Genomic DNA, 288,358 nt, shown 5'->3' on the forward strand with positions numbered 1-288,358 from the left:
ATAATCTCAAGTCAGTTGTTTGTCATTTTTCGTACCAAGTATAGAATCAAGGAACTGGAGGGAGATGGATGAAAGTGCTAGGCTCCGACATCAACAAGACAAGCCTTTCCACAGATATGCAGATGACACATGTCATCTGCGTATCTGACATGTCGTCTTGGTTGCATCAACAATTATGAATGTGTACAGCAACATGTGACCTCAGGCGGGTGTGCCACTTACGCAAAGCTCATTGATACACTGGATGAAATAATTTCTCTTCCTCAATAATGTGAAGATCCTCAGTTTAATCTTTGACGAAAGCCTGTCTTTTTATGAACACTTTGGGAATCAAGGACTGCATTTTTGCATCTTTCGTACTGCCAAATAAGGAATATCATGCCACAAACTGATACATTTGTTTCTTCTAGAAAGGAGTATTGTTGTTCCTGTGTATTGGGACAAAATATGGTTTTGGAAATTTTATAGCTGATCCAAGACACTTAAGTCAGAGTACTTCCTGGACTCAATGGCAATCGTATTATACCAAGCTGTTGAAGCGGTGCAGACAGCCCCAATATGACAGGCTGGCGTTGATTCCGGCTTTTGTTTGTAATTTGAAAGTACGGACTCCCGATGAAGACATGGTGTTGGGGAGGTTCTTGTAAAGCCACCATGCTTTAATCTGTAACGTTTCAGCCAAAGTTGACCTCTGATGACTGTTGTTGCTGTTTGCAAATACGAACACACACAAAAAAAAAATAATAAATAATGGTTTTCATAAAGCTATTTTTGGGAGTTATTATTTTTAAGTAAGCTGAACTAAGGTGCATGAAGTGTATTTTATGTAGTATTAAGTACTGCTCACACAGTGTTTGAAATCCATGTGTCTTCTCATCAGCGGCAGAGTTGGCAGAGCAGTCAGTGCTCTTGCCTTACACTCATGGGTTCGATCGCCAGACCGTGCGAGAATTTGTTTGGTGGAATATATTAATTTGACTCAAGGAATTTTAGTTCAAAAAGCTTGGTTGGAAGTTAACATTACTCAGATGCTTTCAGTGCTCACAACTTTAAAAGAAGAAGCTCGCTCAGATATGATAATTTCACTCTACTTGACACAGTTAAGTTCCTTTACTTAAATTTCCCAAGGTTTCCTAGATTCGTTTGAGTAAACTTCACTTGTTAGAATTTGCAGTGTTGTTTCTGTGGTTTTGAATCAGTTCCAGGTCACGTTACACTCATGGAGTTTCCTTGTGGTGTTGTGTTGTTCCACCCTGGTCTCTGCCTTTGATTACACTCGTTGCCAAGAGCTTCTTGCCAACATTATTCCTGTTTATGTCAATAAATCATTCCATGTGCTTGTTTCTCTTTCTGTTATTCAACTCGCTCTCATCAGTTTCGTTCCCATATCTTGTGCGTTGTTGGCCATTTGCATTTTTTTTTCCACAATTTTATTTCCTTAAATTTGTTTTTTGTCACAATTTCTATTCATATCTTCAATAAGAGATTTCTTTTTTCTGTGCAGCCTTTATATGGTTCTTTCTCTCCTGGTCTGCCACCTTCACCCCATGTCTCCTGGTCCCCTTCAACCCATACTTGACTATTTATCTTACGAGTTGTTCTCTCTTCTTTTCACTCTTCAGTAACTTCTAGCCAGGGGTGCAAATATTACTCCTGGAGAGCTCCTGTCCTGACTTGCATGTTTCAGCTCTTTCCCTGCTTTCACACACGTGAATCTTGAATCTCATGATTCTGTCATCATCAAGTGCCTTAAAAAGCCCAATAGTGAACCTGTCAATATAATCAGAAGGGAAAGACCTAAGACATGCAGGACAAGGGCTCACTTTAGTCCAAACCTCCTGAGGAGGATGACTAACATTTCTGATTTTGGATGTACTATCAGTTTCTTCCAGTTGAAAGCTGGTTTTCAAATGTGTTTGATATTAACATTTTATTATTAGATTTTGGGATAAAAATAAATTTTGAAATACCTGAGAGTCCTCATGCTTTGAGACTTACCCCCGTCACACTGACTACTGAGTCCACCAAGGCGGCGAACTGCTGTGCATTATGGTACGGAGTTGTGTGGGGGTATGTAGTCCATTGCAAATGGGGATACCACTTCTCATACAACCCCGGACCATCGGACACTGAAGTCCACCGACATGGCAATCGGGCATTACCTATACTCAATCAATGGAGTTGACAGGATTGACTACAGAGCTCATTAAACATTCTACCAAATGATTTAGCTAATTCTACAATAAATGATATACTTGTTGGCTGAGCACCAGGAAATATGAAAGAAAAACACTGTGAGGTAAATTCAATTTGAATTTTTGCTGGCCAACTTGTACACACACACACACACACACACACACACACACACACACACACACACACACATATCACTGCTGAATTTCTTGCAAAGCTTTAATACACCAAGAGTGGAGAAGTAAGAGAGCTAAATCAGATGTTTAACCAGAACCATGTTCAGCCTTTCAAGCTGATGGAGGTTAGAGATACACAGGAAAGATTTGGGAGACAGCTGAAGGTTTAATCAGTTAACCAAAATCCAAATCAAACAGGCTTTGGTAAAGTTCATTGAGCAGCTGGCCAGGCAAGTCTAAAACATGGTTGAAAGAAAAACAAGAATGCTTGTACGGTATTGTAATACTTAGTTTTCATATTGGTACAACATTTTTTAAGTCGATTTTTTTTTCACTCTGAGCTTACTTTTATTCCACCCTAAAAGATTATGACTGCTTTATGATCTTTCCAGTATTGGTGTTCCCTCACCTGGTTTATCTGTTCCCAGTCACTTGATTTTGTACCCATTTGAGTCTGTATATAGGTGAGTACTGGAGAGTAGGCCATGTGTGGTTGTATGTAGTTTGTGGTGGGTAGGGAGTGGAACCCTTTTTAAATCATGTTAAGCAGCTTTATTTGTTGTCTGAAAGGTCCTTTAAAAATTAGGATTGATTACTTTATTGACTGAAAAGGGATCCAAAGGTCGTAGCTCAAGTCAGCTGAAATTAATGTGAAAAAAGTCCACCACACTGTAACTCGGCAACTTAACAGTATGTTATTTCCAGGGTACACATAGCCTTTAAATGGCCAATTAACAACAACCCAGCACATGAACGAATGGTGACGTGATGATCATCATGTAGGTTTTCATTGTGTGTATTCCACAGAATGTTGCATAACACAGGAAGCTAGTTATTAAAGATTGTAAGACAACCCCACCCTAAATTCTCAGATCTATTTCCTTGAAAGATGAAAAGACATTGCCCAGTATGTTATTACTTACAGTAATCTTATTAATCTTGAAAGCATTTCCTTGTTGCCAAATAAGTCACTCCTATCGTGTGAAAATCCACTAAATATCAGGTTGGCCATCATACGTACGTGTTTAAGACCAATTCGACTGGCAACAAACTGTGATTTCCACAATCTTATAAGTTCACATCGAGCTACACTGTACAATATGAAATAATAATCTGTGGGCATGATATAAAGCTTTCTGTGTGCACATTATTCAATGCTGTGTGTTGATTGCGTGAGGAAAACGCTAGGTGAATCGCAGCCTACACCGTAGATAAGTCAACTGAATGTGCAAGAAATAAATGTTAGAAGTGTTCGCCATCCATCTACGAAAAAGAAACTTCACAATTTGACAACACTGAAAAGTCTTGCCTGCCACGTGATTTGAGCTTAGCCAACATTCGACACACCCACACTCTGTCAAAGAATTTGCACATGGATGACGTTGACATTTTCATTGTTTGGTGACCTGAAGGCAATTAAAAACTGTATTATTAGCACTTTTATTACCACGCCATCTCTCACCATGTATCAACAGCACCTTCAAATCACATGAACTCTGATCTGCATTAAACATTGCATGAGCACTGACTGCCTGTGATTATCCAACTCCACATGCATGTGGCACTCAGTCACGAATTCATTACACATATATACAATCAGTCAGTGATCAGTCAGTCACTTTTCAGGTGAAACTTTCTTGAAATACCATTACGGCCGTGATGGTTTCGACATGAGTGTGCCTGTGTGAGTGCAGGACCTGAGCATTGCTTCATCGCCTGCACCTGCGGAGCCTGACTGGGGAGAAGCTCGTCAGTCCTGTCAGCCGATCCCAAGAAGCCACCTGAGGGAATAAAAGTGTCTGGCAAATCACAGACTGGCAGCTAGCTACAACTAGCGACGCTCACGTGGCTCTTGTAGTCAGTTATTTGGAAATTGAGGCACTCGGTTCTTTGTTGTTTAGTCTTGGTTTCAGGAACCTTTGTTGCATTCCCATTAGTATGAGTTACCTTTTGGCTTTTGTGCTGTGATAGCTTTAGGTTAGCGTCTATTTTTGTTCTTGTGAGATCTTGTTTTTTTTCTTTTTTTTTTTGTCAATAAATAATTTTATTTGCCACTTAACACCGTGGTCTTTACATTACTTCCTTTTCCCCAACGAGTTGGTCGTAACATGAGTTGGTCGTAACATAAGTGGGAGCTCGTCCAGGACACACATCAGTTAAAAGGAGACCTGGAAGATAAAAGTTATTTTCAATTAAAAGCTAGATTTGGTAAGATGTAAAATGACATCCTTAAGACAGCCTTATGACTTCACGGGCTATTTTACACTGATCTATTCAATGAATTGCAGTTTTCAGGTGTGTTACACTCTGTGGTTTCTCTTGTAGAAATACACCCATTTGGAATTTCCATAGACTATGGTTTCATAGTTTTTGTCACTGCTGTTATACTGATGATCCGTGTCTTTTCCTCCCACGTCACCCACCTGTTGGTCTTCACACGAATTTCATTGTGGCATGTTACCATCAAGGTCACGGGGTTTAGGATTCCATTTAATGACGGAAAAAAGACATTCTTTTACATGAAAACAAAACGAAAACACGTTGGTACTTTAAAATTTACTTTGTCATTTGAGAGCTTTCTTATAAACTCTTTTTTTTTTCTGAATAATCATCCAAGTGATGAGTGAAACACCACACGTGACCATACACATGGACGCCCCAATGCTCCGTGTGCCATGTGAGTAGCGCAGCACACCGCGCCGCTACTTAACCCCCCCCCCCCCCCCCCCCCCCCCCCCCCCCCCACATCTTCCCCCGATCCGATGCTCTGTGTGAGCACTGCAAGAACTTTTCGGAGTATCAACAGGTGGTACAGTCTTGTTTTGGCAATCAGGAACACATAATTTCACAAGGGGAAATTGACACACGTGAAAACGTGAATTGCCTCTGGTGTGTTGCATCTTTATCATTGTCTCTACAATAAAAAAGAATGAGTCACTGAACTATTTCCTCATTGCTTTTTCATTGCATAGATGCCACTGTGCAGCTTTTGCATTCTTTTGACAATAAGTTGTGAGTCTCTTCACAACCACCATTTTTGCTCTTCTTCAATTAATTGATCAAGTTGTGAACTTAAGAGATGTCAGTAACTCCTCAGCTTTAATGTGTTTATAACTTCTGATAAATAGAGCTGATACTAAATTACAAATGTTGATGATGAGGTCATTGATCGCTGAACTTCAGCAGCTTCAGTTACTTTGAGCAGGGAGGAAACCACTGTTCTGGTGAATGCCCCCCCCCCACCCCCAATTATTTTTATAGCAGGGAGGATAAAATCTATCTGCACATCTCAGCCATTAAAGCCACTTCTTCAGCAGACACAGGCACCATCATGAGGGAGGCACAAGGTTTTATGTCCCCACAAAGTCAAAGTTAGTGGTGCAAAAAAAAAAAAAAAAAAAAAAAAAGCGAGACATGAAACACCTGGTCAGTGTCCTTGAAGGGGAGCTGTGACATAAGAAAGCCTGCTTACTGGGGTCGGCTTCTGCTGTTCAGTCCTCTCTGTTCTGACCATCACTGATAAATACAGCGAGAAACATTTCAGGTGTACTGTGGAGAAATTGAATGTTGATGAAATGAGGCGTTACCACATGGAGGTCCTGCTTATCACAGTCAGGGAACATCAGCACGATTTAACCAAATACCGCAGTTATTAAGTGAGTGAAACATTAAATATGGATGAGTGAGTTATTTGTGGCACTGCCAGTGAAAGCAGCAAACGCATCTACCAGAGGCGTCATCGGTGCTGAAGCCAAAAGTGAGATTCGTATGCTGGTACAAAGTGTGGTAGCTGAAGACCTCTGCCCCCTGTGGAGCAGCATGGTCTCTCAAAGACTGAATAGTTCCATCCATTATTGATAAATGGATCTACTTTGACCCATAAATATTCATTACATTTGGTTAGCTTGTTTGCTGCCTTTGATTGAGAGAAATTGGATTACTCTTGGTACATTCTACCGGCCACCACAGTGATGGCGCGGTTTTCTGAGGAGGTAGTCCTTTGGGATGGTTAAATTAATGAATGCTGATCTCAAGTTGACATCAGTGCCAGGAAACTATAAAAACACATGCAATAATAAATGTATTTTAAAATGGACAAGAGGCAGGCATGCACACTCTGGCATATATAACAAGTGAGTAGATTTTGGCTTAAATACAAGAGTTCCCCGTATATGGGGTCATGACAACAGCCTAAAACCCTGGCGGGATGATAAATCTCTGCTTTTCATTTTTCTAGTTCACCCACGCACCTCGAATTAATCCGTGGGTTCAAAGAGATCGCACCCCATGTGCACGCTGCGTGCTGTCAGTGAGGGGTGCACCCATCTCGTCTCCCCCCGCTCCTCTGGAGGCCCAGGGTATGCTCCGGGAGGAGTGAGGAGCGTGTGCTGATCGGCTGTTGCATGCTGAGTGATGACGATAGCCAAGATAAGTAAAACCCACCTCCGGTTCATTTAAATGCCCGCGCACGGCTCTCTCCGAGCTCGTCACAGTGTCCCCTCTCCGCTCAGTATTTATAAAGCGCCCCGGTGCGCGCAAAGGCACAAGCGTGCCTCGTCTCTGGAGAGGCAGAGCGCGCAGCTGAGACTTGGAGACGGAATTTCTTTTCTTTCTTTCTTTTTTTTTTCTTTTTCTTTTTTCCTTTTTTGGGTGAGGAGGAGGGATGAAAGAGCCGTGCAGCCGCTGCTGAGGAAAGGAAAAGACGCAGGAGTTTTACCCCAAGTTGACAGCAGCAGGTCGTTCTGACCGCGACCTCGTTCTCAGGGGTGAGTTGTTGTTGTTGTTGTTGATGTTTTAATCCACTGCTGCGTTTTTCCTCTTTTGTTCCTGTAGGAAAACTACGCCGCGAATGCCGCCAGTGACTGAGAATGAACGGAGTCCGATAACAAACAGAGCGTGTCCTAAAACATATGCAAATATGCAAACCCGTCGTTTCTGAAGAAAACAATCAAACAAGCATACTGAAAACTCTTTCTCGCACACAAAACTGGAGTTTGCATCCTCTCTTGCGTTGTTGCTAGTCCTGTTGTTGTTTTTCGGCTTCATAAGTGTCGCCAGAACTTGTTGCGGAGAGAACTACACACTGGTGGTCCATCAGAACATCTTGTGCGTTTTTATCGACTGCGCTGGTGCTGGCGAGGAGAGCGGTGCGTAATAGTGACCGTTCTAATTACTTGTCTTGGCATTTTTATTTTACATTTAAGACAAGTGGCGCACCTCATCCCGTTTCCTGTCCTACTTTTTTTCTCAATAAACCAAAGAATCCTACTTGCTGTTCTCTTGGTAGCAACGCGCGGATGTGCCTTTGTACTGTTCTGCACATTCCTGTTATTATTTTCTGCAATCTCATAACCACGGAGAGAGAGAAACGAGTTATTATTTTTTATTTTATTTTGATGCTACTGCAGTTAAATTGCACATGTGAAGCGTTGCATTTGTTTATGTTGTTGCATACCGAGGCAGCCATATATAACCAACAACGCCGATAATTTGGGTTAATGCAAAATCCAATCGACCTATTAATCAGTTTATATCCACTGATCATCTATTACAGACGTGAGAACCTGTTGGATTCACGCTCTTAAACACCTTTATATGTAAGGCTTTTTGATTTCAGCGTTATATTCAACATGTGAGCATAAATCAACAACAACGTGTGGGTGTATCTCTGCAAGACTGACCGTAAACGCATTGGGGGGAAGCCCACCTTTGGCCCCTGGTTCACTACAGAGTGAGTAGTCCGTGCAATTTGCATATTTGTCTCAAAAATATTCTTTAGAATTGCGGAAAGTACAAAATCTGAGCGTGAACTCCACTAAAAACGATCCAGTCATATTTCACAAAAATAAATCGTTTGAGCGACTTTTGGACTCTTTGGAATGAAACACCTACATTTATATAGTTTGAATATCAGACATCTGTGCAGGAATGTGTCGACAATCTATAAACAAAATGATAGTTTATATATAGAAAGATTGGACTGATATAAATGTTAATTCAAGCAGACCAGACCCCAGTACCCCCCCCCCCCCTTAAAAAAAAAAAAAACCCTTATTCGTCGCACATTTGCATCAATTTCCATCTTAGATATTGGCAATTTCTTATCTTGGTGGGGTGCAGCTACAAAGAGTAAGGTTTAAAGGATCCGACTTTTCAAGTTATTCCTGTGCCCCAGGACAGCTGAGCCAATATTCATGAACGGGCGGTACTTTTTCTTCAGAAAATCAGCCCAAGACTTCACGTCCTGAATGAGATATAGGAAGGATCTGCATATGCGGACATGAAATGTTCAAATTGTACCACCATAAACGCAATCGCACACGCATCAAGATGATCAATTAAAAAGACGCGAGTCGATTGGGGAAGTTGGTTGTAGTTATATAAGCACGCATTCAAGTGCAGTCCATCGGATTTGTGGCTGTAGCAAAGCATGCAGACTCTCTGCGTGTCTTGCGGATGAGTTGTGCTAAAAAAAAAAACAATGTTGTGTGAAGTCGGGCAGCGTTCACACGCTGTGGAGAAGGCGGAGCGCTGACCTTGGTGCTGAATTACTCCTGCGACGCGCATCGTGGCCGCAGACGCACAGAACAGCCTCTCTCTCTCTCTCTCGCTCTCTCTCTCTCTCTCTCTCTCTCTCTCTCTCTCTCTCTCTCTCTCTCTCTCTCTCTCTCTCTTTCTTTGCGTGCGCGCGCGCGCGTCATAGAGAGCCTACTGTACGTGCAAGGCGACACCACCCACGCAGCCAGATGTAACGATTTTAAAGAAGAGCTGATGCGCTCGTCGTGGCTTTGCGTTGAAGAATGTTGCTGTCTGTAAAACTGGGCCAGTGAAGGGTCATTGTATCTTCCGTTTTGATGCAAAGTTCATTGCAACTGCAGAGGTAACAATAATTGGGTTTAAAAAGATTTTGTGTAGTCTGAATTGTCCCGTTTGCTATTGTGATTATGCAAAGACATGTGGAAACATCATTTGTCTGTGTAATAAAAGGACACATTCAGACACTCAAACGTGACACTAAAGCATTTTCTGTGGCTGCACCAGGCAGTAAAAAAGAAAAACACTGTCTGCTCTTCGAAAACCTTCAGTGTTAGAGACTCTTTTATGTCTGAACAGAACATCAGTGTGTCTGTGATTTCCAGAACTGCTGTCTCTCAGCCAGACAGTTTATGGAGACTTCAGCTGACTGGAAAGTGTTTGAAAATAAAACTTTGTATTTCCCTTGGGGGTGAAAACCAGTAGTGGAGGAAGTACTATGTGTGAGGAAGAAATTACATCATTAAAAGAAACCCACTCCTGAATCCAGACTTGCAAAATGAAGAGTATATATTTACTCTGACGAAAGAATCATTTGAATGGCTTCACAGTAGAATTAATTATGGGAACAAACATTGAAGCTTTGCAGGTGTTTTTCTGAAATAAACCCTTAAAAAGTCTAAAACCACCTGGTCTAAGTATTCTGATCACGGGTACACAGGAAAAGGGTCTCAGCTACAATCCCTAACCGTGCGTAAACTCTGGTGTGTTGTGTTGATATGTAGAGTCGAAATGCTGTCAGGCTATGTAAGATCTAATATCCACACTATCTCCATGTCATCAATATGCAATGTTGCATCGATGCAGTTTAAGCTGCCGTCCTGTGTTTTTATGGTTAATATTTTGATTGTTCACTTTTAACCACCAAACATTAGACTCTTATTTAAACTGTATTTTATTATCAAACACTCTGTTTCTGCAACAATATTCAGTCAAATCAGTGGGAAAATCAGTTGAAATCCACATATAATTTGTAGATCATTTTTAATCTCTGTGTTATTTATTTAGTTTTTTTCCTTTGAAAAATCTTTATATTACATTTTGTCATGATTATGCCAAGCGCTTCAAAAAAATGGACTAGCAATAGTTTCATAGCAGAGTTCTCAATAAGATTCGATCAATTTTCCTGTCGATAACCTGGAGCCTCCCTTCCTAATCTCATACATTTCAGTAATTGCATGAGATGTACTGACTTGTTTCTTAATTCATTTGTTTTTAAAAAAATCTTTTTTTCTCGTACGTCAGTCGTGAAGGTTTCACAATATAATCACATCATAACTAATATCTGAGAACCCTTTCTGTAATGCAGTGCACTTATTGGCATTGTTTGTCTTTTGTAATATTTGCCTTTATAACACCAGAGGTTGCTACCACTGTTGTGGGTGTGAGCAGATCTGATTGGTGATATAATAAGTTTTATATGTTCAAGACAATATTGTGCATCTACTGCTCAAAAGAACTTAATGATGTGTGTAATATTACCTCCGAAAACACCCAGCTGTAATGACCCGTGCAGCCTCTTTGACTGATGTTAAATTGCTGCACTGTAAACAAATCATGCAGTCAAGGTAATTTCCTCCAAAACTAATAGAACTTTTATTTCCCCGCCTCCTTTTTCCTTCTGTTGCTTTTCAGAAACATCCCTGGGGGCACAAGCACACACCATCACACACAGGCACCATGCAGGAATCGGAGCCCACAGTGTGCCAGCTGCAGCCCAACATCATCTCAGTGCGCCTCTTCAAGAGGAAGGTTGGTGGTCTGGGCTTTCTGGTGAAGCAGAGGGTGTCCAAGCCACCTGTCATTGTGTCAGATCTGATCCGCGGCGGCGCGGCAGAGGAATGCGGCCTGGTGCAGGTGGGTGACATTGTGCTGGCTGTGAACAACAAGCCCCTGGTGGACCTGTCCTACGAGCGGGCCCTGGAAACGCTCAAAAATGTGCTGCCCGAGAGCCACGCTGTGCTGATCCTCCGCGGTCCCGAGGGCTTCACCACCCACCTGGAGACCACTCTGTCCGGGGATGGCCGCCAGCGCACCGTGAGGATCACACGCCCCACGTTCCCGCCCTCAAAGTCTTACGACCAGTGGTCCCCCCTCAGTGCGCTGAGCCCCGGGCAGCAGCAGCAGATCAACAAAGAGCCCCAGCTCAGGGCCATTGAGAACCTGTCCTCCCCGTCCATCACTCAGTCCCTCATGCAGAGGGGCGGCGTGCAGGGCCAGGACCCCCTGCTCCTGAGGGACGTGGGCCGCGGAGCCCTCCTGTGCAACGGGCTGGAGGAGAACAATGAGCTCCTGAAGGAGATCGAACCGGTGTTACGCCTCATCAAAAACAGCAAACGGGAGATCAATGGAGAAGGCCAGAGGAATGCTGGGAAAAGGGACACCGAGATTCAAGTGGCTGGGTAATTTCAGACCTGATACTCCTTTATCGATCCCTGTAGTTAAAACATCATTGTCCTCAATTCTCTCCACAGACATGCAGTCAAAGTATGGATAGAATTAGAACTTGAGGACCCTTCAAAAGCAGCAGTTATAGGCTGAAACAAGGACTTGCACCTGGTCCTGTGATTGAATGCATCCCTTTTCACTCTCCCACCCCGCAGTCTTTGAACCACCTGACGCATCTGTTTCATTAGCTGTTACAGACAGCCTCTAATTCAGCTAATATGACTCAGTGTACAGCGCCAAGTAATTACTGTCTCCATGTTGGTCTCCAGCAAACCCTACTTATAATGACATTGCTCTCCAGACTAATCATGACCATTTCAGATGCTATTATTCAATTACTGAACCAGCTGCTTTATGTAGGTTCACGTAAACTTCCTTTTGACACTTTTTCAGAAAACTTCTTTGTTTTTTGGCTTTTGAGCCAGGTCATAAACTTAAGATTTTTCTGTCTTTCTTATGAATTTATTTTAATTCCTGGGCCACACACGGACCATTGTAATTCCTAAACAGGCCAGGTCAGTGAAATGACAGCATAATAATCTAGAAATAATGAGAAATCAAGGTGTTTATTATGAAGGAGGGACATTATATATGATAAAAAAAAGTCACAAAAAAAACCCCACACTGAATTGAATATCTCTCTCCAAATAGGTTAAATTTTTTTGTTTAAATTTAGAATATTATTATGATTGTCCATATTTTAAAAAGACCTTTTATTGTGCAAAGTCTCTTCTTCAGAGTAATGTGACAAAGGGCACTCAGTGTCTACAGATTTCAGCATGGCTTTGATAATATTGCAATTTTGCTGCTTCATCTTCCACTGAGTCTATCTATCTATCTATCTATCTATCTATCTATCTATCTATCTATCTATCTATCTATCTATCTATCTATCTATCGGCCTGTTTTGTTCTGAATGCCTTATGTTTCGTGCCACTATGTTAAATTGTGTTTATTTAATGATATCTAATGACCAGCATGCGAGGTAGTGTTGAAATGCTTTATGAACAGTATTTTGCCACATGCATTCCATCCTTTTGTCAGTAATTGGAGCCTCTTACTGTGACCCTAATTAGCATTTATAATATTAGGAGCACATGAATAACCATTTCACAAACAAGACTGTGCATGCACAATACTATAGGCTGCATATTTTTAATAATTCTCTCCAGCAAATTAATCTTTTTCAGTTATTTATTGACACTGAGACTGCCTTTTATTATAATAAATGAAAGGTGAAATATGCGATCTTTTACTCTAACACGAGTGTACCAACATTTTTACCTCATCTGGTCTAAATATCATCTTTTCTGTTCTAGTATTTTCTTGTGCTCGTCTAAAAAACACTTATTTTTATATTTATTACAACTACTTAACTATATTGGACCAGACAAATCTAATAAAATTATACATTCGTCCATACAGTCACTCACCTGTTCATGAGTTACTTCAGGTTGGTTAATACTATTTACACAGTAAGATGATAAAGAGAACTGTAAATTAATATCAACAAGATAATCATTCTATATATTTGAACAATTAAATGAAACCATTAAAAAAACAAAAAGCCACACCTAACTTAAGTGTTTTTTTTGTTTTTTTTTTTTTTTTTTTAGGTAAAGTCCTCTGCTCTTAAACTGACTGCAATTGTTTATTCAAAACTGAAAAAAAAATTCTGAAGGACAGGTTTTTTTTTTGTTTTTTGTTTTTTTTTGCTTATTGTGCAGTCATAATTGCTTATCTGCTACAGGCAGCTTGTTCCAAAGTTGTCATTTTGTTCCTCATCAGTTTTGTGAAAGAGCCAAACTTTGCACTCAGTCTTTTTTGGGTGTAGAGGTCAGGCGCAGCAGTGTTTCTGCAAGAAAGAATTTGAGAAGTGTGAAATTGGCATTGGCACTGTGTATTTAACTTGTCGCCTTTTGTAATGCTTAATGAGCAACAAGGCTGAAATGTTGCATTCGTACTTTGTTAAAAGGTTCATTCTGGACCAGCTGGTCATGAGGCTTCTCAGTCGGAGCCCATCCTCCACTAAATGCTCTGCACAGTGCATTATTGGCGTCTCAGTTTTCTGCCATTGTACTCCCACGTCCAGTTGAAATCAGATTGAGGCTACTGTCTCCTTGAATCAATGTTTCATTCTTGACCATTCCAAGCACATCCTCTTCTCTTTCATAAATGACCCTTGAGTGATTCATTGCTTTCTAAGGAAACACACATTTTAAAAAAAGATATTCTCCCCGAAAAGGGTCGCCTATGTTTTCATGGACAAAGCTCGAAATAGTATTTGAGAGTACAGGCAATATAAATCTTGCTGGAACTCATTTGGTAGCCTGAAGAGATGGTAAACTGAATTTATTTTTTTGCTTGAGAGGAAAACTTTTCTCAAGTCAAAGAACAGCTAAATAGATAATCAATAGTGGTTGTTCTCTCTTGGCAATATTTCATTGCAGCAACAACTCTTAAATTAAGCCTTGATGATTGTTTTCTGGAAATAGAAAGCCATTTTATAACTAATACTACTTGTTTTCAGATGAGAAGCGGCTCCAATTCGCTTTTCAGCATGAGGCTGATGATTCCGCACGTCAGCGCTAATGACAAACGGCACACTCAACTTCTCTGATTCCTTCTGCGTGTTCGAGCACCACCTCTGACATGCGTCAAAAAATACGTTCGCAAGGAGATAGAGCGAAAGGAAACCTATTTGGATTTAGAATTAGTTTGGACACGCGCTTGCGTTCGGTGGTGGTTGTGTGAAAGGTGGTGGGAGGTGAAATTCACGTGGGCGTTTTTCGATTGGAAGAACGCAAACTTCAGTTGTCACGGAAATGAGTTTACTGCCTTCATTCACATCTCAGGTGGTTTGACACAATCGTCGCTCAGGGACCCCTTCCTCCTCCACCCAGGCAGTCTCATCGGGCTTCATACAGTCATGTGGAATAAGTAGGTGCACCCCAAGGAAATTTGTTTAAAATAAAATAAAAAAAAAAACAGCACACTTGATCTTCTCTGATCAAGAGAACATTTTTCAATTACATAAAGTTTGCATTTTGTTTTTATTTGCACAATTTAAATGAATGTACCTATAATTTGGGATCCTTGAGAAACTGAACATTACCCGAAATCGAGGAAACAGAGCTTCATATCGAACTGACTCCTATCTGTAAATCTTCTCTTTCACACCTGTTGATATTCTTCTGACACTAATAAGTTTTGACAGTTATCTTCTCTTATCTCTTCCTGCCTGCACTCTCTTCTTCACCTCTTTTGTTCATTGCTTTGGATAATCGGCTCTTTCTAATTCAACGCATCCATCTTCACTGTTTTGCATGTTCGCCCTTGCAGTTACACACGTGCGTTGGGTCTGGTCTCGACTGACCCACCCCAGCCATGAACCCATATGTTGTTCTGACTGCACAGTTAAGAAAAAAATAATATTGTAAAACCTGCCGATCCTGGTATTTTAAGGCATTTTGGAAGCGGAAAAAGGAGCAAAAGCAATTAATTCATCTTACACTTTTGGATGAAGTGCTTTGCTGTGGAGGTATTTCAGGCCTGGATAAAGAGAACTCTTTTAAGCTTTTAGCAAAAAGGCTGTAGATGCCACTGACCCTGGCTACCAAAAGTAAAAAAAAAGGTTCCACAAGATTTAAAATGAATGACTCCACTTTTAGTGAGGAAAAAAATGTCAGTGGTGTAAGTTTTTACAGGGCTGACTGCAAATAACAGTAAATTCAAAATGTTTCATGCACTTTTAGCAATCTTCTGCTTCACAGGCTGCTGGAAGGTCTGGCGTTCATTCGTGTCAACATGCAAGCATTCACAATAGAACATACTGTTCATATTGGAACAAAATGAGAAAAAGGTCCACTGTTCACAAGGAGAGAACAAACTTTCAACTTATAACTATGCAAACATGATTTCATCAGGATGCAGTCTTGTGCTTGAGTTCTGTTACGGTTTGGTGACAGTTTCTTTGTAGTTTGGTTATTTGAGGAACATTTTTGAGGCATTATGATTTGATTAAGGTCAGTCTTTTTTCCTTCTAGTTTCAAAGGCACAACATTAAGCTGAATAGGTCACTTTATGTTAACACTTGAATTTTCAAAATTTAGGCTGTTGAGGTGAAAATAAAGATGCAAGTAACTGTGTCTGAGTCCTATAGTGAGAATTCACCAGTCCAGCAGTCAGGCACTTGTAGTCCACTGAACCAAACACGAGTCTCTGCACCTACGATATCCTGAACAGAGAAATCCCTGTGTGGGTGTGCAGAGCCTGAAGACATCATGGAGGGTTTCCTGATTTAACAGTGTTTTGGATCATCTACAAGCCCATGTTTTATGCATTAAGAGGAGAAAAAAGAAAGAAAGCTTGTTAACTGTGTGTGTGTGTGTGTGTGTGTGTGTGTGTGTGTGTGTGTGTGTGTGTGGTTGCATAAGCATATGTGTGTGCGCATGGTTTAGCTGGGGGTTTAAATGAAAACAAAAGACTATCTTGCACCAGGTGCGGGTTCACACACTTGACAGAAAATTGTATGTGACTTGCAGGGACCTTGGCGTGGGAAATGGCACATCACCTCAGCTGGCCAGAGATAACGACAGAATGCTGGAAAACATGCCGGTGGTGCTCAACAAGGCTGACGCCGACAAGGTAAAGGGAGAAAAATGCTCAACTCATACTTACTCCTCATTTAAATAGGTAAAGATCACTTGTCCAGATCAATAACTTGTAGGCACTCATCTTGTTTTCCATTGCAAACTCATTCAGTGATTCTCTTAAGCTGTGTAATGCATGTGCTTTCATGGTCTTCTCTGCTCCTCTGGCTCTTGGGTCATCTAGATTAATGCCCACTATTGGCCCATTCCGTGCTTTCAGAAACCGAGCACGCACATCTGTGTTGCTTTTTTGCACGCAGTAATAAAGCCTTTGCCTAAGATCCTATCACCTTGGCATTAGATCCTTCCGGCGGCAAGCTGGTGCAGCATTAAATCCAGCTTATGCCTTCCACACAGACGGGCCTGGTCACAGGTTTGAGTCGTAATCTGCGCACGGTCCGTGTTTATCCACCCACTTCTGACGTCGCTCCAGCCCCATCAATGGCACCGGATGGCGCGAAACAATTTCAGGGGGCCTAATGAGTGTGCACAGCTGTTGATCCCTCTCTCTCCATCAAATGTGACTCCTCTTAAATTGATTTAGACCTGCAGAGAAGAGAGAGTTACGGCCAACACTGGGGGAATAAATGTGTAAGGTTGTTGAGGAAATGAAGCAGCACAATAGAGATGTGGCTGATGTATGCTTTTCATGAGTTACAGCAGATGTCTATGTATGATGCAGAAAGAAGCCATATGTTCTTCCTTTTGTGGTTGTGATGCAGGTGTTCTGCAGGGTCTTTAAATTGTTGTGTTGCCCTCCACCACTAGTCAGAGCTACCGAGCATCTAGAAAATGAAAACACGCTATGATGTATGTAGGTTGTCTGAGACAAAAATAGCGTAATTACTTCACTGGAGCAATGTGCAAACACCTTAGAATCAAGTCTTTGGATTTAATCTGCATGGAAACGACGGCTACTGCTGTTATCAGTGCTTGACATATTTACCTAGAGAGGGTGTGATGCTGCCCAGTTTTTGAAGATAACATAACTCATCATAGATCTGTTTGATTCCGAGTGTTTACTGAGAATTTTCCCTTTTAAATTAGTCAACAAAATGTTCATTTAGTTAGCAGTGAAAGGAACATCCCTTCACCGTATGGTAGAAATTCACCCAAAAGAAGTCACTTATCAAACCAGAGATATTCTTCATTCTCAAAACTCTGACTAAACTATCTGAAAACATTGACTTCCATTGCTTTGCTTTTCCCAGGCTGTCAGCCTCACTTCATTTTCTGACTCTTTTCCCATCTACCCCCTGTCTTGCGCTCATCATCTCAATTTCCCACCAGAAGTTGTAATTGATGGGTGGATGAGGAACTAGCACTGTGTAACATCATTTACAGAAAGACTTGCTGATTATGCCCCATTATGAAATTATCTTCATCAGATTAGCTTCAGTTGATGCTCATTTGGAGCACCATGGATCCTCCCCTCTGATACTTCTGAGTTACTTGCTTGATGTTGGGATCTGGTGATTGTTGCATGGTGAGAAGTACAAAATTGTGCAAGTGGGTTTCTAACTTTCCTAGTATTTTCCCACAAATGCACATTTAACTTTCACTAAAAAGACACATCATTGCTGCTCCACCTACAAAAAATTGTCTTTATATATTATTGTTATGAAGCAGACTGGAGCTTTTGGAAATGCCATTTGCTAAAAGTAATGACAGTGTTGCGTATTTTACAGAGGTTTTTTACTGAATCAACATGCAGCTTTAAGCTGACTTCTCTGCAAGTCACTGGACCTGGCTGTCTCAGTAGTGTATTTTACTGTCTTCCCTTTAATGGTGTGGCATGGATTTTCTCACTTTGTATGCTCAAAGAATTCTATGCAGACATGCTCAGTTACTTCTGTATGTAGTGAGCCAGATGGCAGAGCATGCTTGCAATCATAGCTATAATAGGAAGGGATAAACAAAGCTGTTTTTTGCGCTTTTGCTTTAGTTTTTATAGGTTGAGGGAATTTTAAACCCTTGATGCATGCATTTCTGTGGCTCCGCAATCTAAAACAGTGAATTAATTTCAAGCGTGTTCAGGCCATGAAGATCTAAGGTTAAATCTCTCCATGCACATATGGTTCCAGGTCTTAAAACTCAAAATCATGTTTACAATTATCAGCAAGCTGATTGGTAACATGAGTGTGCATAAAATGAGCCTCTCAGAAAGTCTTCAAGAAATGGATTAGTCAGCCACAACCCGACACTTATTTAGCTGATGCTTTTATCCAAACCTCAAAATATAGAGAACACGACACCATTTGCCCCTCAATGAGCAGATAGTAACTGAGGAACCTCTTGACCCAAAGGATTAAGCCTCCTCGTTCTCTGGCCTCTCATTCATCCCGTCCTCTGTGTTAATTACATCCATTGCTGTTCCCGCGTATGTATGGACAAATATAATTGTTCTCATTTTAATAGTTAACACATTCCTTTCAAAATGAGATTTCAAGAGGGGCACCAGTGCTTTTGTATAAACGGTACACTAAAGTACACTGACATTTATAGAGTTTTTATAAGAACAGGGTTCTGAACAATGACAAAAAAAAAAAAAAAAGCAGTCAGCTTGAATGTAAATGCCAAAGCCATCTTCCAGGCAGCAAGCGGCAGCCCTCATATTCAAGTAACTCACAACTGCTCATCTTTGTTATGTCAAAAGGCCTTAATTCTCCACATCTGAGTTTCAGTGTCTCGATGAGTGAGATTCTCTTTCTTCACGGTACATTGAACTTCCTTCCTGTCCACAACCCGGGTGATAACTATGTGTCATATCTGAGCTGCACAGTGGAGGGTGTGTGTGTGTGCATGTTTGTGCGTAAAATCAAACTCAATTCAAGCTTCCCCATTCCTCACAGCTATTGGAAAGGATACAAAATGACAATGAGGCTCTGCTGGTGTGGCACTGCTGGTATTCATCCTCCAGGCAAGCATGATGATTGTGTCACTGTTGTTCAGGAGCTGCTCCACTGTACGATTAACAATGCAGTGCGAGATGATGAAAGGGCCTCCAAGGTGTGCCATTGATTACCCTGATCTTCGGCAATCACTGGCTGCCTTTCTCCGGGAAGGCTTACTGTTGGCTTTGGGGTTAAATTGCAGCCATTCATCAGTCAATAGCTACTGTATTGGAAAGCACAGAGGGGCAGGAGTTAGCTCCCATCAACCTGCCGTTACAAGCTGATTGCCTTTATCCTGGAGTGGAAAATGAAACAGAAGTGGGTGTCAATGATTTTGATACACAAAGTCTTGGATGTGACAGAATTGAGCAAAATGGTAAACCAATTTACTCTTGAGAATAAAAAGCTGGAGCCCTCAGAGAAAGGCAAATATTGCTGAAGTTGTTATTCCCTTAAAGTTTTCATGCCAGTGTCCAGTGGTGGTACTCAGTGAGAGGAAAATATCCTGTTTCTAGTTTTGGTAAGTTTGGTCACCTAGCAGTCATAAGTAAAAGTGTCATAAAGGCCACGACTGTCTTCCCAGACAAAGTGCAAAAGCATGAAGGATTGACCGGCTTCAACATGTTCTTTTTGCAGCCTCCAGCCCAGGGCAGGACCTCGCCCATCAAATCACTGCAGAACGGCAGCCCCTCCAAATGCCCCCGCTTTATAAAGATCAAGAACTGGGAGACCGGCACCATCTACAGTGACACCCTTCACCACAGCTCCAGCAAGGTAAGGCACACTGAAACTATTACACAGCTTGATAAAAGAGAAAGCTGCATCATTTGTCCTGGAAAGACAAAGAAATATTCTAATGGCAGCGTCAAGTTGTATTATAACCATTGTTTTCATGCCAGTTTAAAGCTGTGAGATGCAATTGTTTTCTCAAGTCCTGAAATTTTCACTGAATTCAAAAGAATTAAATCTAATGACACCGAGTGAGCAGAAAAGAGAGGCACCTTTATGATGCAACTGTTATGCAATGAAACCTAATATTTACCTCTGCAGTCAACAAACAACTCTTTAAGATTCAGTTCAGGTCGCTGTTGTTAGTTGTTTTTGTTCTGACTTTCAAACCAAAATGACTTTTATTGATTTAACTAATAATTTTCACCTGAGTAATTTCATGCATGGTCTATTGACCAATCATTTTTCTTCTAGGCATCTACTAATCTACAGTAAATATTGCAATGGGTGGAACTAATCCCACCTGGCTCTGGATGAAGGCAGGGCTTCTGAGGAGGTCAACAGTCTAAAAAACAGGGAGCCATGGGTGATTGAAGGAGAACAGTTGATCTCAAATGCATGTTTTTAGCAATGGGAATACCTTGGAAAAATCTTGTGCGTGCAGCGATCTCACCCTTTATCTAATGGGCGTCATTAGTCCATGCTGTTTACTAGACTAGTCTGACTAGACATACGCGTAGATGTGCACAGGAAGAATACGCAAAACTGGATGAGCCACTTACATTTGTGGTCTATCGATTGTTGAGTCAACATTAAAGCACACAAACCGCTGAGCTGAGCATCACGTTGGCAAAGTGGACACATCTTTGGCAGGCCCACAGTCTTCATGCTATAGGTCGACTGAGAGAGGTGACAGATAGCGTATCTGTGACTGTAACGGCGTCTTAGAGGCTCTGATGAACATCGAACACAGTGTGGTGGTTGACTGAGCAAACATGTAGCCTGCAGACTTGCCAACACATCATTTGCAAGTCAAGTAGATTGAAGAATAATAGCACAGCATGGCATGCCTTTTCTCTGCTTCTCACTAACTATTCATACATTACAGAGCTCCTGTCTGAACTGTTGGTGATTCAGCTCGTTAGTGTTTAGCCTGAAAGAGGGGGAGTTAGGTAGATCTGGGTAAAGCTTATGAAACAATGAATCCTTCAGAAAAAAAGCAGTGTATCACTGGTACACCATCCGGGGACAGGTCACATGGTCATATAGTGACTCACCTGGTCACACAGTGCCTCAGTATTTTCAGAGGACAGTACAGAGATATTAAACACACCATGCTGAGTGGATGTTTCTGCCCCTAAGTGCTTGATGTATTCATGAATATGTAGCGCAGCTACCACAACAAAGCCATCTCATCCATCACGTCTTTGCTACCTTTATAACATTACAAAGAATGACATTTTCTCCTGCAATATGCTTTGTTCAATCAAAGCTGTGTGCAAATTTACTCACTTCTTCACTTCTTCAGAGCTCTCCGTATAATAGATGTGGATTATTTTTACCCGTTATGGTGCTGTAGGGATGAGTCATTTTTATAGGACGACACAGGAGTTAGCGCTACCTAATGTTGCTAAAAATAAGTTCTGGGATGAATCAAATTCTTGACACTCACATGTTTTCTTCAGCAATGATCATTTTCAAAATTTGAAATCATATTAATCAGCATTTAAAAAACACAAGGCTTTAGATGAATTGAACAATAAACTCAAAACTTCATTGTAAGTATCTTATAAAACTTGGTGGAGGGAATTTTTCAAGTTTTGGAGTCTCGCCTGTTCTGTATTTGCACTGACTCTTCTCCTTTCAGACAAAGAAGCTGAATTTTAATTTTCAGACTTGCTCCACCTGCTGCTTCCCATTTTTTGTGGGAATGGCAGAGCTGCACAGCTGAATTTTAAGCACAAACAAGTCAATACTTTCTCAGAACTAATAAAAGTCCAAAGAAAAATTTTTGACTTCCATAGATTTTCCCTTAACCTCATCAGACCTCAGGTAGAATGTTTTTGTGGAGATTGAGAAATTCTATTCTCGTATATTCTTATATTCTAAACTTTTTTCCAATCGCAGTTCCAGAAATTGTAAGATATTTCGCTAAAATGCACAGAAATTGTATATTTGATCGGCTGCATTGCCTGTATGTTGAAATGGGATATTTAACTGTAGTTCCACTGACAGTCCTCTTTGTTCCTCAGCCACTCATCTTTCTTTTATTATGCAGTCATAGTTTCTTCCTCTTAATGAGCCGGCCGACCACGCAGAAGGTGAGCACCACTGTTTAAGCATTCGCCCTCCAAAACACAGCAGCCATTGGTAAACAGCGGAGAGCAGCCTAATTACGTTGGTGACTTATCGGACGGGCTGTTGTGTGCATCTCAATGAATGGCCTGTAATAGCATCTTCAGATTTATTATATATCACGGGCACGGCTGTATTCGAGGATGATCCGTCTTTTTCAAAAAGGACAGCTGGCTGGCATGAATGCCCAGAGCAGTATGATGAGCGGACGTGCTGGAGCACGAGTGATTTCTTTGTTTTATTTTTAACACTCCATGCTTTGCTCATCCATTACCCCCACCACCCCCACCCCCCACCGTTCACTCCCTTACCTCTTTCTCTTCTTGCTGTCCTCTGTTCTCACTTGTTTTCCATTTTTAAACTTTGCTTCCTGAAGCACTTGCTGGCTTCCTTTCTCGGTTTTCCTTCTCAGGTTTGATGTCGGAAGAGGTCAAGGAAGTAGCTTCTGAACTCACTGGCAGATCACGTCCGGGTGTGTAGGCCGTGCAACCGGGTGTCTCGGCGTAACAAGTCAATTTTTAGCACCGCCGGGGTCGTTCTCAAATTTCTTGCTCCACTATCTTTCATACCATCCGCTCTCTCCAACCCATTCGTTCTATCTCTAACCTGGTGAAGGCAAACTGAAGTGACAGCTGACTTCAACTCTCATCATATTAAAAAGACCACACAAGGTTGCACTGAGTTATGAGCAATTTCTTGTCTCTGTATTTGTCTGATTTTTTTTTCCATCTGTGTTTCCTCTCTATGCTTTCTGTCTTCCTGCCTCTGCTTAATGGAAGAATACCAATCTGTGATTCATTGACTTATTCATTCAGGAACCCGTCTGCCGGATATATGAGTGATACAGTGAAAGAAATTCCTGAGACCCTTGTGTTTGGTTAAATTGGTCAAATTTCATATGAAGTGAAATGGCAACATTAACCTGGATCTGTGTTGTTCAGAATGCCCGACTCCCATGGCAGTGACCGGATGATTGAATGAAATATTTAATGAAATTTTTAAACTGGAGAAAAAAAAGTGGGGTTCTATTAAATTAAAAACCAAATGTATTTTCAAAGTAATTGAAATTTCATGTAATTTTTGATATAATCAACAAACTTTATTCGTCTAGAGGGCGTGCCTTGTTGCCCATTTGCACCACTACCACAGTCAAGCTGCACACTTTATGCTAAAACTTCAGAAATCCCCCCAATTATATAAAAATTCTCCAAAAATTACTATAATATACACTTCTTTGAACTTGTGAAAGTAACCTCCAACATGTTTTAAAATGTTTTTGTCTGAATCAGTTGAGTAGAATTATTTCAAAACAGTTTCCAGCTGTTCGTTTTGGAAGAAGGCCAACATCCTGAATGCAGTAATCATCCAAACAGATTTATTGAGTACAACCAAGAAAGCCATCTTTGTTGGACTAATGGAAAGTTTTCCCATCAGCACTAACTTGGTGAGCTTGGATTTTTTTTTTTTTTAATATCATCTGCTCTCAACATAGCACCCACTGCCTTCATATTGATGCTGGTGTCAAATTACTTACCCCTGTTGGGGAACAGACAGATGAGGTCAGATGAAGAAAATAACATTCATTGCATTGCGTTTGGTAGTCAGAATCTGTTGAGGGCGGCAGCATCAAGAAGATGACCCAGGATGACCCAGATGAAGTGAAAAAGAGCCCTGGAGTCTGGATGTCTAGACTCCACTTTCTGCACTGTCGACTGTTTCTTTCTGGCATTGGTACATGACTTCAAGGTGTTGTTCCAGGACATGAAGGCCTCCAACAGAGCTGCATTCTGTTCAGGAAGTAATCCTGTTGTATGACATGCTCCAAAGCAGGGGGGTTTCCAAGAACCGGGAGCACAGGCTTGACTTTGACTCTAAGTCAGTGCAGCACTTGCAAAGATGGTACAAAGCAGCAACTTTGGAAAGAGGTAGTGTTGTAAGTTTTCCCCAGGGAAGCATCAATAGTGTAGTAGAGATGTAGATGACTAAATGACGAATTCTCCAACAGTGGCGGCTGGTGGTGAAATTTGTTGGGGGGGGCTAACAAATGCTTGCATAATACAGATTAAATAGTTAGAGTTGCAAAAGCAACATCACCTATGATACAAACAGTTACATCAATTACAGGTACACTATACTTTTTTAGTGCTCTATAATCAACTCTCTCTCTCTCTCTCTCTCTCTCTCTCTCTCTCTCTCTCTCTCTCTCTCTCTCTCTTTCTCTCTCCCTCTCTCTCTCTCTTTCTGTCACACGCACACATGCACACATTTGTGCACTGCGGACGTGTTCCAACCCAACTTCAATGACTGCCCACAGATCGTGCCAAACACGGCTTCAGTACAACACCCAACCTCAGCAAAAACAAGGTGTCACAGTCCTTTAACAGGTCAACATGGGCCTAGCTTATTTGAAAAGAAGCTCACATCGACGCCTTTCTGGGATGCAAACAGGTTAATCACCATGTCGTTGAAGTCTGGTAATTTTTGGATGAAGTCCGTCTCGATAGACAGCGTGGCAAGTGCATTCAATCGTTCCAAATAATTGGATTCCAAAGCAAATGGTCCACCTCGTTCATGCTAACGCCTTCCATAGCTGAACTTTTTCTCCCTCCTTCCCATCTCTGGCACCAACAGCAGCCCCGCTGCGTTAAATCACCGCCATTGGTCAAAAGTCAGTGGCCTGTGGGCTAACTGAAGTTAGCCCAAAACGCTCAGTAAACCACGAGGTGCGGGACATGACACCTGTCAATCACTTACAAGAACGAAATGAATGTATCTGCTGGGGCTGTAAAAAATCAGCCAATTTAGAGATATTCCATGTATTCCAAGACGGAGTCCCCCTCTTCCGTGCACGCGGGCCACAGGGACGAGTTTTTCACTAAGCTGCTTTACGCCCAAGGCCTGCAGGGGGCGCTGTTTCGCATAAAATGTGCAAACTCCTCAATGCACCTTTAAAAAGACATTTAGATTTGCTGATTGACTTCAGATAAATGGCAAAAGATGATTGGATGGGAAGCAGTGACAACAAATTTTGACAGCAGGAGAGTGACTCATAGAAAACTGGTTAAGAAATTGTCCTTTTCGTGGATTCATTATTCAGCATCAGTTATATGACCTTGGTAAAAAGAACAACCAAGGGTTTTGATGATTTCTCTGCCTTTTATTGAACAAAACCATGCCCTCATTTCAGTTTCAGAGAGCAGATTAGCTGAAAATTATTGAAATCTTGGAGCTTGCTGAAGTGGTTGAAAGAAAACTGACGTTCATTTGTTAAATGCACAGTCTAAATCAACACTATGACTTCTCTTGGAGTATATTTTGTTGGTCTTTGCAGATACAGAAAATAAAACCATATGTCGTCATCACCGTCCTCCTAAGTTGTATGTTAGCACAGCAGAGGAAAAACAAACCAAGCGGAACTCATCCACCCAAAACCCTCCATAATCTGTCTCCTTGTTTGTCTCTTCAGATGCCGCTCTGCTCTGAGAATGTGTGCATCGGCTCAGTGATGATGCCCACCCAGCACACCCGCAAGCCAGACGAGGTCACCACTAAAGAGGAGCTCCTTCCACTGGCCACCGACTTCATAGACCAGTACTACACCTCCATCAAAAGGCAAGCACAGCCTGTACCGCCCGCAGAGTAAATTCAAGCCTCGGAGGGCAAAAATGATTTCAGCAGCCTGCTTTCGCAACCGAGTGAAACAGAGAAAAAAAAAATAAGATAGAAAAATGGAACAAGTGTGATGCGATTATATTCAATAGCAGAAAGATACTACTGTCAACTGAAATTCAGCCTTCTTTTTGACTTTTTGACTTTCATGACATTGTTGAGGAACATCTATGAACTATCACAATTCAACAAAATTGGGAGTTTTTGATTCACCAGTGCAATGTGCAGCATTGAATAATTGCTAGTAGGCTTTTATTTTGTCTCATATTGAGTTTCACACCATTGATATTCAGGTTACCACCTAATAATTAGCATAGATTATTTGGAAAATACCAAATCTGTGAAATACTCAGAGATCCGCATGGTTTCTGAGCAGAAACTCTCCTGTGCTGCTATAACACAGTGCAACATGGAAGTCATTCTGCTTTGCTGGAGGATGTTTTTCCTGCCTTCAGGTATGGCTCTAAGGCTCACGTGGACAGACTGGAGGAAGTCACCAAGGAGATTGAAGCTTCAGGAACTTATCAGCTGAAAGACACTGAGCTGATTTATGGAGCCAAACACGCCTGGAGGAATGCTGCTCGGTGCGTAGGAAGGATTCAGTGGTCCAAACTGCAGGTACTGTTTATTTTCATTACAGTTACTTCCTCCTCCTTGTTCAAACCTGATGAGCATTAGCATTTTTTTTTTTTTTTTTATTGTTTCTGGGCACGTTCACTAATGTGCCACATCATAGAACATTTGAAAACTGGAAAGAAGTCGTTGCGCTTCAGAAAATGCTTTGGCTGCACAAAGTTTAGGACTTCCTGACTGAAACATTTCAGTGGTGACAGGACTGAAGCACAGGGCAATGATCTGAAATTTGGCATATTTTGTTACTACTGCATATACATGATACATATACTATTTGGTATTAATGGACCCAGGCAAAACTCCAATATAGGTGCTCTTGCCTGGATTTTGCACTGATAGTAAGCTTGACGTCACATCAGTTCATTTTGAATGAGTACAAATCCTTTGCATTGCATTTTGTTTGTGCCTGATGTTGTTACATGGTTGAGTTTACCTGCATGAATTGAGTTGTTTTAAGAACTTATCACAAGATTCAAACATATCGGGGGCGAAAAAATTGCCCCCCCCCCCCCGACAGGCGCATGGGAAGGTGTTTTATGTAGAGGGGGCTGGCAGCTGAATGAATGAAGGAGTGACGTCATTGCATTTTTTTTCCCTGCTGTATAGCGCATCACCACTCAGGCTACTGGCTGGAAGCCATATGATACACACAAATAAACATGAGGAAGTTCTAACAAATTCACATTTTATTACATTTTTTCTCCATAAGGAGGTCGGCAGCAATTCACCATATGACAAGAACAGACGAGATCAAAAACACTTTCACAGTAGTAAATCACTGCCTTTTTAAGCGCTGTCCATGGTGCTGAAGATGCAAATAAATAGTCAGGTGGGTCTATACTCCAAAACTCACTACCTCTGACATGACAGGTTGTAAGGATAGATTAAAAAACACATTAACAGATGAACACAAGTCCTGCAAACCAACAGCAAGCGAAAAAATCCGATATTCTCTTTTGCTTGCTGTCTGCCATCGTTGTTGTTTGATTGCGAAGAAGCTGCTTCCGGGTGAGGGAGGAGTCTCCTTAACAAACAATTTGAATTTAGTTTTATTTAAAATAGATTTTTCCACATATCCCCACAGCTCTGTGTAAATCCATTTCACACATGCTTTTCATATTTTTATAGTTTTTTTTTTTTTTTAATTAAGTTTACAGTGAACGCTACTATAAGGTGCTACAGCTTGCAGAGTTGCAGCAAGTTTTTGCCACTGAAGCATTTACTATTTTTTTAAAGTGGTGAAGTTTTTCAATTTCAGTGCCTCATGAATGCATGTATGTTTAGCTTTCTTTGTACCTGCTGCTTATTTCAGTTTTTTGTCCGTTTGTTTGCTTTCTAGGTTTTCGATGCCAGAGACTGCACCACAGCCCATGGAATGTACAACTACATCTGTAACCACATCAAGTACGCCACCAACAAAGGCAACCTGAGGTAAAGTAACAGAAAACACACGCTGCTCTTTCTCTGGTCCTGCTTCCTTTTGTTGTTTGTCCTTCCCTTTGGTTTAACTCTGCTCATGTGCCTCCTGCCACCCTGTCTCCTCACTCCATCTGTCGTTCCATGTATCCCATCGCACCGCTCCGTCTCTGACTCCCCTGACTTGACCCACTGTCCCATCTGTCAGTGTCTCTCCGCACTGGATCTGACACGATCTGCTGCTCCTCTCTCTTACCCATCAGTGCCTCGGCGCCAATCATTGCCCTGTTATTGAGGCGGCAGACCTCACTAACAAGCAGTCATTTGTCAGACCTGCACTCACTTACTGCCAAGTCCTAATCACATGTGACACCTCATATTTACTTCTTGGCTGATGGATAGCTTCTGACTCATTATTACACTTAGCCTGGCCTTCAGATAGCTCAGATACACATGTTGAGAAGAGGCGCCTCAACATCCAAACTGGGGTTTTCTCAGCCTGATGGAAACACAGCAGAAACAAACACAGACTCATAAATAATGATCAAGTGATGAGAGGATTTTGTTGGTTAAAAATTAAGATGAAACACAGCAAAAAATGTATTCATCTGTTATGTTTTGACAGCTAATGTAGTTAAATGTAATTATCCAGAGTATTACTATTTTGGATTAATTGTCTTGCTGAAATGCTTCAATGATTGGCTGAGAGATTGTCCTGGAAATAAATGTCAAAATGTTTAATTTACTGCTCAAATAAGCTGTACTAGATCTAATATGTCCATACTATGCTCTCGAGTTATAAACTATGATAAAATGTATGTGAATGTATTACATTACATAATTCATTGTTGTTTTGTTAAGTGATCGTTAAGAACAAGTATTAAGGGAAATATTCCATAAATATTGCACTGTCATGACTGTGCACTAATGAAATGTTTCTAATTTTTGAACATCATTAAGTCTAAAGTTTAGTTTTGCAAATCTTAAGATATGTAAACATTTTTGACAAATTGATTTTTAGTTTTCAAACTCAATAACTTAATTTACCTGTTAGTAAACAGGTAAATCACCTCAGTTATCACTCTCTTATGTACAGAAGTGTCGTTATCAAAATGGAGGCAATGAAAATTAGCATGTACAATAAAATAAGGTTTTTTATAATCCAGCTGGATTCTCATTGGTTTCTAATCATGTTTCACTAGTTCTTGTAAGATGCTCAATATTTGTAGATGTAAGAGCTTTTTCTGGGTTAAGAATCAAGAATATGAATGTGCAATCCCAATTTTCAACTGGTAATCTTCACCTTAGCTAATGCTAGTCGTCTCTTCACAAAGAAAACTGTATGAAATCTGGCCATTCAGACTGTGATGGTCCGTTTTTGTTAATTACGATGCAACATGCGCATTTCCTTCATGAGTAAACTGATGGCACAACTGGCCCAGATTCACACCAGCTGCTCGGCCTCCTCAGCGACTTACAACCAGCTTAGCAGCATTAACACTTCTATCCGGTCACCACATTAAAACGCCACTGGGATGTACATCAGACCAGAGGTAGCAAAGATCCGGTGCTGCTGATGGTCCTTTGACATACCATAATTACAAACGGCCTTGGCCAGATTACATACACAGAGCCAACGGGCTCTTCTGGTGATTTATATGCAGAAACACATGTGCTCATGTTGTAGTCATTACTCACTAAGAGCAATGCATTACAAATAATTTGTTAGTTCAAAAAAAGAATGCAAATCTCTGAGATGTTCCTCCTTAAAGCAACCGCATTATTGATTGAAGAAAGTGGTTTTCAAGCATGAGGGAGCTCCAGACAACTTCAGCAGGGGCTTAGCGGGAGAATGGGGTTCAGGGGAAGAAGTTTTTCCACAGTTCTATTTCTTTTGATTTTTGAAATGAAATGACAATACATGGAAACAAATGGAGGGTAGTGCCATTACCTGTTTTGCTAAAATGTACATTTTTATGACTAAATCTACAGTTCAGATAACAGAGATGATGAAGCTTTAGCACAAAACTGTTCATAATGAACAATAAACGCATAACTAACAAATGATATTATATGGCCTACAGAGCCAAATGTATATTTTGATATGGAAAACATTGGGAATTCTCTACTCTTAGGCTCCACTAAAAATACAAATGATTTAAGTATCTCCAGCAGAGAATATTGACACACTTATTTTAATGTTGTCTTCTGGTTGTTTTCTGCAGGTCAGCCATCACCATTTTTCCTCAGAGGACGGATGGCAAACATGACTTTCGGGTGTGGAACAGTCAGCTCATTCGTTATGCAGGCTACAAACAACCTGACGGACAGATCCTGGGAGACCCTGCCAATGTTGAATTCACAGAGGTGCAGATGAAAAGATGTTTTTTTTTAAAATGCTGCATTTTACATTCACTGTCTTCTAGTAGGAGCCCAGCTCACACTGAGTGTTTTGGTCACTAGATCTGCATCCAGCTTGGATGGAAAGCCCCGAAGGGTCGTTTCGATGTCCTGCCTCTTCTGCTACAGTCCAATGGAAATGACCCCGAGCTGTTTGAGATCCCTGAAGACCTCATTCTTGAGGTGCCCATCACACACCCAAAGTGAGTTGTGATTTTCCATAAAATATAGAAAATAGAGCTGAACAAGAACAGAGGGGGCTGCAAAAAAAAAAAAAAAAAAAAAAAAAAAAGACATCCGCCCACTAACACATCTTTTAACAACACTCCTAAAACAATGGGGTACTTTTGAGCCAAGAAGTCTGATTGGGTTATCGCCACATTCCGACTGTGCAGATTATTCCCAGAAAACGCAGCTAGAAATGCTTTATCTGTTACTATGCCAGCTTTTGTGGTAACCATGGGGCTTGTTAGTGAGATTTTAAGCTTCCTCCTGCTTTGTTTCTCATGTGTTTGCTTTACTTTTCACAAAACTTTTTGAACAGTGGTAGGGCCTGTACTAAAGCCGCAGTGCCCTTGAGATAATAAGCTTCAGTCCCCCACAACACAGTAATATCTATAATCACAGTGAATGTTTGGGTGGTTTTGCCACACCAGTTTGCACACACACATGCTCATCCAGCGATCACTCCATCATCATCACCACATGGTATCGAGGCGCTTTAGAAGTGCTGAGTTAAAAATGACAGAAATTAAATTGTTCGCTTCACATAGTATTTACAGGCAATCACCTCAGCCATGAGTTACCCTGCAGGAGAAGGGTTACAGTCAAGATGTGTTGTTGTTTCTGTTCGAAACTGAAATCAAAATTGTAGTTTCTTGACATAATGTTATCGAGCTTGTACTAATGTCCTTAACTAAGCATAAATTAGTCGAAAACTGATGTTATTATCAGTTTAGAAGAGCTAACGGCAGTAAGTGAAAAGATTATGAAAAGATTAACAGTAGTACTGTTAGATAACTTTTGAATTCCAAAATGTGACCAGATAACAGGCTCATAATGTTATTGTTATATAGTAAATGTAATAGTAACATCACTGCATGAAGAGTGGGAATGAAAGGAGGCTCAGCGGTCGTCCTCCCAGCAGTCCAAACCTATAGCTGTTTATCTAAATAGTCCTGTGTAGCTTGAACCAGTCAAGCCTGTAAACTTTAATTTCAGAGAAGTACACCTGCAATCTGCTCCAAAGTTAAAAATATAACCCAACAATATGACATCCAACAGTACAATCACTATGACCCATTTGAAATGTTCTTTAAAATGGGCAACTTGACATTTTGTTTTTATGATACCATAATTCTATTAACATTATACACAGGAACAAACAATGCTAAAGGTCATTTCAGATTGTTGGCTGCTTAAAAAGTCAGACTCCAAGGAACCACTGTGAGTTGAATGCTTTGTTTTTTTTCCGTCTCCATTTTCAAACCAATCATCAGTGAAAAACCAACCAACCAATAAAGCCAACAGACTGAACCCTGAAAGCACTTGCTTTTGTGTCCACATATTTACAAAACCCCAGCATTTTTTAGTGTGCACCAGCTCAGAAATCCCTTGAGACACAGATTTCCCTGCCAGACTCCCTCCATAATTGGCATGTCCTGCTCTACACCCTCCATCAGCTGGCCCTCAGCTCCGGCAGCAGCTTGGCACAGGCCTCGACCACCTACAGCGTCTCATCATTACACAAGATTAAACCTAGCCCTGCAAATAATACACTGAATGCAATGATATCCCTCCCCCCCCCCCCCACCCCCCGAGAGGCTGCGAGAAGTGAGTAGTGGGAGGCAGAATGAGGTCCGGCTTGCTACGTCCAGCGCCAAAAGTGGTTTTCTTTGTGTTAATGTGAGTTCTGGCTGCACTCCGTTTTTGCATTACGCAGCTCAGTGGTAATTACCTGTGCTCCCAAGGATTTCAGTGCACGCTGCTAATCCGTCAATGGATAATTTCCTGACCACAATAGGGAAAATAATGAATTGAATTATGTGAAATAGCCGGATCACTCAGCCAATCGCTCCCCTTTTTTGTCTCTGCCCAGATTTGAGTGGTTTAAAGACCTGGACCTGAAGTGGTACGGCCTCCCGGCGGTTTCCAACATGCTGCTGGAGATCGGCGGTCTGGAGTTCACATGCTGCCCCTTCAGCGGCTGGTACATGGGCACAGAGATCGGCGTGAGGGACTTCTGTGACAGCTCTCGCTACAACATTCTGGAGGTAGTGTGTTGTGCCAAACAGCCATGTTTCATCGGCGGTCGATAGCTAGTAAAGAATTATAGGCACAGTCAGACTGAAGTTGTGTGTTGTGTCACTAAACTGTCCAATCAGAGTCTTCTTCTAATTGTGCACTCAAAGGAGAAAGCTGATCAGGAAATAAAACCTCTGTCTTCAAGAGTTACTTTCTCCAGTCAGAATGAAAACTTGAACAGAAAAATGACTAAATCTCTATTTTATTTTAGTGCAAGCAATTCATAACACTGATACTCAGTCAAGGGGGTTTCCAATCTGACAATGCCATTTCAAACAAGAAACGTCTGGCAACTTCCCTAAGGTGTTTTTATTTTTGCACTATGTTCAGTTTGAACATGGAAAAGTCACATTATTGCCCAACAATGCAGCTGCGTCACAAACCTAAATGTTAATGTAGTTACAGTAAATGATTTTTCTATTTTAGTTACAAATCAAGTTACAAATTGTGAGCATCAAAAGTGAAATTTTAGATTTTTTTTTTTTTTTCTGTTTTACATAGGAAGTCGCAAACAAAATGGCCTTAGACACCAGGAAGACATCCTCCCTTTGGAAAGACCAAGCGCTCGTGGAGGTCAACATTGCTGTACTTTACAGTTTCCAGGTGAGCACAGTTCAAGAATCTGAAAACAGAACATTTTCAGAAAAGTGGCGCAAATGTCGGACTTTGCTGCTTGCTGAATGTGGCCTGCTTCTTACTTTCAGTCATGCAAGGTGACCATAGTGGACCATCACTCAGCGACAGAGTCCTTCATGAAGCACATGGAGAATGAGTTTCGGGTCCGAGGCGGCTGCCCCGGTGACTGGGTGTGGATTGTGCCTCCAATGTCGGGAAGCGTTACGCCAGTTTTTCACCAAGAAATGCTCAACTACAGACTCACCCCATCATTTGAGTACCAGGTAAGAGAAATTATTGGAAAAAAAAAAGATATTTTTCGAGTGTTTGCACACACAATCCTCTTCTCCAAAACTAAAGGAAACATTTGAGCTGATGTTAATCTCCATCCATCGTCTATACCATGTAATCCTGTGCAGGGTCGTAGGGAGCTGGAGTCAATCCCAGCTTACTAATCATCATGAGTACAGGTCAATGTGTTCATCAGTCCACTGATTTGGTTCAAATGATGTTGAATGGTATAACCAAAATGAGTTAGACGCCCCTATCTCAGAGGGAAAAGTATAATTTTTAAGTTTTATCTTTGTATTAAAATTACACCTCAATCCTTTTTCCACATTGAAAAGTCTGATCCGTGGAACACCCATGTGTGGAAAGGAGTCAACGGGACACCCACAAAGAAGAGAGCCATCGGATTCAAGAAGCTTGCCAAGTAAGTGTTTTCATTCAGTGATTTGTTTTCTCTTTATAACTGTAGGCTTGGTTTTGAACTGTGACCACCGGTAATGTCAAAGAGAAGAACCAACTACTGGTGTTTGTTGAATTAGTGCCATCGCCTTCCTGGCTAAAGTTAGACACATGCGAAGGAAGCACTAGAATTTATTCAATCAACCCCTCGGGGTGTAATCACAGGTTCGTTAGTGTTTTGTTTGTGCATGGACGTACTTACCACACGTGCATGCTTCTATTAATATAATTGCCCCCGAGGATATGACAAGCCAGGTAATCACAATTGTCATCCATCCGTGGCTGCCTGTTCCAGTGTGAAACTCTACCTTACATGACGAACTATAGCCGCTTGCAAACACATATTGTATCAAACTGATTGCCAAACTGGGTGCCAAGGAACCCCCTTGGGAGGGTCATTGGACATTAAAGAGGGGTTAGATCTCTTAAACTGCCGATTTTGGAGGTTCTACTGGCTTCGTGGTTACAATGGTTGGGAAGCATAGTTTTATCAGACACCGTTATCAGCTCAATAACTTGCATGGTTCTGTATTTTATCCTCACTGTCTCTCTCTCTCTCTCTCTCTCTCTCTCTCTCTCTCTCTCTCTCTCTCTCTCTCTCTCTCTCGCTCACTTTCTGCACTTCTTGTAGGGCTGTGAAGTTTTCAGCGAAGCTCATGGGCCAAGCCATGGCCAAGAGGGTTAAAGCCACCATACTGTTTGCCACAGAAACGGGCAAATCTCAAGATTACGCTAAAACACTCTGTGAAATCTTCAAGCACGCCTTTGACCCAAAGGTAAACTTTCTTCCACCTTGCATCATCATTTCCAGAACTTGAGCTCCAACGTGTGTGCCACTGCACTGATGTTTAATGGGAAAGAAAAGAATTCAGAGGCACTCTACTTCCGCCAGCCCCGATCCGCCGGCTGACGAAGGCGAGCAGATGCCAGCTGAGTACAGACGGCGTAAGGGTTGAAGTTGCGTCTTTTGTCACATTTCCCTCTTCTTTCATGCAGTAAAACGCCTCGGGTCGGAGGCGAGATTTAACCATCGAAGCGTTGAACAACGCAGTAGTTTTAAGACAAGATCCTGAAGCACCTCTGGCTCTGGAAAATCTGTTCACAAAAAAGCAAATGACGCCGCTCTCTCTCAGTCATACGCTGTGTGCTTTCCCTCCAGGTCACATCTTATTTTCCTCCTTCCTGTCGTCCCAGTGTGATCAATCACACAAGAAGAGATTGGAGCATCCAAGTGTGTGAATGTGTGTGTTGCTGAGAGTGGGTGTGTGCAGATGGATCACAGGGCAGATGCGAGGCGCCTGGGGCAAGTCTTGGTTGTGCGGGACTAAAGCCTGTTTTCTCTTCACGCCTTCAGTTGTGTGTGTGTCACTGTGTGCATGTATGTATATATGCTGAGAGCCAAGCGCGGCCCGTGGCAGACAAACACCATCACGCTGAGTGGTATGCATCATGGCTGCTCGTTGTGTGGCGGCAGCATATTATCATCTCGTTAGAGGCGAGGACAGAGTGGTCATTACAACCTCCTCTTCTGCCAACGGCTGCGTGTTCTGCCTTAATTTACACGCTCGACTCATCTGTCGTTTGGAGTGTGTGGCAAGGAGACATGAGCGAGATAAAGACCATGCAAGTGGCCAAAATTCCCTCAACATAATGCTTTCATTTTTTTCTCTTTCTCATTGAATTTTTTCCAGGTCATGGGCATGGATGAATACGATGTGGTGGATCTGGAGCACGAGACGCTGGTTTTAGTGGTAACCAGCACATTTGGCAACGGCGACCCACCTGAAAATGGAGAGGTATATCTGTCATGTTTAACGCCCACAGGTAATGCAGCGCAGCATAGATTACCCGCTAATCTCTTATCCTTTTTTCTGCTGATTTAGAAATTTGGAGCTGCCTTAATGGAGATGCGTCACCCAACATCCAACACAGAGGACAGGAAGTAAGTTTAATCCTGCTTTTCTGTACTTGTATATGTGGAAAATCAAAGTACAACTTGTCTACTATGCAGGTGAAGCAAACATCTTTCAGAGAATATTTACTGCTTGATTATGCATGTTCTAAGTTTTTGTCCAATATTTTGATCATGTGTGTATCCTCCCCACCAGGAGCTACAAGGTCCGTTTCAACAGCGTTTCTTCATACTCTGACACCCGCAAGTCCTCCAGCGACGAACCAGAGACAAGAATTAACTTTGAGAGCACCGGACCTCTTGCTAATGTCAGGTAACAAGCCCAGATTAAATCAAACTAGGGAGGAAGTACTGATCGTCATCAGACTGCTCTCCGAAGTTGAGGTTAAATCGAGGTAGCAGGTTATTAATAAAGATCATAAGACAATTTTCAATCTGTACTTCAGACAGAGCTGATATTGAGCTGTGCTCACTGAAATTCTAAAGGATTTTGTCACAATAAGCCACTATCATGTTCTATTATTTCATGTTATTCACTTGAACTTTATTCTTTTCATTTATCATGTTAACAAGATTGTAGATTAATGCATTATCACACAGAAACGTATTCATTGCATTCCCATCTGTTGTTTCCTGTACTGCCATATGGAATGAATAATGAATAATGACTAATGAACACAACTATCATGAACTGCATGAATTCCAAAGCTGGAGAGAGACGGTCTTTCAGTTCATATCGCGGTGTGAACGGAGCAGGATTACTGTCTGACTTTGAGCTGCGTTCTGACAGTCACCTCATGAATGGGAATCTGGATTCCGGGAAAATTCAGAGTCACGATGGATCGCAGAAAGAAGCTAAATCGATCAGTCCCTGCGAAAATGATCAGAAGATCAATTTGAGGTTGTAAAAACAGGTTCTTCCATCACGGCCTCACCTGGAAACTTGATGCTTTTGACTCTTTCTCTCTCTCTCTCTTTCACATTGGTGGATCATACACCAGGGCCTCTCCTTCACTCAACAACCACCTCTCTGTTTGTTCTCTTATGTTTTGGGAAGGTCGTTGAGCACATTTTTTAACATTTCAGTTGTTTACCTTTTGATGCATTTGCAGTGGTTCAGTAAATTCTCCGAACAACCAACTATTTCTTGCAACACTCTCCACAAGAGTGGCAGAACTGCCCCAAACCTCAATTTGAAAAGTGATCTACCCCCCATTTGCATCAATGTAAACTTAAGACGGACTGATTCGTCTGTGAATTACCTGTTTCCACCTGTTTGGTGCCTTTTTAAAAGACATGTTTCTAACGTGGGCTCCGTGGCGGTGTTTGGGGACTGCGTGTGTTTGGATTGTTGTTCTACCTGCCTCGCTACCCTCCTCACGTGTGTTTGTGTGTGCCTGTCACTGTTTAGATTCTCAGTGTTTGGCCTTGGCTCCAGGGCCTACCCACACTTCTGCGCCTTTGCCCACGCCGTGGACACGCTGCTCGAAGAGCTCGGGGGTGAGCGCATCCTACGCATGGGAGAAGGAGATGAGCTGTGTGGCCAGGAGGAGTCGTTCAGAACATGGGCCAAGAAAGTTTTTAAGGTTGGTTTCTCGGGTTAAGACCCTTTGGACTCGGTTAAGTGTGATGAGAAAACAGAGGGAAAAAACAGTTTGTTTGTTTGTTTTTTCCTGTCTTTTGGTGTTAATCAAAGTTCTGTTTTGATACTGTTGTTAAAACCAGCTGTCCGTGCGACCGCAGTGAATGAAGTATAAAAGTCATTCTCCTGTGAAGGAACCACAGTGTAGCGGATCATTCATACATAACCTTGGTGCTTTCAGTTACATCCACAGTCCTGGAGGTCATTGTTACAAATGCATCAATAAGAGCTGAGCAGTTGGTTTGAAAGGTTACTCCGTACAAAGGCTTAACTGTTTGCTTTGACTGGATTGTTACTTGTCAAGGCCGCCTGTGACGTGTTCTGTGTTGGCGATGATGTGAACATCGAGAAGGCCCACGACTCCCTGATCAGCAACGACCGCAGCTGGAAGAAGAGCAAGTTCCGCCTGACCTATACGGCCGAGGCCCCGGCGCTCACAGAAGGTTGGTAGTCCTGTGGGAAACCTGTTATGAACTGCTGCTGGTGTATCGATATTGAAGGGACAGAAGACTAATAAGCACTTCTGAACTAAATAACTGTGATTTATTTGTGGAGGATCTCAACCAAGACGTCACCTTCACCTGAAAAGAGTGGCTCTGCTGCAGAAGGAAAAAATTAAACCTTCTGCATCAGTTAGAAATTGTGGAAAAGGGTTCTGAGTTGTTGTTGTTTTGTTCTGGTATCTGCATAGATTAACTTGAAAATTGCTGTTATTCAGTGTAGAATGAAGTCAGTGAGTGGGGTTTCAACCTGCTTTGATAAACCACACAGAAAGTATGAAAACTGTGAGCTGATTTGGCAGATTCTTCCACACGCTCTGCTGCTTTTCCCACAAATGCATGTTTCAAATGTGTGTACATTTAAAAGAGATATAATCAAGCCTTCCAAAAGCAGAAGAGCAATCTTCTAGTTGGTTTTATACCAGCCTAAAACACTGAGATAGTGACGTTGATGTGTTATTTCATATGTGCATAATAAACAGCATGTGCAGTGTAGATATTCTTCACAAAAATACTCTATATTCAATGTTTCTCCAGCCTCAAAACAAAAAACAAAAAGAAATATTATGATTTTCTTCTGAGTTGAATTCAGCTCTTTCATTGAATTTCACTCTTTACTTACTGTTCTAAAACAGGAGTAGTAATGCTGTAGCTGCAACTTCTGTAGAGAAATCACATAATTGCTTTTTTTTGGTTTGAGCAGACTTATTTATAAATGCTGTAAGTATATACATCCATGTTCTGTCTGCTTTTAGCTTTATACAAGATTCACAAGAAGAAAGTTTATGGTGCGAAGATGCTTGAATCTCAAAATCTGCAATCTCCCAAGTCCAAGTGAGTATGTTAAAACATCAACCATGTGAAACAGAGGTTAGTTCCATACATGTGTACTTTTTGTTCCGCTTGATATTGTTTCTTTTCATGCCTCTCATATTCAACTTGTTGATTCTGTTTGCAGCGGAGAGTGAATGAACTGGAACATGCTGAAGATGTCACGGCGCCGTTTCCTAAATCTCTGATCTCTTTCCGCAGTCGCTCCACTATATTCGTGCGGCTCCACTCGAACAACCACGACAGCCTGAGCTACAAGCCCGGCGACCATCTGGGCATCTTCCCTGGCAACCACGAGGACCTGGTGACGGCTCTCATAGACAAACTGGAGGACAGTCCGCCCGTCAATCAAATCGTCAAAGTGGAATTCCTGGAGGAGAGGAACACGGCCCTAGGTGGGTGATGCTATCGGCGACGTCACGCTACTTAACGCATGCGGTGGGCGTGCAGGCAGGAAGGTCGCGCTCTGAAAACGCAGACAGGACGTCAAACTGGAAACGAGAATGAGAAGCAGTCTCTCTCTCTCTCTCTCTGTCTCTCTCTCTCTCTCTCGCCTCAGCAGGCACTGCAGAGTCACACTTCAGCAAGGTATCTGTGCCCAGAAATTTTCCTGTGAAGCCGCATATTGGCAAACAGTTGTGGTGACACTGAGTGACTTAACTGTGATTTTCACTGTGACTGTGAAACAAGGTGTTTCTTAAACACAGTATGTGCACTCAATCAAAATGTACCTTGACAAATTAAGCCATTATATATAGTTGTTTGCTGAACACCTTATCTTCCTCTGACAAACACTTAGCAATCTTACTAAATAGGACTCCTGAAGGAAAACATAAATCATTCTTTATGAACTGACATACTGTGTCATCTCACGAACCTTACTGCTTACACTGAAGTGAATAAAAATGGTTGAAAACTCCTTGAGAAAGAAAACAGTTTAGAAATGGGAGCACTGATGAAATACGTGTTTGAAATTCTAAAAAAAAAAAATAATAGTTTGGACTAAAAATAGCAGCTACATTTTGCAGTTTGAAAACATTGTGTTGCATGTTTTAGCAATGAGATGGGTGCAGACCACACTGTTAAAATATATGTAAGGAAATGGTAAGCAAACCCTGATTAAAAAGCACAAAGATAAAGTATTTGTTCTGCCAACATCAGAAGTTAACATGTCTAGTTTCTGTATGCAGGAGCTAAGCTTTATTTTTGGGTTCAAACCAGAAAATAAGACTTGTCCCACCTGTTCTTTACCTTTAGCAAAATAATTATACAGTTAAATTCCAGTTTTATAGTTGAAATATAATTCCTCTGACTTAAATGGTACTTTGATAACAGAATCACTATGTGACAGCAGCACCACCTCTTCTCACCATCCTCACTGTTACACATGGCAATTTGTTTCTTGATCTTACTTGCTGATCTCCTCAGAAGCAGTGTCAGACTCATGTTTGCATGATAATTTTTTCAAGTGGAAATGCTTCTGTTGTGTTTTAAGGTGTCTGTTTACATGACAGTGGTGCTCAGAGCCCTGAAAACACAGTCGGCTCTCAAGGTGGAACTTTATGAATAGTTGATGGTACTGTGATGGTCAAACATTTATATCAGACTGAATTGTAATTTAGCCACTCTGAATCACACATAGAATCATCGTTGTAATTGGGAGAAGAAGAAGAAAAAAACAATAGAGCTCATGTTGAACATGACAGGCCCAAAGCCAAAAACCTCACTTGTGACTTTTGCCAGAATTAAACCTCAGTCTTGCTGAATCCACATTTAGCGAAAATGATCCACAGTGGCAACTGAAATACACAAATGCCGTTCAGTATGTGTCATTTTAGGCTTTATTATGCAAAAGGCACATCTGACTGTTGCCTAATGACCAATCAGATCAATAAGACATCTGATGTGACGTTTGCTTCAACTTAGAAATCAACTGAAACACTGAATGACCCAACTTTTGCTGTAAAGAAATTGGCCATAATAACACATCTAAATGTGGTTCTTCTCAGTCTCCTCACAGGTGTGATATTTCTGAGGTTCATCCTTGGAAAAGTTATTAAAACCTGTATAAGGCTTCTTTCTATTGGGTGTGTTTGGGTAAGCCTTCCACCTCACCGTTGTTTGGCTGTTTTCCAAACCTGGAACAATTTACTCCTGCGACAACTTAATGTAGCATATGCAGCGTGCTGCATTTGTGACGTTGGGGTAATTTGTAAGCTTAGGTTTTTTATTGAACTTTGTTTTCCTCCAATGTTACCTGTTGTCAGTTGAACTAACGCGGCCGGAACTGTTCTCTTGTCTGCAGGTGTGATCAGTAACTGGACCAGTGAGACTCGTATCCCTCCCTGCACCATTTACCAGGCTTTCCAGTATTTCTTGGACATCACCACGCCACCCAGCCCAGTGCTGCTGCAGCAATTTGCTGCTCTGGCAACCAACGAACAACAGAAGAAGAAGCTGGAGGTCCTCAGTAAGGTAAATTCAATCAGTATTTTAGTGCTCCCATCAAAACGGACCTTCACAAATATTGATCTGCTGCTGTTATGTATGCTCAGTCTACCTTTTGGCCTAACATATAAGGGATTGCAGACTTTTTTTTTCCATCAGCCTCTTCTATAAAAAGTTATCATGCGTTTATTTCTCAATATAGCAAAATATAGGAGACAGTTCTGTGTCTAAAAAGTCGATGTGATGCACTTTGCACTGATGGAAATACGTACAGTAGGAGTTAGCTGGCGCCAAATTAAAGCCGCTGATCGTTCTAACCCAGAGCCATCCCCCCTCACAGTGCCTCCCACAATTCACTCTCCATTTTTGTCAATGTGTGGAAAAGGCTGGATGAGGCCAAGCAGTGACTCATCTGCTCATACACAGCATCATTGTCACAGAAGCAAAAAGGGAAGATGGAGAGCTCCTGAATAAAGAAAAGGAAACAGGACAGTGGAATCAGCACTGCACATCAGTTTATTTTTATAGGAGTTGAATCTCCGGATCTTTCCAGGACAGATGCAGGATCTTTTTCTTCTCTTCTCATTCTCATGCTGAGCTTCAGAATACATTTAAATCCTCTTGTCAGTCTCACAATTGTTTTCATGTTTTCGAAAACTTGCAAAAAATTAATCGAAACTGCAAAATCTATGACTTCAGACACGTGTCAAGTCCCACACTGCCATCTGTTCATCAAGGTTGAAAAGCGAAGGCCACGAACGAGTTTTGATGTTAACATTTAGCTAATTGCGCGTGAGGTGCTTCACACTGCGCTCCGGGCTGCGAGCGGAGACCGCACCAGGCTGCGTGGCTCATTAGCAGCTTGAGAACAAAGCAGGACTTGGGAGCATATCAAAGTTTCTTAGCCTGGTGGCAGCGCTCTAAATTCATCGCATCCAAATGTCAGCGATGACACACGAAAACAGTTGGGCAGTGAACGGCTCGGCTTGTGTCTGCCTCCTGCTCTCGAGTAGGGAGCATTTACAGGTCTAAAAGAGGAAACGCTTCCCCGTCTTTTCCGTTTATGTGGAGCTTAAACTTGCTTGATTAGGACGACAAATGAACAAATAAGCGCATTATGATTACAAACAAGAAATCGAAGAGATTTATTCTTTTTCTGTTCTTCTGTACAAAATTCACCCAAAAATATTTCCACAAAGGCTGAAGCAGAGAATTCCCCCCCCCCCCCTTTTTTCTAAATAAAGGTATGCAACTTCCTACTCAGACAAGCAGATTGCAGACTTTTGCACTTCTTTTTTTTTGCAGTTAATCAACAGTTTGATTTACACTGAACAAACCTGTTGAAGACAACATTTAAATGAGGGTTTTTACATGTTAGCACATTTATGTCCGTCATGCCAAGGATCATGATATCAAGAAAATTAAAGCGATACTTCAGCATTTTGGCAAATTGGCCCATTTAGCGCAATTCCTTAGTCATTTTGAACAGCATACTTACTTTTTTTGTGAGGGCGAGTTATTGTTTATTCTGTGGTGAGTCGGGGAAGGTTTTCGGGATGGACACAATGGAGGTGAACGGTATTTTTGTTCCCCCTCGTCAAACTCATCAAATACACAATCCAACAACCCCAAAACACTTTGGTGGACACGTTATAATCCGCACATTCACTACGCTGTGAAATATTAATGCAAAATTACCAGATTGAGTTGTTTATGCGAAGATTTCTAAGACGGAACTACTTACTAAATATGGGCGTAGTGATTTCAAAAGAAAAAGGAGTTCCCAGTATTTGCTTCAGTGTCGTAATGCTACAATATTATTTGTTGGTGTTCCACAGCGTAGTGAATGTGCAGATTATAATTTGCCCACCAAAGTGTTTTGGGGTTTTTGGATTTTGTATTTGATGAGTTTGACAAGAGGGAACAAAAATACCATCCAATTCCATTGTGTCCGTCCCGAAAACCTTCCCCGACTCACCTCTGAATATAACAACAGCTCGCCCTCACAAAAAAAAGTAAGTATGCTGTTCGAAATGACTAAGGAATAGAGCTAAATGGGCCAATTTGCCAAAATGTTAAGTATCGCTTTAAAAATGGCCAAAGAAATGCTGCTTGATGTTCATGTATTCGTCATTACGGTGTCTTCCAAGGACTTTCTCAGTACGAAAAAAAAAGATTTGGTATATTCAAACATTTAAAATATGCACAAAACACACATCAGTATTAAACAACAGAAAGCTGGTGAATGTTGACGGTGTCTTGGAAATAGATACCAAAGCATTCATTCTTTAAATATTTTTTGATAAATGCATGGAAAAGCAATCTAAATAAGTCCAAGCTGTCTAAACTTAAGCAGGTAGGTCTTATTATTCACGTTCTTTTCACTGGAGATCCTGCTGTTTAAGTAACCCTGGAGGTCAGAACGTCATACTTTTGTTTACAACAGCAACATTGTCTAAAAATGGGAAATGGATTTCAACTTCCTCAGCACTGATTCATCAGTCGTCCAGTACTTTCACCCATTCACACGTCTTAATGGTAGAAAATTTGACTAAACAAATCATCCTGTAAAGCCGGTATTGGAAGAACAGCAGCTGGTGTTGATGGCAGATATTCTGATCTAACGGTTAAAAGGTGTAACCCAACACTTTTATCCATTATTATGTATCTCTGAAAACTAAAATCTAATTTTTACAGGTACAGCATCTATCCATCCATGTTTTATGTCGTTACATCCAGCTTGATTTGTTTGAAATTCTCACTTTGAGGAGAGACTGGAGATTACAACATTTCACGCATTGTGTATTATTTTGAGTTGGATGATTATGGCATCCAGTTATTATATAAAAGTCTGAAAGGACAAGTAGTTTATATTGTCATGATTTTTTAAGATTAAAAACAATAAAACAGAAAGGGTTTGAATTTTTCAGTTTCAAGACATTTATTGAAAATCAACGGTTTGATTAAAACTTTTGGGAAACTGCTTTTCTCAGTCTAACTTTTGAGATACACCTGAAGTGTTTACAGTTTGTTTATAACGTCCTCCTCCTTTTTTTCCCCCTTTGTGTCCTTCCTTCTCTACACCCCAGGGCTTGCAGGAGTACGAGGAGTGGAAGTGGTACAACAACCCCACGCTGGTGGAGGTGCTGGAGGAGTTCCCCTCCATCCAGATGCCCTCCACCCTGCTGCTCACCCAGCTGCCCCTGCTGCAGCCGCGCTACTACTCTATCAGCTCCTCTCCAGACGTGCACCCAGGGGAGATCCACCTCACGGTGGCTGTGGTCTCCTACCGCGCCAGAGGTAAGAGCTCCTGAAACACAAGAAAAACCATCAAATATGAATTTTACTAGAAATATACTAGAAACAGCCATATCATCCCAACCATGGTGATACATGTTGCTAATTTCTCAATATTTCATTACAACTGAATATCACATTTTTAGGATTAATGAAAGTAGCAATCAATAATAAGCATATATTGCATGCATTTTTGTACTTATGTACATTTCATATCAAAATAAAAAACAGCCTTTCAAGGCTGCTGGAGAGACTCAGAAAGTCAAATGAGTCAGCCTCTGTGAAAACCCTCCGATAGCACGGAGAAAATGGATTGGAAGTTATCTTGGAGAAGCAGTCTGCTTTACGGAGCAGCCAGACCAAAAGTGTAATTACAAGAAACAGATTTACAAAGACCTCAGGAACATCCTGCATCGGTACAGATTCTATTTAGAGATATGAGCAACGGCATAAATGAAACAAAACGGTGTCTGACTGTAAACAAAGAGCATCCAGGTTTCGTTATTAGTTTTAATGCACTGTCTATCAAGACTCCCTATCCCTACCCTCTTGTATTCAGCATACATAACCTCAGTGTGTTCGGCGGTGGGTGAGCGTTACCACAGCTGCTCACAGCGGTTTCTTCCATCATGTGAGGTGTGCTTGTGTGAGCATATGACTATGATTGAATAAGCAACAGCTGAATCACTGTAATTTCCCTTAAGAGAGAAAGAGAAGTGGCCCTCGCCATGCAAACATGTTATGGCCACTCTTCCCCCTGTTAGCCTGCTCACTTAAAAGGAGTCGGAGGCAGAGGGGAAAGGGAAAAATAAAAAGGTAAAGTGCTTGCTTTGGTAATTACACCTTTCAGACGGCGCGGGCCCCATCCACCATGGAGTGTGTTCATCGTGGCTCAACAGGATCGAGAAGGGGGAGATGGTGCCGTGCTTTGTCCGAGGGTAAATATCTTTTCCAGGGAACTTCTAATTTTTAAAAAGTAAAAATGTCTTGTTTAAGAAAAAAAAAAAAACTGATTAATGTCTTTGCCAAAGCTTCAATGTGAAGATCACAACCACTCTTTAGTTTAAGTCACAAGGATTATGAATGCATGTGTTCAAATGTCCAAAGGTCAAAAGCCTTGTAATCATCACCTTGTATCCTGTTTGTTTAATGTTTGCAAAATCCGATGTGTAGAAATAATAATTCATCATTTCACTGGAAGTTGGCCAGTGTGTTAGTTTACTCTAAATAAACAAGATAAATGTGTTAATTAGTGAGCTTTAGTGGTGCTTGTAGGCGGTTTTCATTACCAGTAGACAGAGCCAGAAGAGCCGTTTCCAGGTTTCGTGTGAAGTGAACCGTTTTCTGGCAGTAAATTCCCTTTTAGTATCGCCCATTAGCTGTAACGTTATGACCATCTGCCTGACATTGTGTAGGTTCTGTCTTCGCCTCCAAACAGACATCTGAAGGGTTCCTGCTGGAGCAGGCTGAGTGATTATTATCGGCAGATTCTTTTTCAGTCGTGGAAGTTGTGAACTGGTGCCTCAGTGGGTCAGACTGTTTTATCAGGCTGTAATCTGGAGAAGTCAAAGGTCAACATCTTGAACTTGTTTCTCAGGCCATTTTTAACCAGTTTACTGTGTGGATGAGTACATGTTCTTTGAAAAGAATCCAGCTTTTGGACTTGTACAAGATCAATATTTAAGACGGCGATCTCACTGCTTCTGCTGAGAGATGCAACTTTACATTTGCATGAATGTTCTACAATGATGAGGCCACCATGAGTTTGGAAAAAAAAAAAAGGAATCTGTTGTTACATTGATGTATTTAATTTGTTCATGCCAAAACAAATATGACATTTTCACACAGATGGTGTGGGCCTTATAAAATCTGACCTTGGGCCGTGATTGGCCGCGATGGCTGCACTTTGAACACGCCTTCTGTAGAGCGATCTGCTGCCAGCCTTTTTTTTTTCCCCCTAGATACATACACAGCTGCTCATCAACATGATTTAACAAACATCCAACCAGGCTTCATCCATTGGTCTGTGGTCCAGGTGGTGGCAGCAGCGCTTTTGGAGTCGCATTGGGTTTTCTGACGCAACCAGAAAAACAAAATTCCATGTTGTAAATAATTACATTGGACAGGCTTCACTAGATTTGGCTGCTCATGAGCCAGTCGTGTTACTTGGACCACTTTTTGTTCTTACTTTTTAGTGTTGTGGCTGATTACTGCGCAGTCCTGAGAGTGGGATAAGCTCTTTTCATCTAAGTTTTGGCAAAAAAAAAAAAAATGATTTCACAAAGTTTATTATATTTTAACTTTTGTTTTTTGTTTTTTAATTTCTGTCTTTTGCATTATATTAGTGCCCCGTCATTCCAGCTTCCGACAGACAACCAAGCACCTTGTATCCTGGTGGGTCCAGGAACAGGCATCGCCCCATTCAGAAGCTTTTGGCAGAAGAGACTTTTTGACCTTGAGCACAATGGTTGGGCATATTTTCTTTCTTATTCTTCATTCGATTAATTGATAATTTACTACACTGAGATAGGCTTTGAGCTGTTTTTACCAGGTTGTGCACGTATCTGAAGATAGAATCTGTCATTATGCAGACATAGATGTATTTTTCCTGCTGTTGAAACTGAATTCAGTCATTTGCATCTCTGAGTAATCGTGAAAATTAGACTAAATACATCAAAGATGAATTTAAAGCACACAATATCACACTATAACTTCATCTAACTGTTATCTTCAAGGGATTGAATCCTGCCCCATGATCCTGGTGTTTGGCTGTCGGCAGTCTGAGATGGACCACATTTACAAGGAGGAGACCATCCAGGCCAAGAACAAAGGGGTGTTTAAGGAGCTGTACACGGCCTATTCCCGAGAACCCGGCAAACCAAAGGTGCGAGCGCTAAACTCTGCATAACCCTGGATGAGTCAGCCTGTCACAACTCTCTCTTGACCCGCTGTGTGGGTTGGAAATAAATTCAGAGTAGAGAAACTGCAGCTGTTCTATTCTGACAAAGCGTCCCTTCAGCTGGTATTGTATGTTTCCATCATAGTCCTTCAGCTCCGTTTTTTTACATTCCTACCATGTTTATTTTTCCCACTTATGTTGCCATCCTGAATGAGTCGGGTTTTGTTTACTACAGACGATGTTCCAAGGTTTAGATTAGAAAAATTCAAACGCTGATAAAACAGACGACATAGAGCAAATCAGTTCAAGGGCCTGAACTGCACTCAGACTGCTTTAACCCGTACATCCAATTACCATGGACTTACACAGATTTCTGTCATGCTTGCACACACTTTGCTAAAAACATAATATGAGCGATGAATGGACACAGAAAGTTTCACATTTTGATTTATTGGGCCACTGGATGTTTTTCAATTTCAACTGAGGCCATCTTAAAAGAGCAGTGGCCTGAAGGAAATGCTTTGCATCACACTCTTGTTTTGGACAAAACTGTGTTGACAGAAAATGGTTTAATGGAGTGTTTTTCGCCATTTGCTGACACCCTCATTTTAGTTCAACACTATCTGAGAGCCTGAAATCATGAACAATAAATCTAGTTTTGGGTCAATGTCAGTTTTATCCGGATTATGTTTAATGCACTATTTGTTCTTGTCGAAAGGTGTTGCACTCTTTGCATGCGCAGCCTTTCATGAACAAGTGAACTCAGTCTCATCCTCACACTCAATTTCTATGATGATGCATAATCATCTCATTCACTTGTGCTTAAATGATAAATGGACTTCACTGCTATTATGGATTTTCTACAGTTCAGCAGTCTCAAAGCACTTTGCGCTGTTAGTCACATTCAACCATTCACACACACCAATCATTATGGGTGTTATTTGAGGCTGTTTAGGGAGCTATGTGGGGATCAGTGTGTTGCTCAACGACACTTAGACCAGTAGTGTCAAACACATTTCAGCTGTGGATCAATATATGGCCTAATTTCATCTTGAGTGGGCCGGATCGCAAAAATAGTGTCACATAGTGTCTGGAGCCTCTCGTGAGCCGGTTTTGATACATGTTTTGCCACTTAGACATACAAACAGTTAAAGATGGAGATAATAAATGATCGATAACTCACTACTACTCTATATAGTTTTGAAATGATCCAAAGAAGTTGTTCCAGTCATAATGTGCTATAGACAGTTGTAATTAAATGACTGGCACAAACTTGAACTCTCTCTTCTTTTGTTTTTTTTTTTTTTTAGCATATCTGAGGATCCTGCTGCCTCAGTTTGTGCCACATTGTTTCTTTTCCTACTTTCCTCACGCTTGACTTACTTCATGCTCGCTCGTTCATCCCCAGAAATACGTACAAGATGTTCTACGCGAGCATCTGTCAGAGAAGGTGTACCAGTGCCTGAGGGAGGAGCGCGGACACATCTACGTGTGCGGGGACGTCACAATGGCCGGAGACGTTTTCAAGACCGTCCAGCAAATCATCAAGCAGCAGGGCAACATGAGTCTGGAGGATTCCGGCTTTTTCATCAGCAAGCTGCGGGTAAGAGAAACGAGGTCCACCGTTAAACTGTTTCAGGTTTCCATGAATGTACTGGTGTGGGTTTGACTGCTGCATGAGCTCTGATCATAAAAACTGAAGTGTTCCTCATCATTGTATTTGTGCCTTTGAGCAATACAATCATCCTCAATACAACAATGGAGGAAAAATGGCATGTTGAGTCATTATTTTCATCAAAAGGAATTGTTTAAAAATACTATCCACTGAATGATTTTCATCCTTGAAGTCAAGGGCAAAAAGGCCACAAGAGGATTATGGGACTCATCATCACATCCACTTTTAATCACTCGCTGTTGTGCTCATTAAATAAACAAGTGTTTATCCATGTGGTTCAAGGATTCTGCCATTCACTCTCGTGTCCACTTCTCCTTTCCTCTCGTGACCAGGATGAAAACCGCTATCACGAGGACATCTTTGGCGTCACCTTGCGCACCTACGAGGTGACCAACCGGCTGCGCTCCGAGTCCATCGCCTACATCGAAGAAAGCAAAAAAGACTCCGATGAGTAAGAACTTGGTTTAGTCTGCATTTTGCATGAGGAGGATCATGAACACTTTCAGACAGATGTTGATCAAAAGAAAACTAGAGATGGAAAATTGTCAGAATTGGAGGAAAAGAAGCCACACTGTGATGGACAGACTTTTTGCTGAGTTAAAATGTTTGTTAACTTGTGAAAATCTGAAAAAGATTATAACATATTATAACAACAGATCTTAGGTTGGAATGTTTACCACAAATTCAGTGTTGTTTCTAATTAAAAAAAAAACTATCTTGATGTCGTAATTTGATGACTCAGTCTGTGTTTTGCTCCTTAATTGGACTGCACAAATGAAATTAGACTTCAACATGACTTTCCTCTAACAGAAAAGCAAAACATATTCTAAATATATTTGATTTGTTTTGCTATTTGGAAATGGCGGTTAAAGTTCAGGATTTGCAAAACTACTCACATTCAGCAGAATTGCAAATATACTAAAAAAAAAAAAAACACTTTAGTATTCACAGACTGATTTAATTTATTAAACAAAGGGCGTTTGATGCAAGTATAATAGAAATATGACATTCTCTGACACCTCTATTTGGTTTGGTGAAAATATAGACATTTTCTTCATGTATACCAATTTGCAATAGAATGTTATCGTGGCTCTATTTCACCTGTTACCAGAGCTAAAATAAATCATTCTCACAGATGTCAATACAAATATGAAGGAAATGTGAAAAATCTTCAGAAAATGTTCAAATATGGAGGGTAAAAGTAAGTAAAATACCCAACAGTCTGTATGGAAGACTGTATAAAGTTGCAACATCAAGGCTGTGTTGAAAATAATGATCGCTCCTCCACAGTTTTACTCAGCTTCAGTTTTGAATAGATGAAAGAAAAAGTCCGAGGTAGAAGTGTAAAGTTTCCTCTTTACAAAGCCATCATTATATTTAGTTCATTCACAAAATCCAAAGTCAACCATCAAGTCCAGTTTAGAAATATCCTGTGACCCACGATGCTGCAGTTCAACGGACATCACGGAGGCTTTGAACGCATCATGGAACAGGATAAAGTAGGTTTATTAACATTGATTCAGGAGAAAGAAGAAAATGTTTAGCAGCTAGTTGGCAATGCAAACTAAAGGAAAAAAAAATCTAATATTTTCACGGTGGCAGACGAGGCATTGCTTTTTGCTCTCATTTAAATGTAACCGTGCATGAAATGTATGCCAGGAACTGTTTACGCAGCCAGAATTTCACTAATCTGATGAGCCATTAAGAAAACCTGGTGAATCAGACTCATGAATCATTTTTTTCCAAACTGCCAATTATCCACCAAATGAAAGCAAGAAAGCATCCCACATCAATGAGCACCCTCACTGGTTCGCTCATTCTCTTCTTCTTTGATGTACATTTTTCAGTAGATTTCGGGAGGTATGATCATGTTCTCAGTGTCTTTACACAACACCTAAAACCACCAGTGTCATCTGCGGCTCTGCTGAACTGTGTGGGAGCGCACCGCGATGTGATTTCTCACTGATTCATGTTCGCCTGGCGCATTTTGCCCGCCGGTTAGTCTCACGTGTTTCCAGTTGAAACCAAGATTTTGTCTAAAGGTTTATCTCGGACTTGGAGATTAAGCAAAGGCACTTTGGAAGTAAACTCCAATCTGCAACCTGTGGTTGCTGGCGACGCGACGCGCTATCGCCCCTCGTCTCTCACGAAAACAGAGCGCGTAACCATAGCAACCTGCCGACAAGGGGGCCTTTAAACTAACAGGATTAAAGTGAGAAGCGAGTGGCTCCGCTCCATCTCTGTTTTTGTTTCTGACGATATTTGTGCATATTCAAGATTAGACACTTCATATACCCTTGCTATGAGAGCAAAACAAGGGCCCTACATAGCCACTATGGCTCATTAAGTACCAACATAATGCATCACAGACGATGGCTCCTGTGTGGATTGTCACTTGAATTTCACATTTGGCCATCAAAGCCCCTGCTCGCTGAATGAGTAATAACTGTAACATCTCTATTTCTATGTCTCTGTCGCTCTCTCTCCGTCCGTCTGTCTGTCTCTCCTCTCGCTCTCAGGGTTTTCTGCTCGTAGGTCGACGCATCAGGGTTGCTCTCTGACAACAGCCAGTCTGGAGGACACATGAAAAGCTGGTTAAAGAATACTGTGCCAATTTTTGTACTGTAAAGAAGAAAAAAAAAAATAAGAAAAAAGGAAAAAAAAAAAGGATTTCTTTCTTCTTTTTTGTTTTGATACCACTTCAATGTTTCTGTTGGGCTCTGCGATTTTTGTCTGTAGCAAGCTGGAAATGTTCTGTTCTCTGAGAATCTGTTTTGCTTGTTGATGATACTTCCAAAAATGACGAATTGATCATTTTGATTCATAATGTGTGCACCTAGTGTAATAACCTGCCTCATTGTGAATGCATGACCAAGACAAGAATATACTCAAGAAATATATTATACTCTGTGTTATTGTTCAAAAGGCTTTTATTGAGGTTTTATATCTGCAAAAAGAAAAAAAAAAGTGTGACATTGATGACAAGCTGATATTTTAGTATGAAACCAGCCAGTGTCGGTTTGGGAGCTTCAGGACTGGTGGTTTGTTGTTGTTTTTATGGGCAAAGTTAGAAGAGTTGAATAATGTACCGGCGTGCTGACAGGTCACCCTGAATTATAAAAACATCCACCCTGTCACAGCCTCAGCGAACGTGATCTGCAGCTCTTCACTGGCAATCCATCAACACGCATCAGCCTGAGCGCCAGCGCTCTTTTTAGTGGCCTGTCCATCCTGTCACAACATCATAATCGTGTGTGTCCCAGCTGGTGTGTGCTGCTGAAGCAGCTGCCCAGGAGACAAAAAAATAAAAGAGGTCTGCCCTTCCTCTGATTATCTTCAGCATCCAGCCAAATTCATCACTAGTAAAAGTTCTGAAATCAGCCTGAAATCAAACTTGGTTTTACTTTAAAAAAGAACAGGGAACATGATCCTAATTCTCCCAAAAAGCCAGAAGAATGTTTCTGTTGTTTTTTGGTGATAATATCTACTATAAGCTTTGTTTTTTTTTTTATAATTTTCAACTAAATGGAAGCTCAATACAGTTGTTAAGAGTGAAAGAGGAATAACTTGAGGTGCTAACCTCATCTGCAGATGTCTGTGCAACTGAAAAAAATCCCACACATGGAAAAATGTACAAGTTAGAATTTTATGATGGATTTTATGCATCAGCAAATATTCAGAGGTGACACATCTTCAATAGCCTATGTGAGAGCATGTAACTTACAGTTTGATGGAGGAAATCATCTGATGAAAAAGCTCTAACTCACCACAAATATTCTTTTGATTGATTCTGTACTTTGCTTTTTACTCTAGAAGAATACACAAAATAAAACGTGTATTATCCAGCTTTAAATGTGCTAGTTGGAAGAGTATATCTCCTGTGTGTACATGTTAAAGAGCTGTTATTGCCTTTACTTAATGCTTCTTGCATCAATCTTATCATATATTGTTGCAACAAAGAGGGAATCTAGGGATTTGTTTTAACTGATGTACAACTGAATTACCTGTGACGACAAACTGTGGAGGACCAAAGCTGCCAAAATTGGCTCCTAGCAGATTTTTATGTTATTAGAGGCACAAAAAGCTGATAAAACTGGCCTGAATTTAATTTGCATGATCAAATTAAGACTGAGCTTTTTCAAGCATCACCTGATTTATGAAATGTTTTATTCCATCGTACATTGTGTTGATGAATATATTTAAAGGAAAACAACTTTCAGTTATGTTTTATCTCACAAGTGTTTTGTTTTCCTCAAAATCTTTATGCATTTTTTTTTTCTTATCAGCTTTTGTAGATATGTGCTTTATGATGCAAATGAGGGGCAGATGAACAAAGTGTCTTGAGGTATTTTTCCTATTCAATGATAAATGAATGAAAATCCAGTAGGAAGACGATTGGGAGAGTAAATGGATGACTTGTTCCAGAAATGCAAAAATAATAAAGAATCATTAAAGGCAGAACTCGAGATTTACGGTGCATCTCAGGCATCCTGTTATCTTAACGATTTGGGCAGTTCGGCTCCTCCATGATAAGAGACTCAGCTCAGATCATCCCTGACAGCTGTCAACATGTTCCAGTCACCACCTATTGATCTTTAGAGATTTGCATCTCATTCTTCCGAATCTCGCCTTACATCAAGTTCCTGCCAACATCCGGTTAGATCAATTCTCCGTGCGTCGTCCTGCTGCCCCTCTGGCTCATACTCCACCTCTTCACTGTGACCTGACACCTGCTCGGTGGCATCTGCACTCGTGCGTGCGCGTAAATACGCACTGGAACGTCCTCCTTGACGCGTGCTCTTCTCGAAACGAGTGGGTGTAAAACATGCATGATCTCAGGTGTGTGTGTGTCTGCGTGTATGTGTGTGTGGGTGATTTCTCTGCTTGTCCTTACCTTGTCAAAGTGGTGGGTATTTGATAAGAAGCATGAATCTGTTGCTCTTTGAGTCACACGAGCCTGCAAAATGTAACGTGGCAGATGGCGCCCACGCGGCTTTGTTAGCTTTGATCTCAGCTGTACAGTGTTATTCCGAGTTCCAGTGAGGCTACGCATCTACGGACAAGAAGCTGTGGTCATTTGCTGCTTTCCAATGAGTCAGGGTTGTAATCTGAAAAAAAAAAATTGTGCCACGTTGTTTTTATTTGATTTTTTGTTCCCCCTTTTCTTGGGATCAGTCATCAACCTGTGGCTTTCTTCTTCTTCTCAAGCCTCTCAGTCCTGTTTGTTCCCTTTGTCTCTGATTGAAATTAAAGACGACTGTCAGCATGATTCAATGTGAGTTTTGTATTTCCCCAACACCAGATTTTTTTCTTTCTTTCTTTCTTTTTCTTGACTCATCTGACTGAGTCTGTTCTGGATGATTGTCTCCTCTGTGTGATTTTATTTCTCATCATTTAGTTTCATCAGAATGAGAGCTGTCAAAAAATGTCTGTGATATTAAAATGTGCAACAGGAAAAGACCTGACACAAGATTCAGCTTCTATATATAGCTTCTATATATATATATATATAAATAAAGGAATATATATTACAAGAAAAGGTATAAACTATAAAAAGTACCACTTGGATCTTTTCTAAGAATGTATTTTGATTATGTAAATGAGCACTGCTTGATTTAAAAATGACAAAAAAGGCCTGTTCAATATGGTGTCCCTCTTGTCCTTTGGGTGTGAGGATGAAACGGCATTAAATAAATGCATGGTGATCTTCTGTCTCCTGTTCAAATTTAAGCAGATCTGTCTGTTTTCCAGCACTGTGCCCGTCAGTGAGACTGTGCTGTGAGGTTGTCTGCACTGTAAACAAAAACGTTTGTAGAAATTACCCTAAAAAGCTCAAACTTCCATAGAAAGAGTGCAACGTGGGAGTGCAAACTATAAAACGGGGGGTTTGTCTCAAAATGAAAATCAGGTTTGCATGTCAAAGAAAAACATAAAACACTGTAAAATCTAGACCAGATCTGTAGAACTTTCCATGACTTGCTTTTCTAATGTGTGTGACAGTAGGTGTTTCCTCCGCTGTTTTGTTTCACTGCAATGTTCAGAACGGGGGTGTACAGACTTTCCTTTTTCTCAGGGGGGGGCTCCAGATGGGGTGAAAAAAGGTTGGAAACCAGTGTGCAAAATGACTCCAGTAATCACGTGCCATGCTAATAAACTTGAGTAAACAGCTTTGTGTGGTTATTCCCGTCATTCCCGTCGGCATATGACAACATTTCTGTGATATTTTAATACTACCTGACAGAAATGGATCACATTTTAAATGATGCGTGACAGCTTCTGATCAAACAACCGCTAATTGTTAAAAAAAAACAAACTGAATTTAAACTCCCATATGTTCAATTATTGCAAAAAAAAAAAAACAAAAAAAACTTAACGGAGAGCATACGTTCAGTCAAGCATTCAAATTAATATTTGAGTAAAATTATCATAATAGAAAATGAAGCAACTTGGTAATCATAAAAATCTTTTTTTTTATTATTATGTAACTAACTGTAAATGAAGGTGTTTTTGACTAAAAATTAGAGTAGAAGAATGTTGTCTTTGTGAAAGTGCAGTGGAGCGTGAACTCCAGACTTTTTCTTTACAGTGCGGCCTCTCACTGCGCCGTTCCCGTTCTGTGTTTGCATCTCGCTGCTGCTGCTGCTGCTGCTGCTGCTGCTACCAACTCCGATCCAGTCGGCCTCTGCTGTGATGACCTCTGTTGTGCACTTTATTGAGGCTATTCCATTCTGATGCATCGACTCGCAAGGACTCTGCATTAACTTACAAATAAAGAGAAACATTTACAGAGCATGTCGACAGCACGTGCCCGCCTGGTTTATTTCCAGTTTGTGGACGGATGACGGTTTACTCAGACGGCGGAGGTCGTCTGAGGTGTTTTGTTTTCTCTCGAAGGTCACATTAAGAGCTTGTGAAGAGTTTTACGCAGTCATTTACCTCCTCCTCCTCGCTGTGCTTTGCTGGTTGTCATGGCTCTAAGAGCTGGCACTTGGCACCATGGCAACCTGTCAATAAAAGTCATCCAAACTTTAACCCGGGACTTTGATTGGCAACTTAAGAGAAGCTTGGAGGAGTATCTAAACAAACACACTGGAGCACAAAGCCCTCCCTTTGAGCAAGTTAGGTTGCATGAGCGCATACCTGCACTTGCACAAACAAAGAAAAGAGGCAGTGGAGTCTGCATAAAGGCTGCAGATTGTATTATTGTGGCTATCATGGTTCATGGGAAGAAGTTGGCCAAGGATCTGCTGCTGCCGTCTGTGGTGGAAGACGATGACGCAGACACAGAGAGAGCCGAGCTGCAGCCAGAGGAGGAGGTAGGAAGGAAGCTGACCTCTGGGCCAAGTCTGCAGACTGCAGCTAGGGAACTGTGAACAACCAAGTCGACTTAATGAAGTCTCCATGAAGGTAGACACAGGAGAGCAGCGTGAGCATTACTATGCACCTGCAGCAGTAGAATAGTTAATCAGATGTGGCACGTCTGGGCACTTTCCTCCCCCAAGGCAAGGAAATAAAGGCGCGAGAGTACATGCTAAAGACCAGCTGTTTGCTTTTTATGGATTGCTCTCTTGACCTGTGTAGCAGCATGAATCTAATGGACAAGAACACTGAGTATCTCCGTAACATCCCCAAACACACAGCGGAACACAAATTATTCAAGCCCTTCTGAGAGCGGTTTTCAAAGCGTGTGGCGCCAGGAAGCTTCGTTATGGGCGCAGTAGTAGGAAAAATTCAGAGATATGAGGGTTGCCTTTTACAAGCATGAATTATTGAAAACAAATGATGTAAATGGAAAGAAGACTAATGGAAATGTCTACATGATGATACTAAAACGCATTTTTTTTTAATACATAATGGGCCGTAAATGAAATAATGACATAGGTTTTAGCGCAAAACAATAAGTGTAACAATTGAACACAGAAAATAAATTTGTTATTTAGTTTTAATTTATATTTAAAGCTTTCATCAATCAACTTCTCGACTGTAGCAGCTTTCTCCAAGCTGAGATTTACTCGAGCTTGAGTGAATATCAACTTATCAGATTATTCTTAGCCAAGGTGAAATGTACATCCAGGACAGACAGTCATACTGCAGCATATCAAAACCCTGCAGTTGTATGGAAACTGTTTGGACTTAATTGTACATTTTTGGATTCAGTGTTGAGTTGTGTTGACAGACAGTGGTTTCTGAAGTGTTACTGTGCCCATGCAGTGAAAACAAAAATGGAACGCAGTATATACATTTAGATTCCTCATAGTCTGTGCCTATTTCAGCAGCTATGGTCACCATGGTTACACTCTGAAGTTAAATACTGGATGGTTGTTCCAGTATTTCAGTTCAAAGAGGCAAATCTTTCTACATCTTTAAAGGTGAATGAGCCAGTGTCCTGAATATGCTCTTTTCATGCCCATAGCCATGTCAAGCTACTGAAGTGAACTGCAGTATTTATAGAACAGTGTTTCTGAAAGGTCTTTAAATTAGGACATGCATTAAAATTTTCTCTGATTCCAACTATGCTGTGTTATCTTAGTTATATTTTCTTTTAAATTCATAATTTGAAATTTGCAAGCCTCCAATTTTGCTGTCAATAAAAGTGCTTTTTTTAGGTGCTTTTTTCTGTTTTTCTGTTTTGGGACTGCATGACATTTTTCAAAAGTGAGAAAGTATCTTTTCAAATACAAACTTTTGTGTCAAAAAATTGCAAACAGCTGTGGACCCAAGTGTCAACAAATAGAAATTTCTAAGTCAAAAAGTACTAATGATGTATGGCTCGACTAAGACACGTCAGTCTACTGTAATGAAATGATTTTGAGAAAAGAACGCTGTTTACAAAGAAAATAATGATATGTGCCTAAAAGAGACCTGATTAGTCAACACTGACTCACTCGTCTAAAGTGTGGGATTCAGATTTTATTCTCCTGGCAAAAAAAAAAACATCATCTGATTTCCTCTCTGGCTGCCAAAAGACAGCCAGATTTGACCAGTCACAGTGTCTCTCAATCTCCATCCAGCAAAAATGGAGTCAGACAGGGGTGGATGTGCATGAACCAGAAGATCAACACTCATATCCTGATGGACACGGCGCAGATGGAGGAGAGACCGACTGTGGAGGGGAGCGCCAGACCTCCGATGAGGCCTATGACACAGATTTGGAGCTCGGAGGTTAGTTGTTAGATTGCATGGTCGAGGGTGCGATGTTCTTTCGTAATATTCCGAGTGATATGTTTGAGATGAATCAAGTCCACATTGAGGGCACCACTTGTAGTTTGATGGTGATCGGAGCCTGCAGGGGTGCGGCGATGCCACCCCCACCCCCCCCGCCTCTCATCACTCCATCTGTTGATCTTTTTCCCCTCATGCTTTTCTGCTTTCTCACTGTCTAAACGATTTCAATAATCATGATAATAATAATGACAGAGAAACTCCTACATGCTGCCGCCCACACACGTGCGGTCCTGCTCTGCATGTTAATGATTTCATCTCAGCCTTTTGTGTCGGCCTTTTCTTTTCACCACAAGTGAAAACCATCTGGTATGAATGAGTTCTCCTGACAGGGGGCAAAATCAGACACCGGTGAGTTTTCAATATCACACTCCAGAAAGGTCCTCCTCTGGGAGAAAGTGCCTCATCTTTTCTTTTGTCCAAGGCCGCACTGACAGCGAACAATAAAGGCAGGTACTGCCTGTTGTCTTTATGTTGCAGGTGAGGAGGAGCAGTACGATCCGACGGGGCAGACGTGCTACAGAAAGGCCTGTGAAATGTTACAGGTGGTGCCTGTTTCTCACTTCCTGAAGCATATGCAATGTAGCGAGTTGGATCTGATGCACCGTGGGCTGGGGCCTCAGGTACCATCATCATATATCACCAACCATTTGATGATTATCACATTTTTGTTCATCCATATAGAGGAGGAAGCCTGAAAAATGCCTGTATTCATGTCACATCGATTTAAATGGAGGTCCTCAAAGTAAAAAGGGGGATCAGACCGCCCTCCTTAAGGCACTTTGCTTTTGTAAACCTTGAACACATTTTGCATATCTTACATGGCCAAAATGTCAAGAATCTGGTGAAACATAACAGTTCTGGTACGTCGCTGAAAATACAGGAGGTGGTGATTTAAAGAGCTGCATGCGGCATTCTTTCCTGGCTTTCAGAGTTTTGACGCCTTTAGATGTACGAATTTTAGATGAAATCAGGTCTTAAGTGTCCTCAAACCAATGTCAGTGTTCTTCATGCTAAACATGTTACCATCTGCAAAACTGTTTTTATTTCTTGTGGTTAAATCCTTATCCTGGCGTAAGCTTGCTCTTCACATTGACCACAACTCCTTGAAATTTCTATTTATCCATCCTTCCAGTCCAATGCACCATCCTGTAGCACAAACTTAAAGACTAAAAAAAAACTTTAGAAGGTAAATTAACAAGAGATAAAATGATTGACATGAAACTCCCAATATGTATATATATATATATATATATATATATATATATATATATATATATATATATATATATAACTATAAATATATGAAATCCTTTTTTTTTTACCATTTTTAATTCTTTGTTATATACCAATTACAATTTATTTATATTTGTTCCACAAAAATTAACTGAAATATTTCAACAAATAAATGAATGAATAAATTGCCACAGCACCAGCAATGTAGTGCAGAGAAAAAAAATTCAACAAGGTAGTGAATTGTTTTTTTGTTTAATTCTTTTTAAGTTCCTAATGACCAAACAGAGCTAAAACAGGAGTCCTGGATTTACAGAAAATGTGATAGATAATGTTGTTTTGACTGCTGCGCCCTAGTGGTGAAACAGTCACTGCTAGTTTGAAAGATCAGAAGACGTATGGTCAGTGAGAGCTGCGTCGTGTTTATAAATTCCAATAAATATTTGCTATTTCATATTGAGCATATGTAGGAGGCTCTCCCCACTGTCCTTCACTGGCTGGACGAGTTTCTTCCAGAAGGATCCTACAATTGTTTGAGCATCATCGTGGAAACACGTTCACTTGTCACACGTGATTAAAAAGGTCCATGTGAGTCAGAACAAAAGCCAAACAAGTTCAATGGGATTGTACTGTAATGCTATTTTAGATCAGCTCAGACCTTTGCTCAGCGAATGACTCATTAATTCAAAGTCACATTTTCCTGCAGGGCGACTGCACTGATCATGAGAGAGCACAGTTATGGCGGCATCAAGAGTTTTTTCAGCCCTTTTCCCCTGAGAAAGGAGCGTGTATTTACATATCTTTGTCTTTTTTGGTTTACATGTGAAATTGCACAAGTGGAGCCTATTATATAGATCCTACCGGTACACATTCAAGTGGAGAGTCCTTCAGCTCTTCGAAGGGAGGGAAGGCTGCTGGCATTGACTTCAAATGAGCTTACGATGCAAATCTTAAATTTTATTTACTTCTGGTTACATTTACTTGTTTAGATGCAGCAATACGGCAAATGCTTTCCACTTTTTAATCCACACAAAAAGTAGGAGATCTTAATGAGCAGAGGTCACAGGGGCTGCATTGGGCTTCCTTGAACCAGTATTTAATTCAAATTTCACACCTGCACACGTCAAATCAAAAATACAAAACAGAATTTGCTGGAGAGGATTTGCTACGTATAGCATTTGCACGACAGATTCAATCCATACTGAGCTATTTCAATCGACCACATGCTGGGATGGAGGTTATAAAATGGGCGGGACGGGATACATATCACAACTATTACATGTACGAGTACTACATTGAGAATGTTACCCACAATATATGCTGGCAAAGTAACATTCGACCTCCTTCACTTCAGGATGAAAAGTTCTAATAGTTTATATAGTTTATAGCTAGTTTATTTCTCTGTTTTCTGTGTGGCATTTTTTCAAAAGGTTGCCATGTAGTGGCAAAAACTTTTTTGAAATGAAAACATAAAAATGATGTGTTTTCACTTGAAACACTGTCATACAAATGCAACCTCGGTTGACTACAGTGGAAAAAAAGAAGAAAAGACAGCAACAACTCTTTGAAACAAGGATGAAGCCATTGGGTGGTAATTTGCAATATACTGGCACTGGGCAAGTCACTTTTAAAAAGTAATTATTAATAAATTGTTCTTCGTTCTTCAAAAAACTAACTTAGTAACTGAGCTATAACATTTTAAAAGTAACTAATTACTCAGCAAAGTAACTATTGCATAACTTAAAAAAATGTGTTTAAAGATGTCAAAGACTTTGGATCCCCTCTAAATGGAACTTTAAGATGCATATTCAATTATTTATTATAGAAATTGATATATAATTAATGAAATAAATGCACACTTGACAGGATACATTGCAAAAAGGAAATGTTACATTAATCTAAATTATTCAAATGTAGCCGTGTGATAATATGGGATAAGACAATAATCAAATTTAATTTGTAACTGTAGCATTTCTACATTTGTAAAAGAATAATAAAACACAATAGATGTATGTCAGTGGATTGCTGTGCTCCCATTTAAAAGCTGCCTTTGATTGATCAGGGCTCTCTATGGCTGCATATCTGTCGTGTCACATGATGCACTTTAAACCAATATGCTTCCTTCATTCTGTATGATGACAATATTTACAACTTTCCTGTCTGAGAAATTGGCAACAATGTATCAGCTCGAAATGACATCATCATCATCTAATTTGACCTAGATATGCAAATGAGCAGCTATGTAATTTGGGTGATGATGTCATCTCTAACTTTCCAAACTGAGAACCTGGCAACAATGTATCAATTTTAAAGGTGCATTCAGTAATATTGCGTCACATAATATACATCCCCCCCTCTCTTTCCCTCATATACATCTAGTCAACTGATGCCTTTACTTCCATTTAAAAGCTGACTTTGAATGACCAAATCTATCTGTGGCTGTAGCTCTGCCATGTCCTGTGACGCACTTTGCACTAATACCGTAGTTTATGATCCATTGGCTCAGCTGGATTCTGGAGGAGGAAAAAAAAACATGCCGAAAGCGTTGAATTACAGTAACGTTATCGTGCTTCATACTATTTATTGTCAGTAACGGTAACTGCGCTGTAACGCTGGGAAAAGTAATTAGTGAGATTACTCATTGGTAACACTGTAAGTAATGCCGATTATTTTAGCGCAGTTGCTCCCATCACTACCTGCATTTTGTGCATTTTCTATGTACAAACAATCATTTTAAATCCAATTGGGTACCTTCGACCAAGTCGGTTGATACAGTAGCTTACACTGTTTCTAGCCAAAGGTTATCACCACCTCATGTGAAATAGCAAATAGCATTTGTTAGGTATTTTTTTAACCGCTTTATCGCAACAATGTATACATATTTACTAATTTTTTTATATAAAAGCAACAAGCAAACAATAAAACAATGAAAACAGGAAAGTAATGTTCGTTTGAGCACAAAATCTAAAGAAATAGTCAAATTCCAACTATTAGCTGCTTTTACAGCATAAAAGCACAACTAAATGCATTGTTTCTTCTTTTACAATGCACAATATAGTTATTTTTTATTGGTTGTATAACAAAAAAATAAATGAAAAGAATCTGAAAGCAAAGACACAAGAAAACCGTAACTGATATCTAACACGTTTAAACCCCATACAGCAATCAATAAAAATTAGATCCCTTTTTAAATGTTAAATCAATACAAAATGCCTCTGTGGTTCCACATCTCTGACTGAGATAAGGGTACATCCTCTGCAAATGATTAGTGGTGTAAAAACACACAGGGTAGAGCTTACAGCAGCAGGTTGACATTTTGACAGCCTTCCACTGGTTTGTCGTGGTGCAAAAATGAAAGTTGAAAATAATAAACACATCCTTTAACAAGCCCTTTACCTGCGGCATCTGCTTCAAAAACATTCAGTCAGATTAAATTGGGTTTCGAACAAGTCTTCACCTGTCAGTCACAGAGAGTGGAAGTAAAATAACTCTTCCAAAGGAGATGTGACCTGTGCTAGAGTTGCAGGGTACTCCACATGCGGTACTCTGATCTGACTGGGCTGTTTCTGTGCTCTGCCGCCCCCCACGTATCCCTGTTTTTTTAAAAGATCAAGTTAACATAAGGCTTCAAGCACTCAACTTTCTCATTAGCTACGCTAGAAACTATAATTTTCATGTACCGCCAGCTTCATTTGTGACCCACGCCTCCACACGGCTCCCGTCTGCTGTGTTTGTATTAATATTGACCTCCCTCTCTCTTTCTCTCTCTCTCTCATCCGGTCTTTCTCTCTATCCACCTGCATCAGTGCATCTACTGTTTTACCCAGAATAAAACAAGAAAACACACTGCAGTGATAAAAACTGAAGAATTTCACTCTGAGGGTGGCGGTGCTGATGGTTGTGTGTTTGCAGGGCACCAAAGCACTGGCGGTTCCCCTGGTAACCAACACTTCAGTCCTGCGGCTGAACCTGAGAGATAATTGGATGGAAGGAATGGGCGGAGCTGCCATAGCCAAGATGTTAAAGGAAAACTGTTACATTACAGGTGGGTTTTTTTTTTACTCCAGCACACTTTCTCCTTCTTTACCATCCTTCCTCCAACAAATGCACCAACTCTGACCCGACTCCCACTCGTGTGTCTTTCTCACCCCAATTATATTAACAGCGCATGGTTTAACATCTGGGCTGGGTACCTGTTTTTATGACTGCTGAGTGTCATATTGCAGAAGTCATGGGTGCAGCTCAGTCATGTGGCGTAGCATCTGTGGAGGGTGACTCCCCTGAGTCACGCATGCCTCTCGTTGCCCGAATTATTTTCATCATCCTTTGTCACTCTGCGCAATTCTGCTTTGTTTCGTACGTCGTTTGACGAGTTAGCAAATGTTTACGCGTATGACATGTTTTTTAATTGATTTCAGATTAAGTAACTCAAAGGAAAAGCTCAGAATCGAGAGCCACAATGACTTCAAGTTGAATTTGTACTTCACTTTTTCCCTTTATTCCATTTGAACAGACACAGCTTTGTACTCCTTACTTTATTGAACGTTTCATGTTGCTTGCTTTTAACCATATTTTGAGAATTAATGTAACAATACAGAAAGAGAAAGTTATATCCTTACTGCCAGGTATTATGTTATTGGCCATGATCACCTCATTGGTTGTTACGGGGTCAAAAAAGAAAAAAAAGTTTTTATTCTTGTATTTACAGCTGTTAAGCCATATTTTACTTAAAACATGACACATAAAAACAAATTCCTACTTAAAACACCACAACGCAGTTTTTAAAGATATTACTACAGTATAGTAAATCATCAGTAGGGTTATTATTATTATTATTATTATTTATTTTGCAACTTACTTAAAGGAATGAAACACTTTCAATACCCATACACCCCAGATGAAAACATTCTGACGTGTTAACAAAGTTAACGCTGTTAACCACGACAATGGTTCTGAATAAAGTCAAAAGTTCTGGCTGTGTATCCACTCTAGACATTTTACTTCTTACACTGACCTCATGATGCTGCTGTTACGGCTGTTGCCGTATTCCCGGACGAGCCCCCACTTATGTTACGACCAGCTCGTTTGGGAGACGGGTGAAGGCGGTAACATAAAGACCACAGATTGAATGTGGAAATTAAAGTTATTTATTTAACAAAAGTAAGACCAAACGGTAACAAAAAGAGACTCTAACCTAGAGTTGTAAAACCAAAACACAAATCCAAAAAGGTAACTAAAAACAGAGATAATATAGAAAAACTCAAAGGATTCCTGAAGCCAAACACAAACCAAAAGGATAATTCAAAACACAGAACCAAAACTACAAATAGTCCAACCAAAACGAGTGCCTCACTACCAAACACGATACTAATTCAGAGCTCAAGAGGCACGAGAGCATGGCGAGCTACAGCCAGCTCCAGTCTGTGTCCTGCTGGCCGCTTTTATCCCCTCAGCTGCTCCGCAGGGTTGGTTGACGAGGTGCTCTCGGGCCAGGCTCCCCAGGTGCAGGCAATGGAGATGATTCCTGCAGCAGCAGCAGCCTGGGATCACGCACTCTGACACAGACACACACTCACATGGGGGGGGGAGAACCGAGAATACGGCAACAGCCGTAACACTGCATTAAAACTCTGAATCTAATTAGAATTCATCACTGAAGAATCCACCAGTCCTCCTAGACGTTTCACTCAGAACCCCAAATGTCAACCTGCTGCTGTTGCCAGATGAAAGCCAGAAGTAGACATAATTAATCTTCAGCACGTGATGAGCGTTTGTATCATTGCTGTTTCAGCAAAAAGCTGTTGAGCTATTTCGGCGTGGACCGAAGCAGGCGACCCAGAATCGCACAGACCGATAGCGAAGCGGTCGAACAAGAGACTGTGATTTTCTCCCCATGGAGAGTGGCTCACTTTCAAGATGACTTATCTAAAAGTCGTCCAACAGGGGAGTTCTTGGCAAAAAACAGAGGAGGTGATGGTGTGTGACTGACAGTTGTTACTAAAAATATTCTGAGTGACGAAAGGAAATGAGAACTGACCTGCTTTAGATGCTTTCATCACTCTTTAGTGGAATAATAGCCTAACAAAACTTCACTCAACATCTTCTGAACTCTTACCTGGCAGATTTTAATACTTTTCCAGGTCTCTGCTGGCTTTCATCGCTTTTATAAAATGTGTTTTTTTATCCCCTAGAAGTGGACCTGTCGGATAATAACCTTGGTGATGATGGAGCCAGAGCCATGGCCGGTATGCTGAAGGAGAACAACACCCTGTTGAGTCTCAGCCTGTCAGGAAACCGCTTCACTGACCGCTGCTCTGAAGACCTCGGCTCAGCGCTGGTCGCTAACTCACGGCTGCAGCACCTCGACCTCAGCTACAACGCTCTGGGGGAGCTCGCAGGTAGTGTATCATTTTTACTTTCAGATGCCAATGTTTTGATTACATATTATATGTAGAGACGAAACCAATACCTGACAATTAGCCTGAGATACCTAATACTTTGCAATCTTGCCTGGGGTCATCTTTACGGAGTATAATTAAAATGTTTAACTTCCTTTAAACCCGGGGTTTCAAGCGTAAGGCCTGTGGGATAACTGGCCGGAAACAGGCTCCAAACCAGCTCATCAAACCAACAAGGAAATTGCAACAATTTCAGAGAAAACACTGATTTTCTTTTTCAAACAAATTTGTATCATGAACACGACATTACTGTGAAACATGAGCTAACAGTGATACCGTCTTAAAAGGCAACCCGTTGCTGTAAAATGACAGACAAGAGAAAAATGAAAGTCCAACAGGTGATGACTATCAGACACTCAGGCACAAGTGAAACACATCAGGGCAGAGAACAGCCATCACCAGGAGCGGCCATCAAGGAACTTGAAACGAGAGACAGAGTTAGAACCTCTAAATTGCACAAGGAACTAAATGTGAACCATGACAGAATCCCTCTGTTACAAAATCATGGCTTCAGACCATCTAACTATTTTCTGAGCCGACAATTGGCCAGACTGTCGCAGGGCTGACACATACAGACAGACCATTCATGCTCACATTCACACCTTGGGCCAATTTAGGGTGACCAGTTAACCTGACATGCATGTTTTTGACCCGTGGGAAGCCAGAGAACCCGGAGGGAACCCACACACACGGGGAGAACATTCAAACTCCACACAGACTCCACTGGTACTTGAGCTCAGGACTTTCTTGCTGTGAGGCAAGAGTGCTAATCACTGCGCCACTTTGCACAACTTTGACCGGAATTCATCCAATCCATTTGGAACAGACAAGAAACACCACATGTGGATAGTGTCACTGCAAGTCCAGGAGCTTAACTGAAGTACCTGACATGAGAAGTCACTTCCTGATCTCCAAGACGTTCATAGCCTTTCTTCTAAAGATATTCAGTGTAATGCTGATGCAACAGCAGAGAAAGTGTTCTTGTAATAAAGAGCTGAGATGTTGGAGTACAGGACTGAAGGTTCTCCTTCCATGTGACAGACTGCAACTCTTCAATATTGTCAATAGTTTCCTTTAAATGTATTCACTATTGGTGATTCCAGAATGATCTTTCTGCCTTATTAAATTATAACTTAACATAAACAAAACCCTGACCAATTATTGTGAAGGGTCCAGATTCAATTACCAGAGCTGCTTCGTGTGCAAGCACTGATATGTCCCTGTATTAAACTTTTGGAAAAGCCATGCTCGTAAAGTCTTTGCCGTTATGGCAGAACCTCGTCTCTGAGCAGCCATATGGCAGCAGGCTGCTGCAGACTGTGGCATTCAAAGGTCAAGATCATTTCGCTCTCATTAAGACCTCCTTCAATTACCATGATGATGAGCTATGTGACAGACACTCGGTGGAAGAATGACATTGCAGGACACCAGCCATCTGATATATGTAATTGAGAGTAAATCTGTCAGCCGGAAGAGGGAGGCCGACGCGTCTTATTGCCACGATTCATCTCCACATATTCAAATCTGCATTCTCTGCAGCTGAAAATATCAAAGGACATTCTTTTGTGTTTTGAGAGCGCTCCTCGGTGTAGTAGCTGCCCGAGAGAGGCTACGCCAATCAAACACTCTGACATTCATGCCGTGATGTTTTTGCTTTTTCAGCCAAGCACATTGTCTCAAGTGGGTTTTTCTCCTGTGATTATGAAGGTCTGAGTGCGCCATACTTTCTCATGCTTGAGAGAAACCTGGAGACATGATGAAGGGTATATTTTTCATCTGTATGTCTCGACTGCTCTCACTCAGCCGTACTTTTTACACGATTGTAACGAAACATGCAATCACAGCTCTGCAGAAACTGCCAGAGATGTTTTTTTTTTTTTTTCTTCTTCAGCTCAGCCGTGGCAACAGGTTTAATGATTTTACAATTAACTAACTGAAGTGTTGTGTTTGCTGTTGATTTTTCCTGTTTGGTTTTTTCCTCTCCTCAGGACAGACGCTGGGAGACTCCCTGTCAGAGAACATGGGGCTGAGATCTCTAAGCCTGGCATGGAATTGCATTCGAGGCAGAGGAGCGTTGATGTTGGCCAATGGCCTTGGGGTAATCCACCTAGAAATTAATGTTTGCGCAATGCATTCATTTTTGAGCTCAGACAACACAAAAGAAGATCTTGAGTGCACAGGGAAAGGTTAGACACGGACACTTTTATTAGCTCTTGATATTAGTCAAATAAAGACTCACGCAGAGCCGCAAAATTGCTCATGTTATATTAAATCAATTAATGTGGAAGTCAGGTTTGTTTTGACCCGGCGTGTTCTCATTAACGGTTTATTATAGAACTAAATCTCACGAACTCTTCACCTTCACCATGGAGATGTTTACTTTCAGTCTGGCACAAAAACAAATGTTTAAAACAATTTATTCTAGAATAAGAACTAGTTGGAAAGCCGCAGGGAGCTGGTGCTTGTGTCCCCAACACACACAGTTCAGACTGTGTTTACTGCGAATCCTCATTTTCTTAAATCGCTACAGCTGGAGTGAAGAGTGGAAAGTTAGTCTGACACTCAGGAAGAATATACTGACAGTAATGGAAAATACGACTGATACAAGCTTTATAAATAAATAAAAGTGTTTGCCAAACAGCACAAATAAAAATGTTTGTATTTTGAATAAATTTTATGAACTAACTGCGCACACATTGCTCAACACCTCCAACTTTCTGTTTGTCCAATTTTCAACTCAATTGTCTCACACAATGACAGAATTTTGTAGTTTGCACAACTTCCCATGGAGTAACACGACCATAAGTCCTTTGAACAACTCAGTTGATATACACAGTAATATTTCCAAAGTTGTGTAAATATACTCTTATATATATGTATATATATATATATATATATATATATATATATATATATATATATATATATATATATATATATATATTCTTCAGCAAGTTGTGAAGAAGTCCAAACAAGCCTGCAGAATAATAAAATGACAGAGACATAACCCTGGTCAAAACACAGACATATTTCAGCCGCAGGTACTCTAACTACCAACCCGCTCCACCGGGGTCTTTTTATTTTTGATTTCCTCAAACCTGAAATGCATCCTGATAGGTTTACAGCAAAATAGTTCATGCTGGCACGGCTTGAATGGCAGTTACTTTTTTTAACTCTGCCTGCTGCACAGGTATTCCCCTCTTGACAAAAATGCCACACTTTTCAGTTTTTTTTTTTTCTTAGTAAACATATTTGAAATTCATGCATCATTTTCCTTCCACCTCACAATGGTGCAGCATGTTGTGTTGGTCTATTACTTGAAATCCCAATCGAATGAGTTTAGCAAAAAGTGGAAAAGTTCAAGGGGTTTGAATACTTTTACAAGCCACTGCATTAGAGCAGCTGCTTCTGTGTGCATATATCAGCTGCTTTTTAGTGTTCTCCTGATATTATTAGTGTATGCCTCGCTTTATTTTATGAACTCCTTACATCCAGATGATAGAGCATCGTTTTCCACCTACATGATGTACCTTAAGCTGAGTTTAATGAATTAATCTGTCCTTAAACTGTGCAGACCACTTATAGAAACATGTAAAATTGATTCAAAACTTTAAGCACAGCATAGTGAAAAAAATGAGCTATTTTTCAAAGAAGCAACTAGTAGTGAAACACAAATTTTTAATGGTGCAACTACTGATTAATAAAATAATTGCTAATTGAAGAAGGCTCACCTCTCCTGCTTTGACAAGCAGCGTTTTGTCAGGTATTCATCAAGCATCTCACAGCAGGAGAGACGGCGCACGTGCAGTTTTCCTTCCCACCGTCTTAATAACCGAGATGCTGCCCTGATCAGTATGCTCCGCACACAGGTGTGACTGATGCAGGTCCAGAGAGTCTTATTAGTTTCCAATTCTTCAAGATCTTCTCTGCCTCTTAATTAAAGTCCTTTGTTGTTCGTGTTTCTCTCGTTTTTCTCGCATTTGAAATCTCAGCACAGCATCATGTCTGCGTTGTTAGGGTAATGTTTTCCTCAGGAAGTTGGACCTGTCTTTTAACGGCCTGGCGAGAGAGGGAGCGTTGGCCTTGGGGCAGACTCTCAGGGACAACAACGTGTTGGAGGAGTTGAACGTGAGGTATGAGCTTTGGTTTTCTTATCTGTCTGTCAGATTAGAGGGAAAGACTTTGACCCTTTGTTTGGATTATTGTTTCATGAATCTCAGCGATATCAGCAACATATTAGAATATGATTATTGATCTATGTGGTTTCTTACAATCCTGAACCCCTTTGACTGTGAAGTTTCAACTTTAATGCATAAATCTTAAATATTGTGTCATTTTCTTATTTCAATTTTTTCTTCTAGCAAGACAAATTCAAATGCTTTTCTTTTTATTTGGAACTTTGATACTTGGATGAATGATGCTATTTAAAAAAAAAAAAAACTAACACTTTATGATTGCCTCTCTCACACTTCAGTGCACACTTTTTTTGTTCTCTGCATTTGTTTCTCGCCACAGTAACAACCGAATACCCCCTGAAGGAGCCATCCGCCTCGCTATGGGCCTCAAAGCAAACAAGACAATCAAATCTCTGAATGTAAGCTGCTGGAAAGAGATTGATTCTGGCTCCATGAGCAATGGGGGGCATCAATGGATAAAATGGGATAAGTAAATGGATCACTGTACTTTGTTTTTAATGTCAGCTGAATAGTCGGGGGTGCGTCTCAGCTGAGTGAAATACAGTTATGAAGAAGACACTATAGAGAGCTGAATCCTGAGCATCTGGTATTGATAATGTGTGAAACCCTGTGTTGAAGATGTTTCGTGGCAAATGCAGCGAATGCTTGTTATCAGTTTGAAAGCAAACTGATCAAGTTAGTGTTTTTCACTCTTGGCCCCAAGGATCCACTGCTGCATGTTAAATGGAGTCTGATTAATCTATTTCAACTTCAATTTGATTTACATGATGAGTTGCACAGCAATGGTGACATCTGCCATGTAAGTTTCGGGTAGCAGGTCGGGCCTCATGCTAACAAACCAACATGAAGTGATGAATGCAGTCAGATCACCTTACTGGACTCAATATTGCTTAATATCTAACATCAGTTCGATTAAACTATGTCACCATAGCATCAAGAACGTAGCAAATCGTATATATTTGAAGATTATGATTGATCCGGTAGAAAAAGGCAGCATTGATTTGCAGCCTAAACGTGTTCCAGGAATATCAGAAACATTTCAAATTTGGAGGGAAACCCTGAAAGATGCCGATATGCGGCAAGTTCTATCTGTACAATAAACAAAGTTACTATAAAGACGTTGCTGCTAACTTTGCTTTAAAACCCGGAAACCATCGAAACAATTCTGAGTGTCTCCAGTGATTAGACAATCTGTCTACCAGCAGCGGTACGGAGTACGGAAATTGCCACATGGCAATTATTATTACTTTGATCGTTGGGGAAAACTAAGCAAGTTTCCACTTTATGGATACTGTTCCACACTGCCTCCGAGGAAGTAACCGGAGCAGCCAGGACCCCTGCATGGACAGCAAATTGTCATTTTTACAACAAATTACATTTTGGCATGTTAATGAGGGAGCATTTGAAATGAACTGTGTTAATAGGGACTGCACAGATGTGAAAGTGGCATCAATACTGTCACAATGCCAGAAGGGCTTTGGAAATGTATTTCCCACAAAGTTCAACTATTCCGATGAAACCACTGGAAAGTGGTTAAAAGTGTTGAAAGTCATTAAATGTCAAAACATGTCAATTTATTTGGGCAGAAAGTGGTAAATAACCTTTAACCACCTTTTGCAAAATGGTTTTGGCCCACAGGCCTTATGTTTGACTCCCCTGGGTAAAAGGATGTTGAAGGATGATATTGATTCTATATCCAGGACTTTTTTTATTAATATAAAATGAGTCAGTGTATGTCTGACTATCCATCCTCACTAAAGCTCAAGGGTTAAATCGTTAGGGTTAGAAATACATTTTCTGCTACTTCTTTACATGACAGAACTTTGTCAGGAAGCAGTACACTAGAGCTTGAGAGATTTTTGACTCAGTACTTTTTACTTTTACCAGACTAATTTTGACAACAAGTCTGTCTCACTTTAGTAAACTGCTGATTGCAGATCAGTCGGAACCCCATCCTGAGCGCTGGCTGTTATGGGATCCTCCAGTCCATGCAGGACAACCCAAACTCAGCCTTGGAAGTATTGGACTTTTCTGTAAGTTTCAAATTCTGCCTCAACTGATTTACTTTTTTTTTCTTTCATTTCCCTTTCATAGAAGGCAAATAAATCCACTCTCCTCTGCTCTTTCCAGGACATCACAGTGAACCAAGATTTTGAAGACTTGTATTTATCCGTGAAAGAGACATTCCCAGCGCTCCAAGTCAATCACGGGGCAAAGTTGGCACATTCAGAAGTGTGAACATTTTACTGTAATTGCTGTACTTTCATCCCAGTGCTGGAAGATGGAAGAAATCTTGTCAAAGGCTTGTGGACATTTTCACGATACTTGCAAAAATGGTTTTTCATAAAAAGCATGTCTTTAAAAAAACTAAAATGAGTGGTGAGCTCATTTCTTGCTGAACAAAATGCACTTAGAATGAATAAAGCTCATTAAATACCCAATCAATTTGAAAATAAAGGTAATTCAGAGATTGTTCATTCTGCACAAGAGGCAGCAGTGAGTGGAATATAGTTTTTGATAGTCACTGAAATACAGGTATTGAATATGATCCTTTTTAGATATGATCTTAGTTGATGTTATATAATGTCAGTGGGTAGAATGATGGAGCACAGTATTGTGCATGGAAAGAAGCGAAAGTGGGCAGCACAAAAGGGATTTAAGTACTGCACGACCATAATAATAATACGAAAAAACAGCTTTGAAAGAATCCGCTATTAGATAAGAGACCTGTTTACGCAGTAGGACAACTCAACCTGTGTTAGATACCTCGTTGTTAAGTTCTTTCCTCCACGTGTCAATGTTGCATCTACATATATGGTAGGACAAAAGCTTCACCAGCTGAACATTACATAAAGCTTGCTTTCTTCCCATAATGCATCCTGGTGGTGGCGGTGTGTGTTTTCCAAGGTTAGTGACATACTTGTCCGTCCTTGTTCTGTTAAAGAAAGCATGACTCATTAAACCACCTACCTCCATTGGTTTGGTGCAGTTCTGCCTCACTTATCAGTTGTCTTTGGCCACTTCTGACTCTTTTGTAATTATGTCTTTGGGCCACTTTTGACACCGAACACCTTTTGAGAAGTTAGGACCCAAATCCTCGAAACATAATAGGTTCATCATTGTCAAAATCACCATCATGATACCCTAAATTAGCTTGTACCAATGACATTAAACAAAATTAGGCAATGGTTTAAAAAAAATATTGAGAAAGGATAAACAATGTGATGCACTAAAAAACAAAATAACCAAAGGCTGTTTGAATAAAAACGCATCGTTTTTGAATTTTCATTTCGGAAAAGTTTCATGTTATCACAGAAACATTTTGAAAATAATGTCCATTTTCACAGAAATGGCAAAAAAAGCTGAGATGCTGCGTTTTTTTTTTTTTTTGTTTTTTTGTTTTGTAATGAGAACTAATTACTACCGGTGGTGCTTATGTTGGGTTTTCAGCGGTTCTGAGCTCCACTGTTGCATAAATGGACTCCCAAAACACAACCAAAGTGTTATATTTTCACTTGAAAATGTTGTCATGTGAACAAGGCCTCAGAGAACTGATCTAAATTAAGCCTCCTCCCAAGCTAACTTAACACTCACATTTTATACATGGCCATGATTCTGCTTCCAGCACATCAACGCAGAGAACAACATGTTCATGAGCTGCCTGATATACTCCACCGACGATCAAGAGTGCCGATAAAGAGATAATCATTATTATTCACTTCATCTCTGAGGTGCACTGTGAAATGTTTATGCATTTCATTAAATAGATAACATGTTTTTCTTTCAGAGATTTCAGTTGATAAAATATCAATGTTTTGGAAAACAGTTTGTTGGGCTGAAACCTAATTTATTTGCCCTGGTGTTATAGATTTATTTAGCTTTCACTAAATATTACAGGCGAAGGGAGATCAAGATGTTCTTGTCTGTTCTGTGTGAAGCGACACTTGAGAGTCATTTCAACTGGGATAAATACAGTATTTCCATTTTATTAAGATATATTCTGTTTCATTATTTTGACTGTTTGTAAACTGTTTCTAATGCTTTCAAAAAAACATTTTTGTGTTTGTGACAATGAAACAAAAAAGTCAATATAATTATCTTGTTTTTCTTTTTTAAACCACTAATTGCTGTTTGCTGAGTCTGAAGGGCGCTCTGAACCATATGAAGACACAAGTTGAAGCAAATATTAGTTCCTACACTCCTTACCTGTGGAACAAACTTCCTGACTACCTGGGACGACTGGCACACACATTTTACACTTATATCTGTGAACTGCTTTGTGTCCGAATGGTGCTATTTAAATAAATGTGTCTTGCCTTGAGGATACAGAAGTTCACAAACTTGAGAGTGTTCACATAATGCTGAATATTCTTCCTGTTTTTAATTTTATTTTAACACAGGAATCATTATTTTCTTACCACTAATCAAAGTGAGTGGTAGTCGAATCAAGTTAAATAAGTTTTTTCTTTTTTTTTTTCAAACTAAGTAAAGAAGCACATGAGATTTATTGATATTGTCCAAACCACACAGAGGGGCGTGGTCTGGTCACGTGCAGGCAGGTAAACATTAACGAGCAATGAACGTGCAGAGCGTGTTTACGTGTCAGAGCGTGCCGTCACCTCACAGAGGAACATGGCCACCACGAGCTCCGCGCGGACTGGGGGACACATGCTGTACAGGTGTTCTGTTGGTCTGCAGCAAGCCACCAGGTAAAGGAAATACCTTTTTTAGAAAAAGAAATAAATGAATAAATTACTCATTAATTTGTTTCACCTTTATGCTGCATTTCAGCTAGTACAGAAGTTGAAATGAGCAGCACATGCAACTAAAACACAGGATAAATTGCTTTATATCTCTACATGTAGTATTAACTACGTGTTCTATTTTCCTTTTCTTAATGTTTCTTTGCTTAATTTTTAGTGCTTTTTCATTTTTTGCATGTTTGGCAAAAGAAAAATCAGACAACCAATATAAGTTACTAATAAAGTAATGTGCATACATTCTAGCAAGAGCAAATACATTAGTTATCAGAACAGATGAGATCGATAAATCAAAATAAAGACAGCTGAATACATATCTATATGCAGTAAATGTACCATGAAAATTTATCTAAAAAGAAATTACTCATTCAGTGTAATTGTTCTCAGTTTCATTGTACATAAAAGCATTTTGTTTAAATCTCTGTGCCTATGAAGCCACATCATGCATCAGATTTCCCTAATACTTTAATGTAAGCACTGGTTATTGACAAAGCCATAGGACAGTTTTCTCAACCCTGCTTTAATCATTTGCAGTACCTCTGAACTTTGTCCTGTAAAACTGCAGACAGCCAACTACCTCCGAGATTACACTTTCTCTCCGTGTGTTTTCACCCCACTATTTACTGTAACATCACTCACAACCCATTTCTTTCACTCCATGTACACCTTCTGGTTGTTAAAGAGGGTACAGTGTGGCATCCAAATTTAATTATAGTTCCCAGTCAAAGACATGCATTAACAGAGACATGTCTGTCTGACTTTGTAAGTTTCGGAATAACCAAAAGAAGGCATCAGAAAGTGTCAGTGGATGAACAGATGGCTTTGAAAACAGTAAATTGGAATAACATATGCACAATTATAGCTCTCTAATCCGTAAGTGGAGATACACCAACTATGTAGTCTGCTGCTTACACTTAACATCCGGCAAAAGGAGAAAAAAAATAAGCAAGAAATTGAGGTTAATGTGTCATTGAAGCAGATTTAAAAAGGTTTTAATAACGTGAGTTTATAAAAAGCCCAGAAAGTCCTTGAAATGGATGTCTTTATAAGCATGGTAGCTCTTTTCAACACTGGATATTAATGTTTGGCAGCACTGATTTTGTGCACTTACTTCAGTACACAGTAATACTTTGTATAGTACTAATCATCCAACACTGGACCCTGAAAAAGCACATACAATCATTTCAACCTTCTAATTTCTCAATGTAATGCATTAAAGCTCAACACTACCATCAAATTGAATCCTCCTCTGTGACCTGAAACATTATTGAATTCTTTTGTCAATTAAGTCTTAATGTGAAAATAATGTGCACAATCCTGTTTGACTGCAAAAACCTGCGAGTGGCTCATCACATTTCACAAATCAATAAGATCAGCAAAAGATGAGAAAAATGGAAAATCTCAAGGTTACAAAGATGTATGTGACAGAATAGTGAAACCATTTATAAAGCTTTTCTCCCAAGACTCTCAAATAATTTAGGAATTTTATAATCCATCAGACTTGAGATCATAAACTTTCATAGAGTCGTTGCATGACAGGGGCATGATCGAAGGGCAATGCAGAGTAACCCTGACCTTTGGTCTTCCTGTCTCTGCGTTATTAATGACAGACTCCATTGTGACAATATCCTTCCAGAAACACTTGCAGAAACCATTAACAGATCGAACAGCATTTATCCAGGAAGGTAATTATGTCATTTAATAGTCATTTGAAGGAAAAGTTAACAAGACAGAAACAGTTTGAGAACCATAATATCAACGTTGCAAACATGCACATTGGGATCACAGGGAGTTCAAGCCAATTTCAATACTTTCAAAACCAGCATCCATACTGATACAAAGGTGCATTGATGCACAATAATGGAATCTTTATTGAAGTATTTACAGGTTTTTAAGAAACATAACACTGCTTTTACCTCTTCTTCCCCACGGAAGGCTGTGCTCACACCAGCAAGAAAACTCCAGTGGTAAAAGAATGAGCCGGCCACGCCGACTTTGCAAAGTTATTCTTTGAACAAACATGGCAAACCTTTTACTCCTCACTTCCCAAACACTTCCCAAGTGTTGTTAGCTGAAGAGCTGATTCAGCACATCTCTGGTATTTCCAATTAAACAGAGGGTTTAAATGATTTGCACATCATTGAACATCTCGCTTTTTTTATGAACAGTAACTTGTTTCGGCCGTACTTTAAGGTCGCTGTAGCAGAATTAGCGTTTGGGTTATTCCTTGGTTGTTGATGTAGCTCTATTATGCTAATCGGCACTTTATTTCTTTTGGAGCAGCTCTTTGAAATTACAATTCAGTTCCTAGTTTTCTAAAACTCAGATTTTTTTTTTTTTTTTTGATGATCAGATGCTGATTTCACTTTACTGCAGTAGCCCTTCAAGTGCAGAGTAAAGACACAAACTGTAGCTTTCCACTCTCTCTAAGCATTATCTGCGTTATCAAATGATAAGCATGAATATCTCTTAGCCCATATGTTACACACATGTGTGACACTGTGTGTCCTTGTAAGTAATTCTTCTGTGCAACAACTCCTGCGTTTCATGTTTCTTTGAGCCTTTGTGAAACTTGCTTTCATCTCGTCTGTGTGTAGGAGGTTTTCAGAGCGCAGGGACAATGGCTGGTTGCGATCCTTATTGATGCACAAAGTTGACGCCAGGAAAGACGCTCACTCCAACCTACTGTCCAAGAAAGAGGACAGCAACCTGTACAAAATTCAGTGTAAGCCCCGCAGCTCTTTCACGTGCACGTGGCCGCTTTTTCTCTGCTATCCACTCACTTTTTTTTTAATCGTAATGAAATGGATTTTGTTTTGTGTTTCGACAGCCCATCAGCCTTTTGTCTCTGTACACAGCAGCTAAATAAATCATGCTAATTAAATCCAGCCTGTGCAGGACTTGCCGACCTCGCAGTCGAGCAGCACGAGAGACAAGCAGAGGCTGTTTGTTGTTGTCGTCTGTCACTGTGACTGACAGGGTCCCACAAACTCCACCAGAATATTTTGTTACCTGTCAGTTTAATTTGTGTGTTAAATGGTAAAAAGACAGCTTGGAGAAACATAATAATTCCACAGCAGAAACCTCCAGGAAGTGGATTGATCTCATATCATGACATATTTTATGCATACTGCACTACGCCATGAAACTTTGCCATGAAATTGTCTCATTTAGTATTTGAAATCATTTTCTGCCAATTCATGCATTCATTTATTCCAACCATGAAATTTGTACTGAGAAGATGGAAAGTTTTGGAGAGCTCCCTTTGACACTTATTTCCTGAATTTGCACTGGAATTGCAAAATAGTCACAGGCAAACAAAAACAAAGAGGTAGGTTTTATTAAATGGCATTGTCATCGAGCTACAGGAAGGAAAAAAGGAAAAAGTGTGGTGTGTAGAACTGGAGTGCATTTCCAAATTTAACTTCACACACACCTTTTTAGTCCTTTAATTGTTTTATATTAGTTTTATCTATTGCAAAATCATTAACCTTATGGTGATAAACACTGGACTTGTCAGCTGGTGTTTGCTCTCATATGATTGTTTTAAACTCATAATTGGGAATTTCTAAACTCGGATCTTTGCTATTTGGACATCTGAACACATATTGTAATCAGATTGGCCTTGCTGGTTTTTGTAGCTGCCAAACTATGCTAAATATAGCCTATTTATGTTCTATTAGCTAATAAAAATCGGCTATTAATTTCAATTCTTGGGTTTTGTCTCATGTTTTACAGAGCGCATCAATTAAAAATGCCATTTCCCATATGATGTATGAAGCCCTTCACTAGATCTAACATTTCTCTAGGAAACTTCCTTGTTTGACAGCTTTATTGTTTGGAGACAGTGGTGCTCTAAGAGGCTAGAGAAGCAGATTTAGCATTTGAAGTTCAATTCTGCATAATTGTCATAAAATTTGGTCCGAGATACACAGTTAAAGTGAGACAGAGAGACAAACATGCTGTCACTAGCGTTTTGTTATCAAACAGGCTGCAACAAGTTATCCGATAACAAGCCTGTGAAGTTTGGTAAAGGCAGAACGATTTTGTCTGCTCTTCTCGAGAGTCTGACGTGATAACTGCGTCTGTTTCTCCTAGAGAAATCTATCACTCTCGAAGGACTTTGATCTTTTCTGTGGCGTACATCACACCATGTGGCGATTTCAATTTGAACACTCTATCAGCCGTAGCCTATAACTTACTGCAAGCAAATCAGTTTTGTGTATAAAGTCTTTGCTGAATCGGAGTGTGAAATTACTTTGTTGAAGAATATGACTGTTGCCTGTATTTTTTTCTTTTCTTTCTTCTTCTTCTTCTTTTTTTTTTTTTTTTTTTAAGTAGCACCCCATTTCTGGTAAGGCTGACTCCGACCCTCTCCTTTTATTATTTTCTGCAGTTCACAATGTCAAACCAGACTGCTTGGAAGAATACAACAATCTACAGTAAGTGCATTTAGTGCCTGATGACCTTTCTCTGAATTAACTCCACTTTATATGCAATATTTGCTTTTTTTTATAGCATTATTTTCTCTAAAGCTAACATTTACACAACATTCTTCAGTATAATGTGGTGGACAGATAGCTTAACAGACACTTTAAATCCGGGACTAGCTGATTAGATCTTTTCTTTTGATGACGGTACATTTTTACAGTTCTCCTCATTATTGGGAATGGCTTTATTCCATGGTAATTTTATTCTTATAGGAACTTAAAATTAATTGAGCATATAATTGAAGTAATGGAGAAAATATGTTTTAGTTTAAGGCCACATTAAGTACATTTCAATGAAGGGTATTTTGCTTTTTCCTCTTCTCTTTCCCAGGGTGGCATCCATTTATTTGGGTAAAGGGGCAGTGTGTGTTAAACACACTCATATAATCTGCACGCTCACCCTTTTTTATGCTCACCTCAGGGTTGAAGTACAAAACAAGCTGAGCCAGGATCCGGATTACCCCTGTGAGGTGGTGGGAAGCTGGAATACCTGGTATGGAGAGCAGGATCAAGCTGGTGAGTGACAGAGGATACAAACTGTAACTCCACCACTTTGCAACAGTGAGAGTAATTACAGGTAATTAGAGGTATCTTTCCTCACACTGCCTCAGACTGATCACAACAGCTGTGTGGGCACGTTAAATTTTATGTTGCAAGGCCTCATTAATACTCTTTTTCAGTGGCTGTAGTGCTGCTGCTGGACTTTGCTGCAGAAGCCTCAAACAAACATGTAGATACAGACTTTTGTTCTCCATATTCTAATTTACAGCGTCCACTAAGATTATCTAGCAACTGCACAAATGAAGCTCACAGTGATGGAGGCTGTGCCTCTGTTGGTTTTATGTGGGTGGCCTCAGTCTTTATGTAGTGCTGCAGTGACATCTGCTGTTGTTTTCTCCCAGTGCATCTGTGGCGGTACAGAGGAGGATACCCAGCTCTGACTGAATGTCTGCAGAAACTTAGAATCAACAAGGTATACTTCTTTATTTCACAGACTTTAATGTGCTGAAAAATTCACAACTGTGAAGTTATTTATCAAGGGTATGCACATTTAATTATTCAGAAGTTAAGATGAAGAAATGCTTCTCTCTCTGTAATACACAAGAAAAATAATTAAAGTGAATTTTCTCTAAATTCAATTTAAAAAGCTCAACATTTATTGTTCATCTGTCTCTGTTTTTAATTACCATTTTTAGGAGTATAGAGAGTTTCGGAAAGAGAGGGCAAAAATGTTGATTTCAAGGCGAAACCAACTTCTTCTGGAGTTCAGTTTCTGGAATGAACCTTTTCCCAGGAAAGGACCAAATATCTACGAGATGCGCACCTACCACCTCAAGGTACTGGTGTCTGTTCTACACATACAGTAAAAACAAATGTTTAGCCACATGGTTTTCACCTCTTCTAATCATGTTCTTTTACACTTCAGTAGACGCCAAATGACAAGTCAGCCAGTGTATGATTAAAAACGGATGAGATTCACTGTCCTACATCTTCAGTACAAATGTTGAAAAACATTTGACTGTTGTGTCCAATAATCCGCACGGTGGCGCGGTGGTTAGCGCTCTTGCCTCACAGCAAGAAGGTCCTGGGTTCAAATACCGGCCGGGGCTCGGGGCCTTTCTGTGTGGAGTTTGCATGTTCTCCCCGTGTGTGCGTGGGTTCCCTCCGGGTACTCCGGCTTCCTCCCACGGTCCAAAAACATGCATGGTAGGTTAATTGATCACCCTAAATTGCCCCTAGGTATGAATGTGTGAGTGAATGGTTGTTTGTCTATATATGTCAGCCCTGCGACAGACTGGCGAACTGTCCAGGGTGTACCCCGCCTTCGCCCACAGCAGCTGGGATCGGCTCCAGCCACCCGCGACCCCGAAAGGGATAAAGCGGTGGAAAATGAATGTTGTGTCCAATAATCTTTCACCTTTGGATCATTCTGCTTTGCCAAAGCACCATGAGTAATTTACCCTTACTTATTCATAACTGATTCACTGAAATCACACTTAAAATGAAATCTGGTCTCTTTTTTTTATAGAAAGCCACTGAGCTATGAATAGGTTTTAGATTAGGTGATGTTTAACGTGTCCCACTTGTGTTTCAGCCTGGAACCATGATCGAGTGGGGAAACCACTGGTGAGCGGAATATGACGGATTCTCAGTTTATTTTCCACTGTTTTTGTCACCACTGTGAGTAACCGTTCTTCCAACAGGGCGCGGGCGATCCGGTACAGGCAGGAGAACGATGAGGCGGTGGGAGGCTTCTTCTCCCAGATCGGTGACCTGTACGTCGTTCACCATTTGTGGGGTGAGGGAAAAAAAAGCAACGAGCAAATTTCTATTGCGCAAATTAATTCATTATTCGAACAATAATTTCAATTTCGTATCTTTTAGAATAAAAACTAAAAAAGGTTTAGCGGTCAAGGTGGAGTAATGGTTTGGACCTGTGCTGAGGAGAGATATGAAGGATGTTGGGGATGGAGGGCAGGATTGAATCCTCATGACATGGCTGGTGTTAACTGCAGAGGAGGCAGGAGAGGAAACCAAAGCAGCTCAGCATTTTCAAAGTCCATTTACTTCATGTTATCCAGTCACGTCATTGAGCTAATGTTTCACAAAGCTGAGCAATGCCTCTAAGCACAGTTATAAAGCAAACGGAAAATCAACAGTTTAGCATAATTTTGCTGTGAGTCACTTTTCTTTTTAATTTGGGATGGACACATTTCCATCGATTTGATGCATCAGCTCTGTTAAATAAGTTTCTAAAAGTGTTATTCAGGGTAGTGGCCTGTTTAGCACGACCATTTTTACGGTGAGGTTTTCACAGAAACCTCTGATTTAGCATTTTCTTGCAGAAAAAAAACAGAAATCCTTTTGAAAAATAGATAATCTCACCATCTGTTGGCTTGTTCAGCATCAGGGATGTCTTGATAATTGTGCATATCTGAAATGTTGACTTTCAAGCTGCCAATTCAAGCAGTGTGGTGACGTATTGATATTTTTTTCATACATAGATAGCCTCCTATTTGAATAGTAAGGTTAAAAATCATAGTAATGGATACAGCCAGAAGATATATTCACAGATAATAGTTTTAGATAATAAGAGTCTTTCTTAGCCCATGCAGTTGTTTCCACTGCCAATTGTATGTTTTCATGCATTGTTGACGGGGGGGGGGGTAATGAAATAATTTGTGGTCAGATCCTTAAAAAGTCTTTACTTAAAAAAAAAAAAAAAAAAACTGGAGATTTTAAGTTTGGATTATTTTTTAGGAATATAAATACAGATAACTACTAAATATTTCAGAAATCCAAAAAGTATAAATGATGTTTTTTTAAAAACACTAGAGTTGAGAGAAGTTTAAAATGTTCTAATAAAAGAATTCTTGAGGCCAAAATAAACAATACCAGTGCCAAAAATGGCCACTATATTTTGTAGTTTCAGATGACACTGTGATGTAGAATGTTTAATTAAGCACCCATAATTTAACTAAACTCAATGTAATTTATTTTTTGTTAGTTTTCTTTCTTTGTTTCAATTGTTTATTCTATTTTTTTTTTTTTTCTAGCTTATGAAAGCCTCCAATCCCGGGACAATACAAGAAACTCTGCCTGGCTGAAGGAAGGATGGGATGCAAATGTGTATTATACAGGTGACACCAAAGCCCTCAGCCTACACTTATATGTACCTACCTACAGTTACGCTTATATAAACGTCAACCAAGCAGTCAAAGCTACTGAGGTTTCATGTCAGATTGATTGGAACTACTGTTTACAGGGGGTTCGTGGGTTAACTCCACACAACGCCTTTACACTTTGATTGTTTTCAATGATGGTGAAAACTATTTCCATTTTTGCAAAGCTAAAGTCGTGAAAAAATATTTTGTTCTTTGCTTGTTTTGAACCCCCTTCCCCCCAAAAAAATCCCTCAGTTTCTTACACGTGCAGATATTCCTTGCCAGTATGTTCTTGCACCTGTCTGACATTTGCCTGCAGCCGAGGCAACCCGCTCATCTTCCACTTTACATAGCGTCGCAAGCTAAATGTGTTTTAACAACCTCACTTAAGACCTCCATGAACAAAACTATATGGCTTTCAATGATTGCTATATTTAGATGATTTTCACTGCTGCCAGGTGCCTGGAGCTCTGACTCAGAGCACATCAGAGCCATCAGGCTCCACTGACGTAACCTGACAATCCAGCGAAGTCACTGATCTGGCTCTGTCTCAGACACTGTGTTCTGTAGCTTTACATAATTGGAGCTTGATGAACAAAAACAATAGCCAAAAAACTTTCCATTTGCTTTAGTTGTGCTAAAAACATGAGTTTGGGTCATGCTTCTGCAGAACTGGTCATTATTGCAGCACTCAATCCAAATATAATAACAGTCAAAAAAAGGTTCTGGACAAATCTCAAGAAAGTTAAACAACTTTGGTGATAGTTATTTGTAGTTGTCTGAGTGAGGGGTTGTCTGGAGTCATTTTCTGCTGTTTCCAGTGAAACAGTAAGTCCAGAAACACGAGGTGGTTTTCCAACACAATGTTGCACTCATCAGTTTCCTCCCATTTTCTATTAAGCAACAACTCTTATGTTGCAGTGTCTTGTGGTTATTTGGGTCAGCAGTAGATTGTAATACCATCCTCTGTGTTGTGGTTTCAAATGACTTGTGCAACAACTTTAACACAGTCATGACAATGTCAAAGAAATCAGAGACTGATCAGTGCAGTAAAATCTAATTCTGCTTCATTTTCTTATCTGTAAACAAATCAAAATCACAATAGATGAAGTTGTATTTCAGGATGCTGAAGACTTATGTCACATTTGTCACACTTTCTAATTCAAAGAGTCTCTAACCTGTTTCTGTCTTTCCATAGTGCCTCTGATCAGAAGTATGGAGTCCAGGATAATGATTCCTACTGCCAGCTCACCATTACAGTGAGGAGGTGACTGACTGCTCACTGATTGCCTTGGTTCACTCCACCTAATTGAAGATGCTTCTCATCTTCTCCTTTTTGTTTTAATCTGCTCAAAACTAAACTTCTGATTTGTAAAGCAATCATGTAGGATTTGTGTCGGATCATAAAATACCTACATTTGCACAGGCTTAGGTCAAATATATATGTGAAACGAACTGGACCTAATTGTATGATGCTATGAGTGACACACAACATGCTTCCTGCCTTCAGCTTTTATCCTGAGTGCAGGCTTAGTATCATGACTGTGCTTGTTTGATTGAACATGAATCACACTGAATGAGATAAGTAAAATGGTTGCTTGATATAATAAAAGCCTACCTCATTATTTGTGCTGACAAATCGCCAGAATGTATTACTATTATACTGATGAAATATTTCAGTAATATGAGCAGAGTCCAACAGGAACAGATCTGTTCTTGCTGAACATCGAAATGCTGTTGTGTGGTTTTAGCATGCAGAATTAACACAATACATGCCACATATACTTTGGATGTTTCAATCTTGAGTATTTCAAATACCTGAATAATAACTGCTGTGATTTTGAAAGTTTGACATGTATGCTCCAATTGGACATTAAGAATATTTTAGTACATATTAAAGCTGTTGGTAAAGATAAAAAAGATCAACTCTAATCATCCTCTGAGACTTGATTACATCTTCACTGTATTGTTTTTATGTTTGTTAGGATGTATTTTGTAATTTCTATATAATCATGTCACATCTCTTGAGAGTCTTCTTGTCTTTTTGTTGTCTGTCTTGTTTTTAATCTCTGTTGTATTGCATCCATTTGTGACTTTTTTATGGCTCTTTCATGCTATTGTGGTCCATTGATGGGATCAATCAGACACAATTCTACATTTGATTATTAGAAAATTATGATCGCTCATTAATTAAAAAAAATCATTTTGATTTTGCCATTGACTGCTGTGTCCAGGTTAATGTCCGAGCTGCATGGAAAGAAAAATGTTGATGCCAGATGTCGTGGGTGAATTAGAAAATCATTAGCATTACCGTGTGCTGTATGTCTGATACAGCCTGGATAGTTCATCACACAGGGATCACAAAAACACACACATTTGCCAACATGAGAGCTCCCACTCGATCTATGAAGCCTCTTTACGATTGGGAACAGATGCAGGAGTACCCATGTAGGCAATGGGTGAACAAACTTCAATGTCTACAATCAAACTCAGTAATTATACCAACAATAATATGAAATGGATCCATGCAACATTTGCTGCAAATTCTAGAACCAAAACTTTGTACAAACTTATTATTTAGTATATTAAAATCTCTGAGTTTTATTTGAGGTTTGCGAGTTACAAATGGGGAAAATGTTGAGTTATTATTATTATCATCATAAAGCTCAGGGTCAGAAGTCGTACTGCGTCCAGACGGTCAATGCTTGCATCTTGCGTCGTGACGCTTCCCACATCACAGGCACGTGTGTTCAAGCGTTCAGGGACCTGTAGCTTTAAGAGGAGGGGGCGTGTCGTCCTGCGGGGCTGGTCCTGCCATTTGAATATACAGTAGTTGAGCTGGGTCGGACTCCTTACGTCGGATGTTTTTCAGCCCCGTTCAGCCCAGGGAGCGACGGAACAGCCGCGGGACGTGCGCGGAGCTCTGCGGTCGTCGGTAATGTCCACGTCCCGGGCCCGTGTTTAAAGGTGTCGCTCCGCTCGGGGAAGGCGTTTGTTTTCTGCTGCGCGCGCACGCGGGGGAGCGGAGACTGCCGCCGCTTGCTCACAAACAAGAACATGGACTTGCACATACTGGACCACAGGCTGCGGGTCACCAGCATATCCAAGAGCGGGCTGGTGAATTTCACACACCCCCTCATCAAGCTGATCTTCCTCCGGAACAGGACACGGTAAGGGGGCTCCCGGTGAATCCTCCCCAGCGCCTCTTCCTCTCACAGCCATTGTGGGGTTTGTGCCCGAGCATGCCTCCTCCTGCATCTGTGAATGATGCACTGCAATTCATATGTAGTTACTCACCTTTTCTGTATGCTTGCACAATAAAAGCATCACTTTGATCTGGAGCGAGTTAATATCTGCTTTCCAGTCATATAAAACACAAACAATATTGTTTCAAGCATGCAGTCTGTTACATATTTGAGGTTGGTCTGAGGTCTGCCCCGACCTTTGACCTCTTTTGATGAACGCCAGACCCCATGTTGGCATTAGTGCCAGTTTTCAGTTAATCCCTGGATTTCCTCTCATTGTTATGTAATTGTTTATTCCTCTGGCTGTCCCACATAAGCAATGCCACAAGAAGAGCCTGGCATCTGTCTTCAAGCCACCAGGACAGGACAGAACGCCAGGCCTCTGCCACTGCTCTGAATTTGAGTTTACACATGATCATTTGCATTCTCGTATCCATTTCCGAATAGCTTTTACACCATGGTGTGCGACCACTTGGTTCGGGTCCTGTTTGAGTTGGCCAGCCTCTCTGTGTGGATGGATTTTTTTCATGGTACTCCCACTGTCCTAAAACTTAAATTTGAGACAAATATGGAAATCTAATTTACAATATAAATATTCACCGCCAAAGAAAATTGACAGCTGTGTCTTTATAGATTCTAGACATGTATGCGGCTGCACAATATTACTCCATATCTATATTCAGCACAATGTCATATATCACAAAAATTCAGTTTCTCCACAGAAAATAACAAATTCAACAAACTGCTCCTGTTCTGAAATGCATGATGCATGCATAATAAATTCATAATAAGAAAGAACAATTGAGGATGCCGGAGGAGAAACTATCACTAGCTGTATCAAGCAACCAGGACTTCAACCTATTCAACCACTATTCATGTAGGTTTTATGTGACCTTGACACGATCTGAAAGACTTTTAATACTTTGATGGAAGTGGTAATTTATTCTGAAATATTGTCAAAATTTCAGGGTTTCAAAAAAATTGTTTTGTTTACTCAGACATACAATCATTAGCCCTTCAAATGCAGTCGAACTACAGGAACATGTAAGAAAAGTAGCATAGCAGTAGCCAGTACGAAGACGTCTTTGCAATAACAGCATGGTTTAAGCCTTGTTTCCTTGACGATTTCAAGTAACGTTGGTAAAGTTCTGTTGCATTTTGATGGTGTCTTGCAGCTGTGGTCAAAGTCATTCAAACATACATTTTTGAAAGTGGCATCCAGAGTACAATATTTTTTTCAGTGCACCAATCTCCGCCTCCATAGAAACAGGGAAGGCACGACTTCTGTGAGATATGCAGTGCTCCACATGGACACTACATTCACAGGAAATAGTGTTTTTCCTCAACAGCAATAACACTGTCAGATTTCAGAGTATTTCTGGCGTTACTTGTGGTTCTATTGCAAAATCACAGCACCAAATCTGATTTCAAGTGCATACTGCTTACTAGTGTGTTTTCACAGTTTCCTGTATTTTTATTTATTTATTTATTTTTTGTTTATGATAGAAAGTTTATAACAAATCCTGTGACCTGTTTCTGGTCTAGGAAGAAATTCTGGATCCCCCATAAAAAAATACACAGGCCTCACTTCATTCTATTACCAGACTTGCCTGTTTTTTAATGTGTTGTTGTTCTCTTGCGGTATTGATGTGTTTTTCCTGTTCTTTTTCTGGAATGGGAGCTTTTTTTGTACCCACCCCCCCCCCCTTCAATTACACTATAGTTGATGTATAATAGGGAGTGGCGGAGAAGATTGAGTTCACAGCAACTCAAAACAATCGGTGGTAGGGAGGTGAAAAACAGTCCTGATTGCCCCGGATGGTTTTAAACCATCTCCCTCCTTCAGGCCTCTGCTATTCATGAGAAAACAGCTCCCCGCGTGAAGCGAGCCCAAAGCAGATCTGAGCCGAATTTTAAAGAGGTGAACACTGGTTGCAGTGCTTATCACATATTGTGCGATGGTCTTTTTCTTTAAGCACCCACTACAGATGGACGCTTGCTGCGTCAGAGGACAGAAGCCAAAATGTAGCAGTGCTTTTGCCAAAGAGATGATGAGAGATAAGCCCATGTACAGCACATGTGCCATCAGTTGCATTGCCAATTTTGTTTGGAGAAGACTTAGGCCCCATTTACACGTGTTCAAGTGAAAACAGAAAACTTTTGTTGCATTTTTGGCATGAAAACAGTGCTGGGAGTCATTGAAAAAAAAAAAAAAAAACATTGAAAATGCTGCTACTGCACATACACTAGGAGATGGACAATAACAACAATGGCAGCGTCCGGAGTGTCATGAGTCCTGGTCCATATTCTCCTGGAAGTTGGTAGTTTTTGTAGTTGAGAGTTACCCGGAATAGCATTCCAACTTGGTCCTCTGCCCACATGAATGTCCGTATGTTCGCCATTGTTAATGTTCACAATGCACTGTTCTCTGTGTGTGTTAGTTCATTGCAAAACAACTAACAATGCCAGCTTATGGCCCAACGCTGCATTTCCAGCATAGTTGATGCGTAAACGCAAAACTTTTGTGAAACAAGAATGCAAAACACTGCATTTTCGCTAGCAATGTGTGAACGGGGCCTAATATCAGTTAGCTTCAGTAAAAACACTCAAAAATGTTGATAATAGTGTCACTTCGTAGGTGTCCTTGAACTCGACTGTTGAGGGACTCTTAAAAGAGTGCTGCCTGTGAACGAAAAGGTTGAAGCCAGTTCTTTCATAGCATCATCCTGAAAGGGTGTAAACGTCTCTGTTTATTTAAGGCTGTTTGTTGAATTTACGTTGGACTTTGAACATGGCAGTGGATCGTGCTCGAAGCAATGGCTCATCTTTGATTAATTGCACTGCGCTTCATCTATTGTGAGAGAGGAGGGAAATGGGATCTCATCTGAAGGGCAGTAATGGTTCCTACTTCTTACTAAGATCAAGGAACTGAAAAAAATCCATAGTTTTCCCAGTTGAAAAATTTCTGAAAACCCAAGTTACCTCCAAAGCTATTAGCACTGTGAAAAAGTCTTCATTACTACTTTTTTTTGACAGGATTTCTGTGTATTTCTGGCTTCAACAGATTGCCTTTTATGTTTTGTAGTGACGGGCATCCATGCCTGCAGCTGCATCTTTTTTGAGATATTCCCATAGACTTGCTACAGTGGTAAAGTTCTTTGTTCCATTTATTGCACACTGTTGTGCACACTGTCATCTCTGTAATGAAGTAGCAATAATTTATTGAACAAGAAATTTTTGTACCAACTGAAACATAAAAGCATGAATCAAATTTTCTTCAGTCCAGTTAAAAAAAAAAATGAATTCCTACTTTTTATCTCCGCTTCTAAACATGGCCTGTGCTCCTCTGGCTCTGAACAGTTGTAATTGACCCATGTGAGGAAGGAAGCGGAAAGTTTCCATGATTATGGACTAAAAAAGGTCTCCACAAACAGACTGATGTGGACTGAAGAAGCTTCTCTTAGGACTGACACGTACTAAAAGTGGAGCCTTTCAGGTCTTCTTAGAACTGTCGGAAAAAAAAAAAATCCTATTGATGCTAAATTCCTGTTACTCAAGGGACTCAAGTTCCTAGAACTGTCTGGTCTGAAAACCCTCAGCTGGCACTAAAAGGTTTGATGACTGGACTTCGTGTGCTTCGATTGGAATCTGGCCTTGTGTTCAGTTGTTGCTGAAACTCATGGGTGTTGTACTAATCAAAGCTCAGCTTTGGGCCGATATACAGTACGTATCTCACCGCTTTGTGGCTGTAGCCCTGCAGGCACACACAGTCCTCCTTTCTTGTCCTGGGAGCCTAACAAGAGCCGATGTTGGAACAATGCCTCTGCTGAGCCAGAAACCCAGTTGGGAGTTTTTCACTTGTCTGCTCCAGTGGTCCGTCACGGTTGGGGCTCTCGCTCCATTTATTTACACAGGACTGTAGGACTTCCTAGCACCTCGTCCCCCCCCCCCCACACCCTGTCCAATACAGAAAAAAACAACAAGACAGGAGGCTTTGAAAAAAATCTATAGATTGTTTTTCACAAGTCTTGTAGCCGACAACTCACTTTTCCTCTTATGTTTGGACCAAGGCACTTCAAGGCTCATTCCTCTGTACTTTCAACCTCGCTTTTCTCAGCCTTATCATGTTTCCTCAGCTGGAGCATCAGTTGTAAACGTCTGAACAACACCAGCTCCTCGCTCCCCGACTGTTGCTACCGCCTGTTGTTTTCTGCCGCTGGATCAAAGTCCACAATCTTTGAATGCTCGGTCTTCATCTTTTCCGCTCGGTCGTTCCCCCGATACCTGTTGCTTCCTCGTCTTTTTTTTTTTAGTTACATCCCATCTCGTCCCCGTCATCACCCTTCAACAGAAGCAATTTGTTTCTCAGATCACACATTAACAATGGTGTGTGTGTGTGTATGTGTATGTGTATGTGTATGTGTGTGTGTGTGTGTGTGTGTGTTTTAAGATGACTCGGGATGATTTTTTTTTTTTTGTCCCTTTTCTGAGGCTGAAATCAACTTCATGTCAGGATTGGTCGGCCTGTGTTTGAACTTGTCTTTCTCTGTGCCAATATGCCTTCGAGGAAAGTCTTCAGAAATTATGCCACGCGTTTTTAAAGATTAAAATGTGCCTCTGAGTGGAACCAGTTCTTCAGTGCCTCACAGTGTGTTCCAAAAGCTGACAACACACTGAACACTGTGAGTCTGATGGAGCCTTCATTTCACTCTAAAGACAATGACTTTGAAGTTCCTTCTGCCATCTGAATCATCCCGTGTAAAGTCATCAGGACGTTACAGAGGCAGCATTGATCTCCAAGTGATCTCACTATAAAATCAAGCTGTGTTTGATTTTAGCCTGCCATGAGTTTTTTTAATTGAATACTCATGTCTGTAGTAACTTCAGTTCAACAAGTGGAAAGTACCAAGCCATACTGCATGTCACAAGAAGACTGAGCATCAGTCTGTGTTTACATGTGTGCTTACCAGGTGCTGTCATTTTATTTTCTGTTCACTGCTGATGCTTCCTTCACGTTCCTCGAGATTTACTTTCAGGTATAACATCACCAACCCCACTCTCTAAAAACTACAAAGCCTTATACACAGACGAACACACACACTCAGACTCTACCTGCAGGAAACTGAGCCGAGGAAGGTGAAGGGTCAGTAGGAAACGAGAGGAGGGGGAATTAAAACACAATGGACTAGCTTGCTGGTAGCTTGGGTTACCTCTCTCTCTCTCTCTCTCTCTCTCTGTCTCTCTCTCTCTCTCTCTCTCTCTCTCCCCCTCTGTCTTTCAGTGGCGTGATCATCCCAATTCGTGTCAGGGATTACTTTTTTCTGAGTCAGCAGTTTGACAGTCTCACCCTTAATATCTTTAAGCCGGCCAATGAGCGGAGGAGCAGGCCGGTCAGATGTTTTAAGGAAACAGGAATGTCTACCACATCCTTTTTAGGGACGCAAAGATAAAGCCAAGTCATCCGTGCAGAAACTGCTTTTATCCTCTTCTCTGCCCCAAACTGGAAGCTTTACTAACTTGGCTGCAAATATTGTGAAACATAAATGTTTTTATTAGATCCATTTAGCTGTGATACAGATGATGGATCCATTAATGGATACACAGTAATAGTGGATGAACCAACGCGTTAAAAAAAAACATTGGTGATGTTTTATTGAGCTCATCCTCATTAGGCCTTGGATGATCTTAACTGCCAAAACTATTATAATGTTCTCCGCCTTTAATTTGTGATTATAGTTAAGCTTTTATTCAGACATTCCCCAAACTTAATAAGCCAGAGTAGTTAGAATTTGATCTAAAAAGTTGGAAACCTTTGAGTTGGACAGATTACTGAGGGGCGATGTTGTCCCATCAGAGTTTCTGTTAACGCTCTTTTGGAGTACAGAGCGGCTGCGGGCCAGCTCTTGGGTTACATATAAATCTGTTCTCTCTGTATTCAGCCCCTCATCCAGTCTCTCTCTCCGGGGAGACAATTGTTTTGTGGAGCTGAGTGAATTTTCCTCAAAAGCTAAGGAAATGTGTGTTCGCTGTCTCGTTTTCTTTTCTCTCGACCTCAAAATCTCCTACAGCCCCTCTTCCCCCCCGCTCACTCCCCTGCTTATCCTTTATCAACGTTTCACAAAGAAAACAGTGAGTAGGACTGAATACCAGACAGACCAAGAAGCAGCCTTTGAAAGCAAATGTATTTCGTAAAGAATAAGGTATAATAAGTGTGTCGTTTCACAGTGAATGTTTAACCTCAGCAGGCTGTATTAGATGCACCGTCTTTTTAAATAGTCATTGATTATGTCTCTTTCCTTAGAACAAGCTTTAAAAAAGACCACAAAAAAATCACCTCGCTGAAATCTCATGAAAATTATGCAAACCTACCCATAAATTTGTAGGTTTATTATGAGCCTCAAGACTCAACATTCATCCTTACATTGCTGTTCAGTTGGTAAATTGACTATGAAATAGGAATATAAAATTTTCATGAATATGCCCTTTTTTTAAATGCATTCCAACGATACAACTTGATGAAATAGGTTGCTCACTGGGTTTTTAATATGTTTAGTCAGGCTGCACAATGTATTGTAAAATAACTGTTTTTACTCATAAGAGAAGCACAATTAATCAAGATCTGAATTTGCATAAATTCTCTGATTAACTAAATTTCAACTAGTTGTACTGAAAACACAACTTTTTGGAAATGCTGCAACTGCACACGGACACCGTGGTTGCGGTAAATCATTGGCATGACTCCATATTTTCCTGGGACTTGACACCTTTACAGTTGAGAGTGACCTGTAATAGCAATCCAACTTTGTCGTCAGGCCGTCCAGTTCTCCCTTCACATTGTTGATCTTTTGAGTGGTTTTTCATTCCAAAAACAACCAGCAGCGCCAACTTATGACCTGACGTGCTAACGACATCATTTTCAGTGCTCCAGTCATTTACAGACTTGTTGACGACTGCAGCAGTGTTCCAGTTCGCTTTGTTCCCCATCACTTGCCATAAACAAAGGCCCGATGCCGACATAATACCGAGCTTTGGACTAATTGAGTGACATCCAGTCCTGAAGCCTCTGAAAACTACAGAGAACCTCATTTACTTGATTCTTAGTAGAAGTTCTGAAAATCTGAACTGTCTTCAGTTGGTTGCGGATGAATAATGATCATCTCGCCCTCTTCCCGTTTCATTTTATATTTTCTCTAATTCCAACCTCACTCTTCTCATTCTTTTGTACTTTCAGATGTAAGTTCTTTAGCCTGACGGAAACACCAGAGAACTACACCGTCGTCCTCGATGAGGAAGGATTCAAAGGTAAAAACCCTTTTTTTCATTGAATAATATTTATGTGCCCACAATCCTGTTCGATTTATACTTGATATTATTAGTTATGCCCTGTCCGTTTGTCTTAGTATTTGTAATTACCTTTCATTTAGCATTTTGTTACAAGAGAAAATAACACCTCAAACTGAACCACATTGTTGAACAGTGTTTTTTCAACACTGTGGTGTGACTTCCTTCCTCCCCTGCTTCCCCTCACAAATATTACGCGGTTTCAGCAACTGTATCATGCAGTGAAAACAAGAAGAGCTAACACTATACCAAGGAAGTTCTCCTCATATCGACTGAAAGAGTGTGTGGATTTGACTCGCTCACTGTTTGATATGAGAGAAAATCCAGGTTCTGTGAAAGCTGAGAAGAGGTGCGACATTTATTCTCCTTCATGTCATTAGTATAAAACTTTACAGTCTGATATGGGGGTTATTGTTATACTTTCTTCATGAAAGCAAAAGGCACTTGTTCACTTGAGAAATTATAAATAACTTCACAGATTTATCATAAAATCAATATTGTCATCTAACATTGGTAAAGACAGGATATCAATAAATTATGTGGATTTTATTCACTGTACATTCAAGCTCTGCAGACCAAAGTATTTGGCCAATCAGACAGAGCCATAGGCCATCGGCCCAGTTGTGTGTAGTTGAATCACATGTTTAGTTAATATTGTGATGCACTAAACTTTTATGGGCTTAATTCTGTGGATTGTAAACAGATTCGTGTACTGCAATCCTCAAGATCTCCCCAGTCAGCTAATTAAGCTCATCCAGGCACTGACAGTTCAACATCGCAGAGACTTTCTCTGTAAATTTGGATGCATTGCAATTTGCAAAAGTGCTCATAACAATGATATTTCACTAAGCAGGGCTAAATATATTAAAACCAGTGGTCAGCACATGCAAATGTCATTGTTTAGTTGGGAAGATTAATTTCTTTTGTCTGACACTTTGAGGCTGAATCGTCACAAACTAAATGTTACAGTCTTGCACACTCCTCATCCTGCAACTTTTCTCTCAGTCCTTCTGCCCAGATGTCGATTTTAAAGGCATATGTTGCCTCAGGGGTGCTTCGTCACTCTGTCTCCTCTGCTCTCTTTCTGAGTGCCTATTTTAAGAGGTGAAAGCGGGTGTAGTGAAACCACAAGGGGCCGTCTGTGACAAATTACACCAACCAGAACAGCAGCTCTTTTGAAGGGGAATAAAGAAAGAGGAAAGGATGATTTCTACTGTGTGAGGTCGGGATTGTCTGGCAATGCTTTTAGTTAGCTGGATGATTATGAAACTACAACATACTTGGGTTTTATTCTGGTCTGTCAGGATGTGACGGCCGCATGTCCTTAGAATAGAACCCATTTAAACTTTGACCCTCTTTGCAACTCTTCAAGATCTTTTTGTTTGTGAAATGTGATGTGTGGCAAGTCACTTGAGTATGTTGCAGTGCTGTAGGTGCTGCTGGACTCTCCTGGGCATCATTTTCACCTGCAGTAAAAACAGGGTCATTCTATATCTTAACGGCAAAGACACAAAGCGTATAATGTTTGTTTTGCTTTCATGCTGTTAAAAGAATCGTATTGCAGGGCTGCGTTCCGCTTGGAATCACATCAAGTTGTATTTGTACCACAATCCTACAGTATTGAACCTAATGTTCAGCTTTTCCCCCCCTCTCCTCTGACATCTCCGCCCAGAGCTCCAGCCGTCGGAGCACCTCCAGGTGGAGAGCTCCATGTGGCTGCCGCTCAACGTGGTCTCCAACGGCAACGCCTCCAGCAGCTCGCAGGCCGTCGGCGTGACCAAGATCGCCAAGTCGGTCATCGCGCCGCTGGCGCAGCAGCACGTCTCCGTCTTCATGCTCTCCACTTACCAGACCGACTTCATCCTGGTGAGTCCCCTCTGCTTTTACCTGACCAGTCTAAAGAGGTTTTCGCTGAAACTTGGAGTGACTTGTTAAACTCCCTAAGTGCTCTGTAAGCTCCAGGCATGTGAAACTTTCACCTGCTGAGATCTGCCAGACAACACAAGTCACGGAGTGTGCGTTTTGTCTACTCGCCAAGTTTTCAGCGAAGGCATTAACTCCCAACAGAGCTGAGGGCACTAAACCGGCGAAAAAATAAACACCCCGGCAGACGGTTGTGTCAGCAACTGTATTAATGGTTGACATGCAGGCTGAAGTGTTTCCTCACTGAAACGAGACCAGCGGTGAGCACGTTCCACGCATGGACAGTTTGCAGTATTTCTCTTCTATAGGTAAGAGAGAAAGACCTGTCGGTGGTCATCAGCACACTGGAGGAGGAGTTCAACATTTACAAGGAGGAAGGAGGAGAGTCTGTCCCCGTGCACTCACAGGATGTTTCCAACGGTCTCCAGAAGAACGGCAAAGACGGTACGCATCTGTATCAAACTAGAGCAAGCACTGCACAGGCACACACTGTAGCTCAGTTAGTAGATCGATTCATCTGTCAAACCATGTTTTTTTTTTAGTATATTATAATACATTGTTGTTCGAGATTGTTGAGATCTATGAGTAATAAAGTGATCTGTTAAGTCTGTCATGCATGATTTTAATAACTTTAATAATTTTAATAACTGATTTTAATACCCTAAATACAGAATGAGCTGTGAATCGGAGCAGAGTTTGAGCATTTGGGACATAAGCAGGTCAAAAACAGAGCAGATCCCACCATGCCATTTCCAGTACTTGCTAACATCTTGATCATTGCAGTGGACTGGAAGCATCAGTTTGAATAAGTATTATGGGGTTTCGAGGCATAACCTGATAAAACCAGTGACTTTATGAAGCGTGTATGTATTGATCTACTGTTGGGAAGAAGAACTCGTAGCTGTGATAACAAAGACGGTACACAATGAAACAATATATGGGTCATGCTGCTGTACAAGAGTTTTTTAGTTTTAAAATGTGTGAGTGTTTTAGAATTTATGTCATTTTTAGAATGTGTGACTTTAGAGTAACAGGGGACATTTAAAAAGGGTCAAAATAGTGATTTGTTTTATATCACAATATATATCAATATCGACTGATGTTAAAAAACATATAATGGCGGAGCTTTTAGCCATACCACCCAGCCCTAATCACTGTCCAGTCCAGAACATGCTGTACAAGGAGGACTGCAAAATGCAGTCACTCGTTTACAATCACTGTATCTCTGAAATGCCCGTGCCTTTCAACATGATACGGCATGCGAGGCAACTTGGCTGTCAACTGCTTCACTGTTTTCATCAGAAAAGGCTGTGAAATCAGATCGAAATTTTGACCTCAAACCTGGGCAGAAATAGTTCTCAATCGCAATATGAATTGTGAAGGTGAATAGGTTGGTAAAACAGCTATCAGTAATGATGTTTTTTGTTTTTTTTTAATCATGAGAAAAAGAAAAGACGAGGCAAATTTATGTTGTACATAGTACCATGGGAATTCAATAGGCTTTACATCAATAGCAATGCAGCAAAATATATAAAAATGAGATTAAACAGCATGGAAAATAAATAAAATATAACAGTATGAAAAGTAAATTGAATGAGAGTGTTAAAAACTTCCATCCATAACGTATTGACTGTGGGCAGAAAATGGAGCACAAAGGGAGAACATGCAGACCCCAAACAGAAAGTCCCGAACCAGACTGGAGAACAGTTTTATCCCACATCTGCATTTTGGATGCTCTCGCGCTTCTTTAGTGGAGCGTGACTGTTGTTGTGTTTGCAGCCATCCACCCTACGGTTCACCCGGTGCTGATCCCCCTCAACCAGTTCTGCGTCATGTCTCTGGACCCGGACACGCTGCCGTCCATCGCCACCACCCTCATCGACGTCCTCTTCTATTCCAGCAGGTCACTTCCTTTTCGCCACACCCAGCTGCAGTTCTCCACTTCAGCACGAGATGGCAGCACACCATTCACAGTAGAATGCAGTTCATTCTTCAGGCTGTTGTTTTTCACTCATAAGTTATGGATAAAGGCTCATTCCTTATAAAACCTTGCATTTGTCTCTTGTTCTGTAGTCCTAAAGAGGACAGCCAGTCGTCTCCGAGCCAGGACTTGGACTGTATCAAGTTCTTCTCCTTCTCCCTCATCGATGGATACATCTCACTGGTGATGGACACCGAGGCTCAGAGGCAGTGAGTGGGCTCGTCTGACGCAGTGTTTGCATCAATAAAACACTTGGCCCACATGAGCAAATGACACTTTTGCTACATTATTTTCAGAGAGAGAAAGCATAAAATAATCCTCCACACACAAAATGTTTAATATTTACTAAAGTATCCACAATAAATATGTTTAACAGCAGACCCTTTTTATTTTCAGATTTTCATATAGTTTTTGCTTAAAGTGTGTGTTCTCCTGTTCTTCAGTGTGTACTTGGTCGCTTGGTATCACTTCATTTTATCTTTTTTTCTCAGGTTTCCTGCTGACCTCCTCTTCACCAGCTCCTCCGGGGAGTTGTGGAGGATGGTTCGTATCGGGGGACAACCTCTGGGCTTCGGTGAGGCCGCTTAGATTTTTTAAGATACCTTAAAAATGCAGCTTGTTCCAAACTGCCATCTGTTGTATCTTTGACTTCTTTGAAATGCTTCTCCTGTTGATGCTTGATGACTGAAGTAATCAGAGAGAAATCAAACCACATGATTGTGACACGGAGTCGCTTGCTGATTCTTTTTTTTTTTTTTTTCTTTTCCAGATGAATGTGGGATAGTTGCCCAGATATCGCAGCCTCTCGCAGATAGCGACATTTCTGCCTATTACATAAGCACCTTCAGCTTCGACCACGCTCTGGTGAGCTCGACCACCACATCTGTTAAAAAAACGCCTGAAATGTGGGAAATTCATACAGAATATCATATGATATATATAAGCAAGTATTTTTTTTTTTTTTAATTCAAGAAGAAAGAAGCATTCACCTTCTTCCTTTTTAAACCCAGGTCTGTACTCTGAAGTGCTTTTATGAGAAATACGTAGATATGCAGTGCGGTATAGATCTGTGGTGAAGATTTGTTCGACAGCTTAGTGCACCCCAGCCAGCTGGTGCTCTCATCCATTTCTGCCACAGATGTTGGTGCAGGGGAGAAACCTTGCAAGCGGCATGTGTATTTCTGCTGAATGCAGAATTATTGAAGCACCAGACATTTCAAATAATTATATAGAAAGAGAAAAGTAGATGATTTGATGCGGAGATATTCTACTAGTATGTTTTGACAATTGTTTGGTACCAATCAATCACTCAATTAACAACATGCTAAATAAACTGAGAAATTTTCATTTGATGGAAGTCTTTAAGAATGTTAATTGTTCGAGGCCACTGTTCTTCTGGTTGTTTTGTAGATTACAATGTTCTTGGGACTTTCTCAGTTATAGCAAAGATAATTTGCACTCGTTGGCATTCTGAAATGACTATGTCAAAGCCTCCTGACATCATATGAAATATCATTTTTAGAATTGACACATTATCTATTTGGACATGTTTCGATGAGCCTCATTCACTCAAGTTCACTTCAACATGCTGAAGTGTGATCAGAGTTGTATTTTGTCAGTCTCCTTTGAAAAAAAAAGTCCTGCTCTCACTCTGTATTTTCCATCAAAGCAAAGTGAACTTGGTGATACTTTCCACAGTTCACGGGTTTTTTGCTAGCCTTTATTGAAGCTCATTCATATGCATGATTAACATTTGAATTGGTTGATCTTATCTATATAAACTTTCACATACTGTTATTACTTTGCTTCTATGGAAGGTGGAAAATATAAAGACGTTGTTCTTAAGACACCACCAGCGATGCTAAAACTTTAATTTAAGTGTCAGCTTGTAAACGTTACTAATAATTTATGCAATCCAAAGTGATTACAAGTATATGAAGAATGTTTTCCGTACGTCATTTGTTCGTAATTCTGTAGAAAGTTATCAGAGAGTTGGTCTGGAAATTGACCACCTACATTCTTCTGATAGATAAATTCTTCCTAAGTTCTGTTCTGATGGCGTCATGTTCTTGTACAATCAGTCATCCTTGGGTTATGTCCTCTGTTTTGCACTCTGTGGTTACCACCACTGTGTGTCAATCGCTTACATATGCATCCTGTCAGTGTGGAGCTAAAGAGACATTGTGTACATATCATGTGACCCATTTATGTTTGGTGCATTTATGAGGCCCGTGTTGCTTTTTGTACATGTAATTGTGAGCATAAAGCTCCAACGTCTCACAAAGACTCCTCACATGTCCTCCTCAAAGAATTTCAGAAACAAGTGCGTAACTCACTTTCATATCTGCCTTGTGTCGCCCAGCTTGTCATTTGGCTTAATTTAGCAATCCAGCGTCTTACTCAGATAAGGCTGTTGCATTACTTTGGTGTCATGAAATGCCATTGTTGCACGAACTTTGAACAAACACCTATATTTGTAAGCAGGTGTCACAAAATAACAAATTCCAATGAGTACTAATGGAGAAACTCAATGCGTCACAATGACTGGGTGCTGCAATTCAGTCAGTTTATCTGCGCTGTGACATTCAGTAGTGATCATTCAGATTTTTCTTTTTTAAACAAAACTCTGCTCCTTTAAATATGGGAAGAGTTTAATGAATGAAATGCAGAATGAAGGATGCAGAATATATCTCGAAGTCATGCAAAAGGTTGATTGCAGCGTGGATTTACGGTCTGGGAATTCAAAAATGAAACCAAAGTGTGGTTAATGAGGCACTGTTATTTGTAAGATCAGAGGGTCTTTGATCAAAGGTTTTGGGAATCATACCGTTAGTGAAATACTCTGAAACATAAATGTGTCTTATAGTCTGATGTAACCATGTAATCTTCTGAAAACCGCTTAACGGAAACAGCAGAGGTAATGTCCTAAAACTAAAACTGAAGAAAGCAAGACTGCGTCATTTGAACATGTGAAAACCCTTGTGAACGTTGGGAGGTGACCAGCTGCCTCATATTTTACTGTATCAATCATGATTTTCGTGAAAGACGTCTCAGGGAAATTCCAGCTGACATCAAGTAAACAGATGGATAAAGTGGATTTCCACTTGTTTTAATGGAGAGCTGGAAAACTAAAAATCTGGATGACATTGTCACTATTGTGTCTTTTTTGTAGCTCTCCATCGCAAATTGTCGAGAGGGTCGACTGGTCAAGAATGAAATTAAGTCATTTGGATCTATGATGGACTTTAATGAGTCTCGGTGATTGTAGAGCATCTTATTCTTATTGTCTACATGTTGCTACCTCAGAAATTGTGCAACTTCCTGTTGCTTTTGAATTTTGTGCTTTCTTCAATACTCCTACTAGGTGGAACTTGACTCACCAACCCGATAGCCTGGTAATTAAAAGACAGACTTGTTTCAGCATGACTGTCTCGGTTACCTGTGTTCCAGTGACGGAGCACAACAGGACACTGACTGTGTCACTCGAGGCCGTAAGCTCACTTTTAGCTGTGTTGTCCATCGAGTGTTGATCCAGAGACTTTAATAAGATCGGTTGCGCGCTAAATGTCCCCATAAAGACCCCTGTTCTTCCCTGAGACGGCCATATATCAACGCCCCCACAGCCCCATGCCACCGAGGGAGGAATAAACTGAAGGCTAATGTGTTGCTCGAAGTGCACTCAAGGAGTGTTTGGAATGATTTAATGTAAAAGAAAATTCGTACTCATCTTATTCAAACCTCTCAAGTCATTTTAACATTAAATCCTTGAAGTCAGAGGTGTCAAACATAAGGCCCATGGGCCAAAACCGGCCCACAAGAGGCTCCAATCTGGTCCATCAAACCACCAACAAAATTACAAAAATTACAAAATAAACGGCAACAAAAATATTTATTTATCTAAAACAAAATTATTAAGAGTAGCCATAACTCAACAGAGACTCAAGCTGAGATATCGGTGATGCTGCCTTGAAAAATAGCAACCGTGATATGAGCAAACTAGCATTAGCTTCAAAGGCATGCTGTCAGGGTGAGTTTGTGAAAACATGCATAAAGCAACAGCTGCAGGAGAAGTTTCTGGAACATTTCGCTGTATCTTGCATCACTAAAATGGACTTTATGTTGAGATTTCAGAACCACTTGTTTGGTTTTGCTAAAATATAGACTTTTCCAAATGGATATTCTGCACCACAACAAATAAAAACTTGGAAAGTTTGAATTTAAGAGTTATTATAGCACTATTTTACTGGTCCAGACCACTCAAGACAAAATTGCACTGTATGTGGCCCCTGAACTAAGAAACTTGTTATAATTTGACACCAGTTGATAAAAACCTACTCATGGCTGAATAAATCTGAACCTTCTGATCATTCACGATGCATTCACTGCCACTAAATCACCGTTACTTGTCTTCCACAGGTCCCAGAGGAGGACATAGTGAGTGTGATGGACATGCTCCAGCACCAGAGGAAGGAACCGGCGTCCAGCTGATGTGTCAAGTTTGGGCCGAGGCTGACGATCCTGGTGCTTCTCACCTGCGTCGAGGTGATGGGACAACAGGAAACGGAGGCCAAACTCTGTGCCTATTTAAGCACTGCATTGCCAGCAGTATTAACAAGCGTGCATTTGCCACGAGCACCAGAAGCACATTTCAGTGGCGTGTGTGTGTGCATGTGTGCACGCAGTCTTGTCTTAAGAGGCCTCCTATCATCACCTGTGCCATTCAGGAAGTGCTGAGACTGCAGTGGGCCTCACATGCACACATCACAGTGCACAATCTCTTCTGAAACACACACACACACACACACACACACACACACACACACACACACACACACACACACACACACACACACACATTTTTCAGCCATGTCTGATGGGGTCTTCCTCCTTTCTACAAGACTTGACATCTGTGTTGACAATAAGTTGTGCTCAGAAATTAAATGAAACTTTTTTTTTTTTGCGGCATACAATGGAACACACTCCATTTCTAACTTAGTCTTCCAGTAGTGTTTATGTGCTAAACATATGTGTCTAAGCTGTTTGTTTTTTGTTTGTTTTTTTTTTTCTTTTGCAGGTATTTGTGAAGCTGAATGTGTGAACCTTGTGAGATTGTTACAGTACTTTTCATACAAAATAAAAATGGTGACATACTTTAGATTGAGAATAAGCAGGTTGTTTTTGCAAATGCTGTTGGATACCCCTCCCCCCACCCCCACCAACCAGTAGGTCAGCATTTCTTAACGATAGCGTTACCCAAGGTCAACAACACTATGTCTTATCTTTTGTTATTTGCACAGTAAACTTTTTAATTTAGCCAGTACAGTCTCCGTGTTTTCTTTGGTACTGCTACATTTTATACAATTTGAAGTATTCTCTTGACATTTGTAACTTTGTGCTGCTTCATTCAATAAAAATTGTGTTTCAATAAAATCGGAGTCATTCGTGGCCTTTCCTAGCTGCTGTGTGTTGACATGGTGCATTCTAACTGGGCAGTAGGGATAATGGATCTGTTGGCACTAACACACTTGACTCTATCAGAACGAAGAGAAGCGACAACATCTGCACAGCTACATCCATCACCTGTACTGCTTTATTCATCTTAGACCCCACTTACAAAATACATGAAATGATATGTCATAATTTATTCTCAAAACTTTAAAGGGAAATATCCTGCTTGGAAAAAGGCATTCCTCTTACCCCAAGACTACTCCTGCCGCTGCATCCCTGAGGCCTGCTCCACACTTTAAGAACCACAGACCGACTTGGTTTGATAACAGTCAAAGTAGTAAGCAGAAGTAAACCAGTTCCCTATTGCAGGGGAGGCCTACATGGGACATATTTGTCACTTTTTTTCAGTAGTGACTCCCGAGTGTCACAGATCTGAAATCTTACATCACATGTTTAACATAAACTCATTCCTGATGGAGAAAGCCCTCTTGACTCGTTTTTTTTTTTTTTTTTTTTTTTTTTCTTCACGTTTGAAATAATTCTACAATTCTACAATCTTATTTAGCAGACACTTTTGTCCAAAGCGATGTACACACACATTCACACACTAGTGGAAGCGGCTGCCATGCAAGGCACTCAGTCCGTCCACTGGGGGCACCTGGGCGGTACCTCCTCTACCAGAGCCCTGGGAGCTTGAGGGTTCTGCAGGATCTTAGCTGTTCCTAGCAGTGCGCTCTTCTGGACAGAGATGTCAGATGTTGCTCCCGGTACTTTCTGGAGCCATGCATCCAGCTTGGGGGTTACTGCCCCTAGTGCCCCGATCACTACTGGCACTACTGTTGCCTTCATACACCACCACCAAGGATATTTCCCTTTAAAGTTTTGAGAATAAACCATGGCAAAAAAAGAGGACAATGCTATCATTTCATGTATTTTGTAAGTGGGATCTAAGAGAGCGCAGTTGTTTTGTTTTGTTGTTTTTTTTTTAATATAACATTTGAGTTTTCTGGTACATTGGCCATTGATATGAACGTGTGTGTGATGGATGGGCGAGCTGTCCAGGCATATTCTGACTGGGACTGGATGCAGCGTAGAGGAACTCTGATACATGATAAAATGGTATAGAAGATAGATTTGCAATATTTTTGTTTGCGATCAACACCAATTTGACGCTCAGCCCTCCGGTTGATGGTGGATCTGTGGTTCAGTGTATGACATTTACGGGATTGAACCTGCAACGTTGAAAGGCAGCCCACTCTACCGCTGATCCACGGCTAGCGTGTTCAAGATTCAGCATTCAAGTGAAATTGATACACGAGACAAATATGGAAAATCATGCAATTTCAAGAGAAATTAATGACAAGGTGATGACAGGACCTCATGAGTGAGGACAAGAAAATGACAAACACGAGACAAGAAAGAGGAAGAAAAACAGTGAATACAAATACAAAGAGTAACCATTGAAAATAAGCTAAATTAACAATTCAGTTTTCTGTCGAAGAACAGAATTGAATAGAATTATAAGTGAAACAGGTTGAAATATGAAATGTGAGGTGGAAATCTCTACAAAGAAGTGTCACACCTTTCTGTCTTTCTAAATTCCCAGTCTCTCTGTCATGGCGAGAATGATGTTTTAGATAAATGTTGTCATGGGGCTTTGTCATCCTCACGTGGGATTGTGTGTGGGATTTTAGATGACTGTCCACTCACTCTATATAAAAGCCGGATACTTACTTGCAGAACTTACATCTCACAGTTTTCGCTCGAGGTGCTGAGCATCAGGTGTATACATATATACACTTAATACAGTCACAATGGTTTGCAAATCAACTGGACCTCTATGGAACCACGGTAAATATTTTTTTTATTATTTAAAAGAAGTATATATTTCAGCTGTCGAATTTCAAATAGTAAATATTTTTGTTTGAACAAAGTTATGAGTATGTTTGATAAAATCTTTATGATGAAAAAGAAAACGCTCATGCGCTTAAACCTCATCAATCAAATTCCTGTGTATGAACGGGAGTGTCACCAGAATGATAACAGGAGAGACACTAATGAATCATTGATGGATTCCATTCCACAAAGTTGATTTATTGCAAGTAAATCTAAATCTGTCATGTTACGACTAGACCCCGTTGCAATTTACCTGCCCACCTTACAGCAAACAGCTAAAATATCAGCACCACTAACGGTAAAATACATCACCAAGATGCATAGAAGACATTATTTAAGTTTGAATGGTGGTGCTAAAAGGCATTCAGGGCTTTTGGGAAAAACAAAAAGAAGTTCAAATGTGATACTCTCATACCTGAAAATTAGGGTATTTCCTCCACAACCAGCAGTTTTGGAGGAGAAAGGACTACTAGGTCTGTTGTGAGTGGATCAAGTTTGTCAGTGATGCAACTGGACATGCTACAACTGATCCATCTTACTGGTATCCACAGCAGTATGAGATTGGTTTGACTCTTTAAAAACATTGTGAAGAAACCTTATCAAGTGATTCTATCTGACGTCCATTTCCACTTGGCCTAGCGATGGGGTCAAGAAAACTGACAAGCTGTTAATCGGTTCATTGAATGTATAAACATATGCCAAATCTTTTTGATGTATCAAGACTTACCTGTTTGAAAGAGAAATGTCTTGTTGCTTGTGGGGAAATTATATTTAATTGATCTTTTCTCAGTGTTCCTCTTAATGTTCCTGAAGACTCTGTGGATTCTCGTCCTTCCTGCTCCGACTCCAAACACATGTAAATGGAAAGAAAATTGCAACCTCATCAAGCTGCTGGAATTCGAAGCACAGCAACTCAAGGAGACATATGTAGGTAACACACTGCGCCACTGCTCTGACACACTTCCTTTGCTATTTAGCATAGTTGAATGTAGCACTTCTCAGGAAGCATGGGGTGAATGTGGACGTTTTGACAACAGTCGCTGTGTATTTAGACCAAATCCACACCTTTGTATCTGCTACCTATATTATTTGATTTAATCTGATATGATAAAAGACACAATAAGACATAATATGATACGAAACAATCCAAAACCATAATAGATTGTGATACATTGTGATATGATTTGATACAATATGATATGATACAATACAATGTGATACAATATAATAAAACAGTATGAGAAAATATGATGCGATGAGACACAATGTGATACGATACGATATGACACCGATGCAATGCAATATTGTATAATACCAACACAAATACTTTGAACAAAATGCATACAGAATCCAGCATCTGTGGGCCATTTATACAGTTTTATTAGCATCACAAATAGCTTGTGGGAGTAGTAATCCCAACCCGAAGAAAATAAAATCTAAATGAAAAAACACTGTCTTGAATGTCTAGTAATTAAAATGTAAAAATCTAAATAGTAAAATATGTTCAGGCTGAATTCACTTCATTCATCTTTGTGTTCCTACAGGAAAAACATCACCAGAGCAGCGGCTATTCACTTCCAGAGGACGTCCCTACCGCCGACATATCCGGCAGCAGCCTTTCCGAGCAGCTGCAGGACATCTACACGAAGGCCTTTCTGTTTCGTTGGCACATTTCAAATGTGGAAATATATGAGAAGGACCTTTTGCCCCATCCAGAACTCATGGTGGATTCCTTAAAAACTGTCAACAGTAGGCTGGAACAGATAAACTACAGTCTGCAGAACGCTGAGCCAGAGCTGGCCGCCCTCTCAACACCAGCACCACCACAGCTGTCACACGATGATGATCACTACTTAAAGAAAGTCTATGTGTGGGGAGTTATTTATACACTGAGAGACTGGGTCACACAAGTTCTGCAGCTACTCAAGTGTGACCAAGTGGAGGATACGTGTGACAGAAAATAAGCAGGAACTTGACTCACATAGAAAAATTGCTCCACCAGTTCAAGAAAAAGCTCAACTCTTTCAGCAAAGGTTCTTTTAAAGCTCTTTCATTTCTTTAGGTTGTTTTTATTTGATTTATTCATGGTCGCTTTTCATCTATTCGGATGATTTTGAAACTGTACTTGCCTTGTCAGCTAAATTCATTGTTACTTTTAAAAGACATGAAGACATAAAGTCGCTTGTCTTTAACATTCCAACAGAACATTCTTGCAACTCCACCATCCGCCACTAGGTGGTGTCATGAGTCACTCCAGTATTGTAGTTTTAAAAGTTTGGATCAGACCACCAGGCTGGTAAAGCATCAGAGACTTCCAGGAGTTATAACAGAGAATCTTGTTGTTTTTTTGTTTGTTTTTATTTTTTTTTTCTACTTTTTAATTTTTGGTAATATCTATGAAACATATATTTTAAGAGTTGATTTTAATGTATTGTGTGGATTTTACTTTGTTCAAATACATTCTTGTAACGTATTTAATTAGTGTTTACCAGATGTTTTAAATTAAAAGCATCTGACTGACTTCAGATGAGTTCTAGTTTTCACATCAGAAATATAAAATATTTCTGCCAATACAAACTACAAACATTCAACCAAAATTACTGACTGGATCGAAGCGTCCCACATTTTGAAAACACCATTTTGCACTTTTAAATAGCAATCGTGTATTTGTGCACAGTGTTGTTAAACACTTTTTTCCCTAAATATGCTACTGCTATGTATTTATGTTTAAATGTTGAGCAGACTTTAATGTAGCTTCAAACAGTATTATTTATACTTTGTTGTTTGTTTGTTTTTTTGTTTGTTTTTGTTTTTATTCATTGTGTTGAAAAATCTTGTATTATTCAAGGTATTGTTAATGGTGAAACAGTTTGGCACTTCATTAAAATATCTTTTCCCAAAATGGAGAGATGTATCACAAGGATGTGTATTTCATTTATACTGACCAACATTTTGAGTTTGTTTGTTTGGCTTTTATTTTGTTGTATTACTAAATGATGTTCAAGTATAAATAGGTTTGCATCGGGAGGTCAGACAAACAGTGAAGTACAATTCCTGTTAGAGAATGTCCAGATTTTCTTCTATTCTTGATATTCTTGTAAAAATGCCTTCCTTTTTGGATGCTTATATTGTGTCAGCATTTTCAATAAATAACAAATGACTTTTTGTGTGTTTTCTGATATAATACAATAGGGGAGAGAAAGTGTTACCTTCATGCTACTTTTTTTTTTTTTAATTTTAACTCATATATTTTTATAAAGCTGTATAAGCCAGTTGAATACAAAAAAAGAAGTAAATACATGAAAAGTGAAATGTCATAAATGCATGCAGAAATAATGTAAAAACAGGTGGTCAATTGTAGTTGCAACAGACTGATTATTTTCTCAGAATAACAGCCACATACAGGAAGTGAAGCATGAGATAGGACCAGAGAAGAAATTAATAAGCCGTATGTAGTCATAAGAGGGCCTGAAGCCTGTACAACGAAGCTGGATTAACATACCGGTGATATCTCTCCATGATCTGGATTGACAAAGCCAGACATTCGCAACCTTTAATAAGTGAAACCATGAAGCAGGTTATCAACTCACGAGTTCGAATCAGGTGTCTCCAATCATGATCAGTGCTTGCTCACATAAAAGGGGAGGTGTTTGGAGTGTCTAACCAATCACAGGCATGGAGAGGCTCTGCAGAGCAACCTATTTTACCATGGAGAAGCAATCACTCTCCAAATATATGAAGAATTCAAACACATCCTGCAGGTCAAAACCAACATTGTTGCTGCATGCGACAAAAGGCAGGAAGGAGGGTGGCAGAAAATTTCGACTCTGTTAATGCAGAACTTTGTAAGATTATACAATATAATTGAATCACACAGTTTAAACGGGCAGTTTAAACATAAATTCATGTTCCTCATGGTAAATGGATTTCACTTATAGAGTTTCTCCACTGCTTGAGCCGTCCCTAAAGTGCTTCACAATAACATTCAGTATCTTGCTCAAAGACACTTCCACATGTGGGACTATAGGGAATCGAACCTTTTGTAAGAATGGGCAGGTCCTTTTCCAACAGAACCCATTCATTCAGGAGGCTCGATCTCTTATCAGTCAAACTTTATTCATAATGCACTTTTCATATTTTAAAAAAAAACAACACAAAGTGCTTATCCAGAGTGTAACTTGCTCCAGAGCAGGCTAGCTGTTCAGCCTCAGTTACCATGATGATTTATCCCAAAAAGAAGTGAGCCTGCTTCGTAAAACGGAAAATCCAGGATTAATCCCTGAAGTTTTCTCACTAAGAGAACATTCTCCTGCATAGTCCAGGCCTCTGATTAACACTGATACTTATTCACTAGAGTATTTTAAATACAAGCCTGAAAATTCTGTTGGTTTTGCAAAAAAAAAAAAAAAGAAGAAGAAGACAAAAACAGCATTGCATTTATTTGCCCAGTGTGTACATGCATTGGTTTCAGCAAAGTTTGTGTTTAAAATGTTACATATTGTTAAAAAAAAAGAAGAAAAAAAAGTTTTCATATAATCATTTCATTATTTGCACAATTTCATGCATCAGATTTGTAAGTGCATGCTAAACGTTGTACATGCCACAGATCAGAGTCATCAAACTGTGTGGGGAATCTGACAGGCTAACACAGTTTGGATGGCCAGTAGATGAAATAAGAGGTTAAGATGGACAAACAAACAAAAATGTACCTGAATCAACTCAGGGATATGTGACCTACAGCATAATCAAAGGCTAAACCTTTCTGACATCAGTAATCTGTTGGTATATTGTGTCCACAACAGCAGGTAGAAAAGCTTCTTTGATCAGTATTTTGTGACTAATGTGTGATGACTACATATGATTGAACTACATTTGCTTTCATGCATGAAGTTATCTTTTATCTGTTGTAACTTGCTCCATGTTGCCTGTTTGTCATTCACTCATCTATCTTATTTGTATATGTTTTCTCTCAAGTTGCAATGCCGTTTTTTTAATTTTTTGACTGATGTTTTGAATGGTGAGTTGCTTGCAACTCTGCCGCTACAGTAGTAGAGGAATTTTTCTTTTTTCAGTTTGATGGTATTAGTTACTATTTTCCCTTTCTGTGTGGAGTTTACCTGTTCTTCCTGTGCATACTGGAGTTCTCTCAAAGGCAAACATGTATTTGTGGGAGACTGACCCTTAAAAAAAAAGGGCAAACCTGTCAGAAGTCGATTTTGGCTAAAATCCCTGATATGATGTTAACTCTTGGTCTTTCAGAAGATGATGAATAAGTAAAATGTAAAATGAGAAGTATGGCCGTTAGTAATTAAATACTTATTAGATATTTCAAAGTGAAAGGATCCAGCAAATAAAGTCAGAGTGTGCTGTTTATTATTTATGGATCCCAGCTTCAAACAATCGGTTGTCCGTTAACATTGTGATCTTGGCAATCTCAGTTAATGTAAATTGTACATATTGTACTACAAAAGTAAAAATATTCATTAAGCAATTTAATTGGCTTCATCAGAGCCACCTCAACTTGCTCTGGTTACAAAATACTTTTACTCGGAATACTCTGTTGATAGTGATAACCATGCAACATGAGTTTACCAGATTGCTAAATATTCTGTCTGCAAACAGAAATCCTCCTCAAACCAATTCTGCTTAAATATGTGACGCCACATGATTTGACTTTCTTCACACTTCTGCAACCTCTTATCGATAGCGAGGGTTAGATATTAATCATCTTCATTAGAAATCTGCTATGTTTCCTTTCATGGAAACAGCGTGAAAAACCAATACTACAGGATGCTGACTAGTTGATTGGGTTACCTTCTTCGTCAAAGGATATGACCGAGATAGGGATCAAGATGTTTATCTTCACAAATTCTACTTCACGCCACCTCAAAAGATGAGTGCAAGCATAAAAGCATTCCTTTGTGACAGGTTGCAAGGCAGTACGAGTGTCTTGATATTACACAAAACGATTGAGTAGACTGATAATGAACTACAGGACAGGTATGACCTGGGAAATTATTACTTTGTTTTTGTTCTAAAGGAAAAAACCTTAACATCAATCAGACCTGTTGAAGTAATTTTGCGCTTTGCTTCAGGTTTTGTGTGTGTCTGGATTTTCACCTTGATGGCAAATGGAGATGCAAGGCGCTCTCAAAGGAAACACGCGGCCAGGGTTTCGTGCAGGCCCAGAGAGCTGATCGCCCTCACCAAAACCCAGATGGAAGCCAGCCTGGCAGCTTTTGTAAGTAAAAGGTTTACATGAAGGTTTTAGAGTCAATATGAACATCTGAAGCCTAAGTCAATGAAAATCGCTGTGCAGGCAGCAGGATCAAAAATTAATCATTAATTCCTGTAAAAATGCATTAACATGGAAAAATCTGGCATCTGTAAGAATAAATCATAGGAATATACAGTATGTCATTGTTAACACACCCTGCTTATAATTACTGAAATGCTCATCATCCAATGTGAGTTTCTCTGCAGGTTTCAGATTTTATTATCTTAGATAAAATGTAACTCCATCATGAGAATAGTGGATGTTAAAGGGCAACTTCGGTTTTTTGACACCTGGACCTTATTTCTAGGTGTGTGCATGCTCACGTACTCACTCAGACAAACATCGTGCAGCTCGGAGTCCTTCAGAAGTTATTTAGATCCAACCGATAGATCCAACCGCGGCGCGGCAGCTCCAGATCTCCGCTCCCAGGCGGAGACGCGCTCCGTGCCGGCCACGGAGCACGCGGGGACCCGCCACATAACCACGGAGGCGCGTGAAGCAGGCTGCGGCACGGCTGCTGGAGCTCTCCCGTCGCCGCCGTGGAGCAGCTCCGGGCTGTTTACCCAATCGGCCCCAACTCGGCCCCTGGAAGTCAGGCACCCAGGCGCCGTGACAGCCGAGGCTGCTCTCCAACGTTCCCATCCGAGCTAATTGTGGCTAAGTCAGCGAAAACTGTCAGCTGACCCACCTGAAGACAGTAGACGACCTGACTTTATGATAACACTGGCGATGGATGAAAAAATACAGCCGAAATGAGCGATTTTGCAGAGATTATGTCCCGCGTTGAAGCTCCCCTGCCGTGGCCCCCGCTAAGTGCGGCTAAATCGGTTGGATCTAAATAACTTCTGAAGGACTCCGAGCTGCACGATGTTTGCCTGAGTGAGTATATGAGCATGCACACACCTAGAAATAAGGTCCAGGTGTAAAATAACCAAAGTTGCCCTTTAAGAATGAAATCTGAGTCCCTTAATTGATTAAGACAAACAGATTATGTCTCATGTCTCTGGGAAATTGTGTTTAGGGAACATGGCATAACCTAACATAACATAGACCTTGTTTTTTTGTCTTGAGTTGAACTATCATAAACTGCTATGTGAATAAGGCTCATATGCATGCAGTGAGAGCATTATAACCAGAAATACAATGCAAAAAAATTAGGCGAAAATTTGAATCTTACATTTTATTAAAAAAAAACACACTCAATGAATCAGAATAAGAACGTTTCATTAGATATTTGGCATGTTTCTTGTGTATAGTGCATTGTGTATAGTTTTACCTAGTGGACTGAATATTTGCTTGACTGATGATTAACTAACTGATATGTTAGTTGGTTGTTTGACAGACACACATTTATTCTTTCATTCATTGATTTATTATTGATTAATTGGTTGGTGGTCAGTTGAATAAATGGTTTGTTTGGCTTATTGGTAAACTGCTGGATGGATTAACTGATTGATTTGAACATGCTGAGGGGTCAGTTTCCCTGTCTTCCTGTAGATACAGTAAGTAGAGTTTGTATTCTGTTTATATGCTATTGTGCTGCTCTTTTCCAGGACAATACCAACGGGAAGCACCTGGGGACGTGGTCCCCCGGCTTCCCCGAGCTCAAGGTCCACCGGGACTCCCCTGTCAACGAGTCAAAGGTGCTGTGCAGCCTCTCCTTCATGGCTCAAGGCCTGGAAGAAGTCTTGGAGGACCAGAAAAACGACCTCAATCCAACCGCCGAGTCGCTCCACAAGAAGCTGCGGGACACCATCTCCACCGTCAACATGCTGGCAGCGTGTCTGCGGAGCGTCCTCCATGGCGAATGCTCCCCGGAGCCGTCGCCGCCCACGCTGCCAGAGCAGGCTTTCCAGAGGAAGCAGTGGGGCCACACGCTGCTGAAGACAGCCAGGGAGTATCTCAACTGGCTGCAGCACAACTTTGTCCATCGCGTTACACAGATCAGGGTGAGGAACGGGAGACACAGGGGCAGTAAGCCCCGCCAGTACTTAGAAGGGAGCGGGTACCACCTGTAGCTCCCAACTCAGTGTCTGTAAACCTTTCAAAGCATTTCACCAGCTGATAGAATGTATTTCCATAGGAATGCATTTCCTTTTTAAAAGTACAGATGGAAGGTTCAGGAAAATGAAGATGTTAGATGATGAGATTATTAACATTTTCAGATTTGTGCAGAGGCTTGAAACAACTGAGCAACAAATAGGATCTACCAGCCTCGCAACTTTAACAACTAGTTAGCTTTGCATAGCATGGGAGGGGAACTTCTCAGTCATTCATTATTTAAATGAGATAACCGGGTGGGACATTCAGCTCCTTGCTTATTTTTATGGTATTTTTCTGAGTATGTATCATGATGGAAGACACTCATCGGCAGCAATTTGTAAGAAAACACCCACACTCAGCAAAAATAACAATAAAAACACTCATCTTCTTTGATGTAGTTTTGTTCATGGTACAATTTTTTTAACCACACACTTCTTTTCTTTTCCATCGGCCTGAGTGTATTTTTCACTTTCTTTCCATGCTGTGCCTCTGAAGTCATTGCATCTCTTTATGGTATCTATTTTTGGGTATATCGTGACCTCTCCTGGTTGCTTCTTATCTCTGAGGTCATTTGAGTTTCTGTTGCTCTCTGTTCCTTCAGTGGCCTCTTTTATCTCACTGATAATTTTTGCCTCTGTTGGCGGCAATTTTGTGTCACTTGGTAAGTGGATTTTAAGTTTGACACACTGGGCGGCCCTTATTCATATTTCTGCAATTACCATTAAAGATATTGATAATATCCCCAAATTTCCAGCAAGACAGCGGATGCAGTAATTTCCCAAAATGAAATTAAATCAGAAACGTCTTGGTTTTATTAAATCTGATCGCTCACAGCGGTCGACATGCTCCCATGTGATGGTAATTAATCAACTTGCCAACAAAGCAAATGAGAAAGGGCTCTGATACATTTCCTAATTACAGCGGTTTGTTTTCGCGGCCTTCATTGTGATTAATTGTTTTGCTCTGGCCACGTCTCCCCTGTGAGCCGGTTCCGCTGCCCGAGGAGGGACGAGCGGCGGATAAACATCACCTTCTGGGAGCCACCAGCCTGGACTCCACTCATTTGGTTTCACGGTGAGATGTGGGCACAGATGGACGGAGCGAGGGAAGATAAGTCTGTCAGAGCCCCATCAAAGCAATACATTACAATGACACCGTTAAAAAAAAAAAAAAAAAAAAGATTAATGTGGGTCTCCTCCTCGATCAATTAATGTTGGATCAGAAGTGTTAATGTTCCGTTGTTCACTGTGTCATTCAAATGACTTCTCATAACGCTAAGGATTGCTTATTTTATTTGTAAAATTACATATATAGTAGTCTATATATGATCAAAATAAAGTGGGTTTTTTTTTAGTTTATTTGGCATGGTTGATATTATTTTAGAACAATGGACCAACATCATTTCCCTTTTTCCTTAACAACGTCCGTCTTTCATCTTCTGAAACAACTTTCATTGTTTTTCAAGGCACTCTGCATTCACAGTGACGGTGAAACTGAAGGAAAACGTCCTAATTTACACACAAAAAACATCAGAGCTCAGTCAAACACAGATAAACCTCTGAGAGGCGACAACTCTGCTGAACTGAATCAATTTTTTTTGGTAGATCTGGTAAAACTGAGGATGCCGTTAAGACAGCAAACCAAGTGTTTGCAATTCATACTGAGAAACGTAACAGCCACAGGTCCATGAATTCCACTAAAACTTAAAAAGGTCACTTCACCTGTGGTTTTAAACTGTTTTTTGTACTATCAACTGTGGAAGAGCGATGCTTTTAGATGTAATGAAACATGCTGAGCAAGCTTTGAGAAGTCTGAATTTGTGCTTTTGTCTAATGAGATAGAATTTCTTATGTCACTGAGTTTTCCATCCAAACTGAGGAGGCATACGATGAATATAATAAAACAATCAAAAAGTAGTAACCAGTTATAACATCCACATCAATCAAATTTACTTCAATATCTATGTTTCTGCAATATCCAGTCAGTCCTGCTCTTATTTTTACTAGATTGATAGTTCGTAGTAGTTATATTCACAAAGTAGGACATCTGTTTCAAGTTCAGTTGAACTCCAGACATGAAAGTGACTTATTAAACCATCAAACTGGAATTATGAGACTGTAGAAGCCGACAGACACTTCAAAAACCACTTTATCAAGACAAAAAAAAGAATGTGTTCCTTTGATAAAAATAGAGAGCTATCATAAATGTTTGCATGTGAACAACAATCACGGCAGGTAACGTGTCATTTCACAGTCACTTTTTATTAAATATCCATTTCAGATGCATGCAATATACAGAGATGTAATGACACATTCTTTGCCATTATAAATCCATCAACAAAACAAAACAATGACGAAGAAGGAAGCAAATCCTGCTGGATGAGTTCATGTGGACCTGGTGATCATCACGGATGAATGTATGACGCCTTCGATGCACTTATGAAGTGTAAATAATCAAATCACACACAGCATTTGTCCTTTCCGAGTTCGGCCTCGGTTGTCTTCGTGTCTTAACAACACGGAACAATCCGTGGCAGTGTTTCATGAGTAGAGTCACCTTCAGTGTCCTCAAGTGTCCAAACACAGACGTTTTATTGACCTGACGCTCTTTCTGTCCTCGGAAACGGAGAGTAAATCAGTCACACTGGAAGGAGCTCTGGAGGACTTTCGCCATAACAGTACTTGGCCTGAGGATTTCTGTACGTGTTCTCATGCTGGACGCTCTGCGAGAGAGGAACACAAGAGGAAGTATGATTATGACAACTGAGCGAGAGGAGAAGAAAAGCATGTTCAGTCAGATACATTACAGACTCCATTTTGCTGAGACAGACTCTGTGCTACTGAAGAGAACAACAGGTAAAATTAGCAGTATGTTTGTGGTGGTGTCCTCTGATGCAGATTCTCTCAGGTATCTTACTGCGTGTAAAACTGGTTGTGCATGTGGCAATTTCACCCACACTTGCTTAAATTTTTTTAAAAAGTCCTGTAGATTTATTTACAATAAAAAAAACAATACTGTCGCCAGTTTTTTCACATGCGGGAAAATACATTCACACTCATCAACATCCATTATTATGTTCATAATGTATCAACCGTCACTGTCGTGCTTATTGTGGTGACGCATCTACGTAATCATCGCTTTCAAGATGTATTCACCGTTTCAAAATGAAACAGTTAAAAGGACAAGCTAACAAAGCTTGTTCTTGTTCTTTCACATCGTGACATACTTGTGACGACGTCCTGCATTTGGCCAGGCACAGCTCGAAATGGTCCTCCACGGCGGTGAAGAGGTTCTGGAAGCCTTCAGCCGCTCGATTCAGGAAGCGCTCGAGGAGAGGTTGCTGAGTGACAGCACACAGATAAAAAAGTGAGTGCGAGCAAAGCATTAAAAATGCAGATGTCAATCTGTCTAAAGTGTCTTTAGAGGCACGTCTACATATAGAACCTTCCTCCCAACAATGAGATAGCGTCTAAATTCTTGCAGTTCAGGATAACCTATTGCAACATGAGCATGCAAACTGCATCAGTAGATGTAGCTAAAAGACAGCGGAGCGTGACGGTGAAAAAACACGCTGACCCACCATGTCATGGATTACCTTATCGGGCTGAAGGCAGCAGGACACGCAGTACTCGTAGATGCTACAGCAGCCGTTGGCCAGGCAGCTTTTACAGATGTACTGCCTCGTGCTGGGAGCGTTAACGTTACAGCATCCGTTGACCAACAAGTCGTTCCTCTCACAGACGTAACCTGAGGCACACAGCAGAAGCATACACATGAAAACGATGTTACAGTTGCACTGTGTTACCACGACTGTGTGGCAGCCTTCCAAATCCTCACCCAGCTCGTCTGTGAGCAGCGTCTTGCCCTGGATGGAGTTTCTGCACTGGGTGATCTGCCGGCTGCTGTTTCCCAGGTTGAAGCGGACTTTCCAGGGGATGCGGTGGTCTGAGTCTCGGACCTCGAGCAGCGTGCGGTCCCGAATGGTTCGCTCCTCCTGCAAGAAGATGGAGGAGGAGAGACGATTCAAAGATCAGTGTGAGAATGCCTGGCATTAGGTTTGGTCAATGCAGGTATCATTGATTTGAGGATAAGCAGGACAGACTGGAGGATGACTGAGAAGTCCTTTATAACAGTGCTGACCAGGCAGTTGACATTTGCTGTGCTAAAATTGCATGAGATTTTGTTTAAGTCAAAAAAGGGAACAACATTCACGTTCACCTAAAGGTTTTTGGGTTTTAAACGGATATATCAGGTATACAACACAAGTTTTTAATGACAGATATAACTTCATCAGATGTACTAATGATATTCAACTCGAACGTGCCAGGCTGGTGTCGATCCCTGCTAACTATAATGAAATACCAAATTACACACTGGACAGGTCACTGGTCCATCACAGGACAAACAGAAAAACAGACACATTCGTGCCGACACCTCATGCATGTTTTGGACTGGGAGAGTGCCTGGAGAAATCCCACTAATGCACTAGACTCAATCAAACCGTGGAGATCCTCCACTCAGGCCCAGTGACATGATGCAAGATCTTCCATCTTTGCATTTATTCATCAAACTTTTCAGTATCTCACTGTTGCATGCATTCCCCAACAGACCAATAACATGCATGTCAGTTCAATAGGTGACCCTAAATTGCTCCTAGGTGTTTGCTCTGCGGTGGACTGGTGACCTCTCCAGAGTGCATCCTGCTCCCACCCTGCTATCCTAAAGCAGTGAAGAAGATGAATGGATGTGCAGGAGAGGACAGAAGCAGGAGGGTGTGTGTGAAACACTCGGCCGTGTGTGAGCGATACCTGTTTGAGTGTGCTGGTGAGAAAGTAGATGAGAGACAGTCCAAACACGACTCCCAGCACCCAGCGCTTCCTCAGTAGCCTCCGCAGCACCATCATGGCATGGCTCGGATGGAGATTGGCTCATCAGCAGCTAGCTAACCCATGCTGCGGGTTTTCTTCCCTGACACGAATGGTAATTTGCCAGTAGCTTTTTTTTTTCTTCTTCTGGAGCTGTGAAGAGGGTTGTTTATGCTTCGGAGAAGCTCCGTTACGTGCTAGCGTAAAAGCCTGCTTTGTTAGCCTGCGAGCTACCAGATGTCAGCAGCGGCTAAACCTGATAAAATACACGAATATAAAGTCCGAACACATTCAGTCGCAGCAGAGTGATGCGGTTTTATACCGGCCCCGTTGCATCCAGGATCAGACTTGAGGACCAGCAGCTGCTGTGAGGTCTTTTTCCCCCCTAACATCCACAATTAGCAAAAACACATCTGCAACACGGAAGTGACGTGGTGTGACAGGACGTGCTGATTGGGTGGATGGCGCGGTCTGTGACGTCATGCCGGAAATTGTGCCTCCTCCAGCATCTGCAGCATCCGCAGCTGACCCATCGCATCCCGCTATGACAGGAGCAGAAGGCCGGTGCACGGAACAAACCCAGGTAGGAGGCCGAGGCGTCCCTCCGCTGAGGGTCCGAGCCGCGTGATGACTCCGCTTTGCGCCTCGCAGGGCTGCGCCATGTGGTGATGAGGGCTGTGCCATGCAGAGGAGACACAGCAGCAACACGGATGGCATGCCCTCTGAAAGGTGGGGTCTCAGCTGCTTCTGCACATCCCTATTGTACCTTGTTTTCATTCCCGACTCAGTCTGATGAATGTGCACCTGCAATCACAGGCTGTTCTGAGCAGGCCACCATGCAGTCCTACAGGCCAGAGTTTTCTAGCTGAATGAACTTATTGGCAACTTGTGTTATGGAGGTGACATACTACTGAGGTGCCACCATCCATCAGTGCACAGGAAATGTTTAAAAGAATAATACACATCAGAACATTTAAAGTGAGAGTGTTGCCCTATGGTTTACCAGGTCCGTCCACCCCTCCATCGTAGAGAGACATTGTGCAAATGCAATTTTTGCAACCTCAGAACAGACAGTGTCTCGTTCTCCCTCTGAGATCTCCTTCCCCAGAGCCACTGCTTTACATTGTCGTTATCCAATCAGGAGTCGAAGCCAAACCCTGGGATCAGAGAGCAGCCTGGATGAAGGTGGCGTGTTTGACTGCCTGAAGTCCGACTCGCCCGCTTCACCCCAGCAGATCTTCTCAGGCCTGGTGGGAGTCCCGTCCGGCTCCGTCTCCTCTGCCCAGTTCCAGGCGGCCGGCCTAGTTTTAGGCTCGCCCCCTGAAGTTTTCATCCAGATGACGGCCTCGTCCAGAGAAGAAGGCGGCCCCCATCGCACGGAGGGCGGGCCGTTCCTCCCGCGGCCGCCCCAGCACCACCACCACCACCACCACCACTTCCACCACCAGCCCCTGCAGCACCGCACCTCCTCTCTGCTGCAGCAGGCCACCGTGCCGGCCGGCTCCGAGAGGCACGGCTCCAGGGAGGAGGCCCAGGAAGATCAGTCCACCCCGGCCCCGGCGCTGTCCGAGCTGAAGGCGGTGGTCACCTGGCTGCAGAGGGGCTTCCCCTTCATCCTCATTTTGCTGGCCAAAGTCTGCTTTCAGCATAAACTAGGTACCCCAGCTTGTAACGCTTATCTCATCAAAGTGTCATCACACGGTGTTATTTAGCCTCTTCTCTCTTCCAGGCATCGCTGTGTGCATCGGGATGGCCAGCACGTTCGCCTACGCCAACTCCACCTTTAGGCACCAAGTGTCACTACGGGTAAAGAAATGAAATGAAATATAAATAAATCTTCCAGCATTAGAAGATAACATTGTAAGTCAGATTTTCTTACAGAACATCAAATTATTGATGTTTGTAGCTACCTCTCCCAAAAGCCTGTTTTGGGAGAAGAGCGTTTTGGATTGTTTCAAACATAAAAATTATGATGTGATCAACTGGCAGGTTTATTTTTTAGCTTTATAATACATTAGGGCTGTTTAATTCACATTAAAATGTTCAAATACACATTTTAATTTAATCAATAAACTCTTTTATTCAACAAACAATAAAATTAAAATCTTCACATCAAGACATGTTAATGATTCAGCCTGAGTAGTGCTTGCTTGTGTGTGTGTGTAGAAAAAAATCGACAAACAAAAAAACACGACAACAAAAAAGGTCAACTTGAATAAAAATTCCATCACTAAAATGAAGAGCCTAAAACAAGTAAAACAGAATTATGAATAAATTTAAATAAATATTTAAAAAAAAATCAAAATAACATGTTTTATACTGAGAATAAATAACAGGAACACTAATTGTTCGAGATGAAAATCAAACAATTTTTGTGTAAATTTTACACTTTTTATCAGAAATTTGTAATTTGTAATTTGTATTTGAAAAAAAAATCAGATAATTGTAACAATGAGATGCCATTTGGCAGCATGCAAACATGCATTCGTGCAATAAAGTCATTTTTTTGCTAAGTAATAAATCATTGTGCTTTAATTCAGAAGTATTTCTTAACATGAATACATTTCTAACATCACTGCAAAGATGAAGACAGTTGAGTGTTTCTGTTAACCTTGGTCTGTGGGTCTGTGTCTCATCAGGAGGAACGTTCTGTGTTTGTTGCCATGTGGCTCTTCATATTTCTTGGGGGGAACATTCTGTATATCTACTACACGTTCAGCCAAGAGGAGCTGCACAACAGGTAGCGTACTGACAGGTTTTTTTCACAGCAGCTATGTGTGTATCCGCCTGCTGAATGATTTGGAGTTATTATTTTATATCTTTTTTTCTTTTCCCACTCATTTTATGTTGTATGAGGATTTTTTTTTTTATTATTATTATTTGTACTTTCATTTCCTTCAGGGAGTGTTCCTGTTCTTGTCTGGTCTTGTCCTGTGAGTATTTAGTTTGTTTCTAATATAATTTTGTTTGTTGCATTACGTTTGCCATTTATCGCTCCCCTTTGTAGAAGTGAAAGAACCAGACCTCTGAAAACGCAGATCGCTGAGAGATTGGTTGTTTGCTTCTCTCTCGAAGCCTCATATTTGCGAAGCCCAACCTGAACAGCTTTGACTTCTTCGATCTGATCTGGGCGGTGGGCATCACAGACTTCGTGCTCAAGTACGTCACCATCGGCCTGAAGTGTCTGGTCCTCTTCCTGCCCAAGATCCTACTGGCCTTCAAATCCAGGGTGAGAAAGTCTCTCAAGTCTTCTGACCTTTACATTTGCATTGTAGCCTCTTAGTTTACTTGTAATATGTGGGCTATTTATTGGTATTTTTTGTTAAAAGCGATACTGTACAAAACCAATACTCATCCTCATGGTGCTACAGCTCTTTATTTATAAAAAAATATAAAAATCACAGTCTCTTTTTTTCATCATATAACTTAGAGATCACACTTGCTTCAAGTTGAAAATTCCTGGTTAATGTATTTATATTCTAGATTTTCTAATATTTATCAGATTTTTTTCAAGTAGTCTCAATTTTTTGGAAAGATATGATAAAGCAATGCTTGCACAATTTGAAAATCAATAATCTACATAAAATATACCAACGCCGTTTTTTATTAGGATGCTGAAAGTTTAACCAGTCTGACCAGAAATATAACATCAACACTTTGATGATCAAAGTGTGGTATAACAACGCTTAAATTTAATTTTAATTTCTTTTTTTCATCAAGTAAAATACAAAAATGCTGGTTCCACCTTCATAGCTTACTTTTTACAGCATATAATGGTTCTGTTTTATGTCACGGTGGACTCGTTTATGTAAGTCATTGTCTCCCTGATTGCTTTCCCCCCTGGAGTCCCAGACAGTCCCTCAAAAAGGCTGCGCACTGTTTTTGTAATCTATGATTTGCCAAGACTTTAATGAGACTTTATTCAAATTGTATGAATGGAATATGAGACTTATCTCTTGATGGAGAAAGATTTCTGGATTTGTTTTGTTGACTATAGAATTTTCAAAAAAGTTTCTACCCCTTTTTTTCATATAGACTTTACTTTCAATGCCTGGTTGTTCTTTGATATTATTTTGTTTGTTTGAACGTACTGAGAAGCTAATTTTTTGATGGTGTCTGACATTTTAGAATTTTGTAACTGAGCAGTCACAAAGAGAAAGTCTCTTAGACAATTTAAAAATGTAAATACAAATTTAAAATTTCTGTTTCACTTTTAAATTAAAATTCTAAATTTGCCCATTTTAATGTTTTTAACATTAGCTCCCAGCTAGAGTACTATCTCTGTACTTTTTCTACCAATTTGTTCAATAGAGTCTTTGGGTGTCAGAGAATTTGTGTCTTCTGGAAAATTAAACGTCAAGGCAGATTTCAAACTATTTTTCACCTAAAGATATCATTAAAATTGGCTTCATATTGAGATTATAGTAATTTTCAGAAATATTAAAGAGTAGACATTTTCATCACGTCGACTTTTCACAGCAACAAAGAAAAACTTTAAAGTTTTAATTGAAATGTCAACATCCCTGCTTTACACAATTCCCAGGCTTTCCTGGGATTTGCATCGCACACGTAAAAGATTGGAAAAAGGCAATTGAGTTACTGGAAGGCGTAATTCTCCAAGTTATGATGTGGAAAAAGAAAAAAAAAATATTGTTAAACTATGATGAAATACTCTGCGGAGTGAAGAAAGTGCTGAAGGGTCACAGTGTGAAACTGTTTTGTATTCATAAGGTTTTAAATGGTGCTCCTTAGGTGAGCCCGGTGCACGTGGGTGTCTGCGTGTGTGTGTGTGGGCTTTCAAGCCCGAGGCTACACACACACACACATACACACACACACACACACACACACGCGCGCGCGGACACAGATTTTCATACAGGTGCTGCACTTATTTCCTGTGTGTGTGTGTGTGTGTGTGTTTGTGTGTTTGATGTCTGAAGCGGGGAGGGGTGAGGAGGAGTTACAAAAGTATTAGGATTAAATTTTCCACTGATAAACAAACCTTGAGGCCTATCAGAACCGCACCAGCCAGCAACTGAGCTCATTTGCCCTCGAGGGGGTTGCAAGGGTGAGGTCATCCCTCCCTGGAGCTGGACCATTACCTGTATTCTCCACACACACACACACACACACATACACACACACAGGATTTGACAGATTTGATGGGACACATGTTGAGTTGCAGGAAGCTCCAGATCTTATCATCTTTTTTTTTTTCTTTTTTTTTTTTTTATATCCCTGTTCGTTGAGGCCAAGCTGCCTTTTCTGAAGTGACACACAGTTCATTACGGCGTTCAAGCGCGGATACACTAATCATCCTTTATAATCCCCGCCGTCAGCACCAGCCTGCACAAACAGCAGCAGGCGTAGATTCAGAGATCCCGCGACGACTTTGTTTTAAAGACCGGTATCTGCCGCCTGTGACTGCATCCTGTTAATTGTGTGCTGATTGAGCACGTGAGCGTGCTCACTGTGAGCCAAGAAAATTCTTTTGGGTTATGCAGCAGTTGTTTTGGCACTCGTGTTGCTTTAATTGTCAGCTCTGTTGGCCTGGAGCAAGATTTAATAAGTTTCTATAGCTGAGGGAAAAGATTCAAATATGAGCTCTTTTTAAAAAAAAAGTGCAGCAATTGCTTGTTTAATCAATTAGTTGATCGGTAAAAAAAATAATTTTCCTGAATAATGTCAAGTAGTTTTAACCATGCTTAAATTTTCTGGCTTCTTATACATTGTTTATGATAAAATACTGAGAATACGTTCATTGAAGCTCATGCATGAAACAAAAACGGAACATTTCAGGCTTTACTGCAGACTACTTCAGAAAAGCTGAAGTGAGGTGGGTGTATCATTTTGCACTTTGTGTAGAAATCAGACCTTGAATCTTCATGGTAAAACAGTGTCATGTTGGAATTAATGAAAATGTTTTTCAGATTAATGTAGTTCCTTGACTTCCAGACATTGGAAAATGTGGCTATCTATAATTCTTTATAATGTGTCGGTGGTAGACAGAGGTAGGATTCATAGGGTGGATTGGGAGGGGGGTCTTTATGTGGAATTCCTGGGGGAAAAACAGTAAATTTCCCAATATGCATTTTGTGAATATCCGTGAAAGTTGATAACCTTTCTTTATTTGTCCCCTGAAAACATTGATAAGGAATTTCTGGCCGGTGGGTCGAGACTGAGATTGTTTTTGGGTTGGGAAGCTTTTAGTGAACAAGGGTCGTGAAGGTTTTGAAATGGAGGAAAAAAGTGAGGCGGAAAAAGAGAGAAAGAGGTTACAGGCTAAGTATTTGGATGCATCTGGTTTGGTTCCAGAGAAGACAAAGAAAGGGAAATGTTTCAGGTCAGGAGAGTGTTGGATGGAGAAGAGGACTGGGTTCATGTTCACATGAGGATCTGTTCACTCAGGATCCAGTGGAGTTTACATGTCTTCCCTAAACATGTACTTCAGGTCATCCAGCCTCCACCCACAATCCAAAGACATGCAAGTTGAGCTAAATTGTGATTCTAAATATTCCCTTTGTGATTTTCTGCCTGTTAGCCCTGTGATGAACCTGTTCACAATGTGCTCCCCTTAAAAGATACAATCCATGAAGTTCTTTTGAAACAATTCAGTCACCTAAAATTAATCAACAGAATCATCAACCATGAAACCATTGCAAACATGTTTCTTTGTTCTTTTGTACAAATATCCCTGAACTCACTTATTTCGAGTTTATCCCTTCATGTAATACTGCATTATCCGACAAGGTGGTGTTAGGAGTCGATTTAGCATGAAATCCAACAGTTTTAAAATTGTTTTAGTTTAGGTGCTACACACAGCTGTAGTAGTACATGAAGAACAGTCGTATTTCTACTAAATTAAATCATTGTGACAATATGTAATATTACAGAATTGATAATCTTTCCTCTATTTGTTGGAAAAACCTCTCTTCATTCTTCTCGCTTGCTTTATTTATATGGAGAGCTGCTGCACCTTGTCAAGATGATTTTGAGTGCCTGTTTTAATTCTGTGTGGTTTAATAATATTTATTATGTTATTAGGACTAAATAAGTCTCCTTTGTGAACTGTCTGCCATTAAGCAGTTTGGGCTGGTTGTAGTAGTTTCTGTTTTGCAGGAAATCTACAGGAAAAAAAAAAAAGTGATTATTTCTCTGTACCAAAGCAGACAATAAGAAGTTGTGACAAATTTCTCCTCCGCGCTTTCATCCGTAAAGTAAATATGTGAAATGCAAAATTAACATTGTTGCAGAGAAGCAGTCAATCAGAGCCTGCGGTGGAGCTTACTCAGGCCGCCTGGCTCCGGTCCAAACTTTAAATTTGACAGTTTTCGCGTGGGCGTGATGGGCACGGTGGGAGGCAAGGCTGAGGGGACAATAAGGAAGATGAATTAGCAGTTAGCCGAGGTCTTTCTCCCCTACCGACTCGCCCGCTTGTGCCTCTTCACCCGCAGTCATCAATCTTTGTCAGCCACCATCCAGGAAGTCATTATGCGAGTGGAGATGCCAGGAGGACCATCGGGGAATCAAGTTTGCCTTCGCTCCTTGGTCGCTTCTGTGTTTTTAACTGTGCCCAATTTGCTTAAACGTGCTTTGCGGCGGAGCCGGACGGAAGTACATTTTCTCTCTGTGATTGTGAAAGGAGGGGTACGTCTTTTTAAAGATGGCTAGCGAGCCCCTGTAGTGGCGGGCTCGACGTGGGCACCCGGGCAGCAGGTGGAAAGAGCCGCTGCCAGTTTCCCTCGCAGTGCGGGGAAATTGCTCGTGCTGCCGGGGAGCCGCTGAGAGCTGGACGGCGGCCATGTTTGGGCCGGAGGCGTGCTGTTTTAAGCTTTTAATACCACACTGCTCTTGACTAGATAGAAGAGCGCCCCGAGGCTGCCGAGCCCGCCCCGCTTCTGGGGCAGTTAGCGAGCGGATCAAAGACAGAACACATATTGTCTCAGTGTGGATGCAGCCTCTGTGATTCTGTGTTTCTGCTTGCATGTGTGTATTCTCACAAAGTTTGGTTGAGATGGACTTTTGCCGGTCTGTGTCTCCGTCCAGGGTAAGTTCTACCTGCTGATCGAGGAGCTGAGTCAGCTGTTTCGGGCCCTGGTGCCCATCCAGCTGTGGTACAAGTACATCATGGGAGAAGACCCCTCGAACAGCTACTTCCTGGGAGCCTCGCTCATCATCATCTACAGCCTCTGCAAGGTAATCGGTGTCTGGGAGGAAGAAACTTTACCAACTACCTAAACGTTCAAAGGCATTAATGAAACAAAGGACCTTTTATTAAAAATCCTTTGAATTAACATAGACTGTTTTATCTTAATGTGACAGTAACAGATTATTATTATGGTAATAAAGAAAAACTGAGCACTGTCAGTCTTCCATGCACTTCAGGCTGAACTCTTACACCCTCACTGAGTTTATCACATATGAAAGACAGTTTACTCCAATTCGTGACAGTCCAGCAATCATACAATCATGCAGTCTGTAGGCTGACATCTTTACCCTAACTCACACAGTCCACACACGTCCTTATTTAAACTGTACCTGTTTGAACTGCTTTGGTTCTCTTCATGAATGTGTGTCATTGGAGGCCGGCTACTCAGAACTGGGATAGCAAGTCCTCTCTATAGTACTGCTCTCTGAATTCTCTCGGATGGATCGTAACTTCATCTGTAAAAAGCTCTCTGCATCATTCTGGAGTCCAGAGAATTCCTTCAACATACAACAATAAAGACTGTGGAAAATGATGTACCGTCGCTGGATCGTGTGCAGTGGAGCGTCTTGAGCTGAAAACACCAGACTCTGATACAAACCAATGAACTCAAAGTAACCTATTAACACCGTCACTGGACTTCCAACTAACTGGAGCCTCTTTGACTGAATTGAATGACTCAGTCAGTCATTATGGTGTGGACCCAGCTCAGCCGGTGTGTCACAAACAGCAAAACAAGAGTGAGCACACTCCCAGGAAAAAGAGGCAGTTAAAAAATAGATGCATAAGACAGATTTCATCAGATTTCCAAATATAAGACGACCCTGGTAGGAGGATGACTCCCAGCTGTGTGTACAAACACACTTAACAGCACACCTTCCCTGAACTTTGTACAGTCTCCATCCTCAAGAGGAGAAGTATTTTTCTTTTTTTTTTTTTTTTTTTGGACGTTTCACTGTATTGTGAAGTGGAGCTATCATTAAAATGAGTTTGACCCCCCCCCCCCTTCCCCGGTTCAGTAACAAACAGTGAACACAGGAGATGTTTTTCCGTGGTAATATAAGTGTTGTATTTATTAAGTCTGGTCCCCGAGCAGATTGTGAATATCAATGAATGCCACTTTTTCTGAGCCTTTGTATCAACTGCTGAAGTGCAGAACTGAATTCGCTTTCACAACAATGTCGGAGCTCTTGAACATTTGTGTTTGTGGCTCCACAGATGTTCCCACAAAGGCTCTCAAACCGCCTCAGTGACGACCTGAAACGAGCAAAAAACCGTGTTACTGCTCTGCCGTGGCGGGACGCACACCTTGAACCCGTGAAACTTTACTCATGAATGAAAACACACAAAGAAAATAATCACCCAGAATGAAAGAGACATTGTTTTTAGAGAAATGAACCTATAAACTATGCCTCCAATATATTTGCTTAGATTCCTTAATTTTTTGTGATGGTCTTTAGACTTTAACTTGGAATGAATTTGAGAATAATTAAAGGAATTGTTTCTCCATACAAGCATTGGTCAGAGGTGAATTTTAGCATCAGAGGGAATCTGAGAGAAATGTTGTGCCACCAAGATCATCAGGAATCATCTTCTGAGGAGTAGGACCATTACAGACCACTCTTCAAGACCACCTAACCCGCTGTCCCATATTGCTGTTTGATAAAACCAGTTGAAGTTTTTGTACTAAAAGGTGTTGTTGAATAACTTTGATGGAAAAGATTCAAACCTCGTCATAAATTCCTCACAAATCAATGTCTTCTTGTTTGGATCAAAAGGCCTGGATGAGTGTAATTTGTGGCTGCAACAAAGGAGAAGTCCATTAAAAAAAAAGAAACAAAAAAAAAAAAAAAGCAGACTTCCAGAGTCAAATTTAGCAACAGGATAGAGAGGAGCTTCGAATAGTGGAACTGAGTAAAACTGGAATGAATCATCCTCTGGACTGATCCAGCCATTATTTACATGGTAGAGCTGATATTTATAGTTAAAGCTTCCTTTTATTATAACCGTGATTCATCGGTTGTAGTTCTTGATGATGACCTTGTTCAGCTGAACTGGGAGGATAGTTTACTGGATGTGCACCGAGGTGCAACCGCCTGGTGTTTTCCAGCATCAGGCCACATGAACTGTGCTTCAGTATCAGTCTGAGTTGTATCCGTGGATGATTCACTGTCGTCGTGTGAAATCAGGTAGAAGTTCAGAGGTTCAACTTTCGATTTAATGTAAGATATATGACAGTCATTGATGCGTCGGTGCATTTACTTTCCTGATTGGTCAAAGAAGCCCAGACCACCCTGTCCTCCATACAGACGTATCATTTCTCCAGTGGGGTCCTGGTCTCTCAGCTAAACTATCCTGGTGAGACTGGAGAACTGTGAAGTCTGATATGAGGAAGTAGTGCATTGTTCATTATGAGAGAGCAGGAAGCCACATGGGGCCATGGATCCCTGCTGCTGGAACCGCTACAATACAGATACTATGTTAATGAATTGGAGATTTATTTCGAATAAAACCAATTATTAGTTCTGTCTTCTCAAAGAGAAGCTTTTTCGAAAGGTTTTAAAATACTACAACATACAGCTACATGCAAAATCTGTGACTTTAGCTTGTCATCAATATAGTAAACCAAATGATCTGAAAACTGAGCTTTTTGTCTCAAAGTAAGTATTTTGGACATATAATTTCAACAATGACAACATCAGTATAATGTACTAAACATTTGATCATTTGTTGAGATTATAGCTTTGAATATTCTACTCTAAAACTATAAAAGATTTGAATAGTTCAGCTTTTTGCATTTTGTGTGGCACGTATGTTGATCCTCTCTTTTATTCTCCCATTTTATTCTTCCTCATCATCACATTCAAAAGAATGTTTCACATAGCTGATTTGCCTTTTTCCTTTTCTTTCTTTTTTTTCCCATTGGCAGTCTTTTGACATCTGTGGGCGTGTATCTGCGATACGTAAAGCCTTGGTCATGCTCTGCAGTTCCCAGGTCAGACGCAGGTTTTTTTTTTTTTCAGCACAAATATGACTAATTTTTTCTGTTTTGCTTGTCCAATTCCCAGAATAAACCCAGGTTATTTAAAGTTCAGATCCATGCAATGCCTTTCTTATTTATTTTTTTCTCTCTTCAAGCAGAGTTACGGTGTGAGAGCCGGCAGTCAGCAGTGCAGCGAGGCGGGGGATGTCTGTGCTATTTGTCAGGCTGATTTCAGAGACCCCGTAGCCCTCCTCTGCCAGGTAATGCTCCTCTGAACTGGTAAGAGACCGTTAGAAAAAATCAATTCACAGCATTTTGTTGAAAAAATTTCAAAGATTCATCTCAGCCTCCAACCGTTCAGCCTTGTAATACCAATTTGTACCACAAGTGTCTGGAAAGAAAAAAAAAAGAATGGATACTTTAGCCTCTGTCTAAAATTAGAAGAGAAAGTTGATGAAATCGACAAGCGTACATATGGTCAGTCAGTTAAAATCATCAACGTCACAAATAATTATTTTTAATGAAATATATGTGGGTTTGAAAATGTTGGGCGGCTCCCATGTGGGGAACAACAACAGGAACATTCTCGCTATGCCTCTTTCAGGCTTGATTTTTTATTCTTTTAGGTTTTTTGAGAAGAAATCACGATTAATAGAAACAAGATGAGAGCAACACTATAAATTATTTTATTGAAACTCTTTTTTTTCTGATCCTCCCTCATTTATAAAGCTCATGATGCAAACAATAACCAAACAGACAAAACTCTTGAAGTAGAACTGATAACAGACTAGACTCTACAGTGACTCACCTCTTTCTGTGTCTTGTTTTAAGATTTACAGACAAGATAAGCTGGAATGACATGGCTTATCAGTAGTTTCTGTTGTGCCTTTATGTCATTATTTAAAGAGTTTTTGAGCTGAATGTGGCCCCTGAACTAGAATCTGCTTAACATCACTGTCGTTCATATGAACTCACTCTTGTCAACCATTCTGAATGAACTGTGTTTCCACAGCATGTGTTCTGCGAGGAGTGCCTGTGTTTGTGGTTCGATCGTGAGCGGACGTGCCCTCTGTGCCGGGCCACCGTCATCGAGACCCTGCGCTGCTGGAAGGACGGCACCACCTCGGCTCACTTCCAGATCTACTGAAGCCCGCCGGCGGCGAAGAGCAGCCGGAGAGCCGCGATCGTGCTGCGATGCAAGCGAGGCAGTGGGGTTTCATCTTCTCTCTGTAGACGTTCAGGTGATTATTCAAAACTGAAGAAACACACAGCTTGTAGCTGCAGTTGCAAAGGTTGAATGTGTAAATTTCATTGCTGGAAATTCACGTCTCAATTGGATTATCGACATAATGTCCCTAAAAGACACAGTTAATTGCGCTTCTGTCTTGCAGTTCCATTTTGTACACTTAGGTAGAATTCTGAAATGTAAATATAAGATTTTACACCGGAAACAATGAAATGTTCTTAATTGATTTACTGTGTTGATGTAAAAAAGTTACTGCTTTTCAATTTACGTTTTATATTTATTACAATTTGCTTTCAGTCTTAAGGGTTTTATTTTTTAAGTAATGTGGATTTTTTTTTTTTATGTAAATGTACTATGTGGGATTTAGTAGAGAACCTACAGATTTGTACTTTGATCATATATGACTGAGAGTGGAACTCACCATCATTTTTTCATCCAAGTCTCAGGATGAATGTGAAGTTTGAACAAGATAAACAGTTTTTGTTTGTTTATTTTTGCTTGTTAGTTTAAATCCTGAGGTTGTTGAGTGATAAAGTAATGTGGAACTTTTGGTAATCCAGCCTATAAACCGCATTTTGTTGAGTTGATGATGTGGTCACACAACATGTTTTTATATTTTTGGTAACTCGGTCCGGTTGATTGATCCACTGTGGTAATGTTTTTGACTAAATACTATATTAGTCCAAACATGCCAAAGGCGGGCCTTTTTCTTCCTGTGATATAGGTCAGGAAAAAGTGGTGATGTCTTCTAGTTGGACTAATGCGGTGTTGTTTAATCAACTGTATATTTACTGAATGTTGTTTGATCATCAATCACAATGTGTGGTACACTGTGTGCAACAGCTAGAACAATCAGGTGACTTCAGAAATGTATCTCACTTTATGATCCTTCACTGTTTGGTCATGCCACATCATCCAAACAAACAAAAAAAAACATTTAATTTTGAATCGATACTTTGATATGATAACGATAAATCATTGAGTCCACAGTTGAAGAGATGTTAAATGCATTTCTATTATATTTTAACAGCACATCTGAAATTGTTTTATTTTTTACAGTTTTATTTAGCTGGTCTTTTTATTTATTGTTGCTGCAAATCATTTCTGTAAAAATGAGTTATGCCTGAAGGTACAGCTTGTAGTATGTTGTTGAAAGCATTAAAAACACCTGGAATATTCAACTAAATACAACAGCTAGTATCTCTTTTGAAATATCTCAATAATTTCAGTGCACAGAAATACCTGACCTCATTACCAGACAACACCAGCTTGATCAGTCTTGCAGTATCACTTTACACCAGAAGATGGAGCAGTCCCAAATGTCGATTTTCTCTGTTCACACAGTGGATCAGATTCTTGACAACTTCTATCAATCTAACCTAAACATACCACAGAGTTGAAATGAAGACTAACCGGATTCTGCAGTGGCTCACAACAGCTGAGGTTTTACACACTGTACCTTTAAGGCTCTTGCATATCGTGCTGTACATCACTGATACTTTTTCAATTAAAGCACTTTAGCTGGCATCGTTGGGTGTATTTCTTGTCTGAAAGCACAGACATCTGCAACAATAATAATCAGTAAAAGTTGTTTATTATCATCGCTGCTAAAAATCCATATGAAACATTTCAGAAGTATAAAGAACACACCATTTATAAAAGACTGCTGACAATTACACTTGATATATCAGAAGAGAAGCTTATTTTCCAGAAGTCACAGACAGCATAACAGCATAGGTTCTTCTGCAGAGGTCCTGCATTGTCTTCAGGATGATCACTGTCCCCAACAGATAATGCAAAGCACAGAAGATTGTGTAAACAATTGTCTAAAACACTGTAGAAAACACCTATAAAAAAGACATTCATCCTCATTATTTACATGATCACTCTTAACGAGTAGCTTATCTTAAAAAGAAAACAAAAAATACAGTGCATTATGAAGCTTAATAACAGGTGTATTCCAGTGCATCATCTTTAAGGGTTGCAGATGCGTAAAGAAGTTCTGATCGGTTGTCAGCACACATGGAGGGAGGTGAAAATTCAGAGGCTGCACTATTAGCAAGCTTTTCCCTTGCGATGCACCGGGGGAGGATTACATCACCGGTTTGTAAATGGGATGACAGAATGGGAGAGTCGCGGAGGGGCAGGACGCGCCGCCGCGCACTGCCTGCTGACGGCCCGCAGCTCGTTATCCAACTCCGAGCGCGTCCTCACCGGGCCCCGCGCGCGAGCTATTAAGGACACGCTATTCAGTCCGACAAAAACAGCTCCGACCTTCAGGACACACACAGACGCACGCGCGCACGCACAAACACTTCCTGGTCCACTCTTGTCGGTTTCATGCGCGCGGCTTGTGCGCGCACCTTTTCTCCGGGAGCGTGTCCTCCGACTCTCCGGCATCTCTTGCTTCAAGTGCAAACGATGTGAGCCCGTTGATTCTCCTCATGAATGATCCTAAAGGCACCGTCTATAATAACGAAGCAAGGAGGAGCGATGAGAAATTAATTTAAATGGATTAATATACTTAAAATACAGATGCCTAAATAAACGAACTAACAGATCACATTAATGCACTATACATTATGCAAATATTATCACCTCATTAGATACAGCGTTCCGTTATTCTATAAATCCTCTGAATGTGGCCCCTTTACTCATTAATGATGGCTCTCAAGACAACTTTACAGTAAATGCATATTAATTTTATCCGAAATAAGTTTAAACCTCTATAATGTAAAAAAAAAAAAAAAACTAATTGTAGGATTCGAAAGTTGTGCAGGATATTTTTTTAAAGTATTACATTGACTATCTATCTATCTATCTATCTATCTGTCTGTCTGTCTGTCTATCTATCTATCTAAATGCACACAATTCTTAGCAACAACTTTTCAGTAATTTCTTCTGAATAAGTATGTAACAATGTTGAAAACAATGTGTAAACGTGTTTAAAAGAGATTCAGACTTGTGTTTTGTCAAATAGCATCACATGGAAGTATTATAAAATTTGAACATGAATCAAAATTGATCTTGTTTTTAAGTTAAAAAAAAAAAAAAAAAAAAAAAAAAAACAGCACAAGACGCTAGGCTGGCCTGCTGGTGATACTTCTACTTTGAATACCTTTCTCACCAGCAGGTGTTTGTTGACTTAGGCCTTGCTGTTTTAATGTAATATGATACAATTTAGTGTAATGTTACAAAATGTCATAAATTGTAAAACTGCGCCTTCTGACTTCATAACACGTTTTGAAGCTTTTCCTCCAGGTCACGTCATCCCTCTCCCCCCCTCGTGCAGGTGACGTGACTCACCTGTTGCTGGTATTGCAGCCTCGCGCCCTACAGGTGTCGCCTCGCGACAAACAGCACGAGCACGGTGAGGTGCACCGCCATGCACAGGAAGCCCTTCAGGTGGCCTCCTCCGCTCACCGCCGGCGCGTCCCCGCAGCCGAACCCGGCGTGCGCCTCCCCGGCGACCGCCCAGCGCTTCTCCAGCCGGTCGCCGATCCTCCGCAGGCGGGCGGCGAGCAGCTGAGCCGCGGAGCAGGGCGAGAGCCGGCGGGCGCCGCAGCTGGAGCCCCCCGGCAGCAGTAAAGGCTGGTCGGTCCGCAGCCAGCACATCTTCTCGGACACCGCAGCCGCTCCTGTCGCTTTCAAGTGCGGAGGATATATGACCCGCCTTCTCTTCTCTCATCAAACCTTAACTGTGTTTGCGTTCCCCTTTCTTTCCCCACCTCTCTACTGTATTATTCATTACAGTGTCACATGGTTTGGGGTTTACATCATCTTTTCCCAAAGAGAGCCGCAATGGTTAACTCTTGAATCTCTCCTGTTTGCTGAGGAGCCTTTTGTTGTAGGGACGTCCAGGACATTGTGTACTCTTCACTTTTTTCAAACTGTATAAAACACACTTTTATTATCATGTTTTGGCATAGGCACCATTTGGATATTTAAATATTGAATACTTGTGCGTTTATAGTTGCATATATTTGCTGCTTTGTTTTTCCAAAAACAGTCTAAGCTTCAATAACCGAAGCGTCTATAATAAAAGTGCGGAATTAAAAACTTGCGGAACCATCGTGCCGCTTCTCCGTTTCTCCTCGGACTGTTTACACTAAAGGACCCGTTCTAATTTCGTGTGGAAAAACAATTCTCCCGAATGGACCTTTTTAGTCTAATAAACTCTGCGCTTTAACACTCAGAAAAAGGCATTTCTTTAATAATGATTGAGAATAATGGCGGAGAACGAGCTCGATAAGTTCAGGGAGCGCTGGAAACAAGAGTTAACAGGTAAAAAAGAAGAGTCGCGACCTGTTTGTGTTCCTTCATCATCTTCCTCCTCCTCCCTGGCTGCTGCTGGTCAGTCACCCAAGACAAAGCTGACGAACTTCTCCAAAACCTGCAATTCGTCTAAACTAGAAGGAAGTGGCTGCACTGAGCATGAGGGATGCTGTAGAGGAGGAGAAGTTGCAGCAGAGACAGAGGAGCAGCCTGAGTATGTCTCCATTGCTCGTAGTCTGCTGGATGGGAGGACCAGTCCACTGCTGGACCGACTAGAGGAGGAGAGGAGCAGGAGAAAGAGGCAGTACCACAACAGAACCAATGTCTGCAGTGCTGCTTTACAACGAGAGGAGCCTCAGAGAAAGGCCAAGAAAGAAGAGGAGCTAGTGGATCAACTCATCCAGGATCTGGTATGAGAAGTATGGCGGTGGGCCATAATCAGCTGTGTTTATTATAGACTAGACTGTACTGTGTGATGTTATTCTTTCTTTTTGCAGAATGAGGTTAATGACATTCCCTTCTTTGATGTGGAGCTGCCCTACGAGCTCGCCTTGAATATCTTCCAGTATCTTGACCGTGCTGAACTCGGCAGGTGTGCTCAGGTGAGCTTCCCCATTAAGTGCAGGTGAACGGGTTTGAAAACTACAAAAATACAAATTAATCTGTGTGATACAAAAGATATCAACCTTAATATTCGTTGACAAGAATCTCATTGTGTAGAAGACACCATCCATCCATCCATCCATCCATCCATCTATCCATCTTCTATACTGCTTTATCCTGTGCAGGGTAGTGCAGTGTTGGAGCCGAGGGCATCGTGTATCCTGGACAGGTCACCAGTCCATCACAGGGCAAACACACAGAGACAGACAAACACACATACACTCACACCAAAGGGGAATTTAGGGTCAGCAATTAACCTCACATGGATGTTTTTGGACTGTGGGAGGAAACCCAAGCACACATGGGGAGAACATGCAAACTCTTTACACAGGCTCTAGCTGGTATTTGAACACAGAGCTTCTCACTGTGAGACAAGCGTACAAACCACTGCTCCACTGTTTGGCTGAGTCACCCATATTAACCTTAATTAATTGATGTTGCGTTTTACACGCATTTTTGAATTGCACACCCGGAATTGAATAAAATAAAAATATGATCATGTGAAATCCTTTCACGTTATGCCTTCTGGAGTTTTAAATTCTGTTCAGATGAAACAGAGAGAAGGTGATTGGCTTTGTCTCATTGACTTTAAAGGCAGCTAGTGGGGAATAGTGGGATTTGTTCCATTTCACTAAATTCTCAAAAATTACGAAAAGAAATGCTGTTTGGTGGTGGAGAATCGGAATGAAAAGAGCTTGGAGGCTAAAACACTTTGCTGGATGGAAGTGAGCCAAATTGCAGCCTCTCTCTAAGAATGTCGCTGCTCTTTCAGCACAGCGTTTTCAAATTGTTGATGTCATTCTTTGGACTCGATACCCTCAAATTTCTGGTTACCTTGCACTTCTTTAGGAACATGCTGAATTGCTTCGATCATCCTCTAAAACCTTGCCTGAATTAATCAGGCTGTGATTCGTCAATTGCATTCCGCGTGTGGTCGATCTTCATCATGAGACGCACGCAGGCTCTTTGGCAGGCGGCCTGGCTCGTTAAAGACAAATAAGTGACGCAGGCTCCTAATGTATGCTGACTCACTGTTCCATCTCCTCCCAGGTGAGCAGGGCATGGAGAGTCCTTGCAGAGGACGGCGTTCTCTGGTTCAGGATGTGTGTGAAGGAGGGTTTCCACCAGGACGCCAGCGTGTCCGACTCCCCCTGCTGGAAGAGCACGCTACGGGACTGCAGGAATTCGGCCAAAACCATCCGCTCCAACTGGAAGGTGGGTGCAGACGTCTACCTGTCAGAGACAGTCATCAGTTTATGTCACTGTGCAGCGAAATTTGAGCAGAATATTATTTTTCTCCTAGAATCGAGTGGGCTCCATCAGCCAGCTGCAGTTTGAGTTGGGGAAGGTGCTGTGTGACGTCAGCTCGTGTGACAACTTTGTGTTGGCCGGGTAGGTTTCAAGGATGTTGGACTGTCACTTTCCACATCTGACATATGTTAATGTGCAAGTTTGCTCGTATGCACTCATGTCTCTGTCACTCCAAGTTGTCTCGTATAAGTCTTGGGGTGGAATAAATCATGCATATAAAATTTAGCGCTCAGTTAAAGATATATGACTCTTCATTATTGATCCAATCTCAACGCAGTGATTGATGTTTGAGCATTTTCAAAGTTGAACCGTATGAGCAGTGATGCATTTCTTGCAGCTTCAGAGGTGGAATTATTAAAAGAAAAAAAATATTTGAGGGAAATAATGCAGAGCCGGGTGGCCTAGAGGTTACAAAATATCTCAGGTTTGAATCCCATTGCTGACGTGCAGTGAGGAAGGCCCTTAATATCTCAATGCCCAGGTGGCGTCAGGAATTCTGTCAGGCATAAAAGTTGTGCCAAATCAAATATACTTATCACACGATCAGCTGCGGTAAACCCGAGCCCCAAGGAAAGGAGCTGAAACACACTGCTGCCAGATGAAGAATTAAACTGCAGACTTAGCTGAGTTATTTCCTGCCAATCAACATAATCCTCAAAAGTGACTGTTTGCTGGCATCTTCTGAGAGGAAAAGGCCATTAAAGGTGCTTTATGCATTTTTTACAAGAGTGTCTCTGCAGGCAGAATGATGATAACCTGCAGCAAGGAGGAGCAAGTTATTACTTTTAAGTGAGTAATGCTTCATACCTGAACAGTTGTTGAAATGTTTAATAATTTGCAGTATCTAAACATTCAGAAACATTTATTTAATTATCAAAATAAGTAAAACATTTTGTTCTCAGAGACAAAAGGAACCAAAACATCTGAATACAAAGAAATCAAAAACTTGAAACAATGAAAGTGTCCTTTCTTGATTTGATAAAGATCTTTCAAATCCCAAGACATTTCTGAAAAAGAGAAATCAAAAAGCCGTAATGATTAATGTAGAGGAATAGTTTCAAACCACTGTCATAATGATGCATGAGAAACATCTGAAAACACACTTGAAACCTGTTGAGAATTCAGAAACAAAGAACACCAGCTTCAGGTTTTGCTCACAAGATGATTGACACTGACACTGACCCTTCAGTTGACTTTAGTTTCATAAAGTTTGGTTGTATTTATTTCAATAATTACCTCACCACTTCCTCAGTTTCATAGATGATCATAAAAATACATTTTTTTAAAACTTTTTTTTTCCTGAATAAGGTGCATTGGCATGTGTGCACTTTGTCAAACTTTTTTTAATCTTTTCTAAATTTTTTTTAAAAACACGTGTCTAGTATCTCTACATCACATTACATAATGAGAGAAAATCAACTTTTTCAGGCCAAATTTGGGGCATCAGAGGGTAGACAGTAAAAATGAATGTGTCGCATCATCCAGCCTGAATATAAATGAGTCTTTGCTGATCAGATAAAATTGATTACTTATTTTCTAGTTTACTTTTTCCCATTTTGCCTGTTTACATAGAGTGCTGCTGGTGAGGGAAGAGTGGATGAAGAGCTGCCCGAGACAGTGATAGATTATGTTGGACCACAATAGACCTGATAGACTGCTACAAGGACATGAGCAGCGTCTCCAGGGAACGGTGTGATTCGATTCCCCTCAGTCCCTGCTGCAGCCCACCGGAGAGGACAGCATGTTTATATACTCCCATCTCAACAGACGCCAGATACACAGCATCAAAACAGTCCCGACATGAAAGAAAGCTCACTCAGTAACGTGAACCCGCGATTAAATCCTCTTTGTACCACTGATATAGGCTAATTTACTTGTGTCAATACTTTTCTCATTATTGGTATTTAAAGTGGGGGTTTAGATCAGTGTTTATCGAGAGGATGAATCAATGGCAGTTAAGAGTGATCAAGAGTTATTACCTTGCATGTAGTAAATCATGTTAGAAAGCGGTCTAATGGAATTTAGCACTAAATAAGCCACAGTGTTTAATCATCCAGCTCCAGCTGAAGTTACACAAAGTCGGCATAAAATCCACAAGTACACCATCACAAAACATGAGCAAGATTTTGTCTTTTAACCCAATGACAGTATCAAAAGGAGTGGGTAGCGCCCAAAGAGGGCTTCAGACTTTTCCCCAATAAAGATAAATAACAAAAAACAAAAAAACTGACATGATACGTATCGTATACGTATGATCCACAAGAAAGAGTTTTTTTTCTAGTTGACTTAAATAATTATCTGCAAGTTGACTGGTATGATGAAATGATGATGATGAAGCTTTGTATTAATGGTATCAAACTGTAAAACAATGCTATTTCACATTATTCAATTCTATTCTGACTGCCAATATGCTGATAAGAAGAACTTTGCGTTTGCACAGTTCACGATGTTTTGGCAGCTAAAATAAGAGCAGAAAAACAAATAATTTGACAGAACAAAAGGTGCAAAAATAACAAATCAAAGTGTTAAAGCTAAATTAATCAAATAAAAATTAATAAATATAGTTAGTAAAGAGTGTAATCATAATGAAGAATTCAATTAGGTCTATAAAAATATTGAAGAAACTGCTTAATGTCTTATATTCCTTTAGTCATTTTTGCACAACCTAAATTGTGACACTGGTTTTACTTGTGTCTACAAAGGTCGTCCAATCACTGGATTGATCAAAACTACTTCAGTTTTTTTTTTATACCTCAGCAGATTTCAAAGTTTTACCCTCAAGAAAAGTTCACATGATCAACTTGTAAGTTTCACCCTCATCCTGTCGATTCTTGGCATGGCGTCGAAGTGCCAGTTCAGCCGACACAAAGCGGCGTGCACACACACACGAGAACTGGCTGATGAACTGTGTGACACACTGACTGCGGGGCAGGAACTCGCTCACACACACTGCGATCTGTGGAGGCGGCAGCTCTGGCAGCGAGTCGGCTCCCGCGGTGAGAGGGGGGTGATGGTAGGAGGAGGAGGAGGAGGGGGGCTGAGAACAGAAGAGAGAGGAGGAGGAGAAGCCTGTCGGTGTGATGAGATGAATCTGTTTTGGAGAGAAAGTCATTCACAGTTAAAGCCACGATGCTCAGAACCACCAGGTCACATTTCAGGCTTTTGAAGAGGGTTTTTTTTTTTTTTTTTTTTTTTTTTTTTTTGATAAAATGTGACTTTATAAGCTCTTCAAGTCACATTTTATTTTTTTCTTTACCCCTTTTACATCCATCTTAGTTGTTTGACAAACTTGATTTTATGTTTTAGTTAAAAATTTAAAAAATTGACCTTTTTTTAATTTTTTTTATTGTGGTGATATGAATTTTCAATCTATTTCCCAGTTTCTTTTAATACTTTACATAATATGTTTTTTTCAAAGCCAGTTCTCCTCAGAAAGGCTGATTGCCAAGAAGTCCTTCAGTTTTTTTTCTTGTTGGAAATCTTAAAAAACGATGCAGTGATGATCCATTTATCATTAAGCTTGTTTTTCATTTTGGTCTTTAATTTGTAATATTCTGTCAGACTCTGGTTCAAACTACATCCTGTTTTAATCGCTTGTTCTTGTTTTAAAGGTTGTATAGAAGATCTTTATTACTAACAAAAATGAATTAAAGCTAAAAAAATGGCATTATTAAGCTGTATGGCAGCCTTGTTTTTATTGTGATCAAAAAAAAGAAAATAAACATGAATCAACTCTGGAGGTTGTAAACCAACATTACTTTAGCCAATCAATAGCGAGGTACCCTCGTTATCTATTGGTTTTCTAACGTGTCAATCAACCTCTCTACATTTGTAGCGTAACTCTCATGCTCCTATGCCCTTTTCGTACCCCCCTCCCCCACGCTCCCCCCCGCTAGGCTCTCCTGCCGCTATCAACACCTTTTCACCTGTAGACTTGAGACAATTTTTCTTAATCATAGCTGCAACGTGCTTGCCATTTGGCAAAAATGTATGTTTTAATCTTAAAACAAGACTTGTATGAAAAAAGTCTGGAGAGTGAGAGGAGGAGGGGGTGGGTTTGTTGATGCCTCCCTGCTGCAGCGCACACACAGATCAGCTGTGAGCTCTGAGCGTCTGCTCCAGTCATGCAGCTCCACACAAACCTCCCCGTCCTCCTCTGATCCACCTGAGAGCAGGGACGGCTCAGGTACAGGATTTGGCGCAAGTGCAGGATTTTACTCATATTCGCTGTGTTTTGTGTTGTTCAAAAGGACACATTGGTAGCTATGTGTTAGCGCTATGATGCTAAGTTGCTACATGCTACTTTCTGCGTAAGGAGGAGGCATTCCTCCATAGAGAGCAGGGTAGGAGGGGATGTGGGTCACGCATGCGCAGCATTTCAAAAAAGACTGTCACTGGATTTCTCTCTCCATGGAAAATCCTCTATACAACCTTTAAGTTGAAGCCTGTTCAAGTCAGACCAGTCAACTGTGTCTGCTCTCATATGAGAATAGCTGTAAGAGAATAAATCACCCACTTTCTGTCACTTTGAGTGGCATCACATAAATTTAATCATCAAAAAAGATACCAGAAAAATCAAAGTCCCGCCCCTCCCGGGTATGTCCCGCCCCTTCCGGGTATGTCCCGCCCCTTCCGGGTATGTCCCGCCCCTTCCGGGTATAATCCCGCCCTTCCGGTATGCGATCATATCAGGGAAAAGGGGTGGGAAATGTCAAAGGTATTTCCGTTGACGTAAGTTGGCGTGATGAAGGCCGGATGTGAGACAATGAGAGGCGTATTTCCTTAGATATAATCGAGAGGACCTAATTATTGTGGGTGGGGGTGATGGCGTCCTGATGTCGGAGTGGGGAAATGGGTGTGATTTATTTACTTTGAAGGCAGGATGTAAGATAATGAGAGGCGTATTTCCTTAGATATAATCAAGATGGCCTAGTTATTGTGGGTGGTCTGATCCCGTCCCAGTGTCGGAGGGGGAAATGGGCGTGTATTGTACTGTACAGTATATAAAACATTTTACATAAGTGTGATAGTGGCTGTGAAGTGGTTACTCGGCGGGGAAAAACATGGAGAAACATCTGTTGATGAAAAAGACTTGGCACCTTGATGGTGATCGTGCGTTTTTGGCAGCATTTAGGAGTGGGGTAGTATCCCCATACGTCAATCTATACAGCTATGAAACCACACCTGAGGTCTATCATCTGAGAATCTACCCTAAAGAATTTAAGGGTCTGAAGGATGCTATTGAAGAATTTATTGATTATATTGAACGTGTTGACAGTCGTGAGCGTGTACTACTGGGCTTTGGGAAGTCTGCCACCTTGAATGCCAGCTGAATTGGGTAGTAGCGCTCTTTCTCCATCACCGTCTTGGGTCTTTCTTAGAGGTGGAAATCGCGCCGAAATCGCACCAGCAACCAGATGTGAGATCTGGAACAGTCCACCATGAAAGTGCCACCTAGAGGACGAACTTCACGATCAGTCCATGTCAATATACTTGCAGGCAAAGAGCCCAGTAGTACACGCTCACGACTGTCAACATGTTCAATATAATCAATAAATTCTTCAATAGCATCCTTCAGACCCTTAAATTCTTTAGGGTAGATTCTCAGATGATAGACCTCAGGTGTGGTTTCATAGCTGTATAGATCGACATATGGGGATACTACCCCACTCCTAAATGCTGCCAACAACGCACGATCACCATCAAGGTGCCAAGTCTTTTTCACCAACAGATGTTTCTCCATGTTTTTCCCCGCCGAGTAACGACTTCACAGCCACTATCACTCTTATGTGAAATGTTTTATATACTGTACAGTACAATACACGCCCATTTCCCCCTCCGACACTGGGACGGGATCAGACCACCCACAATAACTAGGCCATCTTGATTATATCTAAGGAAATACGCCTCTCATTGTCTCATATCATCACGGAAACTTACGTCACCGGAAATACCTTTGACATTTCCCACCCCTTTTCCCTGATATGATCGCATACCGGAAAGGCGGGATATACCCAGAAGGGGCAAGACATACCCGGAAGGGGCAGGACTTTCATTTTTCAGTTTTTTTTTTTTTTTTTTTGATGATTAAATTTATGTGACGTCACTCAAAGTGACAGAAAGTGGGTGCTATATTCTCTGCCGTATTAGACAAATAATTTATTACTACCGTATTTCATTGTACTGTACAATGAAAGTTTGCACAAGTTTGTCACACACTTTGATTTCTTTCTGCTGCTCGATTTCTCTTCTGTGCTGTTTAACTTCTTGTTTCAAGTTAAAAAAAAACAAAACAAAACAAAAAAAACAAGTGAAGCTTTTTCTGTTTGGTGAACCTTTGTTTCCACTGTCAAATGCATGACTGTCTACCACTTACTACAGATATTCACTATATGCACATGCAGGAAGACTGATAATGGTTGGGAAAACACAGAGGTAAAGAAAAAAATGTGACACAAGCCAACAAAAATGTGCCAATCTGATGTTTATTTATGAAATGTTGAAATTCCCTGTTAAAGTTTTGCGTTGCTCATTTTGCATCATTGTCACACTTGTTGCTTCACCAGTGAACAAAGTGTGAAGTTACCCCCGAATATCCACCTCACAGTGATCTTTAACAGAGAAAACATGCAAATCTTCACACTGGTGAAAATAGGCTGTTTGGTGAATAGCTGCGTGTTAAAATAGTTGACTTTTGGTTTGGATAAATTGGGTGCTGAGGTTGTGAGTTAATCAGTTGGTAATTATTAGTAGAACATTTCATCTTATAGTAATTGTGATTTAAAAAAGACCACCGTTTATTTAATTTGTCTAATTTAAGGTGTTTTGAAATCTCATGCTTATTATTAAATAAATTACTGCAGATATCCAACCGTACATGAACCATCAGCTTTGGTCCTATTTATTTCTCAGTGATAATATTTAGTTTCCACTGGTAATGGCGAGATTTCAGAGCGAGTGTTGTTGACTTCGTCGGTAGCATTTGATGTTTTGGAGCGAGGCGGGGTGAAATGTTCGGCTTTGTTTCGCCCAAACAACACCAACGTAATCCTCCAAAGTTCATGGAACAAAAAACATTAGAAGACAAAGTAACAAGTCAGAGTGAGTAAAGGACGAGAGTGCGAGCGGGGAAATGATTCAGCGGTGAGAGGGTGACGTCAGGTATTCACCAAAGACTAAACTTCTAATTCCTCACAAGCCCCCCGGGAACATTCACCATCTTTTCCCCCAAGGCCTCCTTCTAAACTCTCGCCTGTTTCTGTCAAAAGGTACACGTCGGGTGACGTGAGGCTGTGGGACACGCTGCACTGGGACTCGGCGGCGTCGTACCTGAAGGCCAACGGGCTGTCGGCGAGCACGGACCCCAGGCCGCACGTCAGCCACGTCCAAGTCAACGACGCGGTGGCTGCCGCGGCGTACGAGGACGGTACGTGTGAGGAAACAACGGCGAGCCGTGACGAGTTTCATTTCCGTAACGCAGTGGTCCCCACACTTCCTCTACTTCACCCAGTTTAAGAAATGCCAACGTTTCCATGGCCTTCCAAGGTCTTGTTGTCAATATTGCCTAGTATCTCTGCACACCTGCGAGGGTTTAAACCTGGTTTGGAGTTGGCGAGAAAAGATGCAAGGGTAATTTTCAAACTGAAAGATGTGATTGTTCATTTTCATAATTGAATGCAATTGGAAAATAAGGAAATGAATCTGTATTTGGAGTGACCGCCCTTCGTCTTCAGCAGCATCAGTTTTTAGGAAGTTGTACATGACTAAAGTAGTTTTGGAGAAGAAAGCGCACATCTTCTGTGGGTCATCTGCGGTCTGTTTCATCCTTCAGTCTCGTCATTTTAACCCACACAGACTCGATTATATCCTGATCAGATCTCTGTGGAGGCCTCACCATCAGGTCCAGGACTCCTTAGTTCCTAATAAACACCGACTGGATGTGTGGGTGTTTCCCATTTTTCTTTCCTGCTGTTATTATGATGGATTATGACGGATTAGTATCCTAAAAATTCCCTGGGATTAATAGTGTTTTCTGTTCTATGTTTAGTATATTACACCTACTTAACACTGCAACTCTCTTCTTGGTTTACAGTAATCTCTCCATCGCTGTTTAAGAGATCAATAGGGGTCAAAAAACTCTTTATAGTTGTATTTCAAGCTCCTAAATTGGAATGGAAACCCATCTTGGGTTATTTAAACTGAAGAATGACTGTTCCTCTCTAAGCTGGCCACCATGTTTTCTCGTGACTTCACACGTCTTACCATAACCAATGTGTTTGACTGTGGAAATACAAATGTGCCACTTCTAAAAATCTTTAAAGATTTATTGAGTAACTCCTCTTTCCAAATAAACATATCCTGCCTAATTATTAATTACTACCGGAAGGTCGGGTAAGCCTGGTGGTGTAGTGGTAAGCACTCCCACCTCACAGATGGATGACCCAGGTTTGATTCTAGGGTCTTTCCTTATGGAGTTTGCATGTTTTATTTGTTCTGTTATGTATTTTCTTTGATTAAGTCCTGCTGGGTAATGCTACAATTAAAGGTGAATGGATCAATATTGGTCAGATCTGGTCATTAAATTGGAAAATCAGCCTTGATAAATGCTTTGATGAATCTGCTGCTTGATAATAATTTGAAGTGAATGTGTTTTGGGTGTAGGTTGTGTCGACCTGTGGAGCACAGAGACAGGCGGCGTTCCCATCCATCACTACCAGAGTGCAGGACAGGTCCAGGCTCTGGCCCTGAGCCCCGACAGCCCCGCCCTGGTCTCCGCCTCTGGACCCGACGTTCGGCTCGACCACGCCAGCGACTGCGGCTACTGGAGGACCGTCTGCCGGGCTCAGCTGCCCAAAACTGTGAGTCAGCCTCCTCTGAGTTGTCATATGGATAAAATACTTCAGGTGTTTTCCGTAGTGTGCCTGTTATCAGTTGTCCAATAAAGCAAAACAGTTATTTTTTGAAGCATGTTTACATGAAATACTTATAAAACAATCCACCATATCGAGTGAGATCCTAGATGAAGTCAGTGATGCTCTGAAAATCTCTGAAACTGTCTCTGTTGTTTCTAATGCCAGGTGGAGAGTGCGGCAGTGGTGGCAGGTAGGGGGCAGCAGTGCCCCCTGGCCGCTCTGGCTGCTGGAGAGACCGTGTACATGCTGGACCCTCGGGAGGAGAAGCCGTGGACGCTGCACTCTGTCTACGGTCATCCCGTCACCTGTCTGGACGCCTCCGACTCCCACGTTGCTTTTGGAGTGAAGCGCACGGGCTGGGCCATGCACGACGGCGGCAATAAGGTGGGTTCCATCTCTCTGTGCAGTCAGAGATCAACAACGGCACCAGCATTGTAATTACAGTGTAATAACCCTTTGCAATATGGGACAATAATGTCAAGAATGACTTGGCAGAAAGCCTGATCACGAGCCTCTTTGCAGTTATCATACAGTTATTAAATGAAGGTTTTTGCTATTGATGGAGAAAAAAAAATCCAAACCTTTCTGAAAAAGTGATTGCCTTATCCATAAGTTTGGACTGATTTATCCAAGGGGTCAGCAGAGCCCAAAGTGCTTTGCAAAGCAACAATAAATCAGGAACGGGGCAAACACCTTTTCACACCACTACCTATCATGAGGGAGTGTGTCATGACAAACACACGTGGTGTGTTGGGGGTAAAATGTGATCCTTGGGGGGGTCTCATCCTCCTACACTTTGATGACCCCTGTTATAATGATTATTTAGTCCATTAGGTACAGATTCCCAGTATGTATATGGAATAACAATCTCGTCTTTGTATGTTAATGGAATTGATGGAGCCGTGTCAAGGTTTTTTTTCTCTGCTGGGTGAAACTTCCTGAAAGACAAATAAATCTAACAACCCTTCTGCCAACGAGACGGCAAAGGCGCTCCTGTCGGATTCGTAAATGTACTGTTAAAAAAAGAAAGAAAAGCTGGCTTTACCGCGCAGACCGAAATGAAAGGTTTCCATCAGAGTTAACAAGGTCACTTGTGCTCTCAACAGGTGCATAATGAAAAAATGGGAAGTTGCGCCCGCTGAATAATTTGGTTTGCTTAAATGGAGTGACGCTTGTTGTTTTTACTGCGGATCCGAGTCACGGAGGGCAGAAGGGAAAAAAACAGCGAGGACAAAAGTTCTGGCATCTGGCCATCATTGGTTTAATCAGCGGCTCCGAGCTGAAACACTCATCTTCCCTGTCCTCCTAAATGAATTAAGCTCTTCTGGGAATAAGATGCTTTGAAATGTGGAGCACTCCTCTTACGCTGTTAATAATGTAGAAAACCTGCGCTGTTTTTTATGCCTTTTTTGGAATGTGTATCCATTTCAAAGAGTGTGCATCTGTGCAGATGCATACTGTCTGTGTTCTCGGGTTGATCATGATCACTCTTTGTCCCCCCGAGTCCTCTCAAGTCCCTTCAGGAATGAATGTGATATACCTGGAGGAGGGTTGTTTATAGTACAAATAGCTGGTTTAAATAGTGATATGCCCCCCTTGGACTCTGCTCCTAATTACTACAACCTTTAAGTGTTGTTGCGTCTTTGTTTGCTTCTAATAATACTTTGTTTCTAAGGACCCTGTGCGCCCTAATTGACTCTAACGCCCTTACTTAGAAAGTACAAAGAGCCAAGAGACAAATAGTTCAGTTGGGATCTGCAGGCAGGCTCTCATTATGCTTTCACCTCATCAAAGGTGTATTTTAGTCCACTGCTGATGGAGAACTAATGTAAAAGTATCACTGTGATTTCAGACGGTAGACATCAGGTGTGGCGAAGTGGGGTTTTGTTTGGAGTTGAAACTTCAGAGCGAAGCAGCCGTGGCTTTGAGACGGACGTGTTTTTGGCCACGCTGAGAATCTGAGATCATCTCTGTAAGAGGAGCACAGCTGGGACGCGCTCGCGCTCGTTCAGCAGCAGCGCTAAAGCACCACACAGTGGACCGAAGGGAGAGTAGCACTAAGACCTGGATGTAGGACAAATGCAATCAGTCTGGACTGTAGTTTGATTTGCCTTCATCTGGAGTCATATTTTAATCTGCTTTGTCTCTTTCTACATTTACCTTTTCTGGTATTTCTGATTAACCCTGCACATAAGGGTGAGCAGCAGAAGAGATGTATAAAAGATGCAGGACAATGCTGGACACAACTGATCCAGTCTCTGTTTATATCTGAGACTGTTCTGTACCATTCATCCATGGTATATTTACTCATAACTGCGGTCAGAACCTCAGTATAATCCATCGGCAGTGAAATCTGACGTAGAGAGAATGTGATGCATATTTTATCTGAGACAATATTGACATATTGAGTTCACTTTGTTTCTAGAAGTGTCCACTGCCTAATTGCTTATTTACTCGTACTTGTTTTGTAGATATGAGGATCTTCTGTTTGTGATAAAGATAAGCTGCATTTGTTTCCAGTCGAACACTGTCGGAGAAACAGATATTTTTTTTTTGTTGAGGAAAAAAAAATCGGTGAAAAAAAAAACTATGATCAGTTTTCTTTGCGAAAAAGCAATTTGGGATTTCAGGGTTGTTTTGAAAAATAGATGAGTTTTGGTTTGTGGAGCTGGACCCAGCTTACCGTGGGGGAAAGCAGGGTCCATCCTGGACAGTCTATCAGTTCATTACAGGGCAATCACAGAGAGATAGAAAACCGCAAACACTCATATTCAAACCTGGGGCCAGTTTAGGGTCAACGATTAACCTCACATGCATGTTCTGAACTGTGGGAGGAAACATGAGTTCTCAGAGAAATCCCATACAAATTCCACACAGAAAAGTACAGACTTAATACCTTAATCATTCAGCATAAAAATAACTTATGGAATCAGTCGTTGTATCTGTTTGAAAGCTTCACACGCTAAATGGGATGGTTTTTCTTCTTACTGGCATTTCTACACATGTTTTTTCCAAGCTGCTCCCAAACCTGGGTGAAAGGTCGATTACATCCTGTACAGGTCACTCGTTCGCCAAAGGCGGACACACACAGACAAACAAGCACTCGCACAAATGAACGGTTTAAAGTCACTAATTAACCTGACATCCATGTCTTTGTGGGAGGAGAGCAAACACTGAAAATAAAATATCAAACATCCTGCTGTGAGGTGAGAGAGCCTCCCTCTGCACCACTTCACACTATTGTAACAGACAGGAAAATGATAGAGCACCTTTCGCTGCTACCTCGGTTTAGCTTTTGTCTCCAATTAAGCTTCACACATCTGTTATTTTAAATTTAAGCTTTGTAATATTTTCTCCCTTTGTGAGATGAGACATTTCTGTCTTCCTCTGCATAGTTTTCTGAAATTTTTGCTAAAACGAGGGAATGATGCTGATCCAGTACTATGAAAGGCTCCTAATCCACCTGTAATCATACTTTACAGATCATCAACATCAAAATATCCAAATAATGAAAAGTAGTAATTAATGTCGCAGTGAGTGCTGCATTTTGGTTTGTCAGGTTTTTTTGTTTTTTTTTTTTTTTGCTTGGCGTCTTGTATTGGACCTTTTTGTTTCCATAGCGAGCTCAGCCTGAGCTCCTGACTAAATTATTCCCGTTCACGATTAGCATACCTCTGTTGCCTAATTAAAACATCTTGCAAATTTAATTAACTGGTCTGTCACTTTTGTCACGCTCCTATCTGTAATTTTGTAGCGCAAAGGCGGACAAAGCAGGATTTGGCTGCAACCATTAGTAATGCATTTAGTGGGAAAACATATGCTTCATTAAAATCTGTCAAAATGCACGGCGGTGGTATCCAAGGAAGTCATCTCACACCTTCTTTCACACGGAGGAGTGAAACATTTTCATTTGCAACACTTTTGACTCGGCTGAACCGAGCCAGAGCGCCACGTTTTCGGGCTTGGTGGTAATCACCGACTCCGCTGCAGAGTTTAAACTTCTACAGCCACTTTGTGTTTGAGATTACTTCTCATTTGTTGGATCACGGTAAAGCTTTTTCGCCTGCCTGTCTTCATCTTTGAGGATGGATTTGCACATGTGTGCATGTGTGTGGTCGAAGCCAGTCTCCAGATCCTCATTACTACTGGCCTTCATCTTGCCAGTGGATCAGGGACACACAGACCCAGGCAGCCGCCCAGCTCGTGGCTCTGAATTTAACCAAGCTGGCATCCAGACTGGCAATCCATCCTTTCTCTGCAGTAGATCGACCACAGAGCACAAGTGCTGTCAGAGAAAACCTGTCATCTACTCATTGTGCAAAGTTCAGAGGGCTCTTTGGGCTTGGAAGACTTGGTGAATGGCTCGATGGAGCTGTTATCACTGACCGACTTCAGTAAATATCGATCATTTAGAATCAGAATCAGAATCAGAATTTCTTACTTTTTTTACTCAGTAAAAGCTTTGACTTTGCATCAGCAAGAATGATGCCATATACATAATAGTGTACAAGCTTTAGAGTTATATTTGTCACAATCTATGACAAATAAATCCAATATTAAAACATCAGCTTCAAGTTAAATTTTACGGATAGACGTAATTATGAGGAGTCAGAACAGTGAACTCAGACTCTATCAAAAAGGAACAACCTCAATCCTGGACTGTGAAACAATTAAGGTCAGTTATGATTATAAACTGATGAGAAGCACAAAGGAAAGGAGTTGGAGAAGACTCCTGAGTAAAATTGTTTGATGGACAGTGGGTGAAAAGTTCTCACTCCCCCAATGAAAGCCTCTGACTAGCACAAGTCCCAACATGTCATTTATTGATTGTGAATCAGCGGTTGACAACAACCTTTTCTTGAGAAAATAAAAGAAGTCCAGCAATCAGTCAGAACATTTTATTCATGAGGGAAAGCACATGCCTCATGATTGGGTGATCTTTGGCTGAATGTCAAGCAACATCTGCATTTTTTTGAATATAGGCTGCTAACGCCTCTGAAACAAGGTTGAAGGAATAAAACTCTGTAAAGTTCATTTTAATCCATTTTTAAAAATCAATTAAGCCTCTCTTTATTTTAAAACAAATGTATTTTACCATGATCGGAAGGATCTCTAACATCTAAAGCAATGAATGTGGAATGCAACAGCTGTAGGATAAGTATTTGGAACATTTTTGCTGTACTTTCCAGAAGGCATCATTAAATGTTTTAGGTCCTTTTACCAACTGACGGTTTTCATTACTAAGACACTTATTTTCCTGTTCCTTCCTCTGCTCCCTTCGTGTCTGCCCACAGAGACTTCAAAACCAACAAGAATCAACAGAGCTGTGCAAATACGACAAGGTTTATATGCTACAAAATTATAAAAAAAAAAAAGAAATTAAAAAAAAAATAGAAAAACGAAAGCTCAAATGTTGGCCTGAAGTTTTCTGAAAGTATGTGCTCGCAAATAAACAAGCAGCCGTGGAAGTAATCTAAGTTCGGGACTCTGCTCCGCCCTGTGGGATGTGTTGGAGACGGCATGGGATCACAGACCTGCCATTGTCACGCATCTGGTCCAATGTGCTAATCTCTGTTTATTCACATGGTGTCTAGACCGACTGTAGCTGTGATTTCTTATTTGTTATAGACGTGGGTGTTTATGCAAGGCTGCGGTCGGTGGGTGGGCAGGGGGCAGCGGGGAATCAGGGTCCACACAGGAAGCAGCGGTGATTTCACCAGTGACTATTTGACTTGAGGGAGAAATCAGCTGGTCGGTGATATGCACCAAAGTCTTTTTCATCTTTTTAAAAGCATGGAAGGAAATTACATTAACATCCCAGTACAAGCCACCATTCCAGCTCCTTTTGTCTGCAGGCCTCAGAGGAGCTCCAGCGAGTGCATTAACCTAACAACTCCTCCATAGCCGTCCTCGAAACAGCTCCTTGGCCTCCCTCCGCGCCATTTCTTCATTTTTGTGGGCAGATATTTAGCAGAAATATCTTCCCAAATCTGCAATGATTCATTGAGAACAGCAGGCCCAATCTAGTTACTGTGCCCCCCCTCCCTCTTTTTCAATTCGCCGCCCCCCCGTCTCTCTCCTCCGCTGTCCAAATCCTATCAAGCTGTCATTTCAAAGTCCGGTGTGATTTGGGCTTTGCCCCGGGGTGGTGCACAATTAAAGCTCTGCTTGGCCCAAACGAGGGGCACACTGAAACTGTTGGCGCCTCCTCAACACTTACATCATGCCGCCTCCGTTTTTTCATCCTCCTTGATGATTTTTCTGTCTGCTGCTGTCCCTCCATCAGCCTCTCTCTCCTTCCCTGCCGTCTGTCCCCGGGTGTCTGTCCCTCTTTTTCTCCCTTACCTTCTCTCTCTCTCTCTCTCTCTCTCTCTCTCTCTCTCTCTCTCTCTCTCTCTCTCTCTCTCCCTCTCTCCCTCTCTCTCTACCTCTCTCTCGCCACGCTTTAATTTCTTTGTGGTTTTAATTATTCAAAGACAATTTTGCCTGGCGGTTATCCTGTTTGTTCTGTCTCGTTTGGATGAGAAAACACCAGCCGCTAATTGACCAATTAGACCAGCTCCAGATGACATCATTTGTGAGCCGTGTGGGGAAAGTTTCCTGCAGCCGCCGAGCCAAAGGCAGCGAGCCTCCTGAAGTTTGCCTTCAGGTTGTTTTCACACATCCTCAGTTTGAATGCTGTGTGCCGTTTCTGCTGCGCTTCTAACTCGCCGCCAAACATTACAGTTAGCTCAAACTGCAGCGCTTGGTTTAAGGATCCATCAAATGTATTTCATTTCGCGAGAGCGCTTGAAGACATGCACTCATTGCAGATGGGGTGGGCAATATTATATCGTTGCGTGTTGAATCTAAAATCATAATAGCAGAAGAAATACAAGCCTGAATGTTACCACCATAAAACACGTCACAAGAGAGCACAGAGGTTCAAACATGTTTTTTTTGCTTCTGTCAGTCATGTACTCTCTTCTGTCAGACATATCATCCGAGCGCACATATTTGTGCTGCTGTGACACATTAGCTGAGGTTTCACTGTGTGGGTCAATCTGATCTCTGATTCATTAGAGCCCAGCTGGAGTACACACACATCATTTCTGATCAGTTTGAGTTAATTAGTCATTAAAGTGTGTGTGTGTTGCACAGCAGCTTGGACCGAGTATCTGGACACACACACACGCACACACACACAAAGTAATTGAAGTTTGATATTTTCTACTTGCCATGCTTCCAAAATATTGACACCGTTTTCAGCATAATTTAGAATACAGCATAACATCGGAACGCAAAAGCCAACAGAAAGAAATGGCGGCTTTCCACCAACCAAAGTGACAAACTCAAGGAGACTTCAGTAACTGTAACTGATCGATACATTTCAGTTCCTCTTATGACACTTTATTTCCAACACTAATTCAAGGCTTAATAAAAGACAAGAATTGCAGCTGTAGATTGAATGATTCTGCTCTTACAATTGTTTCAAACTTTTAATTTGCAAATTCCCCTTTAAAAACTCTCTAGTTGATCAGAATACGAGTGATATTCACCGGGGCACCATACCTGGGATTTGAGTTATTTTTATGCCTCCACTTGACAACAACTGCAAGCCAGATGTTTGAATTGTTGATCTGTGCTTCCTTCTGTCTGTCCCAATTTTACAAATGTGATTCTTTTTTTTAAACAAACACCCTGAAGCAATTTCTGAAAATTTAGATCAGTTAATTAGTTTTTCTTTTCTTAAATATCAAAGATCCAAAGACAAGGTGACTCACTTTATTCATTTTTTTTCATCAGGAATGTTTTTGAGCCTTCAACTCAGTAATGAACTGGTTAGATTCTGACGGCCGCTGTTTCTTTTTTCTCACCTTCTGGGCGTTCCGTTCTTGTGCGTGTTGAATCTCAGTAACTAGTAGTACATTCCCAACAACTGAAGTACTGCAGCGATGTGTCAAGGGTGAATAAGGATGATAATTTGAAAGCAATATTTTATTCACAAAACAAACTCAGTCAGACACCAGGTTGAAACTTTTAAGGAATGTTCACAACTTCATGTAAAATATTGCCTGATTTTTATTTTGAGGCCTGCAATACATTTCTAGAAATTTCTTTTAAATTGGCATTATTTTAATGGTGAGTGAGTAATGAATGAATGAATGAATAATTAGTCTTCTCATCTATTTACACTTTCTAATGTGAATTGACGTCAAAGATTTCACATTGTAGAAGAAAACCCACAGTTTGTTTTACATACTGTATGCTTATAGAACACGACAAAACAGAGTCGAATATTAGAAATGGATTCCATTATATTGAAGACAAAAAAGATATTTTGTGCAGCGAGGTATTTACAGGAGAAAGAATGAAGCTTTAAAGCGACACTAAGGAACTTTTCAGCCTTCATAAAACATTTTAATATCTTTTGTGATGATACATCGACTTACAACTAGTTGAATGACCCCTCTGTCACGGGCTGAGGGCGTCAGTATTGCTTCACTTGGACTGAGCAGCTGTGAGGAGGGTGGTAGGAACCCTGCTCACTAAAAAACTCCAAATGTGCGGACTGCTTTACAGCATGCGTCACATCATGATATAACATTGTTTAGCCACCGTTAGATTCATTTAGATTCATTACCTCGTCACTATCCGTCCTTCACACAGCCACTGGAAACAAATGAAGGTGAGTTCAGTCCGACAGCACGCCACCGGGAGCAGCATTTTACCACGCCACGCGCTAGGCCTCATGGGAACTGTAGTATTCCTTTAGGCAAAACACTACCGCTTTTGTCCACTGGTGCCGCCAAAATCAACGAAAACTGAAAGTTCCTTAGTGTTGCTTTAAGACTGAAGGTACATTTTGAAATTAAATCTCGGTAGGAATCAATTTTATTTCATAATTCTACAGAGTTGTGAGAAGTTTTGGTTTGAAACTAAATTCAACTAATTGAGATGAAAAGGTAATATTTCCCTCACAGTATGCCCTCAGTTTGCCATGTATTGTTAAACTTGACATACTGAAATAATCTATTTGACTCTCACAGGATGTTTTAATCCAATGACCTGAATAACACTTTGACATATAATTTGAGTTTCTTACATATTTAACTTTATTTGTCAGGATAAACTGAAATTTACTGTTCAGTTTGTCACGCTGTGTTGTAGTTGGGAATGAAAAGGGGCTGCACGGTCAAAGCACTGGTTCGTGGTTGCACCCGGAGGTCGACTGACGTTCTCCTGTTCTCCAGATCCACGTCTACAGCCTGGAGACGAGCAAACCGGCGGCTTGTGTCGGCAACTCTCCAGGAGATTTCACTTGCATCGACCTGAGAAACAGCCCCCCTCATCTGCTGGTGTGCGGAAACAAAGACAGAAGGTAGCACATTTTAAAAACACACACACACACACACTCTTTGATGCAGATGGAAGACACACAAATATCAGGCATGAGGACAGAAATCTGAGCCAAGAAGTTAAGCTAAAAAGGAAGCGGCGCGCCTGTTAAATAGTTTTCCCACAGTGACAGATGATGAAGGAAGCTGAGGCTACTCGAAAGTGGAGAACAGGTGTTTAGAGAATGTGCGAGAAGACGCGGCTCTATTCAATTTGTGTATTATTCACACCTCAGAGGCTATCTGTTGCCTTGGAAAACAAAGCTCCTGAAAGCCGGGTGAAAAATGAATGAAAGAAAGAAAGAATGGCATAGAAATGATGGATGAAAAAAAAGGGAATGTTTGCTTCTTTGTCCTAAATTGAAACGTTGCTCCTCTGTCTGCTCTATCACCTGGAGGATGTCACAGAGGGAAAAATTTGTCTTGTTTTTCAGCCAGGAGCAACACACACACACACACACACACACACACACACACACACACACACACACACACGCTCTGTTGCCACATCGCTAACCTGGCTCTCCAGCGGAAGAAAAGACACATAAAGGAGCCATTCTCATCTATTCTGCACTTGTTAGCGGGTGCTGCAGAGCATGAGCTGGCAAGAGGGGAGAAATCCCTGGCGCTCCTGCGTCCAAAGCTGCCCCCGCTGCTTCTATTCAGCACCAAATCCATCTGGCTGTTAAGTAGTTGGCTTTCAGTAAAAGACAGACCACGTCGCATTGTTTGGGACGTTTTTGTTTCTTTTTATCTCCCCTCCGTGTTCGTTCTAACTCTTCGTACCTGTGTCAGCGCGTTAAAAACGCTCGGCTGAGGATGTTTTTGTCCAAGAAGGGGGCATCGGCGTGTTTTTGATTGTCAGAGGAATATTCCAGCGGCAGCATCTGAATGAATAATTCAGTGCTTTGCTTTTGGACTTTTGCTTTGTGTTCAGATTTTGTCCACACAGTAGCTTGGCTCCTCCACTTTGGCCTCAGCTGATGCAGCACACAGTCAAGGGCAAATAAAAAATGGAGTTTGGCGGTTTGGGGAGGTGGGGGGGGGGGGGGGGGGGAGTGGGCTGAGGGACAGTCGGCAGTCTTGGCCCTTCAACAGGATGGCTGAAGGCCAACGCCTAATGCATCTCTTTCTTTTTTACCCGTCCAAATGAGTTTTGTCCCTCTGTTTTTTGTTGAGATCCAAGGAGCAAATGAGAGGTCCAGTTAAGGGCTGCGTGGACGAAGGCCACGGCGGTCCAAAACTGAATGTAATAATGAGTCCTACCTGTGGCTATCAATCACTGAAACTTTGAGAATGACCTTCTGAATAGATCTAGATGAGGAGGATGGAAAACTGCAGTGCAGAGCACCATTTACAGAAAACGAAGAAGAAATGGGAAGAACTTAACATAATTCAAAAAGATATGTGACTCCACCCACACACACTCAAACCTATGCATACTTTAGATTCACCACTTCATTTAAATAATCATAAAAAAATGAAAACCTGTACCTTTAGATCAGGGTTGTCAAAGTCATAATGGCTCAGTTTCAGCATGCAGTCTGATCTAAGTTGGTTCCTCCTTTAGTGCTGAAAAACACAATTACACCTCTACACTTGTTTGCTCACTTTAAAGCTCAGTTAAATCCATTTTAAACAACATGAAACTCACTGGACTCAAATGGTGTTGACTTGTAACTTGAAGTGTAAAAAGTGGTCACTGAATACACAGAAAGTTTGTGCGGTAACATTACAGGAGACAGCGTGGCATTGTATGGCATCAGTCTAATTTACTGGAGGTAAAATCACCATATTGATGGCTAATCCTTTAATACAGCCTGATCCTTTCTTCTGCATGGGCAGTGATGCGAGTCACTAAAACCAAAGATAAACGGGAAGAAATCCAGATAATGATGCTGTCAGCAGCACAGCAGCTGACATATGCTGCAGCCGGTTTTGAGGATACGCAGTCATATAGAGCCTCACCTACGAGTTAAAGCCGCCCGTGATCAGCCACACGCGAGATGGAAGCAGACTCCGATAGTGATTAATGTCTCCCCCTGACTTTGGGGAAATCGCTGTTCAGGAGGAGTTTTTCTGCGCCGCTCCTACACTTGTGTTATTAGGCAGAGCTGCTCTTGATTAATGAAGAAGAGTCTGGCCAGTGACAGTTCGCTGCAGCCTGAGCCGCCTCCAGCAGTAGATTTATGGCTCCCTGCGGTCTGCCAGTAATGCTCAGTCCTCATTGTTTAAACGTGTGCCTCCATCACGTAATGCCACTAAACTAACTGGAGACAACAGGCCCGCGGTGCCCATTTAGCCATTTAAGGCTGATTCCTTTAAAAAGTTTTGGAAGCGAGAATGAAATCTGTTTGGGGTCCCCAGAGTGAATTTGATTATGGTAATGAAGTCTTGGAAGGAGGCATGGAGGCTGGATGGAGTCATGTCCTGGATGCTTTCAGCTGCAATAAAGCCACAACGACAACAGATGGAGCTGAAGGTCCCCTGGGCTCCCCGGGCTGATGAAAGCCACCAGGCAGGAAGCCGCCTCTCATCGCCGTCCATCCACCAGAAATACTAACACTTTAGAAATGAGTAATGATAATAATCACAGTCATCATAAGATCGTAAAGGCTTATTTCAAGCCTTGATTGAGATCCTTAAACAAATACAACAGTTAGAAAAAGTTTGCATCTTTGATCATTTTTGAAAGGTCTAAATAAATCAATATGACAGTTTTTAAATACTACCCAACTTTGAGGAAAAGTTTATTTATTTAGATTACAATGACGTTCAAAAAACATTAATTTGATATAAAATAGCACAAAGTATCAAATGCTAATAGACTGCCTTTCACCTTTGTCACTAATCTGGATTCTAGAATCAAAATATTTCGAGAGCTTCAGTTCACTGGAAAAGTCAGAAGTCAACAAACACTATTTAGGAAAAGACAACACTGCACAGCAGTCACATAAAAAAATCAGGTAATTTTTCCTAGTTATTAAGATTTTAAAGATTTCTGTCATTCTAATCTAATAATGGAGTTTTTAAGGAAATTATTTGTTGAGACAACTTATTAAAGGTAAAAATGATGGTCTTCATTTTCTGAATCAGTTAAATAACTTAATGCACATTTCCAAACGTTGCTGTTTTCATTGTTAGCAAGATATATATATATATATATATATATATATATATATATATGTATGTATGTATGTATGTAGATATATATATATATATATATATATATATATATATATATATATATATATATATATATATATATATATATATATATATATATATATATCTGTTTTAATTCTTTTAAAATAATTTAGGCCTTTTTTGCTGCATGTTTTTATTCTCTTTTATATTTTTCCTGAATCAAAAAGGTCAATGCAACAAAGTTTTTCTCGTGCTTAGATGAGGAAATATCTATTAGAACCTGGTCAGATTTTATGGGAAAATGTATCTTTAAGTTTCAGCTTCTTCTCGCTCCTTTTTGAACAAATTAATTCTTTTCAATTAAGTCTCTTGTTGTTTTCATTTTCTGTGAAAAGTTCAAAATAAACTTTCAAATCTCAAATCTTTGGCCTTAATTTGTTTGACTGAACCTGATTAATTGCACAGACAATAAAAATCAAGCAGTTTGAAATTAATCAAAATTTAATCAATTCAAATTAGCCATATGAAAACAAAACAAAACAAAAATCTGAACTGATCTGACGCCTCACAAACTCTCAGGTAGCGGTTATCTCGACCATGTGTTTAAGTTTTAATTATGTGCCGATTGGATTATGGTTTGATCAAACTCTTAGTAATTCATAAAAACCGAGACCAAAACAAATCGTTTCCATGAATGTGATATGCTTTAAGGTGGAAATGCAAAATGGCAATAAATCAGATTTGATAGTCAGAGTCAGAGGTCAGCTCCATAACGCTCACACACTCACATGGGTTGTGCTTCAAAAGAAAACATGACGATAAATATTGAATGTCCCAAACATGCTGGTGTTTGAAGAGATCTCTCCAGATTTCACATCTGCTTCAGTTTGTCTTTGTTTCCGGGCTGGATGGTGAAAAGTTCTCCACCTCCTCGTGCGGCTTCCTTGGAGAAGTGAGGATAGAGAGTCCTTTTGTCTGTAAATGAAAGCGCCTTTGACAAAGAGTACTCTGGGCTGTGTGTTCGCCGTATTGGATCCCTGCCTCTGTTAGCAGGAAGTGCAGCCCGAAATGAGCACGCTCCACTGGAAATGACTGACGCTATTGTCCTCACTTCACTGATTATTTCTCTGTTGCGCTCGCGGTGTAGTATCACAGAAACTGTACTGTACGTGCACAAAGAAATCGCACATAATGCCGCAAAGTGTCGCTTTGAAACTGAATCATAAAGGCGGTGTAAATCTTCCCCCCACAGGGTGAGGGTGTTCGACCTGAGAGCAGGCTCCTCGGTGGCCTCGCTGTACGCCCACCACCTGGGAGTCACGGCGGTGCAGGCGGACGACTGGAAGATCGTGAGCGGCGGAGGCGAAGGGCTGGTGTGCGTGTGGGAGATGAGGATGGGAGCCAAGCTGTGGGAGATGCACAACAGGTGGGGGCTGCCGCAGGAGCCACGTTCAGAAGTTTCCCGGTGACGGCCATGAGGGCCGGTGGAGAAGAGGTGAATCTGTTGTCTCTGCTGCAGGCATCCTGTACGCCACGTACGCTTCAACACCGCCACGCTGCTCACCGCCAACATCCCTGATGACAAGTCGCCGCGTGGGGCCTGCATCACAGACGACGACCTCACGGCTCATCGCAGGTCAACACCCCACAAACACACACACACACACACACTCAATCTTTCTACAGTTATTGATTCTTATACGTCTCAACACCTGCAGATTCTTCAATATTACTGAGAGTTTTAGTCTGTTCTCTGTATTTATTACTAAATAGGTGCGAAGTTCTTTTTTACGTCGTGTTTTCTGATATTATCTGATTTTCATGAGTTGTACAGAAGCCACATCCTGTCAGCAGCGACAGGATCGGTATCAAAGGGTAAATATGAAGCCGGGAGCCTGATAGATTAAGGAGTTAGGATTGCTGGATAGAGGCAGAATGACTCAATCCAAAAGCCACAAAACACATTAAGTCCTGTTTGTTTATTCAGCACAATAAAATAAAGTGGCTTCCAATCACTCTCTGCTCCTGGTGCAGAAATACTTTGCTGCTGTAAAACCACGTTTTTGCACATCAAACTCAAACATTCAAACAGTTTTGCCCTCATCAAATTGCTTTTTCACCATGTCTCATTGTTTTTCTTCAGCATCAAGAATAGCTTTTCACAACTTTTCCCCACAGTTGTTTAAAAACTCACGTTCCCTGGCCCCAAAATCAGCTGTTTCAGCTAATTTCACATTTTGTTTTGACCACCATTTCCTGAAAAACAGTGGCGATTTCCCAGCTTTCAGTTTCCCTCTGTTCCACGAGACATGCCTCATCAAAAACGTGTAATTTGACTCAAGCCTCGTTGTTTTGGTAGCTCTAGTCCCTTAGGGCAGGTGGCCATAACTAAAGTTTGAACAGGAGTTTATATTTAGTATGAAAATCCAGTGATTGCTACAGGTTTATTCATGCGTGCTTTATTGTTGGCTGCTTCTGACGTGACTGTCTCTGTGCTGCAGACACCGGGGAGTCATCTGCCACTACGACTTCTCGGAGGACGCGCTGTCTCAGGAGAGCGTTCTGCCCATCTGCAGGTCAGACTACAGCGACTCGTACGGCTACAACTACAACATCGGTCTGGCCGTGCCCTACGACAGACTGTCCGGGTCCCACCCGTCCCACTGACACACTTTTAAAAGGACTCGGTGAACTGAGCTAGAAATAAAAGTTTTGGGGTTTTTTTTTCTCTTTTTTAATGTCAGCTGTTTTCTTTATCAGTTCAGTTTAATCGGGGGGTTTAGACATGTGATAATGTTCAACCGAAATGAGGATCTGAAGTAGTGCATTTCATTTGAAAACAGTCAAAATGTATGGGACTTACGTCAAATCTCTTGTGTGTTCTTATTGGTTTTTATGATTCTGAGATGAGATTTGTTTTTGTGTACAGAGATAAAAATGTGTGCATTCTTATAAGAACCTGTAAATGTCTGTCTTCAGTTCTGTGTCAGAGAATTCTCTCACCAGGCTGGATTGAGCTTCTCTTCTTCTATGATAAAGAGTTCTCTGTAAATAGGGTTTTCCTGTTCTCAGTTTGGACACACAGGCTCAGATAAGTCCGATCCAGTACCTGTAATGTTGCATTTTGGAATCACAGAGCTTGACAAGAGCGTTTCCAGTTTTATGAAGGTTTTTAAGCTAAAGGGACACAGTGCAGACCAAGTGTGTGCCTGCCAGTCAACACCGAGGGCAAAAAAATAAAAAATAAATAAATAAAAGCATAACCTCTGTCATGGTAGGAGAAAAACTATCTGTAAAAATCCAGCTGGATGAAAGGCTTGCCTGAGGTAGAGGTGAAGACATTCACAGGTCCTGGTTGGCTCAAATCTGATGTATAAACATGAACAAAATGTTGCACAAAGTTTATACAGATAAATCAAAAGATACATAAGTGATTTTGCTACAATGTAGCATACTATGACACGTAATAAACATGTATTTCCAAATGTCATTCTGTTCCTAAATACTTTTTTTGCAGTCTCGAATAGTGGTAGTTCACGTAGCTTGTTTTTATATTCAGTTCTTATTTTGCTGATCAGACCTCCTCCTATTTCTTCAGGTTATAGATTGTAGTGAAAAGTGTTTGTTGATATGTATGGATATTCAAAAAAGAAAAATACCAGACACGTCTTAGACACAGATTTCCTACATAATATCTTTAATTGAATTTGTTTAGTGCGATAATTTGTCACGTCGATCGTTGTGTGTGTGTAAACAGTGTGTCAGAAACGGTGGGCTCTTTGGAACTGGTTGGTTACACAGACTCTCACGGGAGCACAAAAATGAAAAGTGGAACTATTCTGGAGCTGCACAGGAATGCTATGCAGTGCCTGCAGTCTCTGGACGTCAGTCATAACAGAAGTCCTACCGATGCCACGCAGCACGACGGACTCCACCCGACACGAGAGCCTTCCGATCGAACAAGCCTTCATTTCACACGCACGGCCGTCTGAAATGTCTAACACTTAATACTTTCAGGATCATAAAATATGCGGAAACTGCGAGGGCGGTATTCCGTAATTGATTTTTTTAAAAGTCACCTCAACTAATCACATATTGAATTAATTCAAAATCATTTATATAAAAATGTAGTAATATAGTGTATTAGCTCTTAGAATTAGTTTCCTCAGTCTAAAAATATATTAGTGCATATCAAAAAGAGTAAAGCTTCATTCCTTTTAAGGCCCAGAGTGGTTCTGCTAAAAACAGCAGCAGCATCAACATTTTTCTTTTGAAAAAAAAAAAAAAAAAGTTTCTTTAAGTGGTCGATTTCCCACAACGCATTGTTGTTGTATCCACGTCCAGAAAGCGAATGTGCATCCTGGTCTCCATCTCCAGGCCTTTTAAGATCTGTGGGCAGAAAGCAAAGTGCTCCCTTCAGTTGAGTGGCTACATGAGGGTTTGTAGAAAAAAAAAAGGTGCATTCTGGGAAAGGATGAACCTGCTCGAAATGCTCAAACGTGATGCCTTCGTAGAAATCATCCGGCTCCTGAGACAAGACGGACACATGAATGTATTGATCTGCAGGTAGTCTGTGGTTACGGCTCGGCTCAGGCGGGTTCGGTTACCATGTGCGGCACATTTGTGCTCGCCACCTCCAACATGGCGGCGTCCGCTATCGCCCGGGCGGCCTCCTGCCCGATGGCGCCACTTTTGGACAGGAGTTCCTCTACGACCTGAGAAGAAAGCATGGGTGGAGAGTTCAGGATCATGACAGGTAAAGAACAGGTAAGCAAGGAACAGGTAAGCAAACCAGCTCAAGACAAATCCTTGATTTCAATCTTAAATCGGCTCAGTTTTCTCACTGTAAGGTTCCTCCACAGCCCACTAATACAGCGTTTTCATGTCTTTTGGCTGATTGCGCCTTTTTTCAGTAAGATGTGGTTGTGCACAGCCCGCCCCTCTCACCCTCCCATTAAATTGTGCTTGTTTGTTATTTTGCACCTGTTTGGGTGGGAAGACTTGAACCTAACAATTTAGGAAAATACCAGGTACCTCACTGATGAGTGTCTTTCTGGATCCGCTTACTTTGCACTGAGAAAAATATTAATTAAGTCTGGAAAAACTGCATGTTAAGAGATCTGATGTGCAACCATGTGCTTTTTCAGGTCAATGATTTGTTTCTGTTCACCCATTAAACAGTGATGTAGATTGAAACTAATTAACCATTATTGTAAAATGGCACTCCTCCTTCTGAATTTGGAAATCTTCATCAGTATGATTAGGGTAAAGAGTCGTGTCAGATTTTGGTAGCTTTTGTTATAAAAAAAAGTGGAAATGAAAGTGTGACAGGACCAAAAAAAAAAAAAAAAAAAACTAAGGAAACACAGGTTTGCAAAATTTAACTTTAGTTCCTGTCTCGTAGATTCAGGCTGTAGGTCATCAGGTCAAAACTGAACTTGTGGTATAAATTGATATGAAACTGAAGGCAGAAGATTAACCTTTTTTTCTTTTTTTTTTTTATGGTGCCAACTATAAAGTGCCTACTTTCTAATTGCTGAGATCCAGACAAGAAAAAGCACATCAGACCAGAATGATGAATGTGTCTCACCTTCCTGTACTCCTCCAGCGTAATGGTGCCGTCATTGTCCGTGTCGTGCATGTTGAACAGGACTGGAGACACAGAGCAAACACATTAAGTGGTTTAGACTGACTCCTGAGGAAATTTCTGCCATCAAATTACGAGATCCTCCTAATGGAGCGGAGGAAGCTGTGATTAACTGCGTGTTTACGATGATGCAGAGATAAGAGAAGCACAATAACAGGCGAGCCCTTCAAGCTGTGCGAGTGAGTCTGCACAAACCACACAGCGACAATCAGACACCTCTCAAATGTCACTGCTTTGTCAAACGTGGTGACATTTAGTAGATTTACTCCCAGGACAAACAGTCGGTTGTAACAACCAGCATGAACAAGTTAAGAAAGGGAGGGTTGATATTAAACTGGCTAACTCACCGTGATCAGTGATATATGTTTTTACTTTGTGTCTGTAAATATAGTTGAAAGTATAAAAATACATTTATTGCTTCGTGAAACTCTACCGTCCCTTTGAGCTCATGCATCTTCACCCCTGACAAATCACCCTCCGCCCTCCTGGGAAGCTGCGCCTCACACATACTGCAACTAAAAATAATGACATGACAACAAAGCGTGAAGTGAGGATTCCTCCCAAAAAAAGACCAGAATCCGGTGTTGCTCAAGAGGCTTGGTAAATCTGACCTATGGACTTAGCTGCAGTCAGCAGTCCTCAGAGCACTTCCTGACATTTAGTTAGAAACAACTTACAGCGAAAGCAATGATCCGGAAAGATCTGACAACACGCCAAAGGAAGCTGGAAGATACCAGGAAGTCAACTGGGACATAACTCCTCACGTTTACATTTGATTAGATATACCATGACACACAATGAAGACAACTGTCACCAAGAAAGAAAACACTGGACAGCAACTCTACTTTACCGTGAACTGGACATTTCTCTAAAAACACTAATTTTCCTACAGTAAAACACCTTAAACTTATATGAAAATATACCTTGTAGTCCAGTGAAAACAAAGCCTTTTCAATCTTTATCCAATAGGGTGTGCCTCAACAACACTGATCAGCACACTACTCATTGTGAAGCAGGGTGGTAGCATCATCATGGTTCAGGGTTGCTTTATGCCTGCTGATTTGGAGATTCATCATTATGGTGATTGAAGTTCTAAACTACAAAAAATGTAATTGTACCTCAAGCAGTACTGCAAGACATTCAAATTCAAATCAAATGAAGCAGCTTTATCAAAAGCTAATTTGAATAATTTTGAATTCCTCAACCAGAGCTCAGGTATGAGATCCAACGGCACTGCGCAATGAAGCACATTTGAAATAAAGAGTATACAAAAACTGACATGCTCTCTAAAACAGCACATGTTTTACAAGTTATAAGTCTCATTTGGGTTAATAGTATTAAAAAACTACGACTCCTTTTGGAAGAGCTTACTCAAACAAATGAGTTCCAACTATATGTTCATTTAAAACAAACACAACAGCCCGGAACGAATCGAAAACAACTTGTTGTCTCAGATTCTGTACCTTTAAGCCCTCTGCCCCTCAATCAGCTGTCTGCTGTTTCTCAACTTCCAGGGAGTTATGTATTAACAGCACCGAGTCAGCCAATATTTATAGATTGCTTGTAATTTGACACTATCCTCCTTATTCTACCCACATGTTGTTGAGAGGTGACCAAGTAAGAAATGTTTCTGTAGCCAAATCAGTCACATTAATAACTTTTAAGAGGAATATCAAACATAAATGTAACGCACACGAGACATACACAGTAAGACATGACTGATCTCATTTAAAGTCTGTCAGGATGCAAAGTCTGACAGATTCATACCTGAGGAAGAACCAGAGAAGCAAGGCACTCGCTCTCCCTCATTGAATTTGCTTTAATTTGACTAAACACAAATCTGCTCAGGGAAATTGTCATACCACTGTCGGTCAGTACCTGCTGGAATAAACACAAGGAGGGACTCTCAGTGTTTAGATGATGTGGGAAAATTATGTGAAGCTGGCCCATTTCCGGAAATGTTTGTAAGTTTTTGGATTAATCGCGAAACTCGTTTAAGGTGCCACATCAACGCAGCTCACCATACAAACACCTGTCTTGGAAATCTGATTCTCTTCTGCACAGTTTTCCCTGAAAGAAACAAGTTTACATTCCTTCGACTGAGTTGACAAAAGTAGTTCAAGGTCAGTTTTGGCCACAAGCAAGTACATCCCAAAATACCTCCAGGAAACAATTAAGAAATGTTTCATTCTATGCTGTCGAGATATATTTGGACTGTATATGAGTTGAAATCTGCGGCAGCAAATCACGCCTGTCTTGTTATTGCTGAGGATGTGAGGCGGCTGGTGTCCTGGCCTGGTTCCCAGCGGAGCCACTCATATCTACAAGCTTCTCCAACGTGACAGTCAGAGAGGAATCCGCTGCTCATTCTCGCTGCTAGCGCTCTGTATCATCACTCAACACCGTCTTTATGGCAGCTCTTTGGTGACTGAATTCAGACACGTCACCCATTGATTATCCTGCTGTCGTTTGGGATGGCAGAACTTTAGGCTGTTACTGAAAGGTACTCACAGCGGAGCTTCTCTCTCCTCAGCTCCTGCTTCTCCTCCTCCGTTGTTTTCAGGGTTGGAGGTCGAAAGTGGGACATGACCATGAGAAACTGCTCAAAGCCGATCTCCTCAAAGGATCCCACCTCATTCTGATGCTGGTTCCTGGGTAACAATCAAGAAACAAACACTTCAGCATCGTTTTGAAAACTGAACTGAAACAGCTCCACCATGACCACAGATATGCTGGATGCATGTTCAGGTTGGAATCCATATTGGGTGAGGACCCGTTTTGCTTTGTGCACATTCACTTCTATTGAGGATATATATATGAATATGTGAAAGCTTGTGATGGACCTTAACAAATGGGAAGCAAAGAAGCAGAAAAAGAAGAACATCAGGTGTAGCTCCATAAACATGGTGCTTCTCAGTGAAAATATGTTGGAAGGCTGATCGTGCTAACCATCCACCCAGCTTCGGTGCAGCTCTATCCAGTCAAGAGTACTTTACCCTAACAATGGGAGAAGGCAATTTACACCCTGGACAGGTCACAGACCATCAAAGGACAAGTACATAGAGACAAACAGAAAACTGTCCAGTCAAGCATGTTTTTGGACTGTTGTTGTTTTCAGATGCACCTGGAGGAAACCCACGTACACACAGGGAGAACATTCAAACTCCACACAGAAAGATGGGATGAGAACCTGTGATCGGCTACAACAAATACACCAAATTGCAATGAACCAAATTGAACATTTTGGTTCTCACGAGCAGAAGTAAAAACAGCAGAATATTTAGAGTTATTTTGTAAAAGTTTTACCATTTGTGTTGGCTTTGATTCAGTTGTTTACATGATGGGAACCAGAAGTCACATGTAATCCCAGATAACTTGTTTACTGTGGTTTATTCCATCAAATGTATACTTTCTAAAGCATGGGAAATGTCAACAAGTGTCTCTTTATGAGGAAAAAAGCATGCAACCTTTACTGCAGCACTTAGTGAATGAATAGGTGGATGGATCACATGTTCTCCTTTCACATCCAGCGATGCAGTTCCTGAGAATGACGACTGAAACCCACAATACCATGCACTTCTCTTTTCAATTGCTGCTGTTTGCCTGAACAAACATAAAGCATGTATTGTTGTGATCTGATTACACTAAACATTCTTGGAGATCATACACAGTAAATCTCTCCATGCAATGATTGCATTCTCTAATCGGGCGGCATCAGTTCTTTTTCTCAAGAAAGATTTGATTAACAGTAATAGCATCATAACTCGACATAAAGTAATTTCATTTTATCATAAGCATAGATTGGAGCAGATAGGGAAATGCCATTGCTTGGGAAAATCTGCCTTTGATCATTTAAAACATTTAAAAGTGAAAATTACTTAACTATGGTTCTGAAATGGTAAAACTACAGAATTGTTGAACAATCTTTTTTTTTTCTTTTGACAGTAGAATTTTTTAAAGCACAACTTTCAAAATTGTGGAATGATATTTGGATCTATAAGCTGCAAAAAGCACACTTCTTCTAGTGCTAGGGAGATCCAAATCTGAAATCTTTCTATATAGTTAGCAGCTGCCAATCAGAATTGAGCCAAAGTTACACTTACAGTTTTGTGCAGAAGCTGATTGTAAATGTCAGATTAGTTTCCGTCTGCCTCAGGGTTGTTGACCGTTCCACGATGAAGACTTTTAAGTTATGTTTTTAATATCTCCTCCTCTGATTGCAGGTTGGAGGGTGTTTTGGTGCAGGCTCCTGGCATCACCCGATGTTTGTTGAGAACTTTTTCAGAACACCCCCAAAAACAAAGTTACTAGATTTTTCCATCAATCAGTTTCAACAAAAAAGTCATTGAGTGGATTTTGACATTTGGCAGATTTAGCAAGACATTTGCCAAGTTGGCAACAATGGTCAATTGTTCTTTCTGCTGTGGGTGATTTCAGTTAGATTTAGTTCTGACAGCCGCTTTAGAAAAGTGCAGCTTGGCATCGCTAGAGGCGTGGCAGTAGAAGGTCACTTTGAGCCTTTTGCTGCCTGTTCAAGATGAACTACAACTCCCAGAAACCACCGTGAGTCTCACAGGTGTAGACGCTTAAGCCACTGAGGAGGTGAGTGTTGAAGAGGCAGAGAGGAGGAAGGAAGAAGGCAGGCAGGCTGGAAGCAGGGGCCTGGAGAGTCAGGGGCAGAGACAGCGATGATGAAGCAGGACGTTTTTGATCCCCATTACCTACAGTAAAATACAGCAGATTTTCTTTTCCAACAAGCTGATGGGCGTGAGCTTTGTCTTATTCTCCTGCTTCAGCAGAAACCTATAGAAACTATAGATGTCATGACTCCAGTACCTCTGCCATGTTTTACAGTAGATGAAATATGAGCCACATTGTGTTCTGTTTAATTTAGACATGAGTTCCCCAGACTCCCCAGACAGAAGATAACAATCCCTGAAACTTCTGGATTCTAGAATAATTTGTTGAAGCAGGAATTTGAAGTTCTTTGAAACATTTTGACCTTTAACGCCTTGCTGCATTTTAAGTGTTTGTTTCTATTGTAGAAGCTCTTCAGATGCTCCCAGTCTATCTCAGCTTCATTACTGTCTGAAGTACATTAAAACTAAACCATTTCTGTATAGTCAGTGAAGTCGCTCTACAAGATTTCACTGTTCAAGTCTGTAGTTTCTGAAGGGCAGTCATTATTCTCTTCGTCCATATTTTATGCTCACTTAAGCCACCGGAAGAAGAGACAGAATGTGGTGTAATGTGACTCTACCAACCTTTTATCGAAGAAAGCCTCAATAATTTGCTTTCGGATAGGGTTGTTGGCGAGCGCCGGTATGCTGTTCAAGTTTTCTCTGCTGCAGTGCGACAAGAGGAAGACCATTATCATAAAAAAGATGCAACATCACCATCAAGCATATCATGTGGGAAGCGAACCATCTCTATCAGAAAGTAAAGTAAAACGCCGGCGCCCTGTCTCTTCTGTTCTGTCACCGTGAGCAAACACCGTGGCATTGTGTATCCAAGCGTGTGTCAACTCCGTTGAACTGATTGCTACACTGTATAAACCTAATGTATCTGGATTTCCTTGTTTGTTCTGGTGCCTGTGCCAGAGATGCCACGAATGCCCACAATTCCTTAGCAGCCACAGAGTCACCGAACTGCAAAGGCTGAGCGGTTAAACCACATTCGGCTGACAAGTCCAGGTTTGTCACATGTGATGTTTGTGATCACAAAGAAACATTTACCTTATTGTCTCTTCATTTCCACTCAGGTGTTGGAATCTTTTATGAAGGTTTTTTATTTGCTCCAGTGAAACTGTGAAGAGGCAAAACAACAACAACAACAACATGAGCACACGTCAAGGATACACCCATGAATTAACAAGCCTCTTTGCACACAGTTGTTACTCAGGTCTGTCTGTGGAATAATATATAGTTAACACACAGTAGTAAACAAGTGATTAGTTACTCTCTTCAAATTGGTACCTTTTCTGGATTTAGTTTTAAGCAGGAGAACTCCACACACTATATGCATGTTTTGTTTGAAGCATGTGAAAACAACTTAGAATTAGCCACATAAAGAGATATTGTCATATTGTCATATTGTATTGTGTTAAAGGTTATTCAACATGTTTGTGATTTGCTCTAGAATACAGTCAGTAATGTGGCCTCAGAGGAATGACCTCGATAAAAATGCAAAAACTGTAAAAGAAAAAAAAAAAAAATCAAAGAAAACATTGCTTGAAAGCCATGCTGTCAGGGAGAGGTTGTAAAAACATATAAAATGTGTTTCATATCCCTCCAATGTCTCCAATAGACAGTCAATGGTGAAGCAGTTGTTACTCAAACTGTTAAAAATGTCCAGTAGACTCCACAGTGACTCATTGCAGCCTCCTTTTGCGCAAACATGCTTACCACTTCTATACTGCAGATCGATCAGGTGCACCCCATCTATCAGTCTGAAGGCAAAGCAAACAGGGTGCTGCACCCTTTATGACTTTTCAAAAGGCTCCTTAAATCATTAACTCAGTGTGGAGTGGCTGCTATAAGTTTACACAGCAAAACTGCCTACTGTGTCTGCTGCCATACCAAACACATCTGACATTTTCAGATGTGTTTTTGTTCATGTCTCTCTCTCCCATGCAGCAAAATGAGTGTTTGGAGTAACAGCTGCACCTGCACAGTGTGGGGGGTGAGGAATATGGTGTTACATTGTGGCTTTAAAAAAAACATCAAGGTCTTTCTGGTTTGGTTGGGACGTTTCAGCTCCAAATCAGCAATCAGTGCAAAACAAATAGAATCACTGGTGGAGCATTTGCACGCTGGAACATTTAGAAGCTCACGGAAATCTGCTGCTAAGAGAAAAGGGGTCAAAGCCCCACCTCGAGGAAATGCAGGCAATAAAACAGTTCAAAGTCTTAAGCCACACAGTCTTGTAGAGATGCAATCCTTATCCGGTTTTCAGACTGCGTGCTGCTGCATGCATAAAGTTTCATTTCAAGATCTAGTTCCGGTCTAAAAATAGAGCTCCTCACTTCTTATCGTTTCATTTGTCTTGGAAAGCTTCCTTTCACTTTGCAGCCATTATATTTAAAAAAAGTGTTTTACACCAACTGTACCACAAAGTTCTGAAAAAGCTGCACAAATGTTTCAAAATTATTTGAGTTAGTGTAAGCCTTAAATGAATTAAATTTCGGTGTATTGTTTATGAGCGCTGCTTGTAGGTAAACCGTTCAATAAACTTTGATTTGGTTTGGTATTGACAACTGCATAGGTGCCTATCATTTTTCACGTATTTAAGTGTCTTCACCTCGATTACTCAAACGCACTGTGCGAAGTTCCAAAGTTATTTACGTTCCCATAATAATTCCCAGACGATCGGAATGAGTCTCTTTCGCCTCCAAATCGAACTACAACAGTCTTGAAGTGATCTGCACACTTAGAAATGACAAATGAAACACTTCTAATTGATAATCCCTTCACTTACATCCGGTTTTTTCCACCAGGTGTTGGTACTTGTGCTCGGTGCGCGTCTGGGAAGCTCCCATCCTGCTGCTGCTGCTGCTGCTGCTGCGCGTCAAAGGCGCACGGAGTGAATGCGCGCTCCTGCGCGCCGCCGCAGCTTTATCACTGCGCTCATATCGGCTCGGCCTCCGGTTAACATCTGGCATCCTCAAGGTCCTAAATCCACACAGCCTTCCTGTTTTCAGTCTACTGTAATACACTTTAAGAGTTGAGGTTTTTCAGCAATAAAGCCATTCATTTTTATTCAGTGCGCAAAATAAACAGGAACGAAAACTTGAAATGCTTTATTTTTATTTTGTCTGGAAGTGTCAGAGTCATTTCTGTTCCAATCAGCATGTTACAGGGCTCACATAGTAGCAGACTGACTTGTGCATGGAAAAGTGTGTCCAAAACAAAGCCTTTTTGTAGATAAATACAAAGTGTTTGTCTGAGAACATGTAAAGTGTCGACCTTCACCGAGAAAAGAAAAACTCATCAGCTCTCTCAAGCGCATTTCTCTAGTTTTCTAGAGTAACAAATAAAACCTTAAACTACTATTTTTTTAACCACTCTTTATCAACTTCCAGCCCCACTCTGTAAGTTGTATCTGCACCGTGTCTCCTTGGCTATTCAGCCTTCATAAAACTAAGTAACACTGTAACAGTGCTTGGTAAATTAAAATAATAAAAAGTGCAGAGGAATGCAAAAGTGAGCCCAAAAGTCAACTTTGAGTTCAGGAACCCCTGAATCCACAACAATCTCAGTCACTTGAGGGGATACAGATGCATGGTTCTCTGATGTAAAGGATTCAGGTTAAACAAGACACCAGTCTGTCTGCATAAGACCACCACTTTAATATTAATTTTAGGCTTTAAGGGGCGCTGTCATAAAAAAAAAAACAACACCAAAAAGTAACATATGAAGACTACAGATGAACTCCAAATACTGGAGCAGGAATAGGATACTGTTCTTAATTTCCTGTTGTTACAATCTCAGCAGCTCCATGAACAACTCTGTATTCTGCCTCTGTTGTGTTGTTGGTCAGCAGGTTGGCTCATGTGGGTTCAAGGAGAAGTGGGACGAGTGGGAGGAGGATGTAAACATTTCCAGATTTCAAATTTCGTGGTGTGACTCTCTGGAAAAGCTGGCTGTACGGAAAGCCTCTCATTGGAAACTTAACCAGGGCTTGAGGTGAAGGTGAAGACATTTACAAGTTCTTAAGACCACGTATCATTCTCCATAGACACATTTCTTCTTCTTCAAAGAAAGAAAAAAAAAAAACGCTCACAAACTTCAATACATGCATACAAATCTGGGAATGGTGCATTCAAGTCATTCTGCTATTGTATCAGCCCCACGGTGTCCTCATCCTCTCTTGCTTTTCTTGTTTTTCCACTGAGGACACAAATGAGCCACAGCAGCCATCTACAGATTTCACTAGTGAATTTACAGACAATGAAGATCCTCTAGAAATGTGAACGTTAACACTTTCTGTTAAAAGATGGCAAATTAAAAGTTAATCAATTTACAAGTGGTTGTGTGTCCACCGTGGGGGGGGGGGTCTCTGGAGTTGCAGACCGGTGCTGGATGGATGCAGGGTGATGTGGATAAAGGAGCATTCCTTGGTTGAAGGAAAATGGAGGATTTACAGCACCTGGTTACTCTCTATTTAACTTATTTAATCATCCACTGAACTGCTGACTTTAGATCTGTCTTTGTTTTCCTTCATGGGGTCTACTTCTATTCTAATCCGAGTTTTCCCGAACTCAGCACTTTGCCTGAATCAAATGCCATCTTTGGACCGTGATGGAAAGCATCCCCGCAGCTGAGAGCTGAGCATTGTTCAGAAAGTCAGTTCCTGTTTTGTTTCAGCAACAAACACTCTGGAAAATGTAAATGTTTGAACCCACCTGCTGTAACTCTTTTTTTTTTTTTTTGTTCTTTTAAACATGAGCTAATCTCAAATATGTGCAACAGGAGCAACCACTGCGTGGATTTTGAGCTTATAAAAGGTGAGTTGTGATCGGTCACCTTGCAGGACATGTATTCTTGCTACATGGACATGGTTTGGTGGTTGTTCTGTTCTGTGGCGGTAGCCTGCTGCTGCTGCTCCTCCGCCTCCTCCTTACTCCCCGAGCCGGCTGCCAGTCTGTGATAGAGCTCCTGTACTGTCAACAGGGTCTCATCCATGTCCTCCTGGTATCGCGCCTGCAGTTCCTCGTTGGCAACGTAGTGGGTGCCGGCGAACTCCGAGAAGTAGCGTCCCACCTCCGGGTGGCCGATCTCCAGGGGAGCCGAGTGGGGCTCCAGGTTCTCTGACAGGCGACAGCGAAGAGGTGGAGAAGAGTTAATGGACATAGGGTCACTGGAAGAGTGTCAGTGTGTTCCAAAATCTCTCAGACACTCTAAAACTATTTACGCATCAGTAAAAAACAAACAAACAAACAAAAAAAAAAAAAGAGTTTTTAACATCCAAATGACTGAAATGACATGAATGACAAGCCTGGATTAAAGCTTATTAGAGGGTTGATCTTCAGGGACTTTATCGCTGTTCTGAAGAAAATTAAGTATTTGGGACCAGTGATATTTTCAGTTCCTTTCGCTCAGTTTTGGAAAACTTTGAAGTTTCTCAATCAAGTCGTTGTGAAAGAATAAAGAGCTTTTAGTTCAAAAATAAGTTTTGAAAGCAATCCAGGATGTTGAAGTTGACCACTCAGAACAAAACCCTTCAGTTTGTTTTACAGACAATTAAAGTATTTCTGAAATAAATAAAAAAAAACAAAAAAAAAAACAAAAACAAACTAGCTGGCTTCCTTCTGACTCTTTAATACCGGATGGTGTTTACAGGTTTTATTACTAGTTTTTCAATAATTCACTTCCACACTCTGTGATTGAACCTCAGACTGGATCATCCAGACCAAAATGAAAAAGAAAGCATGAAGTAAATAAAATATATCTGGCATCAGAGCTCCGAGCTATCAGTCACTGCAGAGCAGAGTGATCAATACTAATCCACCTCAGGGTTTGTGGCGAGCACGCGCTGCAGATACGGCGAGGCAGTGAAGAGCACAAAGATAAGGCGAACAAACACAGGCAGCTGTGCTGCATTAACAGCAAATGGCGGTGAGGAACAGAAGAGCCACACTCTATAGGAGACTAAAGGGTATGCAGAGTATTCACTTCAGAAGCAAGTTAGTATACAGTTAGGTTGATATCCAGCGCCGTACCTTGCGCTGCGTAGCGGCAGGTCCCGTCCTGCACCAGCACGTTGTAGAAAGGCTGGTTTGCCCCGTTGGGCAGCTGGTGGACCCTCATGGTGGTGATCCACTCTTGGCTCATGGTGCATTTAGGGTCCCAGCCGTAGATCACGCAGTTATAACCTGACCTGGTGGAAGGAAGTTGAACAGAGGAGACATGCTCAAGTGATGTAGCTTGTTTTGATTTAATTTTATGAAAAAAAACAAAAAAAAAAACAAAATTACACATGTGATTAAAATGCATTTCTCTTCAATGTTGATTTACAGCTTTCATTCGTAAAAGTCATCTTCGCTGTCCTAACTAGATGTAACTGACCAGAGGTCCCTCTGCATCATTCTATCTTAGCTTCACAACACTAGAAGACGCAGTAACAACTTCTCAAATTGCTACTTTTCTTTGTCAGTGTGTGTCTCTCTCTATGTGCTCAGTGTTCTGGAATAAAGAGGACACAGAGCTGAAAGACAAATCTCTGCATTTAGCAATGATCCTACATTCAAACCCCCAACTCTGGTGAGCTGATGAAATCTGGGTCATGAGCAAGAGGATGATATCACAGACACAAGCAGCTGAGAGGAGTTTTATCTGCGTGGTGGCGGGATCATTGTTCGTGACATGGTGAGGAGTTTGGCCGTCAGGGACGACCTGAAAAAGTCATTCCTCCTCCACGTTGAGAGGAGCCCGCTCAGTTGGTTCAGGAGTTAAGATGCTTACGATTTGGCTCCAATTAGATCTGTATTGGGCATGGTCCACTGCAGGGGTGAAACGTAAGGCCTGAGGGCCAAAACCAGGCCGGAAGAGGCTCGCAAATGGAAAAAAAAAAATCTCAAAAACATTAGTTTCTTTGTTTTTTTTTTTAAACACATTCTTAGGAGTAAATGGCACAACACAACACTGAAACAGACATATCAGGGATGCTGCCATGTTAAAATGTGCTTAACGCAACAAGCTACAGGAGCTTTTGAAAATTTCACTGTATTTTGCGTCAAATAGTATAATTGAAATTGGTCTTATGTTGAGATTCTAGTCATTTTCAGTAGTAATTGTTTGATTTTGCTAAAATATACACATTTCTCTCACAACAAACAAAGAAAAACTTTAAAAAAGGTTAAATTTCAAGGTTATCATGGCACTATTTTACCACTCTGCTCCAGTAAGATGAAACTGGCCTGTATATGGCCCCGGAACTCAATGTGCTGAGACACCCCTGGTCTGCTGGATTGAGAGTTTTAGGTTGTATCTGGAAACACTCTGCTGTGAGTCCACGAAGACCAGAGTTTCTCAACTGGGTCCCAACCTTTAATTTAGAAAATGCTGATCCAGATTAAGATGGATGGATAAATCTCCATACGGTCGTAATGTGAGCTAGAAAAAGTGATCACATCTTAGTGTGAACACAAACCGTGCAGCATCGGTGTGACCTACCTCTTATGTTTCATGATAAGGCCGACCGAGTACTGGACCTCCAGGTGTTCTGGGGCGCTGCGTTTCTTTGCCTCTGGAGTGACAGGATGCTTCTTGTGCTGGATGTGCTCCAGTGTGTGCTGCACCAAGTAACCCACAGCCCCATGCTGGGAGGGGTCCAGCGCCTGAATGTGCTGCAGGATGTCGAGCACCTGGGATCGAACAGAAAACCACAGCGGGATCAGGTGGGGTGCGTGACCTATGAGTATAAATGCGCTACAGGAGAGAACGTTACGCAGAAACTAATCGACCGGAGCACTTGTATCAGGGTCACAAATCAGATCTTCTCTTTAGAGTCCTGACCTTTTCTGGCCATATTCCCAGGTGGAAGTAGAGTCGCGCCTGCAGCAGCAGATACTGCACATTATCTGGGTTGATGGTGAGGTAGAGATCCAGCGAGTCTCTCAGCAGCTGGTAGGACTTCTCATTGCCCTCCCTGAAGGAAGCCACACGACGCAGACAGTGACAGCTCAAAAATGGAAGACAGGATTAATCTCCTCAATTAATTCAAATGTGTTTGAATCATTTATTCTGCTCTGAGGCCATTTACACCTCTGGGAGGCTGCTAAGTACTGTCATCAGACGACAAGACTAAATTAAAATATTACTTTAGTAGGAGGGAAAAAAAAGTGCTTTTTATCACTGACAAATCCATCATGGCCTCCACATTAACTGATCCGGTGGCAGAAACTTGGATCCCGCCAACAGATCCTCTGCCAGCGGTCGTTCATCTCTCCGGCTCGTCTCACCCTCTCTTGCCGATGTTGAGCAGGTTTCCCACCATCCGGAGCAGCACCTCCGTGGTGCTGATGGCACTGTAGTAATCTGCCGTCACCTGGTGGCCGATGAGGTACTCGCACTCCTTCGCCTTGAGCTGCTTGCCTTTACCGAAGGCGTCGATGTAGACGAAGTCGTAGATGTCCTCACTCCTGGTGGGATTTTAAAGAGTAACGCAATTTGTTTTTGTTTTTTTTCTCATATATCTCTGCTGAAAGGATTTTTTGCAGTAAATCTCAATAGACTTAATGGAATTATTCTAGTATTTTGCGATTTAATACATTTGTTATAAAACTGCGTGATTACGTTTCAGTGCAGAACCAAACAGTTCTCTTGTCTAGAGTATGACATGTAATTCCAATGTGTAGAGGGTCGTTTGATGTTTTCACACGCTCGTCTTGCTTTTTAAGAAAATCCCCTGTGAATGTTTGCAGTAATTACTTTTGGTTGCCGTTCACACCTTCGCACTGCAGCAGACGCGATAACGCCCCCACTCAACCTGATCTCCGAGGTTGGTTTGTCAGTTTATGGAAAAACTACTCAAGCAATATTCATAAAATTTGGAAGAAAGGTGAAGAGCGGCTCAGGAAATAACTACTTTTAAAGGCAGATTTGACTAAATGTGGCTAATATGGGATTTATTTCTCACTTTTTTTTATATTGCAAGAAAAGGTCATTAACCCTGCTAATGCCATTCATCTTAAAATAAAGTAGATGATAGTCAAGCTAAATACTGGCAAATCAGGTTATTATATAAGAATGACAGGTGTTCAATTAGGAGATTTGTTGAGTTTGTCATTGTGGTCATTGAGGTTAAAACATTACAGTCCCAGACACACTGCATTATCCACAGCTGAGTATTAATATTATGCTGCTTACAATGCTTCAACAGTCTTATGGAGGACTGAAATATATTCAGAAGAGGACTTCAACTGTTGTGTCAACTGTCGTGACAAGCAGAGATTTAACAGCAGGTGAGGCACTGGTTCGTAATATTTGTATATTCTGACTCTGATTTTGCAAGTTCTCCGCAATCTTGCTGGTTATTTTTATATGTGAGCCTGATTTGCTCGTAGATGTGAATATATGTATGGCTGCCTTTCTTTCTGTGCTCAACCTGTTCATGGTGCACATTTCTTTCACTCATTAGAAAATGAAATTGGCTCCGCCACCTGACAACACTGAAGTGAATAAAACTCGGAGGACGGATATTTAGCTGCTGTCCCTTCAAAGCAGGGTTTGTAGCGCTTCAGCATCTCTATAATGTAACTTTTACAAAAGTACATGTACATAAACTGCTACATTGGCGGATAGTTTGCTGTGCAAAATGTTCAAAGCTAAACCAAATTAAAAAAAAACAAAACACTGACCCTCACTTAAACCATGAATGAAAACAGAAGATAAAATGTAGATAAACTTGAGACATTTAGTTTCTCATTTTTAAATATTTGTCCTGCATGTTAAATATTCAAACTTTCGTCGCCTTCCTATTTGTAGAGATTACTGATTTATTTTAAATCCACCCATCAGTGCCAGTTTATTGATAAAAGTTGACTGACTGACTACTTGCTAGCCTATGAGTGAATCAATTTCTTTGAAAGTAAAACATGATTATTTGGTGGAAAAGACAAAAAAAAAAAAAAAAAAAAAAAAAAGGCTGTTTTGAATAATGTAATAATGTCCTGATCGGCTGTTACGCCAGGTTTAGTTACAGGTGTCTGGATCTAAAATGTTTTGAGTTGTACCCTCTTGGTTTTTGGCACCAGCGCAGCAGGAAGTGACTGGGAAAGTTGACGGGTTCCAGCTGAACGCCCAGCTTCTGAGCCAACGTCATGTAGAGAACAGAGAGGCTGATGGGAATGCCTGTGCGGCGGAGTAGCACCTGGAGGGAAAACAGCGCATAAACAAACACCGTTTGGAAATTCTGATCTGATATCAAGATGTTTTGCATCATGCTGTGAGAGGAATACCTGGTGGATGTAGGAGTTGAGGGGGTTGTAGTAGTCGCACTCATTGCCTTTGTACTGCAGCTGCTCGTACAGGACGGCGTTCAGCGCGCTCACCACCTGCCTCTGGAGCTCAAAGTCCTCCACGACGGAACAGCCACCTACAAACAAAACAAACAAAAAACACCTCATGAGAAGCCTGCCCGACACGGAAAGTATAGATTTTGTCCAGATGAAATCACTGCGAAACAGATTTACTGCTATCGACTCTGTGCAGTGGAAGTGGAGGCCTGCGCCTCGGGCCTCCAAGTGTCTGCTCTTGATAAAACTTTAACACGATAACTGCATGGAAATAAAACATGAAGGAAAGAGAAAGGCACCTTGGGCGATTCGCAGGCTGGGGTGAGATGGGTTTTTGATTCTCAGCATCTTCTTGACTTTTTCTGTGATCTCGTCCAGCTGAGCCGATATGCCGTCCAGCGTGACGTCGGCCAGCGGGTTGCAGTACTGATCCACCAGGACGGCGCCTGGAAGGGCAGACAGCGCCAAGGGACGGACAAGGCAAGAGAGAGAAAAAAAAATTATGCAAACTGATCTGTATACCTTTATGAGGGTATATTAAATTTAAAACTCTTCCAGAGTGTCAGCTTACATTATCTTCAAAAGCCAACTTGTTACAACAGAACTTCAGTGTTCCCTTAAATATTCAGACATTACTACACATAGGACTGAAAAACTCATGAGGAGGTTTCACTTCAAAAGTGTGGTTAAAATCTTCTGAAAAAAACATGAAACTTGAACAGAAAATCATGTTGTGCTTCCTTTTTTACATCACACTGGTTAATCACTTAACAAATCTCCATAGGCCCTAACCCTAACCCGAAAGACAAAGACATGTAACCGAGTAGCAGTAAACCAAACAAAAAGTTTAAAAGAAAAGGACAACTTTATACTGAAATGAAGTATAATGACTTGGAAGGTCAGTAATGGGTGGTATTAAGTTTTTAGAAACTTAATAAGTAAGTTTAACATTTAAGGATTTATTTTAAACAATTATTTGGGGAAAAATATGAATTATTTTCATTTAAGTATCTCCATTTTGATTAAACACAACTCTTATCTTTCAAATATAAATGTGGCTTTAACCAAAAAGACGACTTTGGAATAATTAGAAATATTGTTTTAAAGCAAGAATTGTTCATTTTATTCATTGTCTTGCTTATTTCTGATAACAGGTAATCCAATAGTCCTTCCTGGCATCACCTAGCCAATCAGAGTGGAGCTGGATGGAGAAACAATGGTGATCATGGAAGCTTCACCTTCGAGAGCTGCCTGCTGCTCTGCCGGCTGCTCCAGAAAGGCCTTCAGGCTCCTCAGGATGTTCTGCTGTCTCAGGAAGTAAAGGATTTTCTTTGCATAGTACTTCAAGGTCAGGCTTTTCCTAATGAGGAGACGAGGGGCAGGAGACAGACATCAACAACAGAGTCATATAAAACTTCACTGACAGCCACACTCAGCATTAAACCGCAGTCCACTCTCACCTTTTGTCAGAGTTGAGGATGAAGAGGAGCTCATCTTCGCAGAAGTGCTCTGGCATCCCAAGCGACTCGATCTCTGCAAAGCTGTCACCGAGCACCTGCCCTACGCACGGCTGAGATCAGAGTGGAGTTAGTTTAGAGCATACATAGGTGGAAGTTTGCTTGCATTATTTATCCACACACAAACCAAACTTTGTTCACCTCATCCAGGCCTGTAATGCCGCTTTATACCACATGGTGTCATAAATCACTTCAGCCTCCAGCAAATCCAATTCAATAATGAAAAAAAAAAAAAAAAAGTGTGAATGCCAGAGGATAAGATCCTTTTCTTCAGCTTTGAAGTGAATGATAAAAACTGGTTCTTGGCTGGCAGCTGAAGCAGTTTTTTTTTTTTTTTTCTCAAACATGTATCTGTACCATGAAGCAAGATGAGCATATTAAAACCTAAAGCAAACTGTGACACCAAAGCCCAAAACACTTGATAATTTAGAAAAAAATATATATTTTTTGTATATCGCTGCACCTTCATGCTTTTACACTGAAGACTTATATCTGTGCAAATACAACTATTTCAAAAGTGTTTACGACTCAAGAGTGGACACATACACATGCACTGTGATTTCATTTATACACAAACAACAGTCATCACTGGCATGCCCAATTTGCAATGGATCACCAAAACATTGTCTAAGGAAGCAATATCACTTCAAGATGGAGATTTCCTTAATAACTCATGTACATCATCAGATCAGGAATCTGGGGTTGACTTTATCACACTAGTAGGTGGCCACGTAAAGGTTGCTTCACTAGACAGTGAGTGCCACTTCGTTGTGTGTGTGGGTGTGTGTAAATGTAATAAATCAAACAATATACATGTTTTCCTACTTGATGTTGCAGTGATTCCCAACTGCACGAAGGTAGCATGACTCAAATCTTTCATATTGCATCTTTAAAGGAGGTGGAGTAAACATTTATTGTTGATCATGTAGCTTTGAATACTCACAACTTCTGTGAAGAATCTCTTGGAAATGGACTCCACGGTCCGCCGTATCTGTATCCCCACTCTGTGGCGTGTTTTGTACTCTCTGAGCCAGTCACAGCACTCGTTCTGGCGGTAAAACCTCTGCAGTCTGGGCCATCTGTTGATGAAGCAGTAAATAAAGTGTTATTACGTGCACAGTGGTGATCAGTTCAGCAGCCTATTGCTCCAAGCTGCAGCCACACGCGTCCTCCTCCGAACTAACGCATCACCCTGCTGCAGACGTGGGCTTCTCTGAGAGAGAAAAATAAATATATAAGAGGAAGTCAAAGCCAAGTCAGTCAGGAGGAGGGCTCTGCTTCTGCCAAGAGCAGCACTCATCTCTGCAGTTTGCAGAGCTGCGCGCAACACTCAAGGTCACGGGCGTTCATTTTGGGGATGCGCCGCTCGAAACTGAGCACGACTTGCAAATCATGCAAGGAGAAACATGCAGGAGGCGCACGGCAAGTCTGCGGCACGTGAAACGACGCGACGGAGGATTTGGTGCATCAGCAGAATGTCAGCGGCTGACAGCCGCCTGCCAGCCCGCAGCAGCAACGCACAAACCCGCCTCCAAGTGGACTGGCGCGGGCTGGTAGCGCCAAGCAAAGCTAATGAATGGTTAACAAGGACAGCCCGGGTGCCAAGCATAGTTTAAAAATAAGACTTAATCCAGAAACTGCCCTCCAGTAATCTCAGCACCTGAGTTTGTACTGGTGTCCCCAGACCTTTCCCCTTCCGTGGCAGACGTCGTGCAGCCGCTTGCAGCAGCAAGACACGTTACAAATGTCGACATGTTTGAGGACGGGGAAGCAGAGGATGAGCTCGAGCAGCTCGGTCGGCAGGTCGGTCAGTTTTTTCGTCTGGGGGTCTGAAATAATCCCGTTTAGACTCGGCTGCCCCTCTCCGGCTACAGACGTCGCCATCTTTACTGTTTACCCCGATTACCTCATCGGCTTCGTACCGCCCCTTTATGGCGCAGGGGGCCGGGCTAAGGCGGGCGCGTGGGGCGTGTGGTGCGCCTTGATTGGTTGGTTCAGTCAGAAGGGAAGACCTTGGTGGTGCGTTCTTAACCAGCGTAAATTCTATACTTTGCACTATTGAAAAAAAACAGTTATCCGAGTCAAAAAACATATTGTATATGAAATATTTCACTTAAGCCCACATGAAGAAAATGTATTTTTAGAATTCATTTACAATCTTTATTTTTGTCTGTATAATGTCAGAAAGAAACATGAAAAACATCCACAGAATTGTTTTGTGCTTGTCATCAAACAAGCAAAAACACAACTAATGTTATTGCCCAAGACAGCATGCTCCTGTGTATTATGTGAATAATCCAGTGACTCTGAAAGATTTTCCTGTATTTTGTGTGTATTTTTGTTTTGTTTGGCGTGCCTTTTGATGAGGCAATGGGTTAAATAGTTCAAATACTCTAGTAATTTCTAAGCATTGATTTAATTTACTCATTCATTACTTCTGAGAAGTATTATTTCACAAGAAAAATGTTAAACTGTTTATATTATCACACGGGTTTAAAAACAGGAAGTAGATGTGTTTTGAATCTTAATTTCAAGAGTGGGTTAAGAGGGGGCTGAAATGCTGAGACTGAGTCAAACCAGCCTGAGGCCAGAGTATATACTGTACTGGCGAGAGCATTCGACAACCAAGACTTTAAGGGACAGAGACTGAGTCAAGATCAAGACTTTAAGGGGCCGTGACTGAGTTAAAACCGAGTTAAGACCTTGAAAATGACGGCTCTCAAACACTTGGATAGGATCCATACTTGTGGATCAATAGGCCTCAACTAACTCATAGTATTCCGGACTGCACCTGAACGCAGCACCACTCTTTGGATGAGCTCGCTAACAAGTGGTTTCACGTTTAGCTCACTGCTTCTGTTTCCACTTTACTGTTTGTGCCACAACAGATACATTTTAAAGTCTTTCGAGGAAGTGGACAATTCTCTGACGTGTCTGTGGGAACTTTGGCGGACTTCGCGGTTTGGAGACTGTGCTTGCGTGTTTACTTCCGATACATTGTTAATGTTAGAGCGCTGACTTTGTTACAATGTATCGAAGCTAACACTAGCATTCAGACACTGTTGTTTGTATGCTGCCGTCAGCTGCACTTAATAACTTGTTTTGGTAGTTTTACGTGAAATTACAGGAAAAACTGCCTAATGTACCTAATGAACGAGGTATTTACTACACAGTCATGTTTCGGTGTAGTCTTTTGTAAAGTTTGCTGCCTCTTTTTATAAGCTGGATAGTCTCGGGTGCAGTTTTCATCTGATGTCTCAATAATCTATGGATGATGTCCTGAGAGAGCACTCTGTTTTTATGTGCTACAGGACGTGTAAATTAGTTGGTAGTTTATTAGCTTTTTGCCATGGCCAGTGCCTTAGCAGCTAAGATGGGCTTTAACTCGCTTTTGAGAAAACCAGCTCGGAGCTTCAGCGTGAGGATCTGCACCATGGAGTCCGACATGGAGTTCAGCTGTGAGGTGAGTTTGGAGTGTTTCTGCTCGATTTCATTCAGGAGTCTCCTGCAGTGACCCAGACTGCAACAGCTTTTAGCACATCAGAGTCCCTCTGCTGACAGGTTCCCCCAGTTTCATGCATACCAATGCCTCTGGATCTGCAGCAGTGAGATCAGTCAGTTTACTCACAAAAGTTTTCTCAGTTTTTGGCACTAGATGGCGTCAGGTAGCTGTGAACAGCTACCACTTCGTGTCTGTTGCACAGAGGAGCATCATGAGTTACAATTCATCTCTGTCCTATGCAGCAATGGCATCAGAGGCTTCTCAGTTTAGAGCTCACTGCAGTGCAGGACTCTCTGAAAGGCTGTGGAAATCTGACTGCAGTGTCAAGTGTGTGAAGCAGTCACATTAGCTGCTATCTTTAAATATTTTTTGGCTTTCTTGCAGGCCTTGTGGGGGAGTTCATGGTTATATATCAGAACAGAAACACACTTAAATTGCTACCAGACACAGTCCCTATGTTTAAAAGGGAGGGACCCCACCAAAGTTTGCAGCTGGTAATTACACGGCGGCCTAATGTTAGTGGCAGGTCTCCATTTCCTGCACTTGGAGCATGATTGTATCAATTACCAGCTTAGTATATATCATTTTACAGGGATTGGTGATATAGACAAAAATAGCTTATGCTTTTCTTGGGCTCAGGTTGCACGGTTCGTATTCCAGCCCCATTTATTTCTGGTTTTTCCTTCTTTTTTTTCCCACCAGTGCACCTCTGGTGCAGTTGACAGTAGTTTGCACCCACAGGTAGCGCTGATGCTTGAGATGAAAGCAATATGAATTGGATATGTGTGGCTGATAAACCCCCTACCCCACCCCACCCGTCGCTGACAGCAGCATGAGGAAAACAAGTATGCTTCCCTCCAGCTTTCGAAAAAATAGTGATTTTCTCATAGTGCTGGTGAATGATGCAACTCTTTTTTTTTTTGTTTTTTACTAAAACACTGATAAAAGAAAATAACCACCTGTGACTCATTTAGTCCTTGTATTCTATTGATAATTGAGTTAGTTTAAAAAAAATAGATGCATGTTTTCAGTTGGATTCAGTCAGGACTTCACACAAATGGGACATGTTCATGCTGCGGTGTGGCTGCAGGTCTTGTTTTGCTGTCTAGTGAAGTCAAACTTATAGCACCAGACACCAGAGTGAGCTCAGTCTATGGGGAGGAAGGTGAAGACAGTCAGCTGGAGGATATCTTGGGAGATGCTGGCTAAAACCCAGCTGCGAACTACTATGTGTCGCAAAACTTCCAGGAAGCAGATCATAGCTCCGGTGGTGACAGGTGACCTGACAAACCTATACAGCCCAACAGGTCTCCAGACTCTCCATCAAATCCTCATCATTTGTTCTTCCCACTCTATGTCTGTATGAGTGGAAAGCACTGCAGTAATCCAACCCCTGTTGTGCAAGGTTTGAGAGACAGCTGCAGGGTAGATGAGGACCTTGCTCTTCTTCTGAGAGCTCTTGGTAATGGAGATGGCTGCAGCTCTCAGCTGTTTCCAGGTAGGAAGATTGGTGCTCTGCTCCAATACTCCTTACAAGAGGATCTCTGAGAGCTGTTCCAAGGTGACGTGGAGTGTCTGAAAAGATTTGTTTTGCAGTGTGTTTGATCACTCAGTGGCCATGTGAATGGTTAAAGCAGGTGAACTTGGTTTGTTGTGCAGTGACCATGAGCTGTGAGCCGCTCGCTAACTTACGGATGCACCAAGATTTACCTGGCTATGAATGCTAAGAGCTGAGATTGGGTGGTCTGAGAAGTTTTCAAGAACCATACTGGTGCTGCGTAGTTGTGTTTGGGTCTGGGAATTGCCTTAATCCATCATCTCTTTGTGTGGCATTGGTGCTAATCCTAGCTGACTATGGATGGGATTCTACATCTTGGATAGGTCACTGTTGCATTTTAGGGCAAACAGAGAGCCAGACCTTTCATGTTCCTGCCATGGTTCATTTATGGAAAGCCCATCTAGTCCCTGCAACTTGCTTGAACTTCGACAGTAAATCTAGATCAGGAGATCCTTCCTGCTAGACTTCAGGCATGTGGTCTGAAAATGAAGTCAATGTGCCAAGTGACACACAGGATTTTAGCATTTCACCCACTAACCCGTTGACACCTCTTTGGAGACAGTTGTAGCCTAAGAGGGGAAAAAAATCCTTGCATATAAAGTGAAATCTTTACTCATTCTCTGTTGTTTTGGCACATTTTTATTTTATTTAGTGCTCAGTTTGCAGGAAGGCTGGACTAACATCCAGTCACTTTTAGCTATAGCACAATGCTGTTATTTTTCACGCAGAAGCGTCTATATTATCATTTTTTCTGATTAAAGCAAGGGACAAAAGTGCATCCCTTTGCTCTACATGCTGGCTTTAAACTGTGAGTGAATAACATGTTGTATGCTATCCCTCTGAAATCCAAAACAAGACAGTAAAAAAGAAAAATAAAGAACTTGCTTCACCCTAATTACCTGAAACATGAACATATTCTGATTCTACTTATGCACTGAAGGGGTCGTGCTGTTTGAGAGGGTGCACACAGAAAAAGAAAACTTATAAATAGCATCAAAACATCACACAAGAACAACAAGAAGTATAATAATTGGATGACAATCTTATATTATAGAACAGGTTATGGGGCTGGTGTTTTGTGCAATGCTGTGAATTAATTGAATTTGTAGAGTTGTGACAGTTCAGTCCTGTGACTATGTGTACAGTTCAGAGCCAACAGAAAGATGTTATTCTACTGAGTCTAACCTAAATGATCTGAGGCACAGAGAACACACTTATCTCTGCGTCTTGCTCTTTTTTTTTGCCCTTTATGTTTGTGTGAAAAACAGAACAATCTCAAAAGACTCAGAGGAGCAGGAAAACATGCACCTCACTCATAGTGCAGAAACATCAGTGCTGATGCAAAAACTTGTTTGTGTTTGGTTTCTTTTTTTGCATGTTTGAATTAAAAATGCATTTGTGAATGCAAAGACGAACTGTGCTTACAGACAATAATGACAGATGTGATTTGAGCTTGTATTTCATTCCTCGGTCGATGTTCTGATTTTAACGTTTAATATCTTTTGATTTAGTATTTTTCTAAATGAGCAGCTTACAAGGTTGACATTTTGCTTGTGTTTGTTTTTAGTTGTTGGCTGTTATTAACTGTAACACCACAAAATGCTGAGATATTTCTTCATTCCAGGTGAAGTGGAAAGGGAAAGACCTTTTTGACTTGGTGTGTCGGACTCTGGGACTGAGGGAGACGTGGTTCTTTGGCCTCCAGTACAACATCAAAGACACTGTGGCTTGGCTGAAGATGGAGAAGAAGGTGAAGCTCGTGTTGAACATGTCATATGTTGTGTAAATATTCTTAATGCACTGCATGTGAAGGTACAGTGGAAATTAAATGCATGTTTTGCTGACATTAATTTTTCTAATTGCAGGTTCTGGATCAGGAAGTTCCAAAAGAAGAACCTATCACCTTTTACTTCATAGCTAAGTTTTACCCAGAAAATGCCGAAGAAGAGCTTGTGCAAGATATCACACAGCATCTCTTCTTCCTCCAGGTAAATACATATGCTGTTTGTCATTGCATTTTCATGCATTTCCAGCATTATATCTTAGCAGGTGGCTCTTTTCGCTTCTTTTGGACTTTCATGTAGGTTACCCATCTTATCGTCCACCTGTTTTCCTGTTTGTTTGTGGGCATCGCTTTCTAAAGCGAGCAGGTTTGCCATTCAAACTCACAGTGACGGACACATTCTCTATTATGACTGCTGCTCTACAAGCTGCAATTGCTCTCCTGAAATCCAACGTGGCTCTCAGTCTCAGAGGAGGCTGCGGAGTACCACCAGGTGAGTGGCCAGACACATTTTTTCCCAGGGGTGCTGTGTTTGAGCCTCTGAAAGGGAATAAAAGCACAGTGATAGCAACATATTGAAAGTGAAACAAATTAAATGAGTCCAAACTGGAGGCGACAACAGGGCTATTTATCTTAAATGTTTAGCATCTCTGAAGAACAAGACACAGGTTAGAAATCCTACTGGTGGCAAAATGGTGCAGAAACTAGATTTTTTTTTTTTTTAACATACCTTTCTATGCACTTTGATAGCATACATTGAAAGGAGCAGTGTGAAGTCCACTTCAGTCTTAAGAAAAAGTAATCCGGCAGTGTATATTCATGTGTTCACAGGGTATCAACACTAGGCTGAAACTAACAAGTCTCATGACATTTATGTTTGATTCTGCTACATGACAAGGAGACCAAAAAAAAAAAGGAGAGACAGACAAATAAGAGGCCATCATGATGGAGTTGTTTCATATGAGGGGAAGCAGAAGATAGCAGCAGCTAACTATGTGACTGAATATTTGCCGTCACATGTTACTGTAGAAAGCCAGTGTGTATTGTGCCTCCACAGACAGCTGAAAATAGAAGCCGGGCTATCCAGTCTTTTCACAGAAAGTTGCATGATAAACAGGAGTCTGGTGACACAGAACTGTCTGACCAGCATTAAAGCTGGAGTTCTACTGCAAGGTGACAAATTGCAAACAGAATTATCATTTTTGCAGTACCTCAAAACCTTCCCAGCAGCAAGCAATTACCTTATGCCTCAGGGCCTCAGAAATATTAGATTTTTCTTTTAATAATTTTTTCACAAAATGCTGTTAAATTTTCTTTTTTTGTTTGGGGAGGCAATAGTCAAATCTCCATCATCATGAATCGTGCCTTCAAGCATGTCAGTCAGGGTTCTTTGTTTCTGTTATGAGTTCCATTACGCTTAATGTCTGATGACAAAATGACAAAATGATTCCTGGATATTTACTTGGTTAAGAATGATCGTCTTGCATAAATGTGGCATGATATTTTCCTGACATTTTTGCATCTGTGTATCATTAGGATATTAGGTTCATTTGGTGGGCATCTTCAGTGACTGCTAAAAATATTGCCAATAAATCCTTATGAGTTGTTCTCAAAAGCCTGCCGCTTCTCAGGGCTGTTTCATGCTTTCCACGTCTGTGTGTCTGCAGTCTGCTTTGGAGCATACATGGACCACTGACGGGCATGCTGTTCCTCTCATGCTAAATTTTGAGCTAATGCATTCCATGCGTGCGCACTGGTCCACGCATCCCTGTAAACAAACAAGCTGCACGCATACACATGTATAACGACAGTGGCGACCTGGCACTCTGGCACATGCATGACCAGTCACAAAAATTGGCCACAGAGGTGTCCCCGCAGAAAGTAGCGCACAGGGTGGATGACGATTATTATGCCAGAGTAGGCCGAGCAGGCATGCAGATTTGGGAAGCATGGACAAGCCTTCAGGCTGCACAGTTTTTGCCCTCTCTTCTCTTCAATGTAGAATTTAGCATGCATATTTTATTCAACTCTACTGTACTCCTTGCATGTACTGTAACTTTACTGTAGTTACTAATTTGTTGCTTTGTACTTTTGCTTGTAGTCAAATGCTTTTAGTGAAAATGTTTTTGCATTTTCGTTTCTGAAAGTTTTCTCATTTACACAGGAACATTTTGGAAACGTGTCAATTTACACGGAAATGACAGAAAATCTTGTAATTAGCAAGTTGGTCCACTAGTGGATGCTGTTGTTTGCTTTTCTGTGTTCTTGCATTCAAGCAAGAAGAAGCACTGTATGATAACCTTGAGATTTCAGCATTGACCCATGTTTTTTTCACAGCATCCTGGAGTCCTCGTGTTCTCTCTGCTCTGAAGAGAGAGTGCAATTTGATCATGACACTAAACTAACACCTGATTGAAATCTATAACAGAGTTCCAGGTGTTAATCTCATCTCTCCAGTCACCTGCCATCTGTAACAGTCCTGTTCATCCTGAGCGCTCAGTTACCCTCCAGTGGATGCCACTCTCTGCCTAAATTTACCGCTCTGGTTATTTGACCAGTGTATAAACGACATGAGGTTTTTAGCAACATCTTAGAGGCGTGATACGCTCTCGATCTCTGTAGCTATAGAGCTGGATTGGTAAATGTTATGTACAAGCGCACCACATAGATGTCAGCAGTGATTAATGTGGGAGGAAAGAAGGAAAAGTCCCGATCCATTAAAATTAGGTTTCTTTATCATCCTCCGCATCAAATCATCTGAAAAGCACTTTAGACTTTAAACAAATGTAATGTTTTAGAAAGTTCAGTATTCCGTGGATGTACGACGTCACATCAATATTAATGATCACCTCAGTGAAAGTCACTTAATGTAGCATTTTAACACTCTCAACATGGTTTAGTGAGCTGCCCTGTGTCATTGAATCAGCACCAAGCAGGATATTAATGACTAGCCTGTGTTCTAGCTATGTTTGCAACCAGTTGTGAGAGAGGTGCCTCACTGAAGATTTCAAGCATTTGACAATAGAGTGTAAGATGTAAACATAAGTAACCATAAGTAACATTTTTTTATAGTGTTGTAGTTCCATGTTTCCTCATTGGTGACAAGATTAGAATGATCTACCTACATAAACACCACATACTGTATATCACACAGATGTGATCAATGATTGCCATGGAAACCAGTGGATTGCTTTAAGGATTTAAATGTGATGTAAAATACTCCCGCACAAAGCTAATTCCACAATAATACAACAAATCCATCAACTCTTTAAGACAAATGCCCCCCAATTAGTATGCAGACGGAAACAGAGTAAAACGATGCACTAATCATCTAATGTGGTGGAGTCATCGATCAAATTAAACTAGAAAACCTCAGCTACGTGAATATAGAAGCCGCTTTTTACATGCTTCAAGCACAACTCGGAACACAGAGGAAATGATCTGCCATGTGAGGATATATGTCATTCTTGAGTAGGAATCTAATAAAATAGATTTAATTTCTCGCTAATGCTTTTACTAATCTTGCAGCTTGGCGTGTGTGTCAGAGGAACTGGGCTCTCAGCAAGGCCACATTACTACAATCAGATAAACAGATTTTTGATTGACATTCAATCTTATTGGCCACCTCTAGTGTAGACTCAACATCCATTTACAACAAGAAGACACTCAATAATTCCTTTATTCCCTCAGATGGGGAGTTTTTGTACCCAGCGTATCCTCTAGCCAACTGTTAAATAACAACAAAATCTGTATTAAAATTCAAAATATTAACTCGTAATAACCTAATATACAAATTTACTGAGGTAGACAGATTTTTCTGTCTATGATTTATGACAACTTACTTTTAAGGGAGAAAGCATTTGTGTTAATATTGAACTGGTTAAAAAAAAACTACTCTAAGTCATTCACTAACTGAATGAATTAAACAAAATCCGTTTCAGCACGCTGCATGATCTCTGCAGCTTCTTCGCCGTTGCGGCCATCAGGGGGCACACGTCCACAGAGTTTCCCCTCTTGAAGCTCTCAAGCTGAGCACTCTTTGCAACGCACTTCTTCCCATTGTCCCGGTCTGATTGTGTGCAGCCATGCGGAATCAATGCACAACATATTACCGCTGCCCTTTCTATCCACTTAATACTCTATGGGGAATTCCTGCCGAGCCTGTCGCAACAATTCCCACCCGCAACACAGATGAGATTTGTAACGGCGCACTCATCGTCCAAAAGCCACCGGCCACATTTATCAATTACCAATTAGGCTTTAAGGACTCTGTTATTGGCTCAGCTAATGACATATTCTCCGTGGGACGCTTGTCCTCTCCATAGCTTTATAGTCATATCCAACCCCGTTTTTCTGTTACGTGGCTCTTGACCGCATTCCCCAACATTTGTAGAAAGTCTCTCATCTATTCAAAGCACATAAAATGTTTCTGTCTCCGTGATTTGTTTTAAGGTGGCTGAAAGTGATTTTTATTTATTTCAAAGGGAAGCCTTGCTTCAGGAAAATTACTCATCAGTTAGATTTGTACACAACAGCACGAGGGGAAGAAGACAAATGTGTAACGCTTCGCATCCTCTTGTCTTCCCATTACCTCACTCTCATTAATTCCCATAATGTCAGGAGCCAGCCTCTGTTCAGATAGTGTCACAGGCATGACAGCTGGATTAGTGTTTATCAGAAATGATCACCGACCTGGGTACACACATATATACACACACTCACAACCCGCAATCTCCATAACACCGGAGTCTCATTTGTAAGCCAGATCGCAGCCGCGTCCCCTCTCAGTGCTCGCCGTGATTAGGGGGCTGTCACCTCCCAGCTCCACACCTTTGTTAGTTCAAAACAAGAGAAGACAGCGTGACAGGGCGGCGCGAATGATCAGGTTTGAAGCACTAAATTGGCCACTTATGTGACTGCAGCTCGCAACACGTTCGCCCCGTCGAACATTACAGATTTGTTGCTCCATTTGCAGAGTTTGTGATTCAATTAGCCCAACGGGGGATGGCTGTTTCAGGTAGTCATACCTGGAGCTTTAATCCAAAGGGAGCTTGTTATGGGTGGGATTGATGCCAATTTCAGGAATTCATGTTGTTTTTGTGGTTCATGACAGGTGAGTCAACACTTGAAGCTCAACACAGTCTTTTTCTAAGCCACAAACTGCAGGCCTAAAGCTTCAATTTGTCACTTTCTTTGACTGGAGCGAATCCACAAGCACAACAGAAGCTACCTCGGGGATGCAGAAATAACACGGATTATAAAAAGGCACGGCCTTCTCCCTCAATCATGATTAGGTCCTTAGTGTGACTTTCTGTCTTGTCGTTATAATCTTCTGATTTACCAAGCAGGTTTTTGTGGAGTAGCCTAATGATCATATGAAATCTTGTTGGTTTAGGTGGTGTCAGGTTCCTGGCTCTGCCTCTAATAGGTCCCTGTGTGACTGCAATGTTTAAGTCCTACAGTATTTTCTTGGCGGTGTTCATTCTGTTCCCAGACCTCTCTGAAATGAGCAAGTTGCTGTTACTGTAATGAAAAAGGTGTTAAGGTAGTTTGTTGGCTGGGTAATAAAATAAGGGGGAAGAGGTATTTTTTATGTTTTTGACTAGAAACAAACACTTCAGTCTATTTTCTAATGAATTTAGGTAAAGACTGGAAACATAACTGCTCGTCTCAGGAGTGCATGTAGTCTCAGTCCATCTCCGAGTCCGACCTGGTCTTGATGTTCAGCAGCATCTGGTACTCTACAGCTTAACGCTTCAGGTCGGCCCTCAGCAGAGCCAGCTGCTCCCCCAGAGACGACACCTGCAGCTGGTATCTGGAGAACTGCACGACGTGCCGTCCATTTAAAAATGCCAAAAAGAATCTACCATATCTTCTCTTTCAATTCTATTTACTGCTATTTCTTGGATTGGATGAACCATGCGCTTAAAACTGATCATATTCTGACTTTGTCTTTGAACTCCTCAGGTGAAGAAGAAAATCCTGGAGGAAGAGATCCACTGTCCCCCTGAAGCGTCGGTACTCCTGGCCTCCTACGCTGTCCACGCTGAGGTCAGTGCTTGTTTTGAAACTTTGAATTCAACTATTGTTTTTGAATGTGCATATTGTCTGCTTCTATTTCGGTCCTGAAAGTTTGCTCTAACTTGACTTTAAAGACTGCACCGTCAAAATCACGACTCATTAGCTAAATAAAGACATTTATGACTTCTTATCTCTTATATCAAATATCATTTGACTGCAGTTGAATATAAACAACCTATGTAACTATAAAACTATATAAAAAAATTCAAGAAAAATTGTGTAAGACATGGATCACCTGAATTTATTTTATTCAATCTAGAAAGTTGATTGTAAACTTCACTTCTATATGTTAGTCCTCAACTTCAATAATCTTCCCACATAAATGTGACTTTCCAGAAGAGCCCATTAATCTGTCACAAGCTCTGGAAGAAATGTCTTTGCTTAAGCAGCGTCTTCCACTTGAAGCTGCCTCATCATAGATCTAAGGGCAGCAAAACACAACAAAAAAAAACCAAAAAAAAAAATCTGAGCAACAAAAATGAAAAATGTCAGCGTGTCGTTTTCTTAATGTGTGATCACAGTAGCTGCTGAAGATGAGCGGTGCAATTGGAAGAAGGTGTTGAATCTGTGGCTGGGCTGATACTTGCCCTTTCAGGGATGTCACATCCCTCTGGAAAGTAGTGTCATTGTGAGACAAAGTGAAGGAGGTTTTGTGCGTGTATGTGCGTGTGTGCGTGTTGGGGGTGGGGGGCTCATGAGGAGAACACGAGATAGAAAGGGTAGATTAGTGCAGCACCTGCAGCTGTGAGACAAAGGTAACAGAATAGCCAGTACATCAGATCCTCGCTTGTGAATATCGGAGCCACTGAGTTAACAAGTTAACGGTCACAAGTGAATGAGCACAGGTGCAGATATGTGGATGATGAGGAGCCAGTAAAGGTAATTATAACATGATGAGTCTGACCTCCTATAGTGACTGCAGTGGCTCTGATTACCTGCTGGTTCTGAGGGAGATGTGATTGAAATCTGTGCAAGTAATCGTAGCTTCTCTCTGCTAAAGTATCCCTGTCTGTTTATTGTAATATAGATTTTTCTGTCTTGATGTCCAGTCTGAATCAAAGCTGACCTTTTTTAGACCGGCTTTTGCCAAGAGTGTGTTTATGCTGTTGCGACTGTTGCTCAGTTGAACTTTTTCTCCAATGTATCAGGTATTTTCTCAATCATTTTACGTACTTTTTCTTTTTCGGTATTTATTGCGCTTGTTGTTAGAAGGTGAGAAGTCAAGTATGAACATGAGATGGATAAATATGGAAAATACTTTTTTTTTTTCTGTTGATGTAAAGAAACAGACAAGTATTGGATGGCACTCTCATAAAGTTGGATTTTCTGTCTCGCTTTTGCATGTTCTTCCTGTGCATGTTTTTTTCAAAAACATGCATTTCAGGTTATTTCTTGTCTCTGAATTGCCTGTAGGTGGGAACGTGTGTGTGAGGTTACTGTTTGCTGTGTTTTAGATTGACAGCCTGTCCAGAGTGCACTTACTTTTATACGGGATTAGATCCAACCCATTAGTTAGGCGATGCAGAAGATGGATTGATGAACGCACAATGGTCATATGAAAGGAACAATTTGTTTTTATCACAACTGGAACTCAAATTACAAGCAGACGTTCATGATTTTATACCTATGATTTGATGCTGAAGACGTGACCGGTGTACTTGGTATTCTCCAAGACCACTTTTATTTTTTTAACACAAGCCCAGCATTGTTCAAAATTCATGTGCTTATTTTCTATTTCTATTGGAGTATTCTCTCCAAAATCATTTTTCTAAAACTTAATAAAGGTGACTGAAGCTCAGGACTCATTCTGCACCACAAGCATAGGAACTGCTTTAGACTGTGTACTTATTTCCTGTCTCTGGAGCCCTGAGATGTGCAGCCACTGTCTGATCACACATGATTTTAAAACCAATACTCCCATGGACGGAGAAACTTCCTTAAGTAAATCCAGTTTTTAAACAGTCTGGATGAGAAGCAGACCACTGTGTTCGTCCAAAAGCACTAAAGAGATCAGGCCCTTAGATCTTGGAAAGATGATCCCATGAACTTTCAGTAAAAAGAGCTGCAGAGGCTAAGGGCCTCTCTGAGACTTTCATTAGATGCAACCTGAGTCTGGAAAGGTATATAATGATCTGTATATATTTTGACAAAAAAAGGAAAATAATCTGTATTGAGGTATCAAACTGATGATTCATTCACCTCATGTGTTCATGTGTTTTCATGTGTTTGATTCAAAGGACGTCCACGAAACACTTAAATTTGTCAAGCAAATAGATCCAAAGACAGTATTTTTGCTTGTTTATGCAAATTGTTTTACAATGTCACATTTATTAGTGGTAGATGGTTCTTGACTTATCAATTTCATTGTGTTTTACATAATTTTGTGAGCACATTGTTGCAATGTCAACATGTTCATTACCTAGTTTTGCAGTGGGTTTGCTGTTCAATATAGATTGCATCCTTCTGCACAAGAGCCTGTTTGATTGACTGTTTGAAGAGTTACCTGTATCCTATGGAAATCACTACACAGGAAAAAGCTCCCTTAATAAACCTCGAGCGATCTCAGTGGTTTTGGTTGAGGGAGCACATCTTTTCTGAAATCCCCCAGAAAACGATAGCAAGGCTGAGGTGCAGCATTTCTGACAGTCCGACAGGGTCTAGTGAGACCGGGAGCTCTACCTCAAAGATTTGGCCGAGAGCCCTCTGAGACTTGCAGTTCCCCTCGCCAATTTAACAAGCGCGGGTTAAAAAAGGCCGCGTGGATCAGGAGAAATCTGCAAATCAGCCTCAGTCCCGTGCTCTCCGGTGTCAGCACCCTCAATCTGGAAGCAGCACAAAATATGGGGCCGCAATCTGTTTCCATTTAATCAGCAGTCCACTTTGATCAGAGTCAATGTAAGTAAATTGGCATTGTGAAGAGGAGACAGGGTTAGAGATACGTACCTGTTTAGGAGAGCATCTGCTGAGAGGTTTTTGGTAGACTTTTCTCTTCTCCTCTCATCATGAGCTTTTTTTTTTTTTTCTTCTTTTTCCTGCAGCGTTGCCAGCGATGTAGAGTTTAATACACAGAGGGATCTACTTTGGTGCCCTGACTCATCTTTAATCATGATTATTGCAGCCTGAAGATAGCAATAAGGAGAGAGTAAAATGTATTCTGAGACAGCTTTACTGTTCAAAGGAGATTATTTTAAAGATAAAAGTGAGTCAAGGTTTTGTTCAGGCTGGAGATACAAGGCTCGTTGTCAGTGATTAGAAATAAAGTTCAGTTTCATTCAAGAAAAGGAGCTGTGGGAGACCATAAAAGATGCTGACAGCGACTCTATAGATAAATTCTTCATCTGTGATTAGTGGAAGTGTTAAAACTGAATCCTTAACAGCTGTTACATATGTTTTGATAGGAAAATGAGCATTGTTCACACGATTAGGTTTAAGTTGGTGTGTATGGTGTCTTTGCGCACTATCTCCTCAGACATTTTCTTCATCTATGATCTAAAAAGAAGAAAAGGTCAGTGAAATGTCTTTTAATATTAAAACCTTCAGATATTTGTCCCATGCACACAAAAATCAGGCACAATTTAGAAAATAATAAAAATGTGCGAATAGTTGATATTCTCAATCAGCAGGGGTAAATAATTAGCATAATTAAAAATAATGATCTGGATTTGTCTCGTGGCTTCGGTCTATAACCTCAGAATATTTAACTAATTAAAACTGAAAAATTATTTTTACAGAAGTGTCAACAGAATTATTGATTTTGCTCCCTGTATTTAATGCTTTCTCAGTGTCTGTAAGTGATAAACTCAAGTGACCCTCAACATTGGCATTGTATGTGCTTTATTGTTTTTGTTTTTCATTATAATAAAAGAGTGTTAAAGACAAATGCATCTCTCAGTCAGAATAGAATTCAAGGTACCAGATTATGTGTAAGCGATTACATCCTGTTTTATCTATACCTGTCACATTCACCTCTGCTGTTCTTTTAAAGTGTGCGGCGCCTTCATGCTAAGATTGAAAGAGCTCTTTAATTCCCTCAGAAGAAAGGCTGTGGAATCCCCTTTGAGTCTTTGAAAGACTTTAAAAGATCTGCAAATCAACTAAAGTCAAGCAGTTCAAGGAAAATTATCTCTAAGTGGTGCTGATTTTAAACCACTCTGGAGTTCATTATGAGCTGGAAAATTCAATTAATCCAATTAACGCAAACTGAGACACTTGTGTGTAGAGTTAAAAAGACATTGTGCTCTTTTGATGTGCACAGACGTTAGCTCCAGTTCTGTCACCATTGATGTAATAGAGCACAATGGATGAAAACAAACCTTTGCTTTGGGGATATTAACATTCTGGTTCAGTGTTGTTTTACTTTATTACAGACAGAGCAACTCACCCCATGATGAAGATCTTGAATGTAACATGGGAACATTTGCATAAAACCCAAATTTGGACTAAAAATGTCTTTGTAAGTGAATTCATTTTTCTTATGTCTAGAGCCCACCACACCAAATGGTGCGCCCTCATTCAAGTACCACATCGAGGATCCATGTGCTATTCTTGTTATCATTACAATCTGGTTAAGGTTTGGGTTAAGCCAAGGGTGTAAAACAGATTTTAGTTCAGAGGCCTCATACACCCCAATTTCCTCTTGAGTTGCTGGACAAAGAAAATAGTGTCATAAAAACCTTTAAAATTCTTTAAAGTTTCTTTTTTTTTTTTTTTTTTTTTTTTTTTTGTGGCACAAAGTATAGATGATGAAAATGTCTATATTTTCACAAAATATAGATGTGTGTCCATCTTATTCTGTCACTGTGGGACCAACACTCTATGAACATCTTACTTTAAATCTCTATTGGATGGAAAATAAAATTACCAATGTTTCACATGTATTTAAAGGTTGATATTGATGAAAGGATGATAAGGTTCATAAAGTTTTCGGGTTAAAATCAGAGATTGAGACTTCCTCTGTTACTCCCTTTCTCTGGGTAGTTAAACCTTTTAAGGTTAAACACTTGTAGTTTAACTCTGCCTTAACCATCACAGTAGTGGTGGTTAGCTCGGGTAAGGAAATGCAGGATGTTAATTGGAAGGCCTCATAAAAGTAGAGGTGTGTGTGTGGCATGTGTGTGTGTGCTTGCTCCTTTAAACTTCTTCCAAATTAAGAAACTTTGCATGGAAGACTGATCAAAGTTTCTGCAAGTCAGGAGTCACGAGTGGTGAACACTTATCCAAACTGCTTCTGAAAACTTATTTCTGCTGAACTGTGAGACTATTTTTTTAATGCAAGGCATACACTTACCTCCTTTTTTTTAATTTTTTTGTGAAGATACTTGTTGAAACACTGATTGTTCATTTCGGTCACCTTTAGCTATTGGCAGCTCTTCAAAGGGAATCAAATGTTCGCTTGTGCGTGACAAGAAAACAGTTTGGATGGAAGGTACTTAATTTTTCATGACACCGTGTTAGCCAGGAGTTCAGCTTCTGTGGGTCTGCAGAGGTTTCAGCGTGAACTGTTCTGTATTCTGAGCGGGTGTCGTGCTACAAGGAAGTGTTGACGGGGAATTTCAAGAAACAGACACTGTGGGGAAAAATGCAGAGGGGGTCACTTTGGCACCGGGCTCAGACTGAGGTCATCTCCTTTGTCCAGCGGACGACAAGCTTACAGGCATGAATGACAAAGGTTTCAGTCCACATGTGGGTTCAGCAAAACTCGCACCTTCACTGAATGTTTGAATTGCAACTCTGGGTTATAAACTATATTACAGTCTACTATATTAATCCGTTTCCACCCCACCAAGATGAAACTGGGCTGTATGTAGCCCCTGAACTAAAATGTTGTTTGACAGTCCTGCATTAGACGAATGAGTCTCCATCCCAGGACAAACACTTTTAAAGACATCGATTCACACCGTGCTTTTTTGGGACTATGGCCAGAGACCAGTGTCTTGTATTTTCCGGACTGTAAGTCGCACCTGAGTATAAGTTGCACTGCTGTGTAAGAAGAATTAGATTTTTCAAGCACAGAAGTAACGGCACCGTCAATAAGCCTCGGGCAGCAGCTGCTCTTCAAGAACCGTCTGTGGATTTGTTCCTCCAGCTCTGGCTGTCATGCTTTTAGAAGCATGGTAACAGTTTCTCTGCTTTTCTCTGTCTTTTCACAAGTTTCTAAGACACGCCAAACTCTTCCTGCTGTTCTTTTTCTGTTTTCTATTGTTTATATTTTGCAAGTTTTAACTTCAATTCTGCCGTGTAGCTTTATCTTTGGTTGACATTTGTTCATTAGTGTGGACAGGCGACCAGATTGGAGAGCTGTTACCATTCACTCTCAACTATAAAACTACCAAGTCCCAGGAGAATCAGGACCGGGAGTCATGCAACACTGGAGGCTGCCTTTGTTTGTGCAGAATAAATATTTACTATGGAAGTGGTGCTCATGCACGGTACCAGCATTTTAGAAAAATTGTGCTTTCAGTGATTCAGCATACTGTTGACATGTAAAACCAAAAACGTGAGGAAAGTTTTGAGGGTCATAGTTTGTGGGAGCCAGAGAAACTATGGTTTATGTCAAACAAAATGATCCAAAGCTGCTGCTTGGAGAAACATCCATTTGAATGATTCCATGAGGTGTTCCAAAATCACTTGTAATTTCTACAGAAATTAGTTTGTGTTGCTGTGTCACCTGCTGTGGCGAACAAGACTTACAATGATAACATAAAGTGCATGCAAATTTGAAAAAAACAACACTATGTACAAACAGCAAGTTATTCCAGGAGGGCATGCTGTGTGATTTAATACATTTTATAGATAATGCACGGGGAAAGTATAGGGCTGTAAATTGATTTTTTTTTTTCTCTCTTCTCAAAGTCGACTGTGTGAGAAATACATTTCCACCCTCATCTCAGTGGGGGCTCCGCTGCTCATAAATATATCTATTAGTCAGCAACGGCCTATGAGATTCCAATGATAGTTTTTAATTAAAATTATTGACACGAGGCTATCCTTCGAGAATCGATTTCTGCTGTCAGTTTGGGGATGTCAGAATATAATTGGAAGAAGGGAAGGTGAGCAATCAGAATGTGTGGGAAGCTCCGTCGCTGGCAAAATGCCACCCCGTCTCTCCCCGAGCTTGAATCCCAGTGGTGCCGTAATGCTGCAATAAGTTTATATGTCATCAATTATGAAGCAGTTAAAAACAAACAGGTGACGAACCAAGAGAGGCAAGGACGGAGAAAACCGAGAGGAGCGGACCTAATTAAATGGCCCTGAGCTTCTTCGGCCTGTTATCCACTGCATGGGTGTTCCAGGGTCTGCAGAGTTGAACTTATTAGATTCAGGCTGGTTAGCTGCTGTCGTTAGACTGCTGTGCTCAGCGATGAAATCCAAGATGTAGTCATTAGACGAGGCTGAATTTAATAAACACAACAAAGACAAGAAAAAAAAATTCAGACTTAGTTAGATCTTACCGGATATTTGGATAAAACAGTAATTTATCTCGGCATGTGGTACATGTCCTTGCTTGAGCACTTAGCGACGTGTTTCCTTTAGCACAAGATGTAATGTCACATCGAAACGCATTATTTTGATTTCAGTCCCACCCCCCCTACCCCAATACAACGCCTTTGTTAGGTGCGATTTCCTGCTCTTCCTGGTAATTGACCGACTGAAGGTGACACCGCAGTGAAATTTAGGGCAATTACAGTGACACTTGAGCAGCACCTCAAGGTTGTGTGGCTGTCTCCTACCTGAGATGGGATGTCAGATTTTTGGAGTACGCCCTCAGTAACAGGGAGAGGAAACAGGTTTATGTACCTGTTTCCTACCAAAATTATTTCAGTAAGTTGCAAAAAAAAAAAAAAAAAGGCTTTGTGCAATGGCAGGCTCGCCAATTTTTGGTGTCAAACTATCAAAGACAAGTAGAAAGGGGTTTTTTTTCTTTCTTTCTTTCCAAATGTAATTTTTGCATGGAGTTTCATGCATATTCTGTGTTGGTGTTGCCACTCTTGACTGTGAGCCTCTGAAAGCTATTCACCAAAACAATGCACTATGAAAAGATGCTTTACAATTGGAGAAGAATTATCGCTGCATCTATAAATTTGTGGTGAGTTGGAAATTACCATCATCAGCTGACAGAGGCAGAAGATATGTAGTAATAACAGGTGGCTTCACTCAGCGTTCCCACCAATACTAATACAAGTAGTGCTGAGAGGCAGTGCATCACATCACTTCAAGTCTTTTCTGTCTTTTAGAGTTTGATTCCAATTTAAGTGTCTGAATTCTGACACAGGGATTTAGTTGCCAACAAAGACGCGAAATGTCTTTTGGGATCACCTTTAATTTGGACAGTTACATGTGATATATGAAACGTATACACAATCAGAATATCTATAAGTAGTTTGGATTACAAAGGAGGTGTAAATCCATTCAGAAAGAGAACATTTGTGAATTTGAGCTTTTGCTGCAGTAAATAGTCTTTATCGATCCATTCACCACTTTAACATTTTCAACCCGTGGGAGGTATGCTCTTGGTTTCTTTACAGTGCTAAGCAGATTATTCTGGTTTTGGTATGTTGTTGGCTTTGAATGAAATTGGAGTTTAATTATCACTGCTAAATAGTTTGCACTGTAAGTCATAATAGAGCACAAGTCACATCAAAGCTGCTTTCAGTTGAGATAGATCAAAAGGGAATAACAAGCCCAGAGAATGTGAACAAATGTTAACCTACTTCCATACATTTACAGTCACATCCCACTTTTTAAAATCTCATATATTTAATTTATACTCTTCCACCCGTTTTACGGGATCCCACAGGAAATTCTCACTGCCACTCAGTCATGTCCAGTCCATCGATATCGCTCTACAAACATGTATGATTTGGTCTGTCTGTGATGATGACTCTCTCGACACTCCCAGATGTCTCTAATAGCATCATCTCCACCATCTCCTAATAACCGGACAACAGAGTGTACTGCAGTGTGCATTACTGGCCCCCTGACAGACCAGCCTCCATTCATTTTCCCAGAGACACCTTTTCTTATAATTGTTGTAGTTTCATCTTGCAAACGGCTCCCCAGAGACGCAGAGTCTGCCCTGTTATTGGACAGCAGGTGAATAGTGGCCGATAGTTGGGACTCATTTTAATCTTTTTGGCACTTTCCCTCTATTTTACAGTACGGCGATTACGACCCCGATGTTCACAAACCTGGATTTTTGGCAGAGGAGGAACTGCTGCCAAAAAGGGTGAGTAATTATCACCTTTCACAACCAATAATGGACATACCCGTCTTATTATTTGGAGTTAAATGTGGCGTCCTATGCTTCATTTGTGAATGCTTCTCTCTTTCTGGCTCCGGTTCAGGTGATCAACTTGTACCAGATGACTGCAGAAATGTGGGAGGAGAGGATCACGGCTTGCTACGCAGAGCACAGAGGCAGGACGAGGTGAAAAACTGCTGCACTCAACTAGACGACCATGAAGTTTCCGCCCTCATCAGCACTATTTAACTTCAGAGTTCAGATAGGATGTGCTTGAAACTCAAAGTCGAGTGCAACACTGAAGTTCTGGCAGTCATTGAAATGCATAAAGAGTCGCTTAAAAGTAGTTGCAGACCAGAAAGTTTCTATATGCTGCTTAAAAAAAAAAAAAAATCAACTTTAGATCGCCATTTCAGGCTTTTAAACATTTAATGGTGACCAAAGCATGACAGTAGCAGGTTAAATAGAGATGATCACATCTTCTAGCACATCAGTTTAGTGTATTAGAATGATTCGTCTCTCACAGTGATGTAGCCATTGTGGAGATAATGCTGACGTCAACATTTGTGCTTTACACTTTGTTCCACCACTAAACTGAGTAGAAAATGAAATGGACCATAGTGTGAGGTATGTTCAGAGTCTGAAAAGTCTGAGTGGGGATTTGGGGGCCTGAAAGTGAGTCGTAAAAAGGCTAGAACCTCAGCATTTGGGAAAGTAATAACTGAGTCACTGGTGCTGATCAATATCCTTTTTAACCCCGGCAGCCGTCACACCTTTAGCATTTTAATTGTTTTGGGAGTGAAGCAGAGCATTGGAGGCACAGAAGGGCCGTCCCTGTCTTTCTGGTGTTTCTAGAAAATTAATGTGAGCTCACGCTGTTTAGCACAAGTCTAAATTATGATCCAGTGAACGCACAGCCAGTCATTCATCGGATTCTTTCCTGTGGTAACTATATATCTGTTATAGAATGGAACAGAAGGAAATTTGAAAAATGGATACATGTTGAAAATCACATAAAAGAAAGACATGAGAGAAAAAAAAAAAGCAAAACAACTCTTAAAATCAGGAATGTTTAAATTTGATGAATTTTAATACTCATAGTATTTAAGACAACTTGCCAAAGTAATAGTGAGTTTCCAAACTCAGACGTTCATAACTGATTAAGAAGTACAGACACAACATTAAATAACTGCCTCACACCACATGTGCATCTTTCTGCTCTTTCAAAGAGCTAAACTCTTCTGTTTTATGTTTGAAGCACAAGTGAAGCTCCTCAACCCATTTTTTTCCTGATCCACTCTCACGTCAGTGTTTTCAGGGTCCAGCCTATTTAAGATTTGTGTACTTGGCAGAACGCTCGCCTTTTTCTTTAAACTTTGATGAAGCTTAAATTATCAATTTCCCAGCCACCCATATCAAACAGCCTCTTATTAAAAGTTTTACATCACAGCATGTCCTGATTTATCCACAGCCATCAAAGTCCACTGATGTTCTTGTTTGTGTTTTTACTGGGATGACCCCGAAACCACAACAGATCTGCCAAGACGCTGCACAAAGACGGGAGAGAGGAAAAGAGTTTTTCCTCTCACATTTGCCGCCTTTTAGAGTCTCGTACTAATCAGAATCAGTCTTGTTCTGCATCAGGCATGACCTCTAAAGCCTGTTATGGCGTTATAGTTGCACTTTGTGCCTACGTTGTCATTCTCGGAGGAGCTGTGTGGCAGAGTTTTTATAGATCACACAATGCGACAGATGCTACACACACAAAAAACAGAGGAAACAAGCTCTGATCTCCTTTTTTCCCTCCACTTCTGCACTCCCCCACCCTTCTCTCTCTCTCCCTTGAATCCCTTTCCATCTTCTTCCTCTCTCTCTATTTCTTTGAACAGGGATGAAGCCGAGATGGAGTACTTAAAAATAGCTCAGGACCTGGACATGTATGGCGTCAATTACTTTCTAATCAGGGTGAGCCAACGCTGCTTCATTATGCTATTACAAAGCAAGCCAATGTGGGATAATAGGAGGCGTGTGAGTTATGAAATGAAGCGGTGGAAATAACAGTCTGACTCACCTGTTTGTGTTGTTATTTGATCTATTGTTTGAATTTTGAGTGTTTTTTTGAACAGGTAAATGACTGCATTTTTCTCTTCTTTTTTCCAAGGCGAGTATTCACCTGAACCAGGGGTGTCATTCATTTTAGTTCAAAGGTCACATGCTGTTTGAAAAATATTTTGTATTTCAATCCTCAGAGAACCTTAGAGATCAGGCAGAGACTAAAACGTCAGTAAAATGTTGTTATGGCTTATATGTGTGTTTGTTTGCAGGCACACATCCTTTTTTGACAATTCTATTTTGAGGTAGCTCGCTTCAGTTGTTGTCTCACTGACCCCCTCGGCTCCCTCGTGTTATGTTGTCTACTCTTTCTAAAACAGTGCAATCTCCAGTAAATAAATATGCTTGACACCCCTGGCCTGAGCAAACCTGTTGCAGCTCTTAAAATGAAATTTACTCGAGCTTAGCTGCGGCCTTGATCAATGTGTTCTCTAAAAGGTGAAGACAAGGTAGAATTCTTCCAAAAAACTAAAATCCAACTTGAATAATTCAATTCTTGTTTTATTCTTGAAGTAAACAAGCACAGACTGCTTATTCACCCCAAATCTCGCTTTGTTCTGCTCTGCTCTAAACAAATAGTCACCACAAGCCACTGCTGTCAAATACAGGTAGAAATGAATGTTGGCTGTGGGCTTGGTCGCACAGCTGCCTGCTTAGACTCCTTGAACAGTCAGGCAGCAGAAAAGCGTTGTTTACTCTGCTGTCGTGCTTTTAGAATAAAAAGGGAACCGATCTCCTCCTGGGAGTGGACGCCTTGGGACTGCACATCTACGAGCCGGACAACAGGCTGACGCCCAAATGCTCCTTCCCCTGGAACGAGATCCGCAACATTTCTTACAGCGACAAAGAGGTGAGAGAATCTGCCGCTCGACCAGGGATCACATAGAGTCAACTTGAGATTCAGTTACTCATTGATATTTTGTCTGTTAGCTTCATAAGTCCGCGAGTTTCCACAACTGATGCAGAATCTTATGTCTATGCTGTATTTTGTGAACCCTCATTGGCTGCACATTGAGCACCTGGACACTCTAATGAAACCATTTAATAACTATATCGTTAAAAAAAAAAATCGAGGGCAGTCCATCGATGTGCAGCTTGTTTCATGCATGCTTAATATAAGGAAGCATTCCAACATTGACTTAAAAGTGCTTTTAGATTTTGAGATTAAAAACAAGATAAGGTCAATATCTCTGTAGCTCTCTGTTTATTTCTTCTTTCTTAAATCTGTTTTTCTTGGACCTGCTGTTTAGTTTACCATCAAACCTTTGGACAAGAAAACCAACGTTTTCAAGTTCAACTCTTCACGGCTGAGAGTCAACAAGTTGGTGAGTTTTTCTGTAATTGTCTGGGTTTTTTGGCTTTCTCCAGCAATTCGGCCGTCACACGTGCCAATTCAGTCACCTGGAACACAATCCTGTCAGACATGTCATTTTGAAGAGGAATAAATAAGGCTGATGGTACTGGATTGCAGTTGTGACCTTCTAAATGGCACGGAGCCCATTATTTTGTTTGCTCTTGTGTAGATCCTCCAGCTGTGTATCGGGAACCACGACCTGTTCATGCGCCGGCGGCGGGTCGACTCACTTGAAGTGCAGCAGATGAAGGCGCAAGCCAGAGAAGAGAGGGCCAGGAAACAGGTACTGATGTAAAAACTGTGTGAGCTGGGGGTATTCTGTCAAGCGAATTTTCAATATTTCAAAGGAAACATTGATTTTCAGACATTTCACTCTATTTTGCACCAGAAGGTATCAATAAAATTGGCTTTTTGTGAGTTTCTGTTCATCTTTGACTGACATCAAACACAGAATAATAATAAACGTTGCAGTTGAGTTTAGAGATGTGTGTGGTTCTCTAAATACATATGCCTATGTTTATTTCTTTTATGACAAATCACGAATTGAAAAGTCTTTTTTTTGTGGGGGGGGGGTTGCTTTTGCTGCGATAAGCATTCAGGCTGAAAGTGTCTGAAAATTGAAATGAACAATGCTGCATCAGTTGCTTCCACAGTGTCTGCCTGCTGCAGAATACCGCTGCTCATGTGCATCTCTGGGCAGAGATGAGAAAGAAGAAAGAGAGATGCGTCACTCTGTCGTGAAACAAGTCTGGTTACATTTGTGAATAATAACATCCGTTGCAGTTCTGTTTTGTGATGCAGCATAGACTGTACCCTGCACCCTTATCTCAGTCGCATTGCTCAGTAATTTGAGCGTGATTTGAGTGAATAATCTCAGGTGTTGGTTTTCAAAGTGTGCGGCACCAACAAAGAGGTTTTTCTCTACTGCTGCATCTGGTGCTGTGTGTCAGGGTGATGTTTTTTCATTATTACAATGCAAAGGAAGTGAAAAAAATCGAGGGGAAAAAAAGCTAATTCATTTAAAATAAAGAAGTAAGAATTCACATGTACACATCATTATCGCATATTTTACTGGGAATTAATTAATTCAGCTCCACACAGATGGCCGAGATTATTTAAATAAACCGTTTTGTCCCTCAGAGGTTAAATAATTCTCAGCCCAACAGGCGTCAGTGTAACTGGATTGTTAGTGTACTGCCTCTCTCAATTTTAAGACATTTTTTTTCTGCCAAATATGAGTTGAAGCAAAGCACTCAGATGGATGATAATACAATTTGCTGCACACAATACATTTCCTACAGACACTCACATTTTGTTTCGCCCTGTAGTGGTTCGTGCCTTTCCTGTGTGATGCAGCTCTCTGCACTAAGATATCCATGCACTTTTCTTTAAATGAAAGTGATTTATTTCCAGGAAAATTCCCCATCGCCTATCTCAAGCATTATGAGTTCATGAGAGAGGCAGCCTCTTTGTGAATTTCTTCTCTCCGCTCCAAAATGTGCTGTATTTATTGTATTTTCATCCTTTTTCATACATGTTGCTCCTTCTTTTGGTCGGTATTTTCAGTCATTGTCCCCCCCCCCTCTTTGACCACGCTCCAATGTCTGTGCCATTCAGGTGGAGAGGCAGCGTCTGCAGAGGGAAAAGCAGCTGCGGGAGGAGGCCGAGCGAGCCAGGGACGAGCTGGAGAGGAGGCTCATTCAGCTGCAGGACGAGGCTCACATGGCCAATGAGGCACTGGTGAGACTCACTCCCATCTCAAATCCACAATTTTGCTGACTGTGCCCCACACAGTATGTGGCCACATTTCAAAATAAGAGCATTCAAGCCTCTCTCAATGTTATCTTCTGAAAATGTCTCCTTTTCCAGGCCTGTCATCAGACTTATATGCAAATCACTCCTTCTACTTTTGTTTGGTTGCTTTCTCTGTGCCTTGTCTCATATTTTCTTCCCTCCTTGGATTTACTCCCCCCTTCCCGCTCCCTATGCAGCTGCGGTCTGAGCAGACGGCAGACCTGCTGGCCGAGAAGGCGCAGATCGCGGAGGAGGAGGCCAAGCTGCTGGCCCAGAAAGCGGCCGAGGCCGAGACGGAGATGCAGCGCATCAAAGTGACCGCCATCCGTGGCCAGGAGGAGCGCCGGCTGATGGAGCAGAAGATGCTGGAGGCAGAGATGTTAGCCCTCAAGATGGCCGAAGAGTCTGAAAGGAGGTGGGGAGGAGAAGGAGAGGGAGTGAATGAATGGCCGTGCTGCAGTGATTGTTCATGGTGTAGTTCGAGTTTCTCTCAGCAAGCATCTTCCATAATAACATCCTTTCTTTGCTCCTCTCACTTGCATGCTTTTAGCTTTAAAAGGAACCAACTGTGCTCATTTTCAGTTTTTTGAGTGATATTCGTGGACACCCCAAATAGCTTGTTTATGATTCTGTTAAAAATCTCCTTGTTTACCCTCTCCATTCACCCTCTGAATACAGGTTTTATTTGTGTTCTCTTTCACCCTGCCGTGCACATCTCAGACTGATGAGATAAAGCTTTCTATTTCCAGTAAGTTTGTTTTTCCAACAGCTCTGATCAGGTTGGCACAGGGCAAGGAGTGCTTGTAATTTCACACCAGCCTTATTATCTTACCTACTGCGACTGTTCCTGGACACAGCAGTCATATTAATAAGAAAATGCTTATTGTTTGTTTCTGCAGCAGCATTTTGATGGATTGATGCTCAGTCGTCTGTCAGGTTTTAATCAGTCCATCTGTCACACTTTCATCCCGCTTCCTAAACAATGAAGTCTGATCTGAAACATCTGGATGGAGTTTGCATGTTTTGCAGAGTTTGCAGCAGAAAGAGAGTTCTTTCTGTCTGAGAAATTTGTGTGAGACTGATGAAAAGCGGATAAATAGTTTCAATAATGCAGAAAAAGAAGAAGGTTAATTATGGGTTAAAAACGTGAGCAATCATTTCATGTGCTTCCAGAACAGCAGCTGCTGAAGCAGGATTACTGACTGCATTTACAGCTGGACACACCAGTGGAACTCGTGTGTGTTTTCATTTTAGCCACTCATACTGACGTCGGTACAGAATCTTAGTGTTGGAGATGTCTGGATGAATTTATCATCAGGCCCTTCTTATCCTATGCAGCAGCTATGGCATTAAATGGGACTGCACATCATCCTTTGAGCAGAGCGTCTAATCGGTGCAGGAGAAGCAAAGCCATCTGTGTGGAGCTTTTAACATTTTAACTACCACTTTAACAATGGCAAAAGTCAAATTAAGCACTAATTATTCACAATTCTTGTTCTGATTGCTGCTCTGATCCCGTGATAGCAATTGAAGGCCGGAGGAAGTTCAGTGTTTGTGGCACATTTGTGGAAAATTTTCAGTTTACTGCCAAAGTACCAATTTTTCACAATGTTTGAGTGATCAAGGCAGATAAGATTTCACGTGAAAGAGTTGTCCAATTCATGCATCCATATTCTGTTCCATTTAGTGTCACCATCAAATGCATTTTTATGGCCTGCGGCAGTAAACTGGAATATCTGGAGAAAACACACGCGCACGCACACACACACACACACACACACACACACACACACACACACACACACACACACACACACGAACAGACAAAACAACTACACCACCATGCAGTAAAAAGTACAATTAATACCCTACGTTTACTAACACCACAACACTTCAGAATGCATGTAGTAATGTTTTCATCAGTCAAGTTAATCACCTCTGTTACACATTCATTGTACAACGGCGATATAAGTGACTTTAATTAAAATGAAAATTCAAATTACTTAATTAAGCTGTCTTACATGCACACACATTCGAGCAGTTCCTAACTAAGTTCCCACGGTGTTTTATCCTGCACCAAACACTGAGCTCACATCAGCTGCGAAGGGGCCAGTCGACGTGCTCCCGGCACTCTGTTGGAGTAAATTGCTCCATCAAATGAATAACAACTTCAGACTTGTTTAAAATCATTTAATTTCAGAGGCTTTGTTCTCACGCTGCAGCGAGAAGCAGGTCAAATCCACCTTTGCTGCAATCGAGTCGGAAAATCTAAAGGCAGTAAAAGCTTTTGTTCTTCTTTGGAGGTTCAGCAGTTAACTTGCACCGGTTAATTGCAGGCAGTTCTATTGATTTTTCTGCACCCAACAGTCTCTTGGAGAACAACTTCAAGGGTTTGTGTTTTTATTGGCGCTTACGAAGCAATTTTTAGCTTCATTTTCGTTTTTATACCTCCAAGAGTGGATGGAATCAATCGAACCGAGTACAATATCCACTCTTCACTTTTATTTCTTTTGGGTTCAGATTGTAAAGCATTCCAGCTCCAGTCTCATTATCAGTCCGTGAAGCTTGATACGCGACGATCAATCGGGTTTCATAACGACAGGCCTGACACACTAAGAATATCACTCCAGAGAGTCTACTTCACTATTTATTAGATAGTCATTCTAAATGGGCACCATTAGCCACTTACCGGTGACGGCAATTTCTGGATGAGCACTTTCCTGCACCAGAGAAAATTTAAAAACCTGGTGCCACTCAAAGTGGAAATGACTACGGCCACTCGAAGCCCGGAGGCTCGAAGCTCCCCCACATCACCGGCAGAACTGCTGAGCATTCAGGAGCACAATCAAAAGAAATGTAATCACTGGCATATAGCGCTTCCACTCCTCTGTGTGCACACCCGATGCTGAAATAATGGAATCAGACATTAGCGTCCGCTGGGGTCGTGCATTGATCACCACAGTAATAACAAAGTGACGTTCCTGTTCCTCCGAGTGTCGACGCACAGATTATGGAAGATAGCTTCGGATTCAATTTAGATAATTTGGTTCCTTTGGAAGGACCGAGAGGTGAATTAACATATTAAGTTTGCATCTCTGTGTCTGTGCGTCTTTCAGGGCCAAGGAAGCCGAGCAGCTGAAGCAGGACCTGCAGGAAGCCAGGGACTCGGAGCGCAGGGCCAAGAACAAGCTGCTGGAGATTACCAGCAGGACCGTCTACACGGTAAACGACCTCAGGCGCAGATATTTATAACACACATGCTGCTACGCACATATGTGTGAAGCACATTATCTAATCAGAGGAGTCAGAGAAAGTGGGCAGAAGCACACGCGTGTAGGCTTAAACACAAGACAGCTAAACAGTGATGGGTGATCATGGTTGCTAATTTTAGCACGAAAGCCTGATGTCAGAATAGGCCAGACTCCTACAGCTGCAGAATATTACCAAGGCTCATTGAAATGACTAGAAACATGCCACATATGAGTCCATTAATATTGGATAGGAACAAGTGGCTCCAAAGCAAACAAAAAGAGATGTAATTTGTCTGTCAAATTAAAGGTTTCCCCCTCTAACTATAAGAAATAACACTGAACCCAAACACAAAGAGCGGCAACCAAAAAGCCTTTACGCTTCTCTTTGCCCTTTTCATTCTCGCCTATAAAACACAGCCACTTCTACACGTACTGGAGTTTTAGCTGAAGATCAGAGAAAGGTAAAGACAAGTGAAAAGAGAGAAAGCAGGTGACGACGTAGTTAAAAATAGAAATTAAAAAAAAGTAATGTGTCACTTTATCCAATACTGTTAAAAGTTAAAACTATATTTTATTATCCAATTCAAATATTTCAGCAGAAGGAAAAAAAACAGACACAGGGACATTTTTTTACTGTTTCCACTCTGCCATGTCCAGCAGTTAGTGTTGCTTCAGCCGTATTCTTTAATTCATAATTCATCTGAAATGCAGCAGGTGTTTCACAGCTCAGTCCTCAGGCTCATTAGTATGAAACAGTGCTGCTGTAATAAGTGCCGCATGTAGTTTTTTGGGGGGAAACAAGGTCTCTTTCACATATACTAACATAATTATTCTTTCAGCCCAAGACAAGGCAGCCAATTATCTGCTTTTTAAAAGAAGAATGTATCTGTTTCTCGCATGCTTGGTTGCCTTTTTTTAAGCAAAACTACATCATGCAGAGAACATTTCAGATATGCTCATATGTTTGTGAAGTGGTTTCTCCAAAATAATCACTCCATGTCTTTAATGCGATGCTTCTGAAGTGCTTGAAAGTCAGTCGTATATAACGCTTCATTCTTTACTCCTCAGTGTTTTCATGATGATCGGTACTGCCGTCAATTGAAATCCTCAAATTCACTTTAATTTAACAAATGTTCTTCTTACATCGTTCCTTGTGACTCAGTCTTTCTGAGAATAATGAGCCATTCTTTTCTATTTAACTCGCTTATTGGCAATTTCTTTTTTAATAGAGCAAAGAGTGTGTCAGTTTCAACCCTGAATAGATTTTTTTTTTCATAAATTCAATTAAATACAGGCTTAATGTTTTTTTTTTTTTTTTTTCTTAAATTCTTATTTTAAGCAACATCCTGTCATGGATTTGAAATACCGGACATTGATTTATTTTGTAAAAGTTTGTTTTCTTTTTCGGTACACTGCAGAAACATTGCCGGTTAAAATACTGAAAAGCAACCTGTCATGTCTTTAAATGCTTTTTTGTCAACAATTCAGGACAAACACACGCACACACACACACACACACACACACACACACACACACACACACACACACACACACACACCATTTTCAGCCTTGGAAACACACAAAACTGGACAGTGTTGCATAAGACCAGGCAGTGCATGAGGCAGCCTACGGAAGAGCTCCCAACATGCTTAAAAGCCCACACATTGCTCATTCATCTGCTTGCACACATGCACACACCAGCACATATTGGAATTCTTTCCAGTGATAGTCCTGCGCTCTTATCGGCAGTGAATGGAGATTCGAAACACATGCAGGCAACCACGGCAGTTCCTCTATACACTTTATCAGCTATTGGAGGGGGACAAAAAAAATAAATCTATCCACATGAACTCACCATTACATAAGCGCACAGTGTTCTCCGGTCTCCATTTGCGCCGGCCTTAGTCAGGCTGCCCTCCATGCTCCGCCACGCCATGTTTATGTCGACTGTTTCCACACTTCGGTTTGCATTCACACGCTGGGCGACAGATTTCCATTTATATTGTGCATTAGGTCAACTTCATATCCAGCCAGCTCCCCAGGTGACATGTGACCGCTGCAGTTCATTTCCTGCAAAACCAAAAGCATGTTTGCATGTTCATGTGTGTGACGAGGGCACATCTATGTCCTTGAACCCAACTCACTCACACATTTTTGACAGATTTCTTCTTATTTTAAGTTTTTCCATTTTTTGCTGTGTTGCTACATTCTCCTAGTCCTCCCTCTGTTTTCACTCCTGTCTCCTCCTCCATCCCAGTCAACAGCAGCAGCGCCTGGCGGCATGCCTCAAGAGCTGAGCTTCAGCAGGGAGAACCTCAGCTTCGACTTTAAAGACACAGACATGAAACGTCTCTCCATGGAGATCGAGAAAGAGAAGTAAGAAGTCTGCTTTGTGGCTGTGGCACATTGTGCAATTTGCAGTTGTTGGGTCATTTTGTTGTTTATCTTCTAAAATGTGTGGTTTTATTGGGAAATCCTCTAATGTTTCTTGGAAAGGGTTCCAGTACAGCAAGTCAATGCATTTGAACAAGTTTCCCCACAATTCAGCTCTCTGCCAGCATCAGTTTTTCTTTCTTTCTCTGTTTCTTTTTTCCTTAAGCTCTTGAGGTCAGTATTTGCCGAGAAGAGTAATCTGTTCCATTTATATATGTAGGACACATTTCAGTGAATTGTTGTCTGCCCTCGATATACCTGGAAACCTGTTGTTGAACTAGTTTTCAGTGTTAATAAACAGTCACCCAGTTATGTAGTAATTGAGTGTTGTTTATTCCTTACTTGGAGAAGACACTAGTTGTAATGTATTCACCACATCTTGAATAATTCATGTCTTTCCAATTAATTGGGCCAATAGTCGCACACTGCAGCAGTATCAATCATGGCTAGAGAGACTGACATGAAACTGTAGATTTAATTGACAATATTTGATCTTGCATTTCATTATCTCCCAGACAGTCTGGATATTTAATTGATACCTTTCTAAATAGCAAGGTTTGATAATCCAGTTATGTTCAAAAAACCACAATGTTTTTGTGATGCTACTTTTGCGCATGTGTGTATCCCTTTGCAATTCCCTGCCTTCTAATGTTCTACCTGTGCAGGGTGGAGTACATGGAGAAGAGCAAGCACCTGCAGGAGCAGCTGAACGAGCTCAAGACCGAGATCGAAAGTCTGAAGCTGAAAGAGCGGGAGACTTCTCTGGACATCATCCACAACCAGAACACGGAGCAGGGAACCAGCAAGCAGAGCAACTTCAAAAAGGTAACAGCAGCAGAGCAGTCACTGAGATCTGCTCACATGTTCTTCAACATGCACAACATGCTCCTCCATTTATTGGCAGTCACAGCAGACGTCAGCTCTGATTCAGTGGAGGGTCGAAATTCACATCGTTCTTTGCAGCAAGTCATAAACATATAACACAACTACAGTCACAGTGCGTGGGAGCCTTTGGGAGACCCAAATAGACTGAGACTGATTACCGTAATGAAACTACTTCACCCTGAAATTGAAACTCTACAGCGTCCTTCTGTCTCTGTTACCAAGTCGGATACGATCCGACCAATTGAAGCCACTTAAAGCTGGTAAAGTGTAAATAGGGGGTGAATGTTGATCTCACCAGGCCGTCCCAAGGAGAACCATCTATCAAAAGGTTGATAATCCTCTTTTGTCTCGCAACTCACCTCATATTATTTTGGGGCGCTGTATCGATTCTCGGAGCGTCGCCTAATAGCACTCGTCTCTACTTCACCCCGAGGTCATTTCTCAACCTTGAGCTTTGTCTTTGATGGGGTCCTCCGGGAGAGTATCTCTTTTATTTTCTTTCATGACCTCTAAAGTGATGAAAAGAGAAAAACAAAATACCAAAAAAGCTCAGCTCTGAGAGAAATCTGTTTTGTATTCGCCTGATACCAACTTCATCAGCGCTTGCTATTTTTTACTTCAACTGTGCTATGAAATCACAGAAAACGCAGCGCTCTCCTTCAGCTTAAGGGATATTTCATAATTGATTGGTCAGAGGCAATGGCATTGTATTAAAAATCCGATTCTATTTCCACTGTCCTCTGATGAACTGGCAGATTAGACTCATTCTCCTTTATCTTCCCACGCCAGTATCGCTCTAATTTCAATAAAAGGAAAAAAAAGAGAAAGAAATCAACTCAGTTTCCAGCTCACTGAGTAAGCAGAAAAGCCCACCCCTGCTCCAGTTTGCCTCTCGCTGTAAAATATACTTGTTAAGAGAGAACTAATTGATTTTTGCTTCATGATTAGTCATTAGGATTGACGAGAAAGAGTGAGTTAATAAGTGTTTGTTTAAAGGAAGCAGTGGAGGGACGGGGCCGGGGCATCACACAGAGAAGCAGAAAAGAGGAAGAGTGAGAAAACAAGTCGGTTTTGCCCGAAGATCTTCAAAGTTCGGGAGGTGGTGAGGCTGAAAGTAGCCAAAAAAAAAAAAAAGGTTCAAAGGAGTTTGAGGGACTCACAGAGAAAAGGGGCTGTGGAGGGAGGGATAGTGGATGAAGCACAAGAATTAAGAGACCATGAAACCCCGGGCAAAGCTTTTTTTTTTTTTTTTTTTATTCCCCCTCCACCCCTGATGAATGGACATCCTCTCAACGTGGCCTAAACCCCAAGTTCTGCTCCATTTGCACCAATGCCTGCAAGCAGAGCTCAGTCTCCACCATGAAATCACAAACACAGGAGCTGCAGACCCCCCATGTCAGGTTTCTAAGAGGAAACACACTTCACTCAGCTCGCAGTGAAGTAAGTAGGAAGTCGGCCATCTGAGTCATTCTTGTTTTACCGAAGCATGCAGGAAAGGATTCCTCTTTATTGAAATAGCTGTTGTTTCTCCCACATCGTCAATAAAGAGCTCTTTCTTGGTATTTACAGACCGTGGGCATTTTGAGAGCCTGTTAGTGGGGACAATCGAAGGTGATCGGTAAACATTGGGCTGTAAATCTCTCTCACTCCCACACATTATCCGTTTGGATTTGCTTCAGACCCTCGACGTGCACTTTTTCCAGAAATAACCTGGACTCCCCGCTCGGTCCAATATTAACTTTGGCAGCCGCTTTGATTCCCTTTAGCCTCGAGGCGTCACAGAGAGGGGAAGGAAAGTTTGCCGAGCCAGTTTGAAGTCGTCCTCTCGTAAGCTGAGTCACCGGTTCGCCGTGTTCGAGGGGTTAAAGCTGGAATTAATTCAACAACGGCTCATTTTTTCCTGTCGTGAGACTGTATTAATGCCATCTTTGACTGACATTGGTCTTGTGTGGTGACCACTAATGGCAGATACGGAGCTCTGAGACTGATGTCCTTTTCCGTTTCAGTCTAATAAAGCTGCACAAGCGCTGCATGCCTCACTACAATGACAGCTTCATTACAAACACAATAACCTTGGGCTCATGTCAGCAGTAAACACACTGAGGATCATTTGTCAAGGGAAGTCATTTAGATATCTTTTTTTGTTGTTTTGAAGCTTTTTTAGACTTAATTTGTTTTTTTTTTTCAGAGACACGACTAAATTAAACATGTCTATAATCTGTGCATGCGCGTACTTTTTAATTGTGTTCTTACCCCCATTATGCAGTGGAGATTTGGTGTGAATAATTGAAAGATGAAGGGTTTCCTTGAGGCATTTGTGTTAATTATTATTCATAAAATGTACCTGAAATCTTTCCAAAAGTTAAGAATACACATTAAAAAAAGCCCCAGTCCCTTTAAGATGATATGTTATTGTCTTTTAATTTCAATTGAAAGGACGCCTGTTGATTAATAAAGCAGATGTTCAGATTCTACCTGACCAAAGCACCGCCAAGCTGTTGCTACTGTCTCTTCACACCTACCTTTATTCACCTGCACAAATTGTGCAAAGTTTGGATCCATCATCCAACCACCTGTTGCTCCCTGAGCATCCATTGGAAGACACGGGAAAAGGAAAACCTCACCACGGTTCTGTTGTCATCCCTTCCACAGCTGACGCTGCAGAGCACCAAGTCCAGAGTGGCCTTCTTCGAGGAGCTTTGAGCCACAGACCCGTGGACATGCGGACCCTCAACTGCCAAGAGCCTCCTCCGCATATTTACATTCCTGGTTAGTAAAAAAGAAAATACTGAACGCACCTCGAAGGCCTTGGAGAAATTCAAACACTACATAGCATGAAGAGAAATGACCGCTGCCTCCATCTGCACCTCCTCACGCACAAACCTGATGCTCCTGCACCAACGCCAGGCCCATGACAAGTGTGTTTACAGTGAGAGAGTGTGTGTGTGTGATAGAACACATTCTCCAGGGATACTGAAGTGAGCTGGTGTGTGGGTGATTTAGTAATGACAGGAAAAGAAAGGAAAAAAAAAAACTAACTGTGCTTTTCTTCCCCTGTGTGCCTCATGAGATTGTGACTGTGGGGAGTTTAATAGCGATTCACCTACGACATCTTCCAGAAAAGCCGGGACGGTGTGTAAAAGGTGAATCCATGCAGGGTGTAATGATAAGAACTATAATTTATGCACAACAGAACGATGACAAGCTATCACAGTGAATTGATGTGTTTTAAAGGAGCTTTGGTTTCATGAAGTTGGCAGCGCTTTGCCTTTGCATTGTCCAGCTTCAGTGTGTGTCTGAGGATTGCACAGTGAGCTGTCCTCACAGAGACATGTCTGTTCTCATTACTGAGATCACCAGCGTTCACCACTCATTTGAAGTGTTTGTTCATCCTGATTCTCTGAACCATTTAATGAGATTTTCATTTTCAGACTGTCGGATCTTTGAAATTTCTTTTCAAGCTTTGTACCCATCTCTAAATCTAAAAGATTTATCAGTCCAAGTTATTGTTTATTTCTTTCATTTTCCCATTTTTTCTGAGAAGTACCACAAACATCAAGTTTGATGCAAATCATCGTCTGTTTTTCACCCCTTTTTAGAGGAAAATGGCTATTTGCATATAATTTTATTCCTTCTCTTAATCTTCATTCTACACTGTCCCTATCTGAATCCGGGTCATGGCTTAAACTTCACCTTCAGTTATATTTTTATTCATTATGCCTACAAATTCCTCCATTAAAACTGAAGAAGCCAACGAGCAGCATTCCTTTGACATCGCCTGTTTAAAGAGCCATTAAATGTTGATCGTAGGAGTTTATGATCTGCTGTTACTCAGCACTAAAATCATCTCTTTATAACGAGGTCAGTTTTTTGTTTTTTTTTTAATATCCCCGTGCCGCCTGTCTAGCTTTTTATGCAACTCTTCGTGGTGAATGTAAACCAAGTCGAGGTCTCCTGATGTTTACATTTTCTGAAAACGAACATATATGAGGAGGAGGATTTTGAAGATGAAGCGAGGATCTTTTAAGCTGCATAGAGAAAGTGGACTGTCTCAAGATGTGATTTGAGCTCCATCTCAGTTTTTTTTTGTTTTTTTTTTTTTCTTATCTTTCTGAAGACAACCACTTTTTGGAAACATGAATTAGCATCTATTTTGAATTAATGTGTCTTTTTGAATTAATGTGCTCCTTCCCTGTGACAGAAATTTATTTTGGGGAATTATAATGTGAAGGAAATATGTATTTTTTTCTTCTTATCTGCATTTACTGAGAATAGTGAGCAGTATTTAAAACTTTTGGTGAAGCTACAGTAACTGTATTATCACGTATTCCACGTAAATGTAACAGATTTGTATGTTTACCATGCGAAATAAAACAAATATCAGGTCTGATTTTTGCTTGATGGTTTTCTTTCAGGATTGACGGCGTTATTTTGGAAGACTTTGATGAATGTCGGCTTTGATATTGCCGGTGCCAAGAGCCTCTTCCGCCCGACCCACACAGACACCCAATTACACCTTTGAAATGAATCAGGCGTTACATAAGAACCCTCCATCTTGTCTCAGATCACACAGTCTGTGTTTGAATGACGAGGTCTCTGTGTGGGTGGACAGGTTGTCGTGTGTCTTTGTATACTTAGTTGTTCTTTTTGGGGTGGGGGTGGGGGTATTGCTGCATTAACCCTTTGAAGTGAGAGGCTTTGGGATCACTGAGACTGACAGCTCTGAGTCTGGGGGGGATCGGTGGGCGCAGCCTGAAAGCACCACCCTTTGTTTGCAGTTGGTGTTGTGACACTGGCGTCTTCGTGAGGGCGAGGTGGAGGGCGCGTTGTCAGGCAGATTTACAGACTCCCTCCCTGTTGACACCATCCTCTGCAGGGGACCAGACGGGAAAGAATCCCATCTTGTCATTTACATGGTCTCAGAGGATCACAGTTGACGTCACACTGTGGCATGCAAACACACACACACACACACACTGCCACAGAATGGAAATGGCTGGGGGGATTGATAGGCACAGTGAGGATCCTGAAAGTGCTTTAATACCAAAAACCACAATTCTAGGTTACTTCGAAGTGAGAAATCAGACTGTGGTATTGCATAAAATAATGTAAAAACCATTAAAGTATCTTTAAGTGTTTACCATGTGGATGAGAGTATCTGATGATCATTTCTTGCTCTCTAATGGCTATATTTCAGCAGACACATGCATTTTATTTGCCAACCTCTGTTTGATAGATTCACAAAACCTGATGTACAGACAGATGATGAAGGATTACCAACACAATGCGCTGTAGGAACAGGGTGATCCAACAAGAATAGCCTCTATTTCCTAGCAACATAATGAAGCAGCGACCAAGTATTCAGTTTTTACCGGAGCTGGAGCCTCCTCTCGTCCTTTCCAGGTCATCGTGGGGGATTTTAATTTCATGAAAACTTCCTGTTGCTAGTATTCAATTTTACTTTGCACAGAACTTTTATTGCACTTTGTTGCATGCGATGTAATCAAGAACAGGCTGTTTTGTTCTAAACCTATTATGATCTCAAACAAAAAAGACTGTGTGAATGTGCAGGCATTGCTTCCCACGACAAAAATCCTCTTTTACCGATCAAAGTATGGACATTTTAAGCATCTCCGTGAGGCAATCGCATTTGAAAATATCTTTTTTACTAAAGTTGAATTTTATGAAACTACAAGTACAACAGAACATTCACAATCCTGCAGACCTTTGATGGCTATGGAGATGCAATTTTAGTCTCCGTAGTGCATGTTGTGTAGCCGCTGAAAAGACTATCAATATCATTTAGCTATATATCAGAACATACCATCCATATAAAACAGCCACACTTTGATTTAGATTTATAAAGTGTTTTAGAGGAAATTTGAAGAGTCACCCTAAACTATGAGTTCTCTTTAAATTGTTCGAAGACAATTTCCCATTAATTAAAATTTGATTCAGTTTATTTATGCAGATTGTTTATGTACAGAGTCTGGAGTCTGAAGTGCTTCTTTATAATCATGTTTTTGCTCTAAGTCAAACGAGTTGGAATGTCATCCTGTTTTTTTATCTTTTGTGCATGTGCTGAGATTATTTGCCAAGCAGTAGTGAAAGTTACAGCCACTCTGGATTTGTGACTCGATCAGGCATTGTAACAAACTGCAACTGTTCAGCAGCTTAAATAAAGAAAGAATCCAGTATGCCATTGTTTACACACAGCCAAAACAGAGCAAAAGTTTTCTGTTTTCACTTGAAAACAATGTTTGAACAGGGCCAAACAAAAGCTTGACCACATAAAAATGCACATCAGCTGCCTCCATATGTTTTACTGCTTTTTTATTTTTATTTTTTTTTTTTTACATTTCTAAACTCTCAGGAGTTTGTGACATTTTGCAACTCAAGCATGAGACAGGAAATACCTCTGGATCTACCTGATTCCTGTCCAAGTCCATTCAGGATCCCTCCCCATCTGCTCAAACTCATCATGGCCTGCTCCTGGATAGCAACAAGTTCGACTTTGCATTGAAAATTCTGTGACCAACTCTTCACACCCGGACCTTCCAGCCAAAGCGTTCTTCTTCATGTGCCTCAACAGCTGAATCCTGCCAAGACATTTCCAGGCTCAGAAACTCAACCATCTATTGTGTGATTTATCTGCACCAGGTCTGCCTGTTACAGCCTGCAGGGCTTATCAACTGCCACCGCAAATCTACTGCAATGGACTAATCTCTTCCCACCCATACCTGCCCTAAAATATGCCAGCTCCGAAAAAAATCCCCCTGGCCTTTTTTTTCACATCAAGTGTCATATGAATTTGGAAGTGTTTGCTTTCAAATTCAGCAACTAGAAGATTTGAGTTTGGCAGCTTCTCACTCAACCTAAAGATTCCTCACCTCTGACATCTTGGTTTTGTAACTCAGGAATAAAAATCTCAGCAGACACGTCATGAATTTCACCCGGTTTGCTCCTTGTCACGAATCTCCCTCCAGCCGCGCTGCTTCTCGCTTCACGTTCACAATTCCTCCACTGATGGTTTAGCCTGAGGAGCCACTCACCTCCCATCTTCATCCTGCTGATGTATTTCCTCCAGCCAGTTTAACCCTGGGGGGGACTTTACTCCGTAAGTACCGCCCTATGTGAGACCCCACTCTCCTCTCTTCCTGATGCACCTGCCTCGCAATATCTCTGCTAACAACCTGTTGAACAGCTTTGATTTAGATCAAGGGGGCTATACACTTTAAACTTTATCTCAAAACCTCACCTGCATGGATTGAGGCACTTTAGCTGGGTTAGATATACAGTTCCCAGAAATCCTTTAATTCCTTTTGATGTTGACTCTCTGCTTCTCCATACGTTTAATGCACTAAATGGATGACTGTGTTTTAAATATGTAGGTAATCCTTTCTTTTGATCCACTCTATCCTCACAGTGAGGACATCCTCGCTTCAGGAGCAGGCGTGGGCTTTCTGTGTAGAGTTTGCATGTTCTCTTCAGGTTCTAGAGCCTGTGCTCACACTTGAAAAGCTAAAGATGTGTTAAGAGTCACCTGTAATAGCAATCCAACTTGCTTTTCTCTGCATGCATGATGCATGTGTGTGGCTTTATTACAAAACAACCAACTGCACCAGCTAGTGGCCCAACATGAAAACTCAGTGTTTAGCATTTCTGCAAGTTTTATTAATGAAGAATCCAGTTTGTCTCTTTGCCACTGTATGACAACAGAGAGCTGCTACAGTGCCAATGAAAAACCTCTCCTTACTCACAAATCTGACTGAGCTCAATGTCGCCAAAAAGAAGAAGCTGCACAACAGTATTTAGATTAAAAATGTGAAGCAGCAGAAAGAGAGATTATTGGGGCTAGAAACTTGTGAAGAACTGGAGAACAAAACTTTGGTATGTAGTTGTGCTTTACATAGTACGGTTATTCTCAGCGAAAGCAAAATATTCTGTTCACATCATCAATGGAATCAACTCTCCTTTTTCATCAGAGACTGAAGTTTCAAAATTGTTACATTAACTGCAAGATTTGAGCAATAAAAGATGAAATAGATGAAAAGTTGTGTGAAATATCCTTTATCTCAGCTGTAGTGTGGGAAACCTATGAGTTATTTTGGAAAATGTGCCTCAGTCTTTCCGAGTAGTCTTAACATCCTTTTTTTCTTTTGTTTTTGCAAATCATTGCTTTATGTCTGGTGCCATATCCCCAATTTTCTCCCCACAAATTCAGAGAATATCTGGGCTTTTCCAGGATGCTTCTGATTGAATTTAACTGGTTCTTCCGGCTGTTTTGCCTTCAGCGCAGTACATGCTGACAGAAATAGTCAGGACAGAGCAGATGAAATGACCTGCATTTAAAATTCAGTCCGACTGTGAGATGAACTCATTCTCAGCTGCTGGAGGACATTTTAGCCCATTTGGTTTTCGATAACTAAGGCTAACTTTGGCCCTGTCTGTTTCTTGCCTTCACCTGCCAATCTATAAATGATGTATTTCGATGTCATTAGAAAAGGTAAAAGTGAATCTGTATCCTGTTGTCATGTTTATCTCAAAACCAACCAGCTATATATAATTTTTTCTTGTGTGTGTGACTCATCTCTGTGTACATAGAAAATGTTGAACCCCTCCTGACCAGATTTTAATGGGAGAACTCAGCAAATCAAAACTCTTCCATGATAGTTGGTGTGGTTCACAGCCAGAGGCATCAGTAAGATCTAAAAATACCATATGGAGACTTCCACTCACCAGCTTGTCTGACTGAATTTACAGCCAAATTATGCTTGTATGCTCCAAGCATCTGAGAGTGCCTGATATTCCAGGTTTCTTTGTGGTTTGTCAATTACCTTTCTCAAAGTTTCTGGATGGTCTCCATGGCAGTGAAGGACATCTGCACAGGGAAGTGACTGAATGCCAAGCACAGATAACTTACAAAAAAGCCCCATTTATTGTGCTTTGGAGAATGTAGATCCTCAACTCCATTGATGGGAGTATCTGCATTAAAATAAACGGTGATACTATTTATAGTAATGAGTGATGTAATTATGTTTCCCAGCATTACAACGCTGTTATCGTTATTGACAATAATATGAGATGCGGTTCTGTTACTATAATTCACCACTTTCAGCTTGGATTTTCTTCCTCTGGCTTCCAGCTGAACTGATGAGGCAGGAAGTTTGTGTACAGAAAGAAAGAACCATATTGTTGCAAAGTGTGTCACGTAAAATGGCAGAGTCCCCACCCCCTTCCTTTAAAAGGAAGGTTTCTTCCTGCATAATGTGAAATAATGACAATACTTCCATGAAATGTTTAATAATAGAATTGAATATGATACATTTTATTGTGTTTTGCAATAAAAAAAGTAGCTTTAAAACCGATACATTGTTGCCAACTCCTCAGTCATACAGCCCTGATCATTCAAATTCAGCTTTTAAATGGAAGTGCAGACATGCATCTATTGTGTTTTATTGTTCTTTCACAAATGTAAAAATGCTACCTTCCAGTATTATTACAGTGATTACTGTCTTGTGTCATCTTATTACACAGCAAAATTTGAATAATTTAGATTAATGTGGAGTTTCCTGTCTGTTAACTCTTCTGTCAAGTGTCCGTACATTTCATTAATCATATATTCAGTTTAATAATAAATAATTAATGTTCTGGTAAGAGGAGATCCGATTTGCCTTGTAATTAGTAACTTTTGAAATATTATAACTCAATTACAAAGTCAGTTATTTTTTTAAACCGCAACTAGTAACTAAAATACTTTTTAAAAGTAACTTGCCCAACACTGCAACACTTTGGACATTTTCCATTTCCATTTAAAGCCGGGCTGTCAGACATAAGACGTGTGGGCCGCAAGAGGCTATGACAGAAAAAGTGCAAAATTAAAGAAACCTCACAATTACCCCAGATTGCTTGACGTGTCTGAAATCAGTATGTATCAAAGCTATGTGACATAGAAAGAGATGTTCCAGAAAATATAAAATTTTAAGAAACATAACTGCTGTCAACCTCATCATAGCAGAATTTTCAAAAAGTTGCATTTCCCCCTGTTTACACAGAGAGTTGTACCATTTTAAAAAGCAGTTACACTTAGTTTAGTTTAGTTTAGTTTAGTCTTTATTTGAAGGGACAATGCACAGAGACATTAAGTTCAAAGACAGAGATGTTCTGCACCAGATTATAGCTACACAGCTAATTTCCATCTGCAGTCCCGGAGACATTTTTAAAACAGTAGGATTGTGGAAACTCAAAACAATGAAAGTTTTCCATTTTCACTTGAAGATTTTGTCATGTAAATCAGGCCTATGTCAGTTTTCTACCATGCAGGCCCTTAATTCGATCGAAACATATTAATTTATAATTATGAGCAATATCCAACAGTGTGTGTGCAATTCTGTAGTTACGGCCACAGTGATCAGCAGTAATATGACTTTTTAATAGTACCATTGCTATCAGGACTCCAGCCAGAATTGAAAGTGTCTCCATGAAAACAGACTCCATTTTTGGATGTCCGAATGTTTGATTGTTGGATGTCTGTGTCCCGTCACAGACTTGAACAGTTTGCTGAAGACAGAGCAGCAGATGTTATCACAGCAAACTTTGAGTCATCTGATGATACTGAGCTTATAATTCAGAGTGAGAAACACAGCTGCAGGTGCCAAATGAAGGAAGGACACCTGGTGGGAAAATGCCTACACAGTTGATCCATCAGTCAGTTGAAATCACTGTTAGTTATTAAATCAAGTTGGAGGTTTTTTTTTTTGTTGTTTTTTTTTTTTTTTTTTAAACTTTGAGCATTTTAAGGAGACAAATACGATTTTTTTTTTTAAATGAACCTTCTTAGAATGAGTTCCTGGTGCTTCTGCTCCCTGGTGTTAGACTCATTGTTTATGCTTCTGGTTTTGTTGCCCATGTTCTTGTTTAAACAGTTTTGTTTCTACACTCCACACATTCAAATGTAAGTTTTTGTTCTACTTCGTTTCTACTTTCATGTTACATGTCAGAAGTGTGTATTCATGTGTTCTCTCTCCCTCACCTCTTATGTATTCCCTCTACCTCTTCAGTGTTTCCACCTGTGTCTCATAAAGCCCTCGAGGGTGTGTGTGTGTGTCTCTAAAAGCGCTCTTGCTTTGTTCCCATGATGATCCCAGTAGTTTTCCCTACATTGTTCATGTGCTTTGAGCCCTTGGCTTTCTAGTGTGCCTGTCCCTCATCATAAATAAGAGATGACCTTTATCTTGAGGCAGATCATGCATTTGGGTAATCTGTTCATGCTCCCTGACAATACCGTCTGGACGCTGCACTTTGAAAACCATGAACTGACCTAGGAGCTTTATGTTGGAGATGGTGGGATTTTGCTGCAAAAATGTATTTAGAAGTAAAATACTGTTGCATGAATAATAACTAACACAGTAACATGCCATGCAATGTGGTCATATAACTTCATAAAAGACTGCGGTGCACTTTATCGTCTGCTCATGCAAATGTTTATGTTCTGAGTTTTGTTGTTGTTTAGTTATGTTACCTGCAGCATGAGTGTGGTTTCATCAAAGAAACGACCAACAGCACCTACTGCTGGTGCAAAGCATCAGTGCATAGTTTTCAGTCTTTCTGCCATTCCTGTGTAAACGGGCATCGTTTTAAAATGTTGCCTTGTAAATGTACAACGTAAACGCAAAAAATATGCATTTTCACTTGAAACGTACTGTAAACGGGGTGTGTGAACTCCCTGTGTCACTTTGAGGTGTTATCATCTGGTGGAACACATGCAAGTCTTGATTTGTGAGGCTCAGTCTTTTTGACTTTGACATTACTTTGTTTTTTACCCTCTTACATACATTCTTTATACATTTTTCTATAATATATTTCGTGTAAGCACAAATTAGTTTATACCATCCGTTCTTGTGTTCAACGTCACCTTACATAAATCAAAAAAGGTTTGCCAGAATTCTTTGAGGCCGACCGATAGTCCTCCTCCATGGCCTCCCCGAACTCCTCCCAGACCCGAGTTTTTGCCTCCACAACCACTCGGGCTGCAGTTCGCTTGGCCTGTTGGTACCCGTCAGCTGCTTCGGGAGTCCCATGAGCCAACAAGGCTCGATAGGACTCCTTCTTCAGCTTGATGGCAGCCCTTACTTCCGGTGTGCAGCGGCTGCAGTGATGCGGTCGTTGTATCGGTCCGTTGTGGTGAAGAGGGAGCTGAGCCCAAAGGCGAAGCTCTCGATTTACCGGTCAATCTACATTCCCACCCTCATCTGTGGTCATGAACTTTGGGTCATGACCGAAAGGACAAGATCCCGGATACAAGTGGCTGAAATGAGCTTCCTCCGTAGGGTGGCTGGGCGCTCCCTTAGAGATAGGGTGAGGAGCTCAGCCACCAGGGAGGAGCTCGGAGTAGAGCCGCTACTCCTCCACAGGAACCAGCTGAGGTGGCTCGGACATCTGGTTAGGATGCCCCCTGGACGCCTCCCTAGGGAGGTGTTCCGGGCATGTCCCACCGGGAGGAGACCCCGGGGAAGACTCAGGACACGCTGGAGAGACTATGTCTCTCGGCTGGCCTGGGAACGCCTTGGGATCCTCCCAGAGTAGCTGGAGGAAGTGTCTGGGGACAGGGAAGTTTGGGCATCCCTGCTGAGACTGCTGCCCCCGCAACCCGGCCCCGGATAAGCGGAAGAAAATGGATGGATGGATGGATGGATGGATGGATGGATGGATGGATACTGTTGCATGAATAATAACTAACACAGTAACAATGTCATGCGGTGTGGTCATATAAACTTCTTAAAAGCCTGTAATTTACTATTTAAATGTTATTGCATGTCTGTGACATTGTTTATTTCTCCTAAGTGGAGTTTGTTGGCAGTACATCTATGACTCACACATCATGTTACAGGGATCAACAGGGGGACAAAAGTTGGTGGGAATAAAAAAACCCCCAAAAACATAATTCAAGCACTGTCCTTTGTTGATTTATGTAAGGTGACGTTGAACACAAGAACGGACGGTATAAACTAATTTGTGCTTACATGAAAGACATTATAGAAAAATGTATGAAGAATGTATGTAAGAGGGTAAAAAACAAAGTAATGTCAAAGACAAAAAATCTGAGCCTCACAAATCAAGACTTGCATGTGTTTCACCAGATGATAAGACCTCAAAGTGACACAGGGAGTTCACACACCCCGTTTACATTACGTTTCAAGTGAAAAGGCATATTTTTTGCGTTTACGTTATAGAAAAGTTGTACATTTACAAGGCAACATTTTAAAACGATGCCCGTTTACACAGGAATGGCAGAAAGACTGAAAACTATGCACTGATACTTTGTACCAGCAGTAGGTGCTGTTGGTCGTTTTTTTTGATGAAACCACACTCATGCTGCAGGTAACATAACTAAACAACAACAAGACTCAGGACATAGACATTTGCATGAGCAGACGATAAAGTTTTACTGCCATTAAGTTCACAAAAATACTAACAGAATGCCTTTTACTTTAAAATACCATCTCTGTGTTCGGACTTTGCTCAAAATCCTAAAAAAAAAAAAAATTATTTTTAAGTTGTACTACCTTTTAAGTATCATTTTGTTACTTTAAGTACATTTATTTAATAAAGTATACTCCTGCTATTTCTTCTTTGTCTTTGTATTGAGAAATAAACACAAAAATACTATTATTCTTTGCATTATTCTTGATAAGCTTGCAAGAAGACACACAACACAATTTTGTTTATTATAATTTAATTGCGAATCACAGTATTGTGCAAAAAAATTCCAGATTTTAATCAAATTGTTGACCACTTGTGAATAGATGCCTTGGCTTCCGATTCTCCCCGCCACCCTGCGCAGGGTATAGGATGGATGGATGGATGGATAAATGGATGGATGGATGGAAGGATGAACTCTTGAAGTCAAGATACAAATAGCTTCTGCCTTAAAAATAGAAAGAAATAAAAAAGAACTAGAAATGCATCTTATCCTCTGTGTAGGCGTGGACTTATTCTTATTCTTGGATCAGGATGTTTGCCAGCAGAACAATTTCAATAAGACTGCAGAAAAGGTGTGTTTCTGCAGTCGCATAAGCACATTAGAGTGCTGGCGGAAAATCAGACAGACAGCGATTTAAAACATTACCTCTATGTATAAATATATATCTGTGCGTCGTACCTGCACGCTCATCTGTGAGTAACAGATAGATTTATAAGCATGTCGTGCACAGCCGTTGTCCCAGGAGGTCTCGCTCATTAGAAAATGCTTCCTCAATCTACTGAATCCACTCACTTGCCTGAATGTGTGAGGGCCTGCCCGGTCCCACGGGAACATGTTTTATTCAGTCTGAATCCTCTTGACGTCGGCCTTTTTCGATATTTCTTCTTTACGCCGGTTTATATTTGATGGCGCGCCACCTCCCCTTACACATATGTTCAGCGTGATTACATTTTCTCTCTGCCCGGTAGCAGGGGGGGCGTATATGAAGAAAACAAACTTAGAAGCCTTGTCATAGCTGCATGAGGTTTTCTGGCGTTTGTGCATCCTCTCTCAAATTCACGCACCCACACTCTGACAGATACACACACAGACACACACACCAAATCACAAAATCCCTCTCAGTCCTTCCAGCCAAATTAGTATCTTCTTTCATTCCAGGATGCAGATGTCTCTGAGTGAAATACCTGTGGAAAATCGACATGATTGGGTTCATTATGTAGCCTGCAGTTAGTGCGGATGGAAATGAGTTTGGTATTTCAGGCTGTGGGAGAGAGGGGGGAAAAAATAGTAATAATAAAATCTCTCTTTTCAAGTTAAGACTCCAGAAGTGCTACTGCCTGCCGCGGTTTGGACTGCTTGATGAGGGGCGATGAATACATTTTCCCGTGACCTCGAGATAATGACGGGCTATGTTTTAATTGTCTCCATCCTTTATGAATTACAATATGAATATTGGCTCTCCACTCCATCCGTGATACGGATCAATCCCCGGCAATATCCGCTTTCTTTGGTCGCTTATCTCCTCTTTTATCCGCGTTTCTTCCTAATTTCAGTTCGCCTTCGGGAGCCGCCGCCGTCGAGGGAGTCAGCGGTCATCACGATCCTCCCCATTATCCCTCCATTTTTTTTCTCCGAGGGAAACGCTAAAGTGAGTCTTCCTGAGAGGATCATGTGCTTCTGCAGCACAAGCTGTTAATGAGACGACTGCTGTGACAGCAAATCAGCTGTGCATTAGCAATGAGCAAATACACATTATTTGTTAATATTTAAGTCTAAAGAGAGCACGGATTCAACAGTTCCCCAATTCTCAACTGCAAAAATCTAATTAAGTATGCATATATCCTGAGGGGATGTGATTTCTCTCTTTTAGTTTTGAAATCAGCTTATTTTTACCTCTATTTCCGACACTCATCTGGTGGTGTGACAGATGGAGCTCGGGCTTTTTCTCCACCGCTCATACTAATGATCTGACCAGTAAAGGAGGCCACTGGTGACTTGTTTGGTGGTGTCAGTCTCTGCTTTCGAAACAGCCTCAGCAGGCAGGTGGGAAGGGAAAAAAAAAGAAAGAAACTCAGGAAAAACCCTTGGAGGTGTTAATTAGACGGTAAGGCGTGTTTCCCTCGTTCATCTGTCTTGACCTGTTTAAGTGACCCATTTCTGTGGTTACCTACCTGTCTGCTGCTGTGTTCAAGCTCTCACGCCCGGAGACCAACAGAAAGGAGACACTTGCATGTTTTTTTGTTTGTTTGTTTATTTTTTTGGTTCATTTTTCACTGGAGTACATTTGCTGTATTCGTCCTGTGCATGGCATTTGACCCTTTTCATGTAAGAATTCAAAATCTCAAAACCGTTATTGTGTTTAAGACGTCTGTTTATTTGACAGCGATGTTAACTTCAAGGAAACAGGGCCCAAAGTGGAATTTTTCGACAATGCTTCTGATCCAAATTCATCTCTTTGAATATGCTCTGACTCCAACTCCTTAAAAACGGAGGAAAACGGAACTTCTTTGAAACTTTGTTACTGCACATGTGTACCGTAGCTTGGTAGCCTGGAATAGCATTCCATACTAATATTTGTTTCCTTGCCATTAAAGTTTAAAGAGCATTGTTCTCTGTGCATGTGTGTGCGGTTTCATTACAAAAACAATAGCATTTCTGCTGTTTCAATGTAAATAGGTATTGTTTTCAAAATGTTGCCAGATAAAACTGAAAGTTATCTGAAAAGAAAACCCAAAATGATGCATTTTAACTTGAAAAATTGTAGTTTGAACATGTCGTTAAAAAGTTCTTTGCTTCCAAAAATCAAGATCCTCCACGGCCCGGCGATTCTTATTTTACCTTATAGATTTAATCATTGAAGGAGACTCTCATGCACAAATTGGCTTTGGTTGTAGGCCAGACTGTTGAGCACTGGCACTGTTGAACGGACCAAAATGTGAAGCTATCTATAAAATGGATGTCACCATCTGCACGGCTAAAGGAAATTCCCTCTTTCACATTGATCGAACCATAATGACCACGTTTAATCTTGCTTTCAGTGAATCCATTTATCTCTTTCTTCAGTGCCATGGCTCGGCCATTTGTTCAAGAGAGACGCAGCCTTTAACCAAATAGCTAAATCGTTGTGTCTTCTGACACATAGAGGGACGATAGCTTGTTTTGTTTTAAGCAATAATGTCCCGTTTTTACTCAGCAGGTCTAAACTTATGTCTGAATGGAGGCTGTGAGTGAACAAACTAACATCAAGCTATCAAGAAACAACCTCTCTATTTCTGTCTGTGTATTGTTTGTTTTATGTAACTTTGTCTCTGTTTAATTCAAAAATGGTTTCATTTTGATGTCGCTGAGCTGGTACTAAGATACACTTTGTGTTCTGATTTCTTGATTCTGTTGTATTTTACAGATTCTTTGTGAATATATGTGTACAAAGGAATATTATTTCCTCACTCGGAAACACATCCACCATACAGGTATGAATAAAACTAACATGGACCTGTTTTTTTCCCCATCTGTCAACAGCTTTAAGAAATAAATCCCTTGTTTACAATTTATTTCCACCACAGAGAAAGAAGAGGTCAATAGTCACAGGCCAGTAGACCATAGACGGCGCACACAGATGTTGCAAATGTGCTGCGTGGAGCTTGGTGGATTGTTACTAATTTTTATGTTTTTCTCTGAGCAGCACTTGATCTGAACATCTCCCAGTCGAAACAGAAGGTCCGGTCAACAGACGGCCAAACAGGGGGAGGAGGATGAGGAGAAGCTGGTCAGTCATGCGGACATCCTGTAATTGGCTGCTCCATTTATGATTTCCACACTCGTGCAGCAGCAGTGCAGACATGTCTGAGGGATGATGGTGCAACACGCACACACACCTCTCACCTCCTCACCTGATAGCTCTGTATTGATTAAACCTTCTGAGACATGACTACACTTGTAGCTCAGACGCACAACTTTCTTTCAAAGAAGACTTCAAGAAATTGCTGACTGGAGAATAAATGTATGGACACTTTTGTTTTCTTGAAGTTGCTACTCATTGAAGTTCCTGGATCAAAACACCAATGGGAGATTGGTGGTATTTCTTCTTTCTGGAAAAGCACAGCTTTCCTAGAGGCATCTGTATTGTTCTCCATTTGCTCTGGTGTTCTCTGTTATCCCACAACCTGTTTCTCCCGCTGTGTTAATAACGTCATTCCAGACTATGAGTTCTGAGAAAACAAAAACAAAACACAAAGTCTAAAATAATGCTAATGGTAAATGCACTTCTCTAATTTGGCATTTTATTTCTTTAGCAGTCTGAAATTTGTCTGACACCTAATCTCACACATACTGGCACAGATATGGCAACAGAGCTGCAGAGCAAAGTGTTCAGTTGAGTGTTTTGTACAAGAACACTGGCACAAGGACAAAACAGGTCCGGTAGTAAACCACCAGCCTTGGAGAGCCTCATCCATCGCCAGCCAACCAGCAACATCTTGTGCTGTTTGTCTGTCCATATACCATTCTTCCTAGTGCATATAACTCAAGATGGCCTTGATGAAATTTCATGCTGTCTGTCCATTGCTCTTCCGATTTATAATACAGTTAGTTACTGGATTTCAAATAACTTCACACAAACAATGTCTCATCAAATACCACTCGAGTAGGACGTTCCTCCATCCAGCCGTCTTCTGAAATGACTTAATCCAGGGTAGAGTTGCAGGGAGCTGGAGCCTGTCCCATCTGACGCTGGACGAAAAGTCCAAACAAACAAACCATTCCTGTTAGTCCACAGTGCAAACCACTACACCACTGGGCCACTTCTGTATGGCGGGAGGAGCAAGCAAGATCTCTGAGGTTGTTTAGTTAACATTTCAAGTGAAAACACATCGTTTTTGTATTTTTTGTTCCAGACAACTTTTGCGTTTATAGGGAAACACTTTGAAAACAATGTGTGTTTACAGGAAAATGCTGAAAGTGATATAGTTAGCATGCAGAGCCACGAGTTGGTGACATTTGTTTTTGTAAGCACATGCATGCATGCACAGAACAATATGCTATAAATATGAAAAATGGTGAGTGCACATACATTCGTATGGATACAAGACGTTGGATTGCTATTAAAGGTGACTCAACTATAAAACTTCCAGCTCCCAGAAGAGTATGGACTGGGAGTCATGGCACTCTGGAGGCCACCTTGTTGTTGTTAATGTACACATGCATGAGCACAACAACTATTTCCAGCAGCCGCAGTGTACATGTGCAATAGCAGTCTCTTAAGCCTGTCTAGCATTCAAGGGAATTAAAATTTTCACTTGCAAACACTGTCGAATCACCTGACTTTTCATTTACTTTGACAAAATATAAAAACATGATGGGTCAGAATGAGAGAGCAGATGATATTGTTTCCTTTTCTTCATGTCAGGAAGGTAAGTTTCCACACAGTCACTGTTTATTTTTTACCTGTTTGGTGTAAAAATAGCTGCTATTTGTGGCATGTTTGTGAAGGACCAGGCTAGAAAAAAGAATGATTGAGCTTGTGGCAAAAAGGTACAAACCTGATGTAGAAGGTCTGAAAGCTTTGAAAAATAATCAAACATTGCTTCTCTTCATGCCTCTTTTTTTGATAATATGGAAAAAAGTTTGAATATAGCCATTCTCGTTTGCCCAAAACCGAGTGCTATTTCAGTGTGAAATCGAAATGAGAGAGAGAGAGAGAGAAAAAAAAGAAAGTGTTGCTGACTCTAAGTGTGGCAGCCTCCGTTTTATTTGTACTCTCGGGAGTTTGGATGTAATATTGTGTTATGTAAGATGCAGAGTTTGGGGCAGACTGCGACGCAGAAGGATGTCTTGCCGGGGAGCGGTGTCATTTGAATTGTTCATTCATGTCCCTCACTTTCTCTCTCCCGCCAAGCTGCTCTCCTTCTAACATCCAGTTGGCAGTTGTCCCAATATTCCCGATCGAGAGTTAAGGATTCGTACGACACAGTTGACAGAAGCTCTCATTGTTTCCATTTCTCTGTTTCTTAGCTAAAGAAAGCGAACTCAAAACACTGTCAGGTCTGGAAGTGCTCCTGCCTGGCTCCTATTTTTAGGCTGGCAGTCAAACGGCACTTTTCAATTCTGCTTTATGCATTTTTTCCTCCCTCCAATCTAAAACCCATACTCATGAGAGAAGCCTCTCTTCCCTCTCACTCTCTCTTGTCATTTCTGTGATTTTTCTCCCTCTCTGCTCCCGTGTTCCTCTTCCTCTGTGCTTCATCCTCAGCAGCCGCCAGCACAGAAAATTAGATGAAAACTCAAAGGAGAAGAATCAGTTAAAATGGAAGAAAAAAAATAACAGCAAGAAAGAAAAACCTGTCAAATGACTCACTTAGCTGAGAGAAAACACACAATGTTAAATCACCGCATTGTGAAGTGGAGTGGGTCAGTCTGCAGAGGTATAATTAGTCTCTCTTTGTAGCCGTTACTCCACTCTGCCCCATATACTCGGCCTTGTTCTTCACTGTGAACCACACTACCCTTCTTCCTCGCCTCCTCTTCCTCCTCCTCCTTGGAGGTAGTGGTTTGGTGACCTACTTGTTGTCAGTCTGAAAGCAGAACATTTTCTGGCTTGTCACCTCTCCGCTTCTCACAGACGTCACTGATTTGCATAGATGTCTATTTGCTGCCTCCACTGACTCAGTACAAAGAACATTATTCAGTGTGTGTGGCTTCTATATAAAACCATACGCAGCAGCGACGAACTCATGCTGCTGCTCACACTGACGACATATCTGACTTGATGGGAAGATTTTATATAAACCTACTTTGACACGACCTCAGTATTGCACTTTTTTTCCAACAGATAAGCATTTATGTACTCCTCGTATGGCACAGGAGCAGTTCATACTTGAAATCGGAGCATCTCTCCCCTCTTTGGTTTGCCCACTGACGGCTGTGGCTGGAAGACTCGATAAGCAGCTCTGCTCACATGCCGGGTGAAAAATTCCCTTAATTTTTCAATAAGCACCCCATGTCTGCATACATGATATCCTAATAAAAGACTGAGCTGACAGGGAACACATCCCGAGCACGAAATTGTCGACTTTAGTGCCTGCTGATCCATGCAGAAGACATGAAATTTAAATACTCCCCTGGATCTTTCTGCAGAGGAGAGCCATAGGTAGCTGCTGCTCTTTAAACATCACACAGAAAAAAAATGAAAGCTCAGTTGAAATGCATCTAGCTGATTTAGTTATGTGATGATTATTTTCATGTTGTAAGCCAGAGAGAGTTGTTTGGATGAGGATTAAACCCATGACTCCTGACAGACAATCAGTTTAACTATTAAAATGACAACTCCAATAAAAGCAGGGATGCTTTATAAAGTACATTTTAAAAAACAAAAAAACAGCAACAACACAGACTAAGGTGGATTGGGCTGGCAGGATTCAAAGATTTTTTTTTTTCAAAAGAAGTTTATTTGAAAGTATGAACAGGCAACAGATCCCTCACTGATGCGTTTGCTCTTTATGTACCTGTCATTTTGAAAATCCCAACATTGGCGACAATAACACCCCGGCAAACGAAGCGTGATCCCTCACGATGCTCTTATGCTGGTCAGCAAACCCATCAAATGCAGGATTCATCCCTCACTTTCCCTGCTTTATTTCTTCAGAGCCAGTCTTGGCCTCCTGCACTTCTCTTTATATTTAGCACACACCTCAGCAGTGCTCCTCAGCTGACAACTTCTCCACGAAATCTGTCAACTTTCCAAATCCTTAGCAACTTTCTCTGTCAAAAGCATCTTCTGGAGACTCCGGCGTGAAACTTACTGTCCTCAGTGGACAGCAGGTGATGTTGTCAGCCTCTTCCCTGCATGTTCTCTGGAGCTGTTCAAGACTCTGGCGGTAGCTGGTTGGTATGTGTGGACGGACTATTTGCTTTGGTCATGGAGCACATGTGTAGCAGTGTTTTAGAAAAGTTGCACTTTCCCCTAGTTACATGGAGTCGGAGCATTTTGACAAGTTGTTTCATCCCATTTTCTAAAATGGAATCCATTTTCAGAAAGCTGTTTTCAGTGGCTCCGAGCACCATTGTTGTGTAGACAGACAAGCAAAATGTAACAATTTGTATTCTCACTTGAAAACTTCTTGTAAATGAGGTCTCACATCACTCCTCCAGATTGCAGCTTAGTGATGGATTTTTTTTTTTTTTAACTCATTTTTTGGTTTCTCTAATAACATTACAAGGTCCATTACAAGTCCATGCAAACAGTCAATCACACAAAACATGTGGTGACATAATTTAGTGACTTGTCAAAACTTTTTGAATGGCCAACAGCTGCTTTCCTCGCTGAGGAACTTGCGACACTGCACCTCGACTCAGACAGTGTTCTGTGTGAATGCTGCGAAAGCCACCGAACAGAGAACACAACATTCCTGCGACTGGAGGTAAAGCCTCCATTAAAAGTGATCGTCTTCAGCTGGCACAGCTTGCCTGCTGCTAATCTCACCCCAATGGGAGACATTAACTCAAACCGCAGAACCATGAACGACCAGGTTTCCTCCACCCTGAAGCGTGAGAGAGCACAGCAACAACAGCACCGTACATCTTAAGTCTGGCTTTTTCAGCCCTGGATCACAGATCAACGACCATAAGTCGCTTTGAACAGAGGACCGCTCCACATTTTTCATATGTGTGTGTTTGAACAGCACACATTATTTTGTTCGACTCTGTTGATTTGACAGGCTTCATTTGTTGTTGTGATCTATTGATATTAGGTAATTGGTGCTTATTAGACATTTGGTATTCATCACACAGACACATAGCTCCATGCTACTCACACGGACACTGAAATAACCACAAGACAGGCCTGCACACACACTCATACCAAGACACTCTAATTCCCTGGGTATACACACAAAAATACTGACATATTCCACCCGTGTATAGCTGCTTAGATTAGTTAAGACATTTTTAGTACTATATCATTTTAAAATTAAACCAGTTCAACTATAAATTTCTGAATTGATCACCAACTATAACTGGTGCCCAGTGGGAGAGCATGTCAACAGCCAAGGCTGCTTGTTTAAAAAAGCATCTGAAAATACATCAATATTCTATATGTGTTTTATCCAGCCAGGGTCACAAGGGGTTGGAGCCAATCTCAGCTGACAATGACAGAACCTGGACAGGTCAGAAGGCCGTCACAGAGCAGATGCTGAGAGACAGACGGTCACACACTTTCACATTCATACAGATGTGCAACAAGATGAAGTGCAATACAGACAAAGAGATTGTGCAATGGTGCGTTTAAGGCCTGTAGTTACAAGTGACTGCGCTGCTGCTATTTCTACTTATGATTCATTTTTGTCGTTTTAGATTTCATTGATGTATCCATATCCTTTTTCTTGTTTAATCAGTTTTGGGAACCATTTTCAGAAAGTCGTGTTTTCAGTGACTCTGCACACTGTCATGAAAGCATTTTCAGCTTTTATGAATAAACATGGCTTCATATACACACCAAGGGAGATCGAAAACAAGACACAGGTGATATAGTGAGGGGTGGGGTTGATCAAAATGAGAGAGGTGGACAACAAGTGTGACATGAGGAAATCACACAGAAACTCAGTGGTAAACCAGGGAAGGGGAAGTTCACAAGTTCCAGACAAGATAAAAAAAAAAAAAAAAACAGAAATTGAAGGGACTGACATGTGACACAACAGAAAAGAAATAACAAACCTAGCCTCAGAATCAAACTACTCAAAGGACTGAAAGACAAGACATAATAATCCAGAGCAATAGGGTTGAAGAAGGAATCAAAAATGTAAAAAATGAACAGCACAGCCGGAAAAGCAGGCGAACCATGAAGAAAAACAGCAGATTCAAACAGGCTTGTATGTGTGAAACACATCATGTGTGAAGTGTGTTTGAATAGTCACAACAACAAAAAGAAAACACCTAAAAAACACCCAGAGAAATGATAAAGTAATGTGTGAATCATTTAACATTTGTGTTTTAATTGAAACAATGCAACAAGAACAGATCCAATGTTGAAAGCATTTTTTTTAAAGGCTAATTTAAGACTAAATGCCAGAAACACTTGAAAAAAACAAATGTTCTTTTACCAACATTGGCGTTTGGGAACTGTGGGCATTAATAGAAATTTCACATTGTTGCTTGATTTGGGATCTTTAGCTGCCGATCGATTAAAGGAGGGGATGATTTGAGCTGATAGCACTGTTTACCTGACTGAGCTGTGTCAGTGGTTTTCATGTTTGCCAACTATGATACTGTGGACTGAGTGGAAATGGATTTAGATACTTTACATGGGAAATAATTAAACTCTCCTGCATATATATTAAAATTACTTCAAGAAGACTTGACAAACTCACACCATCAAATGAAAGCATTTCAAATATTTTGTTTGATAATGCATCTTTTCTTGTCCTATTTCTGCACATTTGGTAAAATTAACAAGGAGAAATCTTCTTTAGGTTCATTATAATATAACCAAAGCTGCTGATATCAGCTGAAACTCTTTTTCCTTTACTTTAATTTGTTTAAACTGAAAGTCCTGGCCTTGCTTGTTAGGGCTAGAATCTAATTTTTTACAGCCTTTGTTACTGCAAATAGTTACTAAGATTTTATTGAACAGAGACTTTAATAAATGGGTCGTGCTTTCATACAGTGATTACGGACAGGGTAATATTCCTGTGTGAGACTCACTGAAAAGGCCTAACGGCGACCACACAAACCGTAATGAGAGAGTTAAGTGATGTGATTGAAATGGAGAAAATGATTGCCATCATCATTAACCCCTCTGGTTCAGAATTCCATTCTTTCAAGGAGCCAGAGTGTTATTAGAGAAGCCTTGCAGCTCCTGAGACCTGAAGCAGCGCCGCTGTTTTATTAATAAGGAACTCACTCATTTATATTGGGGGTGGGGGTGGTGGTCTTCTGGCTATTAACATCTAATAGACATAAAAGACCACCTAAATTGGATAAGACACCAATATCTGAAAGACAAAATGGAAGATTAGGCGTACGACTGAATGAAAGTACATATTGCATTGATACGGTGCTATATATGTAGAGCAAATATGCCACAAAAAGTTACAAAAAAATAAATAAATTGTGTTTTCTAACACTTAGAGAGTAGATTCTCTTCTCATCGTTAAAACCCTACAGGCAGATTGAATTTGTGACACAATACAAGTATTTTAAGTCATGGATGTTTAACTTAAGTACTGTTTTTCCTACTTTGCCAGGAAAAAAACTGGTAGAGGCAGCATTCGTCCCGTTGTTTGACTAGTAATCTGCTGGACATACATGCCCCTGCCCCATTGCCAGGACACTGTATGATGTTTCGGCCTTTCTTTCTGACATTCTTCTTGTATATTTTATAATCTACAGTATGTGTATTAATGTTTCTAATGCTGCCGTCTTGGCCAGCGTTCCCTTAAAAAGCGATCCTGCAATCTCAATAGGACTCACCTGGTTAATTAAAGGATAACGAAAAAAAAAACAAAACAAATCTTTTTGAAAATGGCTCCCAGGATCCAGGATGGAACTTTTTGAAAACGTTCTAATTCTGTCTCTGTGGAAACTTTTCAGACATGCTAAAAGTAAATGACTCTTCAGCACATACGTGAGTAGATGGACAATAAACACTGCTCTCCAGAGGGGCTGAAATACTGAAAATGTTACTTTTCTTCTGTAATTGACTGATTGAAATCTAACTAAAACTGAGGTAAGATACTCCAATAGAAATGTTGTGGTGAAACCATTAAATAAAATCTACTGCTTTGTGTGGTTGTTTTTGGTGAGGCAGTGAGGAATCACACTGCAACACCTGCTGCTGACTTGCACTGCTGTCCAGGTGGAAGAGAATCTAGGAAGGGTAAAATGCTAGGAAATATGATGGGAAATATTCGTTCCAAAGTTTTGTGTGTTGTGTTGTGTAACCCTTGTGCCACGGCACCTGGTGAAGTGAGCGCTTGGTCATTTATATTTATCAACAACCCTGTCGAGGAGCCAGATTTATAACTAATCATCTCATTGGAATGATGCACATTTAGGAAAAAAAAACCAAAACAAAACAGTCAAACATGCTTAGAATCAGTGCTCTGTGTGCATATTGTCAAAGAAGAACATGTTCACAGTTGTGAAATCTCAGAAGCACTACACACGACAGTGAAGAAATGCCACCTCGATGCATAGTGATGCCGTGCGTCACCCCTGCTCCCTTCAATTTCATGCCCACTGAGCACTGAAGCAGGCGCTTGCAGGTCCACCTGTGTTTTTCTGATGCCACAGGCATCTCTCCTGGTTTATGTTTACCTCTTGGCCTGTCTGCCAGTGTCTTAGCAGCCCTGCTGGAGACCTCAGTCACCTCCAGCAGACACATGCACACCCCAAGGCAAGGAGCTGTCAGCTGATATACTGTCAGCGCCGTCTCTGTGAACTCTTCACATTGTACTTGTTCCCAGTACATGGGTAGATGTATTTCTGTGTATTCCAATTCAGGAGATGTCTTACAGCCCATTCTGACCTCCTCTACATGCTGAATACACAGTTGAATTGAGATTTATGAATACCCACCTCACCTGATATTGAGAGGGGATTTAGAAGCCAAAAACAGTCAGTCCAGTAAAAGGGCCCATAACAGTAAACTTTTGGAATCCGGGAGTGTTTGGTACAGTGATAGCAATAGGATAGTCTAAAAAAGTTATTATTTTTTCTGGGTTGTTCAGCAAAAGATTTTTTTTCTCAACTTTCATGACTGTAAATTTGTAAGGTAAAAACACATCTTTACAAAAACCTGCCCAATTCTCCATTTTTGCTCTACAAAGTGTACAAAGGTATAGATATTAGTATTTAGCTGTAGAAGTAAAAGCAAAAAGTGGTCGGGGGAAAAAAAAACCTCCAAAGGACTAAACTATAAATGAAAAACATGAAAAATCTGAATAAGTATAACAAAAAAACAAATTCCTTTATCAAATCAAATGTTTGTATTTGGTTTTGTATTATTACTCTCAGAAGTAGGTACAAAGGACTGTGTGTAGGGAATTAAGGATTATAAAAATAAATAAGACTATGAGATAAATTGAGTCAGGCAGGTACATAAGAAAAGTAGTATGAAACAATAAGCCTTAAAAGAAGACAGACGAGCGAGTGAATACAAAGATATACAGCGGAAGGGGATCACATACAGGTGGAAGCAGAGAGGGAGCACATGAGGGCAGAGAAAGTTCCCATGAAAACACACGAGGAAAATACAGGAAAACCACACAATGACTGAACACATTTCACTGGAAATGTGGGCAATGGAAACTGCCTCAAATAAATGTGTGAAATTAAAGTTTTTGTCAAAATTTTCAGCAAAATAATCCATCAATGTAATGAAAGTGGTTAAAATGAAAAGTTGATGTACCGGTAATGCTAACAACAGAATATAAAAAAAGCACGATCACTCAGAGACAGACAGAAGGATCCTTCTGGTGGGAAACTAATAAAACTTTATTTACTTTTATTAAACATGAGGTTACTTTATGTCAAATCTATGTTGATCAGATAGGGAATTATTCATATTACAAATATTTCTTTTTAATTTTAAAATACGCTGACATAACAACACTCCAGTTGGAAGTCATTATATAGATCAGACTTGTTTTCATTGAGGGGACACATACAGCCTAATTTCATCTTGAGTGGGCCGGACCGATAAAGTACTGGCATTACAACTTTTAGATCTAAACTCTGAAGTTATATAACTTCAAAAAATTACAACAACTTCAACATGAAGCCAATTTTATTGACACTTCAAGGTGAAAAAAAAAACAGTGAAATGTCTAAAAAAAAATTCTCATAGAATTTTCTAGGGGTGTCTTCAGATATTCTATAATTCGATGATTCTTTGAAGGGGCCTGATTCCAAGGCCAGTCATACAGTAGAAGCATGCAAAATGTGGTTATTAAATGAGGACCATTCCATTACAGCTGTATGGGGGTGCTGAATGACTGATTTTACATAGAATTGCTTGTTTTTTCCAAATAAACATGATATAAAGCCTATTTGATATACATGTTAGCCTATCAAATATACTGTCGAAAAATTTACTTAACTTGTACTTTTATTCAATATTCTATTGATTTAGTGTTTGTGAATGAACCACCATGGTGAATGGCACAATCCGATTTCAGAGCACCATCACAGAGTGGCATCTTGGTGGTGATTTGGCTTTACTTTAAAAGGCTCACAATGTCGGAAAAAAAACTTCAGAACAAGTCAAAGATAATCCAAAAAAAGTCAAATGCAAGTTGTGTCAGCAGCTCCTTTCATATCGCTCCACAACAATTAACATGACTTTCCACCTTAAAGGTGCTGCAGGCAGGATTTTGCTAGTCAATGCTAATTTTTCTGTGTTTTCTTTGCATTAAATGTTAGAGTATCCATTGATAATTCTTTAGGAGTGTAGCATAATTGCACTACCGCGAGGGCGCAGCATTTCCATCTGTCTCTGTTCTGAGCTGAAAAGGAGTCTCAACAGCTCCAGGTATCTTTGACCAATCAGAAGAGCCCCTGAGGCTCTAACCATGTTTGGTCGAGGGGCGTTCGTCGCACGTTCTTGTGAGAGGGGCTTATCTTGCGTAAGGGCGTAATGTCAGAGAAAACAGGACAGGATTGGCTGTGCTGGGTTTCAAATCGCCATCTTAGATGGGTCAAATCGCCATCTTGCTTAGGTAACCCTAAGCAAGATGGCGGAGATGCCGAATCCTGCCTACAGCACCTTTAAACGGTAAGTAGACATAATTGGGTGACTAAAAGATGTTTCTGTCACTCACTTCTCAATTTTAATGCTGAATTTTACTTTGTTTAATTGTAATATTTAGGTTATTATATTATTCTTCATTTATCTAAAAGGCTTATTCTATTTAGTGTTTTTTTTTTTTTTTGCATGGATGTTGGGCTGCTAAACAGACCCGACAAAGCACAATTAAGCCTATTTCATTTAATTTGAGCAAAAAATTTGAGCTTATCTGCAGAGCTAAGAGATATAAGTAAATTATATGCTTTAGCCCGTTGTTAGAAGTGGGTTTTGTTATGGTCATTTGAACTACTTCATTTGTTTGATGTTTAAAGTTACCAACATTTTGTTCCAGTCTGTGTTTCAGCTGTGTGTAGGAAAAAAATAAAAGTGTTGCTTTACCTGCCTGCTCTGTTTTTTTTTTAAATTATTATTATTACTGTAACATTCTGTTTTAGCCTATATTCAAATGATTCTAAAAAAAAAAAAAAAAAAAAAATGATAGATTCGACTATGTAAATTCTTAGTTTTGGGACACCTCTGGAATTTTACTTAATTATACTTTGCAGGCTTTAGCATGTTTTTACAAACTCATCCTGATTGCATGACAATGAGGCTAATGCTAATCTGCCAGCAATGAGGTGGATCACCGATAACCGGATTTCACTTATATGGTGTGGTTCCACTGCTTGAACAGTCCCCAAGGTGCTTTACACTGTTAATCGCAGTTATCCATCCACATATGCACTTCCACATCAATAGAGGCGACTGCCACGCAAGGTGCTCAATCCATCCATTGGAACCATTTTTGAATTCTGCTTCTTGCACAAGCTGCTCTTTAGACCTCTACCATTCTAATGTTTCTTGTCAATTGGTTTATGTTGTTCATTTTCAGGCATTTTAGCATTGCTCGTTTTTGACTTTGTGTTTGCTGCTACCAACAGGTCTCCATTGAAAATAAGACCCTGGGTCTCAATGGGGCCCACCTGTATAAATAAAGGTTAAATAAAATGAATAAAAATGTGCAACTAAACATCTAACCATAATGGTTCCATCAATAGAATGGGTTAAATCAAATGCAGAGAAGTAATTTGTCTGTCAGATTTGTTTGGGAGGAACTTGAAATCTGTGCACAGCAAAGTTTATAGTGTGTACTAATGCATTTCAGATAAATGTACTTATTTAAAAATTTTCTTAAAAAAAAAAAAAAAAAAATCACTGAAGCGTATTTTTTGTTTTGAGCCGGTCCTGGACGTGGGCATTATTGTATTTCCAGCATTATTTGAGGAAATGATTTTAATAATTGTTCCCATAGCCTATTTTAGATTAAAGTGCTTCTACAAGGGTTAAATAATATAATGCTATTTGTTTTTGTCAGCCATTCATGAAATCCCGAGATGCCTTTGATGCATTTGTGTGTGTCCTAACTGCATTTTATTGATTTTTGAAAATTCAATCTAATTATTAATAACTGACACTCAACCCTCTATTTTCATATCTTTTGATGCTGAAGCACTGCTGCTGTGATTTATAACCGTACAAGAAAAAATGATTGATTTAATTACCGTAATTTGACACATTTTTCAATAATTGAAATAAATGAATATTTTAATATGCAACATTTTGCACGACTTTGACAGTATTTTGGGAGAGTGAAATGTTTGTTTTCATCTTTTGTCATTGTAAGATATGTTAATGTCATGCTGAAGAACAAGTGGTGCCACAAAAACATGATTTTTTTTCCATATGAGGACAAAGTGTGTGAGGAAGCTAAAGTTCAAGGGCATTTTGCTCAGTCTCCTGTTCGTGAAATGGCAGCTCACAGAGGGTCACCGTGCAATTGAGAAATGAGATTACCCTGGGGACTGTTTCACAAGGTAGGTTTTGTGAAAACTTTGGGTCTGTTTACCCTAAAATGAAGGAAATTGGGAGATTTCAGTTTCATGAAGGGAGGTAACAACCCAGATAATAAAGTGTAACTCTAACCTGTTTCTCAGATAGTGGTAACTTAACCTCTCAGTCAATTCCTACAGTAGACAGTGAAAGCAGATGATGCACCATCAAGGCGTATCGTCAAACATGTTGAAAATCATCCTGGTTGTCCCATGAGACACCTGTTTGAAGAATGTTTTTATATTTAGAATGCATCTAAAGGAAACAAATTCATTTATCAACTATCATCACCACTCACACTGGTTAAGTCCCCGCTAACACTCGTTAACTCACCGCTCACACTGATTAACTCCCCGTTCACGCTCGATAACTCACCGCTCACACTGGTTAACTCTGCTGACACCGGTTAACTCACCGCTCACACTGATTAACTCACTGCTCACACTGGTTAACTCACCGTTCACACTGATTAACTCACCGCTCACACTGATTAACTCACTGCTCACACTGGTTAACTCAACGCTCACACTCGTTAACTTACCTCTAATACTCATTACCTCACCTCTCACTCTCACACTTATTAACGCACCGCTCATGCTCACACTCCTTAACTTACCACTCACACTCGTTTACTTACTGCTCACACTCAGTAACTCACAGCTCACACAGGTTAACTCACCGCTCACACTTGTTAACTCACCGCTCACACGGGTTAACTCACTGCTCACGCTGGTTAACCCACCACTCATACTCATTACCTGACCTTTCACTCTCACACTCGTTAACTTATTGCTCACACTCACACTCCTTAACATTCGCTCTCACTCTTTAATTCACCACTCACACTCGTTAACTAATCTCTCACTCTCACGCTGTTTAACTCAACACTCACACTTGTTAACTCACCGCTCACACTGGTTAGCTCACCGTTCACACTCGTTAACTCACCGCTTACAGTGGTTACCTCACTTTTCACTCTCTCACTCTTTAACTCACTGCTCACACTTGTTAACCCCCGATGCACACTGGATGCGGTCCGGTTCTGGAACGGCTGAGGTCCGGACACCGCAGCTAATCCGTAGTCATTAAAATCAATGCTGTGATGCACACCAGCCGCGGTCCGGTTGCGGTCCGGCTACGGTCCAGCTCCGGAGCTTCTGCGGAGCTCTGGTCTCTTTCCGCAAGGATCCTATTTTTCCGCATGCCGGAGCTCTACCGCGTCGATCCAGACAGAAACAAGTTGAGTACCGGAAGGAAACACGATACGTGTTCCAAAATAAGTCACTTCAAAATAAAATCTTTCTCGTGTTTTTGCCTTAATATTCTATTTTTTTACTTCTTCTGGTAGAATACAGAACAAACAACGTCATGTAGTCATTATACGCATTAGAAGAATGAATGGTTTTGTACTTCATCACTGCTATAAAGTCAAATGACTCCAAAATGGCTCAAAACAGCTCTGTGACCGGAGCAGCTCCGTGTTGCCAGATTGGGCGGGTTTGTGCCAAAAGTCTTTTTTGAACACGTCGGACAGGTTGATGAAATGAGTATGTGTTTATGACGTGTTTTTTATCATACAAATACAGTTTTAACGTGCATTTTAAACCAAGATGGTGGTTTGGGCTGCTTTCTATTGAGTGAAACAGGTTTCATATTGTGTACGGGGATAACGACAGATCTGGCAACCTTCTCCAGCGGACTGCAGAGACACCGCAGGCGGTGTGAATCACAGTGCTGCGGTGTACCGGACTGGAGCTGGACTGCAGCCGGACCGGAGCCGGACCGCATCCAGTGTGCATCGGGGGTAACACACCACTCACACTTGTTAACTCATCTCTCACTCTCACACTGGTTAACTCATCACTCACACTCGTTAACTCACTGCTTACACTCGTTAACTCACCTCTCACTCTCACTCTCGATAGTGGTGCAGATCAACATCAAGAGGAGGTCAAACATTCATGATAAATCCAAGGCAACAACAGTACAGAAACAGTAGATCTCTGTTCACTGATGAATCTAAGGTGCTGTCCATGGTGCTCAAATAGCCAATTGACCGTTGTGGTGCAGATTAACAGTAGGTCTCTGTTCACTGATAAATCCAAGGCACTGTCCATAGTGCTGAAATAGCCATTTCACTGTTGTGGTGCAGATCAACAGAAGGTTTCCGTTCACTGATAAATCTAAGGCGCTGCCCATGGTGCTGAAATACCAAGTGAAAATTGTGGTGCAGATTATCAGCAGGTCGCTGTTTGCTGATAACTTTTAGGCTCTGTCCATGGTGCTGAAATAGCCAGTCATCCATTTTGGTGCAGATTATCAGGAGTTAATGAAAAATCCAAGGCTCTGTCCATGGTGCTGAAATAGCCAATCCACTATTGTGGTGCAGAGTATCAGAAGGTCACTGTTTTAATAGGTCCAAGGCACTGGCTATGGTGCATAAATAGCCAATTGACAATTGTGGTTCGGATTAACACTGGGTTCCTCTTCACTGATATATTAGAGATGCTGCCCATGGTGCTGAAATAGCCAAATGGCAATTGTGGTGCAGATTATCAGCAGGTCCCTCTTTCATGAAAAGTCCAAGTTGCTGTCCATGGTGCTGAAATAGCCAATCCACTGTTATGGTGCAGAGTATCAGTGGGTCGCTGTTTAATGTTCAATCCAAGGCGTTGTCCATGGCACTGATATAGCCAATTGACTGCTAAGGTAAAGATTAATATTAGACTGCTGTTTACTGATAAATCCAAGATGCTGTCCATGGTGCTGAAATAGGAAATCCACCATTTTGGTGTAGATTATCGGTGGGTCACTGTTTAATGATAAATTCTAGGCACTGTCCATGGTACTAAAATAGCCAATCCACCACTGTGGTGCAAAGTGTCGGTAGCTCACTTTTTACTTATAAATCCAAGGCTCTGTCCATGCTGTTGAAATAGCCAATCCACCATTTTGGTGAAGATTATCAGTGGGTCGCTCTTTAATGAAAAATCAAAAGCGCTGTCCATGTTGCTGAAGCAGCCAATTCATCGTTGTGGTGCAGAGTAGCAGTAGGTTACTGCTTTAATTAGTCCGAGGTGCTGTCCATGGTGCCAAAATAGCCAATGCACCATTGTGATGTAGAGTATCAGTAAGTCGCTCTCTCATGATGATTCCAAAGTGCTGTTCATGGTGCTGATATAGCCAATTGACTGTTGTGGTAAAGATTAATATTAGATTGCTGTTTACTGATAAATCCAAGGCATTGCCCATGGAGCTGAAATAGCCAATCCACCATTTTAGTGCAAATTATCAGTGGGTCACGCTTTCATGAAAAATCCAAGGCGCTGTTCATGGCACTGTAATAATCAATTGACAGTTGTGGTGCAGAATATCAGTAGGTTGCTCTTTCATGATGATTCTATGGCACTGTCCATGGTGCTGATATAGCCAATTGACCGTTGTGGTGCAGAATGTTAGTGAGTTGCAGTTGAATGATAAATCCAAGGTGCTGTCCATGGTGCTGAAATAGCCATTCCATCATTTTGGTGCAGAGTATCAGTAGATCACTCTTTTAAAGGGGCTGTATCATGCAAAATTCACTTTTTGTATGTTTTAACCTTGTTATATAGTTATGTACTCACCAAAAACTCCCCCAAAGCATTTTTTTTCCTTCGTGCTTGTGTGTTTGAGCTTTCCTCGTGTTTCTGCTGCTCAGAGAGGCAGCCCCTCCCGCACCTGTGAAAACGCTCTGTTTCCCACGTTCACGTCACACGGTGAAGATGGCTCCCCTGAGCCCCCCTCCCACAGGCCCTCGGCAATCAGCGTTGCTGCTTTTTGTAACTCCGATTATGGAGATAAACTTTGACCATCGTCTGAAAGCAACAACCAAGCAAGAGCAAGAGTCTGAAGAGTTGCGCTTGGTGAGTTTCTAACAGGAAAAGACTTTTTCGCGTGTCTTTGCTTGTAGAGAAGCTAGAGCTAAAGAGCTAAAGCTAGCCAGCGTATTTGTTTTGAAGCGCTGATTGGCTGAAGTACACTGTCAGTCAAAGTCCCCAGGGGGAGAGGCGGGATTTTCAGTGAAACAGAGCGTTTTCTCTTCCGGGTTTCAGAATTAGCCCCAGAAAATCTTTTATTTCACACAAAATGACTTTCCCTTAGCGCCAAAAATAAACTATTACCATGTTAATGCCATTTCTAGGGTTTAGAATAGCTAAAAAAGCATGACACAGCCCCTTTAATAAGTCCAAGGTGCTGTCCATGGTGCTGAAATAGCCAATCCACCATTTTGGAGCAGACTGTTAGTGGGTCACTGTTCTAATAGGTCCAAGGCACTGTCTATGGTGTTTAAATAGCCAATTGAAAATGGTGGTTCAGATTAACACTGGGTTCCTCTTCACTGATATATTAGAGGTGCTGTCTGTGGTGCTGAAATACCGTAAATCCTCTAATAATGACCTGTATTCCATTAAAAGCTTGTCTCCTTTAATGACAGGGTGCGTCTACGAAAAAACCCATAAAAGCCGCTTCCCAATATAAGCCTGTTTTTTTTTCTTTTCTTTTTCCTCTGAGAAGCACTACGGCACTGTACTGACAGTAGTCTGTGCTATAACGCCAGTCCTCCTGGTGAGGCGACTGTGTGTATTACACACGTCCGGTGAAAATGGCGGAGGGAGAGAAAACATTAAACTCGATGTTGAGATTTAATTTTTTTCACATCGATTGAAAAAATAAAATCGAATCTTTCGAATTAATTCAATATATTCCCCAGCTCGAAACTGCACTACTGTTTATTACTGTTTTAGTACTGTTTGATACTTGTGTTCAATAAATGAGCTCAGTACATTTTACTGGGTTAAAACTGACACAAAAGATCTTTTTGCTCTTTTTGGGAATTTTAAAATATAAGCCTTTCTCTTATACATGCCTCCTTAAAAGCCTGGTGCCAGCTACACTTGAGACAAATAAAAGCCCTGGCTACTATAAGAGGATTTACGGTAGCCAATTGACAATTGTGGTGCAGATTATCAGCAGGTCCCTTTTTCATGAAAAGTCCAAGACGCTGTCCATGGTGCTGAAATAGCCAATCCACTGTTATGGTGCATTTTTTTATGCTCTCTGTCTCCTCTATTGTCCTTCCTTACAAAAACCACCTGCATGTCCACCCTCACAGCATCCATGAACCTTTTCTTTTGTCTGACAGGTCCATTCATCTTATATTATGGTCATTCTCCAACCCTGCAAACCATCTCAACATCATCTTTCTCATTTTTCCACCAATATTAGCTTCCACTGGTGGTCTCTGAACCATTCGGCATTGCATCCACCTTGTCTCCTCTTCCTCTTCATCACTTTTTCAGACCCTCCCGCTGTGTACCCCAAGTAATTAAGTTTTACTGCGTCTACTCCCAACACCCTCACTGGTAACCTCTTTCCCAGTCATATGCACTCCTCTTTTACATGTGCTCACCATTTCACTCCTCTCTGAAGCAAACCTTATCTTCTCCAGGTTGCCCTCAACCTATTCCCTATTCTTTATACAGATCACTATATCATCTGCACACATTGTAATTCATAGAGATTCCTCCTATCCTCCTTGATTTCCTCTTGATTGGCTGTCTGTTAACACTACAGTGAGAAAGCTGTTGAAAGATGGTCCTTGACATGATCTCACATTCACTTTGAAAGTCTCAAGGTCACACCACCAGCACACCATCACACTGTCATTCCTCCACATATAGCCTGAACTACTCTTGACACAACTCTTGTCACACTTCCTCACCTGACACTGATGTTATCTGCTTTCTCTAAATTCACGAAGCAATGCTGCTGCTTCTGACATTTGAAAAATGTCCTCTTGCAATGAGATTTTCTTGCATGAAGTCAAAATGCTCACTGATGTACATCTCACCCTTTAAATTAGCCTCTACTTCTCATCCTTGTAACTTCAGGCTGTCACTAATCAACTATGTCCCTCTGTCATCACTACAGCTCTGATCATCTCTCTTGTTCTCCTTCGTACTCCTTCACATCTTCACACATGTGCAGCTCCAACATAACTGGGTCAGCATTTTGTGGTGATGAAGTAACCATTACCATTGAAAAAGGAAATAATTTTTCCCTTTTCCTAAAAAGCAAAACCTCACCAGAGGTGTGTTACTTCTCCCTCATACCCTCCAGCTAGTCACCACAACAGTACATTTCTGTCAATCATGTCTGCTTAATTACATCATTAATTCACATAGCAAAGTTAGTTTAGGGCATCTTTGTTTCTTTCCGCTGGAAATCACTCCTCTGCGCCAAGCGCACTGCTGTATGACAGATGCCAGTCGTCCCCCCGAGCGCTGGAGTTAAAGCCAGAGGGGAGAAGAATGAGTGCGTGGATGGTGTGAAATTGCCATTTGCCTCCAAGTGGCCAGCACAGGTCTGCCAAAAGCCAACATAGACAATATTAGATCACATTCAGTTTTCTCTCTCTTTCTCTCTCTCTCTCTCTCTTTTTTTTTTTTAACACATGACTGAGTTTAATTGGGAAGCGGTTTCTTCTGGGGGCTATCAATACTGAGTCCTAGTCGGCTTGGGTGCCGATGCGTGCCTTGTTCTGCAGGGTAATTTCATTGGGATCGTCTACAATCGGCTCTCCTGCCCGTTTCCATTACCCTCAGAACTAAGGGAAAAACAAACAAGGTGAGATGAATGAAACCATGCGGCGAGAAAGAAAAAGTCAAAAGGGGTGTTTCACAGAGTTAGGGCTCCCTGCTTTTTACAGACAGGCAAACAACATTTTAAAAATATGTGAATTTACTATTTGCCTTCCATGTGAGATCAACCACTCTGTTTGTATATGTGTATTTCAGGAAACAGGGATAATCATGTCCATGAGATAAACTTGCAAAGAGCTTCTTTGTATGTACACTCTCTCCACTCTAAGAACAGGATAATATTTGCAATAAAACAACAATATTCATTTGGATTCCATGTCATTCTCAGTGATCGTCCATGAATATGGTTGATGATGGTCCAGCTGGGAGATTTATATAAGTTCTGACAAATCCCAGCTTTTCTACAGCTTCCACTGAATCTGCAGCTTCTTGCTAACGAAGTCTCCTCACTTCAAAGACTTCTCCAGAGAAGACTCCAGGCCCCATGTGTCCTTGTTTGTCCTTTAACAAAGAGCCGGAGATGTATGTGAAAAGCCTCGTGTGTAGCTTAGAAAAATAAAAAATTACATCTTCATTTTCTTCCTCCAGAGGAAAGATGTGAAAATGCCGGATGAAAAGACAGAAGAAAACCTGATTACATGAGAATTTTGATGTCTTCTTGTCTGTTTCACACTCCAGCTGTAGGTTTGTGTTGAGGAGAAAAGCTAATGAATGCAACACAGTTAAAATGGCACTTTATTATCATAGTTTTTATGCAACACTATCACTCTCTCAGAGCTGTTAAGAAATGAAATCTATCACCTAATATTACAGATTTGATTTATTTAATGATAATATTTTTATGTATATATATATATATATATATATATATATATATATATATATATATATATATATATATATATATATATATATATATATATATATATATTTTAAAATATGAACTGCAACAAAGTAATTTTGTTAGCTAATCAGCTGGTAAGTCATTATAGCTAATTAGTCTTCTCAAAACTTATTTCTTTTTTCAAACTCTCTTCACTGTTTCTGCCAGCATCTGCCGGGATAATACCCTCTGCTCTTCAGCTGATTTTCAATGTTATTTAAACAGCTCCAGATAATCTGAGGACACTTTGCATAATAAAGCAGAGGGTTTAAAATATTATTTTGTAAAATCCCACAGTTCAGACCAGGGGTACAGGAACCAGCTATAACAATGAGTTTGATCTAAAGGGAAAGTTTCACTCCCAACCAAGGTCAAGAGACTGAAATTGTTATATGAACTGAAACTGGGAGCTACTTCTATAGGACTGAAGCTTGACAGCTGAAGACCCTCATTTGACGTTTGGAGACTAGAGAAACATCATGTCAATTTGGCTCCTGGTAGTGAATAATTCAAAAGGAATTGAAATAGTGCAGCTAAGTCATTAAATTAATATTTTCACAGGATATGAGTTTGCTGTATTAACCAATGTGTATGTTGGGTCTTGGACATTGTACAGACTCCCTGAAAAGCTCAAGAATGATGCAGATGACTGGCCTGTTGGAACAGGGCATGAAGGAATGCCTAACTGCATCAAGTTGACTGAAACAGTTTGTACTAATCCTATGATGAGCTTGGAGGATCTTGGATGCGACCATCTAGTTTTTTTTCCGTTTATGTCACATGTTGATGAGACGCACCATTCCAATGGCCTGAGATGAAATAGAAGAGAAAACAATTCAGATACACTGAAATATTTCACTTGCAGATGAGATGGTCTTTACTTTAAACTGTTTTCAATGGAGAGGTGAAGAATACTGTGACATGAGATTGACTAATGTCTGTCAGGATTCAGGTTTTTTTTCTTGTGTGTTTTTTTTTTTTTTTTTTTTTGAGATTCTGACTACAGCAGAATTCATCTGACAAGGTTTCAAGTGAAAACACAGCATTTTTGTATTTTATTTTGTGTTTCAAAACTGTGTTTTGAAAAAATGTCTGTTTACACGACAAACGCAGAGGAGAATATGGACTAGGAGTCCCGACAGTATGGAGGCTGCCATTGTTATTGTCCAGTCACTCGTGCACACGCTGAAAAACCATTTACTATGGCTGTGGTGCGCATGGGCAGTTGCAGTATTTCCAAAAGTTTCACTTTTTGAACTGTTGCACTTTCAGTTGCTCTGACCACTGTTGTCATGTAAATGGACGCCCAAAACACAATTAAAATTCTGTTATCACTTGAATACATTGTTGTGAAAACAGATACTTTGTCTTTCTTGTGTCTGATTGCCCTTCCCTGCTCTGATGTCTTTCACCTCTGTTCGAGAGTGCGATTGTTTTGAGCTGGCCGCTGTGGTATATATCGGGTGTCTTTTGTGTGCTCTGGTAGTTGGTTTGTCTATGTTTCGGTGTGGGTGGTTCTCAGGTCTTGTCTCAGTCTGTGTTTCTGTGTCTGATTTCTAGTGTCTCAGTAATTATCTCCTAAAATCTTGAGAACTTTAGTTTGGCCATTTAGATTTTTGTCTTTTGGATTGGATTAAAGATGAGGCCCTGTTCCACTTGTGGTGATGTCTCGTATCCTCTGAGCCTGAAACTAAAAGAAATGTCATATTTTCTAGGAAAGGAAAAGATGAGGTCAACCAATTAGGAACGATTTAATCAGAAGAAACCATGACAAGGGCAGAAAAAGGTGGAAAAGACAAAAACTGAAAGGAGAAACACCTAATTTTTTTTCTCGCCTTTACCTTTTCAATCCAGTCACTTCAAAAGTGTTTGTGACAGCTGGAGAATATTTAACTGTAGCTCCTCAATTAGATTACTTTTACTCTCTTTCTGAATAGCTGATCGAAATTGAGAAATTCTGCTTGTTTATCAGCATTTGTACTGTACTAAAACAGGTGTTTGTCTTCATTGACAACAATAACAGTAACTTTCCCTTAATCTCAGAATGAAGAATTAAGTCAGTATTATTAACAGTATGAGCTTGAATCTAGCTTTTTGAAGCAGTTATTTTGACAGACAGTGGTTTTCACAACCCTTGGAGTCTCCCCGATTGCTGCCCGGACTTACTAAAATAACACTAATGTCTCTTTAAAAATGTTCGAATGGAAGTTTTCTTTGACAAGTGCAAATGGAATTTTGACAACCCAGGCAAAGCCTGGGCCCCCTCTGTGATCTGAGAACCGCTGCTTTCAGATATCATGATGAATGATCATAAAGGTGCTGTTTTTAATTTGCAATCTGTTTTCCATTCACAAAAGAGGAAAGAGAAGCTGAGATGGGAGCTGTATACTTATTGCAACATTTGAATCAACTGAAGTATTTATTTTTAACTTTCCGTTCAGATTTTATAACAAATAGCAAAGATTAATACAGCCACAATGAAAAAAAAAGTTGAGACGGTTGAACAAAGACAAGTTAACAGCATGGATAAAGCTTGGAATTTAGGATACAGTCTTGCCTATTGACACTGTGCTCAAAATGAAAGACGGTGACAAAATAGACATTATGCTTTTTTCTATAATACTCATACTCCAATGGTGAAGAACTTCAGAGACTGAAAGTTAAAACTATATTACACTTTATCTGAAGCAAAGTTGCAAATTGCACTGTGGTGCTAAACTCCTCTGATTTATTGATTTCTCTTTCAGAGGGGCAACAGTGTCAAGTCATGAAGGCAGCGAGGTTGCGGCGCTGTCAACAAGATAATCAACCTGTGTGGGAGTAATGTTGAGGCGACTGCCCTCCATTGAATTGGCACATGGCAATGAATTAAATATGAGAATCCTCTTCTGTGAAGGTATTCAAGAGCAGTGCAGTCCATTGCTGTGAATGCAGTTGGTATTAAAAACAGAAAGATAATAGAAAGCTCAGGGGCAATGCTCCTAAAATGCTCGAACTGAAAGCAAATTTGTCAGAATAAGATTGAGGGTGTGATTAACAGTGGTAGTGCATTCAAAAGCCAGTTGTGTTGGATAATGAGCTAAACACTGCTTTGAGTCTCCTGTTGTCAACATTGTGATGAATGTATCAATCCCCAAATCTGTGCTTACTACTAAAGCTGATAAAAGACTGGAAATTTGGATTAGGGTCTACCATAACTAGAGCAAGTTTGTGCGTTTTCCCATCTGGGTGTGGGTGCAGGGCTTTCAGACGAGTCGTAACGAAGTCTCTGTCTCGGACTGAATAATGAGCTGGAGTTGAAGACCGCTGCCAGCAAGGAGGCTTCTTCAAGCTTTCGGGCAGTACGGTTCAGACTGCTGAAAACCCCCCTGATCATTAAAAAACAAACATGTCAAGAATGTTTTAGCATGTGAAAGTGTGCACAGAAAGCTCAATGATGCCATTAGCAGACGCTGTGCTTTCGATATCATTAAGACAGATGTGGCTTGAGGCATCGTTAGCATTGTGTGTGAACAGAAGGCAGAAAGCCCCCCCCCCCCCTTTTTTTGTTATGATGTGTCCATTAAAACAGCTCACGTCTGTGCCTTTTTTCTTCGGGGCCTGGTCTTTTATTTGAGGACGGAATGTAGGTGTGCACACTTGCATGGGTAATTGTATGAGTGATTGGCTGGACGTTGACGGTCATGCAGGAAATGATCAATGTCCTTGAAAGGATGATTGCTGGCTGATTATCTGCTAAATGCACCAGTGCCAGATGGATGAGTAGCGAGGACCTGCATTGTTTTAAATGTCCCAAAATGGAAGTTAAGCTCGATATTTATCCCCTCAGAAAATCATGATGTAATTTGGAATAAAACCCACACAGAGAAGGGGATACTTATATCTTTTTCCCCTCCAATAAAAACAAAAATCTAGTGTAAAACTAACATTCCTGTTGCTATGTAATATTTTGTGTGGTATACGGTGTAATTCTTTGCTGTGACAGACCTCAGGAGGATTAACAGAAGCATCTGCTGCAGCTAATATGGATTAAAAAAAACATAAAACAAACTGTTTTAAACTGCTGTTCAGCTATTTTGTAAGCCCAAATTTATGTTTGTGTTTTACCAAAAATTGAAATTCAGCTTAACTGTTGATTCTAAATTGCCCCGAGGTGTGAATGCGAATGTTTGTGGTTGTCCGTCTTTGGGTTTCCCCTGTTGTTGACTGGTGACCTGGCCTGCCTTCACCCACAGTTGGCTGTGATTGGCCCAGATTCCAACAACCCTGCATGGGATAAAACAGTAGAAGAGGGATGAATGGAAGCTTCGAGTACTTCTTTCTGGGATACTTCAAAGTGACCAAAAAAAAAAAAAATTCTTAGTCTATTTCACTGAGTCTTGATCGGATCTAAAGATTCCTGCTGTCTATCGATCCTTCTGACTCTGGGTTTTCAGCAGGAGGCATTAGTTACAACAAATGTCATCACAGTGGTTTGTGGTGGGCAAGCGTTCATAGCAAAGTCGCTTTTGATCCCTTGAGGTTAGCTCCTCCCATAATTGTGAAGCAGAATTTGCAAGAACACAAGCTGCTTTGGACCTTGACAGATTAGTTTTCATTCTACGGATGAATGGGATGTTGTAGCAATCCTGCTTTGAAAAAGAAAAACTGAAGCAGCAATAAGAATCCAAAGCTAGATTTTTTTGAAGTTGATCAATTCATTTCTCAAAAATTTTATCATAAACACAAAGTTTATTTTAGCAAATGTTTCAGCCGCATGTTAAAGGTATAAAATAACAATGTTCTTTAAGTAGCTATCAAGATTAATTCTGCTGTAAAAATAATAAAATACTCATAAACAAATCAGTACTAAAACTGATTTTACGAGAGGGTATACATGCTGCTCGTGACTTTTGTGCTTGCCGAGAGTTGGAGGCTTTGCTTCACTTAAGGATGGAATATATATATATATATATATATATATATATATATATATATATATATATATATATATATATATATATATATATATATATATAGTATGTATCATTATAATGTTTACAGTTTGGCCAAGGGTGCAGCAAACTTACAACAAAGATTGGATAAAAGTACAGTCTGAGGACCCTTAAAGCCTCTGGTCACTTGGCTGAGACATGAAAATGATACAACTGGGCATTAATTCAAATAGCTTTACTTCAAACATCTAAAACTGCTTTTTTTTCTCATCTAGTATAGCTTTTTGATGGCAAAACATCAAACTGCAAACAGAAAAATTAAGACATTACAATATTTATAGCGTAGCATGCACCATGTGTTTCTCGATTCCCTGGAAAAATGTAAAAGGATAAAGATGGAAGGAAACAAAAAAAAAAAAAACCTCAGCAGGACTAACCAAGGACAGACGTGCAGCGAATGCTGATGAGCTTTTGTGAAGTTGTCCTTTTTCCTTCTGCCACATTCACTACTGAATATATGCTATCCTTGTACAGAAGAGCAGAAAGTAATATCTACTCTGACAAAATATACAGAATTATGCTGTCGCACCACTTCATCACCGGTGCATCTGAGCATTTAGTGGACTGGGTACAATTTGTATCATTACTGTTACTATTTTTACTGTTTTGTAGGGTCAAACTCCGTTTAAATTAATCTAATATAATTTATTGTGATCTTTAGTAGCTGCTGTATATTTTTGCATGAAAGCAGGAGATGTTTGTAATAATCAGAAGTAAAAAGAAATATACATTTTAATAAAACAAAAGGACTTGGAACAGAATACATATAATAAATAAGATCCTGCAAAATGTGAAATAATATATTGAAAACACAATAAAACCGAAGACCATAACAAATGCTCCAGGTGTGGCAGTTGTGATAAAATAAGTATCATAATAGCTAAAATGAAAATATCCTGTCAGGACTTGCCAACAAATCCCTGCTGTGAACAATATTTTTGTAATGGTAAATGACAGGAACCAAAATTTACATCTTAGTTTTAGGCAGTTCTAGGCAAGGCAAGTTTTACTCTTAAACTATGATGTGATAGCTTTGCTTTATTAGATGTTCAGAAACACACACAGACAACAGTATGCTATAAACATTAACAGTGGCACATCGCACAAGGTTGCTGGAGGCTGTCGCCATTGTTGTTTTTATCCATCAACTCGCCCATGTGCAGAGGAACTATTTACTATGAATGTGGTCTGCAGTGTTTCCGACATCTACACGGTCAGGGCATTTTCAAAAAGTTGTGTTTTCTCCCATCTGCATGGAGACGGAGTCTGAATGCTTTCAAAAAATTCCACCTTGGGAGCTGTTTTCATAAAGTTTTCTCTCAGTGGCTCTGAGCACTGCTGTCATGTAAGTGAATCTTCAAAACTCAACAAAACATTTCCATTTTTACTTGAAAACGCTGTGTAAAGGGGGCGTGATATTGCTGCTAAAACTCCTCATTCAAGTAAACTGGTCCACTCAAAGCACAGTCGTCAGTTTTATACCATTTATTTTAACATTGTTTTGTTTGTTTTGTGAAGATAAATGTTTGACTCTTCATAAGTTAAGTACTGCAAATTGTGAAACATTTGAGCTGCATGTAGTCTGGAGGCCTCTTCGTCGGCAGTATAATTTGTGGTTCAGGTTAAACAAAGTGTCTGCAGATAAAAAATTCCTCCATTATTCATCATTTCTCTCTCCCATGTATTTTTACTGTGGCACTCCATTAACTGCTTATTGTTTATTTATCCAATCTTCCAGACCTTATTTGTGTCCCTGCAGATATTGTTGGAATCCTGAGACCAACGATGGTGCATCTGCACAGAGTGACAAAATTATCTTAAACGATTACCCAATAGCTCCAATTACTGAGTACCCTGGAGTGCTTTATCTTCCTTTTTAAAGCCAAGATTATTTCCCTTCATAAAACACTATGAGCAACAGGGGACGTGCCTCACTCAAAAATGATGAAAAAAAAAAAAAAAAAATCATATCAAAGGGATGTGTCCCTGAGAAGGATGGGGAGCCAGTATCCTGGGAGCTAATATCCTCTGATCGGGAATTTGCTGTTCACACAACTCTGTGTGAGCTTTGTGTAAGAGGTTGCTGACAAAAATACAAACCAAGGATTGTACTTTTTTCACAGGATTCCAGCATCATGAAAAAAGAGAGCATAACATTGTTATTATCCAGTGCTAAATCTGCACCAAAGAAATCCAGGTAACGTAAACGATTTGAGAGAATAACTGACATTATGTAACCGAAAAGCCTCTTGTGTTTTTGGATCTGATCAAAAGCAGATATCAATGATGTTGTGTGAAATGGCAGACTCAATGCTGCGATAGCAAATCAGTGGAGAAATAGGTTTTCATTTATTTGGCATTTCTGAAGCAAGATGAAGACCGTGTAATTTTAACTCCAGAAGTTCAAGTTCATGTTTATTTCCCTAGACTGGGACCAAATAACACCCACAGGTTAATGAACACCAGCTGTCTCACTTTTGACTCTCACTGCTGAAATGAGGCTACAAAATAATTGATTGCCAATCAACAAATGTGATTGTTGTTCCCACAACTTCTCTGGCAGCCCACAGCAATGTCACCTGAATAAACAAATTTTCCTGTGGTAACATTTTACAGCAAATTCGGAATCAGGGTTGTGATCCAGACAAGTGTGTCCAGACAAGAGTATCTAATCCTGACTGAAAGTGGTGGCAGGTGGTAAAATTTGGGGATGCAGTGTATTTGGACCTTTCCAGAGTGTGTAGCACTTTCATCTATTATTGACTACCGGGAATGGCTTGAATGCTCACTAACTGAGCTGCATTAAAGGTATAGAGAAGGAATGGATAGATAGATGGATGGATGGATGGATGGATGGATGGATGGATGGATCAGGTTTTCTTGGGAACCATACTTACTGTAAAACATTGTGCAGTTTTCATAATGGGCCTCCATTGCTGCCAGCGTTGCAGAAAGCACTCAGCCTTCGAGACTGTCGAGACTTCAAAGATCCCAGTTTGTCAAGACATTTTGAAGACAGATGTGTTCACCTCATTCAGAAAAAAAAGGTTTCAGTGGAATGTGTTTGGTGCTGGACAGAGAGCTAAAACATGCATCTTACAGTACAAATTAATTTTGAATAGTTTCAATAGAATAATATCACTAAAATGTTGTCTAGTAAGACTTTTCTTGACATGTATTATTGCCTTATTTCAATGTTAACTTTGATTTTGCCAAAGTAAGATGACACATAGTTCAGGTCTTCATCCTCTAAATTAAGCTTAAGGTTTCTATATTTCTGCACTGTAAAACTACTGTGATCAATGATAGCACTTGATAGTACTTGACAATGATGGTTTTGTTTTGTAAGGGTGTTCAAATTGTGGCTCGTCTGTATTTTGACCCAGATAAACTCAGATTATATGATCCATCCTTAAAAAAATAAAAATCAATGAAAATTCAAAGTGGTTCAGTAGCTTTCCCCCCGCTCCATTAAAAAATATCTGAATTATATCTAGGCCGCACGGTGGCGCAGTGGTTAGCGCTCTTGCCTCACAGCAAGAAGGTCCTGGGTTCAAATACCGGCCGGGGCTCGGGGCCTTTCTGTGTGGAGTTTGCATGTTCTCCCCGTGTGTGCGTGGGTTCCCTCCGGGTACTCCGGCTTCCTCCCACGGTCCAAAAACATGCATGGTAGGTTAATTGATCACCCTAAATTGCCCCTAGGTATGAATGTGTGAGTGAATGGTTGTTTGTCTATATATGTCAGCCCTGCGACAGACTGGCGAACTGTCCAGGGTGTACCCCGCCTTCGCCCACAGCAGCTGGGATCGGCTCCAGCCACCCGTGACCCTGAAAGGGAAAAAGCGGCAGAAAATGAATGAATGAATTATATCTGTGAAATTAAATCATTTTGACATGGTCTATAAATCGGTCCAGTCATCATTCTGCGTGCCCACTCACAACTCCAGCCCATTCTCCAGTTTCATGCTGTTTCTTCCTGATGCGCCTCTCGCTGACTCAGAACAAAGTGCTTTTTTACCCGACCTGTCGAGACTTTGCAGGACTCCTGTTTTGATTCGTCACGGCTACAGACTTCAAGGTAACACCACAAATTTACAGCGGTGTCGAGCAGATACGTGAACTCAGACACACACACACACACACACACACACACACACACACACACAAGATTTTTGTCCTTCAGGAGTGGGGTCCTAGTAATATCTCAGCCAGCTGTCATCCTGTTGGTTGCACATTTAAAGGTCAGAGGCATATGCAGTCCAAGTGGAAAGTGTCAGAGCTTTGACCAAAGTGGCGAGTTGTAAAATCTCAGAAACACAGGTCACATGTGATCACTGCATCAGTGGTGTTGCCACAGAGGATGTTCAGCATTTACTTACATCATAGTCTTTCACTGCAACAATTTCCAAATGTTACCAACTTCATTAGTCTTGTTTTCAGTCAAAATGTCTCATCCCACTTGATTTAAGATCGAGAGACTTATTTTTTTTAATTCAAAATTCTTATAACAAGATCTATTTTTAAGTCAAATGTACTTGCTGTATGGATGGATAATTTCACTAGTTTTAAAAGAAAATTTCTTTAATTTAGTGTTGATAGGTTGTATTTGGGCCACCCTTTTTTGCAGTGTACAATTGATAAATTGGATATTTGTCATAAAATTGAAGACACAGTGTCAAAATTGACAATTGGAAAGAAAAACATACCCGGCATGCTCATCTATTCTCAATGTATCCAAGTCTTTTTTTCCTTTACAGTCATCTTCTCCACTCTCATGTTATGCCATTCGTGGTCGTAACAGCAGAGATGTGTGTGTATTTATGTGTGTTTCTATGTGATGTCAAACAGTCAAAAGTGAGGTTCCAGTCTATCTTGTGGAGACTGATCAGCAAGACTCCGCATTTTGAAACATTGTTAAGGGATAAAATTCAGTTTTCAAGGCCAGGACTCCCTTGAAAAAGAGGTTTTTAATCTCAATGGGACCTACCTGGTTAAATAAAGGTTAAATAAAAAAAGAAAAATTGAGGTTATTCCCTTAAATATCGCTGCTTAGACCCAAGCTTTAGTATTAGATAAGAGGCTTCTGTTGAATTCCACAGGTGATACCGAATAAACTCATGCCTGTAAATGTTTAAAGCTCGAGGATGGGGTGGAGTTACTCATTGATCTCCAGGTGAAGACATTTTCTAACCGGACTGTACTGCGGTACCATTGCGGCTCCTCTGACAGCCTGGAAACAATAGTGCTGCAGAGAGAGCGAGGAAGCAGACAGAGACAGAACGAAGGTAAGAAAGTGCAGCAGACCAGTGTGTGTGTGTGTGTGTGTGTGTGTGTGTGTGTATTTGTGTGTGTGTATGCCAGGAAGAGTGGCAAGGTAGAGATTAGAGAGAGAGACAGAGAGAGAGAGTGGAGCTGAGAATACCCCCTCCACCCTCGAGTGAAACCTCAACCAGCGTGTTGTGCAGAATCTTAATAGACTCTACTGTCAGATGTGGGGATTTTCCATCTAAATCCTCAGGCGTAAAGGACACACACACACACACACACACACACACACACACACACACACACACACACACACACATACACACACGTTAGTCAGGGTAGGGAAAGTACCCTAACAAAGATCAAGCTGATAGACAAATTGCATATTTATTTGCTCCCTCCTCAAAAAAAAGGAAGAACATGCTTTTGATAGCCTTTTTGTCAATCAATATTCCATTATCTACTACTGATAGTCCATTACTTGTGCTGTGTGGCCAGCTCAGATAGGGTTTTTATCACAATCATCGGTTGGCAGCAAAAATAAATTTGTTTACATATATAAACATGCACGCACACGCACGACTGCCAGTCAGTGTGGAAATCATAAGCGCGCGCGCGCACACACACACACACACACACACACACACACACACACACACACACACACACACACACACACACACACACACACACACACACACACACACACAACCTCAAATCCAACCTAGATAGTTGCTTTGCAATATATTTGCATGAGCCAGACTGGTGGCATAGTGAAGTGAAATAAACTCTGTCCCATCTTACTAATCATCCTAGCAAGTGTGAAAAGTAATTGTGATTCAGCTTGATTTGCAGTTTTGTTTTTTTGCTGTTTTTAGTTGTCGGCCATGAGAATTCGGGAGGCGCCACAATCTGGCGTGACTCACTTGAAAAGGAAATGAGCTTACACTGAAGGACTGTTGATCTCACAGGGCTGTAGCAAACCGCAAATAAAATTTATAAAAGAGTTACCGAAATATTCCCAAACATTCTAAGGCTCTTTTTCTTATATGTTTTGCTGATGTGTCACTCAAACTTTTTTTTTGCAAGCTGTTGCAGAAGCCTCAAACCTGCTCGGAGTTCATTTCTGTTTAATTTTTATGAATTAGAAGCTACCAGAAATTGGTGGCTGTGATCTATATCTAATTTGGAGTACTCATCCAGAAGATTCTTCAGTTCTATGTACTTTATTTGTTTATTTTTGTGAACTCCTCTTTGCTTGACATCCATTTGCTCTCCTGAGGACATCTTCTGGATGTGCAGAGAACGCCTTATAGACATGTTTTGAAAGTTTCTCAGTTTTCTATATAGCTTGAAATTTCTCCTGTTTGGACTGGTTCTCTTTGTAACAGATAATTGAAAGAGCATGCCTCTTTCATAGAGAAATAGATAAATAACCGTCTGGTCTCAAAGGTTTAATCAAACAAAAGTAAGACTATTCCTTAACTATATATGTACATATATATATATATATATATATATATATATATATATATATATATATATATATATATATATATATATATATATATATATATATGTATAAAAGAAAAATCCAAGAGGAGAACCAAACAGGAAGCTTGATGCGCAAAAGACTAAAACTGCAGAAGAAAACAAGCACGTCGCAATTGTCTATGCATTCAGGGTAGAAACCACTTCATTTAAATTCAATTTTGTTTACATAATGAAACATCAGTGTACAGAGGGTGGGAATCAAAGTGTAGGTTTCCCATTTGTTTAAATCTACAGCTGCTTCGCTATAAAAGGGTCCAGAGTGGCCTTAACCAGCCCTATTCGTAAGCTTTATTAATAAGAAAGTTTGAGGTCTAATAAAAGCAGACTGTGTTTGCCTTTGTAGTTGATAGTAGAGCTGGTTCCACATGAGACAAGTCTGATAGCGTAAAGCTCTGTCTCCCATTCTGCTTTGAGAAAACCTCAGAACCTCCAGTAAGCAGTACTCTGAGAGCAAAGTATCCTCCTGGGGCAATGTGGAACTAACAGTTCTTCAAGATATGATGGAGTCTAGTTTTTAGGAGCTTTACAAGTTAAAAGGAAGATTTTAAATTCTATTTTAGATTTAACAGGAAGGCAATGAAGAGAAGCAACTACTTGAGTGATGTGATCTCGCCTGCTCGTTCCTGTCAATACTCTCACTGCAGCATTTTGAATCATTTGGAGACATTTTGCAGAATTATTTGGACACCGTGATAACTGTGAATGACAATAGTGTGGTGCGGAAATAACAAATGCTTGGATTCATTTCTCAGTGTCACACTGAGCTGAACGTGTTTTGGATTTTTGAGAGATTATACAAGTGAAAGAAAGCAGTCCAGCAGACTGAATGGCTAAATTAATTAATAAGCTCATCTCAAAGACATCACATCACATTGTCAAGGTTTTATATCAGCAGGCGAACTCCTTGGTGAATTTATCACAAGGTCAAAAACTGTGCTCAAGGCCAGAAAAGATGCAATTCATTGTATTCCGATGATTGCAAGAGGAACGCAGAGCGTTGTCCTGAAGGACAGTGAAGGGACAGTGAAAAGACACAGGTGGACATGAATAACAAAGACGGCACACAAGCGAGTGAAGAGGACAGGACTCCTGACAGAGAACATGAATACACAGAAACACACTCAAAGAACTAAAACATGTATCATGTGTCAACTGAGAAGTTTGATTTTGTTAGAACTTCACAAAACTACTTTGAATGCAGTTCTGCTCGACCTGTTGTGAACAGATTGTTGCTCATTCAGCTCACAAACCCCTCGGAGCTGCACATTTTCAACTGTCTGCTGAAAACAGGGACGTATATCACAAATTAAGCAGAGAAGACAAGGAAAGACAGCTATGAATAACAAATAAAGACTAACTCCAAATGTGGAACTGCCAACCATGTCTGAGGTGAAGGGATACGCTGTGCAGAGCTACATGCATAATTATAGGAGTTGCCTTGGAAAGTACCACCTGCTAGAAATGTACTTTTACTGTCAGGTGAGCACTTCTGTTAATTTTCAGGTTCTTAAAATGTGAGTAATTTGTCAGGTTTGGTTCAATAAGTGGGGAATTGTTTTTCAGTATTTGCAAAGCAGATGGCGGTAAACCTAATTTAGAAGAAGTTTAGTTGGATTTTGTGCTGTTTGTTGCTATCATTTCAAGTTAAATCGATCAATCTGAAGCTGTGAAGAGCCAATCCATGATTTAATCCAATCAGGTACTTTTGTTTATGTTTGCTTACAGGCTGTGCAAAAGCTAAAGTTTAAGCTAAAGTTTGCATTGGCAAACAGAAATGTCAATAAAAACTTCAGCAAATCTTCTCTTAGAATGACTTTCAATGTAGAAACTTGGGGGAAAAAATCCCTTCTCCTCCCTCATTAAAACTACAGCTAGAGAGGGATTTAACTTCCTGTAAATAAGGCAGAACTGTGACAACGGCGAGGAAACACTGCTCCCCTCCCTCTGAAGTTGAACTCTCTTTCTGCATGTTTAGACAAATTTGCTGGCATTTCCATCATGACTGCGGGAATCCAGGAACCCCTGACTTTGTTGCAGGGTGAAGACATTCATAAGTGCACATTTGCATAATGACACATTAGGCTATTTACATCAAAAAGGGAAGTGACAATTAGACTGCAGGCTTTTGGAACAGAGGGACACCTGTTGGGATGATAGTGAAAGAAAGTGGCGGATATATTTTTGCTGGAAAATAATATATTCAAGATGTGATTTTTAAAAATGAGGCCCATGCATGTCCTCTTCTGCTGAAGTATTTTTATCCCAGGGAGAGACACAACTCATCTCCTTCTCACTGATGAAAAAACTTATTCAAAAGGAAACCAGACAGAACATATCTAATAAATGCGTTTTAAAATCCAGTAAAGCGGAGCTTCGTTCTCACATGTACTGAAAGTGGAAGTCCTGGTATAACCTCTAAGATTAGACACGGCTAGTGTAGTCTCACACGAGTCAGGCCCTGTTTACACGATTGTTATCAAGTGAAAATGGAAAATTTTGTGGTTGGGGCCTCTGTTTGCACGAGCTGTTGAAATACAAACTTTTTGCAAACAATTAAGTTGAGAGTCACCTGTTACAACAAACTTCATCTTCTGTTCGTATGAATATCCGTCTCGCCTGTAATGTTCATAGCATAATGTTCTCTGCACTGCATTGACTGCTCTTCCATTACCTCACAGTCACAGAGATGTGTTCAGATACCGAAACATGGTACCGTTTGATTTTACATGAATTGGTACTTGGTAATACTGATGGAATTCGGTTGGCACCTCTGAAAGTATAGAATTTCTGTACCCATCCCTAATAACGAATCAGTGATGATGTCCGCAGCCATGTGGTGATGCTGTGTCATACAATATACTGAGGCAAGAAGATCATAATGGTTGTAACTTCATGATTGTATTAAACAAAAACAAAAAACAAAAAAAACAACACAAAACAAAAACTTCTGCTGCGACGGTGCTTCAAGGTTGCCATTCACGGACCACCAGTTAACTGTTTCTTTTGTATGTTGTATTCTTTTCATTTTCAATACAATCAGTCAGCTTCGACCTACACCGTCACTTTTCACTGAATTTTGATTGGTTGATTCATGACTCTGGTCTTGTGTAATCCAGTAAGACTGAGAGTGATTCATGACTCACTACACCTCACAGCTACCAACTAAAGATTTTGAACCTCTATGACAGATAGTGTCACAATTGTCTATCTTCCTTTTGAGATGACAAATCATATCCTTCACTGATCCATGAGTTTTGTATGCATCCTATCCAGACACGAGCATGCCTTCACAGCTCAAGTTAAGAACTCAGTACAAGGAGTACAATCCCTGTAAAGCACTTGTGTTTTCCTCTGCTGGAGTGAAGTACGCTGCTCGTCTCCAATGAAACTTGGCTCTCGCTTCCCTTGGTTAATTGAGAGTTCACTCATGAGTAAAAGCTAATTCCAGCTCCAGCATTGACACGTGCCAGTTCTGCATTGCTTCTTCCTGTTATTTTATCCATATTGAAAATAAACAATACAAACAAAAATTTTGTTATATACTGAAACAAATCCTTTTAGTTAAATTATCTTTAATATACTCAATATGATCTGGATTGGGAACGGCCAGCGCCCTTAAATATTCTTTTTGGTTTCCTCTGACAACTCAAATTTTTCCCTACCTTACTAATAGCATTTTAGCTTTCAGTGCTGCAGCATAGGTCTCTCAGCCTGTGTTTCAATATAGTGTTATGGTCAGTGATCCTATTAAAACACTGTGCTCCCCAGTAAATCAACCGGAAACATCAATGTCATCCTGTGGCTCAGAATGGGTTTTGGCCTAGGACCCATATATTTGACACCCTTGTTTTAGTTGCATGGCTGTAATGGAAAACTGATTGAGGCAAGCAAATCTCCACAAGAACGGAGAATATCAGGAATCAGTAGAAAACCAAAAAAAAATGTGAGAAAAATGCTGGCAGATTGAAATGAACTAGACAACCAGTATATCGATTGAGTGAGAGGCAAAGAGACAGCAATCAGCAAAGGGACTCAATCAACAACAGCAGAAAGACATGAAGAAAAACCGACTCCAGTGACTGAAGAGGGTGCGAGTTCTTCCTTATCTGTGAACAGATAAATGAAAAGGCATTCAGAGGCGCTAGAGAAGATTCGTCCTCTCTTTTGTCATTTACTGGATAGCAAATCACATTAATATCTTTTCTCTGCCAAGAACTGTTTTGTTATTTTATTTCCTTTAAGAAAATCAGAATCTGAAACCTACTCAAACAAAACATAAAACAATGAGGTAACTTAAGACAGCCACCATCAAAAAATCATAAATTAAAGCATCAAGCTCTGAATACATGAAACTGAAAATGAATGGCTGATATGTTGTATTTATGAGTTGAAATCTTACAGAGAAACATATTACCACAGACTCCATATTCATCAGTGAGTAGGAGGCATTTTTGAGTTACATTGTTTATAACGAGTTGTCCAACAGATCGGTTAAAACTTGTTCAGGGTGACATAAAGTCTTACAGCAGTTTGTTGAAACAGAACTAGGATCAGCTCGGAAACATGGCCTCATTTCTCAGCTCCTGTAAAGAACAATTCTTTATTTTTTTTGTCATATTAAGGTTTCTTTTCATTTAAAATTCATTTCAAAGTCGATGTTTAAAAAAAAAAATTCTGTGAGATAATATTGCCTTCAATATTATTGACTTCTTTCAAAGAGCCTCATGTTTAATTACAAACATGTATCTTCTTAGATTTCAGGTGAAAATACATTTCACTCAAAGAATCAGCAAATTCACTTCACAGCTTTAGCGATTAAAGTTTGCCGAATGTGGGATTTCTGTATTCTTTCTTTATGTTTTAAACTAAAGGAGTCCTGTTCCAATAACCCATCAATCTGGTCATCATTTATACTACTTTATCCGATCTCAGCTTCACCGTGGATGAAGTCTTCATACACTGTGGACAGTTCATCAAACCATCACAGATAAATATTCACCAGTTAAAACGATGATATATATAACTACATGTGCTGTCTTTCACCTTGTTCTGTGATTTTTTTCCTACAAAATGCACAATCTAAATAAATTTACTTACTTAAAGGGATACTTCAACATTTTGGCAAATTGGCTCATTTAGCGCTATTCCTTAGTCATTTCAAACAGCATACTTACTTTTTTTGTGAGGGCGAGCCATTGTTTATTCTGTGGTGAGTCGGGGAAGGTTTTTGGGACGGACACAATGGAAGTGGATGGTATTTTTGGTTCCCCTCGTCAAACTCATCAAATACAAAATCCAACAACCCCAAAACACTTTGGTGGACACGTTATAATCCGCACTTTCACTACGCTGTGGAACACCAACAAATAATATTGTAGCGTTACGACACTGAAGTAAATACTGGGAACTACTTTTTCTTTTGAAATCACTACGCCCAGACGCCATGTTTAGTCAGTAGTTCCGTCTTAGCAATCTTCACATAAACAACTCAATCTGGTAATTTTGCATTACTATTTCACAGCATAGTGAATGTGCGGATTATAACGTGTCCACCAAAGTGTTTTGGGGTTGTTGAATTTTGTATTTGATGAGTTCGACGAGGGGAAGCAAAAATACCATTCACTTCCATTGTGCCCATCCCGAAAACCTTCCCCGACTCACCTCTGAATAAACAATAACTCGCCCTCACAAAAAAAGTAAGTATGCTGTTCGAAATGACTAAGGAATTGAGGTAAATGGGCCAATTTGCCAAAATGTTGAAGTATCCCTTTAAACTTTACACAGGGAAAACACAAGGAGACAGTCATACACTCTCTCATTTACACCTAGAAGTAATTTAGAATTGGGATTTAACCTTGAACACACTTGTTTGAACTGTGGGAGGAATACCAAGAGAAAACCCACGAGGGAAAGTATACTTTGAGATCTCTTCACTATAGGTGGAGCTATCTAACCACTTCCCCACTACGCTGCTGAGACAATGCTAGTGATGCTGAATAAACGTTTGTATTATACACATAATTCCTCATCACATCCAGGATTATTTGTCTTCTTTCATTTTACCAAATTTGATATAGAAATATGTCAACAATAATTTCTTTGTCATTTATTTTGCACAGCATAAATGGACCTTGAGTCCCCACATATGATAAAATTGGTTGTATGGATCAGCTCTTTCATTATCTAGTAGGAGTGTAACGGTATTTGTATTCGTCCCGTACCGTCACGGTACAGGGGTCACGGTTCGGCACACACAATCACATGATGAATACACCAGTGAGTAAAAAAAAAAAAAAAATTCCAACCTTAGATGGCGGTAATGAGCCTAAAAGCTGCCGGCAACCACCATTATCACAGAAGAAGAAGAAGTAGAACTAGAAAAAATTTGCAGTTCCTGAAGAAACTGCAAGTGTGAATGCTGAGCTGAAAATGTTAAACTGTAATGCAGAAAAACTGAATAAGAAAAGGTGAAAAACCCTGAAACAAAGTTGAAAAAGGTTGAAAAACTTTGTAAACATGGCAAAAAGTCGAAAAGGGTTAATAAAGGTTGAAAAGACTCCAAAAAGTTGAAAAAGGTTGAAAACATTGCAAAAAGTTGAAAAAAGCTGAAAAAGCTTCAAAACACTGCAAAAAGTTGAAAAAGGTTGAAAACACTGCAAAAAGTTAAAAAATGTTGAAAAAGGTTGAAAGCGCTGCAAAAAGTTCAAAAATGTTGAAAAAGGCTGAAAACACTGCAAAAAGTTGAAAAATGTTGAAAAAGGCTGAAAACACTGCAAAAAGTTCAAAAAGGTTGAATGAGGTTGAAAAATGTTGAAAACACTGCAAAAAATTGAAAAAGTTTAAAAAAAAGGTTGAAAACACTCAAAAAAACTTGAAAATGTTGAAAAAGGTTGTAAACAATGCAAAAAGTTGAAAAAGGTTGAAAACACTGCAAAAAGTTGAAAAATGTTGAAAAAGGTAGAAAACACTGCAAAAAGTTAAAAAATGTTGAAAAAGGTTGAAAGCGCTGCAAAAAGTTCAAAAATGTTGAAAAAGGCTGAAAACACTGCAAAAAGTTGAAAAATGTTGAAAAAGGCTGAAAACACTGCAAAAAGTTGGAAAAGGTTGAATGAGGTTGAAAAAAGTTGAAAACACTGCAAAAAGTTGAAAAAGTTTAACAAAAGTTGAAAAAGTTTGAAAACACTGCAAAAAGTTGAAAAAGCTTAAAAAAAAGGTGAAAAGGTTGAAAAAGTTTGAAAACGCTGCAAAAAGTTGAAAAAGGTTGAAAAAGTTTGAAAACGCTGTAAAAAGCTGAAAAAGGTTGAAAAAGTTTGAAAACACTGCAAAAAGTTGAAAATGATTGAAAAGACTGCAAAAAGTTGAAAAAAGTTGAAAAATGTTGAAAAAGTTTGAAACATTTTGAAAACACTACAAAAAGTCGAAAAAAGCTGAAAACACTGCCAAGAGTTGAAAAAATTAAACACAGTTGACGAAACTGACACATTTTCAAAAACTTAAAAGTTGACAAAGGAGGAGAGAGCAGTAAACAGCAGTGGAGTCAGTGTCAGAGTAACAGAGGATCAATAGAGCTCCAGTCTTAATGGAAAAATCCAGACTAATCAAGCAGCAGTCAGCACAACAGGTGTGTCTGTTGCAATGGAGACCAGCTGCACAGCAGCCATGACAGTGAATCAGCACTTTTTAATGGAGTGCGCATGGTTGAAGAAATGGCGTTTCTCGGGGACCAAGAGGTGAAATTGAAAAAGATTTTCACACAGTCAGATTCAGAAGCCTTTGATGAATTTAATGGTGCAGGAATCATGTCTGTAGGATCTTCCATTCAGCCACGGCGATTGTGCGAACACGAGTGAAGTTTTGGATTCAGGCGTCTCGAAAATGCATTGCAGCGGATGGGAGAAAATTCTGCGCTCTCCTCAAACAAATGCCTCTGGAGAGAGAACCGTTTGAGATAGAGACAAAGTGACTCAATTTTACGGGTCACAAGAAAAATTCCTACGTTTTGAGGGGTTATTGTGCAGATTGAGCCAGAAATGTGGCCGTACGGACGAGAAAATAATTTTTTTTTTGGTTAAAATTCAGAGCCTCCCGCACTCTAACTGCCACTCTCCCACTCTAGCTTTTCCAATACACACCCATTGTAAACTCCAAAAACGGCTGAAATTCTCTCTGTACTTTAAGGCCCACAGTTTGAATTTGGTAGAAGATCTTGAGATGATACTACATACCTGAATAAAGGACAAAAATGCCTACGTTTTAAAAGTAAAATGACTTGTCTATGTGAAAGTATGACAAAGTAGTAAGGGTTCAAAGTTAAAGGAGTTGAAAGGTCAGTTGAAGGGTTTTCCCATCCACTTCAATGTTAAAAATAATTTTAAAAAGTTGAAATATTTCAAAAAGTTGAACAAAGTTGAAAAAGTTGAAAAAGGTTGAAGAAAGGGTTTAAAAAGTTGAATATTTTAAAAGTTGAATGGTTAAAATCGGTTAAGATTTGAAGAAGTTATAAGGTTCCAAAGTTTGAAATAATCTCCATCCGTTAACATGGGGCAAAAAGTTGCACAAAAGTTGAAATATTTCAAAAAGTTTAAAAGATTTTAAAAAGTTAGAACATAGCACCCAAGTCCTTAAAAGGCTGCACAATTTGATATATGAATGGTCCAAATCGGACAAAATTTGGAGGAGTAGTTAAGCGTCAAAAATCGGCGGAAGAAGTCAGAAGAAGAAGAATAATACTAGAAAAAATTTGCAGTTCCTGAAGAAACTGCAAGTGTGAATGCTGAGCTGAAAATGTTAAACTGTAATGCAGAAAAACTGAATGAGAAATGGTGAAAAACCCTGAAATAAAGTTGAAAAAGGTTGAAAACACTGCAAAAAGTTGAAAAATGTTGAAAAAGGTTGAAAACACTGCAAAATGTTGAAAAATGTTGAAAAAGTTTGAAAACACTGCAAAAAGTTGAAAAAGGTTGAAAAAGGTTGAAAACACTGCAAAAAGTTGAAAAATGTTGAAAAAAGTTGAAAAAGGTTGAAAAATTTTGAAAAAGGTTGAAAACACTGCAAAAAGTTGAAAAATATTGAAAAAGTTTGAAAACACTGCAAAAAATTGAAAAAGTTTGAAAAAGGTTGAAAACACTGCAAAAAGTTGAAAAATGTTGAAAAAGGTTGAAAACACTGCAAAAAGTTGAAATAGTTCAAAAAAGAATGAAAACACTGAAAAAAATTTGAAAATGTTGAAAAAGGTTGAAAACACTGCAAAAAGTTGAAAAAGGTTGAAAAAAGGTGAAAAAGGTTGAAAAATTTTGAAAAAGGTTGAAAAATTTTGAAAAATGTTCAAAACACTGTAAAAAGTTGAAAAGGTTAAAAAAAGTTGAAAAAGGTTGAAAACACTGTAAAAACTTGAAAAGGGTCGAAAAAAGTTGAAAAAGGTTAAAAACACTGCAAAAAGCTGAAAAAGTTTGAAAAAGGTTAAAAACACTGCAAAAAGGTGAAAAAGTTTGAAAAAGGTTCAAAACACTGCAAAAAGTTGAAATAGGTTAAAAAAGGTTGAAAACACTGCAAAAACTTAAAAAAGTTGATAGAGGTAGAAGGATCAGTAGAGTCAGTGTCAGAGTAACAGAGGATCAATAGAGCTCCAGTCTTAATGGAAAAATCCAGACTAATCAAGCAGCAGCAGCACAACAGGTGTGTCTGTTGCAATGGAGACCAGCTGCACAGCAGCCATGACAGTGAATCAGCACTTTTTAATGGAGTGCACATGGTTGAAGAAATGGCATTTCTCGGGGACCAAGATGTGAAATTGAAAAAGATTTTCACACAGTCAGATTCAGAAGCCTTTCATGAATTTAATGGTGCAGGAATCATGTCTGTAGGATCATCCATTCAGCCATACCAATTGTGCGAACACGAGTGAAGTTTTGGATTCGGGCGTCTCCAAAATGTATTGGAGCGGATGGGAGAAAATTCTGCACTCTCCTCAAACAAATGCCTCTGGAGAGAGAACCGTTTGAGATAGAGACAAAGTGACTCAATTGTACGGGTCACAAGAAAAATTCCTACGTTTTGAGGGGTCATTGTGCAGATTGAGCCAGAAATGTGGCCGTAGGGACGAGAAAAGAATTTTTTTTTTGGTTAAAATTCAGAGCCTCCCGCACTCTAAATTCCTTTCTCCCACTCTAGCTTTTCCAATACACACCCATTATAAACTTCAGAAATGGCTAAAATTCCCTCCATACTTGAAGCCTCACAGTTTAAATTTGGTGAAAGATCTTGCAATGATATTACATACCTGAATAGAGGACAAAAATGCCTACGTTTTAAAAGTTAAATGACTTTTCTAGGTGAAAGTATGACAAAGTTTTAAGGGTTCAAAGTTGAAGGAGTTGAAAGGTCAGTTGAAGAGTTTTCCCATTGACTTCAATGTTAAAAATAATTTTAAAAAGTTGAAATATTTCAAAAAGTTGAACAAAGTTGAAAAAGTTGAAAAAGGTTGAAGAAAGGGTTTAAAAAGTTGAATAGTTTAAAAGTTGAATGGTTAAAATCGGTTAAGATTTAAAGAAGTTATAAGGTTCCAAAGTTTGAAAAAATCTCCATCCGTTAACATGGGGCAAAAAGTTGCACAAAAGTTGAAATATTTCAAAAAGTATAAAAGATTTTAAAAAGCTAGAACATAGCACCCATGTCCTTAAAAAGCTGCACAATTTGATATATGAATGGTTCAAATCGGACAAAATTTGTAGGAGTAGTTAAGCGTCAAAAAACGGCGGAAGAATACAGAAGAATAATAAAGATACGGAATGTAATAGTGTGAATGCCTTCAGCATTCACACAATTAAAGATTTGGAATGTAAAGGTGTGAATGCCTTCAGCATTCACACAACAAGCAGGTCCAAACATGAACAATCAAAGAAGAAAGTACAAGCGGAATGAGAGCTGCAGCGTGTGGCGGAGCGGATTAAACGGGAGAGTATTTGTTCCGCGTGCGTTCCCTCATAAGGCGTGACGTGTGACGTGCCAGTAAACGGGAAGCAGCACAGTCAAAAAACCAACAGAGAACGCCACGGTGGTGGAAAAACACTTTTTTAATACAAAACCCCGACATAAAAAACATTGGAGAGGCGAGATGGAACCAAATCGCGCAACAGCGAGTTGTATAAAGAGCTCCATAGCAGAATACCAGCGATCGCCGGCTGGTGTTATGGATTAACTGGTTCCCATGTTAACAAATGATGGCGGAGGTCTGTGTAAACACATGCTGATTACAGCAGTTGTTAAAGTAAGACTCACAAAAGACTTTAAACGTATACACTCACTGTAACTGTCGATAACCGACGTTTGCCAGAACGACTAGATGTTTCAGTCATTATTGGTCACAAGTTAACACGGGCACCAGTTAATTCGAAACATCGGCATGCTGCGCAGAGCTCACACCGAGACGTGCAGCTCCGCACGGCGGTGCTGCGGTCAGGGGAGCAGCCGCTCCTTCAGCAGCATATCATGGAGATTCTGGGACATTATTTGAGCAGATATCAGCAGATAAAAACTCTCTGCTTGGCGCTGAGGACTGCTGCTGCAGAGAGGAAGACCTGCAAGTTCCTCGTGAGACTTTGTGCGCATGTCACAGGGTCCTTGTAAACGAGGATTCATCGTGGATGCTTTGTATGCTGTACATGAATACTCTCGCGTTTATACTATTGTTTACAATCGGATTGAAAAAACACCATGTAAACTGGGCCAATAATGTGTCGCGTGGGAAAGCTTGGGAAAAATGTTCTGGTACATTTGTGAGCTTTTTTCACTTTTTCCCCACTGTACCGAAAAACGTACCGAACCGTGACCCTTACACCGAGGTACGTACCGTACCGTGGCTTTTGTGTACCGTTACACCCCTATTATCTAGTATAAAATTATGAGCCACTCCTGTAGGAGGAGACATGCAGGTGGTCCCGGGTAACAGTGCTGCAGAGATGTAATTGACAAAGTAACACTGCAGTTGGACCTGAGAATTAATTTTCTCTTTCCTTCTACATATTGTAGCGCTCTGGAGCCAGAGGAGCACAGCAGAGCTGGAGAGAACCATGGAGCACAGAGAGCGTGGCGATCTGACAAGTGCTGAAACAAAAAGCAGTTGCACACGTGTGAGTCTGTGCTGGGCAAGTAACAAGAGACTCTCTCCTGTTACATTTACAATAAATTGATTGTAGTTATTATGTTGGTTCCCAGCTGTAATTCAGATAGCATTTTTCTATAGAAAGAAAGTTTAGCATTGAAATAATTGCTTAATTGAACTTCAAAGTCCCATTTACTTTTCATGTAACCAGCAGCTTGCTGCAGTCTCTTCGCCAACATCTTCAGCCGTTCACGGCAGCAAACTGCATTTCCCACCTGGCTGAAAACTGCCATCAGTAATCCTTATGTCCAAATCCTCTGCCATCACAGGGGGATGATGCTGACACCGGTGATCATGAAATGCATGAGAAAGACTGGTGCAACAACATGTCAAGACCCATATCCCACCGGGGTTCAACATCAGTTCTCCCACAGGTCACCCAAACCATTGGCCTTTAAATCCCTGAGACTGTAATGATTCTGTTGTGTGATGTGATGACAGGGCGTTCTTCAAAAATGGACTCTACCTTGCATGAATCCTTGTAAATGACAAATCACCAAGTATAAATCAAAATAAGAGGCACAACCAACAGGAGCAAGAAAATGAGCTGCAGTACAAAAGTGGGAACACATTTAGGTATGCAATTCCAATTAAATTTACAAACAGTGAAATTTGAACAAGCAATATTGCTTCATTGCTGCTTTCATAATACATTGGTTTGATGAGTTAGCACAACTACCCAGAAAGCACTGATTAGGTAGCACAGGAAAATGAATATAAACAAATGGAGGCAATTCCAGGCCTGCAATCTACCTCACGATTGGATGGTATTATATATGCCTACCTTTTTTTTTTCCGCAATGTCCTCTCTTATTTCATCTTTTCATTCCCTCTAAAAATTATAAAGACAATTGAAAACAACGAGCATGACCGCTGCCATAATAATCAAATCCATTCAGCATGTGAACAGTGAATTTGTTCAGCTGTTTACGGCAGAACGCAAACAGTGCCGCTTCCTGTTTTTTCCTCTTTTCTTTTAAACTGTAAAGAATATTCTTGGTGGCCTGTTACCACTGTTGAATCATTGAACAGCTGTTTATGATTGAATATAGCATACATAGATTAATGTACCTGCACAAAATAAACATGTTTTAGTTCAATATCACACAGAAACAAACAAAATTCAAGCTGGATGCCATGTTTACAAAGTGCAAATGAGGATTTTGTCAGAAGAATGATGTGACTTAAAATCATTAGTTTTACTGGAAGTGGTTAACCGTTTAAAATAACTGCTGATGTTTTTCTGAGTGACTCATTACTTTTGCCATACATCAATCCAATCATTGAACAAGTTATTTAACAACTGTTCATAACTGAAAGTCTAATAAAAGTGAAGGACAAGTTACTTCTTCTATATACAACTTACTCAGTTACTCCACTTCGTTCACAGTGATGACTTGTATCTTTAATCAAGTAATAAATCTGATTTTAAAATGGTTGTAGTTGTGTGCGCCTGTATGTCCCCTAGTTGGCGTTCAATCAAGTCAAACTGGAGGCGGACAGCCACATGCGCATTTCGCCATCATGTGTTCCCACCGAGGACTTAGCACGCCACCTGGACATTACCCGTGAGGTCGCGTTGGCTGCCTGGACACACGAGGAGTGTGAGCGCCTGCCAGGAAGCCACTTCTTCCTCTGCCTCTCGCGGTCTCATCCCTCTCCAGCCTGCCACACTTTCTCTCTGCCAACCGCGCAAACAAATACACCCCTAATGAGATTTAGGTTGTCAAGGTATGGTTTGATTCATGACACGCCACAGTAGCAGTGCAATAGAATAAACATGAGGCTGCAAACTCTCAGAGGGACGCAGCAGTGTGTCATTTGGTGAGAAAGGTGGCCGTGTGCATTCATTTCTGTACAGCTGGCCTCAGGGAGGAAACGAAACCAAGAAAAGAATTGAAAGGTGCTTCAATTTCCAGAAACATAAATTGAGAAGTTCATCAGTTCAAATTTGCTGTAAAGACTTTTGCACCCCTGTCTCTCTCTCTGTCTCTCTCTCTCTCTCTCTCTCTCTCTCTCTCTCGCTCTCCAGCCAGTTTAACCACAGCTTCATGCCAGATTGAGATATGTTAAGAATACATGCAGGCAGTGCCAGAGTGCCTCCGCCACTGTTATGAAGCACAGCAGTGGCTGTCACACGCTGTCCAGGAAGTGATTGTTGATTTTGGAAAGTTCCCACTGGAACAGCTGTCCAATCGTAATGAGCTTGGAAGTGGTGTCTTTTTCGCTCGCCGGACTGAAAGTGGACGGGATCCAGCTGGCGAACGATCGGGTGGAAAGAAAGAGTTGTGTTAATGTAATGAAGGCTCTCGGCCAAGGTTGCTGCTGTACACACCGCGCGGAAACATTTCACCCTGATCAGGCAATATTGAGAGGAGAAATAAAGAGCGTCAACTCTCATGGCAGGGATTATTTGTGACAGACGGGATGTTGGCTTCCTAAAGGGACTTTATCTCTCTGACAGATGCTGGTCTGTGGGTCAGTTGTGGAGCTATCAGATATGATTTCACGAGATAACCTTCTCACATCTGAAAAAGGGCATCACGAGATCTATTCTCCCTGCATCCTGTTTCCTTTCCCCTTTAGCTATCATGTACGCAACAATCAAACTCACTGCCTCAGAGTTACTGAGGACCAGAATGAAAGCATTTTATTTATTCCCCCATTAGTTACCAAGGTTTTACAAATCACACGGATGAAGCGCTATAATGTTGCCGTTTTTATGATACGACCTTGAAAAACAAACCGTCCAAACAAATATAAACAACACTCCAAGAGTGAAAACATTTGCAGTGCTATGGAAAATCATGTACCCCCTTTTATAGTTCTTTTTTTTTTTCATGCTGAAATGTTTCAGATAATCTAAGAGCTTTTATTTTCAGACAGAGATAGAAGGGGAAAAGCTACCCAAACCAACCTAACCATATTTTAAAAAATCAATTTGCCCCTGATAAGGTTTGGGTAAGACAATCCAGACCTGTAGAGTCGGTAGATCATTTAAATAGAAGCAGCAACAACACAAATTAGGCTACAAAAGGTCAAAAATCAGTATCGCATGTCCTAATCTGAAGAAATTCAGATGAGTAACAAATGTATTGATGTGTTAGTTTTGAAAGTGTTACAAAACCATTTCTGAAGCTTTGGGTCTCCGATGAACCACAGAGAGAACCATAATCCACAGAAATGAGAAAATACAGAAGGGTGGTGAAACTCTCCAGGAGTGTCCAGTCTGCCAAAATCACTTCGAGAGCACGTGAATGATTCATCCACAGAAAACAGAAAGGTTATCTTTCTCTGATGTTGAAATTTGTTTGGTGATCTGAAACAGTGTGACTAAAAAGTAAAAAAAAAAAAAACCTGTCATTTCTGCACATACATACATGCTCCTTACATGCAGTTTTGGATCACAGTCAGCACAATGGAATTGAAAACCTTTGTTTTAAGTAGTTTATGGTAATAGCATGTCGTCAGGGTCTTCGGGGAAGTGACTGAATGCATGTTGAGCTCTTTTTCACAAATGATTGAAAAGCTTACTTTGATTTCAGCTCGGTTTGTTGTTGTCCTGTTGGTGCTATCATGCTGCATTCATGTGTTTCTTGGATAATCCCATTTTCTGACTTTCAAAGTTGTAATCTGACTTCAATAGAGTTGGACTCTACATGACTCCATCTACTGAAAACAGCCTGTACGTGACCATGGTGAGCTTAAGCCGGTTAAGGAATACATTTCTCAGCTGTACTGTATGTGGGCTCCACACTATCAGTGCAAGTGTCCTATGAGCTGCTATAATCAATCTGATTCACCATATTTTAGTTGTTTTTTTTTTTTAGAATCCTTTATAGTGAACATCGGAATGTGAATGGTCAGCATTGGACATCAGTGAAAGAGAAGAGGTTGGTATAAAAACAAGGACGTGAAGTGGGGGAAAAAAAAAAGAAAACATCTGATGATTTGGTCTGGCTTTTGAATTCCATTTGGACATGAGTGGCCCTGTAATCACACGTTAATTGGTTTGAGGTGTACTGGGAACAGGCATTGGAAAGCATTGTTGTGATGCATTTACTACAAACATTGGAGACAACTTCACAGCCTTGTTATGCAGTCCACTGATCTGGAGAATTCCTGTAATTGTAAAATAGAAACATTACCGGTCACCCTTTGCAGAATTACAGTGAGAATTACAATATGACAGATTACAACTCTCATCACTTTATTATCAGTTATTCTCAATCTGATTTTCTATGTTGCAAAAAACAAATGACTGTAATTTTTTTTAGTAATTACCTCTGACAATCATATTCATTAACTTTGAGCTATTAAGCTTTATTTTTTTCTATCTTGTCTTCTTTCAGCCTAATTAAAGAAAAATGAAAAAACATCCAACATAATCAATGCCAACAGTCTTCCGCATATTTTAATTCATATTTCAGAAGTTAAATAAATCATCTTAAATGAAGCCTGCAGTCACAGCAAAGAAAACTGAAAGGTTTTGTATGTGTTATTGCTGCTGATGCAGAGATTTGACTCAATCTTTAATTTTCAAAACTTTAACAATACGTATCATCAGAGACTGTTTTTGTCAAAGTGAGTTTTTGTCTCTTTCTGAAACACAAATCCCTTCCTCTGATGGATTTATGGGTAATAAATTCTGCTGTTTTGGCGTCTTTTTGGCTTTATTGTGAAGGTTTTTACCGATGTTCATTTGTCATTCATAGCCTGATGCATCATGTTTCCCAAAAACATGATGGAAATAGATTTCTCCTCTGTCTCACATTACTCTCTGATATGTGTATTCACAAAAAGAAATATCCAAAATTCATTCTGTAAAAACCTTTTACTTTAATTTGTTCACACAGTGAGGCATGAATAGAGAGCTTGACCTTCATCGGAAAAATTATGAAAATTACATTTACTATTTAACTCTTCATTTGCATAATATAAAATGTGTTAACTGGGAGAATGTCTCTGGAGAAACCTTCCTCACATGCTTTGTCTTTCTTCAGTTTTTTGCTCTCCAACATTGACGGAATTAACACATAACAGCATTTTCTCCTTAAACCACAAAGGATAATGGTTTCATTGAAGATGCATGTTTTTCAGGGCAAGGACCCTTGAATTGATGAATAAAGTCAGTAGTGACCAAATATACTGTAAACTATATAAATTGTGTCATATACATGAAGAATTACAGTGTTGTTGTGATTTCTAAGTTAAGAAATTCAAATATATTTGAATATAAAAAGGGGAAGACATTAAAAAGAGGGTTTGCCTTCATAAACATTTGTTGTCAACAGATACAGTACCAAGGCTAATATTAACTGTCAACTGCATGATAATCGATCTACTATGCTACTAGTCTAATGGGCATTTTATTTTGAAAAGAGCAGTTCTCCTGAAGACCTCTTCTGTGAATATTTCTACAGCATAATGACCGTAGATGATCCCAAGTGATGTGGAGTAAATTAGTCATGTTCATATGCTCTGAGAAAGTAAATGGTGTGGTCTGCCTAGTAATATATGTAGTATGCCACACATACGGTTTTATTAAAAAATAAATAAATAAATAATAATAATAATAATAATACATGCTTGATGGAATTTATAGCGGTGATGGACTGGCTCAAATCTCAGTCAGACACTTAGAATGTAGATGATATAATAACAGGTATAGACGTTTAAATTCTCTCCAAGTTGTTTTTTGCTTTCTGTGAGTCTTAATCTATCTCCTCATTGGTGAGGGTTATTAAATTTCTAATATTTTTTTTTGTCCTATAACAGACTTAATGAGGTGCCAGTGGTCTACTTCATGGGAGGGTGATGCATAATTTAGTCCAATTCAATATGGATAAGTCGTTATCGTTTACTAATTCATGTTCATAATAACAAAGCAACCTCATTTGGAAATAATAAGGCTCAGACAGCAACATATCAAGTCTGTTTTCTAGTACTCCCTGCATGAACATCCTACGGCATCTGACTTCACACAGCAAGGACTGCGACTCTCAATAGCAGCTTTTCTAGCAACAATCGGAAACAAATGAATAATGACTTGAAATTGTCACATGGTGCAGTCATACAACTGGGATAATTACCAACTGTGAGGTCACATTTTTGAGTTGAAGACTTAATATGGCAGCAAAAAAAAAATAATAATAATTTGCAAATAATATTTTAAACAATTATTCCCCCAAACTCAGAAATCCCCGCTTAAAAACTATTGAAGCTGTTGCCCATTCGAGTCTAGAAACTTAAACCTGATTGAAATATGACACTGAGATGACTTATCTTAAAATATTTCTCCCAGAAACAGAATAATTGATATAAAAATGTACGATGCAATAGTGTATCTCCCATACAAGAGAAACAGTGCAGACTTTGGTTGTGGACTAGAGGGCCAGTTCTTCACCTTCTTGATGGGGCACGGAAAGTTTACAATCCAGTTTACATGAGTTTTTGAGAGGTGCTTAGAGAGAGTGGCGTAATAGAAGTGTTTCTGCAAGATGCACCAAACTTCACCAGTATATCACTACAATTTGTACATATGCGGATTTCAAATAATTGTTATATATGTGCAGAGTTTATTTGCTTGTATTATGTAGGTCAGAACCTTGTGGATCTCTTCCTATTCTTGTTACTTTTTCACAGTTTTTCTTGGCACCCAATTCCATTCTCACTGTCTAACTTTCTAACATCACCCCAACTTTTCTCTGATATCTGGAAGCAGATATGCCTCTTCCAACATGTCAAAATCATCACTGTCAGCACTCCACTAAAGACAACACTTCCATGATTTCCGCCTCTGTCTCACTCACGTCTTCACAAGGACTTCATTTTTTTCCCCCACGATAGCAGTCACTGATGTTTTATTGATTTGTGGCACCAAACTTACGGAAACAGTTTGAAACTGTGATTGACAGTGCTGCCTCGCGCCGGCAATGAGGCTGGCACTGAAACTTTGACTGTGAGCTCCAACCAAATCAATCAAGATCACTTAGGCATGACCAGCTCAACCCGCCTTTCCATAACCATGGCTGTCAGGTGACTTGTCAAAGGGAGAATTGACTTGACTGCAGAATGCTGGCCTTGTATAAACATTGGTACTCTCCTTATGCAACCGAGTTATATGTTAAAACTACAGAATCCCCCAGGAAAAAAAAAAATCTTAAAATTATGTCGGGGCTGTTTTGCACAAGATTGAAGCAAAAATCAAACTGGGCAAAAAGTATTTTCACTATATTTACCTTGATTGAGTGACTTAAACAGTAACAGTGGCACAGGAGACGATCATTCCATCTTTCTACTCCATTCTGAACACAAGTTTTGATCAACAAGCTCCAACTTAGATTTTAGTAACTCACTACACCACTGTGCATGTTCTTGTTTGGGTTTTAATAGACTTGCACAACATTTTTTTTCTGCTTTTATTGCTCATTCACCTAAATTATTTAACTGCACATGTTCTATCTTTCACTTACTTGTTAAAAATGAGACTGAGTGGATGACATTTATTTTTAAAATACTTTTTTGTAAAATGCAAAAAACTGCACAGGATCAGCTTGTGGATAGTAAAACCCCAGAAGTCACCCAAGTCATTGACAAACCTGAAACAGTGACAGGATCATTACACTGCGCCTGCATCTGCAAAGAGGGATAACATGTGAAGTATAGAGCAATGCTTTTAAAGGATAACAGTCTGCAAGAATAATGATGCCTTTGAAAGTTTCACAAGTCTTTTGCTGACAGGGTTTTTCCAGAGTCCTCTCTGTTCTTAAGAGCCACTTTTAAGCTGCACTTTAACTCATAAACAGTGTCTACACTCAGAGGAATCATGTTTTCTCATGATTCCTCATGAGCTCGTGCTCAACAGAGATGACTGACACTGATTGAGATGAATTGAAATTTTTTTTTCCTGCAAAACCTTTATAAACACTTTGACTCTTTCATCTGATTTCACCCTTATTGACATCCCAATGAGACAATTATGGCAGACAGGTCAGTTCCCAAATGTATCTTTTAGAAATCCCCTTCATCGCTCATCTTTAATTAGAAGTTTTGCCAAAATATAAAACTTCCAAGGTGCCTGCTATAAATATTAAGGCTTATCAGTTACCTGAATCCTCCAGCAAACTCTAATCTTCGCTCAGGGATGGAGAGAGCAGCCCATTTTCAAAAGGTGATGTTGGGATGTGAGGTGCTTTTTTTACACTCTAATGAAGGCTGCGCACCCTCCAGCAAGGCATACAGTTTGATATTCCCTGACAGGCAGTAATACATTAGCCCCTGCCTGTCCGTTCACTGTTTGACAGGATAACACAGCCAGGCGGAGGGAGGGGGAGGCGGAGAGGGTTTGGACAAACTCACACCAAGAACTCAGACCAGAAACTCCCTTTTTTTTTTCCTTTTTTTTCCTCTGCAAAGCTTCGACTGACACTTGAAGTCAACCCTCTGTTAGAAATGCAAATAATGAACACGAGTCAAACACGAGTCACCCTCCTTGGTCCCGAACACTCAGATTTCTTTGGCAATTTCTGACTCATTTTATGGCCACCTTTAAGTAACCTGCACTAAACATCTGTATGCAGACCAAGGAATATTTGTGGTTCACTGGTTAGAATCAAAGCTCAGGCATTAGTGCTGTGAAGCAGGAGGAAAGTATCTGCAGTGCATTGTTTTTGTGATTTCTACTCTTAAGTGTATCTGTTTGTATTTCACCAAGAAGAGCAGGTATCTGTATAACTACGTCTTGGTGGAGAGTGCACATGTCCACCTTTATATGCCATAAAAAAACAACTGCAAAGCCAAAAGTGAGGGGGGTTTATCTCCCTCTTCCAAAGGCAGATTGGTATCCCTGATCTCTGTGCTCGTCTGTTGGAGATGTGACTGTCAGCTGGTCTTTTGCTGACCTTGCTCACACTGGCACTGTTCCTGCTCCGTTATCTTTCCGGCTGATCGTGGCTGCTGGAAAGCAGCTTGAGATAAAGTGGTCATGAGGACTCTTCTTCTGCCCTGCGGTCTCTTAATCCGGCTTTTCAAATGACAGGCAACACTGTAGTAATATCTGTGTGCACACAACAAATACAAACGTGTCTCAGAAGACGTCACGGAATCTCTTGCATGCCGTGTGATGCCAATCAATCATGAATTCATTATTCATAAATGAAAAATAATTGTGTCAACAGCCCAGAAGCAGATCGGCAAACTTACTGTTCAGATCAGGTCATGGTTTCGAATCCCTGACTGAGGAGTTTTTGTCAATCAGGACGAATGGCGGAATGAGGTCAAAGCCTTTTTTTAATGGGAAGAGTTATAGTGTTGCTAAAGGTCTAGACAAGCCCTGGTTTGTTCCCACAGATTGTTTGTTTCCCTTGTTGCTCTGTCTTCCCATGTTAGTGTTGATCGTATGATCATTGTTTAGATATCTTTCTTTGTTTCATCATATCATGTAACATCAAGTTCAAAGCTAAGAAATAACTGCACAAGAGTCAGAAATATTTAATGTCTACTCTCAACCACTGATTTGATCTACCACAGTCAGCTCAACCGCAACAGGCTCTCCTTGACCTTGAAAATATTGAACATTAAAAGCCTCTGTAACTTGGAAAATGTGATTCTGAATAGATTGTGTTGATATACCAGACTTGAAATGTGAACTAGAAATAATAATGTTTGTGGGCTCCTTAAAACAATTTTGTGCTTTGGGGCAGTTTAAAGCTGAAAAATTACAAAATTCCTGGCTATTCTATATTTTACAGAAACATGTTTAAGTGTACATGAACCTTTTAATGGCTCTTAGCATATACTTAATACTTAATGATGTAACGAAATCTGCAATTTTTTCATTTTTAGATTTATGTAACTTTCTAATTCGTTGATTTTCTTTCACCAATTTATTGCTGCAAGCTGCAGAGTCACAGACAGGTGACTGTCCATTACGCTGCCAGTCACAAGTCATTAATGGAAGTCTATGCACTGGTGAGCACACGTATTATTTGCAGCTTAAGAGCTGCATTGAAACCTGGAGTTTGAGTGTTTGTAGGCAAGACATTCAAACCCGTTTTAGGTTACAGTATAGTCACTTGAGTGAGTGTTTCAGCTTACATCCATTACAACTGGAGAATTCTCTCTACAAATGATCTGTGTTATAGAATAAATAAACAGAGTACTGTAGCACCTTTACATTATTCTAAGCACTGGGGTTGGTAAAGACACCGTTCTAAAATTAAACAGAACTCTCACACCCATTGGAACCTGACTGAACATGTAACCTCAATCACATATTTTTCCCCCATCTTCCCTATGAAAGTCTTTCTTTTTGTATGTATTCATGATTAAGGATGCATTTATTAGGAAATAAACTGCAAACAAAGAATACAAAAGGTGGTGTAGCAGTTCCAGAGCGAAAAAATTAGCCATTATTCAATGGAAGCTCTGCGACAGATTGACAAACTGTCCAGGGTGTGTACCCCGCCCTTGGCCAAAGTAGCTGGGATTGGTTCCAACCCCCCGCGACCCTGAAAAGGATGAAGCGACTTCGAAAATGGATGGATGGATTTCTGTGAAGAAAAAGGCTCACAAAACATACATTTTTGGATGAAAAGTTTGCTTTTGATCATTTACATATTCCTCAGGGGAACTTAACTGGCCTTCTTCATCTGTGTCCAATTAGCATTCCAATATGTGGAAATATTCTGTTGTTTAAAAGTCTTACCAGGTCCAAGTCAAGATCATAAAACCATTTTGATTACTAAAAATATTTGAGTGAAACCTCATCTCTATTCTTTCATTCCTGTGAGTGAATAATCTAAAAAACATTCCTCACAGCGCTGTCAGACACATTTTGAAGTCGGAACATCGATGTAACAACTGACTGTAAGAACTTTTAATTGTGCCAAATGTGTCACAGTTACACAACTCGTTACTATCCAGCACAGGCTGAGTCGGGTGGAAGAGGAAATAGCTCCGAGTCCGTCTATGTTGGTACTTGGCTGCAAAAACATAATGGCAGTGTCACAGGGGAATGGAGTCTTTCACGGTGGGGGAACATCGACCACGGGCCGTTACTTTCCTATTGTTAAATTATGTTGATAGACAGGGCTCATTGACTGGCTTCACCGAGTTACAGCTTTGTTTGAAGTCCATCCATTAGCGGTGTGCTTGGAAATCCGGCATCTCCTGGAAAGTCAAGTGGGAATTATGGATGCCACTCCCATCTGTCTATCAAGGTGTTCCCTCTGGTTCGCCCTCCAGGAGCGTTTCCATTCACACAGAGGTTATCAGGGAAAGCAGCTGTTACACTCTGACTTCTCCTCTGATGGGGCAAAACCCCCACCAACCTCTAAGAGCTCTCACCTGAATAACTGTCAGTCATTACAAGTTTGATTCAGCAAAGCTGATTAATGAGGTTAAAAATAGACTCCGCCAGTACGAGTATCCTCATGACAATTAGCTGTGTGGATTGCCACTCATGTCTTTCTGACATGAATTAAGGGAGTTTTGCTTCTCATTTACAATATCAAGTACTATTTACATGATATATACATGTGGTCACACAAGAATCCCAGTTTGTTTCGTAGATACATAAAGCAGTACATCATCGACCAAAAACCTGACAGAGGGTCTCCCTCTTTAAAGAATTAAGGCAGAGATCATCTTTATTGAGCAAAAATTGACAATTTAATTGCACAGATGTGTAAAATACCACGCTATCACTTTAATTTTGACTATTATGATCGAAAGCTACTTTTATTCAAAAGAGTCCATTAAGTTAAGACACATGTTTCCTGCTGTTGAGTAATAAGGGAAGCATGGGGAAACTGAAAACTGGACTGCATGCAAATGGAACAAAACAGACCCAACCAGCTACAATTCCTCCAGAGCCTTTTTTCCATGGTTCGGTAGCTCTAAATCACAGAGCAAGTGCAGATATTGAAGATTGAAGAACGCTCAGAACTGCTTTTCTTCCGATCTATTGTCGGGTCACACAGCAACGTACTAATGTACCATTAGGATGCCAACACAGCGAGACTGAAGATGGAGCATGCCTTGTTTGGTATTCAGGAGGAAGCCTTGTGCAGTGAAGTGTAGAGCAGCTGCTGACAGCCAACAAACACCAGTGAAAGTGTGTGC

The 288,358-nt window shown here is 40.6% G+C and overlaps 11 protein-coding genes across 13 annotated transcripts; 8 read left to right on the plus strand and 3 right to left on the minus strand.

Moving 5' to 3' along the window:
- The first annotated feature begins 6,828 nt into the window (after positions 1-6,828).
- Positions 6,829-52,560, plus strand: nos1 (nitric oxide synthase 1 (neuronal)). Its single transcript, XM_030104310.1, has 29 exons — positions 6,829-7,135; positions 10,818-11,584; positions 16,175-16,277; positions 19,813-19,950; positions 25,727-25,872; positions 26,385-26,547; positions 27,902-27,993; positions 30,204-30,345; positions 30,442-30,581; positions 32,477-32,651; positions 33,184-33,285; positions 33,387-33,581; positions 33,924-34,009; positions 34,676-34,820; positions 35,736-35,840; positions 35,928-35,986; positions 36,153-36,269; positions 37,368-37,542; positions 37,903-38,041; positions 38,854-38,932; positions 39,131-39,324; positions 41,235-41,404; positions 44,467-44,677; positions 45,525-45,612; positions 47,020-47,141; positions 47,410-47,558; positions 48,982-49,176; positions 49,581-49,699; positions 51,768-52,560. Exons 2-29 carry the CDS (start codon positions 10,863-10,865, stop codon positions 51,781-51,783), a joined length of 4,287 nt encoding a protein of 1,428 aa, XP_029960170.1. The 5' UTR covers positions 6,829-7,135; positions 10,818-10,862; the 3' UTR covers positions 51,784-52,560.
- A 3,801-nt stretch (positions 52,561-56,361) lies between these two features.
- lrrc74b (leucine rich repeat containing 74B) lies at positions 56,362-72,717 on the plus strand. The gene is made up of 10 exons (XM_030104260.1): positions 56,362-56,564; positions 58,260-58,410; positions 58,951-59,093; positions 63,616-63,748; positions 65,895-66,101; positions 68,150-68,259; positions 70,179-70,294; positions 70,677-70,755; positions 72,295-72,390; positions 72,488-72,717. Exons 1-10 carry the CDS (start codon positions 56,463-56,465, stop codon positions 72,593-72,595), a joined length of 1,245 nt encoding a protein of 414 aa, XP_029960120.1. The 5' UTR covers positions 56,362-56,462; the 3' UTR covers positions 72,596-72,717.
- A 2,272-nt stretch (positions 72,718-74,989) lies between these two features.
- Positions 74,990-84,535, plus strand: nipsnap1 (nipsnap homolog 1 (C. elegans)). Its single transcript, XM_030105001.1, has 10 exons — positions 74,990-75,066; positions 77,715-77,842; positions 79,514-79,559; positions 80,029-80,123; positions 80,510-80,580; positions 80,804-80,944; positions 81,703-81,734; positions 81,812-81,906; positions 83,165-83,248; positions 84,471-84,535. Exons 1-10 carry the CDS (start codon positions 74,990-74,992, stop codon positions 84,533-84,535), a joined length of 834 nt encoding a protein of 277 aa, XP_029960861.1.
- Positions 84,536-86,100: 1,565 nt separating this feature from the next.
- castor1 (cytosolic arginine sensor for mTORC1 subunit 1) lies at positions 86,101-126,630 on the plus strand. 2 transcript variants are annotated; one of them, XR_003932521.1, is made up of 11 exons: positions 86,101-86,442; positions 93,749-93,819; positions 95,531-95,724; positions 96,090-96,225; positions 97,561-97,684; positions 97,855-97,971; positions 98,254-98,336; positions 98,532-98,626; positions 102,179-102,811; positions 113,327-113,332; positions 126,620-126,630. XR_003932521.1 is itself a non-coding variant. In XM_030103976.1 (9 exons), the coding sequence occupies exons 1-9, from the start codon at positions 86,330-86,332 to the stop codon at positions 102,248-102,250; spliced, it is 1,005 nt and encodes a 334-aa protein (XP_029959836.1). In that variant the 5' UTR covers positions 86,101-86,329; the 3' UTR covers positions 102,251-103,190. The 2 variants fall into 2 exon arrangements, 1 of the variants encoding a protein (XP_029959836.1); XM_030103976.1 differs by lacking the exons at positions 113,327-113,332; positions 126,620-126,630 and having other exon boundaries at positions 102,179-103,190.
- Positions 111,042-113,401, plus strand: LOC115397800 (uncharacterized). Its single transcript, XM_030104262.1, has 3 exons — positions 111,042-111,106; positions 111,202-111,347; positions 112,937-113,401. The coding sequence occupies exons 1-3, from the start codon at positions 111,091-111,093 to the stop codon at positions 113,399-113,401; spliced, it is 627 nt and encodes a 208-aa protein (XP_029960122.1). The 5' UTR covers positions 111,042-111,090.
- On the minus strand, positions 115,667-118,719 carry spring1 (SREBF pathway regulator in golgi 1). Its single transcript, XM_030103978.1, has 5 exons — positions 118,235-118,719; positions 117,264-117,420; positions 117,022-117,173; positions 116,653-116,766; positions 115,667-116,148 (listed from the first exon to the last, which is right to left on the minus strand). Exons 1-5 carry the CDS (start codon positions 118,328-118,330, stop codon positions 116,065-116,067), a joined length of 603 nt encoding a protein of 200 aa, XP_029959838.1. The 5' UTR covers positions 118,331-118,719; the 3' UTR covers positions 115,667-116,064.
- Positions 118,789-134,961, plus strand: rnft2 (ring finger protein, transmembrane 2). Of its 2 annotated transcripts, XR_003932520.1 has the most exons (11): positions 118,789-118,874; positions 118,943-119,020; positions 119,433-119,947; positions 120,021-120,097; positions 120,931-121,031; positions 121,367-121,520; positions 126,338-126,487; positions 129,427-129,492; positions 129,639-129,740; positions 130,493-130,847; positions 134,952-134,961. XR_003932520.1 is itself a non-coding variant. In XM_030103974.1 (10 exons), the coding sequence occupies exons 2-10, from the start codon at positions 118,974-118,976 to the stop codon at positions 130,625-130,627; spliced, it is 1,347 nt and encodes a 448-aa protein (XP_029959834.1). In that variant the 5' UTR covers positions 118,789-118,874; positions 118,943-118,973; the 3' UTR covers positions 130,628-131,027. The 2 variants fall into 2 exon arrangements, 1 of the variants encoding a protein (XP_029959834.1); XM_030103974.1 differs by lacking the exon at positions 134,952-134,961 and having other exon boundaries at positions 130,493-131,027.
- On the plus strand, positions 134,854-161,682 carry fbxw8 (F-box and WD repeat domain containing 8). The gene is made up of 11 exons (XM_030103972.1): positions 134,854-135,411; positions 135,499-135,603; positions 136,715-136,879; positions 136,968-137,056; positions 144,244-144,401; positions 145,637-145,833; positions 146,053-146,271; positions 155,121-155,248; positions 159,664-159,837; positions 159,931-160,047; positions 160,913-161,682. Exons 1-11 carry the CDS (start codon positions 134,956-134,958, stop codon positions 161,076-161,078), a joined length of 1,974 nt encoding a protein of 657 aa, XP_029959832.1. The 5' UTR covers positions 134,854-134,955; the 3' UTR covers positions 161,079-161,682.
- Positions 161,683-161,704: 22 nt separating this feature from the next.
- tesca (tescalcin a) lies at positions 161,705-171,630 on the minus strand. The gene is made up of 8 exons (XM_030103977.1): positions 171,535-171,630; positions 169,794-169,863; positions 169,323-169,403; positions 166,570-166,709; positions 164,002-164,063; positions 163,019-163,126; positions 162,892-162,939; positions 161,705-162,800 (listed from the first exon to the last, which is right to left on the minus strand). Exons 1-8 carry the CDS (start codon positions 171,593-171,595, stop codon positions 162,708-162,710), a joined length of 663 nt encoding a protein of 220 aa, XP_029959837.1. The 5' UTR covers positions 171,596-171,630; the 3' UTR covers positions 161,705-162,707.
- A 240-nt stretch (positions 171,631-171,870) lies between these two features.
- fbxo21 (F-box protein 21) lies at positions 171,871-182,510 on the minus strand. The gene is made up of 12 exons (XM_030103973.1): positions 182,252-182,510; positions 181,535-181,670; positions 180,535-180,644; positions 180,313-180,434; positions 179,374-179,520; positions 179,018-179,154; positions 178,793-178,929; positions 177,020-177,199; positions 176,574-176,706; positions 176,232-176,422; positions 174,779-174,936; positions 171,871-173,866 (listed from the first exon to the last, which is right to left on the minus strand). Exons 1-12 carry the CDS (start codon positions 182,473-182,475, stop codon positions 173,604-173,606), a joined length of 1,938 nt encoding a protein of 645 aa, XP_029959833.1. The 5' UTR covers positions 182,476-182,510; the 3' UTR covers positions 171,871-173,603.
- Positions 182,511-183,419: 909 nt separating this feature from the next.
- nf2a (NF2, moesin-ezrin-radixin like (MERLIN) tumor suppressor a) lies at positions 183,420-217,597 on the plus strand. Its single transcript, XM_030105372.1, has 16 exons — positions 183,420-184,054; positions 187,276-187,401; positions 187,517-187,639; positions 193,402-193,485; positions 202,673-202,741; positions 202,860-202,942; positions 204,646-204,721; positions 205,584-205,718; positions 206,119-206,193; positions 206,392-206,505; positions 207,840-207,962; positions 208,214-208,431; positions 211,133-211,238; positions 213,526-213,644; positions 214,367-214,526; positions 217,239-217,597. Exons 1-16 carry the CDS (start codon positions 183,941-183,943, stop codon positions 217,287-217,289), a joined length of 1,776 nt encoding a protein of 591 aa, XP_029961232.1. The 5' UTR covers positions 183,420-183,940; the 3' UTR covers positions 217,290-217,597.
- The last annotated feature ends 70,761 nt before the right edge of the window (positions 217,598-288,358 follow it).

The sequence above is a fragment of the Salarias fasciatus genome, chromosome 12, assembly GCF_902148845.1.
Source record: "Salarias fasciatus chromosome 12, fSalaFa1.1, whole genome shotgun sequence".
Lineage (NCBI taxonomy): Eukaryota > Metazoa > Chordata > Actinopteri > Blenniiformes > Blenniidae > Salarias > Salarias fasciatus.

What these genes read in the sequence shown, in the direction of transcription:
- nos1 (XM_030104310.1), top strand. Translation starts at nt 10,863, where the DNA reads ATGCAGGAATCGGAGCCCACAGTGTGCCAGCTGCAGCCCAACATCATC. An exon ending in AGCACGCCTTTGACCCAAAG is followed by an intron (nt 34,821 to 35,735) that starts GTAAACTTTCTT and finishes AATTTTTTCCAG; the next exon opens with GTCATGGGCATGGATGAATA. An exon ending in TCCAACACAGAGGACAGGAA is followed by an intron (nt 35,987 to 36,152) that starts GTAAGTTTAATC and finishes CCTCCCCACCAG; the next exon opens with GAGCTACAAGGTCCGTTTCA.
- lrrc74b (XM_030104260.1), top strand. Translation starts at nt 56,463, where the DNA reads ATGGTTCATGGGAAGAAGTTGGCCAAGGATCTGCTGCTGCCGTCTGTG. An exon ending in ACCGTGGGCTGGGGCCTCAG is followed by an intron (nt 59,094 to 63,615) that starts GTACCATCATCA and finishes GTGTGTTTGCAG; the next exon opens with GGCACCAAAGCACTGGCGGT. An exon ending in TGGAAGTATTGGACTTTTCT is followed by an intron (nt 72,391 to 72,487) that starts GTAAGTTTCAAA and finishes TGCTCTTTCCAG; the next exon opens with GACATCACAGTGAACCAAGA.
- nipsnap1 (XM_030105001.1), top strand. Translation starts at nt 74,990, where the DNA reads ATGGCCACCACGAGCTCCGCGCGGACTGGGGGACACATGCTGTACAGG. An exon ending in CAACCTGTACAAAATTCAGT is followed by an intron (nt 77,843 to 79,513) that starts GTAAGCCCCGCA and finishes TATTTTCTGCAG; the next exon opens with TTCACAATGTCAAACCAGAC. An exon ending in AGAAACTTAGAATCAACAAG is followed by an intron (nt 80,581 to 80,803) that starts GTATACTTCTTT and finishes TACCATTTTTAG; the next exon opens with GAGTATAGAGAGTTTCGGAA.
- castor1 (XM_030103976.1), top strand. Translation starts at nt 86,330, where the DNA reads ATGGACTTGCACATACTGGACCACAGGCTGCGGGTCACCAGCATATCC. An exon ending in ACCAGACCGACTTCATCCTG is followed by an intron (nt 95,725 to 96,089) that starts GTGAGTCCCCTC and finishes TCTCTTCTATAG; the next exon opens with GTAAGAGAGAAAGACCTGTC. An exon ending in GTCCTCTTCTATTCCAGCAG is followed by an intron (nt 97,685 to 97,854) that starts GTCACTTCCTTT and finishes CTTGTTCTGTAG; the next exon opens with TCCTAAAGAGGACAGCCAGT.
- LOC115397800 (XM_030104262.1), top strand. An exon ending in AAGCCAGCCTGGCAGCTTTT is followed by an intron (nt 111,348 to 112,936) that starts GTAAGTAAAAGG and finishes GCTCTTTTCCAG; the next exon opens with GACAATACCAACGGGAAGCA.
- spring1 (XM_030103978.1), bottom strand. Translation starts at nt 118,330, where the DNA reads ATGATGGTGCTGCGGAGGCTACTGAGGAAGCGCTGGGTGCTGGGAGTC. An exon ending in TCACCAGCACACTCAAACAG is followed by an intron (nt 117,421 to 118,234) that starts GTATCGCTCACA and finishes ATCTTCTTGCAG; the next exon opens with GAGGAGCGAACCATTCGGGA. An exon ending in GCTGCTCACAGACGAGCTGG is followed by an intron (nt 117,174 to 117,263) that starts GTGAGGATTTGG and finishes TGTGTGCCTCAG; the next exon opens with GTTACGTCTGTGAGAGGAAC.
- rnft2 (XM_030103974.1), top strand. Translation starts at nt 118,974, where the DNA reads ATGCAGAGGAGACACAGCAGCAACACGGATGGCATGCCCTCTGAAAG. An exon ending in TACTGGCCTTCAAATCCAGG is followed by an intron (nt 121,521 to 126,337) that starts GTGAGAAAGTCT and finishes GTCTCCGTCCAG; the next exon opens with GGTAAGTTCTACCTGCTGAT. An exon ending in CCGTAGCCCTCCTCTGCCAG is followed by an intron (nt 129,741 to 130,492) that starts GTAATGCTCCTC and finishes GTGTTTCCACAG; the next exon opens with CATGTGTTCTGCGAGGAGTG.
- fbxw8 (XM_030103972.1), top strand. Translation starts at nt 134,956, where the DNA reads ATGGCGGAGAACGAGCTCGATAAGTTCAGGGAGCGCTGGAAACAAGAG. An exon ending in CCATCCGCTCCAACTGGAAG is followed by an intron (nt 136,880 to 136,967) that starts GTGGGTGCAGAC and finishes TTTTTCTCCTAG; the next exon opens with AATCGAGTGGGCTCCATCAG. An exon ending in TGCACGACGGCGGCAATAAG is followed by an intron (nt 146,272 to 155,120) that starts GTGGGTTCCATC and finishes CCTGTTCTCCAG; the next exon opens with ATCCACGTCTACAGCCTGGA.
- tesca (XM_030103977.1), bottom strand. Translation starts at nt 171,595, where the DNA reads ATGGGAGCTTCCCAGACGCGCACCGAGCACAAGTACCAACACCTGGTG. An exon ending in GAGGAGAGAGAAGCTCCGCT is followed by an intron (nt 164,064 to 166,569) that starts GTGAGTACCTTT and finishes CTGTGTCTCCAG; the next exon opens with TCCTGTTCAACATGCACGAC. An exon ending in GCACAAATGTGCCGCACATG is followed by an intron (nt 162,940 to 163,018) that starts GTAACCGAACCC and finishes GTCTTGTCTCAG; the next exon opens with GAGCCGGATGATTTCTACGA.
- fbxo21 (XM_030103973.1), bottom strand. Translation starts at nt 182,475, where the DNA reads ATGGCGACGTCTGTAGCCGGAGAGGGGCAGCCGAGTCTAAACGGGATT. An exon ending in CTTATCATGAAACATAAGAG is followed by an intron (nt 174,937 to 176,231) that starts GTAGGTCACACC and finishes TCCTTCCACCAG; the next exon opens with GTCAGGTTATAACTGCGTGA. An exon ending in CTGCCGCTACGCAGCGCAAG is followed by an intron (nt 173,867 to 174,778) that starts GTACGGCGCTGG and finishes GTCGCCTGTCAG; the next exon opens with AGAACCTGGAGCCCCACTCG.
- nf2a (XM_030105372.1), top strand. Translation starts at nt 183,941, where the DNA reads ATGGCCAGTGCCTTAGCAGCTAAGATGGGCTTTAACTCGCTTTTGAGA. An exon ending in GGCTGAAGATGGAGAAGAAG is followed by an intron (nt 187,402 to 187,516) that starts GTGAAGCTCGTG and finishes TTCTAATTGCAG; the next exon opens with GTTCTGGATCAGGAAGTTCC. An exon ending in AGCAGAGCAACTTCAAAAAG is followed by an intron (nt 214,527 to 217,238) that starts GTAACAGCAGCA and finishes TCCCTTCCACAG; the next exon opens with CTGACGCTGCAGAGCACCAA.